The sequence below is a fragment of the Ahaetulla prasina genome, chromosome 15, assembly GCF_028640845.1.
Source record: "Ahaetulla prasina isolate Xishuangbanna chromosome 15, ASM2864084v1, whole genome shotgun sequence".
NCBI lineage: Eukaryota > Metazoa > Chordata > Lepidosauria > Squamata > Colubridae > Ahaetulla > Ahaetulla prasina.
Genome location: NC_080553.1, coordinates 18409379 through 18618399, shown reverse-complemented (window position 1 = coordinate 18618399; position 209021 = coordinate 18409379). Strand labels below are relative to the sequence as shown.

General features: G+C 50.5%; 13 protein-coding genes across 41 annotated transcripts; 6 read left to right on the top strand and 7 right to left on the bottom strand.

Annotated features, from left to right (window-relative positions):
• Window positions 1-28591: 28591 nt before the first annotated feature.
• MVK (mevalonate kinase) lies at window positions 28592-35590 on the bottom strand. Of its 4 annotated transcripts, none has more exons than XM_058158216.1 (11): window positions 35520-35590; window positions 35302-35386; window positions 34466-34613; window positions 33779-33926; window positions 32988-33143; window positions 32321-32424; window positions 32013-32058; window positions 31003-31093; window positions 30449-30565; window positions 30121-30274; window positions 28592-29490 (listed from the first exon to the last, which is right to left on the bottom strand). In XM_058158216.1, the coding sequence occupies exons 2-11, from the start codon at window positions 35377-35379 to the stop codon at window positions 29339-29341; spliced, it is 1194 nt and encodes a 397-aa protein (XP_058014199.1). In that variant the 5' UTR covers window positions 35380-35386; window positions 35520-35590; the 3' UTR covers window positions 28592-29338. The 4 variants fall into 4 exon arrangements, with proteins under 4 accessions (XP_058014199.1, XP_058014200.1, XP_058014198.1 ...); XM_058158217.1 differs by having other exon boundaries at window positions 34466-34617; window positions 35520-35586; XM_058158215.1 differs by lacking the exon at window positions 35520-35590 and having other exon boundaries at window positions 35302-35513.
• Window positions 35577-39911, top strand: MMAB (metabolism of cobalamin associated B). Of its 2 annotated transcripts, none has more exons than XM_058158222.1 (9): window positions 35577-35848; window positions 36069-36133; window positions 36228-36321; window positions 37372-37429; window positions 37593-37665; window positions 38037-38134; window positions 38362-38426; window positions 38767-38826; window positions 39237-39911. In XM_058158222.1, exons 1-9 carry the CDS (start codon window positions 35592-35594, stop codon window positions 39328-39330), a joined length of 864 nt encoding a protein of 287 aa, XP_058014205.1. In that variant the 5' UTR covers window positions 35577-35591; the 3' UTR covers window positions 39331-39911. The 2 variants fall into 2 exon arrangements, with proteins under 2 accessions (XP_058014205.1, XP_058014206.1); XM_058158223.1 differs by having other exon boundaries at window positions 35670-35848; window positions 36069-36134; window positions 36219-36321.
• Window positions 39912-40137: 226 nt separating this feature from the next.
• On the bottom strand, window positions 40138-54150 carry UBE3B (ubiquitin protein ligase E3B). Of its 2 annotated transcripts, none has more exons than XM_058158212.1 (28): window positions 54011-54150; window positions 53410-53585; window positions 53140-53308; window positions 52781-52895; window positions 52457-52516; window positions 52105-52209; window positions 51887-51983; window positions 50751-50836; window positions 50398-50480; window positions 50173-50278; window positions 48705-48825; window positions 48182-48359; window positions 47804-47973; window positions 47359-47526; window positions 46917-47088; window positions 46705-46823; window positions 46465-46579; window positions 45962-46061; window positions 45592-45711; window positions 45327-45503; window positions 45131-45241; window positions 44762-44899; window positions 44377-44442; window positions 43734-43792; window positions 43384-43566; window positions 42841-42952; window positions 42487-42579; window positions 40138-42259 (listed from the first exon to the last, which is right to left on the bottom strand). In XM_058158212.1, exons 3-28 carry the CDS (start codon window positions 53298-53300, stop codon window positions 42068-42070), a joined length of 3207 nt encoding a protein of 1068 aa, XP_058014195.1. In that variant the 5' UTR covers window positions 53301-53308; window positions 53410-53585; window positions 54011-54150; the 3' UTR covers window positions 40138-42067. The 2 variants fall into 2 exon arrangements, with proteins under 2 accessions (XP_058014195.1, XP_058014197.1); XM_058158214.1 differs by having other exon boundaries at window positions 53410-53496.
• Window positions 54151-54253: 103 nt separating this feature from the next.
• On the top strand, window positions 54254-60751 carry KCTD10 (potassium channel tetramerization domain containing 10). 3 transcript variants are annotated; one of them, XM_058158219.1, is made up of 7 exons: window positions 54254-54371; window positions 55112-55325; window positions 56946-57115; window positions 57444-57530; window positions 57833-57885; window positions 58072-58267; window positions 58612-60751. In XM_058158219.1, exons 1-7 carry the CDS (start codon window positions 54369-54371, stop codon window positions 58828-58830), a joined length of 942 nt encoding a protein of 313 aa, XP_058014202.1. In that variant the 5' UTR covers window positions 54254-54368; the 3' UTR covers window positions 58831-60751. The 3 variants fall into 3 exon arrangements, with proteins under 3 accessions (XP_058014202.1, XP_058014204.1, XP_058014203.1); XM_058158221.1 differs by having other exon boundaries at window positions 54270-54371; window positions 54982-55325; XM_058158220.1 differs by lacking the exon at window positions 54254-54371 and adding an exon at window positions 54652-54883.
• Window positions 60752-61321: 570 nt separating this feature from the next.
• MYO1H (myosin IH) lies at window positions 61322-113710 on the bottom strand. 4 transcript variants are annotated; one of them, XM_058158180.1, is made up of 38 exons: window positions 113582-113710; window positions 112264-112413; window positions 110456-110615; window positions 108684-108937; window positions 107535-107668; window positions 104872-105168; window positions 104151-104225; window positions 78895-79056; window positions 78191-78306; window positions 77325-77523; window positions 76759-76839; window positions 75380-75559; window positions 75191-75289; window positions 74951-75064; window positions 74290-74361; window positions 74077-74196; window positions 73393-73460; window positions 73035-73140; window positions 72366-72446; window positions 71466-71557; window positions 70636-70730; window positions 69650-69696; window positions 69289-69369; window positions 68838-68943; window positions 68349-68466; window positions 67377-67490; window positions 67212-67288; window positions 66540-66608; window positions 66321-66405; window positions 65984-66143; window positions 65543-65626; window positions 65362-65455; window positions 64417-64472; window positions 64139-64274; window positions 63069-63139; window positions 62887-62984; window positions 62363-62462; window positions 61322-62053 (listed from the first exon to the last, which is right to left on the bottom strand). In XM_058158180.1, the coding sequence occupies exons 6-38, from the start codon at window positions 105058-105060 to the stop codon at window positions 62030-62032; spliced, it is 3369 nt and encodes a 1122-aa protein (XP_058014163.1). In that variant the 5' UTR covers window positions 105061-105168; window positions 107535-107668; window positions 108684-108937; window positions 110456-110615; window positions 112264-112413; window positions 113582-113710; the 3' UTR covers window positions 61322-62029. The 4 variants fall into 4 exon arrangements, with proteins under 4 accessions (XP_058014163.1, XP_058014166.1, XP_058014165.1 ...); XM_058158183.1 differs by lacking the exons at window positions 107535-107668; window positions 108684-108937; window positions 110456-110615; window positions 112264-112413; window positions 113582-113710 and adding an exon at window positions 82186-82379 and having other exon boundaries at window positions 61324-62053; window positions 74077-74361; window positions 104872-104903; XM_058158182.1 differs by lacking the exons at window positions 104151-104225; window positions 104872-105168; window positions 107535-107668; ... (2 more) ...; window positions 112264-112413; window positions 113582-113710 and adding exons at window positions 93792-93887; window positions 94833-97181 and having other exon boundaries at window positions 61324-62053; window positions 74077-74361.
• Window positions 105327-110081, top strand: FOXN4 (forkhead box N4). Its single transcript, XM_058158185.1, has 6 exons — window positions 105327-105660; window positions 106431-106558; window positions 106693-106789; window positions 107548-107755; window positions 108361-108738; window positions 109535-110081. The coding sequence occupies exons 1-6, from the start codon at window positions 105466-105468 to the stop codon at window positions 109783-109785; spliced, it is 1257 nt and encodes a 418-aa protein (XP_058014168.1). The 5' UTR covers window positions 105327-105465; the 3' UTR covers window positions 109786-110081.
• On the bottom strand, window positions 112567-149212 carry ACACB (acetyl-CoA carboxylase beta). Of its 8 annotated transcripts, XM_058158174.1 has the most exons (54): window positions 148809-149203; window positions 146191-146810; window positions 142999-143131; window positions 142019-142157; window positions 141821-141930; window positions 141573-141654; window positions 140971-141069; window positions 140601-140710; window positions 139284-139394; window positions 138554-138763; window positions 137527-137697; window positions 137203-137364; window positions 135820-135983; window positions 135374-135524; window positions 135080-135183; window positions 134637-134718; window positions 134080-134225; window positions 133008-133158; window positions 131999-132133; window positions 131506-131652; window positions 130675-130863; window positions 130412-130512; window positions 129336-129424; window positions 129096-129220; window positions 128790-128903; window positions 128264-128377; window positions 128093-128182; window positions 127790-127908; window positions 127592-127615; window positions 127053-127190; window positions 126765-126858; window positions 126577-126684; window positions 126221-126277; window positions 125984-126025; window positions 125656-125871; window positions 124934-125089; window positions 124651-124854; window positions 124156-124311; window positions 123483-123608; window positions 122957-123226; window positions 121433-121530; window positions 121177-121297; window positions 120270-120380; window positions 119899-120042; window positions 119387-119507; window positions 118811-118907; window positions 118420-118516; window positions 118049-118184; window positions 117761-117938; window positions 116595-116707; window positions 116185-116339; window positions 115647-115817; window positions 115422-115558; window positions 112567-113977 (listed from the first exon to the last, which is right to left on the bottom strand). In XM_058158174.1, the coding sequence occupies exons 2-54, from the start codon at window positions 146799-146801 to the stop codon at window positions 113851-113853; spliced, it is 7356 nt and encodes a 2451-aa protein (XP_058014157.1). In that variant the 5' UTR covers window positions 146802-146810; window positions 148809-149203; the 3' UTR covers window positions 112567-113850. The 8 variants fall into 8 exon arrangements, 5 of the variants coding, with proteins under 5 accessions (XP_058014157.1, XP_058014159.1, XP_058014161.1 ...); XM_058158176.1 differs by lacking the exon at window positions 127592-127615 and having other exon boundaries at window positions 112568-113977; window positions 148809-149202; XM_058158178.1 differs by lacking the exons at window positions 142999-143131; window positions 146191-146810; window positions 148809-149203 and adding an exon at window positions 142760-142902 and having other exon boundaries at window positions 112568-113977.
• A 1453-nt stretch (window positions 149213-150665) lies between these two features.
• Window positions 150666-154791, bottom strand: UNG (uracil DNA glycosylase). 2 transcript variants are annotated; one of them, XM_058158895.1, is made up of 7 exons: window positions 154585-154791; window positions 153769-153969; window positions 153190-153285; window positions 152729-152826; window positions 152504-152592; window positions 151810-151988; window positions 150666-151396 (listed from the first exon to the last, which is right to left on the bottom strand). In XM_058158895.1, the coding sequence occupies exons 1-7, from the start codon at window positions 154672-154674 to the stop codon at window positions 151256-151258; spliced, it is 894 nt and encodes a 297-aa protein (XP_058014878.1). In that variant the 5' UTR covers window positions 154675-154791; the 3' UTR covers window positions 150666-151255. The 2 variants fall into 2 exon arrangements, with proteins under 2 accessions (XP_058014878.1, XP_058014877.1); XM_058158894.1 differs by lacking the exon at window positions 154585-154791 and having other exon boundaries at window positions 153769-154140.
• A 71-nt stretch (window positions 154792-154862) lies between these two features.
• ALKBH2 (alkB homolog 2, alpha-ketoglutarate dependent dioxygenase) lies at window positions 154863-156781 on the top strand. The gene is made up of 4 exons (XM_058158896.1): window positions 154863-154884; window positions 155192-155596; window positions 155813-156011; window positions 156155-156781. Exons 2-4 carry the CDS (start codon window positions 155332-155334, stop codon window positions 156453-156455), a joined length of 765 nt encoding a protein of 254 aa, XP_058014879.1. The 5' UTR covers window positions 154863-154884; window positions 155192-155331; the 3' UTR covers window positions 156456-156781.
• A 239-nt stretch (window positions 156782-157020) lies between these two features.
• Window positions 157021-162671, bottom strand: USP30 (ubiquitin specific peptidase 30). 2 transcript variants are annotated; one of them, XM_058158883.1, is made up of 13 exons: window positions 162439-162670; window positions 162102-162211; window positions 161485-161667; window positions 160905-161008; window positions 160629-160727; window positions 160312-160354; window positions 160129-160223; window positions 159890-159949; window positions 159714-159800; window positions 159479-159559; window positions 158794-158977; window positions 158593-158701; window positions 157023-158286 (listed from the first exon to the last, which is right to left on the bottom strand). In XM_058158883.1, exons 1-13 carry the CDS (start codon window positions 162522-162524, stop codon window positions 158043-158045), a joined length of 1485 nt encoding a protein of 494 aa, XP_058014866.1. In that variant the 5' UTR covers window positions 162525-162670; the 3' UTR covers window positions 157023-158042. The 2 variants fall into 2 exon arrangements, with proteins under 2 accessions (XP_058014867.1, XP_058014866.1); XM_058158884.1 differs by lacking the exon at window positions 159890-159949 and having other exon boundaries at window positions 157021-158286; window positions 162439-162671.
• A 4416-nt stretch (window positions 162672-167087) lies between these two features.
• SVOP (SV2 related protein) lies at window positions 167088-177849 on the top strand. The gene is made up of 15 exons (XM_058158882.1): window positions 167088-167873; window positions 168013-168098; window positions 168448-168546; window positions 169537-169608; window positions 169833-169957; window positions 170191-170254; window positions 170529-170654; window positions 170863-170991; window positions 171422-171495; window positions 171868-171944; window positions 172859-172966; window positions 173705-173816; window positions 173953-174034; window positions 174175-174264; window positions 174820-177849. The coding sequence occupies exons 1-15, from the start codon at window positions 167762-167764 to the stop codon at window positions 175009-175011; spliced, it is 1548 nt and encodes a 515-aa protein (XP_058014865.1). The 5' UTR covers window positions 167088-167761; the 3' UTR covers window positions 175012-177849.
• Window positions 177850-177986: 137 nt separating this feature from the next.
• Window positions 177987-189210, bottom strand: DAO (D-amino acid oxidase). Of its 5 annotated transcripts, XM_058158892.1 has the most exons (14): window positions 188647-189194; window positions 184090-184650; window positions 183586-183752; window positions 182806-183009; window positions 182218-182332; window positions 181196-181272; window positions 180986-181051; window positions 180432-180486; window positions 180096-180200; window positions 179687-179769; window positions 179167-179284; window positions 178559-178657; window positions 178309-178452; window positions 177987-178116 (listed from the first exon to the last, which is right to left on the bottom strand). In XM_058158892.1, exons 4-13 carry the CDS (start codon window positions 182997-182999, stop codon window positions 178321-178323), a joined length of 1044 nt encoding a protein of 347 aa, XP_058014875.1. In that variant the 5' UTR covers window positions 183000-183009; window positions 183586-183752; window positions 184090-184650; window positions 188647-189194; the 3' UTR covers window positions 177987-178116; window positions 178309-178320. The 5 variants fall into 5 exon arrangements, with proteins under 5 accessions (XP_058014875.1, XP_058014872.1, XP_058014876.1 ...); XM_058158889.1 differs by having other exon boundaries at window positions 183586-184650; window positions 188647-189210; XM_058158893.1 differs by lacking the exons at window positions 184090-184650; window positions 188647-189194 and adding an exon at window positions 186763-186841.
• SSH1 (slingshot protein phosphatase 1) lies at window positions 185861-207822 on the top strand. 6 transcript variants are annotated; one of them, XM_058158878.1, is made up of 15 exons: window positions 185861-186094; window positions 187592-187632; window positions 196732-196862; window positions 198384-198448; window positions 199055-199176; window positions 199300-199368; window positions 199985-200050; window positions 200302-200496; window positions 201775-201868; window positions 201972-202100; window positions 202188-202234; window positions 203263-203409; window positions 204216-204416; window positions 205065-205497; window positions 205751-207822. In XM_058158878.1, exons 1-15 carry the CDS (start codon window positions 186026-186028, stop codon window positions 206966-206968), a joined length of 3027 nt encoding a protein of 1008 aa, XP_058014861.1. In that variant the 5' UTR covers window positions 185861-186025; the 3' UTR covers window positions 206969-207822. The 6 variants fall into 6 exon arrangements, with proteins under 6 accessions (XP_058014861.1, XP_058014857.1, XP_058014858.1 ...); XM_058158874.1 differs by having other exon boundaries at window positions 204966-205497; XM_058158875.1 differs by having other exon boundaries at window positions 185862-186094; window positions 196732-196838; window positions 204966-205497.
• The last annotated feature ends 1199 nt before the right edge of the window (window positions 207823-209021 follow it).

Below are 209021 nucleotides of genomic sequence, written 5' to 3'. Positions count from 1 at the left end.
GGGCCTGGGGAGATGCTCCAGGCACTGAAGGCAGAAAGGCCTGGGGAAGCCTCCTCCCCCCACAGCTCTGCCAGTCTCCCCTGAGGATCCAGGGCAAAGTCGAGGGATCTCCTGGTCCCCAAAACTGCAACTAGACCTATTGTTAAGATCAGGGCGTCTGTAAGCTGAAGGTTAGGGTTAGGGTTGTCTCCGTGCCTCTATAACTATCTGGTTTGGTTCTGCAACCCAACAAGACAGACATAGACTTCAGAGGATAATTAGAACTGCCGAAAAAATAATTGCTACCAACCTGCCTTCCATTGAGGACCTGTATACTGCACAAGTCAAAAAAAGGGCTGTGAAAATATCTACAGACCCCTCACATCCTGGACATAAACTGTTTCAACTCCTACCCTCAAAACGACGCTATAGAGCACTGCACACACCAGAACAACTAGACAGAAGAACAGTTTCTCCCCTAACACCATCACTCTGCTAAACAACTAATTTCCTCAACACTGTCAAACTATTGACTAAATCTGCACTACTATTAATCTTCTCATCGTTCCCATCACCCATCTCCTTCCACTTATGACTGGATGACTGTAACTTTGTTGCTTGTAACCTTATGATTTATATTGATATTGTTTCCTGATTGCTTATTTGTACCCTATGACTATCATTAAGTGTTGTACCTTATGATTCTTGATGAACATATCTTTTCTTTTATGTACACTGAGAGCATATGCACCAAGACAAATTCCTTGTGTGTCCAATCACACTTGGCCAATAAAAATTCTATTCTATTCTATTCTATTCTATTCTATTCTATTCTATTCTATTCTATTCTATTCTATTCTACTCTACTCTACTCTACTCTACTCTACTCTACTCTATTCTATTCTATTCTATTCTATTCTATTCTATTCTATTCTATTCTATTATTAACTTCTGTGGGTTGTTGGGATGGTTAACACACAACCCACGTCCCTGAACTTCGCATTGGAGTGTCGGCTGATGGGCAAGCTCTGTTGTGAGTCTGAGGCCGGATCGATCTGCCCGAAGAGAGCTGCCAGGAGTCGGGCCACCCATGTCCAGGTGGGGGCAAGAAACCTCCCCTTGGTGCCAGTGGAGGCCAATTCCCGCCTTCCCAGAGATACCAAGGAGGGGGGGAGCAAAACCGCCTGGGAAAGGAAAGCCCCCGGCTGGCTAATCAATTTCCCCAGTCAGAAAGAGACAAATTGTCCAAAGGCATCAGCCCTTAAACACCACCTTCCCTAATGCAATTTTACAATTTCCTATAATTGAGTCGCTGCGTAACTTTCCTCACTTTCTCCCTGCTTATTACTTGAGCTGGGTTGATGGTCTTCAGGGAAGAGAGAAAAAGACAAGGGCTGCCCTCTCCCCCAGCTGCCCAAGGGGGAAAGGGGGGGGGGCTGTTCCAGCCTCTCAATGCCCCCTGTCCTGGGGGTCGCTCCCCCTTGCAACTGGCTTGTTCAGGCATACAGTGGCAGATGGGGGAGCCATGACAGCCCCTGAATCCAGAATATGTTCCTGACGGGTTGGCTAAAGAGATAAGAATTGGCTCCCGTGGGTGGCAGGATCACTTCTTCTCACTGCTTGTCTTTAATGTCTAATTCAGAGAAAAGGGGGCACCTCCTGCCAGCCAAACTCAGCTCTGGAAGTTTCTTGGGGGTGAAGGGAGGCCAGGCATTGTTGGCCTTCCAGTCTAACCTACGGACTTGGGGTCCCCTGGGGTCCCCTAAGCAAAGAGAAACCGACTCCCTTCGTGCTTGGCTTTTCAGGACCAAGTGATGCTGTAAGAGTTTGCCTTTTGCTTTGGGTCTCTGGGAAGAGCGGATGGCTGGTGATGGATCAAGAGAAAACCTGAGCAGCAGAGAAATGATTCTGCCCAGAGGGAATAAACCTGACGGAGGTTTAGAGCAGGGGTCTGCAACCTTAAACACTCAAAAGAGCCATTTGGACCCATTTCCCACAAAAAAGAAAACACCAGGAGCCACAAAACCCTTCCCGTACCTGACTATTCCTTGAGTGGCCACAAAAACTAGCATATGTAGTTGAATTCAACCTTATGTTTTCTTCCGAATCTTTTCTTTTCTTGGATTTATCCATGGTTGGCCTACCCGGGGTTGAAAGGCTCAATAAATCGGGTGCCGGTGGGTGTTGCACATTGGTGGTTGTGACGCATATTTTGAGTGTCAGGGAGCCGCAGCAAAGGGGTGAAAGAGCCACATGAGGCTCCAGAGGTTGCTGACCCCTGGTTTAGAGCAACTTAAGAGAAGTGAAGTTGGAGAGACATCCCATCTCTGGTTGGGGGGGAGGGGGCTCCAGCAAAGTGACCTTCCTTGTAGGTGCCCTGAGAGGCCTCCCAATCCGAAGAGTTTCCCCAGTTTGAACCTCTCACCCCGTCCCGGCCTGACTCCCTCGTGCCAGGAGGGCAGGTGGGTCGTGGAGGGCCTGGCACAGGGCCTGCCGTCCTTGGCCAAGGTTGATGGGAGGCAAAAGGCTCACGGGGTGGATGGTGAGAGGGGGGGCAGCTTTTCTCAAGGTTAGCGCTGACAATTAAAGGCCGGCATTTGCATGCGGCACATGACTCTGCTAATTGCAGGTTGAAGAGGGAAATGAGTTTTAGGTAGAATTGTTTGCAGGAGGAGGGGAGGGAAAGTATTCCTGTTCAGCACAGCACCTGCCAGTGGTTAACTCCTTGGGCTCCTCAGAGCTCAGCAGCCCAGCACCCGTCAAGGGTGGGATTTGGCTCCAAGGCCACCAGCCAATCCAGGATTCAGCAGTGGGCAACTCAACCCAGCCCTACCTTGCAACTTGGAGCCAGCCTAGGTGCCCCCAGGTGCCCCCTGCCTTTTGCCAAGTGGTCCTTGGGCAGGGCTGGGACAGGCAAGGAAGCCTGAAGGTTGCAAAGGAGTGAACCCTCTCGGACACCACCCCCCTCAGCTCCAGCCTACAGGACCCACTTCCGCCGCCACCATCTGCAGCCACTTTGCAAGTGATTGGGGAAGGCACCTGGGAAGGAGGGTGTGGGGCGGCCCCTGGGCTTAATTTGCTCTCCTCATTTGATCAAGAGCAGGGTGACATTTGGCAAAAGTTGCTGATGAAGGATTGAGTGATTAATTGCCATGGCAACCAACCTTCGGCTTAATGATGGGGATGAGTCGCAGCAGAAGACAAAAGCCGGCCCTGCGGGGGCGCACAAGTGGCAAAGGTGGGGGGAGGCTGGGGTGAAGGAGAGAGAGGGGAGGCAGACCTCCAAGTCAGAAAGTGGCTTCTGAGGAGGGGGATCCAATCCTCAAGTAATTATCCAGGATTGAAGGGGGAGCAATCAGGCTGGGGCTTAATGAGACTCACCTGCAGTGTTGCCATGCCAACCAAATTTAGAGGATCCACGCACTAAAAAAAAAGGAGATGGGAACCAGGGGAGGCTCCAAGACAGCAGGACTACAACTCTCAGAATTCCCAGCCAGCATAGCTCTGGGACAGAAGTGCAGCCATCGGCCTCCCCAGCCCCCATCACCAACTCCCCTCTAAACTGTTCCAGTTCGGAAATCCCCATCATGGGACTGGAGGGTAATTCTGCCCCTGACCACAGAGGGCACCAGAGGTCCGTCAAAAGAGTAGCGGCTCCCCCTGCTGGCAAGCAAGGGTATTTTCAGTGGCACAAAGTTGAGATTCATTTCACAGGTGAGACTCTCATTTTCAATCTTGGTCTGAATGGGGCACCTAGGAAACTCTCTAGACTCTAGAGCAAACCCCTATCAAACCCGGAGTAGACAGGAAGCTCCTCGCTGGTTCATCCTCTTTGCTGTGGTTTCCATGGCAGAGAAGCCCCAGCTGGGAGTCAGATCCGAGCTGGCCTTGCTGTGAATTAAAGTAGATTAGGAGACATGGCAACCATTAAGTTGGAGGGGAGGAGAGGAAGAGATGAGGCCGGCAGAAACGCGATCCTTCTGGGCATAATGGAGAGCCAGCCAGTGGGGCCCATCCTGAGAGGGAGGGAGGGGGCTAGAAGAGTTCCCCTCCGATACTTGATATCTGCCAAGACGCCAGCAGCCATTCTGGGCTCCACACAACTGCAACTGCAGCTGCAGCAGAGATCAGGTTTTAATGGCAACGGGTCCTTCCTTCGGCCTGAGGAGCCGGCGGCCAGGCTTTAACAGGCCGTAAAAAGGGATCAGACATCGATTGCGCATTAAAAAACCATCCATATCAGAGAAAATGGGAAGGTGATTCAGGAGATAAATGTCATGCGGGAATACGGAGATCTGGAATCTGGGGCAGCCAGAGGGCCCAGGGGGGGAGGGGGTCAGTCCTGAGGTCTCGTGCTCTGGATCCCCAGGCAGCTGTGGTGGACAAGGGCCCAAGCCTTCCATGGGGGGGAGGGGGGCAGAGAGAGAGATGCGTCTCTTTCAAAAGGGGAGAATAGAATAGAATAGAATAGAATAGAATTTTTTATTGGCCAAATGTGATTGGAATTTGTCTTGGTGCGCTCTCAGTGTACATAAAAGAAAAGATACCTTCATCAAGAATCATAAGATACAACACTTAATGACAGTCATAGGGTACAAATAAGCAATCAGGAAACAATATCAATATAAATCATAAGGATACAAGCAACAAAGTTACAGTCATACAGTCATAAGTGGAAGGAGATTGGTGATGGGAACGATGAGAAGATTAATAGTAGTGCAGACTTTGTGAATAGTTTGACAGTGTTGAGGGAATTATTTGTTTAGCAGAGTGATGGCATTTGGGAAAAAACGGTCCTTGTGTCTAGTTGTTCTGGTGTGCAATGCTCTATAGCGTCGTTTTGAGGGTAGGAGTTGAAACAGTTTATGTCCAGGATGCGAGGGGTCTGTAAATATTTTCACAGCCCTCTTCTTGATTCGTGCAGTATACAGGTCCTCAATGGAAGGCAGGTTGGTAGCCATTGTTTTTTCTGCAGTTCTAATGATCCTCTGAAGTCTGTGTCTGTCTTGGGTAAGAGAAGCCAGAGACATAGATGGAGGCATCTGAGGTGGACTCCAAGAAGGTGGCAGCCAAGCCAAGCAGCGGTCCACTCGTCTCCCTGCTGAAGCTCTTGACCCCCCCAGAGCAGCAGAGAGGGCAACCTGGGCCTGATCCAGCTTGGGGCTTTCCTTGCCATCTGCTCAGGTTTGACGTTGTGCTGACTCTAGCGCCCGTTTCTTCCCCAGTTGGTGTCTTGGCTGATCCTTCCAGGAGATTCTCTCGGCTTGGCAACTCCAGCCTTGGGCTTCTTCGCCTCCATCTTTTGCCCGTCTCCTTGAAAGGATCAAGACGTTTTAAGAGGTTGCAACAGAGCTGGGTTTCAGCAGGTTCTGTCAGGTTCTGGAGAAACAGTAGCGGAAATTTTGAGTAGTTTGGAGAACTGGTAGTAAAAATTCTGACTGACTCCGTCCCCATCTATTCTCTGCCTCCCAAGTCCCAGCTGATCAGGAGGAAATGGGGATTTTACAGTAACCTTCCCCTGGAGTGGGGTGGGAATGGAGATTTTACAGTATCCTACCCCTGCCACGCCCACCAAGCCACACCCACCATGCCACACCGACAGAACAGGCAGTAAAAAAAATTGAAACCCACCACTGAGTTGCAACGCAACACCCGAATGTTGGCTTTGCACCTCGGAGGATTGCCAGCTTTTTTGGGGGGGGTGGGGGCAAAGGCTCATTCCTCTTTTTCTCTGGGTCCCATCCCAACTGCAGTTTCTATTCCTCTCCCCCCTCCCAGGAAGCTGATGGGGAGGGGAGAAAGCCCACCTCCAGTGCCTCCACCTCCCTTTCTGACAACAACTTCAGGAGGCTGGCCGTAAATTTCACAAAGGCAGGAGGAGATACACGGATCTTCACCGCTGTGAATCTTGCTCACCTGGAAGTCCATAAAACACCCTTCCCTGAAGTTCAGCTCCCCCTCCTTGCTTTCCCCCCCCCCATGAATGATGGGCTCCGGCATGAAATATGGCGTCCCCTCTGGCAACTGGGCTTGACATCAAAATGGATGCTGCCATCTGGGAACGCTTCTCTCTCTCCCATGTGTATTTCTTGGCACAGGTCTCTTGACATTCCGCTCTGGCACACCGGGGCAATTCATCCTGGCTTCCTCTGCCACAAGGGGCAGCTCACGAGGGGCCACTGGGCGAGGGACCCAGGGGCCACCCATGTCCCTAAGTGGAGCAGAAGCAAGAAGGGGAAAGGCAGGCTGGCATCTGGGAGCTGCTAGGTCAGATGTCTTCAGTCCAACTCCCCAGCACTCAAGGGCCCCGTCCGGTGGGCCCCTGCCACCCCAGGCATGGGGAGGGGGCTGCTTCTCTGTGCCCCATCAAGCCCTTTGCCAGCCTGCCCTGGGAAGCTCGGTTGATTTACCTGGCATCCTGCAATGCCACCCTGCATGGGTCCACATACACCCAAAAGAAACCTTGCAGGCGCCATGCAGATCCTGGCAAAGAGAATGCCAGGCAGCACTTCGCTTTGGAGAGGCACTCAGCCCAGCCCCAAAGCCAGCCTGGCTGGGGATTATGGGTACTGAAGTGCAACACTTCCGAGGGCACCAGGTTGGGAAGGTAGGCAGAAATAGCACCAATAACTTAGGATGTTTGTTAGCCGTCGGACTCCCGGGGACTCTGGGGGGTTGACAGAGTTCCTTTCTTAAACCGTCAGTAGAGGGGGAAAGGCACTTTGTACATGCCCAGGAACGCCTCTATTTATTCCACTTATTACTGCTTCCCTTCCAGGTGCTGCTTCCCTCCCACACCTGCTCTTATTAGCCGGAGCCGCCCCCGTTTTCCTGGAACCTGAGTTGAGGTGTTTTGATCCTTGTTACATGTGACACATTTTAATATCAGGAACAGAAAATCAGATTTGAAACCCAACAGCCACTTAATGAAGATGTTTCAAAATTGCATCCGGCTCTTCCTGAGGCTCCTTCGCTCACCCACCAGGATTAAAGGCCAGGCCTCCAAGAGGAAATCTGGGCTGATTATGCAAATCCAATCTTCTGTTACCTCATAAATAAGGAATGGATCTCTTTCCCTCCTTCCCTTCGCCTTTCAGAGGCAACCTTCACAGACTGGAAGGTGGGGGAGGACACCGGGGGGGGGGACACACCTTTGGATCGGATCCAGAGCAGGGGTGAAATGCTCCCGGTTTGGAACGGATCGACTGATCCGGTAGCGATGGCGGCGGGTGGTTCGGAGAACCCGTAACAAAAATCCCTGCCCGCCTGCCCCCATGCCCAGCTGAGCCACGTGATCATCAGGGTTTTTTTTGGACAAAGAGGTTGTAGAAAAAATGCTTTTAAAAGTTTAAAAAAAAGTTGGCCACACCCACCCAGTCACATTATCCCCCCAACCAAGCCACGCCCACAGAACTGATAGTAACAAATTTTACATTTCACCCCTGATCCAGAGGGCCCCACTTGGAGGGACCTTCCGGGATCTTCTTACAGAGGAAGGAAAGGCCCCTTTGTACTTCTCCAGCTCAGCTCTTGCCTTTGTGGGAGCCATTCTGGTCAGTTTTGCAACCCAAAGTTTTTGTCAGCCTCCATAGGAGAAATCATCTCCCCCACCCCCATCCTGCTCCCATCCGGCTGCCCTCCTGAGCAGGTAAGCTGGGGAGGATCCTTCTGGCCCATCTCTGGTCCCCCCCCCCTTCCCCTTCCCCCGCAGTCAGTGCCACCTTCCTCTCCTCAGGCTGGAAATCTTCCCTAATTTAGAAAAATGACGGCACGTCGCTTCCTCGCCCCACACAGTCGCTTCTGAAAATTTACTTCAAGGTCCACGGTTGGCAATGTCAAAAGTGATGAAAACCAATAAAAAGAACCAGTGCAGCATGAATAGCTCTCTGACAGTATTGCTGAAGAGATGTGGGGGGGGAGACCATGTGGGGAGGGGGGAGAGGGAGCCAGGCGCTCCTGTCTGCACCCAAGTGGATGGATAACTCATTGTTGATTCTTGACTTCTGCTAAGAGGCCAGCAGGTGTTCAGAACTGGCGCTCAGAGCCCACCTGCTACAAGGGCCTTTCTTGGGGTGCTGTTGTGACCCAGGCCCAAGTAGGTATTGTTAGACGCAATCGGTTTGAAAACAAACAGACTTCATTAGAACAGCTGAGAATTAAACTGATTCTCATTGTGGTCCAAACTAATTCAAAACAAATTCTTCATGACACAATTCTTCAGTCTTATCACCAACCTTAGTCTAATTAGGCAAACTGCCAAAAGCCTTTCTTGGCAAACGTTCAGAAGACACCGACACAAAACAAATGCAACAATACAAAGAGCAAAGCTATCAATGTTGTTTTCCGGCAAAGACCAAACGCCGTTGCTGGTCTTTTAAGCCTTATGGGAGGGGCCAATCATCTCTTGGCCCTAGTCCCAAGTCATCCTATTTGCTGTAGCTGCTCTTGCCTTCTGGCAGCTCTTCTCATATGTGCATTAGGAACAGGCTCCTCCTGTTCCTCTATCTCACTACTGTCAGCCTCTGGAGGCTCCGGAGTCTGCACCTCACTCCCCGATGGCCCTGGCCCCGCCTCTGCCTCCAATGCAGATCCCTCATCGGGGCCTTTCCCAGCCTCCAGGACTGGCCCACGTTCTTCCTCAGCCTCATCGCTGTCTGACTCCACTGCCAACTCTGCAGGCTGCTGACGGACCACATCAGGTGCTCCAAAGAGACACCCCCTCCAGTTGCTTTCTCAGGGTCGGAGAAGCTCAGGGAGAAGGTCTCTCTCCTCTCACCTTGAAGACACCTGAAATATCCCCTACACAACCAAGCAAGTTGTCTTCCATAGGGGCTCTTTCCCCCCCCCCACCAGTTTTCTTCCTGTCCTCCAGCTTCATCCGTTCCTTTCAGCATCCACTGAGTTCAGAAACACAACTCTCCCCTCCTGGACCCTTTGGTCATCTCCAACGGACAGTCCAGCGCAAAGGGCTAAGAAAGTTTTTTTCCCCTCTGTTTCCAAGCTCACAGCAACACCCGTCCCCCCCCCCCACAATCCTCGCCCTCCAGGAGAGGCAGCCAAACCTTAATTTAAATGTTCATTGAGCAGGTAAAATGAGAGGAAAATCAATTCCGTTACCTGGCTCTGCAAACCCTGCTGGGGGCTGGGGGAAGAGGGCTTTCAGACTTGGGGTGGGGGAGTTCTCTGCCTTGCAACTTATTGCAGGCTCAGCAAACCATCTGGCAGCTGGGCAGAGCTGCCCTCGGCTGAAAGACACCTGGAGAAAGAGCCAGAGACCCTGCGAGCATTTCTGGTCCCCAAGCCCATCAAACTGCAGGGCTGGCCCACGCTGGGTTGTCCTGGGAAGGTTAGGGGAGACCCGACAGGATTTTCACTTGGGAAGCATTATAGAGAAGGAGCTCCCCCCTCCCCGGTCCTGTGCCAGCTTTGAGGAACAGCTCTGCTTGCGTTTGTGCTCTTGGGGCCCCCCATCCCTTGCTGCCCCCCCCAGCCTCTGGCTCCCTCACCCTTAACCTAGTGAGAAGCTAAGCAGAACTTTAATTTTAATGTTCATTGAGCATGGAACCACCATGGCAAAAATCAATTTAATAACCAATATTTGCAAACGGAGCCTGAAGGGAAAGTGATGCCGATTCTGTCTGGGGGAACTCTTCATAATAACATTTAAGGCTTCCCATCTCAGATTCACACACACCACCCCTCGCTTGAAGCTAAGTGCTGATTAGTGGTGAAATCCATCTTTTTTACTACCAGTTCTGTGGGCGTGGCTTGGTGGGTGTGGCAGGGGAAGGATACTGCCAAATCCCCATTCCCTCCCCACTCCTGGGGGAAGGATATTGCAAAATCCCCATTCCCACCCTACTCTGGAGCCAGCCAGAGGTGGTTTTTGCCTGTTCTCTGAACTACTCAAAATTTCCGCTACCTGTTCTCTAGAATCTGTCAGAACCTGCTGGATTTCACCCCTGGTGCTGATATTTATCTATCTACAGCTCTCCAACCTGAGGAGCAGACCATCCTTTATCTGATGGAAACTTCACCACAAGGTAATCCCTGCCTTGTTCCATTCTGGGAAGCGGCTCTCATCGGAGCCCTCAACAACCAGGAAGAAAAGTTGTGACTTCGGATGGACGAAGATGAGAGAAGTGTCCCAACCCCAGCGTGAAAGCTGAAGTTCTCCCAGATTACTGCAACTTGACTATCCAAAATAGAAAAGACGACAACAACAAAAAATGAAGTCAATTTCAGACTGGGCTCTCAATGATGGGAAAGTCCCCCTCTCCCAGCTGAGCTCGAACGGCTGTCCTTCGAAAACATGGGCTCCTGTTCCTGGCTGGAGGATTCAGAGGTTCATTTGGGAGCTCTCCAGGGTCCTGTTCTCCTGAACCTGCAAACTTTCCTGAAACTCCGGGTGTTTTCATCGGAGTGAGCCAGAAAAACCAGAACGGCTGTAGGTTGAATGAAGTCGCTGGAGAGGGTTTGAATCAGGCCTCCCACATCCATTGGCACTGATGAGGTTACCTAGTCAGGTCATGAAACGTCTGCAAGGAAACCACCCAGCTCAGTGCACCAAAGACCCCCACAGCTCAACGCTGAGCTACAGAGATTCTCTTCTATCGGCCATTTCTCTCTGCCTCCTGCTTGCTTCTGAAGTGGCTGACCTCTGCAAAGGAGGCTCACCCCACACCTACTCTCGGCTTTTTAAGCCCCCAAAGCCCCCCCCCAGAGAAGGAATTCATTCCCTCTGAAGCAATTGGGTCTTGCAACGATCGCTGAGTTGGGTCACTACTAGCCGGCCTCCAGTCCGCAGCTCCTGCTGCCCAGTTGGGGGAAATGGCTCTGACTCAGCCTGTCCTTCAAAGGGCTCCACTCCTTGCAACCCAGAATGTGGGGGAGGGGGCTTGGGATTGCTGCTGATTTCTCCCCCTTCCTTCTTCTGGGGCATTTCAATATCTCCAGCGTTAAAACTTTCACCTGAGGGTGAAAAAGTGATGCCGGCCTTTCCTGGTGGTTCACTTTCAGCTTTTCCATCCTGATATTCAGGCCTCCAGGGATGAGACGTTTTTTTGGGTCTCAATGTTGGGAAGCCCCCTCCCTCCCTGTGGCTTATTTGTGCTGTGGCCCCCCTACCTAGTTTACTGCCAGTGACATTCAGATGAATAGCCACTGTCAACCATCCCCAGTCCTGCAAAGGGAAGGTGTCGGCGTGATTTATGACACTATCTCTGGAAGGCTGTTCCCACATTTGGTGGGCAAGCAAGCATCCCACCTCCTCACGCAAATAGTGCCTCCTCCTCTCCATCCATTTTTCCCTCCCCCCCACTTCACTCCCTAGAGGGGACAGGAAGAGGGGAGGCAGGCAGATGCCCCAAGGGGAAGGCAGGCATCAGGAGGGGACGGGCTCAGACCTTGGTGGGCCCTTGGGTGATGGGATGCAGCTCAAAGACCAAGAGAAGGGGACACCTGGGGCCTTGGCACCGCCCTCTCTTGCATGGGGCAGTGTGATGGGTGGTCTCCCATGATGTCCCCCCCACTCCAGGTCAGCAGTGCCTCCCAAGGACCCTCTCCGAAGGGCTGCATCTCAGAATTGCTGCTTTTCCTACAGCGGCCCCCTCTTTTGGCCAGCCCCATGGATGTCCCCATGAATAAGCAGGTGCTGCTCTTATCAGTGGCCCCGGGTGCAGCCTGGCTCTTCAGCAGGTAGCAGTTGTGACTCCTGTTGCTCTCCCTGACATCACAAAGGTGGTTTTGCCAGGTGGCAGCTTCCATGAGCCCCTGAAAAGGCTGCCGGCTTTCCTGAAAGCTCTTCCCTCCTTCCTAGCTTTGTTAATTAAATCGTGCCTGGAGTTGCTTGACGGGCCAGCTTCTTCTTCCACCACCAACCTCTCTTTCGGCCTCCTTCCTTCTTCTTCGGCCCTCCAACTCTTGGGCCAGGCATCCTGGGGTCTTCAGATCCTGCCCCGTGAGGGTCTGCCTCCCGCCTGGCCCCCTTCCTCCCTCTGGCTGCCTCCTTCCCCCCCCCTCCCCCGCACCGGGTCCAGCTCAGCTTGGCGGCCACGGCCCAGCAGGGCTTTGGCGGCGGTTCCTTTCCGGAGGAGCAGCAGCAGCAGCGTGGCCGGCGCTAAACGCCGCAGGTTTGTCAGGGTAATGGAGTGCGCCCGGAGGCAGAGATGATGCATGGATTCTCGTGCAGATCCATTACAATAAATACCCCGGGAAAGATTTACTGGGGGCGGGAAAAGGTCTCTGAGCTGAAGGCAGGCAGAGCAGCCTCGGCCGCAGATGCCACGTTCTCTGCCTTCTTCCAATGCGGGGAGAAGAAGAGTTGGTGGAAGAGCTCAGGCGCACCAGCCTCTCCCCCCTCCCTCCAGACCCCTCTCTTTCTCCCCCTCAGGCGGATCCGGCCGAAGTAAAAGAATTCCACCAAAGGCACTGGAGCAACCTGTGGCCAACCCAGGACGCCTGCGCTGAAGGTCTGAATTGCAAATGAGCGGGGGGGGGATACTTGTGATCTCCCCCCTCCACCCTCTGCATTGCTCTCTTGGCAGCCTCTTCTCTCCCCTCCCCGCCCCACCACACACGACCATCTGCAGCCAGAGCCAGGCCAGGCCCCGAATCAATGAAATGTTAACAGCCAATTAACCTTCAAGGGAGAACCCTTCAGCCAAGACGCCTGGCTCTGCGCACCTCCAAAGGCTCCGGGTCCCTTCCGCAGATCTGGAGGGCGGGCGAGCAGCCCGACAGGGAGGGGCAGGAGACCCCAACCCCCCTCAAGGCACCCTTTTCCCTACAACCAGTGTCGAAAAAGACCCCCTGGGGAGAGGAGCTCCATTATCTGAGATCAGGAAGTTGCTTCATTCCAGTGGTGAAATCCAAATTTTATTACCGGTTCTGTGGGCGTGGCTTGGTGGGCGTGGCAGGGGAAGGATACTGCAAAATCCCCATTCCCACCCTGCTCTGGGGCCAGCCAGAGGTGGCATTTGCTGGTTCTCCGAACTGCTCAAAATTTCCGCTATGGGTTCTCCAGAACCTGTCAAAACCTGCTGGATTTCACCCCTGCTTCATTCTGCTCGGATGCATTTCATCAGCTAGCCGTTTTAACTAGACAGTATTTAGAAAAACCTTGCCTAACTATCCTCATTTAAATATTTATTTCCATCTCACAAGCAGCATTTTGTAAAATGCATTTAGTAATATTTTCAGAGAGCAGAATGGTGTCAGGTCATATGCTGACAGGATAGACATCATTTTCAGTTTGATAAATCCTCGTCGGTGAGGTTCAACCTTCGCGCTAAGCCGTGATTCATAAACCACAACAATGGGACTCCACACAGGAGACTCAGCCGAGCACCACCTGCCCCCAAACCGTGTCTTGAAGGCAGCTGTTGTCCAGATCTGCCCATTTCTCCCTCACAATTCTCCCCCCACCGGCTGTGAGGCGAGTGGAAGTTTCCTTACAAGAACAACTGTACCCCTTTAAGACCTGATGCTGGAGTTTTCCTCTTCCCTTCCCATCGCCTCTTCCTTTTTATGCCATATGCCCTTCCGACCAGTGGTGAAATCTAAATTTCTTTCCTACCGGTTCTGTGGGCGTGGCTTGGTGGGCGTGGTGTGGCTTGATGGGCATGGCAGGGGAAGAATACTGCAAAATCCCCATTCCCACCCTGGGGCATCAAAATGTCCTGCTCGAGCAGGATTGGACTAGATGACCTCCAGGTCCCTTCCAACCCTGGATTATCCTCTGAAGCCGAGTCTACTGCCAGGTTTGTAGTCCTTCCTTCCTCTCCTTTTTCCTCCCTCCCTCCCTCTTCCTTCCTTCCTTTCTTTCTTCCTTCCTTCCTTCCTTCCTTTGCTTTTAAAAGAAAAAAAAAGCCTCTGATGATCAGGCACCTCATCTGGGATCCTCAGAGCCTTGTTTTAACCCTTTAAAAGCATTTTTTTTAATCACCTCTTCTTTTGGCCGAAGAGGTTGTATAAAATTTTTTAAAAGTAATTTTAAAAAAAGCCGCTGCGTGGCTCAGCTGGGCATGGGGGTGGGGAGTGGGCAGGGATTTTTGCTACCACCTGCCACCATCGCTACCGGATGGGCAATTCAGTCCGAACTGGGAGCATTTCACCCTTGCTTCAGGCTGAAATCCAGAGAACCCTGATCTGTGGCTGAACATCCAAAAAGGCAGGTCAGAAAAGACACGAAACTGTTTTGGGAGCTGCATTGGCCTGCATGTGAGAAGCATCTCCAGGGCTGCCCCACCCTTTCTGGCCCTCCGGCCCCTCTAGCCGCCTCCGCCCGCCCCCTTTCTCTTTTTGCCGACAAAGCAGGGTGTGACTCCTCTAAGCTCCTATTTGTGTCATTCCCCACCTGCCACCGTGAATCAAACGCTCTGACACGTACACGCCACAGCCCTTTCTTCTCATATCAGTAATGCAATTTCCAAGCTACATTGTGACAATGGGGTGTAATTAAGGTGTCAGTATATCATTTAGCCTTTTCAGTGGGAAAAAGGAAGATGCCGAAGAACAATGCAAAGAAGGCGAAGGCGGGAGAGCCAAAGCAAAGCTGAAGTTGGCAAGGACAAAAATATCTTTTTCACCCGTCTTCCTTTCCCTCCTGTTTTTCCTTCCCGGATGGAACCAAGGACAGTCCTGCGGTTAAAAGGATTTCGGGCTCACCGGTGGGGAGCTCAGGCGCTGGAGCTACGGCTGAGCTAGAAGTCCCAGGGCTTCCCACCAGCATGGCGCGTGGCCCCAAGAGAGGTGCCAGGGCGGTTTAAGAGTGAGCCGGCTCTGCCAGTTGATGCCCAGCTGTTAGTCTTAGGGAGGGCCAGCAACTGGGGGCTTCTGCCTACGAATTCTTGAAGGGGATGGAGCATCCAGCCCCCCCCCCAAAGAACCACCCACCTACCCTGGCTGAGAGAATGAACTCTAAGCAGAGAGAACCTTTGTCTAGCTGCCTTCGCCTCTTCCTCGCTTCTCTTCTGCTGAGGTTTCTCCTCTGGGCATTAGATGCAGAGGTGGGTTTCAGCAGGTTCTGATCAGTTCTGGAGAACCGATAGCGGAAATTTTGAGCAGTTCAGAGAACTGGTAGTAAAAATTCTGACTGGCGCCACCCCCATCTATTCTCTGCCTCCCGAGTCCCAGCTGATTGGGAGGAAATGGGGATTTTGCAGTATCCTGCCCCTGGAGTAGGGTGGGAATGGAGATTTTACAGTATCTTCCTTCCCCTGCCACTCCCACCAAGCCACACCCACAGAACCGTTAGTAAAAAAATTGGAAACCCACCACTGATTAGCTGGGGCTTTTTTGGGGTGTGTGGGTGGTGTGGGGCAATCATTCTTGGCCCATGCGACAGACATGGCCACTACAGGTCAGCAGGTCCATCTGCCTGCCAGTCTGGGAGGGAGATTCTGCAAACTGTCCAGTCGCAAGAAAGTTTTGTGCCCCAGCCCCAGAGGGCCTCCCCCTCTCCCTCCTGCAAGCTGCTGTGAGGTGGGTGGCAATGGCTCTCAGGCAGCAGGTGTCCAGACCCTCCTCCTCCTCCTCCCATGAAGGCCATTAAATCAAAGGGAATGGAGGGCCTGACACTGCAGGTGAGGGAGCCTTCATCCCTGCTGACCTGGGAGAAAGTCAGTCACCTGCCTCTCCCCCTTCCCTTGGGTCACCTCGGCATCTTCCAGCCACTCCCAATGGTGGTGGCCTGGTGGCCGCCCAACCTAGGTTTCTCCAGGTGGATGTGATGCCGGGCCATAAGAATCAATTGCTAATTGGAGGTTTTTTTTTTAAATTATCTTCTTAGAATTGTTTCTCTCCCTTTCCGCTTCTCCCTTAATGAAATCAAAGGTGAGGGAGACCGGAGCAGGATTAATCTCAGCCCGCTCGAGGACAAGAGGGAGGTTGGGGTTTGGGGGGCTGGATCAAAGCTGGTCGGTGCAGATGTTTCTGTCCCCCCCCCAGCAGAAGCAGGAAGGGGCTCTGTGGGAGCCTGGCCTGCCCATTGCAAGACTGAGCAGTGCACCATGAGCTCCAGTGGGCCAGATCCTGACATAGAGACTGGGCCGGTATTGGCAGCCTCAAGGAAGCCACAGGTCATATAAAGAAAATCAATATAAAATGCTTTACAGGTGGCATATGACCCCTGGGAAACTGGCAAAAATGTTTAAAGATAAATCAGTTAAATGTTGGAAATGTCACCAGCTACCAGGATCTTATGATCGTATGTGGTGGACACGCCCAGAAGCTAAAAACTATTGGATGAAAATTAAGACACGGTTAGAAGAAATGACACAACGTATTGATTTAAAACCGGAGCTGTTCTTATTGGGTATCCGCCCAGAGAAAATTAGTAAAGAAAATATTTACTTGATTATACATGTAATAACAGCAGCAAGAATTGTTTCTGCATAAAACTAGAAAGCAGAGAAAATACCTCTGGAAGGGGAAGTTATTAAAAAAAAATTAGACTGTGCAGAAATGAATAGATTAACTTCGATGATCAAAGAAAGAGAAGATTCAGAATACTTTAAGAAAAGGGATCAATTTTACCATTGGTTAGAAAAAAGATATAGATAAGCAAACTAATAGTTATGTAAGAAAATGGTATAATTAGAATATTGTACTTGTGGAAAAAGTTGTAACAGATTAAATAAATGTAAATGAAGATAGAAGACACAACGAAAAAGATGAAGCCAAGGAGAAAACACCGAGATGTCACATGGAAAAAAATGACTGATGTATTAAATTAAAAAAAATTATTAAAAAAAAAACAGCCCTCAACTGTTCTCCTGCTTCTCACCTGCTGCACAGAGAGGCCCAGGACAGCCCATCTGGCGTGAAAACCAAAAGGATCCTTCCTATCAGCCGACCATCAACTTCACAAGCCACACCCCCCCCTCGAGGCTGTCCACTGCCACCAGGGCACAAAACAGGCCTCCCTCACCTGGGGAGCACCCAGGTGAGATGAATCTGATTGAGTTGTGGGGGGGGGGTCAGGGCAGGGCAGGTGAGGCCAGAGATGTGGAAAGGGCCAAGCATCCCTTGGGAACAGAAGAGACGAGTTAAGGGAACCTAGCAAAGGGGGCTCTGGAACCGAGTGGTGGGCAGTCAACTGCCAAGCCCCCCAGGACCCTCTGCCCACCTCCCCTCCAACGCCCCGGGGACGCTGAGTGGCATCTCCCCTTCCGCGGAGGCAGCCCTGCTGCTCATGTGATGTACTTAATAAAAACAAATTAACCTGCATAAGCATTAATTTCCCGGCTACACATACATCCTGGCCTCATTAGAGTCGCGATCCCAGGAGCCCAGGAGTTCTGGCACATGGTAATGAGTGCGTGCGGGAGGAAACGTCCCCCTTAATAGGATTTATTTACTGCCATTGCAATTCAAGGCACATGGCCCCAATCCAGGAGGGGGGCAGACCCAGCTGGGGTCTGGCAAGATGGAGGAGGCCTTGGCTTGGTGAGCTGCAACCAGGCCTGGCACCAGAACCCCCTCGCTGCCCCTCCAACCCGCCACAGAAAATCCTCCACAGGGAATTGTGTGTGTGTGTGTGTGTGCCGAGCAAGCTGCTCTAACCACTGCACCTCATGGGCCCAAGTAAGAAGCAAGGAAACAGCTCGATTCACTCATGCAAAATTGGGAAGATTGCCGGCTGCCAAGTTTGGGGAACCCTGCCTTAGGAGAAAAAGGGAAATTTTGCATCATTTCCTCCAGATGCCAGGTAAAATAATCTCTCCCTCGCTGTGTAGGCCACCCTGTTGTCTCCTTCACAATTTGTGAGTTTTGGGGGGGCACCTTCCCCCCAAAGTCAACCGTTCTAGAGCAACGTTTAGAAAATGGTCCACATTTGCAGGTATCTGTGCTAACCAGAGGATTCCCTCAAAATGCAAAGAGAAGCCAAGGGCAGGGTTTGGGTTGGTACAAAAATGGTTCCCCTCCATAGCCGAATCTCGGCTGCCCCTTTGGCACATACACACCTGGCACTTTCTGTGGCACGAAGCCTAGCAAGGAAGCAAGTGGCAGATTGTGGCAGGAGAGGCAGGTGACCCAAATGGGAAGAGGTCACCTTCCATTAATAAAGGCCAATTAGCAGGAAAGCACATCCAAACAGAACCCTTAATAATTCAGAAAGGTGCAAAGGGGCCCATGAACTCCTGGGTCTCCCTGAGCTCAGGTGGGCTTTGAAAGCAACTCTGGAGCAGCAAGCCAAGAGAGCCCCCTCGGAACTTCAGGAGGGTGGGGCTGCCAACGCAAGCAAAGAGCACAGCCCTCCCCTGCCAATGGCTGAAAAGACTACTGCTCCCATTGTCCCCAGCCTCGCCAGAAGGGCTGATGGAGACACCTGGTTGGTGAATCCTGCAGGGAGCCCAGGCCAAAAGTTTCAGGGAAAGTGGAGAGGCAGCCGGGTCTTCTTGAGGTAACCCGTCTCCCTCCCCCTCCGCAGACCCACGTAGACCCTTGACATCAAGCAGAAGGGCCAATTAAGCAAACTAAATAAGAACCCAAACACTTGTTCCTGCTCCTGAGGTTTTTTTTGTAATGATTTGGAAAAAGTCCACCGATGTTTTTTGAGTTTTTTGGGGGTTTTTTTGAATTAAGAACTGTCTTTCTTTGGCTGGTTTCTTTCAAGCTCCCCTTCCCCCTTTTAAAAGCCCCCCTCCCAGACCTGACAATCTTGCTGATGGAAGGACTTTTAAGACCTGTCAATGGCCGATGTAACTGAATACCACTAACACCGAGGAAACCCTGGGGGGGGGGCACTTTTGTTCAAGTCTTAATGAGGCTGCCTGGAGGTGGGGAGGGGGAGAGTGACCCTTCCCCAGGGCCCCAGGACTCAAGAGCATTGAAAGGGATGTTTTGAACACTCAAGTGTTTAAGTTTGCACACAAGAGCTGAACCTCCGTTTCAAGCCAGTTTTACGCTGACTTGTGCTTAAATTCCTCCTTGTAATTGCCCTCACCTTCCATCTCTGACTCTTCTGTCTCTCTTCTCCTCGTTTACCACCCTTTTTTCTCTCCTGCTTTCCATTTTTCTATGCACCCCCTTAGGGCTGATCAATCGAGTCCATTTCCAGCGGATCCTCATGTAATTTTTTTTTATTTGCATTTATATCCCGCCCTTCTCCGAAGACTCAGGGCGGCTTACAGTATGTTAGCAATAGTCTTCATCCTATTTGTATATTTATGTACAAAGTCAACTTATTGCCCCCAACAATCTGGGTCCTCATTTTACCTACCTTATAAAGGATGGAAGGCTGAGTCAACCTTGGGCCTGGTGGACTAGAACCTGCAGTAATTGCAGGCAGCTGCTGTTAATAACAGACTGCATTAGCAGTCTGAGCCACCAGAGGCCCCAGTTGATCGTTCCCTTTTATCTAAAAAGGTAACTTAAGTCCTGCTTATCTATTTAAGCGGCCTACGACTAAGTTGCTCTGGCTTTGCCTGATTTCACTGCCTCCATCCGAGTTTTCATTATTGTGCTTTGGGTTTTGGTCCTCCCTTTAAGGGCGCAATAAGCTGCCTCCTTTCCTTGAGCTTGGGTGCTTCAGAGCAACCACACCTTGTGTGTCCCTGGCAGAGAAGGGGCAGCAGTCGAGGGCAGAGCTGCCACCTCCAGCCAGGCCGTGCCCAAACCTCCAGCATCCCGACTGAACTCCAGGCAGGCTGAGGAAGGGCCCCAGTTCTCCGGGTGGGGGCGGGGGCGGGGGGGGGAGAGCAAGCCTGGGAACAACCTGCCTCTTCTGCAGCCAAATGGCTATTGCTGGAAAAAAAAAAAGAGAACAGCTTGTTCAAGTGAGGCTTTCTACCTTTTTGCAGGATTGCTGCTCACCTCCTCCTCTTTCTCCTCCTCCTCTCCTGCCCCTCGTGAAGACGGTGGCACTGCCCATCCTGCCCTCTCTGCCTCAAGGGCCCCGCAGAACAGCTTCCCTTTCAATTTGCCACCCCCCCCTCCCAGCAGCTCCCCTCCGCTTTCCTGCCTGGATGTTATTATTCCTGCTAATTAAAAAAAAAGGCACGGGATGAAAGAGACAGAAAAGAGTTGTCCTTGTCTAATTGCAACATTAGGGGCATTATATTTCACACCTCCTCTGCGCTGGTTGTCAGCTACTTCATAATGTTCGCTCCTGTTTGCCGTTTGGTGGAGGGATAACAGGAGTTTTCCATTATGCAATCGGCTGCCATAAAAAATCAGGGATGGGTGTTAAAGAAAGCGCCAGGGAAACAGCCCAGCTGGGGGAAAGAGGCTGCGGGAGGCTCACCGGTGACTCCAAGCAGGTGGAGAACTTGCTCTTTTCTTCCTCCACAGGAAACTGTTCCAAAAGAGCTAGATGGAGCCTCCCTGCTCAGAGGCAATCTACCTGCATACTCCGAGAATGAAGGAGTCGGGTGCCAGGATAGGGGGACCTCCCTGATACAACCTAAGGGGGAAAACGGGCTGCCCAGAGTCTGTCAACAGCCCTAAGCCCAGAGGCACCTTCCACCTCAAGAGGTTCCTTTCAGTGCCAGGACTGGGGGGGGGTATACTCTTCTGCCCGCCCCCTTTTCAAACCAGTTGGCCAAAGTCCCAACCAGAAGCAGGTCCAAAGCAGTATCCCCTGCCCTTCAGTGGTCCTGGGGAGGCAGCCCCCTCCCAGAGCCACCCGTCCCTGTATGGCAGCATCCACGGGTGCCACTTGGCGCTCTTCCTACAAGGGAAGGAAGGCAGGCAGGGGAGGGGGTCCTTCAGTTGCTTGAGAGGGAAGAGGCTCTTGCAGACCTCGTAAGGCCGTGTGTGTGTGTGCCAGCCAGGGCTCAGCAACCAGCTGGGCTTGGGCCAGGCCTCCCGGCGAGCGACTCAAGGACCCTCACAATGCAGCTGCTGGCTAATTGGCTCGGCTTATGCGGCCGAAAGCAAACTGGCGGATGAAGAATCCAATCAGTTGGCTTTGCGAGGATCTGCTCCGTGGCGGCGGCACCCGGCTGCTCATTTGTCTGAAGAAGCAGCGACGTGCCAGGCTCAGATACAGACAAGGCCTCCTTATCTCGCAGAGCACACAGCGGCTGGGCTGCCCCTCCCGGCCTCCCTCAAGGCTCACAGCCACAGGGCCGGTCAGGGCCACAGCTGCCTCCCCACCCACCCCCGGCATGGCTCAGCCTCAGCCCCAGATTCTGAGCCAGATGCTCTGAATCAGCTGCAACCAGCCCTCCCCCCACCTCCCCAGCCAGGGGATCCCCCAATGCCACTTTTCAGATGCTAGCCGGCAACCGAGTACTTCGCTGACCTCTGGGCAGGCGCAGGGCAGAGAGGTTGGGAAGGAAGGTGCCTGCCACGAATAATCCATCCGGAAACTTTTGCTGCTGGAGGAGGCTGCGCTGAAACCGGGACAATTGGCCCGTTTCCTGGGCTAAACTGCTTGTGGATGCAGCTCTCCTTCCAACACAGGAGGGAGGGAGCGAGCGAGTGAATGGGGTTTTCTCATGTCTGCGGCCCTAAGGGAAGAGCTGAAGGTTATGAAGGGCTCCTGATAGCAGGATGCCGGCCCTGGCAGAGCTGCTAATGCACAGCCCATCCCAGAGTTTTCAGAGGCTGTTTGGGGGGGGGAAGGAGGCGCAAGGCTCTCCAGGCCCCTCCCGACCTTTGACCCCTCGGCATCCAGAGGCTGGGACAGCAGAGCCAACCTCACTCCCCATCCTGCCTGCTGAATTCACAGGGGGGCAAACTGGTACCTGAGCCTCCCTGCGGGCTGGCTGTAGGGACAGGAATCTACTCCATTGCACTTGGGGAAAACAAGAGGGTAGTCCTTAGGAAATCAATTCCGATTTTCAACTCAGCTACGCCACCTGCAGCAAAGCGGGCAATAACGCCACACCGACGTATGCCAAATAGAGCCGGGGGGGTTGTGCGTCCCAGGAAGGATGCCCAAGAAGCTGCTGTTTCTGAGGTAGGCCGTGCCAGCCATGAAGGGCTCTCTCCCTTTACAGGTCTGAGGAAAGATATAAGCAGGGGTAACCCCACCCCCGTCCCTCCTCAAAAGAAGGTACGGACTTTCACCTGGAATTCAGGCGGCTGCCTCAGAGGCTTGGAGGTTCTCTTCCACCATCAGCTGGGGTTGAGAGGCCACCAGGCTGCCTCCTGCTGCGACCTCAGAGCTACCCCCCACCCAGCACGGCCGGTTCTCACAAGGGGCCGGTTCGCATGGGCATCAAAAGCAGCCGGAGGCCTCCTTCTCGGCTCGCCCGCTGCCGAGCCAGGCAGGAGAAGGGCATTATCCCAGCTCATCCGAGTGGAACCGCTTAAGTGGAATCCACTGTGTACTCGGGCGATTTCAAACACAAGTAATCTTCATCCGCACGACAGGAAGTGAAATATTCCTCCACCGTCCGCAGTAAATTACAGCCGCTGGCCGGGGTGCATAAACCATTCCTGCGGCCGGCCGGCCTGTGCGCTCCCTCACCAGCCTCTCTGCCTCTTGCGATAAATCACCCAGCAAATGGCTGCTGGTCACTCCAAGCTCAGCTGCGGCTGCTGGAGACCCGAAGGACTGCGGGGCAATTTGTGGATTTATGAACCTTTTGGAGGGTCAAGCTGGCCCTGGATGGCAGCGTCAGAGTCATTCCACTTCCAGAAGGAACTTGACCCCCAGCAACTGCTGGGCTGCTTTTGCTGGCAGATCCCGGCTAAAGGATCCCGGCACAGGTGTAGAAGCAGATACCCTTTTCTTAGGAGGAGAGTTTGGCTTTCCCAGCCCATCATCCCCAGCCAGGAGACCAGGGCTGGCAGCCAGGACCACCTGCTTGTCCCAGCAGCACAGAGCCCGAGCGAGTGGCCGCCCCTTCCTCCAGCCTCTCCCCTCCTCTGTCCCCCTGACCCATCTCGGTTCCTCTTTTGGGGGACAACAGCCGGGTGTCAGGAAAGGATCCACGTGTGGCTGAAAAGCGAGAGGAGCCCACAGCTCATCCTGAGGCACCCAGGAAGGGTGGAGAGGGAGTCCCTGCCTTCCTGGAGGGGAATTTGACACCGTGCCTTACACGTCCCCCGTCCTCCTGCGGCTGCATTTGGGGAGATGTTATTCCTGATGACAGACAAGGGCAATTATCTGTTATCCACCAGTAGTTTTAGCCTAATTTCATTACTGCTGTGCAATTCTTCCCCGGCCGCTAGTCTATCAATGTCTCCCAGAAAGGATTAGCCTGCATTTTCTTCATCTTCAAATGAATTTTAGCTGTCACTCCCTTGATGAATTGAATAGCCAGGGCTGCTAACCCAGGCGGGGAAGGGCGAGCCCAGACGAAGCCAGGTTGAAAGGCATCAGCCTGCTCTGGCGGGCACCCCCCCCGAAGCACCGGTGCCCCACGAGGGACGGGCAGGGTGGGCAGCACAAAGGACCCAGTGGGAAGCCTGGCCCCACGGCTGGCTCAGCCCAGCAGTTGCACCACCAACACAAACACATGCCACGAACCTTTTCTCATTTTTTAATGACTCTTTGGGGAGCCTCTTAGCATCACCCAACCCCAAACGACCTTCCATTCCTCCACTCCAAACACAATTGCAAATACCCTTTTTTTTTTTGCAAAGTGATGCCTTAACATTAGGGCTTGATCCTTGAGAGCGCAATGCCTCTCCTCCTGTCCCAAACCCCACTCAGGGCATTGGGTTTCCGAGACAGCAAAAAAAACAAACAAACCAGGGATGCAAACACAATCCTGACAGCGTCAGCAGAAAAATGCAATATAAGCTGAGATTTAAGCTGATCTCAGGGTGTTGAGGGAGGAGGAGGAGGAGGTAGAGAGGCTCCCTCAGGAGGGGCAGGACCCCCAAATTGCTTGGAAAACTCAATAAAGCTGAGGATGGATGTCAGAGAATGCTAACTCAGCAATCCTGCTTGGCTGAGGGAAATCTGACCTGTTTTGAAATCCAGCTGACCCGGCGGTACAAGGACATTTAATCTCCCTTGGATGCCCCCCCCCACCGGAAACATCTGTCCGCTTGCACTGCTGGTTGGCTCTCCGTGCCTCCTACTCAACCTTGAAACCCCCAGTTCAACTCTGCTCCCCACCCTCCTAATAACTGAACCCCGCTTCCTAGCCTCCAGCCTGTTTCTGCCGAGCTCTGTGCGGCTTTGGAGAAAACTCAATGGCAAATTATTTTTTAAAGAATTATTTAAAGGAATTTCTTCATATTCATAATTCATATTTTATTTCAAGACATCTGCTGCTGATTACATTACATTTAACTAAAATTAGATGAAGCTCTCAGAATGTAATTAAGCCCCTGCCAAAATTCCTGGCCCACCAATACCAGCCGAGCACAGCGGGGGACGTTCGGAGCCTAATATGTAATTAGGAGCTATTTTCTAGCTGTTTTTAAAGTCTGAAAATTAGCTGCCTTTATTAATCACACAGACAAATATAAAGCCAAGCCAATGCTTGCCGAAATTTCTAAAAAGGATTTTTTTTTAATTATACACCACATTGCACCGAGACTCATTTTGAATGTTGATTTGTTGTGCACTGACATTTTGACAACTAGTTCTCAATTTGTCTGTCGTAGTTCGGCAACAACAAAGCCGACAGTAATACTTAACTTTCAAAACCTTCATGGTGCCATGGGGGGCTCCTGTGGGGGGGGGAAATTCATGCCTTAAATCCATCACAGAGTAACAGGCTGCCATAAGTGCCCTTCTGCACTGGGGGAAGGAAGCCCCGGGCCCATCTGCCCTGTCTCGCCCCCTCCCCAACTGAGGAGTGAGGGTCTGTCTGAAGCATGCCCCCCCCCTTGTCAAAAAGATGCAGAAATTCATAGTCCCCCAGCAGACATTTCCACACCCTCAACAATTATCAGGCTTGCTGGCTGATGACACCCAATTCTGCTCTCCCGAGACCTCAAAGCGGCACCGACAATTCCAGACACCTTGGCAGGACTCTGATGGACAGCTGTGCAGGGCTTTGAGGTCACTGTTGTGGTCCGCCAGCAGCCTGCGGAGCTGGCAATGGAGTTGGACAGTGATGAAGCTGAGGAAGAGCGTAGGCCAGTCCTGGAGGCTGGGGAAGGCCCGGATGAGGGCTCTGCGTCAGAGGCTGAGGTGAGGCCAGGGCCATCGGGGAGTGAGGTGCAGACTCCGGAGCCTCCAGAGGCTGACAGTAGTGAGGCAGAGGAACAGGAGGAGCCTGTTCCTAATGCATGCATGAGAAGAGCTGCCAGAAGGCAAGAGCAGCTCAAGCAAAGAGGACGACTCGGGAGTAGGGCCAAGAGATGATTGGCCCCTCCCATAAGGCTTAAAAGACCAGCAACGGCGTTTGGTCTTTGCCGGAAAACAACATTGATAGCTTCGTCTTGTTGCGTTTATTTTGTATCGGTGTTTTCTGAACTTTTGCCAAGAAAGGCCTTTGGCAGTTTGCCTAATTGGACCAAAGTTGGTGATAGGACTGAGGAATTTGTGTTGCGAGACTTTTGCTTTAATTTAGTTGAACTATGCTGGGAATGAAGTAATTCTCAGCTGTTCGAATAAAGTTTGTTTCTTTTTACACTGACTGAGTTTCCTACAACCTGCTGGGGCCTGGGTCAAAACTGGGGCAGAGTTGGATCCTGTAATATGGCCTTTCCTCTTCCTGAAGATCTTTGCTCTTGAAGGAAATGCTCTTGACCAGGGAGACGTCGGACATGGAGAACAGAATAGGATGAAGAACCTTCTCAGATACTCCAGGGAGTAAATGGCAAGAGGTTACATAGGAAGTCTTCTTATAGGACCACTCCCAGATGTTTCACCGGGCACCTTGTTCTAGACCCGATCTTCATCAACTCGGCTCTGACCACAATTTCACACCTGTTAAGAGTTGCAGCTCCTTCCACCCTGGGAACCAGGCCCACTCGGAGGGCTCTAGAAGTGGGTTTTTGGGTGTGTGTGTGTGTGTGTGTGACCCATTTCCCTTCTGTTCCACAGTGGAATATCCTGACCAGTTCTCAAGGCTAAGCCCTAAATAGCTGGGTGGGCTTTGGCTTAAGAGTGTAGACTTAAGAGTGAACCAGCCGCTGCAGCTTGTAAATCGTGGCTTAAGTATGTGCACAAAGTCAGGCAATTATGGCTTGGCGCAAAGTGTCAACCCAGACATTGTTTTCCACTGATGGGGCCGTTCTTTCCCCCAAAAGCAGGATTAAGAAGTGGAGATCAAACCGACATGAGCGCTGCAATGCTTGGGAGGGGGCTTTGAGCCACACACTCTCCACCAGCCTCCCTTGGATCTGAGAGAGAGAGAGAGAGCTGCCTTTCAGCTCCTGCTTTGACATTTTCTATCCTGACCCCTTTTTCCGCCTCTTATCTCCCCCAACGCCATTGTCTCCCAAGCATCCATTCAAAGCAGCCACTGCTGACGTTCAGCATAAAACCATCTGCGCCGCCCAGCCCAGCCCAGCTCTCCCGCACCTGCCACTCTGGGGGAAGGCAGAAGCCCCCCCCCCGCCCCCAGGATGCTAGAAACCGACCCCAAGAACCGTCCGATCCCAAGGGGCAGGACAAGGAGCAGAGAAGGACCCCCGTGCTGGGCTGGGCTGAGTCCCACTTGGTCAAACAGCTCAGAGGGTTCGACCAGATGGGCTTCCCCCACCTCTGTCCAGCCAGCTTGTGCAGGAGGGGAAGATTGCTCCCCCACCAATCCTCTTGGCAGTGGAGCATGGTTTCAGGGGTTATGTAAAAACAATGTCGTTTCCCCAGCCTCTTCATAAAGAGTTACTTTAATACAGCTCCAGATACCAGCCTGTTGCTCAATTATTCAGTGCTAAGGGCTCAATGTTACTGTTTTAATTTTTTGCACAATTTTGATGCTTTTATTGGCACGTCGCTGAAAATTAAGCTTTAAACTGAAAGGCAGGTTATGCATTTTTGAAGCAGCTGAGCAAATGATTGGAAATGGTATTCAACAGCCTCACGGTCATCGGCATCGTTTCGGTTTCACTTTCCGGCTGCCAAATTGCCTCGTCATCCTCACCCTTCACGGGAGTGAAACCAGCCGAGGAACAGACACGGAAGGCTCATGGCCTCCAAGCGGTTCGGAAGCCGCACCGATTCCGAGGAGACCGACTGGAGAAGTTTCCGCCTTTGAGATTCACCTGTTCAGCAGTATCTGTCCGTTTCCCAGGTTTTGCCTCAAGGCAGGATGTGGGCAAAGTCCGGCCCTCGCCTGTCTTGATAACCTGCCCCCTCCCCTCCACAGGCCCCCAGCCAATGTTTTCCTGGCTTCTAGCAGCCAGCCTCAGTTGGGCCCCTCTCCCAAAATGAAACAGCTTTCAGGAGCAGATGGTCTCTCTCGTCCGGATTCCTGCATCCCTGCCCAACTGATCACTGCCAGGGGCTACCAAACCCACTCTGGGCTCTGCCCGCTTTCGCTCCCGGAAGGAAGGCCGGCTCTTGGCTGCTCCTTCGTGCTCTTTTCATCTTCCACCTTCCTGGGCTGTTCCGGCCATTAGGAGCCAACAGGGGAGAATGATTAGTCTTCCTTCCACAAAGCTCATCAGTGGAAAAGTGACGCTTGAGAAAAATTAGCCAAATTACCAACCCGATCCGTCAGTTTTCCGTAAGGTGCCATCTTTGACTGGAAGTAAAGGAAGGAGCCCCCCCCTCAAAAGGCAAAGGAGGAGGGGATGAGGGGGGCAGGCATCTCCTTGGGAGCAGCAGGCAGAGGGGCTGCCTGTCTTTGCAGCTATTGTCCTGCGATGACCCTCTGGTCACTTCAGCCATCTTGTGCTACTTTTCAGAGACGGTTGTACCACCCGCCTCTCCCCCAAACAGAGGAAGGTCCCGTTTCTCAAATTAGGGCCAGAAAAATGATATGGGATGCAAGATCCCCTCTCCCTCACCCCCCACCCCGCCATCTTGGGGAGGGATGCCATTACCCAGCAGAACAACGGAACCCATTTTAAATTCTAGACCCAACATGGCTACATCCCATCAAACCCTGGTTTTGTTTAACTTCCATTTGTTTCTTCAAGGGCTGCCCCCACCTTCTCAAAGGCCAGAGTGTGTGTGTGGGGGGAAACGGGGGATGAGGGGGACGGGACATGCAGCAAAAAGTAAAATCCAAGAAGAATAACCAGGAGGAAGTGGAATGTGAAGTGTGGCAGCCACTGAATTCCCAGAAATCTTTGGAGGCCTCTGCAGGCTCTGGCCTTCCCTCCCACTTTGCCAATATGGTGTGTGTGTGTGTGTGTGTGTGTGTGTGTGTGTGTGTGTGTGTGTGTATGCTCAAAGGAGTCAGCCCCTCCCCCCCTTGTCAAGTGGCCTGCTCTACCACTTATAAGAAGTGCCCATCCAGCTTTCCCTGCTCTGCCACCTCCTCAGGTGGCACAAACGTGGCCCTGATGAGCTGCAAGAACAGTCCCCTGCCAGGGGTGCGGGCATTCCGAGAGACCCAATGGATCCCCCTCTCAGCCAGCTGGGATCCCCTCCCAAAGCCATAGCTCCTCTGTAAATGGGTCTTTGCTGCCCTCTGCTGTTCAGAAAAGCGTCTGCACCCACTGAGAAACCTCGCTCAAACTGGCTGCCAATTCAGGCCAAGTGGCCTCCCCCCCCCCCCCACAACCCCAGCAGAGGTTGTTACTGGGAAGACCCCACCCCGCTCAGCCCAGGACTGAAGGAAGCCCTGACACAAAAGCCAGGAGAGCCATCTTTGACCCCAGCTTTTATTCAGAAGCCCGCAAAGGGCGACCCCTCTAACACCGAAAACCTTGAGTTGATTAACTGCCCAAATACAATTAAGGAAACAAAGTAATGGCCCTGAAACATACATGCTGGTTGCAAGGGCATTCAGAACTCCTGTTTTTCATTCCCTTTAAGCCATTCAGCACCTCATTAATGGGGGAATCTGCCCGCCCCCCCCTCAGCACAGGCCAGGGAAGACAGTAATGCTATACTTGGAATATTCCCCAGGAAGCATTAAAAATTAGAGACAGTTAATTTAGCTCATATTCCCAGAGCAAACTTGCCAGGCCGTGCCAATTGGTGGGGGAGGGATAAGAAGAGCTTGGTATTGTGGGAAAGCCACTAAGGAGCGAGTTCAGGAGATGGGCTGTCATGGGAGAGAGCGACTCCCCCTCCTGCCTGGCAATTTTAGGGCCCTTGTCCTGGCAGTGTGCAAAAGGATTTACACTAGCGTACCCGAAAGACACCCTGCCCCCCGTTAGCAGTAGAGCCATGTCAAAGGCAGGGGAGTGGCTAGGAAGAGCCCAGCTACCTGTCCCTTGGTCCCCTGGTGCTTCCGCAGCCCCCACTCCCACTGAGTAGACCTGCACCCTTCCCAAACTGACTGACTAAATCCCGCCGGGCTGCCTTGGATGTTGCCTGGATGTCCAGTCCGGTGGAGGTCCCAGGTGGAGGAAGAGTCGCTCTCCACGGCCACCATCAACTGCCCTTCAAAGCCTTCTGCACTTCCGCTTTCAGGAACGGCAAGGCGTGGGCGCTTACGCCAGGCGCCCCGATGACCGTCTCCCAGCACTCAAACCCGCAGCGGGTCAGGTCTTGGATGGCGTCTTCCACTGCCAAAGGAGTGGTGCCTGCCAAGAGACGGTGCTCCCCAGTTAGACACTCAAAGCAGCAGAGGTGGGTACCGAGCTGCCCACCCGCTCCAAGCCGGTGCCCAAAGCGGCGTAAAAGGTTTGGCACTCAGAAAGTGCAGCTGAAGGAAATGGAGCTGAAGAGCCACAAATGCAGGTAGAGAGGATGGGAAGGTGGGCTCCCCATGAACGCTGAGCTTGGGATCGCATGCAAATGGCCACAGCCACCCAGACAGACACTTATGAAGAATTTGTGTTGATTTAGTTTGGACTACACTGAGAATGAGTTTAATTCTCAGCTGTTCTAATAAAGACTGTTTGTTTTCGAACTAAGTGCGTCTACTACTACCTACTTGGGCCTGGATCACAACAGGCTGGGGAATTCTGGGAATTGAAGTCCACAGGTCTTAAAGATGCCAGAGTTGAGAAGCACTGCTCTAAAGGAGGCCCATAAGCCGCTGAAAGTAGCACATCCAACTGAAAGCCAATATGCCCCCAACAGCTGCACTGCAGCAAATCTGTAGGGCTCTTTCACTTACACACTTGATTGCAAACTCAACCAACAGAGAATTCAAGAGTAAGAATGAAACCTGTGCAAAGGAAGGCAAAAGCCAGCCAGGGAAGACTCACCTGGTCGAAGCAAAGTGATGGCGCAGCCGCCTCCCCCAGCCCCGGTCAGTTTGCTATGCAGCCCATGGGAGGAAGTGACCTGGCAGACGCGGTCCAGCAGGGCGTGGCCGACCCCGATGCCATTGAGGAGGTGCTGGTTGATGTCTACCAAGTCCTGAGGAAAAAAGCAGCAACACTGATGAGAGGAGAAACGTGGACCAGAAGCAGGGAACGTGCCTCAGACAGAAATGAGCATGGCAGAAAAGCCAAGGTTGTTTTTCAGTTTTAAAAGCGGGGTCCTAGTCCTCATGGCACAAGGACAAAGGAAGGAATCAAGATAAAAGCTTACCTCCAGCCTGGAGTAGCTTTCCTGAGATGGATCTTCGGTCATTGCCTCAAGAACACCTTCGCATTCCCGAGAAATTGCGTCTATGGAAGCAAGCATCGGCTCCATGATAGTGGGAAACTGCAGGAGGAAAAATGATAGCCGGAGGGAGAGAAGGAGGAAGAGCAAAAATAAAAAGCATAAAAAATCTGAAATCTTACTCAAGCTATCTTGGCACAGTTATAAGGTTTACTTTTTAAAAAACACCTGCTTCTGTTAAAGTTAGCAAGAAAGGGACCCTCATGAACGGCATCTTTAGGCAGAGCTGCAAAGAATATTTGGCTAAAATGATGCCCAAAAGGTCAAGGGTCAGAGACCCAAGCAATACTGCTTGAAGAATTCTTGGCGGCCATCTAAACATCCAGCAGCCTCCTGCTTCCTGGAACCCAGAACAGCTGTGCTTTCGAGACAGCCCCCCTCTCCAAATCGTTCTCTCCAAATCTTAATGTATTTTGACCTATCCCCAACCATAAATTCTGGGCGATCACAAAGCCTCAGAGGGGAACCAGAAGAAATACCTCCAGGAGCTTGGCTTTAACCCCCGCAACCAGGATCTTGGTGCTGCGTGGAACTTTAGTGTTGGTCAGTAAAATCCGTAAAGTGGGCACACTGAGGAGAAAAAGACTCTTAGAAATCAAGTCAACAGCCTGGGAATTCCTATGCAATAACTAAGAATGCAGACCCATCAGGCACAGCCAAAGGAGGAAGGCATAGGTTTTATTCTCCCCCAAAGGACCTGGATGTTTGCAGCCTGGGAGAGGATTTTGCCAAGCATCTCCATAGCAGGAAGCTGAAATTACAATCGTCTCCCACCCCAGGGGAACTGAAGCATCTTGTAGGCTTCACTTCCGCTCCGCAAATGCCGCACCAGGAAGGGACCTTCGCTAGTTAAGCTTAATCACCAATTACATCCACGGTTTAGTTAGAATTAGACTCCTTGGCGTGTTGTAAGCGCTCTCCGAACGACCCAACTAAGGCCCACATTTTGCAAGCCAAAATAACTTTGTTTTCTAATAACTGCCAACAGAATAACTGGTGTCTAACATTAGCTGTTAATAGAGCAATTTCACGCCTTGCGAAAGATTCTAATGAAGTCCGATTAGGCCAAGCTGGCGGAAGGTACTGTGCGTGTGTGTGGGGGGGTGAGGTGGGGGGAAGCTGTCGCTGAGCCCTTGCTGGCAATCTCTTTTCTGAGCCCTGGCAACGCTCAGCATGCAAAATTCCCAAATGTGCTGCCGAAGGGACCTCAGGCCCAGAGTGAGCCAGTGGAAGGCTACTAGCGCCCTCCTTCGAAAACAAGAAATTAATCAGCCTATCAAGGCTTTTTCCTTTTTTTTTTTAAATCAAAACTTTTTAACGCACTGATCATTCTGCAAATCAAAACACTGAAGGGAACTATCTTTTCGTGAAGGAAATACCGACACAGGAGATCGTGCTGAAAATACAACTCAATCTTTAAACAATGTTTTCATAAAGCCACCGATTCTCATTAAAACGATCTAAACATGGATGCTAAAATGAACCTTACCTTTTTAAGGCAGAGATTTTTCCTGAAATATACCGCAAGGCTCCACCTAAATATTTGGCAAAGAAGGGAAAAAAAAATGTTCCCAGGATGTTTCATCTTTCCATATTCTGCAAAACTGTTCAATTTCACCTAGCAAGAGGGAAACATCTGGCTATTTACTCCTTTACCAAAAAAACCAGCAGAAGGGAAGCCAAAATTCCTTCCCAGAATCCTAAGGAATATTTAACGTGGTTCCCTAAGACAGCTCAGTTCAGTACCTAAGAGAAGGGCGGCATCTGAGCCAGTTCAGAAGAAAAGAGAACACGAACCCCAGGTGCTCACAGCATTGTCCACTCCAGAAGGATTCCCGTGAATCACTTGCTCCCCTCGGAAAGCCAATCTGTTGATCACGTCCAGCTCCTCCTTGGTCCATCTGGAAGAGCAGAAGAGGCCTCGGTTGAGATCAGCCTCTCCCCACCCACTTTCAGCAGCCCTCCTGGTCCTCTTTTGACCAGCTGCTTCTGGTCCTTTAAACTGGACAGGATGTGCAGTGCGCACCACACACCAAATTCGGCTGAATAGGTTGTAATAAAAATGATTTTAAAAGTAAAAAAAAAAAAGGTTCTGACGATCATGCGGCTCAGCTGTGATTGTCAGAGCCTTTTTCTTTTTTTCTCTTTTAAAAGCATTTTTTAAAAGAAGCGGCAAGTGGGGAAGCTGGTGACCAGGCATTGGGTGGGCATGGGCGGGGGGGCCCAGGGATTTTTGCTACCAGTTCTCCAAATCACCCGCCACCATTGCTATTGGATTGACCGATCCGGTCCAAACTGGGAACATTTCACTCCTGCCTGGATCCCTACAACTGCAATCTTATCTTTGAGCAACTTAAAGCCAAATGAAGGGCTTTAAGAAGACAAAAAGCTGCCATAACACACGACCAGTCCCACCTGGACAGGTAGAAACAATTTCCCAACTCTTCTCTTTCCCAGTTCCTACCGAGCTGTTCCTTGGCCCTCCTGCAGAGGATAGCTGATGGCGCCGCATCCAGAAAGCAACGCCCCTGCCAGGCAGACCGAATACGCTGCGCTGGAGCCTAACCCAGCGCCGGTGGGCAGCTCAGACCAGACTAAGATGTCAACAGTTGGCAGAACCCTGAAAGATAAGAACACTGTGAACCTTAAAGTTTTGCAATTCCACTCATTGTTTTCCCCATACTGAGCAGTATTTAACAGTCTTTGCTTTCATGATGAGTCACAACAGGTTTACAGAACGGGTAAGACCGCAGAACCGGTCTTTCCTTTCCTCATTTTCTCCTCTAGTTTTTCTAGATCTGGTGCCTTAGAAACAAGTAATCTGTGTTATATGTTGCCCGCTCTTAGTTTCCTGATTTTTTTTTTAAAATAGATATAATCTACACCTTGATTTTATTTCATGGCTCATGAAAGAGTTATTTTCTGCAAATAATTATCCCACAATCCCGATTTTAAATTCATGTAATAATAAAACATTTATTTTTCTTCTGTTGTTTTTCATTGTCAACCTTCATTGGCTAGATCCCATTCTTTCTCTATTTCTTTCAATCTATCGTCTCTTGCACTGCCTGTTCTTTAGGATCCATATTAACAGTCATTCGCTAAACCCTGACATGAGTTCTGACATTCCCAGAGGATGGCAAGGTAGCTCCACAATCTCCCTCAATGCCTCCAAATTCTTCATGTGGAAATTGGGAAGGCAGATTTGGCAAGAGTGAAAGAGCCACCCAGCAAAGGTGAGGCCCATAGCCTTACCCGCATTTAGATGCCACAGATAAGTACAAATAAAGAAAGGCTGCAGCAGCTACACTCTGGACTGCTTCGTGTCCATTATCGCCCCCCACAAACTCTTTCAGCTTCTCCACTTGTTCAGCACTTGGGGGCTGCGCTTCAGGCAGTTCAACTGTGGAGAGAACAAAGAGCAGGAGACATCACCTTCCATGCCCAGAGAGGGAGACAAGACCCCTTTCTTCAGTACGTTTGGACTGGGACGCTTTCTAACGATTTCACGTGCATCAGGATAACACCATCAACAAGTCGCAGAATTTGATGGATACAATTTTGAAAGCCCACGGCCTGATTGCCAGGTAAAGACTATCAGATGCTCTTAGGAAACAGTTAAAGAGACTCTCAAAGGCAGTTAAACAGGCCCGGGAGTTTCGGAAAACCTAACCCTGGGCAGGGTTCTCCCGAGGCCACCAACCAAAAGCTTTTAAGGTAAAGCTAATTTTTGGAGTTCCGCAAAGAAAGCGAAACATCGTAGACCGATGGCAGCAGGAAAGACAAGGATGAGAGGCGGTCTGTAGTTGCTTTGGCGGGGGGCGCAACACCACCAGCTAGATGGCAAAGATGCTCACTTCCCCAGCAGCTGAGCGGCTCCTTGTGGGTCAGGGAGGGTAAAAGGCAGGAAGGTGGAATTCCCCAGAGGTGCCTTGTGCTTACCCGAAAAGGCAGCTAGCAGGGGCTGGAGCTCCGCCGCTTCCCAGCTTAGTCTGCTCCCCAGGTTCAGCAACTGCAGGGAGATTTTCCCATCCTGTCGCGGAGTCATTCGGAGGAAAGTCCGCAAGTCCAGCGCAGTTGCCAGAGCCACCTGCCTCCCAAAGGCATCAGAGGGTTGAATTATTAGTGACGAAATGGTGAGTGAGTGATTGATTGATTCATTACATCAATAAAACTAAAGGGCCCCTCTCCCTCCCAGCACAGAAGCCTGTATACTGTATACTGCACGAGTCAAAAAGAGGGCCGTGAAAATATCTACAGACCCCTCGCATCCTGGACATAAACTGTTTCAACTCCTACCCTCAAAACGACACTACAGAGCATTGCACACCAGAACAATTAGACACAAGGACAGTTTTTTCCCCAAACATCATTACTCTGCTAAACAAATAATTCCCTCAACACTGTCAAACTATTCACTAAGTCTGCACTACTATTAATCTTCTCATCGTTCCCATCACCCATCTCCTCCCACTTATGACAGTAACTTTGTTGCTTGTATCCTTACGATTTATACTGATATTATTTCCTGATTGCTTATTTGTACTCTATGACTATCATTAAGTGTTGTACCTTTTCTTTTATGTACACTAAGAGCTTAGGCACCAAAGACAAATTCCTTGTGTGTCCAATCACACTTGGCCAATAAAAAAATCAATTCTATTCAATTCAATTCTTATTATTGTTTCTATTCTATTCTATTCTTTCGGGGTGCAAAGGCCAAACCGGCCAGGAGCCCGCCGGGGGTTGGGGGCCCTCGGGGGCCAGCGCGGTCCTACCTTTCCGTGCACCACGGCATGCTCGCCGTGCAGGATCACCTTCCCCGGGGCGGAGAGCACCAGGCTCCGCTTCCACATCGCTTCCCTGCCGAGAGAAACGCGCCACCAGTCCGTCCGAGGGGGGTCAAAGCTCCCCGACCCCCCGTCGGCCCTCCGCCTTTGCCCCTGGGGGGCCCTTTCCGCGCAATGCATGCTGGGCCATCGGGAGGGACCCTCACCTGTCCCAGCCGCCGCTCCAGGTGAGCCGAACATTCCGAAGGGGCGTGGCCGGCGCTCCGCCCAATCGGGCGATGCGGCCGCCGTCTTTCCTTCCCCCGATTGGCCGCGCCACGCCCAATCGGAAGCCGGTGGGGGGGGCAAAGGGAGCTGCGACGGCAGCCCGGAAGGGACAAACTCGAGCGGGGCGCTTCGCCCTCGTTCATGTCCCGGGCATGGCTGGCGCGGGCTGGCGGGGCGGGCGCTTCCTCCTGGCGCGGGCGGCGGCGGGCGGCGGCGGCGGGGCGAGGAGCCGGGGCTCTTGCCGGGAACCGGGGACCGACCCGCCCTGGTGAGGGGAGATTGCAGGCCTGGCGCGGGGCGCATTTGCAGCCCGAGAGGCGGATTCTGCAAAATGCATGGGAAGGGGAGGGGAGGGGAGGGGAGGGGCTGCTTCCCTGGGGCGGGGTGGGGGCAAAGGGGTTTGGGGAGCCCCGGAAGGCGCCGCTCTTCTTCCCTTGGCTGCCTTCACCCGGCTCCTTTCTCCCCGCCCCGCCTGTCCTCTCCTGCAGTCCGGATTCCAAGCCCGGGAAAAGCAGCGGAGCCCCCAAGATCTACACCAAGACGGGAGACAAAGGTAGCGCCCCCCCCCCTCCGGAAGGCAGGCAGGGGCCCCGTGGCCACCCATCTCTGCTGATCCCCCGTTTTCTGCCTCTTGTTGGGCTTGGAAGGGTTTTCCAGCACCTTCACCGGGGAGAGGAGAGCCAAAGACGACCGGATCTTCGACGCCTTGGGAACCCTGGACGAGCTGAGTTCGGCTATAGGGTAATTGCAAGATTGCTTTTGAGCTTTTATGCCAAAAGGTTTCAGGTAAAGGTGCCACCTCCCACTTTTTTTTTCTTGCGTCACAATAAATTTATCAAATCTGTAAGGCTGCTCAACACCGTGAGCACATACAATATTAAAAATGCATTGAACGATACGTAACCAAAGAATTATACATGGTTGTCTGAGTTGTCTCCCCAAACTACATCCAGACATAACATTAATACTTGTATGTGTTGTATGTTTGTTACAGAAAAAAAACCCTGTTTTCTGGGCAATGAGTATGTAATGAACAAAGGCAGCAGTCTGAGTGGTTGCCGTTCAAAACATTTTTCCACATATTTAAATTCCTAGAAATAATTCTGGGAATCAACATCTGGATATAAACGACAGACTTAATTTGGCCAACAATATGTGTGTTAGGCCTAAGCCCAAAGAGGACACCGCAAGATCCAATTTAGTCCAGTCCTTTTATTTGCTTACACCTAATGGACAGAATCTTGCCAACTAAAGCTATAACTTTTTAACCTACTGTATATAGTATATACTGAGAGATGTTAGGGTGTGGTTATGTTGAACCTTGTACATCTCCCACTAGGGTATGTGTGTTTCAGCCACAGAGGTGATTCACCTGCTAAATGATGCCTGATGTGATGGGATAGGCACCTGGAAAAGCAGTGTGGAGAGCTTTGGCAACACAGAACTTTCCCAGATGAGCCCCCATTAAGAGACTGCACAGTCCTGAGTGGGATGGGGGAGGGAAGGAGAGGTTCAATATAACTCATGAAGTGTTCTTGGGTGCTTGTCAGCAATGGGGCCTTTGCACTTTAGACAGGCAAAAGTTAGCTTTGAATTAGAAACGCAAATCTTAGAAAACACTATTAACATCTAAAAATAACAGCAGCATTCTTGCCAAATACCAGCTCTATAGAGATTTAGGGGGGAAAATGTGAGGGTTCCATAGATTTCAGACCAGCTTAATAGTTGTTGCATGTTGTTAGAGGAGGAGGGGGAGTCACATCTGGAGACTCGTCTGTTTTTTCACTGCAGGTTGAGTGCTGAATTTGGCAGTGAAAGCGGCCACACGTTTGTGGAAGAACTCCACAAGGTGAGAAATAAATTGAAGACATCTATCTTTCTATCTGGGCCAAGCTGTTACTCCTCTCTCGCCATTGAGAGGCGCATAACCGGATTAAACAAGAGGCCCGACTCCCTTCCAAGTTGATACCATCTTTCCGTACCCCAGACGTGTCTTGACTTCCCCACTGCAGGTCCAGTGTATGCTGCAAGATGCCGGCTCTAATGTGGCAACGCCCATCTCTTCAGCCAGGGAGTCTCACATAAGTAAGTAGGACTTCTCTAAGGAGCTGGAGGCTGGCAAGGAATACGATATTCAAACACGTTGCTTTGCCTTTGCTTTCTGCCAAGAGTTGAAAGCCCAGACAACTTCTCCCATGGCTGTTTCACTGATTGTATCGACAACTTGCTTTTCTTTGTTGAAATTCAATGGCTTCCAAGGGTCTCTAAGTGAGGGGAGCCTGCTTCTGGATTTGACACCTTGGAGTCCTGCTTGGCAGATCAATGCAGGAGACTTTGTTCTTCCATGGGAGAGGGGGAAACATTCTGGGCATGTTCCAAGGGGCTTGATGCCAAGACTTTCCTCCAGGCCCATCTTGTGTGACTGGCCTTCTCCTCCTCCTCCTCCTTCTCTTCAGAGCGAACGTCCTTCAGTGAGAAGCCCGTGCTGGAGTTGGAAAGCTGGATAGACAAATACTCAGATCAGCTCCCACCGCTCACCTCCTTCATTCTGCCAGTAAGTTCTTTTATGTGCTCTTCCATATTTTGTATCTGGAGTCAGGATGTAACCACTGGGCTTGGGCCTCTTGATATCCTGAAGAGTTTTTCCCCTGCCAGGATCACAATTTTTCATGCCTTTGCATCCTGTTTAAAAAAAAAAAAAGGCAGCCAGAGGGGTCTTCTTTAGTGAGCCACTGATTTTGGGCCAAGCAAATCTCGTGTCTTCTGCTTGTGTCGTTTCAGTCTGGTGGAAAAAGCAGTGCTGCCCTCCATCTCTCCCGGGCTGTGTGTCGCAGAGCCGAGAGGTGGTAAGGGACGGGATCGGTTCTTTGGTTGGCAACATCCTGGAGGCGGGTTTTAGAATAAAGGCTCCCCTGCATGGGAAGAGTCTAAAAGGTGCCACAGGAGACCCCGGCTGGAGTTGTGGGTGTAGAGTTGTTTTGTAGAGTGACAGGAGAGACGGGGAAGCCGTCACCTAAATGGTCACCGTCCAAGCAAAACACACAAAATAGACACCTGGGCTTGAGGTAGGGCAGGCACAGAGTTGTGGCCATATGGATTCCTGGCCGGGATGGTTTTCCTTTTGTAAACTTCACTGGCTCTGTGTCATCGTGGCGTTTGGGCCTCTGTCTCCTTATGCCTCCACAGTGTCGTTCCTTTGGTGAAAACAGGAGAAGCAGATGGAAACGTGGCCAAGTATTTAAACAGGTAAGTTGGATTTACGTGTTTAAAACAGGCAGACAAATGTTGCAGGCCGTAACTGCAGTCCTGCAACAGGGAGGATCAGTTTAGCTTTCTGCCATCGGACATTGCTGGAGAGGCATAGAAAATGTGGTGACCTCTGGCCTCCAAAGTTTTTATATACTTTAGCCTTGTGTTCAAACTTCCAGCTGCTTCAAGGGAGTTATTTGGGCAGAAGTGGTAACTCTTGACTCTACATCCATGGGCTTTTCCTACAGACCTTGGCAAAAGGAGCTGAATGCGTGTGTGGGTCATAGAGTTCAGGCTTGGCCGTTCTCTCCCCTACGCCCAGATGCGACTCCCTGCTCTGGCTGGGCGTCTCTTTCTAGCCCTGCTGTCCACAGACGGAGGGTGACCCTTTCCTTTCCCGTATCCAGGCTGAGCGACTACCTGTTTGTCTTGGCCCGGTTCGCTGCGAAGCAGGAAGGGAAGGAGGAGCAAATCTACAGAAGGATGGAGCCCCAAGACTAAACTCGTGAATGCATGATGTGGAATGAGCAACTTTTGAGCCAACAGAAGGCAAAGCCGAAGTGTCAAATGCCAGCAATTTGAAACGCTCAGACCCCTACCTGAAAAGCCAATAGAAGCCCACAGAAATTCAGATTCCTGGCCGCCTTGTTGGGAGTCCGGCTTGCGTGTGTGAATTCAGAGCAACTGTGATGATGCCTGAAGATGCCTTCGTTGCTTCTTGGAACACTGGAGGGAATTCAGGTTTAGTTCAGTCCCGTTGGCTCCAGTTAAGCGTGGTGTTGCCTGCCAGGTTCCTTCGGTCAAAATAAAAATAGATCCGGATTCCTTCCCTCGGCCACGACTATCGATACGTCTTGTCAACAATCTTGGAAAGCGGCTTTCGAGAGACGGGCACTATTGGCAAATGTTCCAGAATCGGGCCTTGCCAGTAAGTTCTTTCACCGGCTCCCCTTTTCTCCCAGTCATGCATTTTTAAAAAAGAAAAGCTACCGCAGCATTCAACCAATTTGTCAACTTTATTTCCTGTATTCCTGAATTTCCAGTGTGAAGAATGGGCCGTAATTAAAAAAAATACTAAGCGATCCAGGAGCAAAATAATTTATTGATTTCCTCTGCCAAAAGTCTCTCCTGGGAAAACACGCATGCAGGACAGGGCATGGGGAGAGGAGAGGATCGATGGCTTCCAAGGAAGGGCCTCCAGGTGACAGGAACACCCAGACCTGAGCAACAGCGCAATGCGTGAGGGAGGGGCCTGTGCATTGCAAAGCCCCAGTTTGCGCTTCGAAGGTTGTGGGAAGCCATGGGCAGCTGTTGCCAGGCTTGTCTGGACTGGCCACTCCCGGATTCCAGTGGGTAGGAGGGCACCAGAAGCGGGGGGGGGGAGGAGGAGACTGCACCCCCTCCTCCAAGAGGGCAATTTGAAACATTTCTCTGGGAGGCCCGCAGTGGCGGCCACAGGTCAACAACCCACAATCCCCAACGGAAAATCAGGAAGGAAACTGGGTGAACCAGCATCCAGAAGAGCTCCACGCTTATGATCCTGTCTGGGCCCAGCCCTTAATTAAAGAGGGGGGGGTGTTTGTATTTCAAGGCAGTAGCTATGTTCTAAAATTAAAAAGAACTGGACTTAAATAAAAGCAACATTCTCAAAATACCTTGCACTGTTTGTTACAAACCGACTCTTCTTTCTTCACATTTCACATTTGTGGAAAAGGTTGAGGTTTGTAATCTGTTTTCCTAAAATAAGCAAGACTCGCACACAAGCAGTGCAGCTACCTGGGAGAAGGATCACAATCCGGCCCCGGACATGCTGAGCTGCAGACCCCCTGTGGGAAACCACCGCTTAATAGAGTTGGACCGGGAGCAAAAGACGTTTTCCTCTGGACAGATTCATCCAGTTTCTTTTAAAAGGTAGAAAAACACAGGGTAGCCTTTCTTGATCAGCCTCTTGTGTTTGTTCAAAATCTGTACATCCACACATGCACACACGCTCCGGAGTGCAACCAGACCCACAGACAGCGGAACCTCCACAGGCTCCAAGCTCATTCCATGGGGTTTGGGAGACTTCGAGAGGACGACGGAACGATCTGCCCCAAGAGCAAGACGGGGTGCAAATGCTCACTTCAGCCTACGTTAGGGCTCTCCAAAGTTGACAAGCATAGCCTAATGGCTGGGGGAATTCTGGGAGTTGAAGTCCACAAGTCTTAAAAGTTGCCAACTTTGGGAGCCCCCTGGTCTAAACCCACCTGCAATTAGTGCCTCCTTCCACAAGCAGCCAAACTAAACTTCAAAACAACAAAGTCCCTGAGAGAACAGACAGGACCACCCTGGCCTGCCCAGCGGTTCCCCTTCACCTCTGCCTAGGTGCTCGTTCTTGGGGCTGAAAGACCCCACCAATCACCACTCCCCCCCACCTCGGCCCAAGTGCACTCGAGCGCCTTCTGTGCCAGGCCTTCCCGCAGGGTCACCCCGCCCTGGGCTGACCGGTGGATTCCGCAACTAGAGAGGCTGCAATGGGAGAGCCATCTCGGGAAGCTGAAAACAGTTCCCTGTTCCTTGCTGGGGAGGGCCCGGGGGGGGTGTCTTTGGAGAAAAGTTGATCCAAAGCTAAACTACTTTGGCCAGAAGTTCAAGAGAACAAAACTAGGCTGGACAAGGACTCCCACTTTGGGGTCAAGAGGTAAAGGTAGCCTTGCAGGCTGAGTGAGGAACAGGTTTTCTGGCTGCTGCTAACTCAGATCTCTCGTCCCCTCTGAGCAGGACCATGCCAGGGCCTTGGATTCAGCAGACAGAACTCGGCCCGGGTGGCTTCTTACATGGGAGCCCTGGAAGAGCTTGGCCAGAGCGCGCCCAGGGCAGCTGGAAAGTTCGACCAGGGCAGACGGGAAGGTCTCGGCAATGCAGAGGAAGAGACGAGATGGCATAAACGGCCCAGCCCTCCGCAGCAACCCGGGGGGGGGGGCCTTAACACGAGGGACCTGCCCAGCCCTCCACGCGGCACGACCTCCAGCGACCCCCTGCCCGCAACGGGTAACTGCACAAGGTTTGCAGGCAAGGCTACGTTTAATGGCAGGCCAGCTGCGGTCTCAGAGGAGCGAAGCAGTGCTGGGGGCAGCTCCTTTTCTACCTGGGCACCGGAGCCCCAAGGGCTTCGGGCCCACCTTGCTGGCCAAGGCTCCGGGAAGGCGCTGCTTGTCTGGCCAACTGGCCTCCGGGCCCTTTTCTCCCGCCAGGGCTGCTACGAGAGCTCAAAGCCCGTGTTCATGCTGATGGCGTAGCGCAGCTTCTCCCTCAGAACGCTCTTCTTGCTGTAGTTGGGCAGCTTCAGGAGGTTGAAGCAGGTGGAGGAGGTGGGCAGGCGCCCCCCCGGCTCCTTCTTCCGGATGGTGAAGAACCCCCGCAGAACGCTGCCCAGGGTGTCTCCCGTGTCCTGAGAGAGTCAGGAATAAGAGGGGGGGGATTCACCAGCTGAAGTCGCTGAACCCCAATCCCACAAGCAGAGTGCCCGGCTCCCCCTCCTTTCCTTCCTCTGTGACGTCCCAGGGTGCCCGAGGGCTCTGGGTCTGCCCCACAGAAACGCCAGCTTGCTGCATTTTGCCTGGGAACACAAGCACTGGCTCGGGAGGCACCGTCCCTGCCCCGCCACCAGCCACACACCTGGTCATCCGACACTTCCACGCACCGGATGGAGAAGGGAGGCTTGAGGTAGACGAAGCCCAGGAGTGGCGGCCGGGAGCAACTGGTAACAAACTGAGAGACAACAGAGACATGGAGGGCAGTTGAAGAGTGGGACACAGCACTGTCACTGGAGAGGAGGGGGTTGCCCCACAGAGCCCCACTGGGGGTGAGATTGTAGCACTCGGTGCGGAGGACTTTGGGAAGGCCAGGCCGCTGTCACTGTTCGGTTCCCTCGGCCTTTCTTAAAACAAGGCCCCCCCCAGGATTGGAATTCTTCCCACTCGCTGCCCATGGGCACGCAGATGCACACGTGTGCGACACGGCTGCCCTTACCTTGAGAAACATGGCTCTTTCATCGGGGCTGAAATCGTTGGCAAGGATGTCCCAGAGCCAGATGATGACCCTGTGGCTGCCATGGAAGCCCCCGTAGTAGACGGTGTGTTTCCTAGAAAGGCAACCGAGAGGGAACCAAACATGTCAGGCGGGGCAGAATCCCCCCTTGAAAGGGCCAGAGGCGGCTTTTGCAATTCCCGTCTCCTGCTGGAACGGGATGTGACCCAGCGCCTGCCTCAGAAGGTGAGGCTCCCAGGCAGACCGGCAGCTTCTTAACCCTTCCCCCTCCTTGGACTCTTCTCTCCCCCCTCCCCACTCCCCCGGCCTTCTTTCCCCAAGTGCTGGACTGCACCGCCAGATCTCTGTGCCTCCCCTCCCAATTGTCAAATCTCCCCATCTCTCTCCTGAACGTTGCGTTGCAAAGCCTTTGCCTCTCATGCTCTCAATCCTCACTTCAGCCGAACTGGAGACCTCAGGCAGCACAAGGGACCCAGCCCTGCGGAAGGAGTCGAGGCTTTGGACCCAGCCCGGCCCCGGCCTTACTTCAAGTCCTCCAGGTCGATCTCGGCGTTGTCTCCAGATATCAACCGCTGCAGTTCGGGTGCGGAGAAGACCCGGATCCACTCGGGCTTGATTATGGACCGGAAGCCGCCGATGAAGGCGGCCGTCTGGTTCTTGATCTGGGTGTGCATGCGGAAGTGGGCCATCAGGTGGATGTAGCTGATCCTGGCCAGGGAGAGGAAGAGCTGAGCTCCAGCCTCGCAGCCCGTCCCCCCGGAAAGGCCTTCCCCAAGCCCTTTGCGGCGTCAGCTCAGGTCTTCGGGGGTGAAGGGTGGAACAAGCAAAGAGGCGTTTCGCAGCGAAGGCAGCGGCTGGGTGAAAGTCAGACTCACTTGTTCTCGTTGGTCACTGGGATGGTCTTTCCCCCTGGAATGAGTTCGTGGCACACAAGCTAGAGGGGCAAAAATTGGGGAGGAAGGAAAGAAATTAGCCTTTACTGGAGAAGCGGGGATGGGACACCTGGAAAGCAGGTGCTGCTCGAGGGGCCTCTGTCCCAGGGATGAAATGCTCCCCATTCGGACCGGATCGCCTGATTGGGTAGCGATGGCGGCAGGCGGTTCGGAGAACCGGTAGCAAAAATCCCTGCCCCCTCCCCCATGCCCAGCTGAGCTGCACAATCATCAGTTGTTGTTTTTTTACTTTTAAAAGCATTTTTTCTTCAGCCCAAAAAATGCTTTTAAAAGTAAAAAAAAAAAAAGCCTCCGATGATCACGCGGCTTAGCTGGGATCCCCAGAACCCTTTAAAAGCTTTTAAAAGGCTCCTCTGGCGATCCCAGCTGAGTTGCCTGATCATCAGAGGTTTTAAAAACATATTTTTACAACCTCTTCGGCCGAAGAGGCCGTAGAAAAAATACTTTTAAAAGTTTAAGAAAAAAAAGTTGGCCACGCCCACCCAGTTACATTATCCCCCCACCAAGCCACGCCCACAGAACCGGTAGTAACAAATTTTACATTTCACCCCTGCTCTGACCCTACCTGGCCCATCACATCTTCATCGTAGGAGAGGGTGAGGCCCAGGTCACTGGTATCTCCTTCGTAGCGCTGCAGAAGGACAAGAAAGCAGCTACGTTGCTAAGGAGTTGCAGGAAATCGGGTCACCAGAACTTGCCCAACACCCAGGCCGGTTTAGTCTTATAAAAAAAAAACCCTGCCCCAGGGGAAGGCCAACTCTTACAAACCCCCCCAGCACAGCTGAATACCTCCTGCGGGTCACTTATTGTGCCCCGTCATGTGTGATGAGGAACAACAAGGCAAGTGGCTTTGCTAGGTATAACCCGCCCTCTGCAGCCTCTCGCATCCCGGCAGCAGCTGCCCCCCCCCCCCGGGGGCCGAAGGAATGCCACAAGAGTTGGGAGTGAACCTTGATGGAGGTCAGGTTCTTATAGAACTCGGAATCCAACGAGGGAAGTTCGTCCACCGAGCTGTAGAAGATGCTGTGATGATGGCCGAGCAGCTGGCTCAGGAAGAAAGAGGCAAAGGGGACATCCACCACAATTCCCTAGAAAGGAGAATTATCCGTAGCCCTGGGTTGAAATGAGCAATTGCCCAACTAGGAAGCATCATCGGCACTGATCGCGTTGCCTGGTTTGGGTAATGAAACGTCTGGGCAAGAAAACTGCAGTTACCAGCATCCTCCCAGCCTAGGTGCCCTTCTCCACTGGCCCCATCTTCCCCTCCTTGGCCCGTGTGAAGAGTGCTGCAGAACAGCCAGTCGTGAAACTCAGCCTACCTCGTAAACGGCCTTTCCCAGCATCTTCCCAACAAACTCAAAGAGCTGCAGGAAGTTCTCGTGGATGTAAGCGGTGGGGGAGGGGTACAGCCTCTCGTCCCCGCTGGTGGTCTGTGCCGAAACAGAGCAGGAGAGCTGAGAAGCTGGACACGGAGCCCCCCCGGCCATCCCCAAATTCCAGCCCTGGAGCGGATACCTTGAAGAGGTTGAGGGCCGGGTCAAAGACCTTCTTGATGATCTCCTCCAAGAACTCCTTGAAGACGCCATCCTGGTCGATGCCCGCTTCATCCATGCCCAGATCGTTCACAAACTTCACCCGGATGACGCCCTTCATGGCGTTCTGAGAGAGCTGGCGCAGCTGCTCGTAGCCATCCTGGGGTGGGTGGGTGTGTCAAGATGGCCCCTGGGATGAGGAGGGGAAGGGAAGGAGCGCTCGAGGGCCACCAGCCCACCCCTCTCACCTCCAGCATGCGGGACCGACGGATGGTGATGTGGGTGACGTGAGGCGACGCAGAGCTGGTCTCCACCAAGCCCAGCTGCTCTTTCTCTTTGGTGACCATATTGCGGAAGAGAAGAACCCGCTAAATTTCGGGGGAAGGGAAGAACGTGGCTTAGTGCCCTGCTGGGCTTGCAAAGTAGAGACCGCAAGCAGAGCCCTCCCAAGGGCCGAGATGCTGACGGGGCTTCCTGCCTTGGCCTTAAATCCCCCTGAACCGCATCTGGATCGGAGGGTGGACGGCCGTGTCTGTTTCAAGGCCTGGACCTTCCCAACGGTCAGCCCTGGCCTGTCACCTCCTGGACCCCCCTGCCCCAGGCTCAGTGCCCACTCACATTTTTGTGGGGGACGACATGGGGGATGTACTGCAGGACCAGCTGGGCTCGTTTCCGATCTTTGTCGAGCTCCTGGAACAGCAAGTTGGGCTTGAGGTCCCTAAACGACACAACATACGAACCGCATAGAAAAATCAGCCGGAGGCGAAAGGGACGGGCCTAACCGTGGGTGGCTCAGGCTGTAAGACAGCCTGTTATTAAACACAGCTGCTTGCAATTGCTGCAGGCTCGAGTCCCACCAGGCCCAAGGTTGACTCAGCCTTCCATCCTTTATAAGGTAGGTAAAATGAGGACCCAGATTGTTGGGAGCAATAAAAGTTGACTTTGTATATAATATGCAAATGAATGATGACTATTGCTTACATAGTGTAAGCCGCCCTGAGTCTTCGCAGAAGGGCGGGATATAAATTCAAATTAAAAAAAAAAAACCTTCAGCAACTGATCGGTGGGCCAGTGAGCACCGGCTCATAATGGAGGGAACCCAGCAAGGGAAGGGCGCTTACTTGCGCAGCCAGTGGTCCTCCGGAGCGAAGCGCCGCCGGCAGTCTCTCTCGTAGAGGACCATCAGCCAGCTGTGGACCGAGTGGAAGAGCTCCAGGGTTTCCCCCTTAGCATTCTCTGCAGCCGAGAGAAAGACGGCCTCTCTGAGAGAAGGCTCCCCGCACGCCCCGTCTCTCCGCAAACACACCAACCCCCGTAGAGGAGGGGAGGGAAAGGGCCGCTGCCCCCCACAAGGGACTTACCCAGAATCCCATCCCAGATCATCTTAAAGACAAAGGAGTTCAGGAAAGAGGAGATCGTGATCAGCTCTTCCAGCTTGAAGGAGATCTGCTCCTCGTAGACTTCAATGTCATCCAGTATCCTGGGGGGGTGAAAGGGGGAAGGAAAAAGGCTGCACTGTTATCCATACGGGGGAGGGGTGGGCCTCCCAGGGCCCCTCTTGCCCCCAACCTACGTGATCAGGTGGCGTGAGCAGTCGCAGAAGAGCATCAGCATCGCCAGCAGCCGCTTGGACTCCTCGGTGTGGTTGTTCAAGCAGTCCAGGAAGACCTTCAGCCCCCCCTGGGGGCCCAGCTCACAGATGAGGGCCCAGAGCTTGGGCAGGAGGTCGTCCAGGTAAGTGAGGCCTGGAAGGGGAAGAGAAGGAGAGCCAGAGTGAGGTGATCGGGCCTTCTTCCTTTGGCCCAGGCTCTAACCGATTCCTCTCTTCAAACACGCCCCCATCTCTTGAAAAGTCTCCCCCTCCCCACAACAAACCCCAAGGACAAAGGTTTCCTTTGCAGGCAGCCAGAGCGAAGTCCAGGCACTTTTGAGGGCAAGGTCAATCAGTTTCGCTTCACTAGATAACCCGACGGGAGCGCCTAAAACTGACACCCCCCCAGCACCCCAAAACCAACCTGTGAGGATCTGCAGCCGAATCTGCGTTAAGGTGGTCAGTGCCATCTGGTACAGGACGCAGATGCTGCACACCTTCTGCACCTCTGCCGAGTCCACCCTTTTGCCGCCGATGGGCTTCAGGATGTTGCGAACGGAGGTCGATTTCTGGAAGGCGCGCCTGAAGAGGCCTGGCGGGAGACAAAGATGCAAGCCAGGTGGAACAAACCCTGAGAAAAGCTGGAGGGAAGATGCTCCTTGTCTCAGAAACCTCAGTTCAGAGGTAGCAGCAGGTGGGTAGCCCACCCAGGGTCACTTTCAAGACTCCCAGGATTCCTCAGCTGGGGGATTCTGGGAACTGAAGTCCACAAACACTGACTGGAGCATTCTTCAAGTTGCTGAGTTTGAGGTTCACTGGCCACGGAACCCCACGGGGACCCCCGGGGGATGCTACTCATCGCTACTCACTCTTCACGGGTAGGCTGTTCTGCGGGGAGGGGGCTGGCAGGGGCTGGCGAGAAGCATCTTGGCTCTCCAGGAGTTTTTTGCTGAGCACGTCGCTGAAGAGGATGCGGATCATGTGGGCCCCCCAGAGGTGCTGAAGCTGCTTGGTGAGCAACGGCATTGACTCGTTCAAGCTGGGGGAAGAGAGGCGAGGAAGAGGAGGAGAGGGAGGGAGGGAGTGAGCGAGCGAGCGGCTGTGACCAGGGACCGAGAGGGGCAAATCCAGCGCCTCCAGCGGGTCCCAACGTCAGAAAAGGCAGCCCGCTCTAGTGAACGTATTTCAAAGACGTTTGCCTTTTCAATTCCTGGAGCCTCCTGCCAGGTCTCGCTAGCGGTGCTTACCCGTAATCCACCGTCTGGGAGAACCAGCCAAGGACCGGGTGCCAGTGGGTGAGGTTGGACTTCTTCTGCGAGACGTACTGCTGGCAGTAGCAGAGCATGTGGGTCAGGACGCTGACAAAGGGGCTCGTCTCCTCCTGCAGCACCTTCTCATTCAGCGAACCCAAGAAGATGAGGTTGCCTGGGAAACAGCCGCCGCCGCAGCCTTCAAACCAGTCCTGGGGCAAAGGGAGAGCTCTGCCCCAATCCCCACCCTGGCCCCCAAAGCCTGCCCCCTGCATGCGACAACCGGGCTGGGAGAAGTCTCGCGTCCATTTGGACCCAAGGGCAGGGACAGAGTCTGCGCAGAGGATCACAAATGTGGCTGTCAAAGGGATACTTGTGGCCGGATCCTGCCTGGATTTTAGGAGGAGGGAGAAAACTCCCTTTGGAGGGCAACTTGGTCTCCCTAATTCCTAGAGAGCCCCTCTGCCTTACGCTGCAGGCGAAGTGCCGACTCTGGCATCATGCCACCTGGGGATCTTACCCAGAAGGCAGAGCGTGTGGCTTCCTTCCAGACACACGCAGACATCTCTGCATTGTTCTTCCCGGCTCAAGAACAGCAGGAACTTGCGCAGGAGATCCTGGGACTCCATCACTGCCAGGCGCTGAAAGGAAAGCAGATGTTGATGGAGCAGGCTTAGCTCCCCAGGCCTTTCAAAGTTTACTCTGTTTGAGTTGGATAGGATACTCACAGGAACAGAGGATAAAATAATTTTAAAAATCTATTAATTTTTTACTTGGTATTGAATTAGAAGACGAGCAAGTAAAGGAAACAATGATAGCCTGGGCAAAAAATTTTGGACATTCAATTGAGCTAGACAGATGGCAACAGTTATGGGAAAGAAATTATAAATTAACAATGTCCACTGCATATAAAGAAAATAAATATAAAATGTTTTATAGATGGCATATGCCCCTGGAAAAATTGGCAAAAATGCTTAAAGATAAATCAGCTAAATGTTGGAAATGCCACCAGATGCCAGGATCCTGTTATCATATGTGGTGGACATGCTCAGAAGCTAGAAACTACTGGAGTAAAATTAAGACATGGTTAGAAGAAATGATTCAACAACACATTGACTTAAAACCTGAGCTGTTCCTATCGGGTATCCATCCAGAGAAAATCAGTAAAGAAAATGTATATTTGATTATACATGTAATAATCCAGCGAGGATAATATTTGCACAAAGATGGAAAGCAGAGAAAATCCCTTCGGAAGGGGAAGTAATTAAAAAAAATTAGATTGTGCAGAAATGAATAGATAACTTTGATAATTAAAGAGAGGACACAAAATATTTTAAGGTATGGGGACAATTTTATCATCGGTTAGAAAAGAGATATAGATAAATAAATTGTTAAATGAGAGAATGGTAAAAGTATTGTATCGTGGGAGTGATAGTGCAATAAAGAAAAAATGAAGATAGGAGGCGTAACAAGAAGAAGAAGAAGAAATCAATGAAGAAACACCGAGATGACACACGGAACAACTGATGTATTATGTGTTTGCCGGGGTATAAAAAAATTTAAAAAAAATTTTTTTTAACAAAGTTTACTCTGTTTGATTGGCTCTGGCCAAGAAAGGGAAACAAACATGTCCTTAAGATTTCCTGCCGGCTTTTCTGTACAGCAGTGTGCAAGCAGCTCACTCCCTTTCACACCTCGTGAAAAGCACCAATATTGAGGACGATCCATATGGCAAAAACGAGACGGCTGTGGAGCAGAGCTTCTCAACCTCGGCGACTCTGAGACTGTGGACTTCAACTCCCAAGCTCTCTGCTGGCTGGGGAGTTTGGGAGTTGAAGTCACATGCATGTCTTAAGACTTTCCAAGGCTGAGAAACCCTGCTGGAGAGGATGCAGGACAACCAGGCGCGTTCTGGAATCCTAGAAAAAAAAGGAGGCTTCAAACCGGTCACCTCCTCTTTTCTTCTCACCTGGACAGGAATTGCCTACCTCCGGGGTAAGTGTTGCAAGATGGCTCATGATGGCTGGCACGGACATGATGTGGATCAAGAAGGATCGCAAGAGATTGTCGGAAAACTGAGCTGCAACCACCGGGCTGGGGTGGGAGGAGAGAGGAAAAGAAAAATATTGCAAGGGTTTCGAGAAGTTCGGAGCGCTACCACTTAAAGGGCCTCCTGACCCGAACCGAGTCGCGGCTTCAGCTGTTTGTCTTACCGCAGTGCAAGAGAAAAAGCCGCTGTTAAGGTGCCTTTGGAGAAGGAAGGTTGAGATCTTGCCAAGCCGTTTGTCAGCAAAATCTGGAGAAAAAAAAAGTTGAAAATGCGTTTAAGGGTCAAGAGTAGGGGCCTCCAATTTGGCAACTTTAAGACTTGTGGGCTTTTAACTCCCAGAATTCCCAGTGCTCTGGGACTTCAAGGCCCCAAGGTTGGAGACCCTTGTTCTAAAGGAAGGAATCATAGCTGGATGCCACAAAACAGAGATGAGCAGATGGAAAAAATCCCCATAAAGCTCTTTCTATTCTTTTTCCAGCAGCAATTTACAGCAACAGCAACCAGACCCCAACAAACCTGGAGCACAGAGTAGAACCCTTTTTGGTTGAGATGGCCCATGATATTTGCACAGATGTGATTCATAGCATGGCGTAGGGCTTCTCCTGCAAAAGGATCCAGAGAGAAGGTCTCAGCTTCAACTCTTCCCTTCGTGGCCAGCCACCTCATTCCTATTAAGTGCTCCCCAAAGCTGGGTGTTGTGGTATGCCAGCAGCCTGCGGAGCCGGCAATGGAGTCGGACAGCGATGAGGCTGAGGAAGAACATGGACCAGTCCTGGAGGCTGGGGAAGGCCCGGATGAGGGCTCTGCGTTGGAGGCTGAGGTGGGGCTAGGGCCATCAGGGAGTCAGGTCCGGACACCAGAGCCTCCAGAGGCTGACAGTAGTGAGGCAGAGGAACAGGAGGAGCCTGAGAAGAGCTGCCAGAAGAGCAGCTCAAGCAAAGAGGATGACTCGGGAGTAGGGCCAAGAGATGACTGGCCCCTCCCATAAGGTTTAAAAGACCAGAAATGGTGTTTGGGCTTTGCCGGAAAACAAGGTTGGTAGCTTCGTCTTCTTGCATTTATTTTTGTATCGATGACTTTTGAACGTTTGCCAAGAAAGGCCTTTGGCAGTTTGCCTAATTGGACCAAGGTTGCGATAGGACCGAGGAATTTGTGTCGGGAGGAATTTGCTTTAATTTAGTTGAAGTATGCTGAGAATGAATTAATTCTCAGCTGTTCGAATAAAGTTTGTTTTTTCACTGACTTGAGTTTCCTACTACCTACTTGGGCCTGGGTCACAACACTGGGGGAGGGCAGGGAGGGTGTCTGTTTCAGCAACTAGAACCAATTGAGAGGTGTGGTCTACTTGGACTTTTCCCCCTAGCCTCTAGGATTTATACTTTATTGAACAGATTAAGAGACATCATTAAGCTAAATACTTTTAAAAATATACTTTTAAAAAAATTCAATCAGCAAAGGTTAAAAAAATGACATAAAATAAGCCGTTGAGTTGAAAACTCCCAACGTAAGCAAAAAGATCCTAGCTTAACCCTCACTGTCAGAGAAGAGACCCTTGGCAAGCCAATATGACAAAGCGAATAGAAAAGAAGAAACAAGGGGCACTTTTTTGGGCAAACAAAGTAGTATCTAGAGGCAGAATTCTGCAAACGCACCTTTTCCCTGCAGGATTTTCCAGGTAGAGGTGTCCGTAAAAGTCACCAGCATTGTGAGGTGCAAATTTACCAGTTTTGAATCTTGCAAGATGTCTGGCTAGAAAAATAAACCCCCAGAGAGTTGAAAAGGAAAATACCGAAAAGCTAAGAGCGGGGGGGTTGGGTTGGGGGGAATACCCCTAAAACATCCACGCTACAGGAATTGGACCTGTCTGTACCTTGAGCAGCTTCAGAAATTCACAGCAAATCCACAGCACATCCTTCACTTGCTGGATCCATAAGAGTGTCAGCTCCTTGGAGAGTGCAAGGGATACGTACCACACCTGCAAAACGAAAGGGTCACAAGAGTAACCTGGCCCAGTGGGGGGAAGTCCCCCTCCTTTCACTGGATTGAGAGGTCAAGCCTCTGAGACAAAGAAATGTCTCCAAACAGCCACAAATAGTCCTGGGAGAAGGTGTAGCGGTGGTTTTGCCACTGAAAAGAGTTCCTTGCTTCTCTTTTGGTTCTGGCAAAATATACAGCCAAATGCACAGGTGCACTCTCATCTCGTGAAAAGGGAACCTGCTTACCTTAGGATCGTTTTCCGCCTCCATGCTGCTAAGGATGCAGCGGCACAGCTTTTCAAATCTCTACAGAGAACAAGAAACAGACTCAAGGTGAGAGGAGATTCAGCCTTTACCAGAATCCACCATTACTTCCGATTCCCCAGAACTAAATCTAAATGGCTATTTCAAACCACAGAAAGCTTCTGACCTTGCTTCCTTCCTTCACTTGTTGTCCAAGGGCAACCACGAGGAGACAAAGGGACCCACCCCCTAGAGATGCCCCCTCCCCAACAATACCGAGAGTAGCCGGGAGTCCAAATCTCTGCAAAAGAGTCAGAGGCGCAATACCTCTTTGTCCTGAGGGAGTTTGATAATAAAGAGCAGCTTCCGGGAGATTTTGAAGAGCGAAAGGGCCATCTTCTTGGCAGGACCGCTGGTGTGAAAGAAGTTATCCACTTCGCTCCTGGGCCAAAGAGGAGAAGAAACAAGGAAGTCCCAGCAACAGGTACCTCTAGTGTAGCAGGCAAGGCGTCGAGTTTGGATACAGAAACCCAGGAAGCTGCTGGGGCTCCGTATCCCGACTCAAATTACCTCCCAGGCCTCTTGCTCTGGGACTGGAGGATTTCACAGATGGCAACGGACAACTTTTCCATAGGCCCAGGTACCTGCCACAGGTAAAGTTTCATTGTCTCCGTAGCTATACACACCTGATTTTCCGCTGCAGCCGACAGCGGCACAGAAACCTTCGGACGAGGGCCTGGATCCGCACCGCAGCCTGCTCACGTTCCTTCTGCTCCCGGCGCTCCTCCCGGGCCTGCCGGGCCTTGTCCAGGAACTCGGCCTTGGATGATTGGGCTGCGCTGAACATTTCGGCTTCTGCGAACAAGAGACAAGGAAGGATCGCTCGGACTGTTCCCCCCACCCTTTCATCCCACCCCCCACCCCCCGCAGAAAGGCGGCTCTGGTGAGGGGCTCACCCAGGCAGGTGTGTTTTGCAGAAGAGCCTGGAGGTCACCCATAGACAAACATGGTTCACGCTCGCTCCAAACGGCAGCTTCTTCTGGCTGTTGGGGAGAGCAACAAGTTCATGCCAGGCAGCTTCCCATCACATTTCTTGGCTGCTTCTTCTCAATGGGCGCATCAGTTGGAGAGGCTGGAAGGAAGGAAGGAGAAAGAGAGAGGGAGAGAAAGGAAGGAAGGAAGGAAGGAAGGAAGGAAGGAAGGAAGGAAGGAAGGAAGGAAGGAAGGAAGGAGAAAGGGGGAGAAAAGAAGGAAGGAAGGAAGGAGAAAGAGAGAGGGAGAGAAAAGAAGGAAGGAAGGAAGGAAGGAAGGAAGGAAGGAGAAAGAGAGAGGGAGAGAAAGAAAAAAGGAAGGAAGGGGGTAGAAGAGGGTCCTGATTGACCTGCACAGGGGGGGGAGGCTCGGGGGGGGGGAGTCTCGGGGGGGGGAGGCTCTGGGGGGGGGCAGCCCTCCACGCCACTCTCTCCCCCTCCCCCACCAGCCCAGTGGGGGAGGGGTCTCCTGGGGGTCCCCCGGGTGACCAGGCCCGAGCCGCCAGAGGAGCCCCGCCTGTCCTACCGTGTTGGCGGCGAGGCCTGCGAGGGGCGAGGGGGCTCCGGCCGGGCTGCGGGGCTGCTACGGGTCGAGGCTCTCGGCGGCGCGCCCCCCCATCCCTCGGCCTCCCCCCGCCGAGCGCCCGCGGAACTCCGAGGACCATAGAGCTACGCCGGACAGGACCACTTCCGGCCGTTGCAGCGGAAGCACCTCCGAGTGCCCGCGGCCCGCCCGGAAACGCGGCCCCGCGAGACCGAGTTCCGGCCCGTGGAGGGGCGGGAAGAGGCTCCGCCCCCACTCCGCGCGCCCTGCGTCATCCGCTCCTTGCCCCGCCCAGGAGGACCGTCTGGCCGAGGGGAGGAGGGAGCCTCGCGGGCTGTTCATGGTGAGGAGGGGCGCCGCGAGCGGGGAGGGAATCCTCGTCGCCCCCTCTCCTCCCTTGGGGGTCTCCTCCCGGCGGCCAGTCTTGGCGGGTGGGGTCCCCTGGGGAGGTGGTAGTGGGGGAGAATCGTGTCCAGGGGAAGCACCGAGGGGTCCCCCAGAGGGCATCCAGTCGGCCCCCGCCGGGAAGGGGCGGGCAGGGCGGGATTGGCTCCCTTTTCCGGGGTTTTTCTCCGCGGAGGCCGCCTCGCCCAGCCGCTATCTCCTCCCTCCCTCCCTCGCCCCCCGCCTGGACCCTCCCGCCGGTGCCCTGCCCGGCCCGGGCTCCCTCCGGATCTTCGGCCCGGGGGGGGGCGGGCGACCCCGAGAGGCCCCTCCGCCCCGAGAGCCGGGAACGGAGGAATGAATGGCAGGCGAGGAAACGGCCTCTGCGCCCGCAGGAAAGCTCGACTCGCTTAACGGCCGGCCGAGAGATCCGAGGCCAGAAGTCCGAGCCAGGAAACCAAAGCGACGCCGGTGCTGGGAGAGGAAGAGGAGGGGGAGGAACGGGGGGGGGGTGGCGGGTGGTGGTGTCAAAGAGCCTTAATTAATGAATGAAGGGGGCTTAATTGCAGGTCGGAGGGGAGGCCGGTCACTGGCCTGGCTGGGTCTGAAGCGGGGAGGGCCGGTTGCCCTCTGGGTGCCCCCTTCTGCCCCTGGGGAGGGGGCTGGGCTCCCCCTGAAGGGTCTCTGCCGCTCCTCCAGGAAGAGATGTCCGGAGAGACAGTGGTGAGCACCGCCGTGCCAGCAGCCACCACCCGCACCACCTCCTTCAAAAGCGGCAGTCCCAGCTCCAAGTATGTGAAGCTGAACATCGGAGGGGCCTTGTACTACACCACCATGCAGACGCTGACCAAGCAGGACACCATGCTGAAGGCCATGTTCAGCGGCCGGATGGAGGTCCTCACGGACAGCGAAGGTAAAGAAGCGGGGGGGGGGGCTTTGGGGTCAAGGGGGCTTCAGGCCACCCTCCAGAATCGCTCTGAGCCGCGGGTTCCTTGCTCCTCGGAGGTCATGCTTCTCTGCCCGCTGCTTCAGAGGTGGCCTTCAGCAGGTTCTGACCAGGTCTGGAGAACCAGGAGTGGAAATTTTGGAGAACCTATAAATACCACTTCTGGCCGGCCCCGGCCCCATCTATTCTCTGCCTCCCGAGTCCCAGCTGATTGGGAGGAAATGGGGATTTTGCAGTATCCTTCCCCTGCCACACCCACCAAGCCACACCCATAGAACCGGTAGTAAAAAAAATTTGAAACCCACCACTGCGCTGCTTCCCCAGGAAGCAGCAGAAGCCTGCGAGCAGAGCCCAGGAGACCTGCGCTGCCATTGGCTTCGTGTGCTGACAGGTAGTTGTTTGATGAGGAGCCATTCGCAGGGTGGGTTTTCCTGCCCGGTTCTTGTGACCAAACTCCTCCTGCGGTTTCCCCTGGACACAAATGGCCCCAAGGTGCTCCCAAAAGGTGTTCTGAATTTATTTGTTATGAAATTTATTTGCTGCCCGTCTCATTTCCAACGACTGTACAAACTGGTGTGATTTTTGAGACTTCATTTGGAGAAAAAGCAGCTTTTTGTCTGTGCAGAGTAGAGTCTGTTTTTGAACGGCACAGCAGGAGAAAGTTGCGGTGGGGGGGAGGGGAGGCTTCCCACTGACTGGCAGCAGTGAGAAACGAGAGGAGACGGGTGTTTTGACACTTTGTCGTAAAAGCAAAGTAGGGAGTTAGGCAGCAGACCTGTGGACGATACCTGATGTGCAATCTCAAGGAAAGTGTTCGATTTGCTACGATCATTTGAAAACTGATGAGGGAAACTGGGACAAGAGAATCTCAATTCAACAGATTGTTCAACCGTTTGCATTTGAGGATTTTAAACTAAGAGAAATAGAATAGAACAGAACAGAACAGAATTCTTTATTGGCCAAGTGTGATTGGACACAGAAGGAATTTGTCTTTGGTGCATATGCTCTCAGTGTACATAAAAGAAAAGATACCTTCATCAAGGTACAGCACTTACAACACTTAACGATAGTCATAGGGAACAAATAAGCAATCAGGAAACAATATCAATATAAATCGTAAGGATACAAGAACAGATTCAAATATCCCCCCCTCAAAAGGTTACTACAGTTTGACTCCAAAAAAACAAACAAATGAGTTCTGGTTCCATTGGAATGAAATTCACAGCTTGCAGAATTGAGAGCTTAATCCGATTTTAGCTGTTTTAAGTCCCTTAAATTAAGACCGCCCTTGCATTCTTCAGCCAGGATTGCCCTTATTTGTCAAAGACCAGCGGCCTCCTTACGCATTTTTTTATCCTCTCCCCTCCCTTAACATTCTTGTGTCTCTGCCCACAAAGGAGTTGAGCTCATGGAAACTGGCGCCCTCATGAGAGATGCTGGCCTCTTCCAAGCTGGCTGCTTTTGAGGCTGCTGGCCGCATGACGAAGCCGAACTGCTCAGAGTTAAAACAAGCCAGGGATAGGATAGGATTAGGGTTAGCTCAGACACTGCATTCCAATTGTGCCTGCATTTTCTGTCTCTTCCTAGGCTGGATTTTGATAGACAGGTGTGGCAAACATTTTGGAACCATTTTAAACTACCTGCGCGATGGCGCCGTGCCCCTCCCGGAGAGCCGGCGAGAGATTGAGGAGCTGCTGGCCGAGGCCAAGTACTACCTGGTGCAAGGCTTGGTGGATGAGTGCCAGGTAGCCCTTCAGGTAAATCTCCTGTCGGTGCTCTGGAGCCAGCCTTTCCCTGCTTTGCTGCCCCCCCCCCCCATGGACCTCTCTGATGGGGAGTGGATGAGGTTCCCACCTGGAATGGGTGGAGCGTTGCTGGCTGGGGAATTCTGGGAGTTGAAGTCCACCTATCTTAAAGTTGCTAAGGTTGGAAAACACTATTCTAAAGGAAAACTTTTGGAAGCCACAGAGTCTGTCAGGATTCCTGAGCTTGGCCAGAGAAGGGAGGACTTGCCCACCGTAAGCAAGGGCCAGCTTCTGCCCGATCTTCTCGCGTCCCTTCCAATTCGTCCTCTTCTTTTCACAGAACAAAGATGTCTATGAGGCTTTTTGCAAAGTGCCCATCATCACGTCCTCCAAGGAAGAGCAGAAACTCATAGCCACGTCCAACAAGGTAAAAGGCCTCGCATTAAAGCGGGGTTCCGAAGCTGGGGGTGGGGGGTGTCTTCCGGTTATTCTTAGTGGCTCCGCCCCCCCCCCCGGAACTGGGAGAGGAATGGTCATCCCCCCAAGGGGCTTCTTCCCTTCCACCAGATCTTCACAGTGGTCAGCTCTTAGAGGCGGGGAGGGCAGTTGGTCTCCAGGTGTTTACCTCTGCAGTTCCAACCACCCCCTGTAGGGGGCCAGATTGCCTTCAACTCCTAGTGGTGACCCATGGAACTAAAGGCCCCCTATCTGCTTTCCATGTTTTTGCAGCCAGCAGTAAAATTGCTCTACAACCGAAGCAATAACAAATATTCCTACACCAGGTAAAGCATTTTCAGTACCAAGAAGGGGAGAGTTTGGAGAGGGGACAAAGGGGGCAGTTACCCCTGTTAGGCGGAAAGGAGGGGAGTGAAACAGCCGGGGGGGCAGAGGGACCGGCTAATTAAGAGCATTGCCTCATCTCTCCCTTCTGGGTCCTTTGCCACCCCCACCCCACCCCACCCCGCCAGCAATTCGGACGACAACATGCTGAAGAACATTGAGCTGTTCGACAAACTCTCCCTGCGCTTCAATGGGCGGGTCCTTTTCATCAAAGATGTGCTGGGAGACGAGATTTGCTGCTGGTCGTTTTACGGCCAAGGACGCAAGATTGCGGAAGTGTGCTGCACTTCGATTGTGTACGCCACCGAGAAGAAGCAGACCAAAGTGAGTGGCTGACTCCAGTGGTGAAATCCAATTTTTTTTACTACCGGTTCTTGGTGGGCGTGGTGTGGCTTGTGGGTGTGGCTTGGGCGTGGTGGGAGAAGGATACTGCAAAATCTCCATTCCCACCCCACTCCAGGGAAAGGATATTTCTAAATTCCCATTCTCGCCCCACTCTGGGGCTAGACAGAGGTTGTATTTTCCGGTTTTCCGAACTGCTCAAAATTTCCACTACCGGTTCTCCAGAACCTGCTGGATTTCACCCCTCTGCCCCCTTCCACCCTGCTCAGAAAGGATCATGCAGGGGGTCTGTCTAACCCCCCCCCCATCCCCTTTGGCATCTCCAGGTTGAATTCCCAGAAGCCCGAATCTATGAGGAAACCTTGAACATCCTGCTCTATGAAGCCCAGGACGGCCGGGGTCCCGACAATGCGCTGCTGGAGGCCACCGGGGGGGCGGCCGGGCGCTCCCACCACCTGGAGGAGGACGAGGAGCGAGAGCGCATCGAGAGGGTCCGCCGGATCCACATCAAGCGCCCCGACGACCGCACTCACATGCACCAGTGAGGGGCTGCGTCGGGCCAGCCCTCTCCCTCTGACTCAGCCGGCCTCCGGCTTGCTGCCTGGACTGTCCTTTTCTACCTAGAGTATTTTCGGTATTCAACAATGCAGCGTGTGGCACCCAAACGGATTGTCCCCCCGGTGACTGAGTTCGGGGTGCAGATCCCGGCCTTTGCAGCACTTCTGAATTCAGCCTGTTTCGGGTAGCCTCCGTTTGGCTTCAGCCTCTCAGTCGAGTGGGCTCCTCCAGGGGAGGTTCCTGGATGAGCCTTCATCCCCAGGGAGAAAAGCTGTGGCTAAGCCCCCTGGCCACCCAAGGAGGGGAGCCTGCCAGGGGAGGTGTTCCCTCTCCTGTTGCAGGAGGGCAAACGGGTGGGAACGTCCCGTTTCCTTCACTTTCCTCCCCAAGGATGCTGGTTCCCATCTTGCCTTCTGGGAGATGTTGCAAAGCGTGCCTGTGGCCCCCTCCCCACTCGCCAGCCCCATCTTCTGACCCAAGACCAAAGGCTTCATCTTCCCAGCAATGACCTTCTTGCCGTGTCTGTGTGTGACTCCGTCTCCTTCATTCAGAGGCCGATATTCTGGGACCAGCAGGCTCAGCCCGGCTGTACCGTCGTAAATTAGAAGCCGTAGAACGCAAGTCCCCAGCAGTGAGACCCCTTAGGCGTCTGCTCTCGGCCCCTTGGGAGTCCAGAAGAGGCACTAGAGCACCTTGGATTGGAAACGGGGCCCAAGAAGGGAGAACAGCTGGCCGTTTCTGCCCGGGGCTTCCATACCGTGTGCCATTCCCACCCTCCCATCCCGAAGCCCCCATGTAGATGAGAAGCACCTGGCTGGCGGGAATCTACAGAATCAATCTTGCTGCAGCAGGTGGGGCGAGAAGGCCTTTTGTCCCTTCCTTCTTGAATCGATTTCCGTTGCATCTCTCCAATCCTTTATTCCGTGGCAGAAATCTTATTTGTAATTTAAGGAGCAGGAAATCCAAAGATTTTAAGTTTTGACTGGAGATCGGCCGAGTTAAGATGTTCCAAAAAGGCTGCAAACCAAAGTCCAGAATTGGCTTATTCCCGTCTCCATTTAAGGAAAAAAAAAAAGATTTGTCAGCTTTATTTTGTGTGTTTCAAAGTCTAGGGAGGCAAATCTGAGTAGCCCAAAAGCAACTCTTGAAAGATGCTGCAAACCAAAATGGCTGTGCTACTGTATGTTAGTCGTTCAGTGGATCCTTGGCTGCCTATTAACGGCCTCCCTGAAATATTTATTTTTCCAGAGTTGCACGGGATTCTCTTCCTGAGCTGCTGAATTGGAAAGCTTTCGGTTCACCCAGAGGAAGGGGTGGGGTGCCCTGAGTTTCCTCTCTCTGGCTGTTTCTTAGGGTGAGGGAGGGGCTCTTGGGCCAGGCTGGTAGAGAGGACAATCCATCCCAGGGAAAGGAACAGCCGTGCTGCTGAGCCCGAATCGGTCAAGGGGACCAGCGAGGAAATGTTTCTGGGGTGGGATAACCAGCACCCCCAACCCAAGAAAGAAGAGCAGCTGCAAACTTTTGGTTTTTTAAGCAATTTTGACCAGCCCCCTCCCCCTCCCCCAAGCGAGGGATCAGAATGGACCTTGGTTTCTAGACTGTCCTTGTGCAATCCTAATTCCAAAAACAATTTCGGCCAAAGGAAAATCCTACCCCCCAAGCAGTGCCTTTGCTTCCTGGCCTCAAGGCAGCCCTGGGTCTTGTGAAAAACAGACGGGTTGAAAAACAAGCCCCCTCCCCACCTGCTTTGACGCTCGAAACCCACCCTTGCCTTCTTTAAAGGAGTCTGTGCAGAATCACTTCCTCCTCCTCTGTTGGTGTGTGTGTGTAAGCGTTTACGTGTTGGACACAGATTTTAAATACGGAAAATAAATTGGATGTGTTTCCTATTTCCAGCTTCTCTCGGCATCCTGAGTTAAGACCGTCTTTTTGAAAGAGGTCAGGGAACAAAACCAAGCGTTGTAGCAGGAAGCAGAGACGTGAGCAACAGCACTGAAGCAGGTCCTAAATTTCTTGGGTAGAGGAAAGTACCTGCAGCCAGTTCCGATAGAAGCGCAGTTCCCATGTGCTGTTGAGTCATTAACTTACCCAGCTTATGCTTGTCACTGAGCGGTCAGCGTCAGAAGAGAAACTACGAAGGGGTGTGGTGGGAGAGAACACAGCTTTACTACTAGCTACTGGGAGCCAGAAGCCACTTTTCTCCAGAGACAGGAGGTTTCCTGTCCTCAGCGTCACAGATTGGGCTGCTGAGAAGCTTCTGCCAAGTTGCACTCCTCTGGGAATGACCCTTCAAGGATCAAGCTTGCCATGCGTTTCTCTCCCCCCGCCCCCCAAGGAGGTCTGTGTGTTGTGGCTGATTCTGCAGACACCCCCCCCCCCTTCAGTCCTCAGCCTTGGAAGACCACTGAGAAATGAGGGAGGGAACCGTTCTTGGAAACTGGTCTGTCTGGCGTTTTAAATAATGCCCCTGGGTCTGAGGTGACTAGCAGACGTGGAGAGGCCTGGCCAGTGAAAAGTGAATTTTCCTTTCACCTTTTTAATTTAATTTTTCATAAATACATCACAGGTTGTAATACAGAGAATAACATGGGGTCGTAACTCCAGGAACAGAACTACCTTCCGGGACTTACTAGCTTGTCTCGGAAGTAAGAACCTCAAGTCTGAATTTCACAAACCGGCCCCTGTTAATTTTGCCGAAAATTTGGTTGAAAAATGAATTCACTCGAGACACAAGGCAGAGTTTCCTGGCCGGCCGTATCGCTCCTTTTCCAGTCCGGCTTAGAAACGGCGTTTGGAGTCCTTCGTTTTTTTACGCCGAGTTTCTTCTCTGGAGCTCTGCATTTTAAAACCAGGGCTTGGGGCTGTGTGGTGCAGTTAATGGTTAAATTATTGCCCACTGGAACGTTGAAGCAAATGATCACGAAAACACTCAGGCCTCAATCTATGCATCAGTTCTGGGAAAGGGTCTCACTGAGGCTGTTACAGGGTCTAGGATTAATGGACGGACATGATTCACTTTTTTTAAAAAAAAGATGCAAATGACCTCAACTCCAGCCACCTGACGGCATCAACATCTGAGTAGGTTTAGGAAGGAGACCGCCTCAATTCTCCGTAGAGTTGATTTCAGGGACTTTCTTTTCCAAGCAGGCAGAGTTAACGGAGAACCCTCTGTTTTGGTTTTCCCCATCAGGACTTTATCTTGGTCGACACCTTTGGGGTTTAAAGATAAAAAGAATTATTTCTAGGTAGCTTCTTTACGCTCTTGAGAACCTGCAACTAGCTGGAAAGCTCCTGCAGCCAAAAAGAAACAGGCAGGAAGAAATGGGGACTTGCTTTTCTTTAAATAAAAAAAGCAAACTGCATTAGCTAAACAAATTAACAGAGGTAAATTGCCTCAACGGAACCTCCTTCCATCTTTTGAGGGAGAAAAAAAACCAATTGGCCAGGGAGGGAAATAATATTCAGACTTGGCTGGATGCTCCCGAAAGCACCCTGGATTTATGTGCTCCAGAGCCTTACCACTGTGAGTTGTCCATTTTTGGCTTTGTAGACGTGAGGCTCCTGCCCGGAGGTAAAAACCATGGTTCCTTCTTTCCCGGGACTGATCTGGAACTGGAGGCTATTATCAAAGAGGTTAAAAACCAGGGCTCCAGAGCCTCTGCCCAGGGCCAGGCTCAGCAGCAGAGCCAGTGGGGAAATCCTTTTTTTTTTTTACTACCGGTTCTCTGGGCGTGGCAAGGGAAGGATACTGCAAAATCCCCATTCCCTCCCCACTCCTGGGGGGAAGGATATTGTAAAATCCCCATTCCCACCCCATTCTGAGGCCAGCCCGAGGTGGCATTTGCCGGTTCCCCGAACTACTCAAAACAAACATTTCGGAACATTTTAAGGAATTAAGGAAAAAGAGATTCAGATTTTAACTGCTATGCGTTGTGAAAGGGAAGCAAATTATTTGATGTTTCTCCAGCGGGTTTTATTCAAATGGTATTAAAAAATACAAGCCTGCCGCACCTTGTCAAAGCACAAGCAGCCCTCCAATTTACCTTCCCTGGGCCACGGCTACCAGGTCCTGCTTACTGGCTAACATGCAGAGCTTGGTGACAGTCTCAAAAACATGCTCGCACTGCAGGATGGCATCTCCCTGCAAGGAAGAGTGGGAGGAGGACCCTTATTTCTGATTGCGTCCTGAAGCGGGAGGGTCTCCAGGAGGGGAAATTCCCCTTACCTTTTCCTGTTTGTTGTCTTCTGGAACGTGAAGGACTAAGATGCCATCGCTGAGATTGCTGGTGGAAATGCCTTGCAGGGAGAAGGTACAGAGACCACGTGAGCCATACGAAGCAACCAGCCGCCTGTCCCGCTGGGTAAATTTTATGGAAATGTGGACGAAGTTTCTTTTTCTTTTTTTTTAAAGAATGTTTCCTTAACCAAGCTAATATTTTCATGGCCCTGGTTCTGTTCTGTTCTTTTCTTTTTTGTAAAAAGTTTTTTATTTTTTAACACGCACACCAACGTACATTTTTTATGAACAGAATATTGGCCAGGTTTCAAATTTATACAACTTTTGGTTCTCTTCCAACACATTTTATATGCTTACATTAATATATTTTGCCTTGTCCCTCTCCATTTTTGTTTTTTCTTTTATTTATGTTGTATACCTAATCTTACCCTTCACCCTGAATTCTAATCATTTATCAACTTCCCTCTTCCCCCGCCTTCTCCTTACTCCCTCTAAATTAAACCGTTTATTTCCCCATTGATATTTATAAAATTTTATATAAACTCCTTCATCAAACATTAGAGTCATTCATATATTTGCAATTCAAAGCGCCCCTGGTTCTTTTCTGAGGTGCCTTTGGTGAAATGGCAAAGCTAGGAGCTCCACGTTCTTGTTCCACCACAAATTTCTCTGGTTTCCATCTTTCCCCAACATATCGGAGCTTTCCTGTTCCTGAGACTCCCCATTCCAGCCAAACCCCTGTAATCGATCGATGCATCTGCTGTTTTTGCAGTCGGTGGGTTGTTCTTTTTTCTTGTCGCTGAAAAGCCCCCGGCCTCAACGGCCTTGCTGCCTTCCAGATATTGACGAGGATGCTCTGTATCTAGACCAAAGCTCCTGATTAATTTGGTGCAAAATTCTAGCTTCTAGAATTCTCTTCTAGACCCCTGGCAGCCTGTCTGAGAGCAGAATCCTCCCTCCTGTGTCTGTTCCAAAAGCTTTGCTCCAAAGACACAAAGAGACACAAGAGGACCTGAAGCCAAGTCCATCCGCCAAAGAGAAGCGATTTCAGAGGTTACCTTTGAGGGTGGTGTACTCAATCCTCTGCTTGATCTTGGCCGTCTCCACCACGTAAGCTGCCACCCGGGTCAGGACAAGCAGCCGCTCTCGGGGCTTGAAGCCGTTCCGGTCATATTTCACCACTGGAGTGACATACTGGAAACCAGCACAAGAGACAAGAGGGAGCTCAAGAACCACAGCAGGGCTGGGTCTGCCCAGTCAGAGGCAGGGAGGAAATCAGGGGAGCGGCTGGGAGCTCTTCCCCCGCTTACCTGTGGGATGCCATCCTCTGCCTTACCTGGATCCTCTCATGGCGGATCATCTGCAGGACTTTGGGGCACAGGTCGCTCTCACCTAGGAGGGAAGGGGGCAGAAGACTCCTTCTGAGGTCTTTCACTTCATTATTTCATGTAATGTTTCTTCTAAAGTGGCTTATAATGTAAAACATACAATTCAAGATCGACGTAGGACTTCGTGAAAGCTCTAGAACAACTTTCAAGTAACTTGTTAATAAGGACTTACTCTTCCTGCTGGACCAAAAAAACAGAATAACAGAGCTGGAAGGGACCTTGGAGGTCTTCTAGTCCAACCCCCTGCTCAAGTAGGAGACCCTACATCATTCCAGACAAATGACTCTCCAGTTTCTTCTTGAAAGCCACCAGTGGCGGAGCACCTAAAACTTCTGGAGTCAAGCCGTTCCACTGATTAATTGTTCTCACTGTCAGGAAATTTCTCCTCAGTTCTAGGTTGCTTCTCTCCTTGATCACTTTCCATCCGTTGCTTCTTGTCCCGCTTTCAGTTTCAGTTTCTGGTGAAATCCAGCAGGTTCTGACAGGTTCTGGAGAACCGGTAGCGGAAATTTTGAGCAGTTCGGAGAACCGGCAAATACCACCTCTGGCTAGCCCCAGAGTGGGGTGAGAATGGAGATTTTGCAATATCCTTCCTCCAGGAGTAGGGTGGGAATGGGGATTTTGCAGTATTCTTCCCCTGCCATGCCCATCAAGCCACACCACGCCCACCAAGCCACGCCCATAAAACCGGTAGTTTAAAAAAATGGATTTCAGCACTGCTTCGGAGGGCACATTGATCCCCTCAGATGATCCTTGGAAGCCTTCCAACTCCACCATTCTATGCTTCCCCTGAAACCCGCCCCCAAATTATATCCAGACAGTCAACAAGGGAGAGCCCTTCCTTTGAGTCAAGCCAAGTTCTCAGCAGGGCCTGCCAACTCTCAGCTACTCACCCAGTCGGCTGTCCAGGAAGGGCTGGTTCAGACTTTCCATGTAGCCAACCTTCTTCCCAAAGAAGATGGCGCTGGCAACAGCTTTCTGCTCCATCTGTTTGGGAGTCAAATAAGAAGTTCTGTCCTGCCCCTCAGGACACCTGGAAGAGCCTCACATGAAAGGACAGGCCCACCCTGTTACCTGGGCCTTCTTCTCCGCAGTGATTCCACAGCAATATTTCCGGACAAGGTTCCTTTTGCAGATGGTCTTCAGAAGAGCAGAGGCCTGGGTGGCAGAAGGGGAGAAGATGGACAGGAGATGGACACTATGATCAGCCACAGACCCCTGTAGACCTCCCAGGTTCTGTTCCTAGGGGAGCAGATAGTGCTCCAATTCACAGCCCCCAGTTTTGTACAAGTCAAATGAGGACATAAGTTTAGGAGACCTTCTCAATCTGACTATTCCTCAGCTAACCTCCAAAGAGCTGGTGAGACCCAGCATCCGTAGAGTGACAACCCCTGCCTCCCTCCCAGCAGCCTAGAAAGAGAACCCACAGCCAGACAGGAAAGCCAGAGGCCTCCTCCCTTGACTCTGCAGCAGACTGCCCCTGAACATGGAGGCTTCCCACAAGCCCGTTCTCACTTGTTGCATGATCTCTGGAGGCTTAAGCCAGCTTTTGTCCAGGACGGTCTTTGGAATGTGATCCCTGAGTTTCATGAGGTAGGTGTACTGCACAAACCTCACAAAGCCCGCGTTCTCTCCGTTCAGGGGCTCCCTGCGGTGGATGAAGCCTTTTAAGAACCTTCAGAAGGGAGAAAAGCAACATTCAGGACCATCTTCCTGGTCGTCCCCAGGAGCCTTCCCAGATGTCGACACATCCGTGCAAGATAGCCAAAGGATCCCCCTCCGATTTCTTCTCAGAGCTGAGAGGCAACAGAAAGGGAGGGATGATCCCAGGCGGAGGAGGCAGGAAACTTACTTATGGATGGTCTCAACTGCCCACATTCTCTTCTTGGCCAGTCTGCGTGCCAGGACCCCCCTCCACGCCGCCTCCAGCAGGATGGCTGCAAGACAGAAAAGAGTCCCCAGCTCACCCAGGAGAGCCTCCTTGTTTTCACACAGGGTCTCCAGGGGCTGAGTTTAGAAACCAGCGCTTCTGCTCAAGATAAGATTTTGGTTCTGGCCAACTGATCCTTACCGGCTTGTCTCATCTTCTGGAATTCTCGCTTCCCGAGACAACCTCTGTATTTGGCTTGTATTCTGGAAACTGAAAGAGAGGAAGAAAAACACGCAGCCCTGATGCGTTTGCCAGGTGGAAGTCACTCCTGTTTCTTTGGGGAGTCTTGGTTGGGGTGGGTGGGAAACAGGCCCTTCTAAGCCAGGTTGTAAAACTCCGTTTTCTTTACTAGAAACGTAACTTCTAACTGCCAATTCCATGGACAAAACCTGGGACTTTCTAGCCTAGAATACTCTTTTGAAACTGAATCAAGGATTGTGATGCATCAACCATATTATGTTCTAATGGGACTGGATGTAAGTAGCTCTTGGATATCTTTCCCATCAAAGCAACCTGGCTTCTTTAGTAAAGAGAAACCAGCGATTTGAGCATAGGACCATCTTAATGCAAAGAAGACCACTCCAAAATTCATTCCTAAATAGACCTGAGTATTGGCTTGCAATGCTAAACCTGGAGACTTCTGTTTGGCCAACGCTGGGAAGGACAAGATAGCTCAACAGAGATTTCATGCAGCTTTAGAACATTTGTACCAAGAAGTTGTATTTTTAAAGATGTCATCCAGGCCCTTCAGAGGATGACTTCCTCATAATGACAATGTTCAGGTAGAAAAAGTTCTTTCTGGGCAGCACATACTCAGGAGGTGTTTTCTATATTCAAAGGCATCTTCAGTGGCAAACAGCGTTCTTGGGAAACGAATGAAGAGTTTGGTCCTGCATGAGACAGAAGCTGCATTTTAATGGTGAGCCGTAGGGAGCGACTGCATGAATCGGTCCCAAACCCAGCAGGCCTCTCCTCTACCTTCCCATCTTGTACTCTTCCGGCTTGTAGCCGATGTGATGGATGAGCTTCTCCACTCCCTTCGCTGCAGGGCCTCGCCACTGCGGCCAGGTATCCGGGCAGAGAGACTTGTACCTGGAATCAGTCAGGAGAAATGTCAAGAGTGCAGAGGAGAGCAACAAAGATGATTAGGGGACTGGAGGCTAAAACATATGAAGAACGGTTGCAGGAACTCGATATGCCTAGTTTAATGAAAAGAAGGACTAGGGGAGTTGTGATAGCAGTGTTCCAATATCTCAGGGGCTGACCCAAAGAAGAGGGAGCAAAGCTATTCTCCAAAGCACCTGAAGGCAGGACAAGAAGCAATGGGTGGAAACTAATCAAGGAGAGAAGCAACTTAGAACTAAGGAGAAATTTCCTGACAGTGAAAACAATTAATAAGTAGAACAACTTGCCTGCAGAAGTTGTGAATGCTGCAACACTGGAAATTTTTAAGATGATGTTGGATAACCATTTGTCTGAAGTGATGGATGGTTTCCTGCCTAAGCAGGGGGTTGGACTAGAAGACCTCCAAGGTCCCTTCCAACTCTGTTATTATTATTGTTGTTGTTGTTGTTGTTGTTGTTGTTGTTGTTATGATTATAACTGGATTCCAAACCGTGGAAGGGATCCTGGAGTCCCACAATCATTTCTGCCCAGCACAGAACTAAAGCTAACCCCCACCTTCTCGATCTAGGTGTCCCCCACCCCAGAAATCACAATTATGGGAAAGCTTTTTAGAGGATGCCAATTCCAAGTCCTCTCCATAAGCCTCACGGCAAAGGGATGACAACCCAGCTCCACAGGTGACCTCCGTCTTCCTAACAGGTTACTAAATGAAGGGTGCCAGTCAGATATCCAATCTCCAGCAGACGGCCCTCCCTCTTGTGTTCTCCGTTCCTACAGAAGCCATGGTCAATGAGTGGGATGTGGGGGAGTGGAGAGGAGCCTCACCTTTGCAGGAAGTGCTCGTACCTCCGACGGTAAGCAAAGCCAGCTCGCCTCACCCGAAGGTGCTCCATTAAACCCAGATATTTCACTTGGTGTCTTATCAAGGAGTCATCGAATTTGTCTGCACAACGAAATGGAACCCCAGTCAGGGCACTTGCACCCTTCCGCCACACCTTGGTGGTTAAAACCTACAGGTTTTTCCAGGGCATTTGGGAAACATTTGGCTGTAGAAGAGCTCCAAGCGGGATGAATGTCCGCATCCTTGGCCTGAGATGGGAAGCCTCTGGCTTCTCCAGCACTTCCTTAGGTTTTAAACTCTGCAAAGTCTGATTTCTCCAGCGGGGGATGAGAAGCATTGGCTGCTGTTTTCAGGGCAGCTTTCAGATTTTAGGTTGCCCTCAAAAGGCCTTTTGGGCTGAGTTCAGATCGATGAAACCACAGGTGGAAAGTGGTGCAGCTTCCCCCTACTTCCCAGCCCTGAGGTCTCCATACCAGGTTCTTTGTCCCCATTGGGTTTCATGCACCGGATGTACGAGGGCTCCTTGGACATCAGGATGTCGATCAAACTGGCCAGGCTGGTTTTGAACTGAGTCGCAACCTGGGGACGCCAGAAGAGCTCAGTTACAAGCATGGAAGGAATGGGACGCCCGCCCTGCAGCTGCAAGCTTAGCCCAAGCCATTAAATGTGATCCTCAATTATGTGAAGGTGAGGGTGTGTTATGTGCACTCTGGACACAGTGTGCCAAAGACCACTGCAGGCCCTGTTTCCATGGGCACCTTGTCCCAGATTGTTAATCATGAGCAAGGAATGCAATTTTCCAGCTGAAGAAATTTCTCCTTCGCTAAAAGACACCCCCCCAATTTTACGAAGTGCCAAACTATTGCTTGGCTCTGAGCTAAAACATTTCAAGAGCTCGTCTCATCGTCCGAGGAAAGCACTCACCGTCTCGGGCCTTCTCCGGTTGTGCAATTCCGATGAGCGGAAGCACTCTTTCACGATACCATTTTTGGAATTGCAAAGCACCTGGAAACAGGTTAAAGCATGCAGTCACAGAATTTGTAACACCCGTTTCTTTCCATTTTGAAATTCACCCACTCTTAAGAATTCCTGCAAGGCTTAATGATTAATGATGGATAATAGTTTGTACATAAATATGATGTTGGAAAATGGAGATAAAAATTATTTAAAAAAATAAATAAAAAGAATTCCTGCAAGGCTTCCTTCATTCGCATCTATTTCCATCACTTAACTACATAAGGCAAGAGAGACTCAGTCTACCTCAATGGACCCAAAATACTCTTACCTCTTTGAGGTTCCGGTAAAGCAGATCATTATTTTTCTCCAAAAATCCTAAAGACGGCAGGAAATAAAGTTAAGGCAATGCTAATAAAATTAGGAAAGTGGAAGAGAGAGTCTTCCAGGAAATGAAGCTAGGATGGTCTTAGCAAAGCCACTGCTGGCTTAAATCAGTCTTCCTGAACCTTGGCAACTTAAAATATCTGGACTTCAGCTCCCAAAATCTCCCATGCTGGCTGGGGAATTCTGGGAGTTGAAGTCCACTCGCCTTAAAGTTGCCACGGGCGAGAAACACGGTCTGAACAATTAAGATCTTGGGATTACAGTCCTCATCAATGTCAGGCTCTTTGGCCAGGAGGTTTTTGGGGTTTTTTTGAGAAGAGACACAGAAACTTCACCAGCCCTCTCCAACTTGGTGCCAACTATCCTGCACAACCACCGGGGAGTCTGCTCGGTTGGGAATGATGGGCTTGAATCAGCCTTGTCAAATTGAAGGGCACACGGAGAATCTGGGAGTTGTAATTGTGCCCAGAAGGCTTTGAAGCAGGGGTGAAATCCATCAAGTTCTGACAGGTTCTAGAGAACCGGTAGCAGAAATTTTGAGTAGTTCGGAGAACCGGCAAATACCACCCCTGGCTGGCCCCTAGTGGGGTGGGAATGGGGATTTTGCAGTATTCTCCTGCCACGCCCACAGAACCGGTCGGGAAATATTTTGGATTTCACCCCTGCTTTGACGTGAGATCACCATAAACCTATTTTCCAAACGATTGAATTCAATGGGAGCTGGAGGAGAACTTTTGCCAAGATAAGTTGCTTCAGAAAGAGAAATGTTCCTGGTCTTGAATTCTAGAAAGGAGATGCTTCCTGTCGGTCGGATGCCTCCTTGGGTTTTGTTTTTTTCCTGAAGCAGGAATCGTTCTTCTGAGCTTCAAGCAAGGATGGAGGGAACCAGCCTAGATTAAGTCCCTTCCCATGACGGCCCCCCTTTCTTACCCACTGTACAGTAGGTCACTTCTCCCGCGTAGTGAAGCAAGCGGAAGTCCACCCAGTCGATGGACTTCCGGGTTTTCAGATCTGCAAGCTTTCGACTGCAGAGGAGGAGAAAAGAGAGGGAGTTTCTGTTGTGGTCCGCCAGCAGCCTGCGGAGCTGGCAACGGAATCGGACAGCAATGAGGCTGAGGTGGGGCCAGGGCCATCGGGAAGTGAGGTGCGGACTCCGGAGCCTCCAGAGGCTGACAGTAGTGAGGCAGAGGAAGAGGAGGAGCCTGTTCCTAATGCAGACATGAGAAAAGCTGCCAGAAGGCAAGAGCAGCTCAAGCAAAGAGGACGACTCGGGAGTAGGGCCAAGAGATGATTGGCCCCTCCCATAAGGCTTAAAAGACCAGCAATGGCGTTTGGGCTCTTTGCCGGAAAACAACGTTGCTAGCTTCATCGTCTTGCATTTATTTTTGCATCGGTGTCTTCTGAACTTTTGCCAAGAAAGGCCTTTGGCAGTTTGCCTAATAGGACCGAGGTTTGCGATAGGACTGAGGAATTTGTGTTGGGAGAAATTTGCTTTAATTTAGTTGAACTACACTGGGAATGAAGTAATTCTCAGCTGTTCGAATAAAGTTTGTTTGTTTTTTCACTGACTTGAGTTTCCTACTACCTACCTGGGCCTGGGTCACAACAGTTTCCCAGTTCAGAGAGGATTCTACTGGCAGCTGGGCCAGGATCACACCCAGAAACAAGGATGGTGGGGCTGAACTAGAGTCTGCTTCAAGAAGGGCCAAGGGGAGAGAACCTCCCCACATCCCCTCCAACAAGAAGGGGCCGGCACTTACGTCACAAAATGGGCATGGTCTCCTACTTTCTCCTCCAGTTTTTCCAAGAAACTCAGGTCAGTGGCTTCACCGGGCCGCAAGCATTCTTCATCCTTAAACAAGAAAGTCAAAAGACGGTTGCTGGCTCCCCGCATGAGCAATAAATAGTATATTAGGCTTAAGGTATGGTGGGAACCAGTGGTGAAATCTGAACCGGTTTACTACCGGTTCGCTGGCTGCGCATATGCGCACACATGTACAGTGCGCACCATGCACCAAATGCAAGGTCCACGCATGCAGTGCACACCAAAAAGAGCCGTGGGGTAAGTAGAACAGCGTGTGGGGTGGGGTGTGATCAGCTGTGGTGTGCAATCTTTTTTTTTTACTTTTAAAAACATTTTTTTACAACCTATTCGTCCGAATAGGTTGTAAAAAAATGCTTTTAAAAGTAAAAAAAAAAGGCTTTGACAATCAGGCAGCTCACCTGGGATGTCACTCACTTCTACCAGTCACATGACCCCCTAGCCACACCTACCCAGCCGATCATTAGGGCAGAGAACTGGTTGTTAAAAACACTTGGAACCACAAAAACCCTCTTCCCCTCCCCTCCCCTCGCTCTGTATCTCTCTGTCTCTGCTTGGCCACTTCATCACCTGCCATCGCCCTTACCTTCTCAGGCCAGATGAGGAGTGACTGGGAGGGGAAGGCAAGAGGAGGAGCCAGCCAGTGGTGGGATCACCTGACAGGGAGCCACAGCAGAGGGCCCAAAGAGCCGCATGGGGCTCTGGAGCCACAGGTTGCCGACACCTGGCCTGGCTGTTTTAAAACTTTTCAGTCCCCCAAATTCCTTTGGAGGGCAACCTTGTTTGGAACCAGTCACTGGCAGTGGGTAAACTTATTCAAAGACCAAAGTTTTCTTACCAGGATGGAAATGATGCCTTTGTGCTTTTCCTCCACGAGGTCACATATGATCTTGTTATTAAAATACGGAACCGGTTCCCACTACAATTAGGAGCAAAACATAGGAGGTTAAGGCACAGCAAGGCCAGATTTGGCCAAGTAAAATTCCACTTCAAACAGCAAGTCCATCTCCACCAGCCTCTGGAATCAGAATTTAGATGAACTCTGGGAAGAAGTCTTAAAAGTTTGGGGTGAAGCACAATTGTCCACAATTTGGGTTCAGAATACATAACATTTTCTTCACATCAAGGATCCTGGTTTGGTCAAATTTGGCAGGATTTTGTTAAGACCTGCTTTGACCTGACTCAGTGGTTGGATAAAATGAGTAAATTTATGCATGGTGTAAAAAAAGGTGCTCCCCCCAACCATTTTTTGCTCTGCAGAAGACTGTTGCTTTCTCCAATCCTTGGCGCATTTAAATTGCAACCTGAGAAACAGGAGCGCCCCACCCCCACCCCCAGGTAGCCTCCGGGATGGTTTGACAACTGCAACCTATATTTGGCCTCTTCCTGCGCCTCTTTTTGGCCCTGGGGCTGCCAAGCTTAGCCTTGCTTCAGGAGGCTGGGGGAGGCGGGTGGGGGGAGAGGAGAAGGTTTAAGGGGATGAAGGTTGGCAAGAAGCAAGAGCTACCTCAATGCCTTCCAGCTCATATTCCTCTTGTTCTGCCTTCAAGGTCATCTCGATCAGCAGCTGGTGGAGTTTCTCGTTGCAATAGTTGATACAAAACTGTTCAAAACTTGAACAGACGCAAAAAAAGGACAAAAAGCACAAAGTCATTTTAAAGCAGTCACGTTGTTCTAGAAGCGTCTCTGGGCTGAACCACTTTTACCAGCCCACAACTAGAGGAAGGGAGATTGTAGGATCCTTGCCTCCTCCTGCTCGTCCTCCAAATCCCTTGTTCTTGTATCTCTCTAGTTGATCTCATTTTTTTTTAAGGCATAAAACATTTTAAAGTGTGGTTTTGATCCAGGGTGAATGGAGACTTTACCTGTTTGTCTCGAAGACTTCAAAGCCATAAATATCCAGTAGACCAATCACGGTTTTCCTGCTGAAGTCCTATCAAACAAAGAAAAGCAATGGGGGTCCTTTGAGGGTCTGCCCACAAATTGGACAGGAGGCGCACAACTCCCAAGCAGCCCCAGTCAACCGTCAACCTTCTCAAGCCCCAGAGAATGGAAAAGACAAGCCATTTATACAAGTACCATATTTTTCGGAGTATAAGACGCACCGGAGTATAAGCCTCACCTTAGTTTTTGGGGAGGAAAATAAGAAAAAAGCTGATTGGCAGGTGGATCGGCCTCCTGGAATACCCCCAATCAGCTGTTCCCAGAGGTGAATTTTAGCAACAGGTTCCTTGGTTGTGAGCTCTGTGCCTTGCTTTTTTTTGCTTTTTTTTTCTGCCTCTGCAACTGTTTCAGAAAAAAACTTTTTTCTGCCTCTGAAAGCCTCCGAAACTGAGTTTCAGAAAAAAAGCCTCTGAAGCTCTGTTTGGGGGCTTCGTTTCTGAAGGTTCTTTTCAGCCTCTGAAATCTCCATTTGAAAAGCTGGGCAGAGCTACATTTGGAGTATATAAGTCGCACACAGATTTTCACCCTCTTTTTTGGGGGGAAAAGGTGCGTCTTATACTCCGAAAAATACGGTAATCATTACGTAAGAGCAATGAAGGACCAACCCTGTTTGCTAAAGAACTGTTGATTTTGTTGACCAGCCAAGCAAACGTCCGTCCATATATTGCTTTGGCCACCGCATCACGAGCGTAAAATGCCAGGTCCACATCTAGCGGGCTTAAAACCTTCAGGGAGGAAGGAAACCACAGCAGGTGTACACGGGAGGGCAGCTCTGCCATGTTATTTTCTTGCAAAGGAGCAGGGAGAACGAGTGGTACCTCTTCAAACCGAGCCTCGATTTTCCTGTGGGTCAGAGATTCTTGAAGGATGGACAGGTGAATGCCCAAAAGCTAGAGAGAGGAGGGAAAAAGACAACAGCTGATAACACTTAGAGATGCCTGCTCGACTCTTGATCAGTGCTGCAGTTCAAAACCTGGGGAGGGGGAGGGGGGGAGGCTTTCACATGCAATGGGTACCCCATGCTCAAAACTTCCATACCCGACAGGATATGGAAGCACTGCATGGAATTGTAGCTAAACTTCAACAGGATGCAAAGTTCGCCTGTAAACCAGTGGTGAAATCCAATTTTTTTTTTACTACGGGTTCTGTGGATGTGGCTTGGTGGGTGTGGCTTGGTGAGCATGGCAGAGGGAGGATACTGCAAAATCTCCATTCCCTACTCACTCCTGGGGGAAGGATACTGCAAAATCTCCATTCCCACCCCATTCTGGGGCCAGCCAGAGGTGGTATTTGCCGATTCTCCGAACTGCTCAAAATTTCTGCTACAGGTTCTCCAGAACCTGTCAGAACCTGCTGGATTTCACCCCTGCTGTAAATGCTCTGCTCTTTGCCAGTGGCCAGGGTGGAGCACCATGTGCTTTGCACCCTGGGGTGGCCTCCTCCAAACTAATTCAGAGTCACTACGCGCCCAGCCGGCACCTTGGAGATCCAGTGGAGTTGAGTGCCATTGGTGATGATGGCGTGGCCATTGCTGTCTTCTTCAAACTGGATGTTGCCCAGATGCAGGACACTCGCAATTATCCCCAAGAGGTTCTGAGAATGAAGACAAAGAAGGCGGTCAGATCCAGCGTAACTCCCCCTCGTCACTAAGGGGCAAAGGGTTGTTGTAAATAGATACAACCCTCTCCTTCCCTCTCTACCCCCTCCTAAGGTTCCTACCTCAATATCTCTTGGGGTAAAATCAATGACCACAAAGGCTTTCTGGACGGTTCTCCAATCGCTTTTGTCATTAATGGAAGACACTTTGGCACAGCCTCCCTACAGCGGAAGAGAGGAACAGCCAAGTCAGGGTGACGCAGGAGACACCTGGAAATGACAGTCTGTGGACGAAAAGCTGCACCGCCCAACCTGCACCAGGTAGGAGTACTTCTGAGGGCTGCGTCCCAGCCCCAGCCCCTCCAGCAGCTCCTCCTCTCCCCCCTCCAGCAGCTGGTAGAAGACGTGGAAGTTGCGTTCCCCGGGGTTCTGGTGCACCACGCGGGACTTCTCTATCAGGTAGCTCAGGATGTGCCCACCGACTGGAGCGCCCTGGAAAAAGCAGAACCAAAGAAGCAGAGCTCGGGTGCCACAGGCGGCAAGGAAACACACACACACACCCGCTGAGGGCCCCCCTGTGGATCCGGCTCTTCAGGGGGAGGGGGCTGGGGAAGACCCTGGTGAGGAAACTCGTAATCCTGGGACCCAGAGTCTCAGATTGGGTGGATGAAAAGAAATCCTGGGCTTGGAAAACTTGGAACTCCGTCGCCTTCGACAAGACCTAAGTTTAACTCATAGAATCATCTACTGTAATGTCCTTCCTGTCAAAGACTACTTCAGCTTTATTTATTTATTTATTTATTTATTATTTAAATTTTTATACCGCCCTTCTCCCGAAGGACTCAGGGCGGTTTACAGCCTGATAAAAAATACAAAATAATACAATATAAATACAATTAAAATATAATTAAAAAACTTATTAAATTGGCCACGGTTAAAATTTAGAATAAAAACCCATTAAAAACCCATAAGTTTAAAAACTAACCCAGTCCAGCGCAGATGAATAGGTGAGTTTTAAGCTCGCGACGAAAGGTTCGGAGGTCCGGAAGTTGACGGAGTTAATTGCAATAATACAAGAGCAACCAATAGATTTAAACTTAATGTCAACCGCTTTAATCTAGATTGCAGAAAATATGACTTCTGTAACAGAATCATCAGTGCTTGGAATACTTTACCTGACTCTGTGGTCTCTTCTCATAATCCTAAAAGCTTTAACCAAAAACTTTCTACTATTGACCTCACCCCGTTCCTAAGAGGACCATAAGGGGCGTGCATAAGCGCACAAACGTGCCTACCGTTCCTGTCCTATTGTTTTTCTTTTCTTCTATACCTTTATATACTATATAACCTTTCTGTATGATAGTTACATATATTGTTGTGACAAAATAAATAAATAAATAAATAAAAAATAGATGCATTTCCCCCCCCGACTCCGAAAGGTCACTGCTGGGTGATCCTGAGAGCTCTTCTCGGCCCCAACCTGGCCTACTTCACAGGGGCATTGGGAAGATAAAAGCTAAGGAAGGCATGAGTATCACACCTTTTTCTTCTGATTAAAAAAAAAAAAAGAATATGTAACCTCTAATAATGAAGAAAAGATTCTACAAGGTGGTTACATTTCATTATTCCAGATTAAAGAGTTAAAAATGTAAGGTATTTTTTTTTAACCCCGAATATTTTAAAAGCTGTACCTTAAAATCAAACTGGATGTCCATGTACTTCCCAAACCTACTTGAATTGTCGTTCCGTAACGTTTTGGCATTTCCAAAGGCCTGTGGGATAAACAGAGTTTGGGAATTTATGAGTGGCTGGGGCTTCATTTCCACTCCTCTCTCCTTGAGGGGAAGTCAGGGGTCACAGTGTAAGCCGCCCTGAGTCTTCGGAGAAGGGCGGGATATAAATGTAAATAAATAAAAAAAAGGGGTGAAATCCAGCGGGTTCTCATAGGTTCTGGGGAACCCATAGCAGAAATTTTAGGCAGTTCGGAGAACCAGCAAATACCACCTCTGGCTGGCCCGAGTGGGATGGGAATGGGGATTTTGCAATATCCTTTTCCCCAGGAGTGGGGTGGGAATGGGGATTTTGCAATATCCTTCCCCCCCCGTGTGGGATGGGAATGGAGATTTTGCAGTATTCTTCCCCTGCCACGCCCACCAAGCCATGCCCACAGAACCGGTAGTAAAGACAAATTGGATTCCCCCACTGGGGGAAGTCCCTCCACCATCGGGACCCACAGCCTGGATCCCCAGGCTGCTACCTCCAGGACGGGATTGGAGAGGAGCAGGCGGTCGCGGACAATCTGCAGCTGCTCGGTGGTTGGGCAGGTCATGGCGAAGAACTGCAGGATCTTCTTCGAGGCTTCGGTCTTCCCGGCTCCACTCTCTCCGGAGATGAGGATGAAGTGGTTGTTATACTCGGTGCACATAACCCGGTAGGCGTTGTCAGCAATGGCGTAGCTGGAGAGGATGCAAGGAGGGCAGAGTGAGAACTTCCCCAGGGGGAAAAAGATAATACAACAGGGTCGCTTCAGCTCCCATAATCCCCAACTGGCACTGGGACTACCTCCTATCCAGGGGTAAAATGCTCCCGGTTTGGACCGGATCACCTGATCCGGTAGTGATGATCCACAGGCGGTTCAGAGAACCGGTAGCAAAAATCCCTGCTCCCCCCCCCATGCCCAGCTGAGCCGCGCGATCATCAGAGGTTTTTTTTTTTTTACTTTTAAAAGTAAAAACCTGCTTTTGCCTTAAAAAAAAAAGCCTCTGATGATCGCGCGGCTCAGCTGGGATCATCAGAGCCTTTTAAAAGCATTTTTTTCTACATCCTCTTTAGCTGAAGAGGTTGTAGAAAAAATGCTTTTAAAAGTTAAAAAAAAAAGTTGGCCATGCCCACCCAGTCACATTACACCCCCCCCACCAAGCCACGCCCACAGAAACGATACTAACACATTTTACATTTCACCCCTGCTCCTGTGTATAATTATTATTTGGGGGGGAGGGGCTGTCTTTTTGCATTTTAATTCCCCTTAAGTTTGGATGGATGGATCGATACGAACGGTGGATCCCATCCGGGCCCAAGGAAGGCCACCCAGGGCGCAGGGAATGGCTCGGCATCTTTGCTCACATGTGTGGCGGCAGCTCAAAGAAGTTGACCCCTTTGTATTGCTCCATCTGCTTCATGGTGTAGATGTCCAACTCTTTGTAGGGATTCACAGAGACCAATAGAGTCCCAATGTAGGTCTAGAAGGAAAAAACGAGAAAAATTCATGCTGCCGATTAACAGACTCACGACGGCCTGCCGGATCTTCGGAACAAAAGAGGGAGGGGGGGCTGGCATGGTCACCCTCCAACGCCAACCCAGATTGGCCCTCCTCCCTCCCAAGAACCCACACACAGAGAGGTGCCCTGTTCAGAGCTGGCCCTGTCCTCAGGAAGAAGGAGCCCCGCACAGATAGACCACGCTGAGAGGCGATGAGCAGCAGCAAGGAATATTGGGCAGCGGTCTTGAGCGTGCCAGGCTAACTCGCTGCTCTGGGACCAGAGCTGTCACCTATGCCGTTCCCCACTCCCTACCCGAGGGCCAGAGGGAGAGATGGAGCTGTTGCTGGTTGGGTGCGCCAGCCGTCCATGCAGGGGTGGGCCACGGCCTCCCATTTTCTCACACCCCTCGCGGGCTTGTCTTCTGGCTCTTAAATCCCCCCTTGAGCCCTCAGGAGGGAATCAGTCCAATGCTTCTGGTCTAATATTATCTTAGCCCCCTATTTCCACCCCGCAGGACAAGCAGCAGCCCTGTTTCCAAATGGACTGGCAGTTGAATGTTTAACTTACGTAGATGAGGTTCTCCCGGTATCGCTTGCGCAGGTTGTCCAAGAAAGCCGACTCGCTCGTGTGAGAGTCGAGCAGGACAAAATCTTGAACTCCGACTCTGTCGCGGGCGATCAGAGCCCCTTCCATGTTCAGCTGGTGGGGCTTCTTCCACACGGCCTTCTTCTGCAAGCCCACAAGAAAAAGGCCCCGATTAGCGGGATAAGTCAGCCGACTTTCCTCCTGGTCTTGGGAATACGCACCTAAGTGATGGGCAGGCAATCTTTTTTCTTTTTAAGATAACCAGAAAGCAGAAACCTTGGCAGAAAGCTACGCACAGGGATGAAGGTCTTTCAAAGTTTCCCAGGCTGCAGAACTGGAGAGCGATTTATTCTAACGAATGTAGCCAAGTTGGCACATCGAGTAACTTCACAAAAACAAGGGGACAAAAATCTATGACATTCTCGTTTGTCCCCCCCACCCGCTTTTCCTGAAGCCAAGAAATTCTGTTGCAATATTTCCACGCATGCTGGATACAAAGTGCCAGCTGCAGTCTTCTAGAATTGCGCTGCCGTCCCTTCTCACTGAAGTCCAAAGAATTACTAATATTTGAACCCTCTCGGGAGACGCAGCAGCCCCAGTTATCATGTAGCCGGACCTGGCCTGGCTCCTTGCCCTGCCTGAGACAGAAGCAGCTCTTCGCTCTCCTTTGCTGGAGCCTGGAGCAGATAAAGATCAGATCTTGGCTCTCTCTCTCTTTCGTGATACCAAATTACCGAAATCTGCAACCCAGAGACTGATTTGCAAGGTCAAAGTTTTCCTTGTGGAAAAAGGCTTTGCTATTGTTGTTGCTCTCCGAGTTTGGTTGTTTTCTTGCAGGTGTGTCATGACCCAACCAGTAACAAGTGCTGGAAGGGAGAGGAGGAGGAGGGGGGAGGAGGAGGAGGACTGTGGGGCCCTTGGTGCTCTCTGAGCTTGGTGCTTTGTTAGCAGACGTTTTATTACCCAAATAGGTAACATCATCAGTGCTGGAAAGGAGTGGGGGGCAGGAGGAGGAGGAGGAGGAGGAGGAAATGAAGGAGACTCCAAAAGGCTGGAAAAATCCTCTTAACAGTTGTGCTCCTGACACAACCTTTCTTCCCATTGGGGATGCCCGGCACCTTCTCCTTCTCCCCCACTGCCCCCGGTTTTGGGTCTTGTGCTCTGCTGATTTCACAAAGAAACCCTTTGTGAGTTTTGCCCCTTGGGACTTAAACCTATTATGGCAGGATTGGCCCTGCCTGGAGGACCGTTCCGGATCGTGAGAATATTTCCCATCATTCTCCCAGCTTGTAACCTGCCAAAGTTTTGAAATCGCTTGTTCTGAAATAGCGATGCTTGGCTACCTTCTCAGGCTTGGTCAGGAGATCCACCACTGGCTGAGCAGCTGTTTTCCCCCCAATGGACAAGAACAACTTAGGCGCATAGAGAGCTGGGCTCCCAGTTTCCCACCAGGACTTTGCAGGGGGGCCCCTTCTACCACTTTCCTCTGGGAGGGGCTTAGAGTTAACGTGACATTCCAGTCTATGGAAAACTTGGCCACCATCCAACTTTTCCACGTCTCTTTTGCGGTGGGAAACAGCAAAAAGGAGAACGCCTCCCCCTCCCCCCCGCTTGGCCCAACATTGCAAGATGTGGGAATGAAATCAACTGCCGCTTTTATGTCAGGAAAAATCAACGAAACATCGCTACATGCACGGAGTGAATATCCATCCTGGTGTGGAGAATCCCTCTGCAAACTCCCTTAGCCGGCGGAGAGGTCGGGTTCTGCCACTGTGACAGATTTGAGCCTTTGAGGAGTTTTCTTCTTGGGAAATAACTGCTGCTCTCTTCTTTCGCATGGCAGAGAAAATGCTTACGATGGAAAAGGTGCAAATGAAAACGAAATCTTGCATCCCGTTCCAGGGAATCCTAGGAGATCTGGCTTAACGTTCCACTGGCCGTAACATGCCCTGGATCACAGCCAGGGAAAAGAAGAAATCCGGGTTCGTTGATGTGGCTCTATTGAGTGATTTTAGGATTGAGGGAAACTATGGGGGGGAAAAGATGAAGCATGGAGATCGAAGTTGCACCCTTATACCAAATCGTGACTGGAGCAACACTTAAAAGGACTTCCTCAATATATGGAAATTCAGAATTTATTGGACCTGAACACCTTCATTTTGTCATCAACAAAATCTCCACACCCTGCTAGGAACTACCTATATTCTCAGGTGCTTAATCCTTAAATTTCCAGGCTCCTACCAGACCGTGAAATTGCAGATGACCCATCGTAACAATCATCACGACCACCACATCATCATCATCAACAACAATAATAATAATAGCCTTACCTTTCCTGACACCAGAGAGAAAACGAGAGAATGAATAAGCAGTCTTGAAAACCCAGGAGCTGCCTGGGGATTAGATTCCCCCCAACCTCGTTCTTTGCTCCCCTAACCTCTCCCTCCCTTGGCTCCTCTCTTTCCACTTGAGGAAGTCCTCCTCCGTTGCTCCAAAGCCCCTCAGAACGTCCCGTGCTCACTTCACCTCACTTCCAACTGCAACTCGTTTCCACCCCCTTTGGCAGGGAGAAAGGAGACCAAGCAAAAAAAAAGATCTGTTGGCCACGCAAGGCAGCATTGTTCAAATGACCCCCGTCCTCTCCTCCCCCAGCCAGTCAGAGAGAGAGAGAGAGAGAGAGAGAGAGAGAGAGAGAGGCTGAATCGTCCTCTGATGTAACATCTCAGCAAGGTGATATTTGACAGAGAGAAGAGAGGGGAGGGGAAGAGAAGAGAAGAGAAGAGAAGAGAAGAGAAGAGAAGAGAAGAGAAGAGAAGAGAAGAGAGATGATGGAGGGGAGAGAGGGGGGAAAAGAGATGATGAAGGGAAGGGCAGGGGAGAGGAGGAGAGGAGAAGGGAAGGGATGGGGAGGGAGGGAGGGAGGGAGGGAGGGAGGGAGGAAGGAAGGAAGGAAGGAAGGAAGGAAGGAAGGAAGGAAGGAAGGAAGGAAGGAAAAAAAAAGAAGGGAAAGTTTCTCCTTGCAGGGCCACTAACAGTCTTAGATTCATCATCTATCGTAAATTCATCCTGCCTCCCCTCACCCCCAAATCAGAAGGTGTCTGGTAGCAACCAGAGGGTCACTCAGCTCTTTCCTCCTACTGTAACAGGCCAATGTCTACAAGACCTCTTATCCTCATACAGGAAGTTGTTGGGCTTGGATGCTTTTTTTGCAGGCCTTACTAAGGACATCAACTGACATTTGAAAGCTCTGCTTAAATAATTATGCTCTGCTACCTCTTGAGTAGCAGATGAAAATCCGAAGGGCAGACTAATTCAAAGACAGTTGCTCCAGCAGAGCTGGGCACCCAGTGGTATTTTCTCTCTGGCCCTGCCGTCAAACTCTGCATTTCTCAACCTTCTAAGGTGGGCGGCCGTCGACTCCCAGCGTTCCCCAGCAAGTGGGGGGGGGGGAATTGAAGTCCACCTATCTTTAAAAACAAAAAAACAAAAAAAAATATGGCCAGGGTTGAGAAACGTCAGCCCAACCCCATAAATATATTGAAAGACAGCCAACTCTGGCACTGTCATGACTGATGGATCAGGGCTTTATCAGGAAGAAAGCGCTTCTCCGCCTAAACACCGGTGGGATGGTGAAGCCGGCCAGATGGGTCAGTCTGATCTTCTACAGTCATTTGGAACCACCAGGGAGAAAACCTCCAGGATCATGGAGAGAGAAGGAAGCCCACCACCATCGGACGGGTGAGCACAGACATGTTCTTGGTGTGCGTCTCACTTCCTCCAGGCCCCAGCCAGGAGAGCCAAAGGCCAGGAGAGACCTGTTGCAAGGATGCTGGGAAGGCCAAATGCGCCTTGCATGCTCTGTCTCCACAAACCACAAGCCCAGAGGTGGCTTTCAGCAGGCTCTGACCAGTTCTGGAGAACCGGTAGAGGAAATTTTGAGTAGTTCGGAGAACTGGTAGTAAACATTTTGACTGGCCCCACCTCCATCTATTCTCTGCCTCCTGAGTCCCAGCTGATCGGGAGGGAATGGGGATTTTGCAGTATCCTTCCCCTGGAGTGGGGTGGGAATGGGGATTTTACAGTCTCCTTCCCCTGCCACGCCCAAGCCACACCCACAAAGCTATGCCATGCCCACAGAACCGGTAGTAAACATTTTTTGAAACCCACCACTGCACAAGCCCCTTTTCTCCACAAGAGGTCACCCTAAGCCCCTTCTCACGTCAAGCATCAACACTTCTGCTCATTCTCAGCCCATCAAAAGGACCTAAAAATGTTCATCTGAGCAGCTTCTGGAGCTTCACACAACTGGATGGGAAAGGTTCCACAACATCTAAGTGTCATTAGCCCCCCCCTTCGCTCTCTCCCCTCCCCCGGCTACAAAAGTTTGGACAACCAAGAAAGACAATGCCAATCCTTTGCTGCCACCTGAGGATCTGTTCAGGTCTGGCCAGTTCAGGGATGAAATCCAGCAGGTTCTGACAGGTTTTGGAGAACCGGTAGCAGAAATTTTGCGCAGTTTGGAGAATTAGTAGCAGACATTTTGAGCAGTTCAGAGAACCGGTAAATAGCACCTCTGGCTGGTCCCAGAGTGGGGAAGGAATGGAGATTTTGCAGTATCCTTCCCCCGCCATGCCCACCAAGCCACGCCCACGGAACCAGTAGTTAAAAAAATTTGGATTTCAACACTGGGCCAGTTCCTATGGGTTTGCAATGCTAGAATATCCCACCTATTGAAGACGGTGCTAAAAAGTTCACATACAAAGAGAACCTCAAGGGGAGGGAAGAAAAACAGTCGCAAAAGTGTAAGCGTGGCTTGAAAAAGGCCCATAATTAGTCCATGGCTTGAATAAACCACGATTTGAACCAAGTCCGCAGCAAACAACCAATTGTGGCTTATGAATATTTTGAATGTTATTCATATGAATATAGATTTATGATGGGAATATATTCATCAATATGAGTAGGTGAGCCGGCAAAGTGGCTTTTACTGTAGAAATTTGGGGAGGGGGCTGCTCTCCTCCTCCTCTTCCTCCGGCCTTTGACTCAACTAGCCATTCCACTTCTGGTGCTGCAGTTAATGTCCTCCACTGTAAACATTACATCAGAGGGACCAAACCCATCTGCCCATGATTTTTCCTTTGTCACAGACCCCCAGAGGAACCCACTGGCAGCCTGGAAGTGACCTGCATTGCCTGCCTCTCTCCCAAGTTTTCTTCCCTCCGTTTAGTTCTACTCTGAAGGCAAGTGCGAAGTCTTCCCTTCCCCGCTTCATTTGCCTTTCCTTCCTCTCAAGCCATCCGCTGCAACCAGAGGGGGGGGGGCTTTTGCAAAAGTGTGAATTCTAGAATCATTTCACAACATCAAAATTGCAAAGAAAGAAAGGAAGAAAAACTTGAGGTCTGGGAACTACCATGTTTCCCCGAAAATAAGACCCTGTCTTATAGTTTTTGAATCTCGAAATAAGCGCTTGGCCTTATTTTCGGGGAGGTTTTATTATTTTGGGGCATGTGGAGCAACACGGGGCTCCTCTCGCCGTCTTACCTGATTTCCAGCTCTGCCTTTAAATATTTTTGGGGAGGGCTTATTTTCGGGGGGGAGGCTTATTTTAGCGCATGTGCTCAAAAGCCCAATTGGGCTTATTATCAGGGGAGGTCTTATTTTTTGGGGGGAAACAGGGTAGTATCTGCTATTCCTATATGAATCAAGAATCTATCTGGCTGAACGATGCCCCTGCATTCATCTATGGGGGTTTTCCATTAGTATTTTTTAATTTCGTATTAATAAAAGCTTTCACTCCGAAGGGTTAATGTGCATTTGATAATTTGCTTTGCTGCTTGGGAAAAGAATATCAACGATGAATCCTAGAAACAAGAAAATCTTAAATGTGTTTTCATCCCAAAGCAGCTTTTCCCAAACTTTAGCCTGGTTTCTTTCTGAAGCCACAGAAAATGCAGATTTTCAGGCTGAGTGGTGGGCAAGAAACGCCCAGCCATTTCGACAGTTCCTCGCCTGTAATTTTGGCACAGCCTTAACCAAAAGAGCCATCGACAATCCCTGCGGGGTCAAAGGGGAGCTGTGCCTCACCCTCCAAAATCAAAAGCAGAAGTAGGGGGGGAAAAAAGCCCTCCGGTGTTCAAACATTTCTTCTAACCCCTAAAACTTCTAACCCTTCTGACCGGCTTCAGGGGTGCCATTTTGAAAGCCCTTCGCGGGCCCTTTTCACTGCCATCAGGAGACGGGCCAAAAAGAGCTTAGGGATAATCCCCTGAGAATCAAAACCCCTTCACAAGGAAAAGAAACTAAAGCCTTTTTCCCAAAGTGCTTGTGAAGGACAACATTTTTGTACCCATCGCATAAAACGTTTTAATACGCTACAATCCTTTACACTGATATGCCTCCATTTCCTTTCAGTAATTATTCATTAGAAAACATTTAACGTCACTGCAGATTTCACACTGGGCACTCCGGGCACAAAAGCTCGGCCGAGGACCCTTTTAGAGAGCGGCCTGGGCTAATCTGAGAAACGGCGGGGAGGGGGAGGGCCGGGCGGGACACAACAGCCCCGATAAATGGGGCAGCTAACGGTCAGGGCTCCCCTGCCTCCCTTGACGCGCTTCAGGTTGATGAGAGCAACAATGGAGATCTGTTCCTGGCAGGACCTGGAGACCAGGACCGCCTTGCGTCCCACCTGCCGGAGAAGAGCTCCAGCCCCAGCCCAGCCCAGATCCCGCTCGTTGGTGGGGGAACATCTCCTGCTCTAGGAGGCAGGTCAAGAAGGGAAGAAGGAGGCCGTCAGTCCCAAATCAGTGGCCTCTTCTGGCCCAGCCTCCTTCTCCGCTTAGGATGTGGCCAAAATGTTCGCCACAGGGCTGGAGCAGGGCTGAAAACGGAGTTTAAGGGCGTTCCGGTGGCCCCGAGGAGGCCTACTTGGGAAAGCCGAAGGACCCATTTCATTTATCGCTAGGTTTCTGTTTTTTTAATCACGGGAAAAGCAGGGCAAATGGGATGGACAGATTCCTGATTTTTGGGCAGAGGGGTGGATGGAGCGGAGTTTTCCTTTTCTTTCCGATCCCGGCTGCCTTCAGATGCTGCCCTGCCAGCCTCTTTCCTTGCTCCCCTTGTCAAAACATTTCAGGAGGTTAATGATCCAAGTCAGGGTACAGCACCTCCGATTCCTTTTCATAGGCTAATAAACAACTACACGCTGTCCTGGCCAAAACAAGCATCCTCTGGCCAAAACTGAAATACGGCCACACTCCGGAGAGCAAACAGTGCAGGGATTCAATTTATGGCAACCAATTTTAACCTGTCTCCTGTCCTGCCCCCCATCCCCAACTTTGCTATTTAGGGAGAGGACTGGAGGGGTTGTGGGGGGGGGACCCCTAAAGTGGCACCTTGCCTCCAGAGCATCCTTCCATTGGATAGACAGATACCTCTCTTTTGAGGGCTGTTAAATAGACTGCCATTATTGTTTTATTTACCTCCGATGCAGATTACATGCTGACATTGTTTTACTGATTGGTTTATGAGCTACTTGTTCCCAGACTGAAAGAAAAAGCAAAGTTCCCTCACCTCTTTCTGATGTTAATGGGGGGGGGGGTGTTATCTCTGACTTCTAAGAGGGAGAAAGTTCAGGCAACTTCTTCCCAGTGAGCCTTGCATCAGGGAGGCACTGCCCAGAGCCACGGTGGGCAGCCTCAAAATTGAAAATAAGAACAAGGGACTGACTGCTTATTTAGGACTGCTTACAATTGTGCTGTCGGTTGCCACAAAGTGTCTCTGGTTTGTTTTCTAAATCTACAGATCTTTTAACACTTTGCTGCAATATGACCTTAGTTTAATTGCATATCCATTTGCAAGCCTGGCTACCTGAAAAATCAGGGAGAGAATCCTTCAAAATAAGCAAATGAACATCAGGAATGGACGCCTCCCTTCAGAAATTGTATTTTCACACACCCCATGTGTGTGGAAGGCATCAGGCCAGCTGTACATATGGGGGGAAAAGGCGAACGGGGCAGCAATTCTCTGTGATCCATGCAACCGGTGAGCCTGGCTTTTTGCTTACAGTTTCACCCGGGGGGAGGGAGGGATTGGACTAGATGACCTCCAAGGTCCCTTCTAACTCTGTTACTGTTAAACTTGCTCCGGGTTCCTCCTGCGGCCTTCTTCAGCATTTAACTGCACTCCAAATTCATTTAGCAGAGCATGAAAGTTGTGGATTCAAACGCCACAACTGAAGCACTTCGCACTCTTCTGCCCTTGTTTCCTCCACGGAGGATTCCCAGAGATTAGTATTTTTTAACCCTACAGAAGCCGAAGGGTTTATAGAAGGAGAAGCAAGCCGTTCCCTTCTGAAGCTGCCCCAAAGGCCCCTACAAAGCACTTACCGTCAGCAGCCCCTCCATTCTGGTGCACAGACCACCACTGGCCCTCCCCCATCTAGGCAGGCAGGGGTGGTGCGGGGAAGGTCCCTTTTATGGCTTGGAGTGGTGCAGCTGTTTCTCTTTGCCTGGGGGGAAAGCGGTAATTGCTCAAAGGAAGTTTGAGATCCTACAACAGCCGTGCTGGCAGCAGCCCTCCTGATCATTCCCCCCTGGCCTAAACCGAAGGGAGAAGCCACCAGAAGCCACAGCAAAGCTGCCGCAGGAACCTCCAAGGCTCGCCTGCCAAAGGGGGACCTAAATACCAGTCACCCCCGTTCAGCATTTGGGGCCCTAAATGGGTTTTTCATGGAGGGCAGATAGAGAATTGTGGAAAGGTCTCGAGCAACGCATGACCATCATGAGTCAGAGGGCCTCCGATGAATTTATTTCCACGTGAATCTGTATCTCCAAATCTGCTTCCCAACTCGGCTGCCTCACGTTATCGCAACTATGAGGAGGCTGAAGTTTCACCCACTCTCACCAAAATTTCACCCACCCATTTTCTGTAGCAGCCAAACCCTTTGCAGGTAAACGGCCGAACAGGTAAAGCCCCCCAGCTCTGAAGCAAGAGTTCAATTGTTCCGGCAGGAACTTTGCTTTTGCCAACATTGTCCAAACGCCACTTTAATTTGAGACCTCGCTTCCACTAACAAGCTCCCCCACTCCCACCCCTCTGGCCATGCCTTGCTTAACAAATAAATAAAGGAATGAACAGATTCTGTTCTGGGCTGCTTCACAGCTGACTGCATTGGGAAATTAGATTTTTATAACGGCCTCACTGGAAAGAAAAATGAAACAGCAAATAAATGACCTGACCCGTCTCTAAATTTACTGCCGCGTCATCGCTGACTTCCAGTTCAGCATAATTACAAATCCTGTTTGGTAATCAGAATCGCCAGCGGCTTCACCAGTTTCAACCCAGGACAAATGCAGGCCAGCATCCGAACCTACCAAATTCACAAGGGCCCAAACAAACGCTGCACCGCGAATCCTTTCGCCTGGTTGAAAGCTGTCTTTTCCAGTTAAACCTTTTGATTATAATGAAGGATGGGTCTGCAACTATTTTTGCCCTCGGCCAGATATTGTTGGCACACACACACACACACACACAAAAGCCACAAGAAAACAAACTCCTTTCCTTTGGAGGACAACCATCCATGGGGGTGGGAGAGAAAACGGCCATTTGTAGCAAGCGACACAATTTTTTAAAGAGGTGCTATGTTAGGCACACCCTTGACAATAGAGAATCCAACCACTGAAGTCTTGAATGCTTTCCTCTTCTCATTTCCCCTCCTTCTCCCCTCCCACTTTAAAGCATTGCTGTTCAAACTTGGCCACTTTTAAGATGTGAGGACTTCAGTCCCTGAGAGTCGAAGTCCACACATCTTAAAAGTTAGCAAGCTTGAAAACATGGTGTTAGAATAACGCAACACCTCAAGCATGTTGCTCATCCAGGCTGGCTTGGATAGAGTTGGTCCCCTCAGGGCCGAACTAGCGCCTCTCTTTATAGGTGTGGCCCCACAGCAGCCACTTACAGCCCGAAGCGAGGTGGCCGGGTGCACCTTTTGGGTCAACTGTTCTTGCCCTCCCATCACCCCGACATCCCGTTCCAGGAAACAGACTTGGTTTTACCTTGTTAACTCCACGGAACCTTTCTTTTTTTGGAGGGTGTTATTTAAATAAGAAAGTTTTGGTTCTTGGATTTACGAAAGAGGAGACACACATTTTTGCTCTCTGGGATGTCAGCTCTCCAAACTCTCACTCCACAGGTACAACATGGAACATTTGTTCTTCTTCTTCATGGGCGTGAATGGACAGACGGGGAGCAAAGGGCAGCCCCTCTCACCCTCTCCCCAAAAGGGAAACTCCCTGAGGCCTGAACCTTGGGCTCTACCCGCCCCCCCCAACCGCTCAGGAGTTTTGAACCATGGGAAGACCACGAACATTCAAGAGGGGGAAACCCCAGGGCACCGAGTCTGCTCCTCAAAATCAAGGGGGACCTTTCCGGTTCAAATTTGTGGAAGCTTCTCTCAAGACTCCCCCACCCCGACCTTTTTATTCCCGTGACCTCTCTTCCTCCTTCTTGGCCGCACTGACCGTTACCTGGGTCGCCATCCTGAATGCCGATCCTGAATGCTGACGGTCCGATTAGGCCATTCAGGACTCTGGCTCGCTGCCTCGCTTAGGATCCACCCAGCGTAGCAGAACCTGATGCCAGGAGCCTGCAAAAAGACTTTTCCGTCCCAGCGAAGCACGCTTAATAATTCATGTTGCGTGTCGGTGGCTGAGCCCTCTGGGTCCGGCATGCTGGTATTGGCTCATTCTACTGATAAGAATTAGACACTGGACCTTCTCAGAGATTAGGTTGCAGCAGACACTGCCTGATCTTTGATTGCCGCAATTTCTTGACAGGCTAATTGCTAAGGACAGAAATAAAGCCGGGATGAGAGGAGGAGGTTGGAAGCCCGCATTGCCTTCCTGCGCCTCCTTCTGCTGGCCTTGCTAGGCCCCTGGGGGTCCCTTCCGCAGTCAAACCCCATTTCAGGAGTCTAAGGAAGCCGATGTAAGGGCAACCTCTACACTTAATAATGCATAGCAGCAGGTAAGCAAAGAGTTACAGGATCTCTTTTCACCAGTTTAGTCCGAGACTGGTGGCAGTGCTTAAAAATTAAAACTAACAAGAACCGGGCTGATGTTACGACTATATATTTATGTTAAATATCCTTAATAATTCAGGGATGCCTCACACTAGATAGAGACAGAATAAGGAGAACCTGGTAACCACAGGTCAGTTACTCCTGGTGGTAAAAATGCCTACAGGTGATGTAGAACTGTGTTTATGAGTCCCACCCCAAAGCATAGCACACTCTAGCCCAGGGGTCGGCAACCTTAAACACTCAAAGAGCCATTTGGACCCGTTTCCCACAGAAAAGAAAACCCCGGGAGCCACAAAACCCTTCCCGCGCCTGACTATTTCTTGACGGCCACAAAACTAGCCTATGTAGTTGAATTAAACCTTCTGTTTTCTTCCGAATCTTTCCTTTTCTTGGATTTATCCATGGTTGGCCTACCGGGGGCGTGAAAAGCTCAATAAATCGCGTGCCGGTGGGTGTCACACATTGGTGGTTGTGACCCATATTTTCAGTGACAGGGAGCCACAGCAGAGGGGTGAAAGAGCCACATGTGGCTCCAGAGCTGCAGGTTGCTGAGCCCTGCTCTAGCCAGATAGATAGAGGTAAGCTGGTGATTTCCAGGAATAAAAATGGTGTATAAGTCAAAGTGCTAATAAGGGAAATGCATCTGGCATTTAACAGAGCAACAGGGTTGGAACCAGAGGTTGGTTTCAGCAGGTTCTGAACAGTTCTGGAGAACCGGTAGCGGAAATTTTGAGTAGTTTGGAGAACCAGTGGTAAAAATTCTGACTGGCCCCATCCCCATCTATTCTCTGCCTCCCGAGTCCCAGCTGATAGTGAGGAAATGGGGATTTTGCAGTAACCTTCCCCTGGAGTGGGCTGGGAATGGAGCTTTTACAGTATCCTTCACCTGCCATGCCCAAGCCACGCCCACCAAGCCATGCCACACCCACCAAGCCACACCCACAGAACCAGTAGTAAAAAAATTTGAAAGCCACCACTGGTTGGAAGGGAGCTTGGAAATTTTCTAGTTCAACCCCCTGTTCAAGCAGAAGACCCCATACCAGGAGTGTTCAACCTTGAGAACTTTACGACTTGTGGACTTCAACTCCCAGAATTCCCCAGCCAACTATACCATTCTAGACAAATGGCTGTTGAGTCTCTTCTTAAAAACCTCCAGTAATGGTGCACCCACAACCTCTGAAATAGTGGTGAAATCCAATTTTTTTTACCACCTGTGGGTTCTGTGGGTGTGTCTTGGTGGGCGTGGCAGGGGAAGGATATTGGAAAATCCCCATTCCCACCCCACTCTGGGGCCAGCCAGAGTTGGTATTTGCCGGTTCTCCGAACTGCTCAAAATTTCCGCTACTGGTTCTGCAGAACCTTTCAGAACCTGCTGGATTTCACCTCTGCTCTGGAGGCAAGCCAGAAATTTCTCCTTAGTTTTACATCGCTTCTCTCCTTGGTTTGCTTAGTTGGAATGTTTTATTATTACATATTGATTCATAACACACCTGCCTATCTATCACCTCCTTTTGACTTGGCCTTGGCTTTTAAAAAAACGCTAAGCTAAAATCACATTCTGGCTAAACCTAACCCACAAATCCAGCTTGGCAGTCCCCTGAGGAAAGAACCCACCTCCCTCCTGCATTCTTCTGGCCAATGGGCTGTTATTCCTGCAGCCAATTAGCTGACATCCAAGCAGAGAGTTCTGTCTCCCAGGTGCCTCTGGATTTCTCCACTTCCTCTGATGGGATGAATGACTTTTAAGCAACATAATACCTGTTTTGCTCCTGTTTTACACACCTGTTTCTCTGCCAGCAGCCCCAAGGGAGCAGAAGTGAAGGGTATTGTTTGCAGGAGGAAAAAATGGAAAGAGGATTTTTTTTAATTGTTATTATTTTTTTGCCAAGTGCCTTGGTGTTTCTTGTTCAAATTTAATTGAATTCTTGCTTGTGCTAAGACAATCATAAATTATTCAGCCATGCATTCATTAATTCTAAATATTACAAGCAATAAGTCGGGTTTTACTGCACTGTTAGGGTTTCAGACAGATAAATATGTCTGCTTGTTTTTAATCATATCCTTTTGATTAGTGATGCCACGTTGACTGAGAAATTTAAATGTTCTATGATTCATAGATACTAACCGAGTTGTAAGAAAGAGGCAGGTATTTTAAAGGCAATCTAACCCTTTAAAAACAGTCTCAAAAAGTGAATTTCCAGAAGGATTGAAGATAAAAAAGCAGGGATCACTCAGATTTTGTTGGAACGACAAGTGAGCAGTAAAATCTGAAGTTCAAAAGTGACAATCTCATCAAATGCTCATTTCCTAATCCTGCATTTGCAAGAATCAGAAGGCACCCAACGCTAATCTCTTGGGATGATATCTGTTCCTCACCCACCCACCCCCAATATTTTCCTGCTTTGGAACCCAACAGGGGGGGAAATGGGGTGGGATTTGCAAGAGCTCTTGCAGAATACTCTGGCTATAAAGGGCGATGAACAGTCTGGAATTCCAGATTTCCTTCTAACGCCTGATTCTGTGCAGCTTCCCTTCTCTGCCCATTTACACCGGATCCCACCTCCTACTTCCTGGCCTCTGCCTTACTTTTAATCTCTCTCTCTCTCCCTCCCTCTCTTTCCCTCTCTCTCTCTCTCTCTCTCCCTCCCTCCCTCTTTCCCTCTCTCTCTCCATCTCTCTCTCCCTCCCTCCCTCTCTCTCTCTCTCTCTCCCTCTTTCTCTCTCTCTCTCTCCCCCCCTCGCTTTTCTGGAAGGAGCTTCAAAAATTCAAGAGTGCTACCAGGTCTGCTGGACTTCTTCCTCGGCCTCCAAGGGAAGTGACAGGTGAGTCGTCTTCTCCCTCCCGGCATCTCCACGGAACAGAACATTGCATTACCGTTATAATTTCATGCTCTCTGGTTTGCAATAAAATATGGTAGCGCATTTTACAGCGCGATGAATTATGCAGGGTTGTAACACTGCAATCCTAAACACCCTTCGCAATTTGGGAGAGGCTCTGGAGAAGACGTGCTGAGCTTGTTCTCTGGCTCCGCAGCGTGGTGCACGCATTTTTTGGACATAATTTTCACAAGGCCTCCATGCAAAGAAATTAAGCTGAATTTATTACCTCTACATGGAAGGCTTTTTTTAAAAAAATCCCCACTTATTGAAGCTGATGACACGGAGGGAATCTAGGTGAGGCGTCTGATGTGCCATAGTCCTGCCTACTTCCAGGAGTTTCCCAACTGCTTCCAATTTCATAGGAAGTGTGAGGTTTCTCAATTCCTGCTCTTCACTTTGCCTCTTTAAACCAGGCAGCCAACGTCTGAACCACCCCAGGTCCTGCTCATCCCCAGCTGCCTTTGGCGTCTTGGTGTGGGGGGGGGACGACGACAAAAAGTGATGATGGCCTAAAATTTAGGCCTCACTGGGGCTGCGAGATCTTCAACCTTTCTTTAGGGGAGAATATGGGGGAGGCGGGGGGTGGGTGCACTTTGTAGACTGCCCAACATTCAGTGCCAGGATTGGTCCTAGGAAGGATGTGCTTTGGACCAGTGGTGAAATCCAATTTTTTTTTTACTACTGGTTCTGTGGGCGTGGCTCGGTGGGCGTGGCTTGGGCATGGCAGGGGAAGGATACTGCAAAATCCCCATTCCCTCCCCACTCCAGGGAAAGGATACTGCAAAATCTCCATTCCCACCCCACTCTGGAGCCAGCCAGACGTGGTATTTGCCGGTTCTCCGAACTACTCAAAATTTCCACTACCGGTTCTCCAGAACCTGTCAGAACCTGCTGGATTTCACCCCTGCTTTGGACTCACCGCAATCGAAGGCTAACATGGCAACCCCTGTCTGGACTTCCTCAAGTGTCAGCTTCTACTTTAGGGGACTTCAGGCAAAACAGGGTTACTCCAAATCTAGAGAAGGCAATAGAAGAAATGCAGGAATACAAAGAAATGGGATTTAATGGGTATGATTTGGATAGCATATGGTTTTGCTGACAAGATTATGAAACACAATGCGGTTCTGTTAACTGTGAATGTCTAACAACTCCTCCCCCTCCCCCAAATGGAGCTTGTCTTACGTTTCAACACCAGGATCAATAAACAACCAACATTGGACTGGACAGGAGATCCGCCCAGCTCTCGCCCATTGAAATGAATGGGAATGCTGCTCTGCTCCAGCCCGGCTTCCATTAATTCAATGGCCTTCCACAATATAACTTCCCAGACGATTGTGGCCATTGTGTATTATTTAACTGTAGAGCCCAATTAAAAATAATGAAGGCTGTCTCTTCCTGCTAGGCTCCCTCAGCTATAATGGAGGCTGACTGGTCTTCGCACAGCTCCATCTTTGTCTGGTGGGGAACTGGGGCTGGGGTCTTGGCCGGGGTCAGTAGCATTCAGTGGCACAGCTCTGGCAACAAAACCTGCCTCATCCAAGCTTAAGGAACTCGGTTATTAAAGACGGAAGGAGGAAGTAAATCAAATAAAAAAACAAGAATAACATCAACCCCCTCCCCTCTCCCCCTCCCCTGCTTGCTTCCAACTGCACTTTCTCTGCGGCCATTCCTCAATTCATTCCTTCTGTTAAAAAGGAGGGAAAAATATATCCTATTTGGGATAAACCAGATCTACTTGACAAAGCTGAAGAAAAATACTTTACGTGTCCACCTCTGTCCAGTTGTATCATTTAAGGAATTGGGGCAGCTGTATTTTTCCCTATCCAGTTGTAATTTTAACAGAAACCCACCTTGGTTCCTTCAGAAATTGATTTATAGAATAATAAAAAAACAAAAACAAAGAGAACATTTGAAGCTCCAGTCCAGAGCTCTCACTTCAAGGAATAAACATGACAGTCACCATCTCTTATTGTAGCTTCCCCTAAAAAAACACTGCTCCCCTTCAGCCCTTGTCTGGGAAACCAATCTCGGTGTACAGCTTTTGAATGTTCTATTGTGTCATCACAGCAAGACAGATTCTGCAAAGGGAGAGGAAAGGAAAAAGACACGTGGAAGATACACACATTTCTTTGGGTCTTGTGACTCTGCAGCGGGCACCTAATGTGGTAGGAAGGATCTGCTGCTGGGGATGAGATCTGGTGGGACCATGAAAAAGGGCCTTTTTTGTAGTGTCCCCTTCTCTATTGGACATTGTTTCCCTTGCCCCCCATCTTCTCGTTTTTCTAAAAGGCCCTGAAGATGTGCTTTGGTCAGTGGGCCTGAGGACTATCAATGGACATAAAATCCATTAGATGGTTGATTTGATTGTGTTGCTGCTGCCATGGAGAGGAGGTGGGGAAAGGGGTTTTTAATGTTGTGGATTTTTAACGTTGCAAGCCACCTGGAGTCACCTATGTGTGAGTTGGGCGCCCATATACATTTGCTTAATAAATAATGAATAAAACCTCCGAGTGAGGAACTCGGAACCTGAGCATTGTAGGAGGAGGAGAGGCCGCACAACCGTTCCTCCTTCTCTTGCGATACACACCAACCCAGGAACAAATTTGAGATGACATTGTTAGTTGCACTTGTGAACTTCCTGCCCTTGAAGGTCACTGGACAAATTGCTCTGGACACAACTGCTGCCCGTTCTTCTCAGGGTTACTCGGAGGAAACAGAAGTTAATTGACCTTTCCCCAAATCCACCAAGCGCTTTGGGAGACGTTGGTTTCAAATTGTGGGACACAGCCCTTGACTAGGGAGAAAAAAAGGGTACTTTTTACTCATTATTTGAAATTATCAGTTTCTGGCCAAGGCAGGCCAGAAAAAAATGGTTTAATGGGATTTCCAAGCCATGTCAAAACTGAAACTAAAAGTGATGTTAAATGCATGTCCAGGCCACGGGTGAATCTGTCCTATTAAAGTAAGAAAGAATTATCGGGCCTACCCCTAAAAAATAACGATGAACATCTTTTAATTACAGCAGTCTCAGTAATTCTAGCCCAAAGAAGCATCTATGATTCTGCCTGGATCTTATAAAATCTAGAAACAGAAATCAGGGATGAATACACAAAAGGATTTAACTGCTAATACCAAACCAGGGCTTAGGCTGTGCCAAACAGAAAGTAACACACCCGTACAGTTAGAACCAAAGACAGCCCCTTCCTTAGCTTTGAATCAAACCCTGACCCCAGTTGTGTCTGGAGGCTGGGGAAGGGGGCTCCTGCGAAGGACCACCTGGGCCCGACGACACTAAAAATCCTCTAAGATTTAATGCAAAGTTTGCAACAGGAGCAACAGAGGACAGCAGAAAAACAGCAGTAAAGCCGTTTCACAGGGAACGTCTTGTCAGTTTTCTGCCTCATATTCTGCTTTTTAGAGAGTTTTGCTGCCTCTTTCTTTCAGGCTGTACCATATCGCTTCAAAAACGATTTCCTACACTACAGCAACCCCAAGAATAAACTTTGCCCATGCATCCACTGAAGTAAAAGGAATAAAGTTTTAAAGACTGTACTATGCTGAACTTGTCGGGCACTAGGACCTGATATTTTATTCTCTAGCCAAATTTTGAGCTTTTTTGTCCGTTACATCTCTGCATTTAATCAGAGGTTGGGTCTATTGTAGAACTCCGATTCACCATCTGTACGGCCCCAAGTGGGTAGATTTCTACTAAAGGACTTGTCCCTGTAGGATTAATTGGTAATTTCACACGTAATGATTTTAAGTACAATTTGTTACACAGATAAAAAGTGTTACTGACACACGTTTTTCATGCGCCTGGGGGAAAAGGCAGGCCTTAGAAAATTGAAATAACTGTATCTATTTCAGTTTAGAGGCTTGCCTGTAAGAGACACAAAGAGGGTTTAAGAAGATCAATGCTGTTTTTTTTGTTTTTTTTAAACTTAGACAAAATGGACCCTGCAAATTCTAAGGAGAGGTGAATTTAAACACCGTATTACTTAAAGAATATTTGTTTTTGGCACAATTGCCATTGTTTCTGGAGCTCATTTTAAAGAGATGCTGAGACCGGATCTTTTTTGTTCAGCATTAATTTTCTTTCTTGTCAGTCTTTCTCTCTTTTATATCCTTTTCACTCGGTAGCAAGAAAACATGCTGAATTCCATCTTAAGAGACATGGAAGAAATTGTCTTCCCTTTGAACGTGTTGATGAGTTCGCATGCTTTCCAGTGGTGCGTTTCAAATTTTTTTACTACCGGTTCTGTGGGTGTGGCTTGGTGGGCGTGGCAGGGGAAGGATACTGTAAAATCTCCATTCCCACCCCACTCCAGAAGAAGGTTACTGCAAAATCTCCATTCCCTCCCAATCAGCTGGGACTTGGGAGGCAGAGAATAGAGGGAGGCGGTAGAATGTTTACTACCGGTTCTCCGAACTACTCAAAATTTCTGCTACCAGTTCTCCGGAACTGGTCAGAACCTGCTGAAACCCACCTCTGATGCTTTTCTACAAAGCAAGACCAGGAAAAACTACCAAGATGTTTCAGCTGGGTCTCTGACTTGGAAAGGGACACAAACAGAGGGCTGAATCTGACTCAGAAGGGCAGGGCAAACGCTGGCCCCACATCCAGCTGCCCCTCCAGGTCTTCAGCCAGAGGGGAGGCCCAAATCCCAGCTCAGGGATGCCCCCCCCCCCGCATTGCGCTCCTTGAACTTGGGAGTGTACAGAAGTTGCCAAGCCTGTCCAGCCGGGAGGGGGGCATTACATTTGGGAGGGGGTGGGGGTGGGGGTTCAGATATGCTCAGAGATTTGGGGAGGCCCAGTGGTTAGATTCAGCCAGTCCGCACCACCGGAGAAGTGGTGGCTAACTTTCTGAGCACTTTGGTGAACTGGTTGTTGGAAGAAATCATGAAGGCAGAGAACCGGTTGTTAAATTATTTGAACCCCACCACTGGGGAGGTCCCACTTTCATTGCGGCTTCTCCCAGTTGAGAGAGACAGACTGGGTGACCAGGCTGGGATTTAGCAGGCGTTCCGGGTGTGAATTTGACTCAGCCTCAAGGAGCAGTCTGTCAAGGACGCTGATCAAGGGGTGGGATGGGGGGGGGCAGATAACCCTCAGCCACACTGCGCCCCCCCCAAAAGGAAAAGCTCCTTCCGAGCCGACAGTCCAGGAGGGGAGGGGAGGAACCACAGCTCCGCCAGCCTTCCCCAAACAGGACTTTCCAACTGCACGGGGACTACAACCTCCAGCATCCCCAGCCAGCCCATGGGGCGCTATAGAGTGGGGAAGGCGGTTGGGAAGGGATGGGGGGGTGGGGCGGCCTTTGCAGGGGGGCGGAGGGGGGGCTCGTGCTCCCTTGGGAAAAACCTCCCGGCCGGAGAGCGCCCCCCGCAGGAAGGCCCGGGACGGGCGAGGCGGTGGCTGGCGGGCTCCTTCCCGCCGTCTCGGGCGGGCGGCAGCCGGCTGGCCGAGGCGGGAAGGAAGGCGGGCGAGTAGCCGCCTTCGCCCGTCTCTTGGCCCCGGCCTCGCGGACCTCGAAAGCGGCTAGTCCTCAATGAGTTCGGGGTTTGCGCCGGCCGCCTCCCGTCTTTGCGAGCCAACCCAACGCGGGGTCCCGCGGCTTCGAGCTGGGGAGGGGTCGCGCCCCCGCCCCTCCCTCCCTCGCTGCGCCCCCGCCCCTCGGCCCCTGGGCGCGCATGCTCCAGCTGGACAGCTCCGGAGAGGGAAATTTAAAACCGCTGCTCGGCCGCCCGGCCAGCTGCCTCCCTCGGACGCAACCGCAGCCTCGTCCCGGCCGGGCCAGTCCCGGGCCAGCAGCAAGGCAGGCCGCTCGGAGGTACCTGCCCGGCCGCCCCTCCAGCGCCAGGGCAGGCCGGGGGGCGCCGCTTGCGGCCAGGGGGCTGGAGCCGGGGAGCCCTGGCCGGCGCCTCCCCTCCCTCCCTCCCTCCCTCCCTGCTGAAATGCTGGATAGCTACCCGGCTCTCTCTCCCCGGCAGGCCATGATCGAAAGCGACCCCCCCTTCGCTATGTCCGGCCTCGTCAGGAACCCGGGACCGGCCCGCCGGCCCTCCCCGCAGGACTACAGGTGAGCGCCCCGTCTCGCTTCCCACCCCCGCCCCCCGTTCTCGGCCAGGCGGCTTTAGCCCCTGGAGTCCGAAGCCGCCTTCGGGGCTTCGCACAGGCTTCCACTCGGCGCAACCTTCGCGCAGGGAAAAGGCCGAAAGCTAGGCGGCGTTGGCGTTTGCACCCCGACCTGGAGCCGCCAGTGGCTTAAAACACCAGCCTGGCCCGGTCGGTGCCCAAGGTCCTTGTCGCAGCAGGAGAAGCCGGTCCGGATTTATCCTAAACTCAACTTTTTTTTTTTTTTTGGTGTTCCAATGTCTAATTATGCATTCTGTTTTGCATTCTATTTTGCAAAGTTTCTATTTTGCCAAATGACTATTTTGCATTCAAAGTGAGTCGCCACAGGAAACGCCCCCACACCAGCCCTTCACAGGACCTCCTGGAATAGTTGTGGAGGGATTCACTGAAAGAGAAGTGGGACTCCCCCAAAGAGCACCTGGTCCAGTCCAGTCCAGCACTTTTCAGAGGCCACCCTCAAGTGCCCGGAAATTGCTCTTCTCTTGTCATCGTCCCATCCCTCCAAAAAATGGGCTCTCCCTGCCTTGTTTGGAATGAAACCCCCCCCCACCTTTCTGAATCCAATTCCATCTGGGATGCGGTTGGCTTAGGACAACCGGTGGTGGGAAGCCGCTATCAGCAGCCACAACCACGTGGTGGGGGAGGGGGAGGGGAGCTGTGCTAGCTCTCCCTCTGGGAATGGAGGCTTGGCAGTTGAGGGAGTTGTGCTTCTGGGCCTCCCTAGCGATGATTTAGCAGTGAGAGATGGTGCCGATAATGAGTCTTCCCAAGTTTGGAAGTCCGGTCTGATTTGAACACAGTTCCACTCTCTGGGAAGTCCAAGACTGTGATTTAGGGGTCCTTCTGGAGAATCGGGGGGCCTACTTTGACACACACACACCCTGATTCCCTTTGTTCTGCTTAGACCTGGTGTGGTGAGTCACAATGGTCCGCCATCTTTTTAAGACTACTGCGGCACAATCTACTAGGGGTTGACCTTGAAGGCTGTTTTAGAAGCGACAGGTGGTTCAAATGGACACGTTCCTTCTTGGCAAACTTGTGCTTAGTCTGAGTGAAAGTCTTCTTGTACTCTAAAGTCACTGGCTGTCAATCTGATGTGAGTTCCACTCGGGGCCGTTCTTTAGGAAACCTTCATGATTTAAGATCAGGGTGCCTGAAAAGCCACCTCCTTCCCTATTGGGCATTGCTGGGTGGCCGGAGGTCCCTCCAGGTGCAAATCCAGGCGAGGAGCCTCTCGCTAGGACCTCCGATTCGATCCGCTTGGCTCTGGAGTTGCTTTAAAGATATTCCTCGCCCTCTAAAGTTTCAAAACTGTTTCTTCTTCCATTTGTAACTTTTCTGTCTTGGAAATATGGATAAAGAGACCACATGCGATTGGGAGAAGCGTTGTCCAAATCTCCCCTAAAAACAACCGCATCGCACTGACACAATGCAGGAGGGGTGGGGGAGAATTAACTGTTTGCTCCAGCATGGCCCAGTTTTGAAGCCGCTCTGGTAGATGTCAGGGGGAACAAGAGGGATTTAGAGCCAGCAGACTCAAGACCTCCGTCTACCTAATCTGAAACCTCCCCATCGCAAGAGGACCAAACCCCACAAAGCGGTCATGGCAACAGTATTCGCCATTAAACGAAGAGATCCTCCACCGTGAGCTTATGCAGGCTGCCATTAACCATTTCTGCCCTTTTTGTACAGAAATCCCATTGCTAAGTGCAGTCTGTAAATGATCTGTGCTTGCCAAATTTGATAAGAGTAGTTTTTTGGAAGAATAAATGGAATTTGAACATTACGTGGGCAAAATTTTTTTAATTCTTAGCATAAGGAACGTGAATAACTTTGCTTAGATGAAATAGGCAGATTAAGTCTAAGTTATTTCTAAGTAGAAAAAGAGAGGTATAGTTTAGTTCATATAGAGTTTCAGGCAGCCTTTAACAAGTCACCTTAAAGGTATTATTACAAAAATGCTTCTTTCTATAAATAGACCCGTTTCCCAAATTCTTCTTGTTCCTTCCCCCACCACACCCCCGGTCTCAAAAATAAAAGCTGTAATTTCTCACCGCGGTCATTTTTCCAGCCCTGAATTGCATGACCCCGTTTAAAAGTGGCAAAAAATGTATACAAAATCCAGACCGTTATGGCCAAAGTGCGCTGTAGCATTTGTTCTGTTTCATGAGAAACCACTTGGGATTATGTAAAAGAAAATCTTCCAGACTGACCGATTTTTAAGAAGAGAATAGAGCTGTCAAATTCTATCAGGTCAATTTACTTTCTTCCTGTCACCACAGTGCAGGACGGAACCCGAGGTCCTGAGTGCGCCACGGGCGGGCAGGGTGGGGTGGGGGCATGAAGGAATGGCCCCCAATTAGCGGAAGGGAGGGGTAATTGGGCTGAGAATAAGCTTCTGTTTCACTTGGGACATTTCTATGGAGCTGGGAGGCACGAAGGGAAGCGGATTTCAAAGTCAGGGTTAAAAAACAGAAGCGGAAAAGCCAGCGAGAGAAAAGAGAGACAGAAGCAGATCAGCTCCTGGCCACGGTAGATGAAGAACGGCTCGGGCTGATCAGGATGATCAGGATGCTGCAGAATTGGTAACCCTGCAATCATCCTGGAACTTTCTAAGAAGAATCCTTCTGAATCCAAGTAAAATTGAGGTGGAAGCAAAGACGACTTCTCTAGTTTATGGCCAGAGTCCAGCCAGGCTCCTCGTTAAATCTCGCTTAAATTTTAGCAATCCTTTCATTCTTCCTCATAAGGATAGTCCTGTTGCTTTTTTTTCCTCCTGCATCTTATCAAATGGGCTGAGGATCCATGCTGGGATGTTTGCATGGGTGCGAGTCCGATTTTGCTAGGGTAAATCCAGTGGTGGGATTCAAATAATTTAACAACCGGTTCTCTGCCCTAATGACCAGCTGGGTAGGCGTGGCTCAGTGGTCATGTGACTGTGTGGGTGTGGCCAACTCAACATCTCTCACATCAATGGGTGCTTCGCCTTAGTGGTTACAATGTACTAAGGGTTAACCAGAGAGGCAGTTTCTGTAAGCAGGGCAATAAAGATTGGGCTAGAAACAACACCAGAATGTTTCCTTCCTGCCTTCTTTACAGGATTAGCCCTGGAAAGTGGGAAAAACCGAAATAAGATGTCTTCCAACAACCGGTTCTCTGACCTGCTTAGAAAGTTAACAACCGGTTCTCCCAAATAGGTGCGAACCAGCTGAATCCCACCATTGGGTAAATCTGCTCCTCTGCAGCCCATGGGAGATTCCTGGAGAATTTGAGACTCCAGTTTGAGATCTCTGTTGACCACAACGTAACGAATCAGAAACGTGGGAAGACGAGGGATTAAAGAGCCTATGTCCCAGGGAGTCCTAGCAAAGAGAATTGACTGGGGATAATCTCTGACAAGAGTGGGCTGCCAGGTGAGAAAATGGAGGGACCCTCAAAAGGAAACGCCACCCATCGGAACCGAGCCTTTCATTCAGCCAAGGATGGTAATCCCTCCGTGGCCTGAGAAGGCTAGGCTGGCCTGCTTTGAGGGAACTGCTCATCCCTCTCCAGCATTCAGAAGCAGCTAAGAAGCGCCATTCAGCCAGCTCCGTGCAGAGGCTGCTCTGGATGGCTTGGTTGGGGTCGGGGCTTGAGATGGTCCCTCTGCCCAGCCAAAAGCACAGCACCGTTACCTGCCCACCGAAAAGTTAGCAGCAAGGCTGCGGCTGAGTACTGAATAAGTGACTGAGCACAATCCTCATTAATCTACCACTTACCAGGAAAAGAGAAGGAAAAGTTAAGTGTGGAAGAGGGTAAATGGAGAATAAAAGCATTTTAGATTTAAAAATGCATTCCTTAACACGAGGTGCTCTCATCCGCCAAAAGGCAGGGTGTGTGTTCATTTGTGTGTGTGTGTGTGTGTGAACAGCTAAAGTGACCATTCTTCTGTAGCAAATTCAGAAACAGGCCCACCACCATTCTGGCTCATTGGCCGGTTTCAACTGATGGACCTGGCAAGCAGACTTCTCTGCCGACACCCCCGACCTGCCACCCCTCGGGAGGGCTCCCTTAGCAGGACAGAATGAAGAGGCAGGGATCGGCTGTCAACAGGCAGGCAAATGGTCCCAAATCTCTCGGGGTAAATAATCAGAGCAAGAAATCTCCTGGGAAGAGAAATAACCCATCCATTCCATTTCCATAATTCTACAGGGAAATCTGATAAAGTCTGCTAATCAGACTCACAATTGATTTAAATGAGTGTCAAGAGAGACAGCTAGTGCTGTGCCAGGAAAGAATCCACGGGAATTCTTAGGAACAGCCCTACTCAAAATGGGATTATTTTCTCAAGGGCACCATTCAGACGCCGCGCTGCTCCAAAGCCCAATTTTTTCCTATACGTACCGGGCTCCAGAGAATTAAGACAAATAATTAAGGGCCATTTTAAAGGAGGAAGCTAGTAGGGGGAGTTTTTAAAGAAGAGGAGTATTTGTTTTTCAGAGTGACATTTTTCACATATCCAGCTAACTCCATAAGGGAGCCACTTGGTGGAAAAAGTGGCTCAGGGCACAGGTGCCAGGACATTTGCGAGGGAAAAGGGTGTGATTCTGTCTCTCTCTCTCTTTCTTTCTCTCTCTTTCCCAAATACCAGATGCCCAGTGGTGTGGTGAACGCTGACAACAACCTCTTGAGGCCGCAGCCAGGCAAATAACCAGGGACTGAAGCCGCCGGGTGCATTTCAGCTTCCACCCAGGAAGGTGCCAAAGCGCACCCGGACGGTGGGGGCCTGTGGTGCACGTGGGCCCTGACAGGAGGCCATTGCTGTGGGTTTCGACCCTTCCCGCCCCCTTGACCCCGCTCGTTTGTTGTGTGGGGCTGGAGAGCGGCAGATGGCACGGGTGAAGTGTCTCCCGTCATTCAGGCAGATTAATGGGGAACTGGTAAAAAAGGGGGAAGGGAGGGAGGCGGGGTGGGGTGGGGTGGGCAGAAGAAAACAATTAAGCCAGGATCTCCAAAAACAAAAGGTCCCCACGTGCCGGCAGCCAACAGCCTCTCCCCACACAATGGCTTATGGGCTGACAATGCGCAGGGCCACCAACTGTTGCAAATGACAAGGGTTGTTCCCCGTTTTTTGAACCATCTGATGCTGGTGTTTACTTACAGTTGGACCAATGGCCGGGCAGGCAGACTGGTCACCTGATGTCCTTTTCCAGGCGTGGAAGGGACTCGACTGGCTCTGCAAAATAACTGTAGAAGTGTAACCATGGCGATGTTGGTTATTGCCACATCAATACAGGACATTAAAAAGAAAACAGGCCCCGGAGGAGGGTGGCAGGAGGACAGGCGGGTCTAGCCAGGATACCGGGCAGCCGCTGCTATAACAGCGATGGGTCTTGTAGCCCATTAAGCCTCCGAGAAGGGAGGGAAACTGCCCAGAAGTTTTCAAAGTGGGAACTTTTGCTTTGCAGCTAGACAGTTGGGAGAGAGCATTTCAAAGCCTTGGGAAATGCAAAGAAGGCATTGTAATACTCCAGGTTTATTTTAAATCCTTCTCGCTATTTTAAATCATTTATTTCTGGCACTGCTGCGTTGTGCAACTCCAGCAGGCTCCGAGCGCCACCTGAACCTTTGAGTTAACATGACTTTGGCGGAGCAGAAACAGGAGTCTTAGAAACAACCTGCAAAAAGGTTTATTCTCAAGCCGAATTTGGCGCACAGGCCTTTAGGCCTTTTTAAGAATTCTCTTTCTCTGCACGATCGGGAAGTTTTTCTCCTTCTTCATAAATTTGCTTTCTTCTCTACGCATGAGAGCCCCGTACCACGGAGCCTGCTGGCAACTGGAGTAAAAACGTAAAGTCAGAAAGGTGCCGCCGTAGCCTTACCTTCAGGCTAAGAGGCCATGGCAACACAGCCTCTAAAACCACATTATTCCTCCGTAGACTGTTGGGCTCTGACCCCCCACATCTGGGCGAAGATGACTTCCCTGGCGACTTGCAGTCCCTTTCGTGGCTGACCTCCGTGGACGTCCCTCGGCTGCAGCAGATGACCAGTGAAAGGATGGATTTCGGCATCACTTCCCAGAACGTGGTCCTGCAGCAGCAGACAGGTAGAAAACTCCGTGGCCCTTCCGTTCGTGGGCCTCCATTGCATTGACTCCACAGTGCTGTGATACCTAGTGGCTAAAACACAAAGAACAAATGAACTGTGTAAAACCAGCATTGACTTGGGTCTAATAAGCCCCGTTGTGATGATAAGGGGCTATGCAAGCCTGTGTACCCCACAGAGAGTTGTGGGGGGAGGGATTCAGAGTAACCCAGAACCGTATCATTTGCTTCTTTTTCGATGACAGGTGCCATGCACACCTCGGGGCCAAGAGCGACACCTCACATACAAGCCAGCGTGTCTCCAAATATTCTGGGACTTAACACTATCTCGCCCCACGAAAGTGACGTAAGAACAGGCTCCCTTCCTTGTTAATGGCCCCGGGGGGGTGGGGTGTTTCATGCCCTGTGCAACTGATGCTTTTGTTTCTCTCCCTTCCATCCCAGATCAGTCAGTACGTGGTGGGGGGGCAGCTGTCCCCCAGCCTTCAGCCGCAGCCGTCCCCGCTCTTCCCCCCTCCCTCCTGCCACACGCAGCAGATCTTCACCATCACGCACAGCACGCAGCAGGTACGGTCCCCAGCTTCGGAGGGTTGTGTGTATGTGTGTCACAGCGCAACCTCGCCACAAGTTAGTTGCTGTCCTGTGTGAATGTCTACAAGGCTGTAGGTTCAGCTGTGCCTGTGTGGTTGTACCAGAACATTTGAGAACAGCCAGGCAGTGCAAGGGAAAGCATTCCACCTGTGGGCACAAGGGTTCAAAGGTGAAGGAAGCCTCCAGCTGCAAAGAGGGGGTGGGCACCTGAAGGCCATTCTCCTAGCAGGTCTTTCCTTTCTAGTCCCTGCACCAGCAAGGAGAACGTTGAGCCAGGGTGTCGGTTGCCCACCCAGGCCACAGAGGCCCCTGGCCTTTGGTTTGGGCTCCTCTCCACTAGCTGAGGCTGATGGGTCTCCTGGCCACACCCAGAGGGCATCGTCTCTTTCTCCCTCTCATGGCGCAGCTGAAAAGGAGCCAGACTTCCATTCTGTGCAGACGCCTCCCTCTTCCCCTTATTAAGAAAACCAGAGTCAAGTGCAGAATGGGCAGGCCAGGAGCAGGTGGACGCTCCCCCCTCCCCTCCATTTAGACTAGACTAGAGACTAAAATAATTTGTGGGGGCTACCAAGCCCCTTTGCCGATGGGTTGCCTTGGTGGGTGGATGCACTGAGTTGTCCCGAGCAGCTTTTGCAGGGAGGGGCCACATCCCCACACCCCACATTCCACTAGACTCCCCCTCCTCCCCCCATCATCTTTCCCTGCGAGAGGCTCACTCGGTCTTCTCCCTCCCTCTTCGGACACAGTGCAATCCGGTGACCATCTACAGCACCTCTTACGGCGCCCACCCCCACTTCTCTCAGCCCCGCCTGGCTCCTCATGTAGCCCAAGAGCTGCACAACAAGCACTACCCCAAACCCATCTATTCCTACAGGTGAGTAAGATTCCGGGGCCCACAATGCAGGGAGGGAACCCCCCCTTTATCGGGAGAGGCCTTAAAAGGGTGGAGTTGAGGTCCAGGAATGCTGCAGGCAGCTGGACAACTGACCCTCCCCTTCCCTCTGGCAGCTGCCTGATCGCGATGGCCCTGAAGAACAGCAAGACCGGCAGCCTCCCCGTGAGCGAGATCTACGGCTTCATGAAGGAACACTTCCCCTATTTTAAGGTGAGGAAGGCTGAGCACAACGGGGTGCAAGAGAGCGCCCCCTCAGCGGCCCTTCCCGAGCCCTCGGCGGAGGCAGAGACCCAGTGGTGGGCTGATGTGCAGACAATGGAGGGACGTGAGCGCAGGGGAGTGTTGGCTGTCAAAAGACCCCGCTGAAGAACGGAGGAGGTCTCCACTGACCAAGACCAGAGCTCCAGCTCACGGGGATCTTCGCTTTCTCACGATCTTAAATGCCTTTTTCTCAGGCAGACACCGCAACTAAGGGGCTACCTGCAGAAATGCAGACAGGTATCTCCGTAGAATCTCCATAGACAGAGAGGTGTCTCCTTATGATTCCCTGGTAGGCCAGACAAACATCGAATCCATGTTTAGATCCGAGGGTGAAGGGTGAGGAGGATTTCTGGAGTCACGGCACACAGAGCAGGTTCTGGCCCCCAGAGGTTAATGTTTTGTCATAGAAGACCCCGACCTGGGGGATCTAAGCAGGGGTGAAATCCAGCAGGTTCTGACAGGTTCTGGAGAACCAGTAGCAGAAATTTTGAGTAGTTTGGAGACCCGGTAGTGGAAATTTTGAGTAGTTCAGAGAGCTGGCAAATACCACCTCTGGCTGGTATTGGGGTGGGAATGGGGATTTTGCAGGCCCCTTCCCCTGCCACGCCCAACAAGCCACGCCCACAGAACCGGTAGTAAAAAAAATTGGCTCTAAGCCAGGTGTGTGTGCCTGGGGGCGCGTGTGAGGGCTCACCTGCTTTTCACAGACGGCCCCCGACGGCTGGAAGAACTCCGTGCGGCACAACCTGTCCCTGAACAAGTGCTTCGAGAAAGTGGAGAACAAGACGAGCAGCTCCTCGCGCAAGGGCTGCCTCTGGGCCCTCAACCCTGCCAAGATAGACAAGATGGAGGAGGAGATGCAGAAGTGGAAGCGGAAGGACCTGGCTGCCATTCACAGGAGCATGGCAAACCCAGGTAAGGGCAGCTCTCCTCTTCCTTCCTTGCCTCAACCTCCTGCGGGAGGTTATTTGACCAGAAGGAAAACTGGGTGGCCGGGGGGGGGGGGGAAGGGGGGGGCTCTCAAAAAGCAGCCCTCCTTTTTCTCGGGGCTTCTTCTTTGGCCTTCTGAAAATGCTGGGAGTACAGCCAGTCCTTGAGTTACAACCGCAACCGAGCAACACAATTTTCTGTTGCTAAGTGAGACATTTGTTCAGTGAGTTTTGCCTCGTTGTATGACCTTTGTGAATCTGGCTTCCCCATTGATTTTGCTCGCCAGAAGGTCACAAAAGGGGAATAAGCGACTCCGGGACACTGCGACCATCGTAAGTCATGAGTCAGTTGCCAAGTGTCTCAATTTTGATCCAGTGACCATGGGGATGCTGCAACCGTCATAAGTGTGAAAAACGGTCGTAAGTCAGTTTTCCCCCTGCCGTTCGAAGGGTCACTAAACCAACTATTGTAAGGCAAGGACCACCTGTATTGCATTAAAAAAAAACACCCCACCACGCAAATAAGTGTGGTGACCGCCTTTCTTTCCGCCTGCCCAGCGAGGCAGTTAAGACGGCCATGTTTCCTTGCAGAGGAACTGGACAAGCTGATCACTGACCGCCCTGCCGGCTGCAGGAGGCCCGGAAAGCTGGCGGAGGCCGAAGCGTCCATGCGCAGCCACGGGGCAGCGCCCGCTCAGGGCCACCTGCTTCAGGTGCAGCCCCAGGCGATGGGGACGCTCTCCTTGCAGTCCGTCCGGCTTCACCGGCAGATCCAGCCCCAGGCGTGCTTGGCCCCAGACTCGCCGGCCCCTGCACAGACGCCCCCCCTTCACGCTCTGCCCAGCCTCCACCACAGCCCCCTCCCTCAGCACCTGGTGAGCCGGGGCTCCGATTTTCTCAACGTGATGACTGACCTGAACATGGAGGTGGATGCCCTCGATCCCAGCATTATGGACTTTGCACTCCAAGGTAAGAGAGGAAGTTGGAGGGGCTGAAACTCAGAGGGGTATTTTTCAATCCGGCAGCTGGGTCAAGCGGAGGGGGGGGTCGGGGTCCTCACTTGCAGGAATCCTTGCCTCCATCTATCTCCCAGCTGCTTTTGCTGGAGGAAACAGTGGCGGTGTAGACCATAAGCTTTTCTACCTGAAGGTCTTTTTTAAGGGCCGGTCTAGAAAACATGATTATGGAGGGAAATATTCAGGCACGAACATCGCCCAAAGAGGTTGTAGAAAAAATGCTTTTAAAAGGCTCTGACAATCCCAGCTGAGCCGTGTGATCATTAGAGGCTTTTTTTTTTACTTTTAAAAGCATTTTTTCGGCCGAAGAAAAAATGCTTTTAAAAGTAAAAAAAAAACAACCTCTGATGATCGCACGGCTCAGCTAGGCATGGGCGGGGTAGGCAGGGATTTTTTGCTACCGGTTCTCCGAACCACCTGCCGCCATCGCTACCGGATCGGGCGATCTGATCCGAACTGGGAGCATTTCACCTCTGGGTCCGACCTCTATTGCTCAAGTCAAGATGACGACTGAAGCATCTGACCCAGAGTGCAAGATCCTGCAACCAGCCATAAAGCCACTTGGTTTACTGGGAAAAAAACAAACCACATTTTTCTCTGGAAAGCCAAAGAGCAGGGGAGGAAAAAGAGGGGAGTCTGCAAGCGGAAAACCCCCTTATCTGTCCCACGGCTAAAATGCTCTGAGTAGATTTGCACAATTAAGCCCCATCGGAGAAGAGATCTGACTGCTGTTTCCTTTTGTGTGGAAGGGAACCTTTGGGAGGAGAAGGAGGACGACAGCTTCAACCTGGAGACCTTGGGGGCTTTCAGCAACTCTCCCCTGGCGCTCTCCGACTGTGACCTGGTGCCTTCCAGCCTGCCCCCTGCCCCCAGTGCCAGCAACCACTCCTTTGCAGACTTACAGGTGACGGGTCTCTACACAACCTACGCCACACTGGATGCCGTCTCCCCCACGCAGTACCGGGGCCCTCAAGGGAACAAACCCATCGCTCTGCTCTGAAAGCCCCACGACACTTGGACTGGGCCACCTTCTGCTCACAGCCCCCCCCCTCCTCTCCCCTCCCCCACAAATGAGTGCCAGGCCTTGTGGGGGCCACGCTGACTGTGCCAAGACCGGGCCTCCTCCATTTTCGGCCCATCAACTGACGTTGCAAGACCACCTTATGGTCTCAAGAATCCTAAACAAAAGCAGACCGCAGGCATAGGACGAAGCTCACCTTTTAAGGAATCGGGTGGGAGTGAGCAGCTTTGACATAGGCCCGATTTTGTTACCGGACTGGTAGGAAACATGCAGTTTGCTTCTCCATCAGAACATAGATACAATTTTAATTTATTGTGGGGTTTTTTTGGGGCGGGGGGGAGAGAAGGCAGCAAAGTGGGGGGGGGGGGAAGGAAGCTATTCTCAGAACAGCTAAATCAAAAGGGGCTACAAAATTTAAATTCACTTGATCCAAAGGAGTGTGCTCTTAATTGCCCTTTATTTAGGTGTCTGATGTCCTCTGAGCTAATCAAGGCAGCCATTGCTCAATGTTCCTATCAGAAGGAGGTTCCTTGCCTTTAGATGAGCCGGATCCTTTCTTTTACTACTTTCACAGGGACATAGGGGTGTGTGTGTGTGTAGGGTTGGTCTTGGCTACGCCCCTGACTTCGTGTGTTGCTGAAGCTCTTACTTGTTCTCTCTTCCTACTGGTAAAAGTGTTCCGAGCCCCTTTAAGCGCCAGTTGCTGATCACTGCTGCTCGTCCTCCAGAGGTTCTTCAGGAACCTTTCCTCTGATTCACACCTGAATTGTCTACCTCCCAAAATCATCTTTCCAAGCCTCACGGACGTTCTGCAGGAGAGATGAATTTTAGTTCCAGACATAACGATTTGGTCCATCTTTCCCTTGCAGGAGCTGAGTCCTGCAAACCATTAACCCGGTTTGGTGCTTTGACAGCAAAGTTTTCAGACTGTGAGAAGGGGATGTTTTTAATAGCTAGAGCAGAAAAGAAACTTGGTTCCAGGAAAAATAATGTACTAAATGAGATTTTTTAAAGAAACCTTGAATAGATTAATAGGATTAACGAGTTTACTACAGATTTTTGAGGGAAAAAAATACTAGAGTTTAGGATTAGGAGGTCTGTTGATTCTCGGGCTAAGCAGTATTACTGTTTGTAAATTTTATTTATAATTTATTTTTATGAAAACAAGAAGGGGATTTTTATGCTCAGCACTGACTTTTGAAAAACACTGTAATATTTTTTTTACTTAATTATTCAAACTGCAGCAAACTATTTTAAAAATCACCAGGATACTCTGGACCTTTTTAAACTACACTTTCAAAAGAAGCACTTTGGATGTACTTACTGTAGACGTAACATTTTCTGTGAAAGACCAAACCTGGTTTTAGCCAGGAAGCTTTTCTACAACTGACATAAAAATGTTTTTTGGTTTTTTTTGCAGCTCAGCCCTGAATGTTTACTTAGAAATATATCATGCAGCAATCTTTGTTTACTGTTTTGTTTTAAAAATGACCACCAATTGGAGACGCTGCATTTTGCGGTTAAGATCTTCTGCTTCAGCATTTAGGCTATCAGTACCAGGTTAACTTTGATCTAATATTTATTTCTAAACGCCTTTTTGCTGTAGGGTTTAAATAATTACTTATATTGCCTCAGAATGCAATTTGGAAGAAAAGAGGCCAAACAATATTGCTCAAGAAAATTGCACGTACAATTCAAGATACAAAGAATGGCCTCTTGACCCTCCAGGTAGCGCTGGAGATCTTAGCCAAGTGGCGCCGAGTTCCATTCTCTCCAGCAGAGCCCTCCTCTTCGCCCAAGGCCTTCCAAGTGAGCTGGAACCCTCTGCCGTCGGGGAGGGGTGTGAGTGTTTGGGGGGGAGGGTTTGCAGCTCACACCCAAAAGTTCCCCTGACGCACCCATGGAGACCCTTACCCACAACAAGGGTCGCAGGATAGTTCTGCTATAGCCCCCTCTTGCATTTCGGCAGAGATCAGGAACTGGCTATACCACATTGGCTTTTTCTCTGCCTGGGGGAAAAAACGGGGAAGAGTCCTACTGACTTCTTAAAAGGTTAGGATTCATTTGCATTGATAGAGGTTTACTTAGGCACGCCCCTCCCTCCCTGAGGCCAATATGTACAGGCAGGGCTGGCTGCAGGGGAGAGGGTCCCCGCTACCTCAGTTTGTCTGACGGCGCCCCCTCCTGCCAATGCGAAGATGTGCATTCTTAGAGCAGCCTTTGGTTTTGGAAGAAGGAGGGCTGGTGATGACGATGCCTACGTAGCCTTAGCCTAAAGCTGGCCCCCAGGACCAGCTTGTAGCTTGGATCATTTGGAAGAAAGCAGTTCGGGTGCGATTCCTACCACATGACCTTCACAGGCTGTTCTTCAGGAACCTGCTTCACACAAATATTCCAGAGGTATCATGTTTGTTTGTTCGTTTGTTTTAAAAAAAAGGCAAGCATAAGACTACTTACAAGATATTGTCATGCCGGAGGAGGCTAGAAAAAAAAAAAAAAAACGCAGACGGAAGTAGAAATGGCTGACAAAAAACTTTCCCCTTGAAAATGTACTTTTCAGTTCTGATGAATCGATGCGCTGATCATCTCATGATTTAGTACGGTCAGCTTTGCGTGGAAACAAATGACAATAAAGGTGTGTTACTGATAGAGACACGTGGCTAAAAGGTGGCGGCCTCCACACTGGCCAATCAGATCTAGAGAGAAATTTTGCATCTTTCCTGGGGTGGGGGTGGGGGGGTGGGGGGGGAGGGGAGAGAATGAAGAAATACAATTGGGACCGTTGAGAAAACCAAGATTACTTTAATGAATCTCCAAATCACAAAAGATAAAACAAACGTGGAAGTCTGAATCAAAAGTCAAAGAGTTGCTCTTATTAAAAAACAACAACAACAACAGCTATCTGGAGTGGCTTTTGGGGGTCTCCCGTCCCTGAGAAGATAAGATTTATAAACAGCTCTCCCAACGAGAAAAAGCAAGATTTTGTTACGTGGTTCTTCTTCTCCTGAAAAAGGAGTTTATAACCCTGTTTTTCTTTTTAGGGGAAAAAAAAACAAAACCCGTCCCATACCAGACACACTCAAGCATTAATGCCAGAGGTAGAGAGACAATCCCACTCCCATGAAGGATTAAGTAGACCTGCCAAGAACTCCGGCCTGCAAAGATATGCCGGACAATGAAAATTACCTTCAGCTGCCACCTCCTTTGTCCCAGGTCTCCTTCAGAAAAGACTGGGTGTGTGCGTGTTAAAGTGTTTTGTGCATCTGATGTTTCACAGCCCTTCGTACTTTCGGTCTGCTGATGATTTATCCCTTTAAAAGTGTGTTTTGATCGTCTCGCCTCTGCAAAGTCCACTCATTCCACAAATAAATAGCACCACTATCTTCATTTATATCACGTCTATCTGACATCTCAGACAGTTCGGAAGAAGGATGGAGCCCCTCCCCTTTCTTTCTGAAGACACCACGAGGGGTGGCTTGTGACAAAACCCCAAATATCTGGCTTGTGCGGGGCGGGTGGGGGACAGCCAGAAATGCCCCCATTCTCCAATGCTTCCAGGGAGTGGGCAAGCTAATCTAGACAGCTGTGCTGGAGGTCAATGCAGCCTCCTGTCTGTCTGGCCTATCGGGAAACTTCCCCAAGTATTGGCTGAGTGGTAGATACTGACATTTTTACCCCCTCCAATACATATTTTTAAAAAACGTCTCCTGAGGGGTTTTGTGAAAGAGAATTATCTTGACAGATAACCCTGGGCAATAACTGAAAATGCACTTACTTTAAACATACATTCTAGACTGAGCGGTGGAAACATTTTCCTTGGACATTATGCGGTGGGCACACAGGCGGTTGGGGAAAATATGGGCCGCCAAGTGTGGCAGGACAGCAGGAGCTGGGAGAATCTGGCCATCCTAATTCAGGACAAACCAGGGCCAGGCTGCAAAGCTGCAGCGGAACGGAGCTCACAAACCGGGATGGTTTACCGCTGCTCCCGCCTCCTTCCCTTCTCAGGGGGCTGGTAATCTCTCCTACTTCCAGTGGTGCAAGTCAAGAGGGGGAAGGATTGTCCATCGTTGCCAGGAGGCGAACCACCTCAGCCCTCTGGGCGCTTGTGATGTGCTGGGTCATGTGAATGATACAGTCCATGGCAACCTCCGGGTTTGCCTCTATCAAGCTGAAAGAGATCATCAAGAGAGACTACAATGACCAGGATTGAATATAATAAAGGCACTTTTTCCTTTTCTGAATTGGTGAGACAAAAGAACAACCGGTGTTTTGCTCAGTACTATTTCAAGAAGGAAGCAAAGGCTGCCGAGGTGAAGCGAGAGGGTCAATAAATAAAATAAACTTGGCATTGAACTAGAGGAAGAACAAGTAAAGGAAACAATGATAACTTGGACAAAGAATTTTGCATATTCAATTGATTTAGATAAATGGCAACAGTTATGGGAAAGGAATTACAAATTAACAATGTCCACTGCATATAAAGAGAATCAATATAAAATGTTTTATAGGTGGCATCTGCCCCCTGAGAATCTGGCAAAAATGTTTAAAGATAAATCAGCTAAATGTTGGAAATGTCACCAGTTACCAGGCTCTTATGATCACATGTGGTGGACATGCTCAGAAGCTAAAAACTATTGGAATAAAATTAAGATATGGCTAGAAGAAATGACACAACAACATATTGATTTAAAACTGGAGCTGTTCCTATTGGGTGTCCTCCCAGAGAAAATTAGTAATATATATATATATGATTATACATGTAATAACAGCAGCGGGGATAGTATTTGCACAAAGATGGAAAGCAGAGAAAATACCTCTGGATGGGGAAGTACCGTGTTTCCCCGAAAATAAGACTCTGCCTTATATTGTTTTGAACCCCGAAATAAGCGCTTGGCCTTATTTTTTGGGAGGTCTTATTATTTTGGGGCACGTGGAGCAAGATGGGGCTCCTTTTGCTGTCTTACCTGATTTCCAGCTCTGTGTTTAAATATTTTTGGGGAGGGCTTATTTTTTGGGAGGTCTTATTATTTTGGGGCACGTGGAGCAAGATGGGGCTCCTTTTGCTGTCTTACCTGATTTCCAGCTCTGTGTTTAAATATTTTTGGGGAGGGCTTATTTTTTTTTGGGGGGGGAGGCTTATTTTAGCGCATGTGTTCAAAAGTCCAATTGGGCTTATTATCAGGGGATGTGTTATTTTGCAGGAAACAGGATAATTAAGAAAATTTTAGACTGCAGAAATGAATAGATTAACTTCGAAAATTAAAGAAAGAGAGGATTCAGAATATTTTAAGATATGGGGTCAATTTTACCATTGGCTAGAAAAGAGACATAGATAAACAAATTAATAGTTATGTAAGGGAATGGTATAACTAAAATATTGTATTTCTGGGAAGTGATTGTAAACAGATTAAGTGAAAATGAAGACGGAAGAAACAACAAGACAATGACGCCACCGAAGAAACACCAAGGTGACACACGGAAGGATTGATCGATGAATTGTTTGTTTGTGAATAAAATAAAAAAAAACTTTATAAATAAATAAATAAATAGCACATAATATATTGTGAAATCTCTGCCTCCACAGACCAGAGTGGAAGGAAGGAAACACTCACTTTCGGATATGTTTCAGGGCGTAATCGCGCTTCAGGTATCTGATGTTCTCCCGAATAGCCGACTTGGCCCCGTCCTCCTCACTCAGGTGCTTCTCAAGCCATGCCACCACCACCTGGTTGTTATCCCACAGGTAACTCTGCAGGAGGGAGAGGAAGGAGAGCTGCACTCAGCCGGGAAGCAGGGATAGCCGAGAGAAGCCGGCTCCCGCCAACCGAGTCCCCCACCTTGACGGCGCCTTCGGTCTCCAGGAACCAGCGTCGCATCATGGACTGGATGTGGCTGTTGCTCAGCTCACTGTGGGCGCTCAGGATCTCGGCCTTGACCCCCTCCTCCAACAGCAGCCGCCGCAGCCGCCAGTAGAAAAAGGCGCGGCTCTCCTTCCACTGAAGGATGTCCTGGAACGGAAGGCCCTGCTCAGGTCGCTTCAGGACGCAGCCCCACCACACAGGACTCAGGTCTGCGTAACCCAAGGCCAACGTCTTATGAAGCCTCTTCAGGAGCCCTTTGGGGAGAGTTTCTGCCCCCTTCCAAGGTTTGGGGAGGGGGGGAGAGGAAGAGCAGGTGGGTGACACAGAGACAGTAAAGGGGGCAGGTTCAACCCCAGCATTCTGCCCCACAGCTGCAGAGCTGCCCAGGAAGCCAAGAACAGCCCTGAGATCCCTAGGTTGTAAAATGGGGGGAAACTCACCGAACACACGCCTTGCTTAGCAACAGACATTTCGGGCTCAATTGTAGTCGTAAGTGGAGGATGCCTGTACTTACTGTAATCACTCCTTTCTCCTGCAACCTCCCGGGGGTGTCATGAAGGTCGGCAAAGTGCACGGCCGCCTGGTGGAAGACCGGCAGGAGGTCGTCCTCTCGCCTTTTCAGCTGCTTCTCCAATTCTTTGCGCTCCCCCTGGGAGAGATCTGGAGAACCTGCTCGGCCCAGAACACAGAAAGGACCGATTGGAAGGGATCCCATCCGGGAGGGAGGGCCCAGGAAGCCTGAGGCTTGTGGGAAGGAAGGCTGGAGAAGAGGAGGGAGGGCGTTCCCAGCTGAAGCTCTGCTCCCCCACTTTTCCAAAAGGGCGTGAGAGCTGAAGGCCCAGTGGCTGCAGATCAGCCGGCAGCAGGGAAGGGAAAGGGGCGTATGTGTGTGTGAGAGCTGGCCCGGCTTGGCCTTCCTCTTACTCAGCTGTTGCGCGATCCGCGCATAGGTGACATCGACCCTCCTCATGGTCTTCAGCAGCTCTTTCTTCCTGAACTTGATCTCCACGGTTCCTTCCGCTTCCAAGATGCCCCCCCTGCAAAGCAGAGCCCTTGGCAACTGGAGGCAGGCAAGGGAAGCGCCCCTCCTCTTATGCTGACCAGCACTGGACAAGTCAGAACAAGCCTCCCCCCGCCCCCACACATGACCCCCGAGGCTGTCTCCATGCCTTGAGCTTCTAGAACCCCCAGCTAGCGTTTCACAAGAGCCGAACAAGAATGGCTCCAATTAGGCCCCTTATTAAGTAGGCAAACTTAATGGTTTGGTTCTGCAACCCAACAAGACAGACACAGACTTCAGAGGATCATTAGAACTGCAGAAAAAACAATGGCTACCAACCTGCCTTCCACTGAGGACCTGTATACCGCACAAGTCAAAAAGAGGGCTGTAAAAATATCTACAGACCCCTCGCATCCTGGACATAAACTGTTTCAACTCCTACCCTCAAAACGACGCTACAGAGCACTGCACACCAGAACAACTAGACACAAGAACAGTTTCTTTCCGAATGCCATCACTCTACTAAACAAATAATTCCCTCAACACTGTCAAACTATTTACTAAGTCTGCACTCCTATTAATTGTTCCCATCACCTATCTCCTTCCACTTATGACTGGATGACTGTAACTTTGTTGCTTGTATCCTTACGATTTATATTGATATTGTTTCCTGATTGCTCATTAAGTGTTGTACCTTATGATTCTTATCTTTACGTTATCTTTTCTTTTATGTACAGTGAAAACATATGCACTGACAAATTCCTTGTGTGTCCAATCACACTTGGCCAATAAAAAAATCTATTCTGTTCTGTTCTGTTCTGTTCTATTCCATTGTATTCTATTCTATTCTATAAGGAATACGTTGCTTTTGCAATAAAAATTGGAGATACTTTCCTACTGAAACCCTAATCAACACACAGACCTTTTCAAGGTCTTCAGCAAAGATAAAGACAGCCATAGCTGTCACTCTAGCCCGGGTGAAACTCACAGGTCAGGAGATGTTTTGGACAGCAGGCCAATTTCAGTAGCCCAGCATTGGCCAGCCCAAGACATGACCACAAAGGAGGTGAGGATGCAGCCGGACACTCACCTGCTCTCTTTGTCCGCGTAGAGCTCCACGTGGAGAGGGTTGATGGAAGGGTCAATCACCACCCACGAGCCTCCGCGCAGCTCAGCATGTGGGGGGATGTAGACGAGAGCCGGCTGTTTGAACTGCCGGATGCTGTCCACAATGTGCGCCCCGAACTTCAGCACCTGGTCGTACATGTCTGCAATCAGAGGCCGAGAAGTCACCACCACTTCTCTCTCTCTCCCTCTCTCTCTCTCTGGCGGCCACTGACATGACAAGGGAGGGTGTAGGGGGGTGCAGGAAGGGTACCTTTCATCCCGCCAGAGAAGCCCCTCCAGTTGGCGAAGATCAAGAGGGGAAGGTGCTCGCGGTCGAAGTCCCTGATGGCCTGGGCAGTTTTAAAAGCTGAGTCCGGGAACCAGACCTGCCCGGCTTGCTGGATGATCTGAGGAAGACAAAAAGGGTCACCCTCAATTAATGCGCCAATCAGATGCGAGGCAAAAATACGTGCTCGACACGTGGCAGGGGGATGTGCCCATTTCACAGATGTTGCCCTTTTACCGAAGACGGCAAGGCGATGTGGAATTGTATTCTGAGGAAACCAAGAGGGAGAGATGGACAGATAAACCGAGGAGAAACCCCCGCAGGACAAAAAGATCCTGAATTTCACATGGCCCAACCTTTGCTTCCGATTCTGGGTTGGCTGGATCTGCTGGTATGGCGAGTTCCACCGTCCGGGCCTCCACAGCTATCACACCCACTGGGATTCCTCCCAGCCTGCCAAGATAAACCCGGACTTCAGATTAGGGCTACATGGACACAATGCAACTGCTCAATCAATAATATGCCATTATTTATTTCATAAGCGTAGAGACTTTAACATTTTAAAACTTGGGAACAAAGATTCGGGGGAGCGCTGAACTCTTTGTCATGCCTTATAGGCAGGCAGGCTGGCATAATGCGGAGCAGGAAAGGAAGTTCCAACTTCCTTTAAGGTGCAAGATCTATCGTACGGGGTCCCCCTCCCTTCTCCCAACCGCTCCTCAGCCAGTCCCAACCCTTGGCCGATACCTGGCTCGACCAACGACCACAGTCTGGGCCCAGGGCTGCATGATCTCTGCAAATGATCCGTGATCGAAGAAACCACTTTGCCAAGATCCCTTCACAGCTGTATAACAAAACAGAGTGGGGTGTGGGAAGGGAGACGTTGAGAAAATTCAACGTAAAGTCTACTAAAGTCATGGAATTCTGTAACCTCTGCTGATCTATTGGGCAAAACTGGAAGAAGAAAACCCAAACACACTGTGGGGGATCCATAAGAAAGGCCTACTAATATATACTAAGCTGCCCAGAGTTACCTTGTGGTAAGATGGGCAGCCGATAAATTTAATAAACAAAGAAACCAGGTCACATCACTATCTCCCACCGCAGATGAGCTGCTCTTTCTTCCAGCCATGCTGGGTATCAATTTGTACAGTTTCCAACCAACAAAGGCACCTTCCAACTTCTCATCTCTACCTGTTTTTATCTAGTCAAGTTTTATCTTTGTCAAAACCTACCTATAATTAGCTGAGCCGAGCTAATTTCCACCCCAGTGCTGGATTTTGCTCTCTAGCCCTTCCTTCTTCCAGAAGAGCCGATACTCACTCGGATGAGGCCTCCCCGCCAGCATCCACCGGGGGTCGTAGGGGACTTTAGAAGGGACAAAGTCGATTTCTCTATCAATGGGGTCATTTGGAGGGATAACAGGCAATGGACTATGATGATCCTGCAAGAAGAAACATTTCTCAAGGCCAGTTTTTTTTTTTTTAAATAGAGCCTATACAGAGCAGCGGTCAGGAATGGACCAAGAAACAGGCTCTTTCAGGTAATTCTACAGTCCTGATTGTGACATTGACAAGCAAAGATAATTCATTCTTACCCAATTACAGAAGTTGCTTGTTTTTCCACTATAATTCATAGATTGCTTAAGGAAAAAAAAAACCTGTGGCCCACTTAAACTGGGAAGGTGACTGTGATGAAATAAAAGAACTTTAGTGTAAGATATTAAGCATGGGATCCATAACAGAAAATTCCTTCCTCATTTAAAGGCTTGGCACCCTTCCTCTCACTGTCCTCCAAGTTGGCAGCCTGGCATTCCTCCGCTGCTCTCGAGGTACCTTGGGCATGTAGGAGAGCCACTGGAGGATGGTGTAGACGCCCTCAAAGTCATCCGGGACGGCCACATGGGAGACACCGTTGTTGTGCATGATCTGCACTCCGCCCAGCTGGTTGTTAGACGTGTAGACTTCCCGGCCCAAGACCTGCCCCAAAGGAGCACAAAAAGGCCAGTAAAAGCAGCGCTTTCTTCAGAGACCCCAAGCGCAGCTTCCTAGCGGTCACAACCTGGAGCTTTGGAAATTACTCAGCAGGACTCAGGGTCTGCAAACAAACATGGCTCTTGCTCCCAATGGCTCTTGTTTTCTAAAGTACTTTTCTCAGGATAACCTAAACAGAAAACGCCGGAAGCCAAAACAAGCTCTCTTCGTACCTTATTCAGAGCGCTGGCCCCAGTCAAAATGATGTGGGAGTTCTCCACCTGGATCACTCGCTGGCCGAGCCTGACCAGGTAAGCCCCAATCCCAATGGCTCGACAGGTGACCTGCGTTAACAGACGCAAAGGAACCAATTTATGGCCGGGGATGCAAAAGCTCTTATTTAGTTTAGAACAGTGTCTTTCTTCACCTTGGCAGCTTGAAGATGTGTGGACTTCGGCTCCCAGAATGCCTCAGCCGGCCATGGGGAATCCTGGGATTTGCAGTCCACACATCTTCAAACTGCCAAGGCTGAGAATCACTGGTTTAGAAAACATGGCAGCTTCCTGCTCAGTAGCAGTCGTCCTCCCACCCCAGCGTTAGAACCAGAGGGATCCACAGCCGTACTATCGGTGGTGAAATCTGAACCGGTTTGATGCTGGTTCGTTGGCAGCACAAGCGCGCTGCGCACCAACGCATGTTGTGCACGCATGTGCAGTACACAGCAAAAGGAGGCTTGGGAAGGTAAGTAGAACAGCGAGGTGGAGGAATCAGCTGTGACATGCGATCTTGCAAACCTTTTAAAAAACTTTTTAAAAGCATTTTTTACTACTGGTTCGGGTGAATAGGTAGTTAAAAAATGCTTTAAAAAATAAAAAAAGGTTCCAACAATCACAGCTGTGCTGCGCGACTGTCAAAACCTTTTTTAAAAATTTTTTACTACCTATTCACCCGAACCGATAGTTAAAAATGCTTTAAAAAGTAAAAAAAAAAAAAAAGTTCTGAGATCGCACATCGCTCAGCTGATTGTTGGAACTTTTTTTTTTTACAATTTTTTTATTACTGGTTCAGTGAACTAGTAGCAATTTTTACTACCGGTTTGGGCGAACTGGTCTGAACCGGCAGCATTTGACCCCTGCGTACCATGCTGATGGTGACAATTTGGTCATAGGCAAGAGAAGACTCCCCAGCAATGGTGGCTGATGCTCTTAGGTTCTCCACCCCGAAGCCTTCCTCTTTCCCAATTATATCAGTGATGATGTACCTGCAGAAGACAAGAGCAAGCAGAAAGTTAATACCACACACACACACACACACACACACACACACACACACACACACAGAGAGAGAGAGCTTGGTTCCCCCTTCCACCCACCCCCGAAAGAAGCCACTTGCTCACCTGGACTCACCAGCCTCTTCCACGTGCCTGCAGTGAACAGAATTCATGGAGCTGAGCCTCGTGTAATCCTGAGGTGTTAAGTACAGGTACTTGAATCCCTTCGGAAAATGGGAGGGGGCAGAATTAGATGGACAAAACTACTAGGAAGCCTTTAAAGAAGCATACAATTCAATTGCTTTGGTGGTCTTCCTCAAACAGCAACAAGGAGCCGGGGAAAAGATTGTCCTTATTTCCCTCCCAGGTTTGGGGCGGAGGGTCCTTCTCTGCTCTCCCACCATCAGAGGAGTTTGGGGAACCACAGCCTCTCTTGCTTCTGGTTATTGGTTAAGAAGCTACTGCTTCATGCCTGCCTGCCTGCCTGCCTGCCATTATACAATATAATATACAATATAACAACAGAGTTGGAAGGGACCTTGGAGGCCTTCTAGTCCAACCCCCTGCCCAGGCAGGAAACCCTACACCATCTCAGTCAGATGGTTATCCAACATTTTCTTAAAAATTTCCAGTGTTGGAGCATTCACAACTTCTGCAGGCAAGTCGTTCCACTTATTAATTGTTCTAACTGTCAGGAAATTTCTCCTCAGTTCTAAGTTGCTTCTTTCCTTGATCAGTTTCCACCCATTGCTTCTTGTTCTACCCTCAGGTGCTTTGGAGAACAGCCCGACTCCCTCTTCTTTGTGGCAACCCCTGAGATATTGGAACACTGCTATCATGTCTCCCCTAGTCCTTCTTTTTATTAAACTAGACATACCCAGTTCCTGCAACCGTTCTTCATATGTTTTAGCCTCCAGTCCCCTAATCATCTTTGTTGCTCTTCTCTGCACTCTTTCTAGAGTCTCAACATCTTTTTTACATCGTGGCGACCAAAACTGGATGCAGTATTCCAAGTGTGGCCTTACCAAGGCATTATAAAGTGGCACTAACACTTCACGTGATCTTGATTCTATCCCTCTGTTTATGCAGCCCAGAACTGTGTTGGCTTTTTTAGCAGCAGCTGCACACTGCTGGCTCATATCTAAATGGTTGTCCACTAGGATTCCAAGATCCCTCTCACAGGTACTACTATTGCACAAGGTACCACATATACGGTACCTGTGCATTTTGGTTTTTTTGCCTAAATGTAGAACTTTACTTTTTTCGCTGTTGCGCAGTGGTTAGAGTGCAGTACTGCAGGTTACTTCTGCTGATCACCGGCTGCCAGCAGTTTGCCAGTTCGAATCTCACCAGGCTCAAGGCTGACTCAGCCTTCCATCCTTTCCAAGGTTGGTAAAATGAGGACCCAGATTGTTGGGGGCAACAACCACTTAGAAAGGGCTGCAAAGCGCTATGAAGTGGGATATAAGTCTTAGTACTATTGCTATTATGCCTTCAGACAGGGAGGACGAGGCTCTGGAAATGTCAAGGAATTCCCTCTCCCTGGGCAACGAGGCTCAGCTGGAGCAACGAAGGTGTCTCCGCATCTTCTTCCCAAGGGGAGATTCAGCCAAGATGGAATCCCACTGGGTCCTGCAGTACTCCACATACCTTGTAGGGATCTGCTGGGTCTATCCAACCTATCTGGAACTTGTTCTTGATCTCGTCGGCAAACCCGATGCGGGCACCACTGTTGGCTGCAATGTAGACCCGGGGGATGCCCTCCACACGGGCCAGCTCCGAAGCCCGCAGGAAAAGGAGATCCTCGGCAGGCCCAAAGGACCCGATCTTGTAGGTGATGTCGTTGCTGATGAGCACAATGTCACGGCCCTTGGGGTACTCAGGGGTCTTCAGCTTCATTTTGAAGGCCACCATTCCGATCTGACAGGGTGGGGGAGGAGGAGGAAAGAGGAACTGATCAAAAGCAGAGGTTAGCAAGCTGCATTTCTTAATCTGGAGGATATTCCATCATTCTGCCACCAAATCCTCTTTAACAGAGGCCTGCAGCAAACCAGCTTAAGGAGAAGAACCAAGGGAGGCAGCCCCTCCGTCTGCAAGGACACCCAGCTGTTCCAAACCTCCCTGGCGACCCCAACTCCTCCCTCAAGCTTCGGCTTGTCTTCATCTCAGCACTTGCCTCATTTCCTCCCGGCAGCCTGTTCAGATGCACCATCTTCCCCTGGGCATCCAGCACCAGTTCCGTATAAGTCAGCACGTCGGCAGGGGTGGCATCCTCAGTGGACCCCCACTGCTTGAACAGAGCCTGAGAAGGAGGAGGAAGCGTTCCCAGCCTCAGGGGGATTCTTAGGGGCAGACACAGGTCAAGGGAGTGGGAAGAAGGACATTGCCTGGAGTCTGGGAAGTGGGCTCTCCATCAGAGACCGAGTTCTGCCTCTTCCATTGGCACGGAGCCTTTTGGGGAGAGATCTGGAAGAGGCACCTCCGCCCATTCGGTACCCACTTGCTTTTCCTAATATTTCTGGAGAGGCAGGCCTATAGCTGGGCTTTCTCTCCAGATGAACTGGGCTATTGTTGTCCAATTTTGTGGGAAGCACTTGCTTCAAGAAAACACTTCCCAATATTCTCTCTCTCTCTGTGTGTGTGTGTGTCCATCTTTTAATTTAAAAATCTGCAGCAACTCTCAAATCAGAAGCTCCACTGAAGAGAGAAACTAGGATCCCCAATCCCCACACTGGAGCCTCTTGAGCATTAAGCCTGGAGCCTGTGCATAGTCATGGTGGAGTGTCTCTCCACCCAGGTGGCCAAAGGAGCCAGGGGAGAGGAGTGCCTTGAGCCGCTGCCCAGCCCACCTGACGGAACATCTCCAGGAAGTCGTAGACGTAGGTGGTGCCCAGCGACTGCGCCTGGAAGCGCTTGGCCTGGAGCAGGTCCTTGGTGACGTAGGGCGTGTTGATCAGCATGCCGTGCATGGGCCCCTGATTCTCCCCGTAGGAGTGGAACATAATCTAGGCCAGGACACAAAGCGAAGAACGGATCAGGCCGCCTCTCTCGGTTTAGGCAACTTGAGTCAGGCAAGAAGAAGCACTGAATCTTCACAAATGCACACCTAACTGTAGAATGTTTACACTCTGCGGAATGATCTGGAGGCGTTCTCCAGGTGCACTCGGCCATGGTTCTAAGCCTGAGCTCAGCACGCGGTGAAGTCTGCGCAAATCCGAAGCACCCGGGGGTGGGGCCCTCAGTTGGGAAATAAAGAGTTCTGGAGGGCCCCCCATCCCTGAGAGAAGCAGAGAAGCCAATCTGGGGGACGCATGAAGCGCTCAAGGGGCTCGGGGGGCACCTACGCTTCCCGTGCTGGGGTCGCTGACTTCCTTGTAGAGGCCGATATCCAGGTAGTATCCAGACTCGTCGGTGAGGAAGAGGCGGATGGGAACCGCTTGGGCCGTCGGCATCAGGCGGATGTTAATCTTCACTTCCGCTTGAAGGACTCGCAGCTTCCAGAGGCGGCTGCCGTACCGCATCACCATGGACCGCACAGACTCCTCGATCTGGGTGTGGGGAGCACCAAAATGAGGTCGGGGGAGCCTCTTACTCCGCGGGCTTTCTAGAGACGGAAGCCACACGGACCTTGGATGGGTCCATCACAACGGTGGGGACAAAGTTGAGGAAGATGTGGTTGCAGTCGGTGCGGACGCTGGTGTTGCTGGCGGCCACCTCCAGCTCGTCCATGGCTTCCAAGAGCAGTCGCTCGCCCTCGTTCTGCAGGTACTCGAAGGAGGCCTCCTGGATGGGAAGATGGAGGAGGCACGAAAGGGAGGGAGAGAGAGAGAGAGAGACTTGTCAATGAGAAGGGCAGAGAGGAGGGGGACAACTATTGGCCCTTCTCAGGATCCTGGAACGGGCTGCTGTGCTGAGCAGGAAGTACCAAAAAAGGAGAATATTTGTAGCTCAGGGTGAGGGGGTCCTCGGTGCTTGGCTGTTTTCTTGCAGACGTTTCATGACCCAACTAGGTAACATTATCAGTGCCAGAAGGAAAGAGGATTTGTGGAGTGGAGAAGGAAGAGGAGGAGGTAAAAGAGGAAGAGGACGGTGGGGCCCTTGGTGCTCTCTGAGCTTGGTTGCAGACATTCCATTACCCAAACTATGAAACATCGTCAGCGCTAGTCGGCTATTCTATTCTATTCTATTCTATTCTATTCTATTCTATTCTATTCTATTCTATTCTATTCTATTCTATTCTATTCTATGTTACCTAGTTTGGGTCATGAAATGTATGCGATAAAACCACCAACGGTCCCTCATGAGCAGAAAGTGTCTCCTGGCTCCCTGTAACTCAGCCCTAAACTCACCTTGGTGATCAGATCGGAGTGTCTGACAATGGCACGGATGAAGAACCTGTAGTCAGTGACTTCAGTACCTTCCTCCACCCTGGCAGCACCCAGGTAAAGATGCATCTTGTGGTTGGCACATGGCACTGCGGTCAGGGCAAAGTTGCGCATGCGATTCAGCTCCAGCTGGAAAGCCAGCGCTGGCTCCAAGTGGCGATAGATGTGGTCTTCAGCAAACTGAGGAAGACGCAGCAAAAACTTGTGGGATTCAATGTGGAGTCTAAGGTTGCACCCACCGCAGGTTAAAACCAGGATCAGTTGTCGCCTGGGGGATTAAACAGCCTCTCACCTCATCCCGAGCTCGGAAAGTAAAGAATTTTGGGAACTCCCTCTGCAAAAGAAGACAGAAGCTACCAGTGAGGGGAAAGACAAGCAGCTGCCAATGTTTGCTTTTTAAACAGCAGTTAATTCCACCATGATTATCAACAGTCATGTATACACTTCATATATATATTTCACACGTGTGTGTGTGTGTGTGTGTGTGTGTGTGTGTGTGTCTGTGTGTCTGTGTAGTTTTTCCACTGACCTGCTGGGTTATCAAAAACGTGATTCTTCGAAGCCCGTAGTCAACAAGGATATTATTCTGTAGGGGGAAAGAAGACGAGAAAAGGCCAAATATCTGAATAATCTCAGGAAACAAATATTATCAACCATCCTGAAATCAGGAAGGAAGGAGGCTCAGATTAGATCAAGGCATTTTTGCCTGTATTCAAACAGGAGCTGAGCTGAGGATGTGCAACCCTGCTTGGATGTGGACTCACAAATGACTCACAAGGTCAGCTTTTAAAGCCAGCAAATCAATAAATAAGCCCTTTCTCTCAGCAAAGCCAGAGGCCAAGCCGCCGGGGGGAGAAATTCCAGGCTTTCCAGGTGAGAGCAGACCTTGGATTGAGCGAAGGCCCTGAAGATCGGCACCAGCTCTTCATCCTCATGGTGATCTGCCCACCGGATGGCCACGTTCAAGATGTGGATGGGTTCCTCCCGGACGTTCTGGAAGCCACAAGCCCGCACAGAGGTTAGGCCCAGCCGTAACTCCAGCAGAGAGAAGCCGGCAGCTCAGAAACACTCACTTTGTTGTCGTCTTCGTCGTAAAAGGTAGACCTGACTTCGCTGAAGAGGGGGCTCTCCTGCTCAGCAAAGCAGGAAATGACTTCATCGAAATTCCTAGCAGGCAAACGGAAGAGAGGCTGGAGGTGAGAAGACAAACAAACGTGACGTCCCACTGAGGAGCCAAATCTAATCCTGCAAGGGCATCTCAGCTTCAAGAACCCAAAAGGCCACAAATTCCACCTTGAAAACTCTGTATCTGCAGTGACAGATTGAACCAGGCTTGCTCCTCTCCTAGGTGGGCCACCTACCGGATGAAATCGTCAAATCTGTCGAAGGCCACCATGGCTCCCATTCTCTGGCAGAGAGGGGAAAATCCACTGTCCATGAAGAGCTCCGTGCTGTGCCGGGCCAGGTCTGGGTTGGAGATGCTGACCGGCACGGACATCCTGCGGGGGAGGGGAGGGGAAATGCAAGGAAGAGGGGAAACATCAGATGGAGCAGGCCACCGATTCGCGGACGTGGAATTGAGCCCCTGCCGCTTCCAAGGGCAGCTTGGCACTTTGCAGCCACCCAGCTGGAGCCGATACGAGCCCAAAGGCCACGAGGAAGGGACAGTTTCCTTTTCAAAAGACTTTTTTTTAAAAAATAAAGGATCGCCTCTTTGCCTTCTCCATCACCCACTTGTTACATTTTGCCCCCCCACATGCCCCTCAGACAGAAAGTTAGTAGCCAATCCAAAGGGCTTGGAGCGGGGCGGTTAAGGGAAAAGTCAAGGAGGCAGTTATGGCGGAGCTGAGCTTTGGTGTAACCGTTATCATGCTGCAGAGCCAAAAGAACTCCACGCTACCTGCTCAGGGTGGGGCTGCTTCCTCTGAAAAGAGACAGGAAGACCAATAGCTCCCTTGGTCTGAGGCAAACCCGCAGGGACCCCTCGGCCGTCCCCCACCCAGCGGCTGACCCTGAAACCTTCCCCGGGCAGACCCACCGCTCCCACCGTCTCCCCCGCCCTAAAGGCACCCTAAAGGCTTAGGGACGTTTGCCCCACCTGTTTGGGTGCGAGGAAGGCAGCATGAACTGGAACTCAACCACGCAGGTGCCGTCCAGCAACTGGCGGTGCTGCAGGCTGTTCAGCTCGTAGGCGATGTAGGCCCTCCTCACATAGACCTGGAAAGGCAAAAGGAAGGAGGACCACTGGCGGATCTGTGGCCAATTTCACAATTTTCTCCCAGCGCAGAACTTATTACAGCACTCTGCACTCGGCAGCTTCATGGCAAAACAAAGGCCCCCCCACCCACCCACCCACCCCGGTCACAGGGACATCACCGAAGGCTCCCGATCCTCGCCTTACCTCCAGGGCTGCCATGCGCACCACCTGGTTGGCGTGATAGAAGAAGGTGGGCAAGACGTCAAAGATGGTGGTTTCCGAAAGAATGAGTTTCTGTGAAAGAAGGCGGAGTCAGCAGGTGACGCTCGGGGCTCGGGGTCCCCAGGGGGAAGGGGACTGGGTTCAAGAAGTCACCTTTAGGTTTTCAGGACAGAACTGGTGGCCGTACATGTCGATGGCAGAGAGGAAGATGGACTCCACCTGGTTGTGCCGCAGTTCATAGGACGGCAGGTGGGAGGCAATCAGCACCTGGGGGCAAAGGAGGGCCGGGTCAATAGATTCCCCTCACCCAGTGTTGAATCCAATTCTGTTTACGACCGGTTTTGTGGGTGTGGCTTGGTGGGCGTGACAGGGGAAGGGATACTGCAAAATCCCCATTCCCACCCCACTCCTGGGGGGATGGATATTACAAAATCTCTATTACCTCCCAATTCCTGGGGAAAGGATATTGCAAAATCTCCATTCCCACCCCACTAGAAATATAAAAAAAAAAAAATACCCTGGGGCCAAGCACAGGTGGTATTTGCCGGTTCTCCGAACTGCTCAAAATTTCGGCTACCGGTCCTCTAGAACCTGTCAGAACCTGCTGGATTTCACCCCTCCCCCCACCCTGGCAAGTCAGGGAGAATCAGCCAGGATGATTGGCCACCCCAGGCCTGACCTGCCGGGCCCGTAAGGCCACTTTGGCGTGCTCCGTTTTGCTGAGCTGGGTGAGCTCGTTTAGGATGGCCATCAGCTCATCGGTCAAGGTTGGGTCTCGGCCACAAAGCTGGTCCTGGACAACAAAACAAAACGGACATCCAGCGTTATCACTGCACTGGTGTTGTCTAATGGGGCAACAAAGGACCGCCTTCCCAGGCCCGATTTTCCAGCTGGGCGGGCCCTGCAGCTCTGTGCCCAGATGGAAAAGGTGTGGCCGGAGGGAAGGCGGAGCTCCCCTCTCCTGCTCGCTTCCTTTTCAACTCACAATCAACATGGTCACCAGGAGGTTCTTCTTGGCCACCTGGGCGTGGGAGAAAATGCATTCCAGAACGGGGGCCATGTTGGGCATGTGCTGCTCCCTCAGGATAATCACACATTTGTCGTAATGAGCTGGAGCACAAGCGGAAACCCAAGGAGGAGCCAGTTGCAGAGAAGGTGCCGCCTTCTGGGGAAGCTCTGCCAGAGGCCCTGCCGGCACCCTCCTCCTCCTCCTCCTCCACCTTACCTTGCTGGAACTGGGTCTCCACCTGCAGGTATCGCCTCAGCAGATCCAGCACCACCGATTTCATGTGGCCGCGGATGCCACTGCGGTACCTGGAATCGAGGGCCGAGACAGAAGGTGTGATGCGCGAGTCACTTGTAGGTCTTGGGAGCAGACGATGGAGAAAGAGGGTGTTGCGGAGCTGGCAACGGAGTCAGACCGTGATGAGGCTGAGGAAGAGCGTGGGGCAGTCCTGGAGGCTGGGGAAGGCCTGGATCTGCGTTGGAGGCTGAAGTGGGGCCAGGGCCATCGGGGAACGAGGTGTGGACTCCAGAGATGACAGTAGTGAGGCAGAGGAACAGGAGGAGCCTGTTCCTAATGCATGCATGAGAAGAGCTGCCAGAAGGCAAAAGCAGCTCAAGCAAAGAGGACGACTCGGGTGAAGGGCCAAGAGATGACTAGCCCCACCCATAAGGCTTAAAAGACCATCAACGGCGTTTGTGCTCTTTGCCGGAAAACAATGCTGATAGCTTTGTCTTGCCGCACTTGTATCAGTGTCTTCTGAACGTTTGCCAAGAAAGGCCTTTGGCAGTTTGCCTAATTGGACCGAGGTTTGCGATAGGACTGAGGAATTTGTGTTGGGAGGAATTGGCTTTAATTTGGTTGAATTACACTGAGAATGAAGTCATTCTCAGCTGTTTGAATAAAGTTTGTTTTTACACCGACTGAGTTTCCTACTACCTACTTGGGCCTGGGTCACAACAGAGGGGGAAGAAGGCCAGGGATGATTCACTGTTGTCATGTAAGACGTTTTGGGCACAATCTTTGTGACAAAAGCAGAAACTCTGCCCAGCTTGTTTACTGCAGGAGCCCTGGTGAAGAGAGTACCAATGCAGGAGACTCCATGCCAATTTTCAAATCACCTTCAGTGCTGCTAAAAATGCTCAGGGCCTGCCTAGACCAGGCCAGGCCAGATTCCAGGCAGGGAGATCAAATTGGCTGGTACAAAATAAAACAGGCCACCTCTCCCTGCAGATGTTCAGGCAGGGAGGGTGGTGGTGTGATTGTCCCAAAGATAGAGGACCAACACACAAACCTACCTCTGAACCAACTGCACAATACTCTGGGTGTTCATGAAGAAGACTTCCCGATCAGCTTTGCGTTGCAGGGTGGCTGCGTGGCTGTCCAAAATACTGGCAATCTTGAAAAGAAAGAGGGGACGATCCTTTATAGCTGTGTTTCTCAACCTGAGAAACTTTCAAGATAGGTGGACTTCATTTCCCAGGGTTCCCCAGCCAGTCGGTATCATCAATTTTCTGCTCACTCCCGCACCGTCGGCTTCTTGGCCGCAGCCCTCCCTCACCTGCTGGCTGGGGAACTGGCAGAGCACGGAGGTGACGTTGCTGGCGTACTGAGCCATTACTTTCCGGATGGACTTCTCCACAGAGACCGGAATCCGGCCCAGCGTGCTCGTCATGATCTCCTGCAGCTCCAGCAGGGGAAGGGAAGGATCCCGGAGGGTCCTCATCAGTTTATCCACCCATTCTTTCATCTGAGTTGGGGAAAAAGAAGGTTCAAGGATTCAGAAATCATGTGAGTGAATCACAGAAAAGGTAAGCAAGGGAGCGCCGGACCAGAGGTGGGTTCTACTCACCTTTATTACCGGTTCGCATTGTGCCCGCGCGGGCTCTTCTGCGCATGCGCAGAAGAGTTTTGATGACGTTCGGGTCAGTGGGCAGAGCCTCCCGCCGGTTTTACTACCGGTTCTATAGAATCGGTCTGAACTGGGGGCAACCCACCACTGCTCCAGACCTTCCGCTGGTGCCAGACCACAGAAGGCGGAAGGGCCAGGAGCCTCCCTTCGGCTCAGGAGATGGGGGGAAGGGTCAGCAATGGCCGAAAGGAGGGAAACAAGATTTTCCCACATAAGCAGCTTCTTTTCTGGCTGATGGAGGGAAGCGAGCTTGTCCTTTTCTTCAGTCTCTCCCACACACACACCGATTGAGGAGCAGTTTCCCCTGCCGTCTTTCGCTGCCTTCCTCCTCCTCCTCCTCCTCCTCTTTGCCATTTAAAGCAAGATCTTCCAAGGGCTTTCCTTGGAAGTCAGGAACATACTCTCAACAAGCCAGGATATTCCCAAGCCGGCTTTTTTCCAAGCTTGATTTTTAACAGGCGAAGGTGAAAACTTTCTTACCTTGGCAGAGAAATACGGCTCTGGCAAGCAATACCCGTTCATGACGTTCTGCAGGTTCTCCAGCATGTTGTGGAAGACCTGGTGCAGCTTCTCGCCAAGGATGGGCAGGGCCGGTTGAGGGGAGAGCCCCCCCGTGTACAACTGGGCCTGGGGGGCAGCATCGGCAAGCGGAGAGGCAAAGCATAAGAATAGGCAGAACATTATAATCAGAAAATCCACCATTCAGGAGCTTCCTGTGATCCAGAAATGAGTTCTAGCACGAGGCTGTTCATCCCCGGAAGACTTTGAACACACAAGAGAAAGGCTCATCCACCCCTCCCCCCGCCCCCCGGGCAGCCCAGGCGCTTCTGGGGGTGGGGGAAAGAGAAGCCCTGAAGAGATGCACTAGGCGGCCTCCTTGATCCATCCTGAGTGCCCGGCAAACACAGAGTGGCTCCCAGGCGGGTTTTGCTCCCTCTCCCCCCAAGTGGCTTCCAGCCGCTCCGTTACTCACCACGTGAACTTTGGTGGGGTCGTCTAGCTCAAGCCGAGCTACCACGCAGCCCGCCTCTAACAACGTGCCCGGCCGTCTCACGTAGCGGATGATGCCCGAATCTTCCACTGTCAGGGATACCACCATCTTCATCACCTGTTTGGAGAGCAACGGACCTGCACATCTGGATGGTTTCCAGATGATCCCAACATGATCAATTATGCTTTGAGGATCCGGCAAGTGGACCAAAGTCACTCTGTCCGGCATGATGGTCTGAAGGAGGAAAAGTCTGAACCTGTTTGACTGCCAGCCAGCTAACACAGCCAGAACACGCCCAAAATACACACATTAATGTCAGGAATCCATTAGTGAGAATGTTCTGGTCTGCCAGCGGACTGTGGCCCTGGCAGTAGAGTCGGACAGTGAGGAGGTTGGGGAGGAACATGGGCCAGTCCTGGAGTCTGGGGAAGGCTCGGATGAGGGCTCTGCATCGGAGGCAGAAAAAGGGAGGTAGGTGCTGCCTCCAGAGCTGGACCTCAGCGAGGCAGAGGAACAGGGGAAGCCTGTTCCCAGTGTGCAAATACGCAGAGCTGCTAGAAGGCAAGAAACAGTTAAAACAAAAGGGGTGACTCGGGAGTAGGGCTTGGAGATGATTGGCCCCTCCCACGAGACTTAAAAGAGGAGCAAAGGCACGTGAGCCTTTGCAGGAAGCAACTCTGTTCGTGCTGGTCGGTTTAAATTCTGAAGCTCCGTTTGATTCTGGACTCTGTGGCTTTGCCAGTTAGGTTTTTGGCAGCGTGTCAAGAGAGATAAAGGTGGGTGATTATCACCCTTATCCTGAAGGGCTCTTTACAACTATCTGGGATTCATCTGTGAATGAGCAGAATTCACAGCTGTTAAAATAAAGGAGGTTTTTGGGACTACTCGTGTGTTTTACTGACTCAGGAAGCCTAGGTCAGAACAGAGAAACAGCCACTTTCCACAGTGAAAAAAATCCAGATCCCCCCCCCCGGTCTGGTGCGAGAGTTACCTCCATTTCTGCATAGCTGTGACCCCCATAGATGTGGCCCCCGTCCTCCACCATATACTGCAGCAGCTTTCCTGCAGAGGGGGCCCTGAGCAAGGATGGGTCTTTCTCTTTCTCAAAATCACAGCTTTTGTTGCCAATTGTGATGCGGTAGCTGGAGGTCAGGAGCCAGAGGATGAAGAAGCAAATAAAAGAACATAAAATAAAAACCTGGTTGGAGGTTGCCTCTCAGAGGTTCCAATTAACAGAATTGGAAGGGACCTTGTAGGTCATCTAGTCCAACCCCCTGCCCAAGTAGGAGACCATACACCATTCTGGCAAATGGCCGTCCAGTCTCTTCTTGAAAGCTTCCAGTGACGAAGCTCTGCTTCTTTCAGCTGAGCTCATCAACTGGCTCCTTCTGAGGTCCTCTCGTCAAGAAAAGGACTCTTAGCCAAGTAACTGTCGTGTCCCACTCCTCCGCTGACGGCCGGGTCAGGGAAATCCGAATCAGGCGTGCCTCTGCAGCTCTGCCAAAGTCCTAGCAAAGTCCTCAAGGCAGGCAGGAGACCAGAAAGTGACTTCAGCAAGATATGTTCGACTTTGCCTGACTCAGAGAATGCCAGAAAGCAGATCCTTTATATAGGCCATGGGGTGTGGCTCCATGACTCAGCACTTATCCAGGCGTGCCCCTCCCTTCCGACGCCGCCACCTATCAATTCTTCTGAAGCGAGGGTCACTCCAGTCGGCAGCTGTTGGTAATTGACCTCCCTCAGGCTCACATGCTATGGGGGAGGGGGAGGGGTCTAGTTGCTCCGTTTGCCTGGGCATGGAGCCAGGGCTGGGGCCGGGAGGTGCTTCCTCCTCCTCAGCCTGTCTGGGCATGGAGCCAGGGCTGGGGCCGGGAGGCATACTAGGACATTCCTCAGCGTTCGGAAGCAGATAAGAAGGCCCCGGCTGCGGTGAGAGCAGGCAAGACACAACACTAACTAACCGCAGAGACCAAGACAGGGTTGTGCAATGGAAGAAGTGTGTTGGTGAGGTCTGGGCGTGAGCGTTTGTGCATGTCGGGCAGGAGAGCCCTTCCGTCACCTACCGGTCAGTTTCTTCTTTCAGGTACGTGGTGTAACTGTTGCCGTTGTAAGACAGGAGCAGCCCCCCGTCGTTCAGTCGGTGCACATCGATCTCAATGTGGGTGCCGTTCATTAGGATGACGTAGGTGGTCAGGGACTGACGGGCGACCTGTCAGAGGCGATGGCGGCAGGTGGATTGGAAAACTGGTAGCAAAAATCCCTGCCCCCCCCATGCCCAGCTGAGCCACACGATCATCAGAGGTTTTTGAGGTTTTTTTACTTTTAAAAGTAAAAAAAAATGCCTCTGATGATCACACGGCTCAGCTGGGATCGTCAGAGCCTTTTAAAAGCATTTTTTTACAACCTCTTTGGCCGAAGAGGTTGTAGAAAAAATGCTTTTAAAAGTAAAAAAAAAATAAAAGTTGGCCACGCCCACCCAGTCACATTATCCCCCCCCCAAGCCACACCCACAGAACCCACAGAAGTAACAAATTTTACATTTCACCACTGCTCCCTCCCAGTTTTCTATCCAAAAAGGGATTTTCCCATTTCAACCCATGGAAAATTGGGCCGCACATACCTTAAGCACATATTTGGTGTCTTCGTAAATTAGTTCCACGTCGACAATATTCAGGAGGGAGGCTGCTGGCAGGACTTGGCCCCTGGAAAACCAGCCAGCATTTTACACTTCTGAACCAAAAAGTGCCCTGACCCCTTTTCAGTTAATTGTCTGATGAGGGTCAGATAAAGGATTCCCAAATATGTTTAGAGGAACAAATCGCATTCGTCCCCTCTTAACTCTTTCCAAGAGACTCCCTGAGTGACTTACAAACGTAACACCAGATATTAGTACTAGGAAGGCAACCTTCCACAGATCAACCCAGCACATCTTAATTGCTGAAACTCTGCAATGAATGCATTTCAAAGCATTTACACCTGGGGGCCCCTCCCGCAGAGACCTGCTGATGGTGCAATAAACTGCATGAAATGGCCAGGGGCTCGGATCCCAGGACGACCCTTTACCTCTCCAGCAAATGCAGGAAATCGTCCATGCAGGTCCTAAAGGAGGCATCTGCCACGTTAAGGGCGCCACAGACCACCGCCAATATCGTGTCCGGTTTCTCTGCCTGCCAACGGAGGAAGAGTTTGGAAAACATCAACATACGAGAACGAGTCTTTCCGTGCCAAAACACGAGAGTAAATCCAAATAAAAACGTGGTATCTAAAAACAGAAAATATGGGCTGGGGTCTCTTGAAAAAGAAGGTTCGAGGGATACAAACATCCAATCCTGAAAACCTGCAAAATTCCTTGCCCACCTGCACTTTTTCAGCGATCAGATGATCGAGCCAGCTGGTGTCTGTCTCGTTCGTCTGGAAACTCTCGGTCTCCAACAACTTAATCAGGTATTCAACTGTCGTCCGGAAGTCCCCACGGATGGACAGCTCCTTTAAGGCGACCACCAAATTTCTGAAAGCCGACAAGCCAGATGCATAAAGTCCCAACCTGCTCTGCTTCTCTCAATCCCAGGGGGGTTGAAAATGATGCCCCAGCAAAGGGAAGGGAGCTGAGGTTCCTTTTGGGAGGTGTGGCTGTCCCAGCACAACTGGTTCTTTTTAGCAAAGCAGGAAGTAGAACCCAGGGGGTGGATGGGGTGAGCGAGTGCCCCATAAAAGGAGAGCCCATGGAGAGTCCCAAGGGCCTCCTGGGAAGCCCCCGCAAGATTTCCACCACCCTCCAAAGCCCAAGGGAAGGCAATACTGACGAGATAGCCTCCTCGCGGTTCTCGCCCCAGGAGAAACAGTGTCCAAACTGCGAATCAGCAAATTCGTGCAAGCCGCCCGTGGCCGCCACGCTGAAGTATCCCCAGACATTCTTATTGCTGCGGAAATTCAGTTCTTGCACGGTGCCAGAGCTGGGCTTGAAACCCTGTAAGGTGTAGCAAAAGACAGGTGAGGGTGGGGGAGGGGGCAGGACTTGCTCACCTTTGGCGGAATTGGGGGCCACATCAGTGGTGAAATCCAAATTTTTTTATTACTGGTTCTGTGGGCGTGGCTTGGTGGGTGTGACAGGGGAAGGATACCACAAAATCCCCATTCCCTCCCCATTCTGGGGCCAGCAGAGGTGGCAATTGCCAGTTCTCCAAACGACTCAAAATTTCTGCTACTGGTTCTCCAGAACCTGTCAGAACCTGCTGGATTTCACCCCTGGGCCAGATCCAAGCTCTAAAGAGCCACACAGGCAGCCCTTGGCAGTGCTCCAAGAAGGCTTTTGAGCAGGTAGAAAGTGAGATTCCAAAAACCGCCAGTCCGTTAGGTCTGGTGATAAGACATTGTCTCTTTCATGACCGTTTAAGGCCAGGAAGCACCAGAATTTTCCTCCCTTTCAGGAGTCAGCTGTGATTGCCCAAAAGTTTGACCATGCAACTGGAAGCAATTATTCAAACTCAATCCGCCTCGACTGGAAAATAAACAGGGGTCTTTTTTGTTACATCCCTTTACCTGCACTAGATATTTGCACTAAAGCTCTCAGCCATGCTCATTCTTTTTAGCTATCAGCTGAAAGAGTTACGGGGAGAACGTACAAAACAAAGGCACAGAACAAACACTTTCAACACATAAGAACCAGGAGGTTTGTTTACGATCTGCAGTGCATGTTTCTGAGATGTTTGCCACAGGGGTGAAATGCTCCCGGTTTGGACTGGATTGCCCGATCCAGTAGTGATGGCAGCAGGTGGTTTGGAGACCTGGTAGCAAAAATCCCTGCCCACCCCACCCATGCCCAGCTGAGCCGCGTGATCATCAGAGGTTGTTTTTTTTTACTTTTAAAAGCATTTTTTCTTCGGCCGAAAAAATGCTTTTAAAAGTTAAAAAAAAAAAGGCCTCTGATGATCGCGTGGCTCAGCTGAGATTGTCAGAGCCTTTTAAAAGCATTTTCTCTACAACCTGTTCACCAAGCCACACCCACAAAACCGGTAAACAAATTTTACATTTTACTCCTGGTTTGCCACCATTTCAATAAAAGGATCCTATCCTCTTACCTGGCAAGCTAGAGCCCCCTCCCCGCCGAACTATGCCCCCCACCCCTAGCCTTTCTGGGCATTTGCACTCCTTAAAAGGAAGACACAAGAGATTTTAACTCCACTGACTTCATCGGGATTTTCACTGGTAATTCGTGCTGCTATGACGTGGCCCCTGGGGATGGGAGCATTGCTGGGCCCCTCAAAAGCAATGGGATGGTCCCCCCATGGGGACTCTCCATAGAGAGCTCGGATGTCCTTTATTCTGTGCAACGGGACCCCCATGGCAATCTGAAAGGAGGAGAAGACAGAAAGGGAAACAGGCCAAGAAGAAATTCGTTAGACGTCTCAGCACTTCTTCTGAAGGGGCACACAAAGAAACCGCACAGCTGCTTCTCCCTCTGACATACTTCAGAACTGCCGCTGGAGAAACTGACTTGAGAACAGGAATACCTGGAGCTGAGCAGCCGGTAAGTTGACGTCAGCAATCATTTCTGTGCAAGGATGTTCCACCTGCAGGCGGGGATTCAGCTCAAGGAAGTGGAAGTTCCCGCCTTCGCTATAGAGGTACTCCACCGTCCCGGCACTGACGTAGCCGACCATTTTGGCAAGGCGCACAGCGCACTGCAGAGAAAAAAAGTACCACACAGCCGGGTGAGAAGTAGCAACTTCTTGGGACGTTATTCAAGTACAACGGCTCCTGAGGAGGGAGTGCAGAGGTGGGTTTCAGCAGGTTCGGACCAGTTCTGGAGAACCGGTAGCAGAAATTTTGAGTAGTTCGGAGAACTGGGAAATATCACCTTTGACTGGCCTCGCCCCCATCTATTCTCTGCTTCCTGAGTCCCAGCTGATCAGGAGGAAATGGGGATTTTGCAATATCCTTCCTCTGGAGTGGGGTGGGAATGGGGATTTTACAGTCTCCTTCCCCTGCCACACCCACCAAGCCATTCCACGCCCAGCAAGACATACCCACAGAACCAGTAGTAAAAAAATTTGAGACCCACCAATGAGTGAGTGGTTGTGTTTCTAAGCAAAGCAGGGGTTGTAATCTCAAAGAATTCATTATTATATGCGTAGACCAGTGGTGAAATCCAATTTTTTTTTGCTACCGGTTCTGTAGGTATGGCTTGATGGGCATGGTGTGGCTTAGTGGGCATGGCAGGGGAAGGATTCTGCAAAATCTCCATTCCCACCCCACTCCAGCCACATGGAGAAAGAGAGCAGGAATAAAATAGACGAGCAGGATGGAGTGAAATGCTGCAATGGCCAAAGTACTCTCCGTGTGGCGCGCTTGCTCTGGCACTCCCTTCCAAGAATTCAATCAGAATACAGCTGGAAGGGACCTTGGAGGTCTTCTAGTCCAGCCCCCTGCTCAAGCAGGAGACCCTCTACCAGACAAGTGACTGTCCAGTGATGAAGCACCTACAAGTGAAATCTGTGGTTGGTCTTTGCTCTCTGCCAGGACTTTGCACATGCGTACCTTCTCCATGTACTCAAAGACGGCCGGAGAAGCCACAGTGGCCGGGGCTTCCTCGATGATCTTCTGGTGCCTCCGCTGGATGGAGCAGTCCCGGCTGAACAAGGAAATGGCATTCCCATACTGGTCAGCCAAGACTTGGACTTCAAGATGGCGGGCGTGCTGCAAGAACTTCATCACAAAGACGGGGGACCCGGGGACCTCACTCTGCACCTGTTGGACGAAGGGCAAGAAAATCGAACATAGCACCAGCGTTCCTAGACCTTCCCAATGGCTGGCTAAAATGCATTTGGACAGCACTCTGGGTTATAAGAATATAAGGATAAAAACCAGGGGTGAAATCCATCAGGTTCTGACAGGTTCTGGAGAATTGGTAGCGGAAATTTTGAGCAGTTCGGAGAACTGGCAAATACCACCTCTGGCTGGCCCCAGGAGTGGGGTGGGAATGGGGATTTTGCAATATCCTTCCCCTGCCACGCCCACCAAACTACAAGCCACGCCCACAGAACCAGTAGTAAAAAAAAATGGATTTCACCACTGATAAAAACCCCTTAATCAATTCAGGTCAAAAACTGAATCATCTCTCAGTTGAGATTTCAAAGAAAGGTGAGGGAAGAGGATTTCATAAACTATGACCAAGAACAGTCTGGCCTTCCTTCTTTGGAGGAACACGGATACCTTAAAATGACGGGAAATCTGGCCCTGGAGAGTCCCAGAAGGGCCCCTCCTTTACCTGTCGGAAGCGGGCAGGGAACTCCTCCACCCCTTCCACAATTCGAATCCCTTTGCCGCCTCCCCCTTCGGAGGCCTTGATCATCACCGGGTAGCCGATTCTCTTGGCTGCCTGAACAATTGAGAGCAGGAAGAGAAAGGAGGGAGGGAAGGAAGGATCAATGGGTGAAGAAGGCTCCTCTGGAATCCCACCCCCCGAACTTCCCCCTCAAAGGCCTTGTGCTGCCCAGCCTTCCTCAAAACGCCCCTGACCAGGCCTGTGCCAAAGCCAAAGGACATGCGACCTTGGTATTCAGTGCAGAGAGGCATTGCCACCTGCTGAAATATGCAGGTCCCTCAATAGCCGGATTATATGCTCGGCATAGATGACCTAAACTAGTCAGACGAAGTGGCACGAAGTCACGTGCTTAGCTGCCAACTTTTTCATAACGTCTGTAGCACTTTGCACAAATTCTAGGAACACGCGAAGGGAGCCATCCTGAAAGGACAGGCTTCGTCACCCATTTATTAATTTGTACCTATTTTAATCCTGTCTTTTGTATTTTAAATTTTATGTGTCATATACCATATTTTTTGGAGTATAAGGTGCTTAGTTTTTGGGGAGGAAAATAAGAAAAAAGCAGGTGGATCGGCCTCCCGGAATACATCCAATCAGCAACAGAATTTTAGCAACAGGTTCCTTGGTTGTGAGCTCTGTGCCTTGCTTTTTTTTTTTTTTTTTTGCCTCTGAAACTCTGTTTCAGAAAAAACTTTTTTCTGCCTCTGAAAGCCTCCGAAACAGAGCTTCAGAAAAAAAGCCTCTGCTTTTTTTCTAAGCTCCATTTCTGATGCTTTTTTCAACCTCTGAAACCTCTGTTTGAGAAGCTGGGTGGGGCTACATTTGGAGTATAAGACGCACCCAGATTTTCACCCTCTTTTTTTGGGGGGGGGGAAGTGCGTCTTATACTTCCAAAAATACGGTACATTATTTTAACTGCGATGCTTTTGACACGAATAAGCAAACATTGCCATTTATCTGGTAATGTGTCCAGCCAGAAAAAGAATGTTCTATGCTTAAAATTCCACATCAGCCGAGACTTACACAGGACTGATCCTCTCCTTCCATGAAGGAGGCTAATGAATCTTTTAAAGAACAAAAATCTGCCTGGCCTGTTTCATTTTGCAGCCGATGTAGGATCCAACAGGAAGCCCAAAGGTAGGACAGCTTAATTCAGAAAACCTTCCTCCACCCACCGTTGCCTCAGACTCCATCATTTTCCCTCTCTACTAATATTGCTATTAATAACACTAAGAAGGCACCTGGGGTGCCTCCAGTTACCTCTAAGCCTTCTTCCACGTCCCGCACGCAGCCCCGCTGATAGGTTTCCAAGGGAACAGTGAGCGTCCCCACCTGCTGCTTCTCCTCCTGGATCAGTTCAGCAACTAAGTCTAAAAAAAAAATTACAACAAAGCTTTAAGGGCAACGGCTATTTCTTTACGACTGAAGCACAGGCTTCACCATGCCTCAGGATCATGCAAGGAATAAACCACAAGGCAGGAAAAGGGAAGAGATTCCTGTCACGCAGCCCTTTCTCTACCCTGTGAGATCTGGAGCGGCCAAGATGGAAGTGGGCATCACAGCCGCAAGACCCCAGGTAAAAAGAGGGCACAGGACAGCAAGGCGGGGGGAGGGGGGGGAGTCCTCTTACCACTGCCACTCCACGGCAAGGTTGGGATGTGGATGGTCTGGGCCACAATGGTGGAAGCCACTTTGTCCCCCAAGGCCCACATGGCTTCACTGGGTGGGCCTAGTAAACAGAGAAAAGAGGCTCAGCTGGCATTTGGGAAAAATATATTTGGGAGAGGCCTGCCTGAGCTCGGCTGGAATGCTGGAGGCCCAGACAAAAGCAGAGAAGCTCAGCTATACATAGGCAGGATTAGAAAGAGCGACAGGGAGCTCACTCACACCTGTTTTGCGGGCCAGGCATTTAACCTTGATCGCTCAAGGAGGTTCCTTGGGTCCAGTAGAAAAATCTAGCCTGGGTAGACGCTTTATAGATTTGTAAAAACTCTCTGCTCCAAAAGAGATAAAAATTTGTTCCAGAAGAACAAAAGGAACGAATTCTGGGAAAGAAGATCTATCTATTTATTTAGCAAGAACAAAGGATGGGGTGAAACTTCAAGTGGTTGCATGGAAAACACATAAATTCAAGCTTGACAATCACGCTTGGGGAAAGGTGAGTCTGTAGGTGGCAGAGACTAGCGTTTTCTGTTGGTGCTTAGCTGTACGTGCCAACACAAACACACCTACCTAGGAAAGCAATCCCATGCTTCTGCAGCAGCTCCGGAAGTTTGGGGTTTTCAGAGGCATGCCCCCAACCAGCCCAGACAGCCTAGAAGGAGAATTAAGTTTAAGTGATCCTTTGCCCCAGAGCCCAAAGGGAGTCCTTTGGCCGTTCTATATTTTCATAAATTCCATTCTACTCATCCCGCTTTTTCTACCTGCTCTGTTACAGAATTCACGGCAGCCAGGGACAGGCAGAAAACTTTGGTAACTACCTGCACGGGAATTCTTTTTGAGATATCCACGATCAGTTCTACATTGGCATAGTTGTTGTTATTGGTTCCTCCAGAGACGGGCACGTAGTGGTCCGCCATTTTGATGTATTCTAGAAGAGGAAGGGTTTTCAGCCAAAAGGGTGAAGAGAGCCATCCATAGCCCCGGGGGAATTGAGAAGGCGGCCTTGGCTGCCTTACCTGCATTGGCTTTCAGGTCCTCAGGTGTCACCATCACCACAAACCGGATGGCCCGCTCATTCCGGAACATCTCGTAGGCCCACCTGCGGATGGACCGCATGCACTTCACGGCCGCAATGCCATTGTTGGCGATCAGGACCTGAGGTTGGGAAGAAGGTGTGCACAGGCCGGTCATCCTTCCAGGACCTTGAAACAGAGTTTCCCAAAAGAGGGCCAGGGCTCGGTGGCAGAAGAGAAATTCAGTCCCTGGACTGGACAATCCAGCTTATTTTAGGCCAGGAGGTCTCTGGGGCTCTTTCCCAGCTCAGCTGTAGAACCCTTCCAGCATTTCCGCTGAGCTTCTGGAATATCTGCCTGGCTTTATATAAAGTTTTTATTTTATACGTGCTGGGCTTTATATTTTATTTTTTAACAAAAACAACAACAAGAAGACATAACAAACACTAACATAAAACATATACTTCTTCTTTACATCAGTTTTGTTTCGCTATTTCTCTATTATTTACATTTTTTCCCTTCTCATTTCCTTTAATTATACTTATTTTTTTCCCCATTATCCCTTATTTCTGTATATATTCCATCATACCTATCATCATCATCATCATCATTATTATTATTATTATTATAACTGTTCATTTTTTTTCATGCACTACCCATTTTTGTACGTGTATATATGACCCTTTCCCCTTTTTCTTTATTTACATATCTAATTTCTATCCAATAATACAATTTATTACATACTATATAATATTCCATATCTTCCTTTTCTTTTATCTCCTTTGTTAATTTATCCATCTCAGCACAGTCCAGGATTTTCCTTATCACTTCCTCCTCCGATGGTATATTCTCATTTTCCCAGTTCTGTGCATCAGATATTCTTGTGGCTATTATTATGAAGAAATGTATTTACTAGGCAGCCATTCCGGCTGCATCACGAGAGCCCAAGGGAAGCATCGCTTCTCCTTCAGCAGCAGCCGTACCTTTTCAATCACACGGTTTCCTCCAAAACGAGTCACAAATTCAGCAGGCGACGCCACCGTGAAGTCCCTGTGGAGGTCCAGTTTCCTCTGCTCCCGTCCTTTCTTCACCAGGTACATCCCTGACATGCTGGGCCTGGAAGGAGGTGGAAATATTTCTATAAGGTTCCATCCATAGCTTGAGTCTGTTCCTCAGGGAGGAATGCGGGATGGACCGCCAGTTACTTGGAAGTTGTTCTGGGACTGCAATCAATTGGGGTGGGTGGGGGGCAGAGGAAGATGAAGGTAGAACAAGTTCCTTAATGAAGGTGAAATTGTTCCACTAATTTGTGTCCCTCACAGTCTTCTCTCTTCCGTGTGTCTCACCCCTTGTTAAGGGCCTTCAGTCAACAGGCTTTTGATCAAAGGTGGCCCTTCTAACACAAAACACCCACATCTTATGCACACCTTTGGTTAGGCTGCTAGATCCTTCAAAGGCTCCGCATTTCAAACAGAGAAAGTGGATGAGGGCAAGCAAAAGTGACGGAAGAGGAAGACTTCCCATGCAAGATGGGCTTGTTTTCGAAATTGCCCCGTTTAGCTGGGAAACATTTCCGGGAAACATGGCTGGAAAAACAATCCCTGAAAAGCGAAGACCTCATTCGGAAGACATTTGCTTCTGAAATTGTTTTGAGAAACTCTCCACAAACAGTTGTGCATGTCTGTGGCGGCTGAAGGACAAAAGGGCGTCTAAGCTTAAGAGCTTTTGGAAACACCCGCCCAGGAAACGTTAGTTACTCCCTCCTTTCCGAAGGGGATGATTCTCAGCCCCCTCAAATGACCATAAAGGAAGCCCCCCCCCACAGCTGCTGCTGCTTCTAGCATCTCCCCCTCCCTGCCTGACCTCTGCAAAGGAGCTGCTGCTGCTGCCGCCCGGACTCTGCATGAGCTCCGAGAAAGGAATGTTTGTTTGGTTATCTCAAGCTTTTCCCCTTTCTCCTTTCCGCTTAGACTGCTCAGCAGATCGAAGACTTCAGCTGCCCAGACCCAAAGCATGTCAGAATCCTGCTGGCCGGTACTGACCTCCGGGGTGCTGCACCCAGTTCCGGTCTGCCGCTTCTTCCTTTGGTGCTTTGGAACCTCCAGAGAGGCAGGCAGGCAGAAGCAGAGTCGGAGGCTACTTCTTCCTCCTCCTCCTCCTCCATTTCTGTGACTTCCCCCCTCCTCTTGGCTTCCCCTTCCCCCGTGGGCGAGGGGCCAGATACGACTCAGCCGCTCCCCAGCAGCACCCCCAGGTGGCTCAAGGGAGGAAAAACCTCCTAGTATAATCTAAACATCTGGCTGACTGTGTGACAGACCATGAAAAACAACAATACTTGGGGTCTCCCCGATCACTGCCTTAGTTAACAACTGGAAGACTATCCTTGGCCCTTGATCCCACTCAAGCAGCCTCTCCCACTTAGATTGCCGATAAGCGTTCATTATCAGCACTGTAGCTCATTTAATGGCAACAGGAATTGATCTGCTTTCTTTGTATTTTAAGAGAAATAAAAAGGAAGGTATCAATGCGTAAAATAATACACGGTGAGCGTGAAAGGGAGAGAATATATCCACAGTGGAAAGAAGATCTGAATATCCTCTGGCTCCTCACTATTTTGATTTGCACATCTGGCTCCCGTACTTCAAAAAGCCATTCAAAAAAGTGTTGGGAGCGTTTCACAGAAATACCAGGCTGTTCCGTTTTTCATCCCAAGACCAGTCGCTTTAAGTCCTTAACTCCTGCACAAACAGTTGCAGCTCCGAGAGCCAGGCTTAAAGGATTTCTCTCGACATCCAACCAGAAATGAGGAGACCTTCTAGCAGTCTTCCTCAGGTTGGTCTGGAACTTCAGCAAACCCAAACCCAAACTGCCGCAGATAGAGGGATAGCCCTGGCAGCCACACTTTCTGGCTTTAATACACCAAATACGGGAAGTTTGTAATACTTGAAACACGCAGGGTAAATTAAACAGATGAAAACAAAAGCCAAAGCGGGAGTTTGCTCAGGTTACTGAGTCAACCAGGAGAAATGACACACAGGGAGATAAGCCATTCTGTTTTTTTTTAAGTATTTTATCAGACAGTCGCAGTATTTGTGCGCTTCCATTTTAACCTCCGGCTGAACATTCTGCTTTCTCCTTCTCTCCAGCACAGTAGAAAAGTCCCAAGTTCAACAACTTGCCTTTTTTAGAGCAATAAGCCAAGAAGCCATTAGGCCATTAGGCATTTAACGCAGCTTCACCCCAGATAAATGCGCACAGGACTCTCTTCAGCTGCAGTCCGAGGCATATTTACTGGAGAGGAAGCTGGTGTATTCCTTGGCATATCGTATCATATCAGGACATTCCGGTTGCTGAAGGTGGCAGGGACTCTTCTGCCTATCAAACTCAAATCCTACCTCCCAAATTTATCTGTCAGAGTTATACACATTCCCTTTTAATTCATGACTCTGTGAATTCTGATGGGTTTCCAGCTTGAATGCCCCTTGAGAGTCCGTTGGGATAGAAGCAGTCAAGAAATAGGAAATAAGCTTGAAAGGGCAACGATACAAATACTGAAAACAAGCAAGCAAAAATGGAGAAAGGAGATTCTAGCAATCTAAAAAAGAGGTTGCAGGACAGTGGCTTCAATCCAAACGTCTCCTGAAATAAGTCACATTTAACCAGGGGTGAAATGCTCCCGGTTCAGACCGGATCACCCGATCTGGTAGCAATGGCGGCGGGTGGTTCGGAGAACTGGTAGCAAAAATCTCTGCCCCACTCCCCCCATGCCCAGCTGAGCCGCACGATCATTAGTTTTTTTTTTCTTTTAAAAGCATTTTTTTGGCCGAAAAAATGCTTTTAAAAGTAAAAAAAACAGCCTCTGATGATCGTGCGGCTCAGCTGGGATCTTCAGAGGCTTTTAAAAGCATTTTTTTACAACCTCTTCGGCTGAAGAGGTTGTAGAAAAAATGCTTTTAAAAGTTAAAAAAAAAGTTGGCCACACCCACCGTCACATTACGCCCCCCTCCCCCACCAAGCCACACCCAAAGAACCGGTATTAACAAATTTTACATTTCACCACTGCATTTAACCAAATCTTGGGAAATGAGAGACAGCCCACCTTGGCCCTCCCTGAATTGGCTCCTCCCGAAGGTCCAGCGCAGAGGCCAAACCAGCTGCGTCACCACGTTGCCTACCTCATGACGAGGCTCGCTTCCGAGTTCACGGAGGAGGAAGAACCGGGATGGGCCAGGCTGCTCCGTCTCCTCCTGCCCCTCGGAAAGGCTCCTCCGGCTACAAACTCCTCGTCTGAAGAATTGTCTTCAAAGGAGCCCAAGACAAACTTGGCCATGGCTTGCTGCTTCCTCCAGGCGGGGCTGGCGGCCTGCTCTTCAAAGGACAGGGACTGCATCTGCTTCAAGAGCTGCGTTGAGGACACTCGGACAAACTGGCTCAAAGGCCTGGCAGAATCAGCGGCCGGAGACAGCACACAGTCCGAGGAAGAGTGGGGAATGGAGGGCTTGAGTTGGCAGGAAGGGTCCGTGGATATCTGCGTGCACGGAGGGGGCTGGCTCGATGGGCTTGCAGGGGCTTGGCTGGGCTCTGAGGATACGGCTTCCGTCTCATCCCCCGGGAACTGTGGAAGGAACCCGCTGGAAGGCAGCTGCTGGACTTCGGGAGTGGTCAGCTGCTCTGGGACAGGCTGCTCAAACTTCAGTTTTTTCAAACCAAGTGGAGGGCTTTTGGCCATCTTGGTCCAAACCAGCCACAGCCCAAGCACCAAGGCCGCAAACACTAGCAGAACCATTCAGGAACCCTAGAAATAAGAGAACAGCAGCACTCAGTTGGGGAAGGAATACTTGTGCGCGCAGAGAGTCTGGGGACTCAGAACCAGGGCCTTGGATCCGAGAGGGCAGAGCAGCTGCCCCTCCCTCAAGCCAAAGAGATTGTTTTGACTCAGGAGAAGTGGCACTACTGCGTGACGCAGGCAGCAAGCAGAATAGCGGTTCCCTAAACCTCCTGGCATGCGGCTCATTGCTCTGACATCTACTACTAATCTTTTCAATCATGGATCCACCACCAGCTTTCAAGGACTCGAACATCAATTCTTTCGAATTTTACCGTTCCGTGTGTAGAAATGGAGCGAGTTGGGTCTCCCACACAATTATGAAGCCCCTACCAGCAACCTCTGCCTCTTCAGCTGCAGGCTGGCATGCACAACAGTGCCTCTCAGAAGGCCCCCATGGCCCGAAATTCCTGGCTACCCGGGCAACTGCTCTTCCGAAGCTATAAAGGAGCTTGCTATTTTTATCCTCCCCAAACAGCTGGCTGTGGTCCTGCCCCCAAGACCCCAAATATGAAGACGAGGCAACTCCTTGGCCCACCGGGATCCAGCCTCTTTAGGCAAGACCCTCCCTCTGCTCTGGAAGACCCTTGCCCTCAATTCCAACGTCCAGAGGAGTCAGCAACCTGCAGGTCCGGAGCCACATACGGCTCTTTCGTCCCCCTGCTGTGGCTCCCTATCGGCTGAACCCATCACTGGCTGGCTCCACCCCTTGCTCTCCCCTTCTAGTCACTCCTCGCCTGGCCTGAGAGAGAGATGAGAGAGAGATTCCTGTTTCCCACAGAAAACACTGGGAGCCACAAAACCTGGGTAGACCTGGCTGGGGGTGTTATGTGGTTGGTGGGAGTGAGTGACGTCAGTGTTTTCTTTAATATGGGAAACGGGTCCAAATGGCTCTTTGAGTGTTTAAGGTTGCAGACCCCTGGCCAAGACCAAGGAGTCAGCAACAACTTTTGTAACAACAACCAACAATCAACATTTTAAAGGACATAGAAAGTCTTCTTCTTCTTCTTCTCTGCCCTTGATCAAGGTTACTTGTTTCCATAGGTACTCAGGGTCTCAGTTATCAACCACATGGCAGTCAAGGTCCATTTTCCCTCCAGTACACAAGCCAACTCAATGCTCATTTCCCAATTTAAAGAGTAACTTCCTTCTGACCACTTATTTTAACACTGCTTAGCCCCAAATCTTACTAAACTGAATACAACTTTCCAAGAAAGGGATACAACCACAACCTGAATCTTTGCTAATCGAGCAAATCTTTGATATTTATTAAGAGGGGAAGGAAATCCACGTGATAGTAAAGAATTAAAAAAGCAAACAAGATCAATGAATTTTCTGCCAACCTGTTTTAAACATAAAATACTCCGAGAGCATCTCCTGTTCCATCAAAGCCAATTTACAAAACACACCAGAGCCCAACAATGGAGAACAGCAGAGAAAGACTTATATTTGCTAAGTTCTGCATTTAATTAATTATCTAAAGCTGCTTTAACTAATTACAACTGCAATTTTTTCCAGCTTTCTCTAGTCCATTAATATACTTTCTAAAAAAAAATTCACTTTCTGACAAGCAAATTAGCTTGGGCTTTTCAGCAGCTGCAAAGTCAGGGAATGTGAAAATTAACTAGATCTTGCATGGACATCGACATCCACACAACACACACAATTATTTGCATGTTAACATCGTTAGTGTTGAGCAAATTAGCCGCTTTGTGGTTCTGTGTATATAACAAACAAAATGCAGAGTTGCCAGGAGCACATGCAAAGTTTTCGTGAACAGAAACTTACCAATAAACGATAAAGTTCCCAAATCAAATAACTTTATTACAGCCAGCAAGCTAATATAAAACCTTCTGGCTGAGATGAAGTGCAATAATAGCGTTAGGAAAGATCAGCTCAAAAGAAGTTCTTTCCTTGGTGGTCACACACCACCTAATATTGAAATATTTTGGCTTTTGTGCTACTTACATCTCAACCTTAAATCCACCCAAAACCGAGCAGGACTGAATGCTTCCCAGTCTGAAAGAAGATCACACCCTTGTGTTGTGTTTGTATGGAAATTTCTTTCTTGGCCCCGGGAGGCTGGAGCAGCGGGTGCCAGGTGGCAGGGCTCCATCGCATTCTGCAGTCTGCCGAACAGGGCACTTGGACTTTAACTGGGGCAAAGTTCGCTCACCAGGATAAAAACCGACAACTGCTTTGCACAACAACACCAAAGGTTACTGAATACCACACATGGCACTGAAAGTTGTAAACAACAACAATAACAACAACTTCTAGCATCTCCCAAAGGTGTGTTTGGTGCTGGCAAAGATAAACTGAAACAAAATAAAAAGTGTACCGGACAGTACCGTTGTGCTTAAGATTACCTTTCCCTTTGCAAATAAACAACACACACACACACAAACTTAAGTAGTTTGAAGGAAACACCTCCTCGTTTTCCCGTGCATCATTTTTGCATTATTCAAAGCGGCAGCAAAGGCAGGAGGCGCCGCCACCGTTGATTGTATTCATCCTGTAGCGAAAAGCCCCAGCAGGCTGCGAGCCCGGCCACGGCCCCCCTCCCCGGGCAGGGCCCACCTGCTCAGCCGGGCCGCTTCCTTCCGAAGCGAAGCTCCCGGGCAGAGGGCGCCGGCGAGGCGGAGTCGCCCCGATAAAAAGCCAGTTTCAAGCAGGGCCGCTTGCAGGACGGGCCGGAGAAGCCGGCGGGCTTCTTGCAATTCAATTGCCGTCGCGGGGAGCCCTACCTTCCGCCGGGACCTCGGCTCCACGCGCGCACGTGCAAAGCGCCGGGAGGGGCATCGCCCCGGAGCCGAGGGCTGTCAGTCAGTTCGCCCGCCCGCCCGCCCACCCGCCGCCCCCCTCGGGGATCGAGCAGCTGCAGCCAGAGCTCCCCGGCGCGCGGGATTCCTGCGGGCACTGGAGGGAGAAGCAGCCGCTGGGTTGCACGCAGCCCGTATTGCAAGTATTGCAAAGCCCCGCGGCCCTAACCCCCCCTCCCACCCCGCTTCCAGGGGGACAAGAGCACAGCCGGCCCCTTTGAGGGGTTTGAAAGCTCCCTTTGCCCAGAGACCCCCCTCCGCTTTCCATCCCACCACCACCACTCTTGTAATTGGGCATCCATCCCCTGGCAGCCCTACCAGCTGCAAGGCCCACACACACACTCTCTCTCACCCGCAGAGGGGATCTTTGCCACCCCCAGGCTGAGAAAGGCTGCAGTGCATGCAAAGGAACCTTTGAACCTTTTCCTAAAATACCATTTAAGGGAAGAAATCTTAAAACGGGCATCAGGGATTTCAAGTAAATATCTGAAACATTTATTTGGAAACTTTGGAACAAGTCAACAAGGTAGGGAACTAGTGTTACAGGAAAGAGGTGGTTTTCTTTCTTTTCTTTTTTTTTAAAAGGAGTGTCTTTAAAATTGGTATTTTAAATATAGCAGCTGGAAATTCTCCCTATGCGATTTGCATAGAACACAAGGAAACGCTGCAACGCGGCTGCTTCTTCTTCTCACAAACAGAAGTGGATGGAGTTCAGCAAGGGCTCCTGTAGTAATAACCTGTAACCGAGACCGTTTGACCCCTGGCACCCCTGGGCAAGGGCAGCATTGAAAAAACACCAGAGTTTGGCAGAAGTGAGATACCCGAGGCTGGTGCCAGAACCGGCTTTCTTTCTGCACAGGGCGGAGGGCTGGTTGCACCCTAAGGGCGATGCCTCACAGGCCAGTCAGATGTGTTCATCTCAACACCAACTAGAAAACATCCTAGAAAACTTTCGGCCTGTAATTTTTGGCCAACTGCAGCTCTCCTTTCCGTACTACTTAAGTAACATTTCCCACAGAATCCTGGCAATACTTTTAAATCTGATCCCAAGAGTGGAATACTTTCATACAGTTGGCCCACCTCCTGCAAGCCAAAATACTAAAAATTATTTTTCATAGCACCTTTTCAAAGTTTTAAATCGTTGGCAAATAATAAAAAAAGACAATTTGCGATGATTAGATTAAGGCGTCAAGCTTGGATGGAATAAGCCACTTGCTGAATGAATTCTTCAGCAGAGGCAAAACCAAGAGGCGCCTTGTTGGCTGTCAATATTTCCATTTTCCTCTGAGAAGCATAAGGAAGAGGAAAGAAAAACAAAAGCCTCAGGGTCATTATTGCAAGGAAAAGATTGGCACAAAGTTCTTGACGGTGATGAAGAATTCGGGGAAAAAAAGGCGGTGTTCTTTGGCTAATCTCAGTTTGCTCCAAAATTAAAAAAATATATACTTGGAATTAACCCTGAATTAAAAGTGAAAAGAATACTGTTTAGATCGGCTTCAAAGAAACCAGTCCAAGAATATTTCTGCAAAGGCTCTCCAGCATGTTAGGGACAAAAATGGCTGCTCTTGTGGTCTCCAGGGAGTTGCAGGATCCTTACAGGGCCCCCCAGTCGATCAGCTGCTTCCCGGATTTCTTCAGGAATTCGTTCGTTTTGGAGAAATGCTGACAGCCAAAGAAACCCCTGTGCACCGAGAGGGGCGAGGGATGCGCTGTCTGCAGGACGTGGTGCCGTTTCTGCAAGAAGCCAGAGGCGTTAAGACTTCCCAGCCCCACGCGCTGGAAGAACCGGCGTGATTTAAAGGCATAGATTAAGAAGTTAGCAGAGCCCGATTGTCCAGAATTAAGCAAAGAGATCCTATAAGCAGGCCACATTTCTACATCTATTCAGTTAGAACGTGGATTGAATTTTTAGAAAAGGAAAAGTTTCATTGGCTAGATTCATCCACCCGTGCAAAGGTTTCATTTATTTTAATCCTTCGTTTGGTAGACAAGCTGTCTGAGCATTCCCATCATGGTAAAGGCGCAAAGCGTGATTGGGTTCATTGTTTACTGCAACCAAACAGCATTATGGCCGAGTGTGGTAGCTCACTTAGATCTCCTTTTAAAGTAGCATGCAGACAAAGTGCTGTTGTCAAAAGTCAACCTACCCTGTCAATAGAGCTGCCCTTCTTCTGAGCATAAGCTCCCCACAGCATGAAGACCAGGCCATCCAGATTCTTGTTCAGCCAGGAGACCGTGGCGTCTGTGAATTGCTCCCAGCCCCTTTCCCTGTGGGAATTGGCTTGATGAGCTCGGACTGTGAGCACAGCATTAAGCAGCAGCACACCTGGATTGTAAAAATAACAACACGATGCCAGTAGTAGGAATGCTGGAATAAAGTCATTTTTGCTCCCATTAAACCTGGATAATCAAGGTCACTTTATATGCCCATCCAGGATGCAGCCTCCAAAGTTAACGGGACAGAAGAGTGGACCTAGAACTGTTTCCTCTCACCGTTAATCAGAAAACACGGCTTTCAAGCATAATTTTGTACCATTTCTATGGAGGCTTTTTATAGTCCCTTAATACAATAATTACAATTATTTTGTTCACTGTGACAGGTTTTGCCACAAGCCTAATTTGAAAGATGGTAGTTGATTTGATTCCTTGTTTTGTGCTTGATGAGAAATGTGATTATGAGAGGTTAGAAACACATCAACCAGCCTGGATGATCTCCAAAGATTCTGACCTTCAGTTTTCAGATCAGTCACAAAGGCTGGGTAACTCTAGCAATTGAAGCACGAATGCAGCATAACCAAACGCAGCATGAAAGCAACTGGGAAAAGAACGGCATTGGGTCACCTTGTTTAGCCCATCCAGTCAAATCTCCATGGCCAGGATGTGAAAAGCCTTCTATATCCACAGCAAGCTCTTTGTAAATATTTTCCAGGCTATAAAGAAAAACAAGTCTTAGAAGCATTGTGTTTTCGCACAATAGACTCAGCAGTCAGCCGTTCCAAAGAATTCTATAAAACAACACAGCATCCTTGACCCTAACAGAACTACTTGGCCAGAGCTGAACTTTACCTGGGTGGAGGGAGAACTGGTCTCTGGACACTGAAGCAGAGCCCATGAGCTTGATTGGGCCCGTGATATGGATCTTGGCCCAAAATAACAACTTTAACCTGAAAGCAAGAGCAGAAAACATTTAAACATTCCACGTCCATTATTCCTATTCTCAAACAACTTTTTATCTAGATTTATGCTTCTACTTGAGGAGACGGAAAATTCTTTGCTCTTTCTTAGTAGTATTCCAAAAAGCAGCACACACCATTACGTAGAACTCGGGGACAGGCAAAGTGCCTGGATTCACATGCTGCATTAAGCCAGGACTTGCTTAAATATGGATGATTAAAAAATAAATAAAAATAACCCAGTGGCTACCTGTATGAACTCGGCTAATAGCTAAGGGTAAACACACAAAGATAACACTACCCGTTTTCTAAAGAAACAAGATGATAAATGCAAATTATAACAGGTTGACTCACATCATGGATGTCACACAGCTGAGTCCAAGTGAAGACCTGATGCTGAGGTGGATAAACTGTACAGCGCTTGCGTTCTTCAGCAACGAATGTCATCAGCTGTATAAGGGGGGGATTTATTTAGACATCAACTAAAGGACATAACTAAGGAGATATCACATTCCATAACATGCACAGAAACAGTCTTTGCCCTGAAGTTGTCCAGTACTCTCGTTACAAATTCTGCTGGGCAGAATGGGGCTACCATGTCACACCCAAGCAGTCCTCTCAGACGTTATCAGAAGATGGCTGTTAAAACCTTCAACATCATTAAAAAAGGCATACAAGCCAATTGCTTTAAAAAGCATCTGATCCAGTGGTGTGGTAGCCTTTGAGGATGGACTGCTGAGCTAAAAGCATTTGTCTAACCTTATTATAAGCAGGAAGAGGCTAAATTTCACCCAATGCCTAATAATAAAAAGCACCCCTTCTCTTTAATTAGCTAATTAAGCTAAGACCTTAAAAGCGGGAAAAGTGGGGGGGGACACAACACACCAACAAAAAACCCTGATCCATTAGCAAAAGTTCTGGCTTCCTGCCCACCTGAGCGAAATATGGCTTGGAGAACTCTCCGGCCAGGGAGACCCTCCAGCTCTGCCCCAGCTCCGCAGGAATGTAGCTGTCGGTACGGGCTGCAAGCTTCTGCAGTGCAGCCTCTTTGTTTTTGCGGATGCGCTCCACCTGTTCCGGGCTGAGCTGGGGAGATCGCAGTGAACAGCCATTAATCTTCGGTCTTTTGGCAGCCTGCAAGAGGGAAAAGAAGGGGGTCATGGGCGGGGAAAGGGAAGCAGGAAAGCGGCCGCGGGGAGAAAACCAAATACGCATGGAGGCGAAGTAACCGCAGTCGTCTCCCGACACTTCCGGCTCGGAGAAACACGTGCGCATTTCGCGGGAAAAACAAACCCAAGCATGCAGCCCAGACTTATTAGCCTGAAGACACCGCCCCCTCGCCTTCCTATTGGTTTACGTCCATTGTTGCTTTTTTTTTTTCCCTTGCCCGCCCAGGCCTGTAATTGGATTGCGGGTAGAAGAGGTGGGATTTACCCCTTGAGACCAATCGGGACCTTTGCGAGCTAAGATCAGCCCCTCCCGAAAGCGTAGTCTCGTTGGTTCACCGGGGCACGTGACCCTAAGCGGCCCCAGCGGCCCGCCCACTGAGGCGCTTCTGATTGGTCGGTACCTCACACAGCAACTTTTGCCTTTACTAGCAAAAACGTGGTAGCTGAATACGTGCCCCGCTTCTCCCTCTGAATCCCCACAGACTGCCTCCCGCATATATTATTGTTATTAGTAGTAGTATTATCATTATTATTATATTAATTAATAAAGCCCTTCACAATAACCCTCCCCCAAAAGTACCTCAGTTACCGCCGCGGCTGACTCCGGAGAGCGACTCCTCTTCTTGGGCGCCGCCGTGAAAAAGGAGAGCAAGGACTTCTGCCCGATCATGGTGGCACCGCTCTCCGGCGCAACGGGGCGCTGCAGGTCGAGAGCGGCGGCGGCGGCGGCGGCAGCGGAGCGCTTGGAATCTCCCGCGAAAAAAATTGGCGGGAAAATACTGGCTACGCGCCACCAAGGAACGCCCCTCCCGCCTTCTCATTAAATCCGCGCATGCGCGCTGCTGTGGCCAGGTAGAAACCCCCCGCGAGGAAAATGCCGGTGGGCTTGGCGCATGCGCCCTGGGCATCCCACCCAGCCAGGGAGCGGGCTTTCGGGGGGCGGCGGCGGTTCTTCTCCTTGGCGAGGAGCCCGGGAGGAAGGAAGCGGCCCTAAGCGCCGCGCTTTGTCAAGGCACCTTCCTCACCTGCCCGTTTTCCCCTCTGAAGGAAGAGGAAGGTGGTACCTCGCACGGCTTTCCCTTCTGGCCCAGCCTTAGAGGCTCTGAGGGACTGAGGGTGGGGGGGGGATGGGTTATTATTCACCATTATTGCTGCTTTTTCTCACGTGTTTGCTTTTGGCCCGGCAGGTGCAGCAGCTGCTGGTTGGACGACTTTGCCAGAGGAGCTCAGGGGCCCTTCTGCCAAGGGACCTCGCAGAAAGCGGCCGGAATCTCCCTGCCATGGACGGCCACTTTCCTCCCGCTCGGTCTTCCTCCTGAAGTGGGTGATGGAGAAATTCCTCATCCCAGCAGTTCCTGGACCCACCCCGGAGAAGGCCCCGGGGCCCAGGGCCACGGAGGAGGAGGAGGAGGGGGCAGACTCTGCCCAGCAAGGCAGCCCGAAGGAGCAAGAGAGGATGAGCCCCTTGCCAGGCATGCCATGGAAGAAAATCCGGGCAGAGGGGCTCATCTGTGACTATACCACCCTCTATGGCAGAGCCCAGGCGGACGAAATCTTCCAGCAGCTCGAAAAGGAAGTGGAGTACCTTGAAGGTGAATGCCGCTCCCTGCACCTGGCTGGTATTTTGTAGGTGGGGGGAGCACCTGGAGCAGCAGGAAATAATCCCCACTCCATCGACTTGGAAGACGGCTAAAGGAGCCACCTCTCCATTATGGATTCTTCTCCCTCCTGAGAAACCTAAATGAATGCTAATTGTTACTTGTGGCAGGATCGAATTCTGATTTGTTTCTCTTCCCCCCCACAAACAGGTGAATTCACCAAGTTGCATATCTTCGGGAAGTGGCATGAAATCCCGAGGAAGCAGGTGACCTACGGGGATGCTGGGCTCACCTACACTTACTCTGGTGTCACCTTTTCCCCCAAGCCCTGGATTCCAATTCTGAATCGCATTAGGGACCGTGTCCAGCTGGTCACCGCACACACCTTCAACTTCGTTTTGATAAACAGGTAATTCCCCAGGGTGTTTGACAGCAGGAAGCACCGTTCTTCTGACGCACTTTTCTTCCTGGAACATGGGATTTGGGGTGTCTCCAGCTGCCACGCTGCATCGCCTGGCAGACGTATCCAGGTTCTTCCTTGTGCCTCTGCAGGTATAAAGATGGGCGTGACCACATGGGAGAGCACAGGGACGATGAGAGGGAGCTGGTTCCCCGCAGCCCTATTGCCTCTGTGTCCTTTGGTGCCTGCAGGGACTTCATCTTCCGCCATGGGGCTTCTCGGGGCAAAATTGCCTCCCGACGAATCGCGCCAGTCAAGTTGCAGTTGGATCATGGCAGTCTGCTAATGATGAACTTCCCCACCAATCACTACTGGTACCACAGCCTGCCCAGCCGCAAGAAAGTGCTGGCACCCAGGATCAACCTGACCTTTCGGAAAGTTAGGACTCTCTAGCTCCCAGAAGCAGGGGAAGGGGCGTGTGTGTGTTGGGAGAAGCGAAGCATCTTTCCACCCTTGGCTGCAGCCTGGGTTTACCGCTCCCTTTTCTTGAAACCTATCTGGACTCAAAACTGGGCTGTTGTAATCACAGGCTCTGTTTGCACAACCTTATGCAGTCCCTGGATCCTCTAACCAAGCTGTATTTGTGGCTCTGGTTTACCTCGGATTTACTCCCTCTCTAATCAGCCAGTCATACTTTATCCTGGAGGGCTGTGTGAACCTGGCCTGTGGCATAATGTATCCTGTGAACCAAGAAAATTGGGTTAACTGAATAAACCAGACTTCGGTTAACTATTGGGGTGGGGGGGTGGGAGAAAGCGTGCTGCACAATCTGTGGCTCAGAGCATGTTCAATCTGCTTGCTGCTTAAGGAGCTGATCAAGATTCATGGTGCTTCTCTAAGCGGGGAAGCATCACTGTCCTAATTCGAGGAAAGTGTCTCTGGACCGAGGTCTCTCCAAATGCAGGCCTGTTTCTGTCCAGGGAATCCCGCAGCTTGGAGTTAAGGAGGGACCTGGGTCTTCCCAGGGCCTATTTGTACCTTGCCCTATTCTTTTCCATTTGAGCAAACCTGAATAGAGGTGACTTTGCAAGCAGCAGCATGCCTGAGGTCCACAAGCTCTACTGTTTTGTGTCTTTTTTAATACCCCTAAATAAACAAGTGATCCTTTGTTTCCTATGGGAGAAAAGCTCTGTCTTTGCCATCGGTGTTGGGCTGCTGACTTTAATAGGACACATAAGTTATGTCGTGAGGACACTCATCCCCTGGCTTTGATTCAACAGGAGCCAGTGCAGGAAGACGAGAAAAGGATTTCTCTCGCACATACAAAGACAAGATGCTGGGTCTCAATACATTTGGAATCTTAGCAGCAATTTTATTGTACAAAATATTTTAAATCTTCAAATTCTTGTGGCGGAGTTAGCAAGGTATAGGACAGAGGACTCCCCCATTGGCTGAAGGAGAGCCTGGTAAGAAAAAAGATGGAATTATAACAGACTCGTCGGTACAAAGATACCACCTTGCGTTCCGGGAAGCAGCTTCAGGCCCCAGTCAGAAATGCTGGCCTTCCTCGGCTCCCCTGGAATCCCAGAGCCCCAGCCACACCTAAGCGGCCCTCTTGTCGCTAATGAACATATACGATCAAGGCACTTAAAAAGACTTTTCCACCCTCCCCTCCGGACGTGGTAGGTGGTTGTCTGACTGAATCGGCTACAGACGTGAAATGTTGTGAAAAGACTGGCAGTAAATCAATCACCACAAAGAACGCGGAGGTGAATGTCACAAGGGAGAAGATCCTAAGAGGTCTCTACTTGAAATTCCTGGAACAGAAAGAATCGCGGAGCACACAGTTTTTTCTGATACGGATAAAATCACATATGCTGAGCATCTTTGGGCTGGCTCCTGTCGAGAGGCACCCCCTTCACCCCCTTCATCCTGGGGTGTCTGCGGTGGAAATCCCGTGGTGTGTTCCTGCCCCAGAGAAGAGCAGCGACAACTCTGTGCACGGCCTGCTCTCCTCTGTCATTCCTTGGCTGGGAGTTCTCAGCTGGGAGGCTGCAGTCTGGAGCAGATGCGCTCGTAAAAGAGCAAGTAGGCGCTGGAAGCCAGGACCTCTTGCAAGCTGCTCTTGCGCACCACGTCATCGGAAACCCAAAGCCACTGGCTGCCGACAGACGGCGGAGTCCGGGAAGATGACGGAGAACGGCGGAAGGTCACAAAGTGCCCTGAGTGCATGTCCCCGTGGTGGACCACGACAGCCATTAAGCGGTACACGTAGACGGGGGAACTGCCGGAGGGAAAAGAGAGGCAGAGGCTCACTCTACAACCAGTTTTGACCTCTGAAGGGAAGCAAATAGCATGCACCTCTTTCCAGCAACTGCCTACATTCTTGGCACAACAGCTGCAGCTGCCTCTAGAACTGTTCTGGTAGGGCTGGGTCTAGGCAGGGTGGGATTTCACCCAAATGTTCAGCCAATATCCATATGTTTCACAACAGGCTCAGCAGCCCATGGAAGATGCAGACAAACAGTATTTTACCGGCTGCTCTCGTCCCTGAGGAAGTCTAGCAGCAGCCCAGCCTGTCCTCACTTACCCACAGCCGGGAACAGCCATGTAAGGGAAGCTGATGGAGGGAGGCAGCCACGGGGTGCAGCATGTGCCGTTGCTGAGAATGGGTTTGCTGTTCCCTGCTCGTTCCCTACCTGTAAAAACAACAGGGAAGCTAATTCTTGATGTCTGATGGCCCCCAATGTAGGTCAGCAGGCAGGGCTCGTCTCCATGAATTTGGACCCACCTTGCCCGGGGTCTGGCTCTGCCTGCAGACCCTCCCTGGGGCTGGATTTATGGGTGGGGAAGTGCTGCTTGTATAGATCCATGATGAGGAACTCGCTGAACTGCACGTGCTCGTTCCGCTTCAGGGGCAAGCCGTGGCTGGACCAGCTCAACCGTTGCAGGTGGATGCAGAGACACTGAGGGAGCTAGAAAGTCAGGAGGGAGAGGGAAGTGTGGCTGTTGGAGGCAGGATGAGGCATTCCCATGTGCAGTGTAGCTGAAGCACAAGCACAATTTTTTTTCCCAAATGAGAACCCCCAGCTGGCTCTTAGGACATCGTTGGGCCCACGCAGAACCAGTGTCAAATTTCTCAGTGGCTAAAGAAGTCAGCCTGTGATGCTGGTTGATTCTCTGCAAGTTACAGGCGGAGGCCCCTCGCAAAGGAAAACAAATGTGAATGGGGAAAGCTAGCTTCTCGGGCACAAGTGATAGCTTCATCTTCACAAAGGCCCTGAACCCAGGTCTTCTCAACCTGCCACAGGAAATCCTACCTCATTATCATCTCTTCCATATCTTCTAACATTTGCTGACATGGAGTGAGACAGAGAATGGAGAATTTCCTGTGCAGTTTGTAGTATACATGTAGCAAGAGGGTCCTTTGCCCCGCCCAAGTAAACCCACAACAGTTCCACCACCCCAATTCTTACCTTTCCTAACTTTAGCTGCTTAACAAAAGTCGTTCTCTGGCGCTCCATAATTTGGAGGCCCTTCATCCCTTCAGCCTGAATCTTGGGGAAGAGAACAAAACAAAACAATTTCCAAGGTGCTCAAGGGTCTGGTGGCTCCAAGACACCATTCACAAAAGACTTTTACACCTGTGTGCAAATGGGGGCGTGAAATACAAAACGGATCATGCGATCCCAAGGTACTCGGAAGACCTACTTTGGTACAGTTGTCACATACGACATCCTTGACCGACTCGGAGGAGATGAAGTGGCGAAGACAGTGGTCGAGCGTCAAGGGATGGCCCTGCGGATAACAGGAGGAAGTCAAGCAAAAGTCAGGAGTCCGGCAGATTCGTAAAGCATCGCTGGGGGCCTCCAAGGAAACAGGCTTACCCAGACGGTGGCCGGGATGCTCAAGGAAAGGCTGTCAAAGGTATCGTATCTGAGGGGACTCTGAAAGAGAAAGGAGCCCAGGATTCCACCCGAACATCTTCCCACCTCCCAGCGGACAGGCAAGGAAGGAGAAGCCCCTCAGACGGTTCCACCGCAACTGTTCCGTTCTGGTGGATCCCAGATCATCGCACATTTCTACACAGTGGATCCGAAAAGCTGGACTTATTTTTCTTGCGTACCTGTTGCTTGCAGTGCTTGCAAACCATGTGACTGGTCAGCCTCCCGTGAAAAGGGTGCTGCCTTTTCCAGCGACTGGGCACAGGATAAAGCGGACCTACAAAATACAACTCATTTGCCACGATCGGTTTGTGTAATAAGGCTGCCAACCCTATTAAAGCTTTTGTTTTTATTTTATTTTTTACCTTTTGTCCGGCAGCATATTTGTTCTTGAGGTATTTCCGGCTCCTAGGTAGCAAAAACAATAAATAACAGTGTGCTATGAAAACAAGCCAGAAATATCAAGACTTTTGATTGTTGCAATCACTTGTCTTGGAGATTTAAACACTATAAAGAAAGATAAAATGCATCCCTGCCCAGCCCTATGTAGGCTACTGAAAAAAATCCTCAAAAGTTCAAGATGGCAAACTCCCAGGCAGGTAGAGGACAGGTGATTGGCCTAAACTGTACTTTGGTTTCTGTTCCAATTCTAGTTGTGCACCTTAGCTATTCTGTCACTCACCTCCAGTGAATGCACGTCAAATAAATGTGGAATCTGGCTCTGACTGTCTCGCTCTTCTTCCAGTGAAGAAGTAAGAACATGGAACAGTTCATGAGCATCCTGGCAAAGGAGAAAATGACAGGGGAGTTTAAAATGCCAGGTCAACAGCAGCAGGAAAGGTGACTGCAATGAACAGGGAGAGGCCAGTTCTCGCTCCTGTTTTTAATATGCCCGATATCACAGACCAGACAGTCAATGTGTGGCTACTGAGAAGCTTCACTTCTTTCGTATCACTACCTGTTCTTCAAAAGAGGAGATTTGCCAGCGGTACAGCCTTAAAACCTCCAACAAGCTGCTTGCATCCAGGAGGTCGTCCTCCATTGCCTCTTGGCAGGATAAAGCTGAAAGCAATAAACGGCCCGAAGAGTTAACGCAGACTCTGTCAGAAAAGCAAACTTATTTCCCTCCCAGTCCTGGAGCCTCTGATTCTAAAGAAAATGCTTCACACTCATGTGCTTTGGAACAGTCTACAGAGTGGAAAATCTTGACACCGACACTGTCAAAACACACTTGCCTGCCCTAACATTGTCAAATGGCAGAATCTGCATTTAGTTTTCTACAAATTTCAGATGAAACGCGTCCTCTTGCCATGCCAATGTTCACAGCATCATGTCTAGAACTGTGTTCTACCACTACTTCGCCGTTTCCTCCTCCGTTATAAAAAGCGCTGCGTCTGTTTGCTAGGTAATCCAATGAACAGAACAAGGAGTCAAAGGTTAAAAACACACAGGACTTCAGAAAAACAACAAGACACCACACACACACACACACACACACACACACACACACACTCGAGGTCTTGCAAAAGGATCCCTACCTTTCAGCAAGCGAAGCAAGGTCAGAGAGAGGGACCGCTGGCCAGCCTTCTTGCTTTGGCCAGCCGAGTCCTGACCTGCGAATCCTTCCAGCCACTGAATGAGAGAAGGGCACACCGACAGTCCTTGGAGAAGGGAGTTCATGAAGCATGTGTTTCCCAGATTGAGCAGCCCGGGCACCAGCCCTGTTGCGGAGAAAATAGAATAGAATAGAATAGAATTCTTTTATTGGCCAACTGTGATTGGACACACAAGGAATTTGTCTTTGGTGCATATGTTATCAGTGAAAACTATCCGTATAATGAATGGGTTAGCCCAGGGGTCTTGGCTCTTTGAAGACTTGTGGACTTCAACTCCCAGAGTTCTTCTGCTTTGCTGAGCTTTGCTGGCTGAGGAACTCTGGGAGTTGAAGTCCACAAGTCTTCAAAGAGCCAAGTTTGCAGGCCCCTGGGTTAGCCTTATGGAGCTCACCCGGCTTCTCTCCTTATTCCAACAGAAGGCAGCCTCTTCCACTCCAGGCTGGATGGGCGGGGGGGCTCCCCGGTGCCTTCCGAACTTGGATGTTGGCTTGCACCCATTTAAATTCCCCGCTGGGGTTGCGGACGCCCCCCCTGCTCACCTTTCCTGCGCCTCTTCCTCTCCGCCAGGGGGCCCCAGAGGACGTAGAGGCCGGCGGCCAAGACGGCGGCCACCCCGCCGATGACCCCCCAGTTCCTCATCATCCTGGACCTAAGAGGAAAGGAAGGAGACATGACAGGAGCCCCTCCCGCTGGGAGGCCCAGCAACCTCCCCCCTGCCCCTCGCAGGCTTCCGAGCCGGCGCGCCTTCTGGGAGTTGTAGTCCCTTCCCCTGGGGAAGGCTGGCCATTCCCACCCAGCCCGCAGGGATCCGCCGGGCGCCTCCCTCCATTTCCCCCCGCAGGCGCTGGGCGGGACCCGCTCCGCTCGCAGCCGGACCTGGCCGATCCCCCGGCCCGAAGGAGCCGCCGCAGCACCGCCGTCGCCCGCTCCGTTTCCAGCCGGCCGAAGCGGCTCAGCGGCATCCCCGGCCTGGCTGCGCTCCGCGGGCGGAACTGAAGACGCGGGACCGGGGCGCTCGGGGAAGATTTTTCCGGGAGGAGCGGAAGCCACCGGGTCCAGCTCCTTCCCGAGGGTCTCGTAGCAACGGGGTCTCCCCGCCCACTCCGTTGCTAAGCGGTTCTACGTCCAATGGATCCCGTCCCGCCCCGGATGCCGCGAAAAACACGGTTCCGTGGGCCGAAAAAAAGGTTCCGCTGAGCAGCTTCCCTAAAAGATAGGAGGAGAAGAAGGGCATCTTTTTCCCGTGAGGAGAAGACAGAGAGAGAGAGAAAAAACAAAACAAAACAAAACAGCATTCTAGATCAACTTTTTTTTTAAACTGCACCAAAGCAATTTTAAAGCATTGGCTTTAAAGATGGTAGATTCAGTTCTACACGGGAGTAGTAAGCCCTCTGAGTCCAGAGGGAACTAAGCCTCAGGCAATAAAGCTGCACTATTAATTGTTCATCCCAAACACCAACTCAAAGCAAACACTGTGAATATATTTAAAGGGGGGGGGATCCGAAGCAAAATATTAAACAGCGTGTAAGAAATGAAGGAAAGCAGTTCTGATACATTTCAAACTCTACTACATTCTCTAATATATTTAGAATTTAAGGCATCCTTGCAAAACTTGCAATGAGCTGGAGCAATCCAAGAAGAGGACAAAAAAGCTGACACGTCCAAAATCCTGGTCAAGATCACGTTGCTTCAGGCTCCCTGTGTGTTACAATCTAGTTGCACCTGGGCCTCCGGGACCAGCTTTCCTAGTTCCCTGCACCTGAAAGTCGCTCAGCCCAAGCAAGAGCCAACACACCCAAAAGCGGAGTTGGGAAGTTACCCAAGCCAACTTTTTTGAGGCAGATCCAGTGCCCTCAAGCCTCCCAATGGCCAGAAGGCAGCCTTCCTCACTTTCTGTCTTCCAGATAAGGGAGAGCAACTTCCAGAAACACGCACATCTGAGAGGCATAAGACTGGGGAGGGGGCCATCAAACTTTGCATTCTGAGGCAGGTGCATTAATTTCAGCTTGAGGATTTGACCATGAGACTGTAAGATCATAATTGCACCAGTTGTTTACTCCATGCAAAGCACACTTACTCTTCTCTAGTCTAAATGGAGGTTCTGGTGCTGTTTCTGATAGGAAACTCAGGATCTTGTCTGACCCTCCTGGTCTTTCCTTCTATTTGCTGTTCCCCATCTCTTTTCATGCCTGCACCACATGCATTCATCTTTTTGAACTGAGTTTAGCTCCTTACTATTTCTAAAATGTTTTTATTGCAATTTCGTTCAACTCAACTCAACCGCTCCACCTGCAACACCCAGCCCTGGAAGGCTACTGGAGTGGCAGGTGAAGAGGCAAAAGATGGAAGCTTCATCCACGGCTCAGTGGCTCAGCCCCTGGAAAGAAGAGACGCATGGCTTAAATTTCCAGCTCTGGACCCAAGAATCCCTTCCACCCCAGCAAGAAACCTTTTCTTAGTCATCTCTTGCAGCAAACCCTACAGCTGTAGGAGGAGCTTTGGAGAACTGGGTCCATCTTGTGCAGCTCTTTCACCCTACCGGCCCCCCAGTATTAGACTGGGGTGTTTTGCCCCCAAGAACTCTAGTTTTTCCTCTAATAATCCCTGTCTGGGGCGTTGCAAAGGTCTCTCGCAAACGAAGCGGAAGATTGCCCTGCAGCCAGCGAAGCGAACTGAGAGCAGCCCACAAGGAAAAGGGGAGGATTTCAAGGCAAGCAAGCTGCCCCCCTCCCTCCCCCGCTGCTGCTGGTTCGGAGCTCGCCTCCTCCTTCTGGATTTGCATCGCGCAGTCTGGCTGGTTGCAACGGGAGCTGTCCTACTCGGCAGCCTCCTGAAATCACCTGCTTCTCCCCACCATGTAAGAGCGATGAGACCTCCAGCCACACCTTTGCAATGGAGGAGGATTTATTCCAGCTGAGGCAACTGCCGTAAGTAATCCAGGATGGGGAGAGAGCCCCAGTTTCTTGAGGGGTATCGCAAAGAGCCCTGTTGTGCCTTGTTCCGAATTCCTGGCTTGCAAGCTCCCCTTCCCGCCCCCACAGCTGGGACTCTCCAGAGGCCTGGGGCTGGAGCGCTCTGATCTTCCCAGCCATCGCGGATGGATGAGAGTTATAATCCCACCAACTGGAGGGTCCTTGCATGGGGAACCCTGCCCAAAACATCATTTGCTTCCTCCCGGGATCAACGCTTTGTCTTTTGTGGGAGGTGCTATTTTTCTGAAGGGAAATTTCAGAATTTTGACCCAGCCAAAATGTTTATAATCACTGAAACTGAAGATCTTAGATTCCAGACATGTTTTTCCTTCTCTTCCTGAATGCTGCAAGAATGGGGGTGGCTAGGAATTCCTCTGCTTTCTTCTGCAACTACAGGTTTTGCAGAGATCCCAGGAGGAGGAGGAGGAGGGCTTTGAAAGACTTCGGAGAATATGCATGGCATTGCTAGGCAGAAGTGGGGGTGGGGAGGTAGTTTATGCTTCCACCTCAGTTACGTGTGGTGAGCAAAGACACCCACACATTTGCAGGAATTTAAATTTCTCCTTGTGACAGTCTGGCTCTGTCAAGAAATAACCTTTTATTTTGCTGACTGCCGACTGGTGGATCAGGCACAGATCAAATTGCAAGATTTTTCTGGGCGAAGGAGCCTTTTGCATGTTGGCTTAATTAGCTCTTTTCAGTGGTGCTTCAATGCATACAAATGCATCCCACGGAGACACCTCGGGCGCCCGCCAGCTTTACTAGGCAAAGCCTATTTAAGCATAGTTCCTCCCCGACATCCGTGGGATGGCTCTTTTATTCCAGCTCCGTCCGGTTAAGGCTGGCAGGCAGTGTCTTACTTTCTAAAAGATGCTTCCCATCCCAGAAAGAGAGTCTTTGGAAAGCTTCTGCAGCGGGTAGAAAGCAGAGCACCGTTCCTGAAGTCCAACCCTTTCAGAGAACCAGGATCTTGCCCTGCTCAAACCTCCCCCCCCCAAAAAAAATCTCAAGGTAGAACCAGAAGGGCTTGATTCAGTTCTGGGAATCAGTCCTGGCTTCTCTTCGCTCAGGATCCCCTCTGTAGGCCAAGCCAGATTGTGATAGCTATAGCCCACTTTGCTTGGTGAAATGAAAGAGGTGAGGAGGGGGTCCAGTTTTAAGATTTCAGAATGGATAAGGTTGATGGATTCTTGAGTATGCAGGCTGGCCATGGGGGAGGCACAAAATTCATCAGGAAGCACTCAGTGTGGACTTCCTACAACCAAGTTATTTGGAATTGGTAACCAATGTAACATGGACTCAATATTTCTGCCACGTAGCTGCCCCTCTCTTCTTCGGATGGGTTTTATTAAGGCACATATAGTTTGTGGGATCAATTATAGAATAGAATAGAATTTTTTATTGGCCAAGTATGATTGGACATGCAAAGAATTTGTCTTGGTGCATGTGCTCTTGGAGTACATAAAAGAAAAGATACCTTCCTCAAGGTACAACCCTTAATAATAGTCACAGGGTACAAATAAGCAATCAGGAAACAATATCAATATAAATTGTAAGGATACGAACAACAAAGTTACAGCCATAAGTGGAAGGAGATGGGTGATGGGAATGATGAGAAGATTAATAGTAGTGCAGATTTAATAAATAGTTTGACAGTGTTGAGGGAATTATTTGTTTAGCAGAGTGATGGCATTTGGGAAAAAATGTTCTCGTGTCTAGTTGTTCTGGTGTGCAGTGCTGTGTAGCATCGTTTTGAAGGTAGGAGTTGAAACAGTTTATGTCCAGGATGTGAGGGGTCTGTAAGTATTTTCACGGCCCTCTCTTTGACTCGTGCAGTATACAGGTCCTCAATGGAAGGCAGGTTGGTAGCCATGGTTTTTTCTGCAGTTCTAATGATCCTCTGAAGTCTGTGTCTGTCTTGTTGGGCTGCAGAACCAAACCCGACAGTTATAGAGGTGCAGATGACAGACTCAATCATTCCTCTGTAGAACTGGATCAGCAGCTCCTTGGGCAGTTTCAGCTTTCTGAGTTGGCGCAAAAAGTTATCGTTATCGCTCCCACAATGCCGTAAAGGTCCTTTAGGCGTGGCAGTCTGGCCAGTGCAGCTTAACATTTCTGGGCAGGGGTCTCCATAAAGCACTTGCCCTCCTTTTCCATTCTGCAAATGGAAGTTCCCTTGTTGCTGAAAGGGGTCTGTCTGCCTGTCAGCTTCTTGCATAATTCATGCTGATGAAATATGAATAAGCAAAGCATGAAGAGCAGCCATAGATGGAAAGCTTGAAGGCCCTACAGTCCTTTGGAGGCTCCGGGTGTGCTCAAAAACCCGGATGGGATCATTTGCGGCCAGGATGATTTCAGATCCAGGTGACAAAACAGTGTTTATCCTTAGCCCTGATGATGTTACCTAGTCAAGTGATGAAATGTTGGCAAGAAAACCACCAAGTTCAGAGAGCACTAAGAACTCCATAGTTCAATCCTGAGCTACAATTATTCTCTTCCGTTGTAGTGTTTATCCTTATTACCTCTGTCTTGCAACCCTAACCCAAACCCTAACCCAATTATCTTGGTTCTTCTCAAATCACCAAAACCCTAATAACTCATTTCTCACCTCACCCATCCGAAAACTCCCCTAGCATATGACCTGGCAGCGCAACATAAATTCTGCTTCTTGGTTGAAGAAATATGAAATATTCTCTTTGAGATACTTTTTTGGTCTCTGTATATCCTTCTCAAAGCAACCACAACAGGCCCTTCATATTTGTGTGTGTCAAATGTATTTATTTAACCAGCTGGGAGCCAAAGTGTCATTGTCTGAGATCTCGGATATATATTTGCAGTCCCAGCACTTACTGACCTTGTAGCTTTTGCTGGATTCATTGCCATCTGCACAGGGAAACAGATTTAATTTCTGGCAAGCAATCAAGATCCTTCCCCATTAAATAGCTTGCATATTTCTTTGACTTCATGAGCTATCACTTCTAAGACGCCCTTTGGCAGAACTTCCTTCAGACAAAGATAGAAACTTTCTCTGCAAATCTGACGTCCGGACAAGACTAGACCTTGCTATGACTCCCCAGCAAAAGACCTCAGCTTATGTCTGGTACCAGCAGAGGTGCTAAGCCAGGTGTGCCGATTCTGGTTTCTTCCAACCTCCATGGAATTTCTTCCATCTTGCTAGAGTTGTCAAGTTCCGTCGGACAGGAGAAAGCACCCGATCCGAAGAGGACATGGTGTCAGGAGAGCACGAAGTTCAGATTGAGGGTGTCCAGACTGACTTAGAAGCTGTAGAGTTGGAAGATGGAGGCATTGTGCCAAAGGAGTTTGCCAACCCAACGGATGGTGAGTAGATCACTTAGCCTTTGACCTTGAGAAAAAAAGCAAAGGGGTCGTAGGGAGCCCAGCGCAGGAGAGCAGTCTGGAAATGGGATCGTGAAAGGTGAAATCACCTTGTCTCCTGGCATACTTGTCTCCCTTCCAGATACTTTCATGGTGGAAGACGTGGTGGAAGCAATTGGGTTTGGCAAATTCCAGTGGAAACTCTCCGTTCTGACTGGCTTAGCATGGGCAAGTAGATGGATCTACCATTCTTGATGGGTTCTTGGGAGGTATTAGATCAAATAAGGAAGACTGGGCTTATCTTGACTGGTCCACCTAGATAGGGGGTCTCCAAACTTGGCAGCTTTAAGACTTGTGGACTTCAACCCCCCCATGGCTGGCTGGGGAATTCTGAGAGTTTATTTTATTTATTTATTTATTAAATTTTTATAAATTTAATAAATAAATAAATAAGTTTTAAGTTTCTTAAATTTCTTAAATTTCCAAGTTTGGAGACCCCCTGACCTAGGCAATGGGGCACGTCGGTTCCGAAGGACCTTGGCAAAGGGTTGATAATATCGTCTCCTTTCACTTCCAGATGGCTGATGCCATGGAAATGATGATTCTGAGCATCTTGGCACCTCAGCTTCATTGTGAGTGGCGATTACCCACCTGGCAGGTTGCGTTGCTCACATCGGTAGGAAAATACCACACAGCTCCTCCTGTATTCTCGAAGGGGTTTCCCCTTGTTGCCATGGGATGTTAACACGGGGGGGGGGGGAAGCCCCACTGTTTTCAGCAAGCAACTTTAAAAAAAGCAGGGAGCATAAAAATTCTTGACATTGCTAGAAGTAAACTGTAGATGTTCCTACGTGTGATTCCTTGGTTGTCATTGAGCCACACATCCCACCTGCTGAATTTCAGTATTAGATTTGCTTCTCACTTTACTGTTTGAGACAAAGCAACAATAGCATCTGCTGAGAATCTTGGCCTGCTCTAATTAATTTCAGCAGCTCGGATCTGGGACTTGGCCACCAATGATGCTTGTGACAGTTTATTGTCTGATAGGAACCTACTTTCTTGTTTTCAGGGGAATAAAAGAGCTTGTTTCCCTGATTAACTTACAAGAAGTTGCAGGCACTGAGAACTGTTACGGCAATCTTTGTTATATCCCATGCATAGAATTACACTGGGGATTCCCTCCAGATAATTCCATTCCATGAAGTCATGGGCCCGTGGAAGACTATCAATAAATTTGAATAAATAAGGGACTGAATTTAATGAGTCAAACGTGATTAAAGATTGTCATGTTTTGCGTGATAAATGCATTTCATCTACACCCCCGTATGTTGCATTCATATTTTTGAAGGTGTGGCCAACTTACCTGATCCTTCTACCTTTCTCCTTCTCCTTTACTGTTACCTTCTATCCTTTATTGTCTTCTGTGATTTTTAACGCTCCGAGAAGGAGACCATTAGAGCCGGGTGGAGAATACATTCAAACACATTGATAAATTGTGTTTATTTACCGTAGACGTGGCAAGGGCTCCTGTAAAACTCTTCTGCAGAGAGTATGTGGGATGCCTGTTTGCGATGCCTCTTGTTCCTTCATCGTTAGAAAGTCTTCTTCTTCGGAAATCCACATTTCAGCTTGCACCTAGCAAACACATGTTGTCTGTTTCTTGCAGGTGGTTTTCCTGGGAATGATGTTTAGTTCCACACTGTGGGGAAATATTTCAGACCAATATGGTAGAAAAACCGTAAGTCTCCACACGCCTCTGGGATATTTGCTAGTCCCCTTGCGTTAAATGCTAAACCCTCCTTACTCTGCTCAGCATCCTTCCAGATGTATGAACTACCCATCCGCAATCCCATTTATGGGCTCAGGGATTATCTCCTATACATTCTGCAGGGTAACCCCTAAGGGGAAAGTTTGGGATTTTCGTCCTGGGTGCAATCAATGGTGTTTCTTCCTTCTGCGCAGGGTCTGAAGATCAGTGTGCTCTGGACCTTGTACTATGGAGTCCTTAGTGGATTTGCACCAGTTTACAGCTGGATCTTGGTCCTGAGGGGCTTGGTGGGCTTTGGGATTGGAGGCGTCCCTCAGTCGTAAGTCTACCCTCCCTTTGTCCAGACACATCCCGCACTTTGGAGAGGCCAGCATGAAATGGCCGCCATCTTCCCATGGCTCCCCAATTCTGAATCCATCACCAAGTCGGGATGAAGGGATTTTGAACGTTCTTGCTGGAGCTTCAATAAAAAGTCAAGAGTTTTACTGGCTATCAGGACCCCTATTGTTGTAACGCTGCATTCTACCTCTTTGATATTTTTATTCTTTCCAGGGTAACATTATATGCAGAATTCCTCCCCATGAAATCCAGAGCGAAGTGCATATTGCTGATTGAGGTGAGTGGAGAAAAGGGAGACTTCAGAAGACAGAGAAATCCAAAATGAAAGAGGTTGAGGGGTAGAGATTTCAGGTCCATCACTGTCCCATTTCATTGTTTGCGGCTCCAAAGCTGCCACATTGGTTGGGAGTGGGCCATGTGAGCAAGTCATGCAGAACAGATTTCCCACCAATGGTGGCCATCAAAAGCCGGGGCAATTAATCTACCTTGTTGAGATGGAACTCATCCGTTGGAATAACCCTTCCTGTTTTTTTCCTCCTTTCCATGGACAGGTCTTCTGGGCCATTGGAACGGTCTTTGAAGTCCTCCTTGCGGTGTTCGTGATGCCCACCCTTGGCTGGCGTTGGCTGCTCATCCTTTCAACTCTCCCTCTCATGCTGTTTGCCGTCTTGTGTTTTGTACGTATTCTTTCTGGGATCAGAGTCTCTAACCTTCCTTCCTTGGTAGTTAGATAGTCTAAGCCTTAGGGATGCTCCCCAGCCTCGTGTCCTCAAAAAGTGTCAGGTGACCACTTTGCTTCCAGCTGGCAGGTTGGACAAGATAGGAGGTTCAGGTTGGGGAAAGCCAACCTGGGCAACATCTCATGGTCTTCCTTGTCTCCTGAAGTGGCTGCCGGAAAGTGCCCGATACGATGTATTAACCGGTAACCAAGAAAAGGCCATTGCGACGTTGAAAAGGATTGCAACCGAGAATGGCGCCCCGATGCCTCTGGGGAAACTGATTATGTCTAGGCAGGTGAGTTCAGAAGAAGGTCTTCACGACCGTCCCAAGTCTTGAGGGGGAAGGGATGGGAACCGCTTGTCTTCACAATGGTTTGGCTTGACTAATTTTTCTACCGCATCTTTCTCTAAACTGCTGAGAAAACGTCCCACTGGCAGTAAATCCAAAGGCAGGCATCAGTAGGGAAAAAAGCAGACGTTCCATTTGAAGCCGGACTTCACTCTAAACAGGGCTTGTGTTTCATACCTGGCAGTTGCTGGCAGACTTTTTTTTAACAGCGTTCCTTGGTCATGCCATAAACCTCAGAGACTGGTGACCTGCAACCCTTGCCTGTGGGACCTCGGGCTCCAGGATTCACCCAAGAGAACCTGGAGCTGCACATTTGCACATGACTTTATGCTGTTTGTTGAGACGGCACCGAAAATTGTGTTTTTCCCCCGAACAGGAAGATCGAGGGAAAATGAGGGACTTATTCACGCCGCAGTTCAGACTGACGACGCTTCTGCTGTGGTTTATCTGGTAAGACGGCCAGGCTGCCTGGAAATCTGGCTTGACCTCCTCGTCCCAGTTGGGCTGGTGGCTTACAGCTGTGGTGAAATATAAAATGTGTTACTACCGGTTCTGTGGGCATGGCTTGGTGGGGCGGTAATGTGACTGGGTGGGCGTGGCCAACTTTTTTTTTTAGCTTAATAACTTTTCTATGAGACAGATGCAGAACATCTGGGGACCATCTCAGAGCAGGTCTCGGCTTCCTCTGCAGTGAGATGCAACTGGGTGGTGTAGTACCTGCCTCTTGGGTGCCGACAGCTGTTTTGCACAGCCCCGTTGTTGTTTTATGGTCCCTTTTGAGGGCATCTCATTTTCTGAAGGTTTCTCCTTTGCTCTTCACAGGTTCTCTAATGCTTTTTCTTACTACGGCCTCGTCTTGCTGACCACGGAGCTGTTCCAAGCAGGAGACCTTTGCAGCCGTGAGTCAAACCGAGTGGGGAGAGAATATGCCCAGAATGCTCTCTGCCTTAAGGCCAGTCCAAAGGGTTCTTCTGAGGGAAGACATTGGAGGTTCATGGTTGCCCAACTCCACAGTGGACACCTCAGAGGCCATCTATTCTGCCCTCCAGCAGCATCACCTCTTTATGCTGCTCTTTCCACCAGCTGCTGCTTACCGGTTCTTGGCAGCCTTATTTCTGATTCCCAGCTAATTCTCCAGTCCTGGCCACCATGTTTAACTGCTGGCTGAGGAATTTTGGGAGTTGAAGTCCACAAGTCTTAAAGTTGTCAAGTTTGGAGAGCCTGGCCTAGAGTTAATCTCTAAAGTTTCCACTAAAACAAGCGGGTGCCCCTTCTCAATCCTGTCCAGCACCAGATTGAGGAAGCTCTATTCCAGGGGTCTGCAAACTTGGCTCTTGTGGACTTCAACTTCCAGAGTTCCTCAGCCAGCTTTGCTTTGCTCAGCTTTGGCTGAGCTTTGCTGGCTGAGGAACTCTGGGAATTGAAGTCCATAAGTCTTAAAAGAGCCAAGTTTGCAGACCCCTGCTCTATTCAATGGATGTTTCTACCTGGTCCCTCAGTTGAGGTCAAGAAGGACCATTGACAAGGTGTCCGTTCAGCCAGTGGGCTGCTAGGATGGACAGCAGCACCCTCCACCAATACTTGGAAGGGCTACTTGCATGAGCATTTCCCAGGGGCACGGGGTTCCCTGAAGGTCTGTGCTGGGTGGGCTGGTCAACCTGGGGCATCCCAACCTGGGATCAACCTTGATGATGGTTGAGTGAGGGGGATTCTGCCAATAGTGAGAGCACAGCCAGGCCTCAGGGCACAAGGTTGGCAGGGGCTCAAGGCTTCACTTCCTCCCCCCTCCTCTCTTTCTCCTTCTCCATCCAAGTGTCCAGCAGGAGGAAAACGGTGAAGGCCAAATGCAGCCTGGCGTGTGAATTTCTGACAGAAAAGGACTACATCGATCTGCTCTGGACCACCCTCTCCGAGTTCCCAGGTGGACTTTTGAAAAGGGGAAGGGCTGCCCATGGGGGTGGCAGTTAAGAAGCAACTGAGGGAGGGGCAAGAGGTGGCGTGATACCAGAACGAAAGGAGGAGCTTGTGTTGTGTTATTCTGACCCTCCTCTTCGTCTTTTTGGCCCCACCGTGGTTGGGAAAGAAGTGCTCAGATACTTATCCAATGGGTACCTAGCTCCTTATCTCAGGCCCGACGAAAACTGACACGCTGCCAACAACATTTTTAAGATTTAGCTCCATTACCCAAGACACTAAACACAATTTTAAGAATAAATATTGGCCACTGGAATTTTCCTTCGAAGAGATACGTTGATCATTTCCCCCTCATTTCTATGCAAATGGTGATTCTGGTCTTGAGGCCCCCACTTCCCTCTCCCAGGTCATCCCAAAGTCTTTCAGGGGGAGAGGTTGCAAGGAGAAACAAGAGGTCCTCCTTCGACTTCAGCGCAACCATCTCACGTGGTGCCATCACCCTGGAGATGTTGTGCCGCCCATACAAATTCTGATCTGATTTGGCCAGCAAGATCAGAAAAGTTGATAACCCAACCTGGAACCAGCAGCCGGGCAGAAACTGCCATGCTGAAGGTGACTCCATTTCTCCTGCAACCTTGGAAGGATTCGCACTCGTACCCAGACACTGGTGGTGGCGACATGGCCTTAAGGCTCCTCTCTTCACCTGCTTCTCTTCCTCCTCCTCCTCCTCCTCCTCCTCCTCCAGGGGTTCTTGTGACTTTGTGGGTGATTGACCGGATCGGCCGCAAGAAAACGATGGCGCTTTCTTTTCTGGTCTTTGCCTTCTGCAGCCTCTTGCTCTTCCTCTGTGTCGGAAGGTGAGTCCGGGGGGGGTGGGATCCAGGGAAGACTCACCCCACCCCACCCCAGATGTGGTTCCTCCAGGGACTGCAAGGGGAAGGGCCTGACTCATGGGCCGGCGCTCTGAAAGCAAGCCACCCTCTCTTGATACAGGAAGGTACTCACCGTGCTGCTCTTCATCGCCAGGGCCTTCATTTCGGGAGGATTCCAGGCTGCGTATGTTTACACCCCCGAGGTAGGAAGGGAAAGCACCTCTTCTCCAGCTGGGAGCGGCGTTGGAGCTCCCAAGGGAGAGGGCTTGGCCAAGGGACCGCCAGTGGCAGCAAGCCAGAAGGTGGGCAGGGAGCCTCAAGGCAGCCATGGCTTTCTCAACAGGTCTACCCCACCGCTACTCGTGCCCTGGGCCTGGGGACATGCAGTGGAGTGGCCAGAGTTGGCGCCCTCATCACACCCTTCATTGCCCAGGTAAAGCAAGGATGCCTCCTAGTGGCCACTCAGGGCTTCCCTTGACCCAATCCTGTCCTGGGACATCCCAATGAATCCGGGGTCTTGGGAGACTTCTGAAGGGGAGCTCTAGCCATACAATGGCAGAGCTTGGATCGTCATGCTAGATTTGCTACAACCCCTCCCGATCCAGGAGACGTTCTTTAAGCTTCATCTCATTCTCCAATATACGTTTCTAAAGACCCTTCAACAACACAATTGTGAGGACACAACACACAGAGCTAAGCATCATGATGAGGTGGCCTACCTTCTCAGTTCTTCAGATATAAGGTGGACAGTTCCCTGTAATTGCGCTTCATCTACCTAGACTGGTCTGAATAGGAAGCCATCACCTTTGTCACCATATGAGCTGACAAAGTTCCAACACCCTAAGGTCCCTAACCAATCACAACCATAAGCTTGGCTTGTCTATCCAACCTAATTTAACCCTGGGAGATCTGACCAAGCCTGGATTTTTTGTCCAAATCATGGCAAGGACACCATTCTTTGCTGATCTTCTTCTACCTCCATTTCCAGGTGATGCTGGAGTCTTCGGTCTATTTGACATTGATCGTTTACAGCGGGTGCTGCATCTTGGCAGCTTTGGCCTCCTGCTTGCTTCCCATCGAAACCAGAGGCCGCGGCCTCCAGGAGTCCACCCACAAGGAGTGGGGGCAGGAGATGTTTGGGCGTGGCGTCCCCCACTCGAACTCTGGCTCTCAAGGGTGACTGCCCCACCTGGAGGAAGTCGACACTCCCAACTCCTGAGAAGTGCAATATCTCACTACCATCCTTGGCCCAAAGAAGGGATTGTCAACCTGTCCTGGATCCTTTGTTGCTTGCATCTTCACCACCCCCACGTGCAAGGAGAGGCATTCCATCTGGGAGATGAAAGTGTGTGTGTGTGTGTTTGTGTGCATTGAAGAGCAATGTCTAGCCCCAAATTTCTACTACGTTTTTCCTGGTGGACATAGACAACAGGAGAACCGGGTTTTGTTCTTGTTGCCAAGGGAACTTCTCCATCTCACACAAGCGATTACCATGCCTTCAAGGACTCCATTCTTCACAAGACATCTAATGTCTTTCAACCCTGGGAAGCAAACGGGTTCATATGTATGTGTACTCATGCCTCTAGAGTAGCTCAAAGACACTTGTGAATTGATCAGCAGCCTTGCACTCTTTCTAGCACCATGAACTGTCAAGGTCCACAAACTGCTAACTTAGCTGAATCTCCTTGGCAACTGGGATTGTGAGGGTGGGCAGGCATTTGGATAAATGCTGTTCCCCACACCGACGGAGAACTTCCTTGGATATTGAAGTCAATCCTGCCAAAAAAAAAAAAAGGAAATTTGGAAACACAGCATACGGTTACGACTGCCTCGTCTCCAAAGGAAGGTTGTGTCGCAGGAAACGTCCACCCAGGTGACCCAAAGGCTGAAAAGTTTTTCTCAGGAGGCAACGAGAGGAGAAAACGCCTGCAAGTTTGGCAAATGGTGCATGGCGAGATCGTTACAGGAAAAAAAAAGTTCTCTCTTGAATTTAGGTTCATCCAGTAAAATGGAAGGGAGCAGATTCTCTCTTCACGCAGCTCATCGTAATGGGGATGGTTCCTTTGGGCTGCTGTCCACGTTCCCCAACACAGAGGCCTAAGAATGGGTACATGCCCTGGTGGTGGTCCTCCAGAGACATCCAGCTTATCCAGCCTCTTTCTGTCCCACAAATGCCAACGGTTTGTAGACAGGAGGAGGAGAAGACGGGGGCCTCGTTTCTAGACATTCTTCCTCATTCCTCCATTTGGCAGATCTTCTCCATCATGCCTACCAGGCTTTGGCTGGCTCAGCGGAGGTGAAAAACATCTTCTGGCCATCATACCTGGACTGGGAAGCCTCAGGTGGTATTTAAGGAGGCTGCACTTTTGTAGCTATGATGTGTGCGCGTGTGCATGTGTGCCAGAGGCTCATGCGGGCAACTTCTAACATGTTTAGGGCCGAGTGCTTCTACTCAGATGGTTTCGTTCCTTGTGTGACCACTCCCACTTGGCCTATAATGAATTCTATTCTCTTTTTGATGGATACGAATGGGTTTCTGGGATCTGGAACAGTTTACCAACTGCTACTTAAAACTGTAGGCAAGTTCTGTTAGTTGTGCAAACTACTTGTACAGATAGAGCAGCTTCATGCCGACACAAAAAGGATGATCAAAAAGAGATTGTCCCAGGCCGTTTAAGTTGATTAGATTTTTCCCCCCTGACAACACAAACTGATTTTGCAAGTTTCCAATTGTTGAGCTGGAAATCTGCACCGTCGCTTTTTTTCCCCCCCCTTTCTGATCGTAAGTTTTGGCCTCATATTTGAGGAGCATTTTAATACCAGAAATTCACCAACCTATGTAACGAAGACAGGGCTCTAAACACACCGAGGTCTGCTGGTGTGTGTTCATTAAAAAAAAAAAAAAGAAGGAACAACGCCATTTGACATTCGGTTGTGGTGCTTGGGGCTCAGCGGGTTCTCCAGTTCTCTAACTGGCAAAGCTTTGGGGAAGAGTTTGCTGTCTATGCTGTGTGGAATGGTATTTGTATTTCTCCGTGTTTGGGGCAGAGGGGTATTATTTAAGTGTCTGCTATGTTTGAATGTACAGTTTCTAACTGTGACGTGTCTTCTCAAGATTTCTGTATCCTGAGCTTCTTGTACTACTATATTTTCATCTGTCTCCGTTAATTACCACACCATTTTAGGCAGTGCAATCCCACACTGGATATTTTATGTTGAATAAACGAGTAGTTTTTTTATAAGGAGGAGGGTTACGGCATTCTCATTCCCTTAAAAGAAGGCATTGCGTCCACCCAAGGAAGCCTCCATCCTCAGGATGAAAACTCACCACAGCTCTAGTCCCCTTAGGGAAGAGTCTTCTCTGTTCTTTTCTGGAAATTTGCAGCTGGTGCTGCAAAGTCCACAATGGAAAACTAGAATCGGTGAAAAGCAGCTGGAGATGTCCCTGGGGTTTTGCCCGGAGCCGCTCAGAACAAAGGATGCAGCCTCCTGCTTGATCTGTCAGTGCCCGGGATCTTCCTTCTCCACCTGGCTCTCTGGAAGCCGGTCGCTTCCTTTTGCTGCCCCTGCTAAACTGCCAGGGAAGGTCCTCACCTGGGTAGCTCCTGCTTGCAATGCATCTCTGGAGACGTCTTCAACTGTATTTGGGTGCATCAGATTTTGATCACTTCAATAGTAAGCCCAGGAGTGTCTCCAACCTTGGCAATTTGAAGACTCGTGGACTTCCAATTCCCAGAATTCCCCAGCCAACAAGGGGAATCCTGAGAGTTGAAGGCCTCAGGTTTTCCAGTTGCCAGGGTCGGACAACCCTGAATTATCCATTTATCCTGATTTACTCAGGTGGACAATCTCACGTTAAGAAATGAGTCACATAAAAAAGAAAAAAAAGAGGCTACCTAAGAAAGTAATAAGTAAACATAAATAAAGGCTCAGTCTTGTAAGTTTTAACAGAGGACAACTCCACTAGGAATCAGAAGCAAAGAGAAGATGGATCAGGAAGCAGACGTAATTGTTATTTGAGAAGAAAAAGAGAAAGTTGTATGAGCAGAAGGGGGAGAAAGAAATCAAAAACAACTGCTGTCAGATGATCGTTTGCCCTCTGCTTGAACACATTAGTTCATCAGTTCCCTATGAATAAAACCCAGCATCCATGTGGAATGTTTGAGGTTTATCTGTACTTAAGACTTGGGAAGCCGTGCAATTGTTGAGGTTACAAACTTTCCATCTGCAGCTCTCCACGTTGTTCCATCAACGTTTAGGATATTTTTTTTTTGCTACCAAAAACCTAAATCAAGATGAAAGAAAAGAGGGAACGGCTTCACCAATCTTGGAACGCCTCACCAATCCCAAAGCTGTCTTATGTACTCTGTACACCCAGCCAAAGTGGGGAGTCCAGTTACAAACGAGACTCCCAGATTTGACCAGGTTAGCTCCCCTTTGTAAGATGGAAGGGCGGGGAAAAAAATCCCAGACCTACCTTTGCGCTCATTCAAAGATTTGCCCGAGGTGGCTTGGTCAACTTCTGACCATCTAGGACCTTCCCAAAGAGTCTGGCTGCTTCCATGGCACAGCCCCAGTGAATGGTGAGCCCAAACCCTCCGTGCCCGTAACTGTGAATCACCTGAAAGCAAAAGAACAGGAACTTCAAAGCACAGAAGGAGGTGAGAATGCCAGACTGAATTTACAACAGCTCCCGGAATCCTTTTCATTCAGGAAAAAACGGCTACCTCTGATTGGAGCGTCCCATCACGAATGGTCTCGTGTTCCAGCCGGACGGTAGGGCGTGATGGGCGTAAACCACTCCACTCTTCGACTACCTTGGCTTCCTGGAAGAATTACATTCAGCAGCTTATCCTCAGACCCAGGGGTGAAATCCAGCAGGTTCTGGCGAACCCGTAGCGGAAATTTTGAGTAGTTCAGAGAACTGGCAAATACCACCTATGGCTGGCCCCAGAGTCGGGTGGGAATGGAGATTTTGCAATATCCTTCTCCTGGAGTGGGGAGGGAATGGGGATTTTGCAGTATCCTTCCTCTGGAGTAGGGAGGGAATGGGGATTTTGCAGTATCCTTCCCCTGGAGTGGGGAGTGAATGGAGATTTTGCAGTATCCTTCCCCTGCCACGCCCACCAAGCCACACCACGCCCATCAAGCCATGTCCACAAAACCGGTAGTAAAATAATTTGGATTTCACCACTGCTCAGACCCCAATGGTTCCTCAGGATACGGGACACTAAAAACCCTGGCTGAACTTCCATGGGGACTTCCTTCCCTGTCTAGGGAAATGCAAGTGTTTCTCCCAACAGCCTTGGCCCATTACTTGGCTGAGCTGATCTACCTGGAGGCTGGGCATCAACTTGCAGCATCCTTCCCAGATTTTTCTACGATCCTCTGCATTGTTCTCTGTACTCCAGTTCCCCAGCTGAAATATCCCCCCCAAGGTCACCGTACGGCTCCTGCCAAGAACAGGGGAGGGAGAGAGGAACAGTCAGTCTTGAACGATTTTAAGTCAGGACCTGGCCTCCTCCCACCTTCAGGATAGACCTCTTTCCTCGGTCTCTTGTCCTCCAGGCGGGTTAGGGGACAGCTCTCATCCTGCTGAACAAGCCTGGTCAGACTCCCACCCCCTGGAAGCCACCAAGTTAGAGGGAGCCGTGGGTCAAACTGCCTTCCCTTCTCACGGGAGGATATCAGTAGATGTTGGGAACCTCCCTTCAATCTTAAGAATACCGAATCACCAGATTCCAATGGAAGGAGAAGACTTGATCCCAAGAGATGCAGCTGGAATGTCTCCTGACTTCCCACCTGAGTTGGATCCACCTTGATCATCCCGCCACTTGCCACTGCCTTTTCCTTACCCGGGGATGATGTAGGGCTCCCTGTAGATCCCAGCATCGATGTTATGGGTGATGATGAAGTGCTTCACCCAGGGGGCCTCAACCTAGACATTCAGAATAAGCACAAAGGTCAGGAAGGAGCCGGATGGAGCGCTGGTGCAACCTGCCAACGCATGGCCAGAAGAAACAATTTCTCTGCTTTCTCCTGGTTTGTTGTGACAAGCAGCAGGTCTCGAAGAAGACAACTGCCCATCTCTATCCAGCAAACAACACCCGCCTCTCCCTTCCTGCTTGTCTCTAGGGTTTGAGGGCCTTCTGGGAAGGTTCAGACCAGCCTTCCGCAACGTCCAACGTCCAAGTGTGCTGCCCCACTAGGAGATGTCACAGCTTGCCTCCACCAGCTCCGTTGACCAACTCCCCCAAGCCTCACCTTGATGATCTGTCCTCGGCCTGGACGCAGCTCAGGGTCAGTCTGTAGCTCTCCAGCACGAATCCCGGTACAATTGACCACCACGTCCACCCCTTCAGCGGTCAACTAACAGAAGAGGGTAAGTGGATTCATTCCTCCAACTTGCTTTTCAGGAATACAAGGCCCTTCCCCCCGTCTGTCCAGAGTGGTGTTTCTCAAACTGAAGTCCACCCATCTCCAAGTTGCCCAAGTTGAGAAACACTGGCCTAGAATGATCTTCTCAACGTGGTGCCTTCCAGATGTTATGGATTTTAATGTCCACCATTCTCAGCCAGCTCTACATACATCCCAACTCACCTCCTGGAAGGACTTGATTTTCCGATGGAAGAACTGGACCTTCCGTGAGGCCAACCTTTTAAGAGCAATAGAGGATGGTCAGCAGAAGAGTTTGACAGACATGCCTGTTGGCTCTAGGTTTTGTTGTGGTCCACCAGCAGCCTGAGAAGCTGTCAATGGAGTGGGACAGCGATGAGGCTGAGGAAGAGCGTGAGCCAGTCCTGGAGGCTGGGGAAGGCCTGGATAAGGGCTCTGCGTCGGCGGCAGAGGTGGGGCCATTGGGGAGTGAGGTGCGGACTCCAGAGCCCTTTCCTTTTCTCCATCAACAACTACTTTTTCCAAGATATTAACTTCTCTGACTGTGGAAGGTTGAGGCTAGCCAGTCATTATTAGCTGAATGACAAGGGTTTCAATTTATCTTTCAAGGCCACTGCATGGATTAAAGACTTAATCAAAGGCCCCAACCAGCTTTCCCAGCCACCCACTCTGTCACCATGAGAATAAAATCCAAACTACCTAAAACTCAAAGACAGTTGCCAAATGTAGATAGCAAGAAAAAGAGGACTCATACATACTGGTTTGTAAGCCAGGTGAGATAGATTTTTCCCTCCAAGATCAGGGCCGTGTTAAACCAGCCGAAGCTGAAATTAGGGAAAAAGAAGACCAAAACAAAAAATATGGATAAAAATTCTGGGAGTTGAACTCCACCCATCTTCAAATAGCCAAGGTTAAGAAACCCTGGTCTACAACAGTTCCCAAATCCAAGAGAAGAGGCCATCTGATACCTATAGCCGGGGAACAGGTCGAGCTCCTTCTGGGACAGTTTCCTGAATCCCAAGACAATATGCTTCCATGACGGATCCTGCAGAGAAAGACACCGAGGTAAGATAAGGGTGTTGTGGTCTACCAGCACCCTGCGGAGCTGGCAGCGGAGTCAGACAGTGATGTGGCTGAGGAATAGCGTGGGCCAGTCCTGGAGGCTGGGGAAGGCCTGGATGAAGTGCTCTGCATAGGAGGCTGAGGTGGGGCCAGGGCCATTGGGGAGTGAGGTGTGGACTCCGGAGCCTCCAGAGACTGACAATAGAGAGGCAGAGGAACAGGAGGAACCTGTTCCTAATGCACACATGAGAAGAGCTGCCAGAAGGCAAGAGCAGCTAAAGCAAAGAGGAGGACTCGGGAGTAGGGCCAAGAGATGATTGGCTCCTCCCATAAGGCTTAAAAGACCAGCAATGGTGTTTGGGCTCTTTGCCGGAAAACAATGTTGATAGCTTCGTCTTCTTGCATTTATTTTTGTATCGGTGTCTTCTGAACATTTGCCAGGAAAGGCTTTTGGCAGTTTGCCTAATTAGACCTAGGATAGTGATAAGACTGAAGAATTGTGTTATGAAGAATTTGTTTTGATTTAGTTTGGACTACACTGAGAATGAGTTAATTCTCAGCTGTTCTAATAAGGTCTGTTTGTTTTCGAATTGTTTACGTCTAATACTACCTACTTGGGCCTGGGTCACAACAAAGGGAGAAACAGAATCTTACACAAATGCAAAATAAATAAGTCTTGAACCAGAAGTCTTGGCAATATAGCCCTTCACCATCAAGAACTCTGTGCCTGCAATGCTGAATTTATTTTCCCACCGGTTGGAAGCCTTTTTGCTCCTTGCATTACAAGGTGGGAAGGGATTGGAAATCCTCGAAAACAAAACTCCAGGTGAGTCTTGTAACACCGTCTTCATACTTTACTCCAGCCTTCCAAAGAGGAACAAGCTTGCGTTGAGACAATAGCTCAGATGTTTTTAAGCCAACCACTTACGGGAACCGGTCGTGTGAAGAGGTTGTATCCAGAGAGCAGAAACAGCCCCATCTCCTTGGCTTCTGGTGAATTAACATGTCGGAGCAGGTAATCAAAAGTCTCTTTGTTCCAGATCCTGCAATGTTAAATAAGAGAGGATCAGGCATCTTTCTTCAAATCTGAACTCAAGGAAATTGCTAAGAGAAAAACCATTGGCAGGTAGGAAGGTTGTAGAAAGGCCCGGCTGAGATGTAACTGGGGCAATGGTTTTAGAGGAGGAACCACATGGGAACGTTGGCACAGATCCTCCGACATCAGCAGACTGGTTGTAAATTTTTTACCAGGGCAAAAGGAGAAAAAAACAAACCTACCTTGTTTATAAGTTTCCCTTCACATTTAACCCACTGAACACTTCACTTTTCCACAGAGGAATCCTTGAAAAACAAGGAAGGTTTGACCCTCTGCCCCTTGAAGATGGATGGACTCCAACTCCCAGAATTCCTTAGCCAGCATGGTCAAAGGTGGGTGGGCTTCAGCCCCTGGTCATCTGAAAGGCGCAGGAGGAACTCAGCCGGCCCCTCGCAAGGGGAGCTGAGCGTTTGCTCTTACGTCTCCTGCGTCTTTCCTTTGTCGTACAGGTAGGGCTGCCAAAGGCCGGCAGCCCCACTGCTGGTCGTGCCGGGGCTGAATTCGTCCGCGTAGATCTCCACCTGCAGCGGCTGGTCAGCAGAGTGATATCGGTCATGGATGCAAAGGGCTGTGGACAGACCGATCACCCCGGCTCCGATCACGGCGACACGCATGACAAAGAGTCTGGAAGGGGCAAAAAGGGAGACCATCTTACTAAAAATAACAAATCTCATAGAAAAATATCATTTTCCCCCCTCTTCTGTGGGGGTGTAAAATGGGTCCTGGGCATTTCTTTGCCCCCCTTGACTTCTCCAGCCCCCTCCCCACAACTGCTGCCAATCACATCCAATGCCATCCTGGTGTTCCTGACCATCTCCAGGCCAGGTGGGAGAATTCTGGGTTGGGGCAATTCCCCCTGGATACAGCAGGTTGCCCAGTCCTGGTCTAAGGTTTCAGGGGGAGGAAGACCCCACCCTGCAGTTCTCCCCCCACCTTTAACACACACTCTTTCTGTAGCGATTTGCAATAAATGCAAAAGATTGAAAACCTTTTTAAGAGCTGCCAAGCCTCTCTTGGGGGGGGGGAAGCTAGATTTTGACCAATTTCTGCCTCTTCTCTCAGCTCCCCTCTCTGTTAAAACTCCAGCGTCTATTTTCTGCAAGACCACAACCCCCCAAGTAGCTACATTCCCCTCCGAACCGCTTTGTCCTAATTTCGTTCTCACAACCCCCAAGAAGCCAAGCGAGAAAACTTTCTCACCGTGGTAATCCCAGGCCCAGGAGAGTCTTCTCACACAGTTCTTTGCCCAACAGGGTGTAGCTCCTCGCAGGAAGAAAGCTGGAAACGTGTCTGTGCGTCGGTCAAAGGTCCCTCCGGATAACGAGGCCATAAGGTGGAGCTTCAGTTTCTCCTGCGCCAAGAAACTTCTTTGGGGGCAGAGAGAAGCAAGGCGTAACTAACTCAGAGCTTCTGGCCAAGCTCCACCAGACTCGGCTTTCCTGATCAGGAGTGACCTCTTGCGTCCAGCACAGGGTCTGCTTCCTTTTTGAAGCAAAAGTGTCCCCACCACAAAGTAAACCAAATGAGCCAACTTCCTACCTAGTTGTTGTGACCCAGACAGGCCAAAGTAGGTATTAGGAAACTCAGTCAGTGTAAAAACAAACAGACTTTATTAGAACAGCTGAGAATTAACTCATTCTCAGTGTAGTCCAACTAAATTAAAGCAAATTCCTCCCAACACAATTCCTCAGTCCTATCACCAACCTTGGTCCAATTAGGCAAACTGCCAAAGGCCTTTCTTGGCAAATGTTCAGAAGACACTGATACAAAATAAATGCAAGAAGACGAAGCTATCAACATTGTTTTCCGGCAAAGAGCCCAAACGCCGTTGCTGGTCTTTTAAGGCTTATGGGAGGGCCCAATCATCTCTTGGCCCTACTCCCGAGTCCTCCTCTTTGCTTTAGCTGCTCTTGCCTTCTGGCAGCTCTTCTCATGGGTGCGTTAGGAACAGGCTCCTCCTGTTCCTCTGCCTCACTACTGTCAGCCTTTGGAGGCTCTGGAGTCTGCACCTCACTCCCCGATGGCCCTGGCCCCACCTCTGCCTCTGATGCAGAGCCCTCATCTGGGCCTTCCCCAGCCTCCAGCACTGGCCCACGTTCTTCCTCAGCCTCATCGCTGTCTGTTGCCAGCTCCACAGGCTGCTGGCGGACCACAACACTAGTGTGGCACCATCCAGGTTGGTCTGAGGTGACCATCTCTGGACTGTTTAACCTGAGATGTACAGAAATGTTCCTTCTGTCCCGTCCAGAGCGCCTCTGTTTACAACTGCAAGACGAAAAGAAGAATTCTTCTATAAAAATCTGTTGGGACACCCTGAAAGACTTTCCCCAAACCCAAGTCAGAATCGACTTCTCATCTGCACCACATTCACATCTGGGAAAATTCCGAGGCTTCAATTGCAAACTAGAGCCAGATGTGTTACTGCTGTCCTGTGGATTATGGGCACTATTATTAGTTCCTTTCCTTACCCTGCTGCGTGCCGTCCTTCTGGAGATGGGGGCTGCTTGTGAAATTTGCAATGCGCTTCCCCATCGTTCCCCTATTTCTTCCAAGGGCCTCCTGCGCAGGTGTGAGGAGTAGCCCCACATGGGAGAACTGCAGAGACTCTGCATCTGGCAGTCAAGAATTGAGGGAGCTGTCAGCACCCTGGAAGGGGGACCCAGTCGCCTGGCCTTCTAACCCCACCCCCACCAGCATCACTGAGGGCATTTCTCCTGAAACTGGGAAATAACAGGGAAATAAGCCCACTGGGGCCTTCCTTCCTTCCTCTTGTCCTTCTTCTTCCATCCCTCCTTTCCTTCCTTCCTTCCTTCCTCTTCTCCTTCTTCCATCCCTCCTTTCCTTCCTTCCTTCCTTCCTCTTCTCCTTCTTCCATCCCTCCTTTCCTTCCTTCCTTCCGTCCTTCCTCTTCCTTCCTCTTCTCCTTCTTCCATCCCTCAAAACGACGCTATAGAGCACTGCACACCAGAACAACTAGACACAAGAACAGTTTTTTCCCGAAGGCCATCACTCTGCTAAACAAATAATTCCCTCAACACTGTCAGACTATTTACTGAATCTGCACTACTATTAATTTTTTCACAGTTCCCATCACCAATCTCTTTCCACTTATGACTGTATGACTATAACTTGTTGCTGGCAATCCTTATGATTTATATTGATATATTGACCATCAATTGTGTTGTAAATGTTGTACCTTGATGAAGGTATCTTTTCTTTTATGTACACTGAGAGCATATGCACCAAGACAAATTCCTTGTGTGTCCAATCACACTTGGCCGATAAAGAATTCTATTCTATTCTATTCTATTTTGTTCTTCCTCTTCTCCTTCCTCTTCCTTCCTCTTCTCCTTCTTCCATCCCTCCTTTCCTTCCTTCCTTCCTTCCTTTTGTCCTTCCTCTTCTCCTTCTTCTTCCTCCCTCCCTCCCTCCCTTCCTTCGGGAGCGATGCGCGGCCAGGTCCGGGGCCATCGGCGGCAGGAGCGGCCGGGGCTGGCGGCTGCTGCTGCTGCTCCTCCTCCTCGGCGGGTGCGGGGCGAGCCCTTTCCGGCGGCCCCCGGGCGCGAGGCGGCTTCCTCCGCCGCCCGGCAGGCTCCTCCCCGGCCGGCCTGGCTGCTGCCCGCGCTCCGCCGCTCCGGCCATGGCGCTGGTCACCCTGCAGCGCTCGCCCACGCCCAGCGCCGCCTCCTCCTCGGCCAGCGCCAGCGAGGTGAGACCCCCGGACGCCCCTCCTCCCTCCCTCCCCGGCTGGCCCCTCCGCTCCTTAGCCTGGGAAGCAGCCCCCCCCCCTTGGGCCCCCCGCTCGCCCCCAGCTCGAGCCGGGACCCTCAGCCCCTCTGCAGCCCCCCCGCCCCCCTTTGTGCCCCCCGGGACGCCAGCGGAGATTTGACCCCCCCCCACCGGCCAGTCGCCCCCTTAAATGGGGGTCTGGTTCCCACGGAGCCCTCCCTCGGGGAGGGATGGAGCTGGCAGGGGCAGCCTTGGAGCTGGGGGGGGGGGCAGGATCTTTCCCGGGGGAGTTCAGCACACAAAACAAGAGGCTGAGCCGGGATTTTGCCTGCCTTGAGATGAGAAGGGGGGGCAGGTCGAGAGGGGGGGGGTCTACTGACCCTCCTGCCCTACATGAACTGAACCCCCTTCCTGCTCTGGTTAGGAATGTGGGGCGCTGGGCAAAGGAGGGGTGTGGGTGGGGGGGGCTACAGTTGGGAAAGTTGGGATTAAAATCGGGGATGGGGGACTAGGAAGGGGTGAGGGGTGGGAGGCTCCCTGCAGGCGGTTTGGGGGTGAGAGGCTCTGGATGGGGCTGGGGGGGCATCTCCCCCCCCCTTTATTTCCAAACCTTTCCGGTGACTTTGCTCCCATATTGGAAAGACAAACCTTCCTTACAGCCAGGCAGGTCTTTGTGATGAGGGAGCTGAAAACAAAACCGCAGAGCCTTTAAATCACCCCTCGACTTTCTCTGCCAACTTCTTTATCCACCAAACGGGAGAATAAATGTAGCCTGAAGCTCCGAGGAGGGCATGCCCGGGCAGAGACTGTGGCTGGGCACCATCGCCCAAATCAAGGAACTGGAATCGAGAATTAAACCTCGGGAGACAGACAGGAGCCCTCCTGAAGTTCAATGCAAGCCTCTTATTTTTAACGCATGGGGAAATTATGACCACAGGAGCCCAAGAGCCTTTCCCAGCATTGCCAAGATGCTGGGCGATGAGGCCTCCTTTAGCTGGAGGTAATGGAGCAAGGCTGATAGCAAGCACTATTAAATCCCACTGGCTGGCCTTCAGATACCCCATCTGCCTAACCTACCTTCCCAGGGTCTTCAGATAAACAGGAGGAGCCCCTGTGTTCCTCCAAGCCCTCGGAAGGTAAGTGGCCCCCCAGAAATACGTCTTTCGTTGCAGCTCTTTGGAAGTAATACTACTACTAATAACAGAGTTGTAAGGGACCTTGAAGGTCTTTTAGTCCAACCCCCCGGCCAGGCAGGAAACCTTACACCACTTCAGACAAATGGTTATTCAGCATCTTCTTAAAAACTTCCAAAGTTGGAGCACTCACAACTTCTGTAGGCAAGTTGTTCCCCTGATTAATTGTTATCACTGTCAGGAAATTTCTCCTTAGTTCTGAATTGCTTCTCTCCTTGAAATGTGACTGAGATTGTGCTGGGCTTAATTCTTGCTTTCCTCTCCCTTCCCCCCCCCCCAATCAGCTGGACATTGGCAGTGATGAGGAACGCAAACTCAACCTAAGGTAGGCATGAACCATTCCCCTGCTTGCTCTAGAGTTTTTCACTCGCCTGGCACCCCTTGGGAACTGGGAGAATGCCAGCCGGGGTGCTGTTTTCAGTCACGGCCATCAACTTGTCCAATAACTGGGTTAGCTCACATTTAGAGATGCAGGGGTATATCGGGGTTCTGGCTTAGCACTCCCCGCGTGCTCAGATTCTGTGCTAAAGCCACATGCCCAGGCTCTTGGGGGGGCTCTGATGCAGAGGTGGGTTTCAGCAGGTTCTGACCAGTTCTGGAGAACCGGTAGTGGAACCCACCGAACTGGTAGTAAAACATTTTGAAACCCACCACTGGTCTGATGGCAGGAAATGTCATGGAAAAGAATTGCATTTTAAGAAGAATAATCAAGTTCCTTTTTAAAATCTTCCTGGGTTTTGGGGATACAGTTTGAACCCTGTTGGCTATTCTGTACTGTTTTTACAATCTTGGTTTGTCTGTGCTGGTGGGGCTTTTACCGCCTGTATGCAATTGCAATGGTTTTATTCGTACTTTAAAAACTGCCCCAAAGTGGAACAGAGTGATAGTATAAAAGGACTTCAGGCGAATTCCCAGGAGGGGAAAGCGAGTGTTTTCAGGCCTCCGAAGTTCCTCACAACCAGCCTGTCAAAGGGGCAAAACTACGATCTTACAAACGGGGTGCAGCCTTGGGGGTGGGCACCAACATTCCCCCCATGCAGTGAGTCCTATCATTAAGTGTTGTACCTTAGGATTCTTGATGAACGTATCTTTTCTTTTATGTACACTGAGAGCGTATGAACCAAGACAAATTCCTTGTGTGTCCAATAACACTTGGCCAATAAAAAATTCTATTCTATTCTATTCTATTCTATTCTATTCTATTCTATTCTATTCTATTCTATTCTATTCTATTCTATTCTATTCTATTTATACTGAGAGCAAATGCACCAAGACAAATTCCTTGTTTGTCCAATCACACTTGGCCAATAAAAATTCTATTCTACTCATCAGCACTTACCTGCTGACGGCCATTCAAAGGTCACCTGGCCAATCCAGGGCTTCTCTGCCAGGGGAAGGGATAGGACAGCAGATTGGCACTGGCTGCCCACTGGGGATGCCAGCTAGGTGGCATCTGCGCTTCCATGGGGCCCATGGAAGCCGCTGGTCCCTCTTCAGACCGTATCAGCTCAGTGGCGGGAACGGCGGTGTCCTGCAATGCCAGGCCGGCTGGTGCTCTTAGTCCAAAGCTTGAAGGGTGGATTGGTGTGTTATTGTCCCTTTTGGTCCGTGGGGGGGCGCTCTCATTCTACCTCTGCCAGCCAGTCTGGGTTTTGTGCACAGTGACACAGTTTTTTCCAGATTTTGGCAGGACCGAAGCGACCCTGCCCTGGAACGGCCTGGGTGGTTTCTAGCACGCAACCAAAGTGACCCAATAGGAAGCTCTTTGCAAACTGGTCGTACAAGCCCCACCGCTCAAATTGCAGGCCCAAAAGCAAATCTCTTCCCCCAGGATATGACGTGGGAGAATAAGCCGCCCATTGTCCATAAACGTTGGTTTTTTTAGTCCCATCCGCAGCGGCCAGGCTTATCCTAAAGAGGGAGTAGAACAGAGCAAGAAGCAGGATTAAAATAACATCCAAAGGCCGGACGCCATCAGAAGCAGAAAGTTAAACTGCAAAGAAAGCCTTGCTGTGGGTTCCTGCCCCCTCCACCCGCCCCACTCCAAGTGCCTGGCACAAGCCTTGTTTGTGGTCTTGACCCCCGAGTGTGAGAGATTTCCTGGCCACATTTTGTCCCCTGTTTTCTGAGGGTTTCCCTGCAGGCAGCCCACCAGCCCCCTATCTGAGTTCCCAGCTGGTTCCCAGGCCACCGTCTCCCTGGCCCACCGAGGGGCCTCCTTGTTGTGGTAAAGCCGCAACCCTGCAACCTGGCCAGGATGTGACTCAGCATCCTGTTTTTGAACCATGGGTAGAGTCCGCAGCTTCCACCTCCAGTAGGGTCCCTTGCTGACTTCACCGACCGGACAGTGACCACTTGGAGCCTCTGCAGTGGCTGTCAGCTCCCGACTCCGGGTGCCCCCTTGAGGGATGTCCAGCGGCCCCCAGCATCAGGCCCTCCTTCCCCTGCAAGCCTTGGGGAGCTTGTCCTGTCCTTGCTTTCCCAAGAGTGAATGCTGGGCCCCTTGAGGTTGAATCTAAGGTCCCAAAGTCTCCTTTTCAGCTGGAGTTTAATCTGGATGGTAGCAGGGGGGCGGTGAGCTGTGAAGGGCCCAGGCGGATGGACAGAGGGTGGGTGAGCTGCTCCCCCAGATCTCCTCGCCTGGGCTTTCTCAGCCCAGCTGGGACCAGCCAGCCAGCACAGGTAAAGGCAGAAACGCTTATTAAAAGAAAAAGGTTAAGAATATATATGATAATGAAGAGAACAATTTGTATTAGATGAAGATAAGGAGGTGAGGGCGGGGATAGTAATTTTTGCCTATATATTTTATAAAAATAAGAGATGAAAAGAGGAAAGTAGATTTTGGCAGAAATTGGAATTTATAAATAGTCAATATTGAGAAAGTAAGCTGTATGAATTGTTGACCCGGTCAATACCTTATCCAGAAAATAGGTATTTTATGTTTTGTGTGTCTCGAAGAATAAAAAAAAATGTTTTTAAAAAAAAGGAAGACACACCTGTCCTGAAGGATGCTACAGGTAAAATATATCAGGAAGCGAGTCTTGGCCTCTGATGCTGAACCGGGCTGCCAATGGACTACTCTAGCACCCATCATCCAGGGCATACTTTGCTAATGGTCCCATTGGTAGGGAAGAAGGCTCCCAATTCCAGGCCGTTGGGGTCTCTAGTGATTCAAACTGACCCTTGGAATCAGGCACTGATGCCCGCAGGACACTTGGCCTGCCAAGGCATAAACTCTGGCGGTCAGCTCTCGTGTTCATATTTCATGGCACGGTCTCTGCTGAGGCGGGGGGGGTCTGGTTCTCCCCCCTCACTCAATATTCATTATCGGCAAGGCTTTTATCCCATGGGGGGATGGGCCCCGCCTTCACTTAAATCGGGGTCCTTGCTTGCATTGCAATGACCCTCCTGGAAAAGAACTCCTTTGTGTTTCTCCCAAGCCTGTTGCACGATGGGAAATGGGGGATTAAGCCCCCCTCCCACCCTGGACTGGTCCCAACACAACCGCCTGAAGGCCGCTCGGGCAGGCCTGACCCCACAAAGGATTAGAATTGGAATAAAGTGGATCCCAAGATCCCGAGGCCTGCCTCGCCCACCACTTCCTTCTGCTGAGAAATTTGTGGGCTCCTCCAAAGATTTCTTCTCTCTTCCTTTCCCTCCCCCACCCCTAAATCTTACCCCGAAAGAGACTTTGCATCAGCGCTGTGAGTGACCTGTGGTCTCTGGAAACGCGGCTTGGAATTTCTGGCAGCAAAGGCAGCCCACGCCTCAGCAGGCACACAATGGCCCCTCACAAAGAGCTTTTGTTGGTGCAGCTCTGCAGACACAAGGGAGCAAAGCTGTCCAGCCCCAAAGCTCACTCCTCCTTCAGCCCTTCTGGCCATTCGGACAAGAGGCATGGTGAGGGGTTGGGTTTCCCTTGAGACTCAACGAGAGGAGGACCAGAAGACCCAACTGCTCTACTCCTCAAGGCCCCTCAGGGTTGCTTCAAGCATCTTTGGACCGATGGCCAAAGGCTGGACCTTCCCAGAACTAAAAATAATTCCTGAGTCGGACCACTGGAATTACTTCTGGAAAAGCCAAGCAGATCCCTTGGTGAGGTGACCCTTGCACAGTGCTTCCGTTTCTGGAGATGTAGTCCTCTCTGAACAGATCATGGCCATCGATCAACTCTTCGTTATGGATTGACTCAATTTTTAACAGTCCTTGTGCCCGACCTTTTGCAGGGGGGAGCCCCAGAAGGGGAATGTCCAAGAGAAGGATCTTCCTGGCTTTTGGGCTAAGTGGTGCTGTAGTTGAAGCAGAGATGACTATTCTTTGAATTTCAGGATCTTGAGTCTTAGAAAGGCCACATTAAAAACTTTGGGTTTTTTGGGGGGGAATATAGAATTTTGGACAGTCTCAAAGGCCTCAAAGCTGGCAAGGGTCTCAGCGCTGAAAGTTGATGACAGTGCTGGCCAAGAGCCCCTAACAAGAGCAGGGTCTTGGAAACCTGGAGGAGGGGTGTGTAGAACGTGGCCTCCCCCCACCCAACTTTTTTTGAAAGAAGCAGACACTCAACCACAAACCTGCCACAAGTCTTTGAGATCTCACAGCGGGGCCTTTGGCTGGCTCTATGGGGTTGAGAGCCAGCTCTGTGATTCCTTAATACGAAGAAGAAGAATAGTAATAATAATAATAATAATAACAACAACAACAACAGAGTTGGAAGGGACCTTGAAGGTCTTCTAGTCCAACCCCCTGCCCAGGCAGGAAACCCTACACCACTTCAGACAAATGATTATTCAACATCTTCTTAAAAATTTCCAGTGTTGAAGCATTCACAACTTCTACAGACAAGTTGTTCCACTTATTAATTGTTCTAACTGTCAGGAAATTTCTCCTTAGTTCTAGGTTGCTTCTTTCCTTGATTAGTTTCCACCCATTGCTTCTTGTCCTACCCTCAAGTGCTTTGGAGAATAGTTGGACTCCCTCTTCTTTGTGGCAGCCCCTGAGATATTGGAACACAACTATCATGTCTCCCCTAGTCCTTCTTTTCATTAAACTAGACACACCCAGTTCCTGGAACCGTTCTTCATATGTTTTAGTCTCCAGTCCCCTAATCATCTTTGTTGCTCTTCTCTGCACTCCTACTAGAGTCTCCACATATTTTTTACATCGTGGCGACCAAAACTGAATGCAGTATTTCAAGAGTGGCCTTCCCAAGGCCTTATAAAGTGGTATTAACACTTCACGTGTTCTTGATTCTATCCCTCTGTTTATGCAGCCCAGAACAGTATTGGCTTTTTTGGCAGCTGCTGCACACTGTTGGCTCATATCTAAATTCCACTCCCATGCCTTAATTTCCTTCTGCAGCTCCAGTTAGATACGGCTTTCCTTGCTTCCTTGGCTGGGAAGGAGGTCCTGTGAGTTCTCCAGGGCTGGAAGCTTCTCTCCAAACGGTTGAGGGACAAGAGGGAAGCTTTGCTCATCTCCATATTAGCCTGAAATGGATTGAGAGAAACAGAAATTCGGAACTCACTGGCTACTTCTTAGACGTGTGATTGTTTCAGACTTTAGGTCCTCTGTTTGCCATTCTCTTCTCTCCTTCCTGAATGTTTTCATAGATAAACATCTATGGGAGAAGGAAACCCTGCTTTGGGCTGGTATCTCAACTTCTTCTCCCACACCAGCATTTAAAATGAAGACGGTCCATGATTAAACTTTTGCTTGGAAAGTAGTGAGTTCTGGGCGATTCGTGACCCAGATTTCGCCCCTTTTGATATACTGGGACAACAACTCCCATCATCCTTGCCAGCGCACTGAGCTCAGGAGACCCAGGAAGGCTTTCGTTTTCCATGGAAAAGTCTCGTAGGGTAGTTGGTTTCCAAGCTGTCTCGTCTCCATCTGTCTGCTTCTCAAGTGCTGAAATTGGACCCTCATCAGATTCCCCAGAGACGGTCTTACTCTCCCAGGACCTTGTGCAAGTCCTGAGGTGGGCGGTGAGGAATGCCAGCCCTTCCTCCATCAGGCTGAGCCCTTTGACTCTCCCAAGGACGGCCCAGAGGAGCTGTCCTGCTAAGGAAGCAAAGCAGCTTCACAGAGAGGGAGGGGAGGGATCTCACTCGGCCCCCCTTTCCTTTTGAAAGCCCTCTTTCATCAGGATGGACGAGGGCAAGTCCTTGCGCTTGTTTGGGGCCAAGAAGATATAAAAGTCCTCCATTCCCGAGTGACGTAGAGAGTCGTCCTTCCTCCGCGCGCAGGAGGATCGTTTGCCTTTTTCATTCCCACCAAGGAATGTCGAGAAGCTCAACGCAATGACTGGAAGACTTGGTTATGAACCTTTCTGACTTTGCCACCTTCTGCCTGTCCTTCGGGGCCACGCGATGTTTCGGCTGCTTAAAGAAGCCCCGTCCCAAGCCGTACGTATGCCACGGCCTTCCTGCTCCTACAGCTTTGCTAGAGGCCGAGACCTTCAGAAGGCCTTGAGGCTCTGTTCTTTTGGGGGGGAAGCGGGTGAGTTGGGTTTTTCCCGTGAAGGCTTCTCAGCCGTGTTTGCTCCAAGCTTCACCTGAGCTGGTGGGAATTCAGCTGCAGAAACGGTTGGGTTAGGCTGCTGTTTACACGCCGACTGAGATGCAATGGTGATTTTAATGGTTGATTTTCTCTTGATGGGGCTTAAGGCCAAATGTGTGGTTGGACTCATGTCATGGAGAGGATCTGCGCTTGATTGCTGAGGTCACCACTGAAGGACGGGGAATGCACGTCCCTTTTCTTAACATTTCTTGCTGCTAGTAAATCCTTTGACAAATCCTTTGTCCGATTGGTTGAATACTTGGCCACCAAAGTAGGCTTTTCTTGGGTTGAGTTGATGGCTGTGGGATGATCTCACTTGAGCCTGATTGTGCCGTGGTCAGGATTATGGGCAGTTAGTAATTCTTCTCCCTTTGATCATAAACAAGAATTGTGTGCAGTTTTTCTCCGAATGGCAGGAAATGTCGGGAAAGGTGTCCTGTCAGACTTCGCAAATCTTTTGCATGTTTTCTCGGATTTCTCATCAGTGTCGCTCATTGTACATTGATCCCAATGTCCATTCTGGCTTTTTTTTCCCCCAGCCTGGGGCTGTGAATCAAGCCTCACTTGACATTTGATATTCAGGACTGTTAATAGAATAGAATTTTCATTGGCCAAGCGTGATTGGACACACAGGGAATTTGTCTTTGGTGCATATGCTCTCAGTGTACATAAAAGAAAAGATACCTTCATCAAGGTACAAAACTGTTAATCAGATAAAAGGCTTGGTCAACTAGCAACTAGCCTTCTCATGGATTTTATTGTCCGGTGAAATGCAGACTTGATGGGGTCTCGCACAGATTCAGCCGGTCACATTGTCAGGTGGGAGTAGCAGCTTCTGGGGTGGGTGGGTGAGTGGGTGAGACCCCTTTCTGCAGCCCACACTGTACGTGTTTAATCAGGTAAGTGTGGATATCCTCCTTTCCTAGTACGGTAGTATCGTATCGGTTCTTTCTCTATAAAATAGACTTATTGCTAGGTTGGGCTCCAAAGATGGAAGACTGAAGATATTTGAATGAAAGTGAAAATCCAGAGATTCATGCTGGCTGGGAATTCTGGGAGTTAAAGTTCACAAGTCTTAAAGTCTTGAGACATCCTCGCTTTAAACCATTGGACAGAAATATCCTCCAAATTATTCTTCGTTGCTATCAGTCTTCACCAGGTGGACCAGCTTCCTGTCCTGGGCTACAACAGTGTTTATATAACCTTTAAAAGGCAGAATGGCTCACTCGCCTGCAGCTTTTTTTGGAGACAGCCTTAGAAAACACACTGAAGAAGCTGATTCTCATTGAATCCTGGCTGTGAGACTGGTTTGGGACAGGTTTCTGGTGCAGGAGTCTCCAGCCTTGGCAACTTTCAAGACTTGTGGACTTCAACTCCCAGAATTCTAGGAGTTGGAAGTCCACAAGTCTTAAAATTGGCAGGGTTGGAGACCCCCGCTCTAGTGAGTTCTCCAGGTTGGATCCAACTTCTTCCCATCTCCAAGCCCAGTCTAGAAGGGTCTTTATAAATCCCCACGTGAAAATGGAACCAAACGGACTGAGAGAGGGGCAAACATTTTTTAAAAAAAACCCACATTGGCTCGTAACCTCCCTTGTGGAATCTGATAACCCAGGGCCATTACGCAATTCTGTTTGAAGGTTCTTATCTTTTTCCTCCAAAACTCTTGTCGGCATAATTCCTGAAGCCGACTAACATCTAACCCCGATGGAAAATTACACCGTCTGCTTCTGACGGGAACCCAGGCGGCCTTTCTGAAATCATTTGCTAGCAGCGAAGCCTCCACATCCCCCTCTGACAGGCACTTAAGTCATTCACTTAAAGCTTGGCTTGGTGCCGCTGGCTTTTGGCTGGGGAACAAGGCCTCCAGTGTGTGGAAGTGATCGGGCGCAATCCTTTCGTCCCACTAATTGTGTCCTAACGTTACCAGGACCGCTGAAAGGATGAGCCACCGTCTCTTGGACCAAGAGTGGGGGAGAGCGGGGGGGGGGGGTGTCCTTCCTTTCCATGATGAGGGAGAAGGAGAACTTTATTTGGAGATCACATTATGGTTTACGGGTTTTGTAGCCTTTAAACTGAAAAAATAAATAAATTAGAAAGTAAATCTGCCCTTGGTTTGCGGTGCCTGTGATAGGCGTAAGCTGGAGCAAGGATTGCATCTCGTTTAGCCTGACAAAAACCGGCTGCTCTCTTTCCCACCTGGTCACCCTAGATCAGGGGTCAGCAACTTGCAGCTTTGGAGCCGCACGTGGCTCTTTCACCCCTTTGCTGTGGCTCCCTGTCACTCAAAATATGCATCACAATGTGCGACACCTGCTGGCATGTGATTTATTGAGCTTTTCAACCCCCGGTAGGCCAACTTTAGATAAATCCAAGAAAAGAAAAGTTTCAGAAGAAAACAGAACGTTTCATTCAAGTACATAGGCTAGTTTTGTGGCCGCTCAAGAAATAAGTCAGGCACGGGAAGGGTTTTGTGGCTCCCGGTGTTTTCTTTTCTGTGGGAAACGGGTCCAAATGGCTCTTTTGAGTGTTTAAGGTTGCAGACCCCTGGGCTAGATGTAGCTGCTTGTAGAGAAAGCTAAGCAGGGACTTGCCCGGCTAGTACTTGGAGGGGAGACTGTCAGCGAAGAAATAGATTAGACTGAGAATCCAAAAAAACCCCACAAAACCTTTCAGAGAAAGGCAGCCACGCATCATGTCCAAGAAAATGACCCCGTCTTGTCTTTGGAGGCACCAAGATTGAGGTGAACTTCACGGCCACCTTTTCCCTTCCCAGAAAGCTTGAGGTTGCCCCACAGGAGTCAGTCTGCTGCCCCCCCTGCCTCTGTGCCTCCCCCTGCCTGAGCTGCTGCTCTGCCTTTTTGTGTTGCAGCTTAAGCGAGAGCTTTTTTATGGTCAAAGGAGCTGCGTTATTCCTGCAGCAAGGAAACAGTCCGCAAGGACCACCCCGGAGTCTCCTGCATCCTCACAAACATGCAGGTAACATCTTCCAGGCCTCTCCAGGTAACTTGGGTAGAATCGCTTAGGAAAAGCCAGTGCGGAGGAGAAAGGTGGTATGTGAGGGTGGGCGGGTGGGCACCTTGGGAGCCAAAGGGCCTGGATGGTTTTCCCCTCGGTCCTGCCAAGGGGAAGGAGGAGCTCGGAGGATGGGCTCCGGTATCACAGGTCCTGGGTTCGGCTTGGCAGTTCTCACCGGAAGAACCTTACCTTGTTCAGTGTCTACGGAGGGTACAGATCGAGGTGAAATGCTCCTGGTTCAGACTGGATTGCCTGATCCGGTAGTGATGGCGGCTGGTGGTTCAGAGAACCGGTAGCAAAAATCCCTGCCCCCCCCCCCACATACCCAGCTGAGCCGTGTGATCATCAGAGGTTTGGTTTTTTTTTACTTTTAAAAGCACTTTTTCTTCGGCCAAAAAAATGCTTTTAAAAGTAAAAAAAAAAAGCCTCTGATGATCGCGTGGCTCAGCTGGGGTCATCAGAGCCTTTTAAAAGCATTTTTTCTACAACCTCTTTGGGTGAAGAGGTTGAAGAAAAAATGCTTTTAAAAGGCTCCTCTGACGATTCCAGCTGAGTTGCCTGATCGTCAAAGGCTTTTTTTTCTTTTAAAGGCAAAAAAAATGCTTTTAAAAGAAAAGAAAAGCCTCTGACGATCAGGCAACTCAGCTGGGATTGTCAGAGCCTTTTAAAAGCATTTTTTTACAACCTCTTTGGCCAAAGAGGTTGTAGAAAAAATGCTTTTAAAAGTAAAAAATAAATAAAAATGGCCACGTCCACCCAGTCACATTACCCTCCCAAGCCACGCCCACAGAACCGGTAGTAACACATTTTACATTTCACCCCTGGTACAGATGAGGGCTGTTGAAATGCAAGCAGACGGACCGTTGTGGTTGGCCTTTCATGGAAGTGTGACTGTTTGGGAATTGCTAATTCCAGAGACATCTCTGGGATATGGGTTGACAGTTCCAAATTGGATTTCGAATGTGGGGCCAGGCAAGCTAGCTAGGGCCAAAACCAGCCTTTGTTCAACTACTGCCCTCTGCAGGACATCAAGTTGGGAAGATAAGGTAGTGGAGTCCGTACTTTTCATTTCCACTTCAGTCCCATCCTGTGTTTGGAAGCCTTCCTGCCTGGGGACCAAGGAGCTCTTCTGCTGTCCTAAATCTGTGGTTGGCCATCAGGAAGTTCTTGAGAAGTATTATGATGGCTTATTAAGGAGGCTTCAGGGAGAGCAGACAGCAAAAGCGAGATAACTTTATGACTCTTAATCTTTTCCTGGGAGTCATGGTAGGTCATCAACCTCAGGCACCTTTAAAGATGGGTGGACTTCAACTCCCAGAATTCCTCACCCAGCGGCAGTTGAAGCCCATCCACCTTCGAGTTGCCAGGGTTGAGAAACAGTGTCATAGGGGACTGGGCTCTGCCAATGACCAGGGGTGGATGGAGGAGGGAGAGCTGGGTTAGTTGATGCACCAAAACAGGTCTAGGAGATGCACCTGATGATTTATGCTACCTGTGCATCCACAGGAGATTTGCCGCAGCACCTTCAGGTGATGATCAACCTCCTTCGCTGTGAGGACAGAATCAAGTTGGTAAGAGGACTTGCCAGATCCTTGTCTTGGTCTTGCCCCATGCAGCAGCGGTCTTATCCCCGTAGATCAAACCTTTGCAAAAGGAGTCGATTGGGAGCATAGGGTAGATGTGTGGAGAGAAAACCTATTCCTGTCAATCAAAGTAGCATTGGAAGCAGCGGTATCCCCAACCATCATTTCTCCTAGCTTTAGCCATCAATGCTTGGTTGTGAGTGCCTTTGGTCTCCTGGAATCAAAGTATGGACTCACTGACGTGGCTGCTTGAAGATCTCAGGAACATCACTTAGATAGCAGGATCTGGCCTTCATCTACCTTTACTGAGATCTTCTCTCTAGAGCTGAAGAAGGCAGCCCGGTGCCCTCCGGGGGGGCATCTGATTAGAACTCCCCTAATTCCCAGCTGCCCTTTCCTGCCTTGTGCCGCCTGGAAGACGGTGTGAGATGCGGTCCAACGTATATTTTAGAGGGCACCAGGTGGGTTGGAGAAAATTGAATTAAACCCTCTTCTTTTTGTCTTGCCAGAAACTTCCCTAGCTAAACTAATACGTAGCTAAAGAGAGGTTTGTCCAAAGGGATGAATGCTGAGAACTGCCTTGCTGGTTTTTAGGCCGTGCGCTTAGAAAGTGCCTGGAGCGATCGCGTGAGGTACATGGTGGTCGTCTACAGCACTGGGCGCCAAGACACCGAGGAGAACATTCTCCTGGGCGTGGACTTTTCCAGCAAGGAGAGGTGAGGGGTGAAGGCCTGAGGAATCCTTGGAAGAACAGGGATGGCTTCCCCTGCCCCCCCCCCCACCCTCTCGCTTCTGCTCAGTCAGCAGCCCTGGACCTCCCGTCCCTCTTTCCCCCACAGCCAGAGTTGTACCATCGGGATGGTGTTACGTCTATGGAGCGATACGAAGATCCACCTGGATGGAGACGGGTAAGAAACGGGAGGATCTGGAGGGCTGGCAGGAGATGGGGAGGCTGGTGTGTGTGTGTTTGTGTTGGGGGGAGGTGAGACTGTTGTGAACGGTTCCTGGAGGGGGATGGGGTGGCCCCTTGTGCAAAGAGCTGCTGAGTCCCCGCCCCCACCCCTCTAAATCGCACATGGTCCCATCGCTCACCTGCCCAATCTCCAGTAGGATTCCAAAGAAGAGCAACGAAGATGATTAAGGGTCTGGAGCAGGGGTGAAATGCTCCCGGTTCGGACCGGATCAGCTGATCCGGTAGAAATGGTGGTGGGTAATTCAGAGAACCGGTAGCAAAAATCCCAGCCCACCCCACCCCTCCATGCCCAGCTGAGCCACGCGATCGTCAGAGCCTTTTTTTTTTTTTTTTACTTTTAAAAGCATTTTTGAGTCCGGTTTTGAGTCATTGTGTTGTTGGGTCATGTCTTCTAACCACCCCTTTATTTTCTCCCAATAACTTTTTGGCTTCTCCGTTTGTGGTTTGATCTAAGATTGTTGCCTACTTTGAAAGGGCTGCGGTGTGTTTGCGTGTGAAGAGACACACCCTGGCCTCTCCATGCTGCATCGATTTTTGTCTGTCTTTGATAGCGGGTTCAGCATCAGCACGGCGGGCAAGACACACATCTTCAAACCCGTCTCGGTGCAAGCCATGTGGTGAGCAACTCCCTTTTCCCGCCTCCTTCTCCTTCCTCCCCAAAGGCTGAAGCCCCTTCTCAGTGGCCGCTGCAGGCACCCAGGCGGTCTGTGGCCGGCCTCAGCAGCTCTTTTGGCCTTGCAGTGGTCAGGAGGGCCCCACCTTGCCTGTCGATTCGGCCACTGTCCTCCTTTGTGCCTGCTTGACCGGGCCTTCTCCTGCTCAGGGTGCCAGGGCCGAGCAATATCTCTTTGGGTCTTCCTGCTTGTAGGTCTGCCTTGCAGATCCTCCACAAGGCTTGCGAGATGGCTCGGAGGCACAACTACTTCCCGGGGGGGATGGCACTTGTCTGGGCCACCTACTACGAGAGCTGCATCGCCTCCGAGCAGAGTTGCCTCAACGAGTGGAACGCCATGCAGGACCTGGAGTCTCCACGCCCCGACTCGCCTGCCCTCTACATGGACAAGTGGGTCCCTCCCGTTCTTGCTTTGCCGTGACCTTTCGGGTGATGGGGAAGGGTTGTCCCCTCTGGCCTTTTAGAACGTGGTGTCCTTCCTCGCCTCGCTCCAAAGGGTAACGAGGAGAAACAGAGAAAGGGCACTGTGTGGGATTTGAGGAGCATCTTTCTGGGGCTTCCAGGAGGCTTTGAGGCTGAGTCTCCTACAGCATCCTGAGCATAACCAACCCACTTCTTCAAATGAGGGCTGAGATGTTCAGGAAGACATGGACAATTTGGGGGTGGCTTTATCAGTCAAGGCACATCCGTAGCTGCAGGCCTCTTTCTCTAAGACCCAGGCCCACTCTTTATTCGAAAGATATGTAAGTGGGCACAGAGGTTGTATTGTGTTGGAGAGAACCAGGTGCTTGCACAGGCTTGGTTGTGGGTCTCTAACCATCCTTGCTCAGTACTTCAGAAGTTCCCTTCCTTGACTATCCCTCACTTGTGGTTAAACAGCTGTTGGGATGCTACTCTGTGGAGTCCCAGCTGTTTCTGGTCTTATACCTTCAGCAAGAAGGTGTTCTGACCTAGGCTTTCCCAGCAGCACCAAGCCGAGTCCTCGTCCCAATAAACCCCTTTTATTTAATTGACAGTGAATTCCTCTCCAGCAAAGTCTTTCCTCTGCCACAGTCAAAAGATAGTTCACAATTACCGACCTTCATCAGGCTTGGAGAGTGGCCAGGCCGATATCTTTCAGACACCCGGCAGTACTTGGCAAGAATGCAGGAATGAACTAATTGTCTCCTGCAAACTCCACTCCCCTTTCGCTCCTCTTTTATTCCCTCTAGGAGTGGCCATTCATTGCCACCTGTGGCCTTACTCCCAAGTCGACCCTTGTCCTTCAGCTGTTTCCTTCATCTGGCAACTCTGCGCATGTGCACACTGGGAACAGGTTCCAGCTGTTCGTCTGCCTCACTGATGTCTGTCTTCAAAGGCAGCTGATAACTGGCATATGGCCCTGGCCCCCTCTCTGCCTTCGATGCAGAGCCCTCATCGGAGCCTTCCCTAGACTCCAGGACTGGCCCATGTTCCTCCCCAACCTCCTCACTGTCCGAATCTGCTGCCAGATCCGCTGGCAGGCTACAACAGAAGGTGACACAAAGGCTCACCATTTGTCCCAGCTTGCTGTTCCTCTCGGGGAATTCTAAGAATGCTTTCTTGGAAGGTAGCTGTCTGGATTTGCAGCCCACCACAACTCCGGCCTTCCTTCCTTCCTCCCTTCCTTCCTTCCTCCCTCCCTTCCAGGCCAACCGAGCGGGAGAGGGCAGAACGGCTGATCAAGGCCCAACTCCGGAGCATCATGATGAGCAAAGATCTGGAGAACGTGACTTCCAAAGAAGTAAGCCCAAAAGCCCAAGGACTGGGAGCTGGAGGCTTCCTTCACCAAAGCTGGCCTCCCTCGGCAGGTCCTGTGAGCTCAGCTCTCTTCCTTCTTTCTGCAGATCCGGAACCAGCTGGAGAAGCAAATGAGCTGCAATTTGAAAGAATTCAAGGAATTCATTGACAATGAGATGCTGCTCATCCTGGGTCAGATGGACAAGCCCTCCCTCATTTTCGACCATCTCTACCTAGTAAGCATCCAAGCATGGGAGGTCTCTCTTGGGAGCCCCTCCCCCCCCCAGCACCATCACTTGACTCTGCTGTGATTCTCCTTCCAGGGGTCTGAATGGAATGCCTCGAACCTGGAGGAACTTCGGGGTTCAGGGTGAGTTCACCCCCAACTTCGTTGACTTCAGGGTCCTTTAGGCCAGCGGTCACCAACTGGTAGTCCGTGGACCACTGATGGTCCGTAAGAAAATTTTGGTGGTCCGCAGAAAAATTATTTGCATTTTTTTTATATTTCACTAAATCAGGGGACCTCAAATTAAGGCCCCTGGGACAGATACGTGCAATGAATGCTTCTGTTGCTGCAGAGAGTCTCCCCCTTTGGGGTCTTTTTGTGTGGGTTGGAGGAGGCGAGAAATTCCGACTTGGGATCTGTTTCAGTCTCCTGGTGTGGGGCTTTGGGCGAAGGCTGGAGGGAAGCGCCGCTGGTGGCAAAGAACCGGAGGGCCTTGTTCTGGTGGGACTGCATCATGGCCTGGAAAATATCAGGCCAGAAATTGCAGAGAGCAAAGAGGACTTTGACGGGGGTGGTGGGGGGTGGTGAGGAAAGATCTGGAGAGGGAGAGGATTATGATGTCTTTATTGGATTTCTATAGCTGCCCATCTCAGCAAATTTATTTTATTTTATTTATTTATTTATTAGATTTTTAAATGACTCTAAATTTTAAATGATTTAAATAATAAATATTTATTAGATTTTTAAATGACTCTGGGCGGCTTACAATTCAGCAACATACATTACAATTAAAACCTTAAAAACCATTTAGAACAATAAGAGCTATAAAGACCATTAAAACATTAAAACGGCTATGAAAACGACACCCTCCTGATTCACAGGAGTACAGACAAGGGAAGAGAGGAAGCACAATCAGACCTGTGAGATTGTGTTCCTGTAGCCAGCCTAAATCAACCATGGACATAATTTTTAACTTTTTTAGGGTGGCCGAGAGTCTTTATTTTTTGCTCTGTCCGGTTTTTAAGATGGGCAGAAATGTACGAGTTCGGATGCAAGCGGCAATGTGAGGTTGGGCTGAGTGGTATTGATTTCTTAATGGCCCTTTCTTTCTCACGGAGGCGCCACTGTTTCTCCCCTTCCCCTGCTTGCTCCGTCTGCTTCCGTCCTTGCAGCGTGGACTACATTTTAAACGTCACCAGGGAGATCGACAACTTCTTCCCGGGGTTGTTTGCGTACCACAACATCCGCGTCTATGACGAAGAAACGACCGACCTTCTTGCCCACTGGAATGAGGCTTATCATTTTATCAACAAAGCCAGGTGAGAGTCTGGAAGCTGCTTTGCAGTCTCCATTTCTGTGGTCCATCACTGGGACCTCTGGGCAAGATGCCCCAAGAAAACCTCCCCCTGAAGGCTGTGCGGTGCCTCGAATGGGAATGGCTTGCTTCCAAGACTGGGCAGCCTGAGGGCTCCTGCAGGTTTTAAAAATGGACATTTTAACCAGTGGTGAAATGTAAAATTTGTTACTACTGGTTCTGTGGGCATGGCTTGGTGGGAGGGGTAATGTGACTGGGTGAGTGTGGCCAATTTTTTTTTTTTTTTACTTTTAAAAGCATTTTTTCGGGCGAAGAAAAAATGCTTTTAAAAGTAAAAAAAAACCCAACCCTCTGATGATCGTGCGGCTCAGCTGGGCGGGGGGGGGGAGGGATTTTTGCTACCGGTTCTCCGAACCACCGGCCGCCATCGCTACCGGATCAGGTGATCCAGTCTGAACTGGGAGCATTTCACCCCTGATTTTAACCCAGGGGGGTGTCCATCCTTGGCATCTTTAAGGCTTGTGGACTTCACCCCCCAGAATTCCCCATCCAGAGCTGGCTGAGGAATTCTGGAAATTGAAAGTCCAGGAGTCTTGCCGAGGTCGGGCACCTTGATTCTAGCCCCTTTCAGCTGTCCCTGCAAGTAGGGCCACTTGCAGTGTTGCTGTAAATGAAATGCAACCTCTTGAGGGCTTCACCAAGGCCTCCTCATGCAGCCTTTGCACAGGGGAGGTGAGACCTGAAATAGGGCGGGGGGCTTGAGGGCCCCATCCCTGCTCCTGACCCCTTCTAATCCCTCTTCCCTTCCAGGAAGAACCGCTCCAAGTGCCTGGTTCACTGCAAGATGGGCGTGAGCCGCTCTGCCTCCACAGTCATTGCCTACGCCATGAAGGAGTTTGGGTGGTCCTTGGAAAAGGCCTACAATTACGTCAAGCAGAAGCGCAGCATCGCTCGGCCCAATGCCGGGTTCATGAGGCAGCTGCTGGAATACCAGGGTATCCTGGATGCCAGGTAAGGTGGATCTCCCTGGGGAAAGGCCGGTCCACGCTACCCTTGAGCCTCCTGCTTTTGAAGTTGGGTTCCTGAGCTCAGGAATGAAGTCCGAGAGAAGGGTTACTTTTTCCTCTCTCTCTCTCTCTCTCGGCCTCCATTCCTGCTGTGGTCTTAGCTGCTTCTTCTCCGACCGTTGCCTACTCTGAAGTTCTTCCTCCTGTCTCCCAAGGCCATTCCCACAGACCGTGAGACCCCCTTTCCTTCCCAGGGATTCCTGCGTGTTTTTGCCCCTGACCCTGGCAGCCGCTGACCTGGCCGTCTGAATCCAAAGCCTCTTGAGTCCTGAAGGCGTGTTTTTTTCCCCCAAAAGGCAACTTGGCTTTCTTGTTTTGTTTTTTTCTTCCTTTGAAAACCGAAGAAGCTTCTTGGATGAGAAGCGAAATGTTTTCAGAGAAAGTCCAGTTGCCTTTGGGACAACCATGAGCTGGATGATTGAGACTCTCCCAGGCACGAAGCCTCTGAGCCCCCCCGGGCGTTCCCCACCCCCCTCTGTTTCTCCCCATCTAGCAAACAGCGCCACAACAAGCTCTGGAAACAGCAGGCGGGAGGCGGCTTCCCCCCCAGTTCAGAAAGCTCCGCCGGGCCCAATGATTTCCTGCTTGGCAGCCTGGAGGATGCAGACCTGGGGCCTCCTGGCCCGCCTCTCTGTGCAGACCGCCGAACGGCCCTGGAGTTGGTGGGCCTCCACTACTGCTTGCGGCGCCTCTCCGACTCCTTGCCAGGCCCCCGGGAGCTGTGCCTGCAGGTGGAAGACCTGGAGGCAGACTCGAGTCTGGAGGAGGACCTGCTGGGGCAGCTGCAGGCAGGGAAGCCGGAGGTCAAGGGGCAGGCCGAGCCGTCCAGCCCGGCAGACCTCAAGAGCCGCCTGAAGCCCGAGGCCAGCCAGCTGAGGGAGGAGACGGTTCCTCGGCTGCAAGTCTCCGAGGAGGAAAAGCCCCTTGAACGATGGAAGCGGCGGTCGCTGGACGGGGAGGGCAGGCACAACTGCGAGAATCTGAATAACAACAACAGTAAGAGGAGCTGTCCGGATGACTTTGAAGTAAGGGCAGGACTGAACTTGGCCGGGTCTGCTTTTGGGGAGGGGAGGGGGCTTCATGGGGCCCCAGGGTCTGGTCCCCCTCTTGACCACCAAGGCTTAACTTTGAGTTCCTCCTTGTCCAGAGGGCCCACCCCACCTGGCTGGGTAACCGTGTGGTCTCCTCCAGGGCCCTTTGAGGAAGGTCCTTCTCCTTCTCTCCAAGGACTTGGGGGAGAAACGCTTCTCCGTTCATCCTCTCTTTTCTCCTTTCCAGCATGAAGCCCTGTTTGGGATCCTCCACAAAGTCAAGCCCCCCTACAAGTCTTGCACCGACTGCATGTATCCCTTGGCTGGTGGGTCCCCCCCTGAAGCCTTCAGGGACTCCCCGGAGGTCCTGCCAGCGGAGGCCCCTTGCCACCGTGCCACCGTCTGCACCCAGCCCTCGTTCCCAATGTGTCTGGAGGAGGCCTTCTGCAAGGAATCCCAGGGACCGAAAGCCAACAGTTTGCTCCCGATGGCTGTGGGAAACGAGGTCCAGGACGTCAGCCCTGATCGGCCAGCTTCAGGCTGGCCCTGCGGCCCTCCTGAAAAGCCCAGGGAGGCCCCTAAAACCCCAGGAGGGGCCTCGCTTGGCTCAAGACATTCTCTCTGTGAGAGAAGCCCGGTCTTCAAGCACGATCCTTTTCCAAGAAAAGATGCTAGGCAGACCAAGGACTTGAAATACTTGCTCTTCAGCAAAGATACGGAGAAGCCAACCACAAACAGCTATCTGATGCAGCATCAGGAGTCTCTTCTTCAGCTCCAGAAAGCTGGCTTAGTCCGCAAGCACACAAAGGAACTGGAGCGCCTCAAGGCCCTGCCACCCGACACAGCCGGGCAGGGCAAGGAGTGTTCCGGAGGCCCAACCGATGTTGCGACTATCTTGGAAGAGGAGGCCCAGGAGATGGTCGTCATTGAGGGTCAGCTGCAGCCCTCCTCTCAGGATGTCTCAGAGAAGTTCCTCAAGACCCTTCTTGTTGCTGAAGCCTCCCAGAAGACCTCCACGCCCATCCCCTCCAAGGCGGACCACATGAGCACCTTCACAAAAGACTTCCTGAAGACCATCTCCTACACCCCATCACCTTCCAGGAGCTCCAACCTAACGCGGAGTTCCAGCAGCGACAGCATCCACAGCGTCCATGGGAAGCCCGGGCTGGTGAAACAGCGGACGCAGGAGATTGAAACCCGGCTGCGGCTGGCCGGCTTGACCGTCTCCTCTCCACTGAAGCGCTCCAACTCTCTCGCCAAGCTGGGCAGCCTCGACCTGGCCTCCGAGGACCTGATGGGAGAGGTGGACTTGTCACCCTTGACCCATCCGAGAGAGGCCACGCCAAGCGAGCCTCCAGCCCTTTGCGACCTCCTCTCCTGGAAGAACACGGAAGACGGACTCCAACCCTCGGCAAAACCGACCCCGGGGAAGCTGAAGCACATACCCCGGATGGGAAAAAGCTGACCCCTTTGCAGTGTTGTTATTTTAATGGTTACTTTTAGTTTCGTCTGTACTAAATGCAATTTTATCTTGTTCAGAAAAGAAGAGAGAGTTGCCTTCCGCTTCTCAGGTAGCCCTTCCAGCCCAGTGGCAACAGAGCAGGGACATCCGAGAAGGGGACCAGCCCAAGGAGAAGGCGCAGAGCCCTTGGGCTCCTCTCACGGCCTCTTCTGGACTTTTATTGGGCAGCGCCATCCTTCCTTACATGCCAAAAAATGTCAAAAGAACCCAGAGATTTGCTTTGAAGGTCAAGCCAAGTGTTACTCTTCCTCCTTTAAGAGTCCCTCGTGAAAGGACCCAAAGGGGACACAAATGCTACCTCCGATTCTCAGATCTACATAGATAGATAGACAGACAGGCACCTCTGCGTGTGTATGTAGTTTAAGGCTTTTTCAAACCCTTCCCCTGAAACCGATTTTTTTCTAAGGAAAAAATAGTCCCTAGGTCAATAGGATTATCGCCCTGGCCCCATGGCTCACTCAACGCACCTGGAATGGCAGAGGATTTTGAGCAGGAAGCACTTTTGCTAGCCATCGCTGGACTGAACGTACCGGCCAGTGTCCTCATCTGAACTGACCAGTGGCTGGCAAGATTGTTGTTTTCCCTCCAAACTTGATAGTTTTGTTTGTGGGTGTTGGGTGGGACCCCCTCCCCCCCCCGAATGTATCTCCCTCCCTTTTGCTGTACCTGTTACATGTAGGAGATGGTTACTGTTTCTCCCGATCCTGTTGAAAAACTGTAAATTTCATTGTAGTGTTACCTAGTGAGGTACGACCGGTAATGTATGTTTCCTGGGGCATTAAACACTTTTGTTGATATATCAGAATATGGCATGTTTATTACCTTTAAACTAGTGGTGAAATCTAAATTTCTTTCCTACCGGTTCTGTGGGCGTGGCTGGGCAGGCGTGGTTATGTGACTGGGGGATCAAAAGACAGAAACTCACTAACAATGTCCTGATGGAGCAAGGTTGGACTAGATGACCTCTAGGTCCCTTCCAGCCCTGGATTATCCTCTGAAGCTGCATCTAATGCCAGGTTTGTAGTCCTTCCTTCCTCTCCTTTTTCCTTCCTCCCTATTTCTCTCTCTCTCTCTCTCTCTCTCTCTCTCTCTCTCTCTCCCTCCCTCTCTCTCCGCTGTACTATGCCCATCAACCCATGTTGGCTGGGGAATTCTGGGAGTTGAAGTCCACATGACTTAAAGTTGCCAAGCTTGAGAATTATTGCTGTTTATCGAAAGGCAACCTAAATGGAGACAACAGTAGCCCAATACATATGAAGGGCAGCCGGTTATGGAAGACTCAATTTTGCCCATGGAGAAGTTTTCAGAAAAGGTTTTGGGGGGGTCATTAAGATCAGGTCAAGCAGATTCCCTTCGCACATTACACAATAATAGTTGGATTAATTATTCAGCCTGAACTTCCTGTGCGTCGTTTGTAGAAAAACACTAAAAACAAGGAAAATGAATGGTAGATTCCACAGGGCTGCAAAAAGAGGTGAATTTTAGAGATCATTGCTGGCCTCCTTTGAAGCTGATTTGGCAGGTGGGACCAAACGCTAAAACCAGTTATAGCCAACGGCCACTTTAAACTGATTTAAAAGAAAGGACAAAATAATTGTGACTGTGTTGATTCTACTCTGAGATGGGACCGAGGTGAAGGTAAATTGCATTTAATGGGGATTGAGCCGACTTGGATTACCTACGTCAGCAACACAACCATCCATAAATGCCACCTCCTTGGTGACTTTTGTAGAAATTGTTGGGTGTATATTGGACGTATCGCAGGTTTACCTTGAATTGTGTGTAGGCAGAAAAAGCAACTAGCACTCTTCGTATCCGAACATCACTGGAGTTTTTTTTTAGTTCAATGGATTTGACTTTAGAGATGAGTCGGCTTCCCCCCCCCCTCCACATTTCGGGGATGGAGGGAGACATCTCCTCCAGAAATCTCACCAAATTTTGCCTTTAAAGGCCTCCAGTTGGTGTTTGTTTTCTCTTTTCCGATGAATTTTTCAGA

Coding starts and splice junctions, on each gene's coding strand:
- MVK (XM_058158215.1), bottom strand. CDS start 35,493: ATGCATTGCGCGGAAAGGGCCCCCCAGGGGCAAAGGCGGAGGGCCGAC. Junction 33,927..34,465: donor CCTGCTAGCTGCCTTTTCGG/GTAAGCACAAGG, acceptor TTCTCTCCACAG/TTGAACTGCCTGAAGCGCAG. Junction 31,094..32,012: donor AAAATCTCTGCCTTAAAAAG/GTAAGGTTCATT, acceptor TTTTCTCCTCAG/TGTGCCCACTTTACGGATTT.
- MMAB (XM_058158222.1), top strand. CDS start 35,592: ATGCGGCCGCCGTCTTTCCTTCCCCCGATTGGCCGCGCCACGCCCAAT. Junction 37,430..37,592: donor TTGTGGAAGAACTCCACAAG/GTGAGAAATAAA, acceptor TCCCCACTGCAG/GTCCAGTGTATGCTGCAAGA. Junction 38,827..39,236: donor GTGGCCAAGTATTTAAACAG/GTAAGTTGGATT, acceptor TCCCGTATCCAG/GCTGAGCGACTACCTGTTTG.
- UBE3B (XM_058158212.1), bottom strand. CDS start 53,300: ATGTTCAGCGCAGCCCAATCATCCAAGGCCGAGTTCCTGGACAAGGCC. Junction 43,793..44,376: donor ATGAAGATGTGATGGGCCAG/GTAGGGTCAGAG, acceptor TTGCCCCTCTAG/CTTGTGTGCCACGAACTCAT. Junction 43,567..43,733: donor CCAGTGACCAACGAGAACAA/GTGAGTCTGACT, acceptor CTCCCTGGCCAG/GATCAGCTACATCCACCTGA.
- KCTD10 (XM_058158219.1), top strand. Junction 55,326..56,945: donor GGTCCTCACGGACAGCGAAG/GTAAAGAAGCGG, acceptor GTCTCTTCCTAG/GCTGGATTTTGATAGACAGG. Junction 57,531..57,832: donor TCATAGCCACGTCCAACAAG/GTAAAAGGCCTC, acceptor ATGTTTTTGCAG/CCAGCAGTAAAATTGCTCTA.
- MYO1H (XM_058158180.1), bottom strand. CDS start 105,060: ATGCCGAAATCCATCCTTTCACTGGTCATCTGCTGCAGCCGAGGGACG. Junction 104,226..104,871: donor CATGGCCTCTTAGCCTGAAG/GTAAGGCTACGG, acceptor GTTATTTTGCAG/AGCCAGTCGAGTCCCTTCCA. Junction 62,463..62,886: donor GTAGCCGTGGCCCAGGGAAG/GTAAATTGGAGG, acceptor CTTTGATAATAG/CCTCCAGTTCCAGATCAGTC.
- FOXN4 (XM_058158185.1), top strand. CDS start 105,466: ATGGCCCCGGGGGGGTGGGGTGTTTCATGCCCTGTGCAACTGATGCTT. Junction 105,661..106,430: donor TCACGCACAGCACGCAGCAG/GTACGGTCCCCA, acceptor CTTCGGACACAG/TGCAATCCGGTGACCATCTA. Junction 106,790..107,547: donor AACACTTCCCCTATTTTAAG/GTGAGGAAGGCT, acceptor TGCTTTTCACAG/ACGGCCCCCGACGGCTGGAA.
- ACACB (XM_058158174.1), bottom strand. CDS start 146,801: ATGGTTCTGCTAGTGTTTGCGGCCTTGGTGCTTGGGCTGTGGCTGGTT. Junction 125,872..125,983: donor CTTTCCGAGCTCGGGATGAG/GTGAGAGGCTGT, acceptor CGTCTTCCTCAG/TTTGCTGAAGACCACATCTA. Junction 118,908..119,386: donor GGCGGGGAGGCCTCATCCGA/GTGAGTATCGGC, acceptor TTTGTTATACAG/CTGTGAAGGGATCTTGGCAA.
- UNG (XM_058158894.1), bottom strand. CDS start 154,110: ATGCGCACGTGTTTCTCCGAGCCGGAAGTGTCGGGAGACGACTGCGGT. Junction 153,286..153,768: donor CCAAGCCATATTTCGCTCAG/GTGGGCAGGAAG, acceptor CCCCTTATACAG/CTGATGACATTCGTTGCTGA. Junction 152,827..153,189: donor AGCTGTGTGACATCCATGAT/GTGAGTCAACCT, acceptor TCTTGCTTTCAG/GTTAAAGTTGTTATTTTGGG.
- ALKBH2 (XM_058158896.1), top strand. CDS start 155,332: ATGGAGAAATTCCTCATCCCAGCAGTTCCTGGACCCACCCCGGAGAAG. Junction 155,597..155,812: donor GGAAGTGGAGTACCTTGAAG/GTGAATGCCGCT, acceptor CCCCACAAACAG/GTGAATTCACCAAGTTGCAT. Junction 156,012..156,154: donor AACTTCGTTTTGATAAACAG/GTAATTCCCCAG, acceptor GTGCCTCTGCAG/GTATAAAGATGGGCGTGACC.
- USP30 (XM_058158883.1), bottom strand. CDS start 162,524: ATGCCGCTGAGCCGCTTCGGCCGGCTGGAAACGGAGCGGGCGACGGCG. Junction 160,224..160,311: donor AATATGCTGCCGGACAAAAG/GTAAAAAATAAA, acceptor TGTATTTTGTAG/GTCCGCTTTATCCTGTGCCC. Junction 158,978..159,478: donor AGCAGCTAAAGTTAGGAAAG/GTAAGAATTGGG, acceptor CTGACTTTCTAG/CTCCCTCAGTGTCTCTGCAT.
- SVOP (XM_058158882.1), top strand. CDS start 167,762: ATGGTGTCAGGAGAGCACGAAGTTCAGATTGAGGGTGTCCAGACTGAC. Junction 170,992..171,421: donor AACTGATTATGTCTAGGCAG/GTGAGTTCAGAA, acceptor TCCCCCGAACAG/GAAGATCGAGGGAAAATGAG. Junction 171,945..172,858: donor AGCAGGAGACCTTTGCAGCC/GTGAGTCAAACC, acceptor TCTCCATCCAAG/TGTCCAGCAGGAGGAAAACG.
- DAO (XM_058158889.1), bottom strand. CDS start 182,999: ATGCGTGTCGCCGTGATCGGAGCCGGGGTGATCGGTCTGTCCACAGCC. Junction 180,201..180,431: donor AAATCAAGTCCTTCCAGGAG/GTGAGTTGGGAT, acceptor CTCTTCTGTTAG/TTGACCGCTGAAGGGGTGGA. Junction 178,658..179,166: donor AGTTGATGCCCAGCCTCCAG/GTAGATCAGCTC, acceptor TAATTCTTCCAG/GAAGCCAAGGTAGTCGAAGA.
- SSH1 (XM_058158874.1), top strand. CDS start 186,026: ATGGCGCTGGTCACCCTGCAGCGCTCGCCCACGCCCAGCGCCGCCTCC. Junction 199,177..199,299: donor GACTTTTCCAGCAAGGAGAG/GTGAGGGGTGAA, acceptor TTTCCCCCACAG/CCAGAGTTGTACCATCGGGA. Junction 205,498..205,750: donor GCTGTCCGGATGACTTTGAA/GTAAGGGCAGGA, acceptor TCTCCTTTCCAG/CATGAAGCCCTGTTTGGGAT.